The 281,795-nt window shown below is 51.2% G+C and overlaps 6 protein-coding genes and 2 non-coding genes across 19 annotated transcripts; 4 read left to right on the top strand and 4 right to left on the bottom strand.

Annotated features, from left to right (window-relative positions):
- The first annotated feature begins 3,060 nt into the window (after positions 1-3,060).
- Positions 3,061-3,132, top strand: TRNAC-GCA (transfer RNA cysteine (anticodon GCA)). Its single transcript has one exon. It is a non-coding gene; the product is annotated as a tRNA-Cys (tRNA).
- Positions 3,133-10,282: 7,150 nt separating this feature from the next.
- CWC25 (CWC25 spliceosome associated protein) lies at positions 10,283-26,606 on the top strand. 2 transcript variants are annotated; one of them, XM_075911395.2, is made up of 10 exons: positions 10,283-10,410; positions 12,595-12,767; positions 14,089-14,325; positions 16,046-16,115; positions 16,987-17,117; positions 18,605-18,668; positions 19,599-19,795; positions 21,359-21,454; positions 22,672-22,833; positions 25,052-26,606. In XM_075911395.2, exons 1-10 carry the CDS (start codon positions 10,393-10,395, stop codon positions 25,164-25,166), a joined length of 1,263 nt encoding a protein of 420 aa, XP_075767510.1. In that variant the 5' UTR covers positions 10,283-10,392; the 3' UTR covers positions 25,167-26,606. The 2 variants fall into 2 exon arrangements, with proteins under 2 accessions (XP_075767510.1, XP_089630149.1); XM_089774023.1 differs by lacking the exon at positions 10,283-10,410 and adding an exon at positions 11,958-12,301.
- Positions 26,607-27,674: 1,068 nt separating this feature from the next.
- PIP4K2B (phosphatidylinositol-5-phosphate 4-kinase type 2 beta) lies at positions 27,675-67,527 on the top strand. 2 transcript variants are annotated; one of them, XM_006126210.5, is made up of 10 exons: positions 27,675-27,838; positions 40,957-41,054; positions 43,953-44,049; positions 51,891-52,043; positions 53,198-53,344; positions 56,144-56,182; positions 57,692-57,805; positions 60,432-60,690; positions 61,067-61,170; positions 62,731-67,527. In XM_006126210.5, exons 1-10 carry the CDS (start codon positions 27,836-27,838, stop codon positions 62,809-62,811), a joined length of 1,095 nt encoding a protein of 364 aa, XP_006126272.1. In that variant the 5' UTR covers positions 27,675-27,835; the 3' UTR covers positions 62,812-67,527. The 2 variants fall into 2 exon arrangements, with proteins under 2 accessions (XP_006126272.1, XP_075767509.1); XM_075911394.2 differs by lacking the exon at positions 27,675-27,838 and adding an exon at positions 27,897-28,315.
- A 1,186-nt stretch (positions 67,528-68,713) lies between these two features.
- PSMB3 (proteasome 20S subunit beta 3) lies at positions 68,714-73,586 on the bottom strand. The gene is made up of 6 exons (XM_075911396.2): positions 73,430-73,586; positions 72,177-72,361; positions 71,194-71,301; positions 70,498-70,675; positions 69,913-70,007; positions 68,714-68,828 (listed from the first exon to the last, which is right to left on the bottom strand). The coding sequence occupies exons 1-6, from the start codon at positions 73,430-73,432 to the stop codon at positions 68,780-68,782; spliced, it is 618 nt and encodes a 205-aa protein (XP_075767511.2). The 5' UTR covers positions 73,433-73,586; the 3' UTR covers positions 68,714-68,779.
- Positions 73,587-85,120: 11,534 nt separating this feature from the next.
- TRNAN-GUU (transfer RNA asparagine (anticodon GUU)) lies at positions 85,121-85,194 on the bottom strand. Its single transcript has one exon. It is a non-coding gene; the product is annotated as a tRNA-Asn (tRNA).
- A 20,499-nt stretch (positions 85,195-105,693) lies between these two features.
- Positions 105,694-156,653, top strand: PCGF2 (polycomb group ring finger 2). Of its 4 annotated transcripts, none has more exons than XM_075911711.2 (10): positions 105,694-106,034; positions 122,204-122,343; positions 124,363-124,459; positions 132,457-132,512; positions 133,314-133,364; positions 134,837-134,945; positions 139,874-139,922; positions 144,884-144,982; positions 146,668-146,748; positions 151,850-156,653. In XM_075911711.2, exons 2-10 carry the CDS (start codon positions 122,232-122,234, stop codon positions 152,192-152,194), a joined length of 999 nt encoding a protein of 332 aa, XP_075767826.1. In that variant the 5' UTR covers positions 105,694-106,034; positions 122,204-122,231; the 3' UTR covers positions 152,195-156,653. The 4 variants fall into 4 exon arrangements, with proteins under 4 accessions (XP_075767826.1, XP_075767828.1, XP_075767825.1 ...); XM_075911713.2 differs by lacking the exon at positions 105,694-106,034 and adding an exon at positions 106,419-106,621 and having other exon boundaries at positions 144,887-144,982; XM_075911710.2 differs by lacking the exon at positions 105,694-106,034 and adding an exon at positions 106,421-106,621.
- Positions 156,654-166,910: 10,257 nt separating this feature from the next.
- Positions 166,911-173,533, bottom strand: CISD3 (CDGSH iron sulfur domain 3). 2 transcript variants are annotated; one of them, XM_089774004.1, is made up of 3 exons: positions 173,062-173,533; positions 171,242-171,370; positions 166,911-167,230 (listed from the first exon to the last, which is right to left on the bottom strand). In XM_089774004.1, the coding sequence occupies exons 1-3, from the start codon at positions 173,134-173,136 to the stop codon at positions 167,051-167,053; spliced, it is 384 nt and encodes a 127-aa protein (XP_089630130.1). In that variant the 5' UTR covers positions 173,137-173,533; the 3' UTR covers positions 166,911-167,050. The 2 variants fall into 2 exon arrangements, with proteins under 2 accessions (XP_089630130.1, XP_075767482.1); XM_075911367.2 differs by having other exon boundaries at positions 173,098-173,507.
- Positions 173,534-182,320: 8,787 nt separating this feature from the next.
- Positions 182,321-279,827, bottom strand: MLLT6 (MLLT6, PHD finger containing). Of its 6 annotated transcripts, none has more exons than XM_075911431.2 (20): positions 279,193-279,827; positions 273,644-273,723; positions 261,369-261,423; positions 255,483-255,592; positions 251,914-252,017; positions 251,092-251,185; positions 249,276-249,380; positions 225,221-225,319; positions 210,583-210,757; positions 206,735-207,313; positions 201,951-202,135; positions 200,326-200,443; positions 194,371-194,437; positions 193,262-193,404; positions 192,651-192,839; positions 192,316-192,404; positions 191,538-191,839; positions 190,695-190,803; positions 187,658-188,038; positions 182,321-185,844 (listed from the first exon to the last, which is right to left on the bottom strand). In XM_075911431.2, the coding sequence occupies exons 1-20, from the start codon at positions 279,299-279,301 to the stop codon at positions 185,800-185,802; spliced, it is 3,138 nt and encodes a 1,045-aa protein (XP_075767546.2). In that variant the 5' UTR covers positions 279,302-279,827; the 3' UTR covers positions 182,321-185,799. The 6 variants fall into 6 exon arrangements, with proteins under 6 accessions (XP_075767546.2, XP_075767545.2, XP_075767547.2 ...); XM_075911430.2 differs by having other exon boundaries at positions 249,276-249,383; positions 279,193-279,826; XM_075911432.2 differs by having other exon boundaries at positions 192,651-192,833; positions 249,276-249,383; positions 279,193-279,826.
- Positions 279,828-281,795: the final 1,968 nt, after the last annotated feature.

Below are 281,795 nucleotides of genomic sequence, written 5' to 3'. Positions count from 1 at the left end.
CCCAGCAAGCAGTGGAAGTGTGGGTCCTGTTGCCAGACAATACTGACCTCCTGTGGTTCGGCAAGTTCTCTGGTTCGGCACTGGTCAGATCCTGAGGTTGCCGGACTAGAGAGGTTCACTAGAGGGGATAACGCAGGCCCTGGCAATCAGGATGATGTAGCCTCACTTGAGGTTCCACTGTCTCCGAAGCTACCCTGAGACAGGGGCTGCTGTAATCTAGATTCCCCAGAGGTTCTGAATTGTGTGATGGGTGTTTCAAAGCTGGGCAAGGCCCGACGAGGCGATTCCCTGCATTATAGATGCCCTGGCTTTTTGTATAGCATGAACACAAGGCCAGGGGTTATTTGGGTCTTGTCTACGCCAGCATTTTTGGGGCAGGGAAATCTCCCACCCTTCCACTCTCACCACTGGTGTAGGCATTTTGGCCCTCTGAGACCTGAAGTTTGGTGGAAGTAAAACAGCCCTCGCTGCTAATCAGAGAGGGGAAGCTCTGTCTGGCAGCCAGGGTCAGAGCTAGTCACCTCTTTGGCCCTGCGTCTGCAGCTCCTGCAGATTGAGCAGAACAGTGCAGACAGAGGCATGTAAATTAGACATACCGACACAATCAATGAAGCAAAGCTTTAAATATCCCCCACTTCATTAGAATAAAAATGACCACCGTGTTGTGCCGGCTCAGCTGTTTGTCCGCACAAACCGGCAGTCAAGACGGGGATCGGTTGACAAGGAAAGCTTTTGTGGATCGATCCTGTATACCTCATTTCACGAGGCATAAGGGATCGGTTGGCAAAGGCTTTCCTTGTCGACTAATCCCCATCTTGACTGCCGGGTTGTGCTGACAAACAGCTGAGCCGGCACAACACGGTGGTCATTTTTATTCTAATGAAGCGGGGGATATTTAAATCCCTGCTTCATTGATTGTGTCGGTATGTCTAATTTACATGCCTCTGTTGGCAGAGTCATGTAGCCTAGACATACCCAGAGCTACAGGCTCAGGGGCTGGTATAATAAAGGGAGCTGCAAGAATTGAGCCTCCAATTGACTGGGTAAATTTCACCCAGTCAGCGCTTCATGGAGTGGCTGCTCTTACTTTTTCTTACATTGCTGTGAGGCCTCCGTGAAGGCCGGGCACCCCTACAAAACCATGGGCGTGCCATCTCCTGCCCTCAAGGAACTTGCAGTCTAATTATTATTTTGGAACAAGCTATTCTGGAATAGTTATTTCGAAATAGCACGTCTACACTGCAGGGAAGCCTCAAAATTAGTCCGAGGCAGGCTCCTCTAATGTAGACGTGCGAGCGTGATTTACAGCCACAGGAGGAATAACTTTGAATGGCTTTGGTGAGAGGCTATTTAGAGATAGCAGAAGTGGAGTGTCTACACGGGGCTTATTTCGTAATAGCTATAAGAAGAGGTGTTATTCTTCGTAGAATGAGGTTTTCAAAAGTCGGAATAAGCCGTCTGTTATTTTGAAATTATTTCAAAATAATGGAATTGCTGTGTAGACACTTGCATAGTTATTTCGGAAGAATGGCCGTTACTCCGAAATAACTTTGCTGTGTAGACACACTTTAAGAAAGCAACCGATGTGGGAAGGAGAAGGGTGTTCTAACTTGACGGCTACGTCTACACTGGCATGATTTTCCGAAAATGCTTTTAACGGAAAAGTTTTCCGTTAAAAGCATTTTTGGAAAAATTGCGTCTAGATTGGCAGGATGTTTCCGCAAAAGTACTTTTTGCGGAAAAGCGTCCGTGGCCAATCTAGACGCGGTTTTCCGCAAAAAAGCCCCGATCGCCATTTTCGCGATCGGGGCTTTTTTGCGGAAAACAGTACTATGCTGTCTACACTGGCCCTTTTGCGCAAAAGTCTTTCGGAAAAAGACTTTTGCCCGAACGGGAGCAGCATAATATTTCCGGAAAAGCACTGATGATTTTACATGAGATCGTCAGTGCTTTTCCGGAAATTCAAGCGGCCAGTGTAGACAGCTGGCAAGTTTTTGCGCAAAATCATCTGATTTTTGCGGAAAAACTTGCTAGTCTAGACACAGCTGACATGTTTTATGATCTATACCAGGGGTTCTCAAACTTTGTGATACCGCAACCCCCCTCTAAGTTGCTTGTGACCTCCCGGGGGGCCGGGACCCCCAGTTTGTGAAATGCGGATCTATACTATTATAAAAAGAGAGGTGTCCATCACAGAACATGTGAGAAGTTTGTACGGGGAGGCAAGTCGCTAGTCCCACTTTCAGCCCTGCCCCCTGCAGCGAGGCCGTGTCCCTACCATAGGGAGGGGTGGAGGAGCAGCAGCAGGCTCCTGTATGGGGAGGGGAAGAAAGTGCTTGCCCCATCATCCCCGGAGCAGTGGGGAGGGAAGAAATTGCACGGCCACCACCACCACATGCCCCGTGAGCAGCAGGGAGGGAAAAGGCCATACAAGAGAGTCATTGTATTTGCGGAAGAACACTGACAATCTGGGAGCAGTGGGGAGAGAGGAGGCCAGGTGTACATCTACCGTCACAATGGGGTGGGTAATGCTAGTATTCATAATTGTAGTGCTCATCTGCCTTTGCTTTACGCTGTTTGGCTCCTGACACTCTGCTCCACTAAACTCCTTTTTCATCCACCCCTCCATCTGCATTTCTCTGCCGTAAGGTTACTTGAGGGGCTTTGTGTGCATGTGCTGTATAACTGTCGGCATGTTCTGCCCCAGAAATAGCTGCATTTCCATCAGTCCAGTTGCTACAGAAGTAGGGACAGTGATGCAATTTTGGGTGAAGGATTGTTGGAGAGGGGTGTTTTACCAGCTTGTTATGTAGTTTGGGGTGTGCTGGCCAAGCACAAGCCATTGAAAAGAAGAGTTTTTTTGACGTTACTGGTTTAAAGAAACCGAATGAAAACTAATTATAGTTTGTGTGTGTATTATGAGAAATAATTACAGGTGCAGCAAGTATGAGAAATAGCCACAGGCATGATGAATATAATAATCCTATTTTGGGTAGTGATGAACAATGTGACACAACCGGAATCCATAGTTAGACTTACCTGTCACCTTTTTCCACAGGTGGGGGTATAGCTCAGGGGTAGAGCATTTGACTGCAGATCAAGAGGTCCCTGGTTCAAATCCAGGTGCCCCCTTGTATACATTTTAATCAGAAGAAATACAGATTAGTTAAGTATTTATTTTTTTAACAGTCATGGTGAACTGGTCTTTCGTGTTAGGATTCAGTCTGTGGCAAAGATATAGGCCACTAGCAGAAAGTGGAGCAACAATTTGGGGAATGCTTAATGGAAACATGGACAGTAATTAAAGCATATTTAATATTCCAGGCCTGAATTATACGGCTTTAGAGTATCAGCTAATTAATATGAAATAAACTCCACAAAATTAATACACAAGAAAGGGGGGGGGTATAGCTCAGGGGTAGAACATTTGACTGTAGTTTAAGTAGTCCCTAGTTCAAATCCAGGTGTCCCCTGCTATCTATTTAGCTGATTTAAAGAACGTGAGAGTGGTCACACTGAGTCAGACCAAGGGTCCTTCTAGCCTAGTGGTTCCCAAACTTTTTAGCATCAAGAGACACCATCCCTGTGCATCCTGGCTAATAGCCATTGATAGAGCTGTCTTCCATGAACTTACCTAATTTTTTTTTTTGAAGCCTGTCACACACAAAACATAACAGGTCAGTATCTAGCGCTGTTTTAGTAGGTTCAAATTTTGCTCAGAATTACAAAATTGAACCTCAAGATACTCAGCACCTGTTCATACCTATGGCCCATTATTTGTTAAAAGATCACTCAAACTAAACAACACAACTATGAATTTCTGGGCAGTATCAGTACATCAGGGCTTTGTCTAGACTGGCATGATTTTCCGCAAATGCTTTTAACGAAAAAGTTTTTCCGTTAAAAGCATTTGTGGAAAAGTGTCTAGATTGGCATGGACGCTTTTGCGCAAAAGCACTTTTTGCAGAAAAGCGTCCGTGCCAATCTAGACGCGATTTTGCACGAGAAAGCCCCGAGCGCCATTTTCGCCATCGGGGCTTTTTTGCACAAAACGGTTCTCAGCTGTCTACACTGGCCCTCTTGCGCAAAAGCATTTGCACAAGAGGGTTTTTTCCCGAACGGGAGAGTCATTGTATTTGCGGTAGAACGCTGTCAATCTTACATTAGATCATCAGGGTTCTTGCGCAAATTCAAAGCGGCCAGTATAGACCGCTGGCAAGTTTTTCCGCAAAAGCAGCTGCTTTTGCGGAAAAACTTGCCAGTCTAGACGCAGCCCTACTGAACGGCAAATTGCAGCGATTTGACACTAGAGCATTAAATAGCTACTTAAAAAGTTTCAAAAATGTTGCTGGTACAATGGGACCCTGATGGTCTTGGTCTTAAACATCTAGGTGCTATTGTAATCATAATTAATTGAATAATGAATACACACCTCCGGAACAGTAGATGATGGACGTGCACTGATGGCTGACAATGCTGTTTTACTCGCATTCCTCATCAGGAACTTCACTGGGAAATGTAGGCTGGGAGAAGGTGTGAGAGAGTTGCGGGGGTGGGGAGGGAGGATTACTATATATTTGAGAGCGTCTGTTTGTGCAAGAAGTCTTCCTAAACCAGGGGTGGGCAAAGGGCCCTGTGCAGGCCAGATCCGGCCCACCAAGCCAGTGGATCAGGCCCTCAGCCACCCTGCCGCTCTCCCACCGGGCCAATCAGGGCCTGCGGACAGGGGAGTGTGCAGTGGCTAAGGAACATGCTGGCTGGTGCGTCTCTCTAGGCACCGTGTGCTCTTGCGAGGGCCAGGGATTTTGTGCGCTCCCCTGCCCCAGGCCCTGATTAGGAAGACTGGATAAGGGGTTTGAGCCCCACAGAAGGGTTCTGCCCTTTCTGCATCCACCAGAGCCCAGCCCACCCTTCCCTGTGGCTGCTGCTGGCCTCTGCCTACATACCTACCCCTCACAATGTGGCAGTTGGCTCCTGCCCTAGGGTAGTGCCCCCAGCCTGGGATAGTGCAGCTCCAGCCTCCCCCAGCCCTGCAGGTGCGGTGAGCCAGCAGCTGGTGGAGCCCCAGCCTCTCCCAACTCCAGAATGCTGGGAGGCATGGTCCCGCCCCCTCCAGACTACCCCAGCCTTTGTAGCACTGCAACAGAAGGCTGGGGTAGGTGGTCTGGGGGACTCCAGCGGAGGATAGACGGGGCCAGGTGAGGCAGTTTGAGAAGGCATTGCCTTCCCTTGCCTATGATACCCAGTGGCCACGCTAAAACCCCGGATCTTCTTAAGTCACCTTTCACTAAACTGATCTAAAGCAGGTCATGTTTCGTGCAACCCCCGCTATATGGAAGACCATTCTGACTGAGCTTGGTTTTCAAGAGAGCATGCTCTAATTCAAACAGGAATTAATTCAAGAAAGGCCTATATGTCCTGTGTTACACCAGGAGCACAGATTCTTTTGGCTTTATAATCGGTGAAAGGTGGAAGATTTCAGCAGTTATTTTTACTGTCCCCTGCTGCAACACAGACACACACTGAATTCTTGTACAGATCTGTGAAAGAAGAATCCGATGTCAGACCTCAGCTGTAAGGTGAAGTGGGCAAAAGGAAGGGCTGTGTGAATCCACCTGCTAAGTCCAGAATGGAATGGTGTGGACTGCTATGCTGGAGTAGATAACCTTAGGAGAAAGCAAATCACCTATCAACATGACACTGCTGGGGGCCAGATCCCCGAGGAGGATCTGACAGGGTTCAGACATTTTTTTTCCTCCAGGATTTGCTCCCAGAGCGGAGCTCGATAACCAACTTGAAGCTTAACAATAACTGCACTATTATTTGCATAGCTGCAAATAAGCCTTTTTTTCTAGTTAATGGCAGCGTTTACAGCTCAGTAGCGAAGCATCTGAGTGCTGAGCAAGACAGAACACTGGCTGTTGAGACCTCAACAGGGTCAGGGAAAATAGTATTTTCATTAAGAGTGGGGGACTCAATTTGAAATAGGAACCTTTTGATCTGCAGTAAAGTTCAGTATTGTTAGGGAAAAAATGGTGACTCAGAGGCAGATGGAGTAAACAGGCTTCTTTATTGCGGATACTCATTCCGCCTCGAACCCCCAAAACCCTGGTCCAAGTGAGCAACAAATTAACCATGTGTACACCGTTTTATGACCTCTCACGCTCACAGGCCTTGGGGGAAAAGGCCAATTATCACCTACAGACAATCTCCTAATCTCAAACAAATTGGCTGTGTCTACACTGGGCCACTTATTCCGGAAAATCAGCCGCTTTTCCAGAATAAGCTGCGAGCTGTCTACACTGGCCCTTGAATTTCCGGAAAAGCAACGATGCTCTACTGTACAAAATCAGCCACTATTCCGGAAAAACTATTCTGCTCCCGCTCGGGCATAAGTCCTTATTCCGGAACACTGTTCTGGAAAAGGGCCAGTGTAGACAGCCCAGTAGTCTTTTCCGGAAAAAAGCTCCGATCGCGAAAATGGCGATCGGGGCTCTTTTCCAGAAAAGCGCGTCTACATTGGCCACAGACACTTTTCCGAAAAAAGGGCTTTTCCGGAAAAGCAGCCTGCCAATGTAGATGCTCCTTTTCCGGAAAAACTGAAAACGGAATAGTATTCCGTTTTAAGCAGTTCCGGAAATTCATGCCAGTGTAGACACAGCCACTATTTCCAGTAACCATGCAGCACACCTCCATCATATCATCCAGGAACCCACCCCTGCAATCAGCCGCAGTGCCAACTCTCTCCACACATCTACACAGGCGATTTCATCTCTAGACCCAACCACATCAGCGGCTCATTTAACTGCACATCCACTAATATGATCTAGGCCATCAAATGCCAGCAATGTCCCGTTGCCACGTATATTGGCCAAACTGCACAGTCTCTGTGGGAAAGAATTAATGGACACAAATCAGATCTCTGAAAAGGCAACACACACAAACCCTGTTGGAGAACACCTTAACCTGCCCCAGGGACTCATTAATGGATCTTAAGAACAATCTCAAAGTCACAGGGTATGTCTACACTACAAAGTTAGTTCGAACTAACGGACGTTAGTTCGAACTAACTTTAATAGGTGCTACACTAGCGCTCCGCTAGTTCGAATTTGAATCGAACTAGCGGAGCGCTTAGTTCGAACTAGGTAAACCTCATTTTACGAGGACTAACGCCTAGTTCGAACTAGCTAGTTCGAACTAAGGGCTGTGTAGCCCTTTAGTTCGAACTAGTGGGAGGCTAGCCCTCCCCAGGTTTCCCTGGTGGCCACTCTGGCCAACACCAGGGAAACTCTATGCCCCCCTCCCGGCCCCGGACCCCTTAAAGGGGCACGGGCTGGCTACGGTGCCCGTGCCAGGTGCAAGCCTGCCAGTACCCAGCTAGCAGACCCTGCACCTGGCACGGCACAGAGCCACCCACCCGATGCCCCCCAGCCCACCCCCTCTTGCCGGGACCAGGCTGGCGGCTCCCGGGAGCTTGCCCTGGACCGCAAGAGGCGGGCACCTTCCTGGGCTAGTGCGGACATCGTGGACCTCGTCCACGATCTCCGCACTAGGCACAGGAAAGTGGCCGTCTAGGGCAGGAGAGCTGCCAGCCTGGCCACCCAGGACCAGGTGTGCATGAAAATCAAGGGGGTCCACTGAGACCCCCGACACTGAGCCCTGAGCTTACAATGGCCGTACTGGGTCAGACCAAAGGTCCATCTAGCCCAGTAGCCTGTCTGCCAACAGCGGCCAACCCTAGGGACCCTGGAGGGGATGGACCGAAGACAATGACCAAGCCATTTGTCTCGTGCCATCCCTCTCCAGCCTTCCACAAACTTTGGGCAGGGACACCACTCCTACCCTCTGGCTAATAGGACTCCATGGACCCAACCTCCATCACTTTATCTCACTTCCCTTTAAACTCTGTTCTAGTTGTAGCCTTCACAGCCTCCTGCAGCAAGGAGTTCCACAGGTTAACTATTTGCTTTGTCAAGAACAACTTTCTCTTACTAGTTTGAAGCCTGCTACCCATTCCTTTCCTTTGGTGTCCTCTAGTCCTTCTTTATGGGAACTCAGGAAGAACTTTTCTGAATGCACCCTCTCCACCCAACCCCTGCTTTTAGAGACCTCTATCCTGTCCCCCCTCCGTCTCCTCTTTTCTAAGCTGAACAGTCCCAGTCTCTGTAGCCTTTCTTCATTTGGGACCTGTTCCCAACCCCTGATCATGTTAGTTGCCCTCCCCTCTCCCAGCCTTTCTCTTCCCCTCTCCCACCTCCTTTTCCCAATCTCCCCCAGTTTTTTTCAATAAAGACAGAGTCAATGTTGGAAGAAACGTTATCTTTATTTTGTACATCAATAAGAAGGGGGGCTAGGGAAGGGTAAGTGGAAGGAGGTGAGGGAGGAATGGGGTACGAGCCCCCGATGGGGAGGACTGGGCTGGCTCTGCGGGCTTCTGGGGGTGGAAGCTCTCCTGCAGCCCCCCAATTACTCCCTCTCCCCAGATGGCAGCCTGCGGCAAGTGCAGCCGGGCTGATGGCCGAGTGGTGTGATGTGCCCAGTGTGGGCACTCAGGGCACTCCAAGCCAGAACTTCTTTGCAAGCGGGGCACCCCTTAGAACTGTGTGTCCGGGGTGGGGGTCGGGACCCTTTAAGCGCAGCCCTCGGCTAGCCTGAGACAGTATCTCCATGCTCTAAGTCCTCCTTTTATGCCCTGCCGGCACTGCTTCCGGCCATCCTTAAGCCCTGTTCAGAGTCCACTCAATGTGGACTTACTAGTTCGAACTAGCAAAACGCTAGTTCGAACTAGTTTTTAGTTCTAGATGCGTTAGTTCGAACTAGCTTAGTTCGAATTAACTAATTCGAACTAAGTTAGTTCGAACTAGCGCTGTAGTGTAGACATACCCACAGTGTTGTGTCAGGCCAATTCCACAAGCCAAATACACAGGGAAGGGTTGATTTACAGCAGTGGTCCCCAACCTTTTGGGGCCGCACATGCTCTTGGCGTCTGGGGGGCGGGGCTGCCCACGTGCCCAGGGCCGGGGCTGCCCATGCGCTGCGCGCCCGGGGCCGCCCATGTGCCCTGGGGCGGGGCCAGCCCAGATCATTCAGCAGGTGCATATATATATATATAGAGAGAGAGACAGAGAGAGACAGAGAGAGCGCTTTCATGAGTAAAACCCATTTCATCAGATGAGCTGGAGAGGAAATATTTGTTATTTCGTTGTTTTTAAAACTACAGACTAACACGGCTACCCCTCCGAGACTTCACTACACTGGCAGCTCAAAATATAACTTGAGTGTAGCCTTAACTAGGCATGTGAATGGGTAACCGGTTAACCAGTTCCCCGGTAAGCATCACCCTTACCTGGTGATGCTTACTGGGTGTCAGTTAACTGGATTCTGTCTGTGACCTGCCACCGGCAGAGAGATGCTCCAGCCCTGTGTGGATGGCGGCTGGGGCTAGGAGCCAGCAGCTACTCCCAGCACTGGGGCTGTGAACCACCGGTGGCAGCCCCATTCCCCGCGCCAGGGCTGGGAGCCAGCAGAGCCAGCTCGAGCATGGGGGCTGGGAGCCAGTGGCAGCCACAACCCCAGTGTGGGAGCCGGTAACCATCGGCAACCGAAACCTGCCCCCCACTTCCCAGGCCCATAACCCCCCACTGTCCCCCACCCCACACCTGCCCCTCACTTCCCAGGCCCATAACCCCCCACTGCCCCCCCACCCCACACCTGCCCCTCACTTCCCAGGCCCATAACCCCACACTGCCCCCCCACCCCACACCTGCCCCTCACTTCCCAGGCCCATAACCCCCCACTGCCCCCCCCACCCCACACCTGCCCCTCACTTCCCAGGCCCATAACCCCCCACTGCCCCCCCCACCCCACACCTGCCCCTCACTTCCCAGGCCCATAACCCCCCACTGCCCCCCCACCCCACACCTGCCCCCCACTTCCCAGGCCCATAACCCCCCACTGCCCCCCCACCCCACAACTGCCCCCCACTTCCCAGGACCATAACCCCCCACTGCCCCCCCACCCCACAACTGCCCCCCACTTCCCAGGCCCATAACCCCCCACTACCCCCCCACCCCACACCTGCCCCTCACTTCCCAGGCCCATAACCCCCCACTGCCCCCCCACCCCACAACTGCCCCCCACTTCCCAGGACCATAACCCCCCACTGCCCCCCCACCCCACAACTGCCCCCCACTTCCCAGGACCATAACCCCCCACTGCCCCCCCACCCGCCCCCCACTTCCCAGGACCATAACCCCCCGCCCCCCCATAGCCCCGCCTCCCTCCCTCCAGCCCGGGCGGCGGAAGCGGCGCCATCAGCCGGGGCCTGGCGGGCGGGGCCGAGCGGCGCCGGGAGCTGACGCGGCCGGGCCGGGAACGCGAATCGCCGCCGCCATGGGGGGGGGAGACCTGGTGAGGGGCCGGGACCCGCGTCCGCCTGGGCGGGGCGGGGCGGGTCTGGGGACGGGGGGGGTGTTTTGACAGGCTTTGCCCCACGGTGCGGCCCCCCCCCAGCAGACCCCCCCCCGCCCCACGGTGCGGCCCCCCCCCAGCAATGACGGCCCCCCCCGCCCCACGGTGCGGCCCCCCCCAGCAATGACGGCCCCCCCCGCCCCACGGTGCGGCCCCCCCCCAGCAATGACGGCCCCCCTCCCGCCCCACGGTGCGGCCCCCCCCCAGCAATGACGGCCCCCCCCGCCCCACGGTGCGGCCCCCCCCCCCAGCAATGACGGCCCCCCCCGCCCCACGGTGCGGCCCCCCCCCCAGCAATGACGGCCCCCCTCCCGCCCCACGGTGCGGCCCCCCCCCAGCAATGACGGCCCCCCCCGCCCCACGGTGCGGCCCCCCCCAGCAATGACGGCCCCCCCCGCCCCACGGTGCGGCCCCCCCCCAGCAATGACGGCCCCCCCCGCCCCACGGTGCGGCCCCCCCCAGCAATGACGGCCCCCCCCGCCCCACGGTGCGGCCCCCCCCAGCAATGACGGCCCCCCCCGCCCCACGGTGCGGCCCCCCCCCAGCAATGACGGCCCCCCTCCCGCCCCACGGTGCGGCCCCCCCCCAGCAATGACGGCCCCCCTCCCGCCCCACGGTGCGGCCCCCCCCCAGCAATGACGGCCCCCCTCCCGCCCCACGGTGCGGCCCCCCCCCAGCAATGACGGCCCCCCTCCCGCCCCACGGTGCGGCCCCCCCAGCAATGACGGCCCCCCCTCCCGCCCCACGGTGCGGCCCCCCCAGCAATGACGGCCCCCCCTCCCGCCCCACGGTGCGGCCCCCCCCAGCAATGAAGATCCCCCCCCACTTGGGCGAGCCAGGGCCCCAGACAGGTGGGGGGGCGCTTTGCTACAGCCCCACGCCCCCCCAGTGCACCCGGGGTCGCCCAGGGGCCCGGCTGTCAGCAAGCGCCTTGCCCCCGGTCCCGGGCTTAAATTTATTGCCAGTCGCACCCAGAGGTGCTGCAGGATCAGGGCCCCAAGGTGGTCTTGTGAGATGGAGACCACCCTAGACAGGGGCAGCTCTGGCCCCCCCTTTAATCAGTTAACTCGTTAACCATCATGTGGTTAACAGGATTTTACATCCCTGTGGAGGACCGGCCACGCTGGGTCAGACCAACGGTCCATCCAGCCCCGTGTCCTGTCTGCCGACAGCGGCCACTACCAGGTGCACCCAAAGAGGATGAACAGAACAGGGGACCATCCAGTGATCCCTCCCCTTTCGCCCATTCCCAGCCTCTAACAAAGAGGCTGGGTCGTGGACAATGTTCCCTCTAATCTTTTTCACCCATGTGCAGATTTTTCCCATCTGTGTGCGGAATAGGTTTTTTTTAATATGCAGCCAGGCATGTGAGAATGTGCACCACCAGAGAAACAAAACCTGGCTGTGGGAGCTCTGCTGAGCATTTGAATCTCTCCTGAGTGTCCACACAGCTGACAGGGAACCCTTGTGGTGGGGCCTTGGGATAGTACCGTGGGGTCCCAGACCAAGTCCGATAACAAATACTGATTCCCTTTTCTCCCACCTAAAACTCAAACCAAATCTCACTTTGATAAATGGGGTTGTAAAGGAGTGCCAGCGCCTTGGAGAAAAGAGAACACTGTAGTTTTACGAACCCCCAAAGGTAGAATGTAATGTTAAGGCCACACTGTAATGTTCAAACCTTTGGGATTGTTTTCAGCTGATTTAAAATCTGTGCCTTGTTTGCTTCTTGGGCACTTCAAGCACTGGTTTAGGTGAGGGTAAAACTGATTTGTGTGTTTTTGTTGGCCAGTCTGATTGAAATTTTCCATCTTTCCCTCTGCACTCAAAGGTAAAGATCTAAACCTGCTTTCCTTGCTTGATTACACAGTTCTTGCTGAAGCCGAGGGGTGGGTGTGTGTGGGTGTGGGTGTGGGTGTGGGTGTGTTCTTTCTCACTAACCTGCCTGGCGTGTTGTTAATCTGAAGTATTCAGAGGCAGATGAAGATGTTACAACATGACTTTTGTCCTAATGGTGCCCCTTTAATTCGTCTTCCGGGCAGCCCTGTGAGAAGGCTTGGTCCCTGTTCCGTGGGTCTCGGACGTTAGCATTTTAAGCCCTGCTTGTACTGCTTCCTGTCCTAGAATCTGAAGAAGAGCTGGCACCCCCAGACTCTGCGCAATGTGGAGAAGGTGTGGAAGGCAGAGCAGAAACATGAAGCTGAGCGGAAGAAGATTGAGGAGCTGCAGCGGGAGCTGCGGGAGGAGCGAGCCCGGGAGGAGATGCAGCGCTATGCGGAGGATGTGGGAGCAGTCAAGTAAGTGTGAGGCAGAGTTTTATGCTAGACTCTGTGTGTGTGGTTTCCCTTGGAAATCCAGTGTGCATCATTTGTATTCTAAGGACTTTGTCACCAGGAGGAATTTCTGAACAGGGACATTCTAGTAACACTTTTTTTTTTTTTAAAGACTTGAGTCGCAGCTACCAAATAACTAACTTTCCTGGCTGTCACGGTATAAACGGTGGGTGCCGTGAAAAAGGAAAGATGCTTGTTATAATGGACCAAAAGTTACTCTTTCTGGTACTTATTTGGCTAGAGCTGTCCATGTTTCCTAGCGCTATGAAATGTAGTGTCATAACAGGAGAAATTTCCTAACGATGCTGTCAAGTACACTGTGGAATTGTCTCTAGGCATTGTCAGAGAAAGGGACACGGTCCTTTGCTCTAATTTCTAAGGCCCTGATCCCGTAAAAATGTATGTTGGCATTTAATTTTCCCTCCTGTTGAGCTTATTGACTGATTGGCTAAGCGGCAGTTCTCCAGAAAAGGACCTGGGGATTACATTAGTCAAGAAGCTGGATATGAATCAACAGTGTGCCCTTATAGCCAAGAAGGCTAACGGCACATTGGATTGCATTAGTAACGTTGCTGGCAGATCAAGGGAAGTGATTATTCCCCTGTATTTGCACTGCTGAAGCCTTCTCTGCAGTATTGCATCCAATTCTGGGCCTCCCATTACAGAAAGAATGTGGACAAATTGGAGAGAGTCCAGTGGAGGTCAATGAAAATAATTAGGGGGCTGAGGAACATGACTTACGAGAAGCTGAGGGAACTGGGCTTGTTTAGCGTGCAGAGGAGAAGAACGAGGGGGGATTTGATAGCAGCCTTCAACTACTTGATGGAGGGTTCCAAAGAAGATGAAGAGAGGCTGTTCTCAGTGGTGACAAACAGCAGAATAAGGAACAAAAATCTCAGATTGCAGAAGGGGAGGTCTAGGTTGGATAATAGGAAAAACTATTTCAGTAGGAGGGTGGTGAAGCACTAGAGATGCAGGGGAATCTCCATCCTAAGAAGTTTTTAAGGCCAGACTTGAAAAGCCCTAGCTGGGAGGATGGCTAGATGACCTCCTGAGGTCTCTTCCAGCCCTAATCTTCTATGATCAGTAGGATTACTTGCCACATGTAAAGTTCAACACCTGTGTAAGTTTTTTTTGGTTTTGCAGGAATAGTACCAAGGACAGACATTCAATAGTGACTTATGCTAAAGCATTTCTGCTCATCTTTACAGAGAAAAGTGAAACTCCAGAGCTGATTGGAGGGCAAACACAGTAACATGGATTTTTTTGCTGTTGCTTGAAACAGGAAAAAAGAAGAGAAGCTGGATTGGATGTACCAAGGTCCCGGGGGCATGGTGAACAGAGAGGAGTATCTGATGGGCCGCCCTGTGGACAAATATGTCTTTGAGAAGATGGAAGACAAAGAAGCAGGTTGTTCCACTGAGACAGGACTTCTTCCCGGCTCCATTTTTGCCCCCACAGGTGCCAATTCTGTCCTAGACATGGCAAGCAAAATCCGGGAGGATCCACTCTTCATGATAAGGTACAAAAGGGATGATTCACACTAGGCAGGGAGTGAGTTGTGATTGCTGCTGCCAATTAACCAAGCACTGCACAGAGTTCATCTGTATTAAGACTCGTATTTTGTTTGTCACCTCGTATGTCCTCTGTCCACCTGTTTCCTTTATCTACCTGTCATCTTTCAGACTGGAAGTTACTTGATGCAGACTCATACACTATATCTTTGAAGGACAGTAGAGACCTGGTTAAGACCTCTAGGCACTTCTGCAATATTAATGTTTGATCTAATTAGCCTGCAACTGTTCAGACTCTGTAGCCAGGTCTGCGCTAGACCCGGAGGTCTGCTTAAGGTATGCAACTCCAGCTACGTAAATAATGTAGCTGGATTTGGCATAGCTTAAGCCGAGCTTGGTGCCATCTTCACAGTAGGAGGTTGACGGGAGAAAATACTTCCGTTTGCTTCCCTAACACCTCGTGATTAAAGGGATGAAACAGAGGCGCCCTCAGCGTTCAATGTAGTGGGTCTTATCTAGACCTGCTAAATTGAATGCAAGATGGATCTCCGGCTCATCTATATACGTGGCCTCAGATGTTGCATGCCGTGATTTGGAGTAATTTTTTTTCTTGTATTTCATTAAGCAGGAGGATTTCAGCAAGATACAATCTGACTTAAGGTTTTCCCCAAACCTGAAAATTGCCTAGAGAGCTTTTTGTTTCCTGTTTCCTAAATGTTACACTGTTGATCTAGTTCTGATACACACACCTGAGATGGGCTGCATATATGTTCCATTTCCAAGTGTCTCTTAGAGTTAGTTTTGTTTATTTCAGACTTGTGAATACTAAGCCAATGTTTGTTTTCCAGGATACAAGGCAGATCCTGTAGACATTTAGACATCAAAGTTACTCACCTGCTTGTGAGACCACCTGCATCCTGACAGTTGCTTGTGGACTTAGGTGTTTGCAGGATCGGGGCTCAAAATGCATCTAGCTCCCCAGACTCTAACTTGATGTATGTGGGATTTTAAGCAGATGATGCCCTTCAATAAGAGGGTGTAAACATTAAATGCCTCAATAGGGGGGGAAAAAAGGCTGCATTTTCAACAAGGCTGTGATTTTACATCTAGCTTTGGTGTAAATGATTGTGTCAGAGTTGCATAGGTTTAAATCCTGCAGCTGGAGTTTAAAAGAGACTGGCTAATGCTATGACCAATAATCATAGCTATGCTTGCAAAGGAGTGCTGTATCTTACGCTGCAGGTTGTAAACTGACCACTCTGTGACTCTAGAAGGAATTTTTCTTCCCGGGGGCTGGGCTTTGCAACTGTGTGGTTGCATTACATCTCTGTCACTCTTGACTGAGGTATCAGACATTCACTTGTGACTCGGCCAGGATGGACAGCAACAGAACTCGATGGAACCATGGAGCCAATCTGCAAGTGGATATAAAACAGTTTCTTGATTAACCTTGCTAGCCAGCTTTTCAAGTTGAAAAACACAAAGCATCTGTATGATCACACTTACAAAGTCTGCTTTAAGCCCCAGTCTAGCCAATACAAACATGCTTAACGTTACTGCCTTGAATAGCCCCGTTAATTTCAATGAGAAAATCTCATGGTGCTAACGTTAAGTGTGGGCATAAGTGTGTGCAAAATCTGGTCTTGGTTTGCGCTTTGAATAGTTCTTGGATATTATTGGATATTATTAATGTTGTTTGAAATCTCCAATGTGGTTTATTTTCCGTAGGAAAAGAGAGGAAGAGAAAAAAAGAGAAGTTTTGAATAATCCCGTAAAAATGAAGAAAATCAAAGAACTGGTATGTATTCTTTCACAGAAATCTGAAGCAGAATTTGCATTGAATTGAGTGAGAAGAGAATGGGGGTCCAGAATAAACACAGTTTAGAGAAAGGAATTTATTTCTATTCCCTGCCTCCTTTTGGATAAGAACAAAATAAGCTTTTTCACATTAAAAAAACAACAACAACTCAGTGAGTTTATTTTTTTTTAAATAAAACACAAAAACGCCACAGGCCATGTTATCTTCTCCTTTCACACATTTATTTAACAAATTATTTTAATTCTCAGTTTTCCTGTCACAGAGCAGCTATGCCAAGTCACATAGGGTATGTCTACACTACAAGTACACTACACTACACTTCCGAAATAACATAGTCCATGTCTACACTACAAGTAACAGGACTATGCAGCACTTTAAAGACTAACAAGGTGGTTAATTAGGTGATGAGCTTTCGTGGCCCAGACCACTTCCTCTTCCACTTCGTGGGTCTGGCCCACGAAAGCTCATCACCTAATAAACCATCTTGTTAGTCTTTAAAGTGCTACATAGTCCTGTTTTTTGTTTCAGCTACACCAGACTAACACGGCTACATTTCTGTCACTATTCTACACTACAAGTAGTTATTTCAACATCATGTCAGAATAATGTCGAGCTGGAAGATTTCTTACTGTGACTCCTGTAACTTTCATTTGACAAGGAATAAGGGAAGTCAGAGGACAAGTGCTTTTTCTTGGACTTCCTGCTGTGTAGATAGTGCCAAAAGCTGAAATAAGCTATTTCGACTTCAGCTACGCAATTGACCTAGCTCAAGTTGCATAGCTTATTTCGGCTTCAGTCCTGATGGTGGTGGCCTAGTGAGCAGCAATGAATGGGGTTTTTTGCATGATAGTTGCAAAGCAGCTTGGAAAGAAAGGAAAAAAAGAAGAAGAAGAAGGAGAAGAAAAAGAAGCACAAGAAACGCAGACATCAAAGTTCTAGCAGCGAAAGCACCGGCAGTGACGAGGAGCAAAGCAGAGTGAGGTGCGTTTAGGTGTCATGAATGAGAGAGATCAATGTTTGCACAAGATGAAAGTTGCAATCCAAAATGTTACTGCCGAGAGCACCTTTCCTTCCCCCTCCGTTCTCATCCCATTGCCCCAGGCCTTTGAATTGCTCCTCTGCAACACCCCCATTTTCCTGCAATCCCATTCAAGCACCAGAACCTGGCCTTCGAACTCTGCAGTTCTGCTACTGCCTACAGCACTGCTCTCACTTGCTCTCCTTTTCCAGTCCTCTTGTTTTATTACTCCAGTCAGCCTCTCTTGCTCCCTGCTTCACCACTCTTATGCTGCCCCCGTGCTTAGAGTGATTTGCCTCTGTCAGTTGCTCCCTTTCATAGATGCGGGAACTAAGGTGCAGGGAGGGACCCTTACGCTTCTGGCTTAGTGCCAGGGGTCCAAGGTGCCAGCCACATGCACCAGGGCTCGGATGCTGGCCCCACATGCTGGGTTCCTGGCTGCTGACCCATGCTCTGGGGTTCTGCTGCTGGCTCCATGAGCCAGAGGTTCTGCTGCTGGTTCCACACTCTGCTGCCCTGTGTGCCGGGGGCTCTGCTGCTGGCCCCATGTCCAGAGTCCCTGCTGCTGGTCTCAGCTGGGGATGGGACTGGACAGGGGTAAAGGGTTTAGCACTTTTAAAAATGTTCCTGCCCCACTGATCTCTGTCCTCCACATTTTTTTTCCATGTTTCCATGTTCCATAAAATTCCATGTTTATGAAGTCAAGATTTTTATCATCAGTCTCTGCACAACTGAACCCTCCTATCCCTCGTCTGCCGTCTCATTTCTTGTGCTTTTTCATTTACCTTCTCTTTCCCTGTCCCAAAGAGCTTATCATTTACGATTGTCTTACTCTGCTGTTGTAAGCCACTTTCATCACGCTGTCATCGTTAATGATCACATGGTGATTTGGGGAGATGATGCCTGAACAGCGAGGATCACTGAGGGGAGTACGTTTTATTATTATTTCCTGTAGGGAAAAACAAATTGGGAAAACACAATCCGATATATACTTGGCACATTAGACCGTTGGATAAGTGCTGAATGATTTAATGCAGAGCTATTCAACTTTGGAAGGCCCAGGGGCCACAATGATACTGACAGCACATGCCGAGGGCCGCAACTTAAGTGTGGTTGCATATACATGCAAATATATATGCAAATAGCTCCTGGAACCTCCTCCCTGGGAGCTAGAAACACCGAATCCCTGTTCCTGTCTGTTTCAGCCAGCCCGTCTGCTTGCGTCTTTCAATGCTCACCTGCCTGGGAGACGCCTCGCTGTTGTGGAGTGTGTTCCCAGTGGAGGTCATGTTCAAAGGATCCCATCGGCGAACCTGAACCGCACCACAGGCCACAAATAAACTGGCAGTGGGCCGGGTGTTGAGTAGCTCTGGTTTAATTCATGCAGTGGATAGAAAGATTACATTCACTTTTTCCATTCCAAAGACGGGACTTTAATTTTTCCCTTTAGATCCAAGAAGATGGATAGTTCTTGGGAAGCTGTTCATCTCAAAGTCCCAGGATACGGCTTACAGGTAGGCACATGTGCTTCTTGCAACTTCCTGTCTGTAGTGCATTGATGCGCTAGTTAGGAAAGCCTGACTCTACAGATTGCGTTGCAGTTTCAGGCCGTGGAAGAGGATGGTGAGAGAGGAGCTGGTTTATTGGCTACACTCCCATTGGGACCAGAGGATCAAGTCTCATAAGGATTCTGCCCTTTCGACATAGGTGCTGGGGGTGCTGCCACATCCCCTGGCTTGAAATGGTTTCCATCATATACATGGTTTACAATTTGGTTTTAATGGCTTTCAGCATCCCCACTGTACAAGTTGTTCCAGCACCTCTGCCTTCTAAGGTGGCCAAGTCAAGTTCCATTACTTTACTGTATTTGTCTTGGTCATGTGTTTGTCTGACTCTCTTCCATGCTGTTTAGCACCTGGGGTGAAATAGAAGCTCTGTTGAGGACAAGTCTAAAATTCCCATTGACTTCATTGTTTCCAGATTTTCACCCTCTTTTTTTTTTTTTTTTTTTTTTTTTTTTTTTCCAGAAAAGGCCTTAAAAACCACATTCCTGTGTGCCCTTTGTGAATGCAAAACTCTAGTGGGGCTTTTTATAAGAGCAAGGATTTGCCCCCTATTTTTTCAGCCAAACTTTTGTCTACTTACTGTTGTGGTTAGCTGCTGCATGCCACACCAGAAGTGTCTGCATTCTTTGTGCTCTGTGTGTGTAGTAGTAAGTGCTTCGGGATGCAAGACACTATATAAAAATGTTTAAAATCTTGGCAGTGGACTGTATGGAGAGCATGGATGGAGTTTTAGATAATGCTGTTAGCCTATGTCCTGTACATACGCATGCACTTTGTCTAGCCTAGGTCTTCCTGCCTCACCAGCACCACACATGGGCTCCTGTGACTGTTGTATTTTTAATTGCACTCTCTTGAAGGAGTCTCTTTTTCTAATTCCAGAGTAGAGACCTTGACCACAATCACAGGCCTCGACACTCTCTAGCTGCAGGCCAGGAAAGAGCCACCCACAAACACAGAGACCGCTCTAGGTCACGGAGCCAGTCCTGGTCTCCTAAGAAAGACCCTGGCAAGAAGAGTACAGGCGAAGAAGAATCTGGGAATAGGAGGTCAAGATCTCCTCCTAGGCATGGTAAACAGTGAGTGTGAAATCTTAACTTTGAAGTAAAATAAAAGCCATGCCTGGCTTCTCTTTGGGGAGGAATTTCTAGAAATCAGAAGAGCCCTGCATGGACACAAGATTGGTATCTGCACCTGCAAAATTTATCTGCAGATGTAAAGCAGATAGTAAGCCCATAGACACAGATTTGCAAGGCTCTAGACATCAGTTGAAGGCTCGGCAACAAAATCCCTGTTATTACCCCATCAGCCTCCTCGTAACTCTTTCATACTGTTTCTGCAACTTTGATTTCTCACGTCACTTTTTCCCAATGACTTGAAGTGAAAGCTGATGGAATTATAGGTGCTTAGCTTTGCATCATGTGGCCAAGGGGCTGTTTGGTAGCTGCTGTAGAGGTCTCCAAAGCCACACACAGGACTTGGGAAAGATTTGATTTTAATTAAGTAAATAATTATAACCCTGGAATTATCTCTTTATCCCAGAAATGAACAAGGAAATACAGGGTATGATGAGAGCAACCCTATGAATTAAAATGTATAGAGAGAAGTTGTTTACATTTAATCATTCTTAAGGTGGAAAGGTTTTTTGTTGTTGTTGGTTTTTTTTTTAAAATATTCTCACTCCACGGATGCTTCCTTCTGCTTCTAAACCCTTATTGACCCTTCCCCCTGAAAGGAAGTTTAATAAAATTTTAATCAAAATCCCTACCCCAAGCAAAGTTGTAACTCAATAAAAGGAGAACTGCCAAAGACACCATGAAATCCCCTAAGGACTTTGCTCCTGCAAATTTTACATGGAAGGGGCTCAGGTACTAAGATGATCGGTGACTGTATAAAACCCTAAAATATACTGTTAAAGGGACATTGGCAATGTGGAATCTAATCAATTTGTACAAAATAGTTTCCACCCTCAGTCTCCTTGCCCATTTGTGTGTAGTTTTTATGCACATTTTTGTATTCATTAAAACTTGTTTCCCTCCTCTTACTGTGAATAAAATGATCCTTACAGACAAGAAAAAAAGGAGGGGGCAACTATTTGGGGAAAGAGTGAAAGCAAGTATACTCAAAGTTCAGTCAAATGCACAAAACAGACAACTGGAAGAATTTTTTTCTTTTTAATCTTTTTCAGTTCTAGCCTTTCTAGGGGCTCTTTGTTTTTAAAAATAAAATCAGAGTGCAATTTTTTTTGAAGTTGATACTGTTCGAGGGTTATTCTGGCATCACTGCCTTTAACAAAGTATTTGTTACCATGAGATCCTCTGACAAATATGTGAAGCAATTATTGTCATGAATCTTTACTTCCACTGTTATTACTTGGTTACTAATTATTCCCTCCTGGTGCAAAAACTTAGGCTGAATGAAAATCAAATGATTGAAAAACACCCCTAAGGATACAAAATCATTTAAAAAAAAATAACATCCATTCCGCTGAAGATGATGCACCTGGAAATATGGGAGAGCTCTTATTGCAAAATGCCTGTGAGAGTCGTTGCGGTCTGTTAGATATCTGATTAATACTGGAAGGGGCTATAGATCTGTAGATATTCTGTATATGTGATGTTAATGTTTTTCCTGGATTATAGGCACAGTACCAAAGTGGACAGGAAAGAAAAGGAAAGAGCTCGGAGCCCTTCTCCTAAAAAAGGATACCGACGACAGCATGCTTCAGGCTATACTAGGTAGGCAACATGTTTATAAGGAAGCTGTCCATGCTGACCCTAAACTAATAGTGAGTTGTGCAAACACATAATTCTATTAACTAAAATAGACCAAAGATCAGGTGAACAGTCCTGACTTGGATACGTCAGGGTTTGTTGTGTTTTAACATCTCATAATGGGAAGCGGCACGATGCGTGTTCTTCCTGGCTGTCAGTTGTTCAGCTGCCAGGTACCAGCCGGCGGAGGCGATCACAAAATTGTTTTCATCCCACAGACTGGAAGCTAGGAGATTAAATTTCAAAGTTGTCAGGATAATGCGATGCCCCATTGGTGTCCTCTTAACAATCAGTTTAAAAAATAAAAAGCCTTGGGTCTCATTGGGCGTTGGAGGAAAGGAGAACAGTGAAGATCAAAATACAAAAGACATTCCACTTAGGTGTGTGCTTAAACACTTTGCTGAAACAAGGCCTAAAAGACAACTTGTGTCAGAAATGCCAAGAGTTTTAGGGCCAAACAGCTGTTGTAGAAAATATCCTGGAGCGATGGTGGTGTTGCCCACTTCTGTCTTATAAGGAGTGAGATGCTTAGGTTGCCAGGTGTCCGGTATTGAACTGGACAGTCTGGTATTTTTGCCTCCTGTCCAGTACAAAAAAAATTCAGAAAATACTAGACACCTAAAATGTCCGGTATTTTCTGATTTTTTTTTTTCCTGGCCAGGAGGCGAAAATCCCGGGTGCTTACCGTGTTCCGCAGGGGAGCTGTCTAGCCCGGTGCAGTGGGGCAAGATGGCGGGCAGCCACCAGCAACCTGTTAGGGCCAAAAAGCCTCCAAAGCGTTTCTTAAAGGGTCCACTCTGGTTTTTAAAAAAAAAAATTTTTCTTAACTCTCGGAGTCCTTTTTTTTTTTCCCTCAACAACTTTGATCTCCCCCCTTTTTTTTCTCAATAGAATTTTTTCCCGTGTGTGTGTGTGTGTGTGTGTGTGTGTGTGTGTGTGTGTGTGTGTGTGTGTGTTTTGTGGGGTGGGGGAGGTGTTCAGTATTTTTGGCTAAACCATCTGGCAACCCTAGATGCCTTCTTGAGTGTATTCATACTTCAGGGCCACAACAAACAAGGAAGTTCTCCTATGGGATTGCTGTGAATCCAATGTGAATTCCACATTGGAGTTTGGGAATGGGAGGGGCGGGATGGGGTGGCAAACTGAGCGTAATTAACAGTGCTATTTCTGCCTCTGAACAGGAAGATCTCCGCAGAGGAGCTAGAGCGCAAGCGTCAGGAAATGTTGGATAACGCCAAGTGGCGGGAAGAGGAGCGAGCGAACAATGTCAGGAGACACCGGAAAGAGGAGGAGCGGGAACGAGAACTGGAGAAACTTAGGTCCCGAGATGGGAAATTCCTACAGTGAGTGTCTCGCTTGCTTGTGCCTTCTAGATGAGTTCTGTGCAGGGAATAATCTCTCGAGGGGTGGATGCCTCAGCGGATGAGACCACTGTAGAGAATAATCCTGCACAGGTTGTAGGACGGGACGAGGTGCAACCCGACGGAGCTGTCTGATTCCATATTGTACAGTTAGGCAAAAACACACATACACAAATTAACCCTCTGTTCTAACTCTCTGAAAAAGAGGGACGATGGCTGCCCGGGCACTCAGTGCACATTATTCGTAGAGCGCTGCAGAAACGTGCGGTGTTCCACAAGCAGACAAAGTCCCTCTTATCAGAACTAGGGATGTAAAATCTCATTTAATTGGCTAACCAGTTACATGTAATGACTAATCAATTAAAGGAGGGGCAGGCTCGCGTGCCTCCCGCCTGTGCCCCCCTCCCCACCATGGACAGGGGCTACTTTAGCTCTCTGGAGCAGCCCCTGCTCACGGTGGGCCCCCCCGGCGAACTGGAATCAGTAAGCATCACCCGTTAACCGTTCACGTCCCTACTCAGAACATGCCCTATCAAAGCCTGATCCCACAAATTGCCTGTGCACAGATCTCCTGTGGGATTGGGCTGTAAACTAGATCAAAGAATGACAAGAGACCATGGAGGTAAGGGGTCTTTGTGAACACAAGGGGTGAGATCTTAGAACATAAGACCGGCCATACTGGATTAGACCAAAGGTCCGTCTAGCCCAGTGTCCTGTCTGCCGACAGTGCCGATACCAGATGCCCCAGAGGGAGGGAACACAACAGGTAGTCCTCACACGATCCCTCCCCATCACCCATTTCCCCTTCTCTCCCCACTCCAGGCTCTTTATTTTGGATAAGAGTTGGAGCATTGTAAAGTGACTTGAAAGCCCCATGTCAGGGTGGGGAGGGATTATCCCAGTGCGGAATCTGAGCAAAACAGCTGTATGGGTGTTTGCTGAGAGCCCCCTCACAGACCTGGGCAGAGCGGGGATTGCAGGAGTAGGGCTGCAGCCCTGTGGCACCCCTATGCTGGAGGTCATTCTAGCTCATGGAGCAGCCCAGAATTGGGGAGGTGCAAAGTAGCTAATCACCAAGACAACCCTTCTGGGCCAGGTAGATTTCCTCCTCCCCCTCTTAGAACAGACAAATTGTGCATATTGTGTGTGGCCTGAGGGTGTGGGAGGAACACACAATGTTGTTTGATAACGTGGCTTGAGTCTTAAAGATAATACGTCAGTGACTGCAATTCTCCCTTCTGGTCTGTAGCTACTGTTGCAATTTACAGCATGCGCAGTAGCATTCGAGTTCCCAGAGGAGCACTGCCCTGGTTTTGGGGACAGATTGCTTTTCCCTCTTGGAGGCTTCCCAGAAAGTTGCCAGATCCCCAGTGACAGATACATTGGTAATTAACATTTCTGTTTGGAAGGTTGAGGAGAAATTGGGAACTGCTTAAAATCTATACAGAGAAACATGGACCCTGTTTATACGGTATTTAGTCTGATACAGGCTAACCTTTAGTCCTTCAGCTTTTCCAGTGCAGACTAGGGATGTTATAGTGTAGTCGATTAACCGATAAGCAAAAGCTTATAAATTAATGCTATAGACTACACGCATTCCCTCCCCTCCCCCGCCAGTAAATGTTTTTGTGCCTGGTTCAGGACCCCTATCCCTGCTGCAGCTCTGCATTTAAAGTGTATTAGGAGCCAGGTGGGCAGGCAGCCTGGCTCAGTTCCAGCTCACAGTGGGTCCAGGAACTTAGACCCTCTCTGGACCGGGGCTGCTGCCACTCCACACTGCTGCCTCTGTATCAGAGGCAGCAGCATGGAGTGAGAGGCAGCCGGTCCACAAAGGGAGCTGGTTTTTAAACTGGCTCCCCTTGTGGACCAGCTCCGGCCTGGCACCCCATGCTGCTGCCTCTGATACAGAGGCAGCAGCATGGATTGGCAGGGGACTCCTTGGGAGTGGGGCCGGAGCACACTGACTGCCAGCCTCACTCCCAGGGGGACTATAGAATAGTTGAGTAACCGATAAGAATTCATTAGGTTAATCGACTATTCAGTTAACTGGTATTTAACATCTCTAGTGCAGACTGCACTAGGAAGCAGCAACCTGTTTCCTTCTTTAGTTCATGCATGAGAGTCCAGGAACCATGAAACTTTACTGGGAAGAGTTAACAGTTGGAAGGCTGGTCTGACTTTTTCTCCAATTCTTCTGCAGCCATATAAAACTGGAGAGTGCATCCACTTCCTCTGTAGAGGATCGGGTCAAACGCAACATCCACTCCATCCAGAGAACACCAGCTGCCCTGGAAAAGAACTTTATGCAGAGATAAAACTTTCTCTCCTCTTGCTAATGTGGCTCAGGGCTTCTTCAGAACAGTTCACAGGACACTTCTTCTCAGAGGCGAGCTGCCCTGTGTGTAGAGGGATCCTCCAACAACCTACACAGACTCCTGCAATGATATTTACTCTGTGAAAAGGAGCTGGACTTCACTACAGTAGCACAGAGTTCCTTGGCCTTCTAGCATTGTGAATGCATTGATACCCAGAGTATTAAATTGCAACAAGCTGTTTGCTGGAGTCACCCCCCATTACTACCCTTATTTACTATTTTTTAAATTTTTGCCAGATCCTGCTTCTTGTTACCCACCTAAACCAACAGCCATTTTTAGACTGTTCTCAGACACAGATTTCTGGTAATTAGTTACCCGATTAATTGGGCAAGTTGACTTCTTTCTATGCCTGAGAGAGGATCGGTTTTATCTATTTGTAGCATCATCTTTGACCACATTCAACTCTCCTAACTTCTGTGAAGTTACACCAAAGGCAGACTTAGCATGATTAGTATTCACTGTTACTATTTTGGGACTAGGCAAGGAAGGGTGGATGGAGTTTGTTTCAGCTAGAACTGATCTGTGAAATATCTGTAGAAATATGCTGAATTGCTCAAGGGTTTGAATGATAATGTGCCAGCAAGGCGGAGGCTTGAGCAAGGGGAAAAATGAACTGAAATGATACTTAAACGAGATGCAGATGATAGAATACCATATTCCTGTGGGATTCTGTACATGTGCACAACGTAATGCACATAAGTACAGGTGTGTATATCTGACTAAATTTTTTTAAAGTACTCTTTTTAAATGTCTAACCCTCTTTTCTGGAAATGACTCCGATTCTAATTGCAAAGAGGACGATCACTTCATAATTCAGGGCCAACTAGGGATTTGTGCAGTAGCTTACAGCAGCCTTAGAACCCCCCTCTCCCTCCCGGCATTGAGATGAAAATGTGTATTTTACATACAAAAATAAACTTGTGCTGATCAGCAAGCAAAAAAAAAAAATCGCAATGCTGAGTTACAAAATTCTGTTTGCTCACTTTGGGGAAGGGGCATTATTTGGAGGTGGGGGTAGGAACAAGAGAGATTTAAATGGAGTTTTTCTCCATTTTATGAGAGGTTAGGCAAATATACTGTGTACTGAAGAGAGCAAATTTTTGTGACAGCGCTGCAAAGTTGATTTAAGTACTTTCTTTGAATTGACCACACCATATAAGATGTTTTCCTTTGGCAGATAATAGATCTATAGTAGCTTTCTGTTGGGTTATTCTAAAACCAATACAAATGGGAGTCAGAAATGAACCCATTTAATTTAAGCAACTTTTAAGTTTTACCTGAAAAAGATGGTATTTCTTACACCTGCCTTTGTACATTGTTAGTGTGAATTTTTCATCTTTACAGTAGTGGATTCTATTAAATGTGATGTGGCCTGCTTTACAGCTGTGTGGTCCGTCTCTTGGCTCATAACCACTTTGGTCACAAAAAAACAGCAGGAGGCAATAGCAGAAAAGGCTGTAATTCTAAAGAGAGATTAGAGATTAATTGAAAAGGGGCTGTATCAAGACATTTGAGGTTCCCTGAAGCATTAATCAGATTTACACTAAACAAGGAGTCAGCAACCTTAAATACCTACAGTCAGGTAAGGAAGTAAATCAACCAGTTGCCATCATTGAGGATATATATGGCTAGACTGTGGGGTTTTGGGAGGCTAGAGGAATCCCGAAAAAACTGCCGCATACAGAGGCTGTGTTTGCTCTTCCTCTTTTTTTTTGCTCTACGCGCTCTTTCGGAAGCCCCTGTAGTCCTCATTCCATGAGGAAGAAGGGGGCTTTAGAAAGAGGGTTTTGTTCTGACATGTGGCCCAGTCTAGACGGGCCAAATTTCAGAAAAGCCTCTTCCGTTAAAAGTATCGGAAAAAGACACGCAAAATGCACTCCGCATTTTGCGTATCTTTTTTCCCATAGATCCTCACACTCTAGCTGTACCCTCAGCTAGGTCAACTACAGCGGTGTCTTTCCTTGTAGTTCTAGAGGAAAGGTAGGCTCATCCTCTGCCTCTCACGGGACAAGTCAAGGGTATTTTGTCCTGTCCTTATGTTGGTGCCTTTGGGGAACAGGAGGGGAGGGAAAAGCTGCCCCCAGGGGCAATTGACGCCCCCCCAGAGTGTAGGCTGGAGGTGGGGGGACCAGAGGGGCAGGTCCCATCTTCCTCACAACGTAGGGCTCTAGGAGTGGGAGCTAGGGGGACCCCCGGCACTTCCCCCCTTGCAGCACGTGCCAGAGGGGGAGGGAGGAGGCTGCCAAGCGCCACCCCCCATGTGCAGCGGAGCCCCTGTCGCTCGCCCTTTACGAATGTGTGTGACACAGCTAGCAGGCCATTCATAATTCCAGGCGCCTCGCTGCTTATTGGCTACAGCCGGGCTGGGTGGGGCCTGGCGTGATACGTCACTCAAACTGGGCGAGACCATCCCTGGCGAGAGAGGGAGGATGGCGTTATTTTCCACGCCGCTTCTTTACCCCGCCCCTTCTGGCGGTTCCCCCCTCAGCCCAGAACGTCGGACGTATACGTGAGATTTCCGAAGGGATCGCGTTCGGGGCTAGGCCCGGACCAGGCCGTGGCTCCCCTTCTTTACGCCCGTGCTCTCCCTACCCGGTGCCAGTGTGAGAATGGTACGTCCCACCCCTCCTCCTCAGCGCTCCGCCATCTTGGCGCCTCCTCAGTGCGGGAGCCGGAGCGGGCTCGGCCGGCTTTGGCGGCTCCCCCTTGGGCGGCGGAGGGAACCACTGCAGGGACGGGGAAGGGGGCAGCTCGCGGGGCGGGCGGTACCATTGCACGGAGACGCTCGCGAGCCGGGCCGGCCGGAGGGTGTAGGGGAGCGGGCGGAACCACCACTGGGAGGGGGGGCGTGTATAACGGGCCGGGGCGGAACCATGCGGAGGCGCCGCTAGGGGGGGGGGCCGGGATCCGCGATGGCCTCGAACTGCGCGGGGGGCTCGTCGGCGGGGGGCGTCGGGGCGGCGCTGGGGGCCGCGCTCAGCGCCAGCAAGACCAAGACCAAGAAGAAGCACTTCGTGTGCCAGAAGGTGAAGCTGTTCCGCGCCTCCGAGCCGCTGCTCAGCGTCCTCATGTGGGGGGCCAACCACACGGTGAGGCGCCCCCCGCCCCCCCCCAGCCGGGCCCGGGGGGGAGCCCCCCCGACTCTGGACCCCCGCCCCTGGGGGGAGGATGAGGATCGGGGCCCCCTGGGAACCCCCCCAATCTGGAACCTCTGGGCCTTGGAGCCCCCCCACTCCTTCACACCCTGCCCCCCCTCAGCGCCCTCATGGTGGCAGCTATAAGATGAGGAGACCACTGGAGTGGACACCCCCCCCCCCACATGGAGCCCCTGGGCCTGGGCCTGGAGCCCCCCCCCCCCGTTCCTTCAGTCCTCCTCCCTCCCCGCAGCACCCCCATGGTGGCAGCTATATGGTGAGGAGACCCCATAGCCCCCCCCAACCTGGAATCCCTGGGCCTCGGAGTCCCCCTCCCTCCCCCGGTTCCTTCAGTCCTCCTCCCTCCCCGCAGCGCTCCCATGGTGGCAGCTATATGGTGAGGAGACCCCATAGACACTCTCCCCCCCCAACCTGGAACCCCTGGGCCTCAGAGCCCCCCCATATATAGTGAGGAGCTTCCCCCCACTCCTTCAGTCCTCCTCCCTCCCCGCAGCGCCCCCATGGTGGCAGCTATATGGTGAGGAGACCCCCATGGACTCCCCCCCCCTTGAAGATGCTCCTCTGCCCCAGGCCGCCCCCCCCTTTTCGGGGCGTTCAGTGTCCCTTGTGCAGTGAGGCAGCCCTGGGCACCTCCCTACCTTGGGGACATCCTCTGTGCCCTGGGATCAGGGCCCCCGCCCTGGTGTGTGTGTGTCTGTGTCTGAAAAAAATCCCAAGGAGGTCCCCCTCCTATATCGTCAACCACATGCTGAGACCCTGTGTCTCTGGTCTCCTCCATCCCAGACACCTTCTTGCCCCTCCACATCCTCATATGGGAAACTACTTTCATGAAGTTTGCCAGGAAGGACTCTTGACCCCTTCTCCCTCCCCTCATCCCCTCTGTCTCAGCAGTGGCAATTCCCCAAATGTTGGGAAACCACAGAGCCAGCCTTCTCAACATCCTCATTGGTAGTTTAAGATGCACAATGAGGAGATGCCAAGATCCTGTTCCCATTCACTCCTAAACCCTTGGAGCCCATGCTGAACATTGACAGTCTGGGGAGGCTGGGGGTTTCCCATGGGATGGCATGACACCTGCCTGAGGTGGAAGCTGGGGGGGGGGGGGGCGAGGGGAGGGTTGAAATGAATATCTGAGGAGTACTCTGAGCTCCTTACCTGTCAGTCTCCTTTCGATCCTGTCTCTTTCTGTGATGGCACACACAGTCTTGCACCGCTCATATACCTGGATGGACTGGACAGGATTGGAAATGAATGTCCGTGGCAGATAAAGATCTGAAATCCATCATCCTACTAGAATATTCTTCTGATCGTAGAATTCCCAAAACCTTTTCCTTCTCCCTTCAAACTGATTGTACTCCTTTTCAGGGCTGGAAAACCATCAGCCTAAGCCACCCATTCCTATATAATTTGCTGATCGTTATTATTTATGAAGCTTTCTAGCCCCTATGGTAGTGAAGAATACCTCCCAATTATGACCCAAGACGTCTTCCTGAGTCAAAAGATGCACAGGTGTTTCTTCTGCTGCTCAGAACTTTGCCCAACATCAGGCCAAAACTTCTGTCTGCTTCACTGCTGCCAATAGAAACTCTCCAGAAACTGTGAAATTAACAAGACTCTTGTCAGTTTCACTTGCTGTCTCTGAGTCTCACTGGTGCGGTTTTCACTTGGTAGCCATGGTTCCTTTTGTGTTGGCCTTGGCTGGTATGAATTTGGCAAATTTTTCAAACCTTGAATTGTTACGTTGCAATGGAATCTATTAACTCGCAGAACCCTTGGGTGTGAAATATTTACCCAGAGGAAGGCAGGCCAGCCAAAAGTTGGGTGCGAACCGCAGACTAGTAACATGATTATATCAAATATGTATTATAATGAAACTACTGCCGAAACTACAAGGCTGCATTCTGTAGAGCCAGAATAGGGTTTAGAAAATATGAGTTGTGACCTCTCCCAAAGATTTGTGATTTTTTTTTTTTAAATGAACTGTTGACAATTAGTGTAGTTTTTACTTTGTGTCACTGGCCTTGTTGCGAGAAGGCATTTGGGTGAGGCTAAAACTGGTGGAGCCCAACTTTGCACCGTGTAAAGCAAATCCTAGTCTAAATTGTTTTGTATGCTTACTGACGGGCAGTTGTTCATGCAAGCCTGTGTTTGAGGAGTCCTCTGACTATGGCATCACAGAGCCATTTGTACATGAGGTGGAATCACTTGTGCTGTGAACAAATGGATTAGGCCAATTCTTATCATGCAGGAACTGTGTGTAAACAAGGCCTGTTGCAAATGAAAAAGAACAGTTGAACCTGTGCACAAGTGGCCAGCCCTGAACAAATATTGACAGGAAAACACCTTTTTACTTCACAGTTAGCCAAAAAACCTGCCAAGGATGTCAAATAACAGAAGCTGGAGTAAGAGTGATGCTTTGAGTCATATCCGGCTGGTGGACTAATGCATAGCTGCCCAACTGGGACATGTGCTTTCTGGGAGCTCCTTAAGTCAAGGGCCTGAGACTAGATAGGCATATAGCTGTGAGTTTTATTGATCATATCCTCTGTCTGCGTATTTGTGCCATAGTACTATCTCAATGTCCAAAACCCTGTCCCAACCTAAACAGGCCAGAATATACTACGTAGGAAGGATTTTCTGCAACCCACTCACCCTTTTGGTTGTTCCAAAGACTTGGTTAGAAATCTGAAGGGATTTTCCTTGGGCAGTTACAGGTCACATAAGGAGCCTGGTCTTCCTACTGAAAGGTATTGAAACAGATTTAGTGTGTGAATATAGTAGGCTTGCATCCAAGCACCTCTATTGTCCAGGATGCTTTACTAGGCACCGGTTGTACAGGTTGGGGCACTATCTCAGATTCTGCTGAATTGATCCAGCGTGAACAGGAAGCCACAAGCAAAGCAGCTGTCCCAGAGCCGCCAATCTTAATTCCATTCTGGAAATGTACCCAAAGCTCCTGCTTATGGGCAAGGCCCCACAACATGGCAAGCAGAGTCTAACTCTGAGCCAAAGTCTCTGGGGAATTGGAGAGGAAATTCTGCAACAACTTTGGTTTAAGAGGTTTTTTCTGTAATATGAATAATATTGTTCCCGTAACGCTGTGGCATTTCTTGTGCAATTGTGGAATAAAAAAATTTGCTGGAGATTTGCTTCAGTGGTCAGCTGCGAGAGTGTTGGCTGTGTCATTGCCATCTGTAGGTTTCAGCATTAACGGCTCCTTGAAATGAATGAGGTGGGTCGCACCTCATGGTTCTTATTCAGGCTGTGTGCTCTCTAAAGAATGCAGAACTGTATGTCAGTTTCAGTGTATTTTTCAGGGTTATCTTTGCAACTATAAGGGCTGGAGACATTTTTTTTTGTTTGTTTTTTTTTAAGAAATGTGCATTCTAGAGCCCATTTTGCTGCAAAGGATGAATTCCATGGCTATGGAAAACACAAGGCCCTAGCTACTGGATAGGCCCATCTGGAGGGCCACCGTGTGTTTGTATAATCACAATTGGGAGGGTACACCAAAATGGTGATCTAAAATAATTATAGTTGGGCCAAACGATTCCATGGACAAATCAGACAAACAGCCATTTTATGTAATCCGTCTGCTTGTTTTGTGAAGATACACCCTGGGGTCTATTAACGTATTCTGGTAACAGCTAGGCCTCCCTTGTGATTAAACAGGCTTGCTAGTAGCTGATGCAAAAACAGCACACGGTGGGCAAAAATAGATGATGTCTGGAGATGTTCGTGCAGGCAGGCTGGGAGATTTTTTTATATCCGTTTAGGCGTATTGTCTTTAAACGCTGTTTTATCCATAGTGGCTAAACTAAATGTAAATGGAGTGGATCTGAACTGGTTTATGATTGTATTTTGATACTTTGTGGCCCTGTGTAGACCAGACCAGCAATAATGATAGTTGACATGTGAATCAAACCTGAAACCTTGTTTCACCTCTCTTCCCCCCACCCCTAAAAGTGTGAAAAGTTGTGCAAATAGAGAGCCAGGAAGATTCTGAGTTCGGTTTGTGAATGGCTCATGAGTTGCAGTGAAGAAGTAAACCATTTAAAATATGGTATCCTTTGAGGACTTGCTCAGGATGCTGCTGTCGTGGCTTTTGGGAGAGAACAGAAGATTTGGGATTCTTGTTGCTGGCTGTACCTCCTACACATCATTTCATAGACTGGTAAAAGTGTTTGTGTAAAGGGGAGTAGGGACACCCCAAGACAGAAGCGGAGGTGAAAACACTGACTTGTGATGACATTCTTGGAGGGGATTACTATACTTCATGAAGCAACAGTGTTCGGCACAAGCAGGGAGGCCGTAGTGCTCATTGTAAGGTGGTGTTTACAGCACACGTTGATAATCGAGCATTTGATGATGATGGTGAGTGTCTCCCACTTTCTACATGCTAAACAGCCATGTCTGTGTAGATCAACTAGGCTGTGTTCAGTGTGGCGGTAGCTGTAGATCAGTGGGGTTTGGTGGGAACAAAGTGCTGGCTTCTGATGTGGTCTCCATTGTAATCTGTGTGTTTGACACCGTCGCTGAGGATCTTGCTAATGGCTGTGTTTCTCTTCTTTCATCTGCTTTTATTGGCTGACGCACCTCCCCGGTCTCTCAGGCTCACTGGGATTTTGTGCTCAGGTAGTGCAGGACAGCTATTTGGTATTCAATCCAAACAGGTTAACTGGGATTTGCAGCATACACCCTGCCCCACAGTGCTTTTGGTGTGCCATATACGTTGTGCCCAGAAAGCCGCATCTGCTATGTACTGAGTTTTCAAGTCACTCAACGGATGCTCTCAACCTACCAGATGCCAATATTCATCACATCCCTAATGCTGATTGTTTCTTCCTTGGCTGTAACTGACCTTTGTGAGTCAGTTTGGTTTCCTGTTCCTCAGTTCCCCCTCTGTAAAAATGGGGATAGCAGCACTTCCCTATCTTCCCAGTTGGCTTGCGTGGTTAAATCCGTTAAAGATTGTGAGACAACTAGACCAGAAAAACTGGATGGGGGGGAATCTCATGGCCTAGAAGCCTAGCACACTGAGCTGCGATTCCATCAGCGCTCACAAAGATATTTGAGGTTGAAGCGGGTCAGAAGAAAAGAGGTGTGTTCTGTGTCACTAGGGGATGCTCTTCCCTTAATCAGTAATGAAACAACATCAGAGAGTGGTGCTAAGGCTGTGGGGTCCAACCAGTTCTGAAGCAGCAGTCACGTGGCCACTGCTATAGCGAACTAGCCACATTCAACTGGCCAAATAGCCACATGTGGCTATTATGTTGGACACCTTGGTGCTAAGGCCCGATTTCCTGTAGCAGGTTCCATCTCTGGGATGAGATGAACCAGAATTTACTGCTTATGGTTATGAAGGAATCCCAAGGCCTAACCTTTCTAGTTAATCACCCTTCAGCTCAGAAGAACTATATTTTTCTTAACCAAACCCATACCCAGGGTTCCAACTGTGTCTTTACTTTCTGTCCTAAACTATTGCGCTCTGCTGTGGAGAGGTTGCAGCTGTGTCTGGAGTGGTATACTCTCTGTGCTGGTGAAAGTGATCCCTGTCTATATCCTGTGCCTACCTCATTAGAGTGGCGTTAAGCTTGATGAATGCTTGTGAAGCCCTTTGCATTCCCTGGCTGAAAGGCACTAAAGGGGAACAAAGTATTTTTTAAAATTTTCTGAGCAAATTCCTGCTCTAACGTATCCTGGAGAGTAGACTTGAATACTCCGTCATTTGGGTCTTGTTAGTAAACAAATTGTGTTGTCCCATCAATTTACTAATGGTAATTGCCACTTCGAAGCTAGAGTCAGGTTTTGAAATGAAATTATGGTTTTCCTGTTTATCCTGAGAACAGCTGGCCCCGAACTGCACAGAATATTGATGTGCTTTATTGAATAAGAAATCACCCTTGGTAATAAGGATGAATTACCACTGCAGATACACCCAGAATCCTATTGATTATCGCTGCCCAAGAATTCAAGAAGGCAGTAAAGAATGCCACGGCTTGGGTATTTACAGAGCAATATGAGCCATTTTTATTGTATCTTGTACGAAGGAGGAAATTGCACGTCTTTGCTGGTAGGATTATGCTTGAATTCTTGTGAAACCACAAGTGTTTACTCCTTGTTGTAGTGGCTTTTCCGTCTGAGATGCCATCAAATAGCTGGATCTGAAGTAGGGATGTAAAATCCTGTTCAGTCAGTTAACCGGTTAAACGTTAAGTTTAACCACTTAAACGGCCCCCAGCCGGTTAACCATTCACATCCCTAATCTAAAGCGTGACCTGATGCTAAATTCACTCATCTGCCCTCCAGAGTGTCACCTATCTGGTGCTTTTTGTTTTAAATCGATCATGATGACTGGCATGTGTCCTCCCATTTAAATCTGAATTTACAGTAGGGTTCTGGGGCAGGGGATAGATGCCATATTGACTAATCTGTGGCAAAAATACAGCAGACCAGGTACCGAAAGGCAGCAGCAGAGTATACTCCTTTGACCAGCACTATTTTACTGACCAGGTCTAGGGAATAGTGTGTCCCACTTGAATATTTACTGGACTGTAGTCTTGCCTGGAATGGGAACAGAAAATTCTGTGGCTTCTTATATGGCCCCTTCTGCCTTTTTAAAGTGACAGCTATTTTTCAAGGCCATCCAAATCAGATTTGTTCTAAAAGGTCTTTTTGGTGGGAGGAGATTGATTGGAAACAAATAACTTGTAAAGGCCAGCTGTGCGTCAGGCATTTTACAGACCGGTATGGAGGCATCTCTGCCCTGGGTGCTCAGGGTCTAGGACTGTAAATAACGGGTAGGATTGGAGATAACAAATGCACGGCTTGAAAGGCGAATCTCAGGATCTCTCTTTAGCACACATGCTTACGGCCACTATGTTGAATCTGTCCTCTTTTCCCACCACTGACTTTCTACAGAATATTGAGTCAGGCCAAAATCTTGGTTCTCATCTCCATAGCTTGGGGCCTAAGATCTCTTTAAAAAAGTCCTAAAATTCATGAGACAGACTGTACCTGACAACTTCACTCCTCAGGCACAAAGAGAGTTCCTACATATCTCGCCTGTGTAAGAGACAGCTTTCTCGGGGGGCTAGGATGAACGTTCTTCGGAAGCAAGGGTCATCAGCCGTGAGTGTGTAATATACATACGTCCCTGGCGCACACTACACTCTGTGGGCAGCAGAGGAGAGAACAGACATGCGACAGTTGTTAGTCACCTTGTTTAATGCACTGTTGGAAGGCACTCGGATACTATGGTGATGAGAGCAGTATAAATACGTGTTTCACTTTTATGTAGTTAAGATTTAGCATCTAGTAAGTATCTCATGTCTGGCTGAGGACTGTGCTCTCTAGGCTCTTTGGAAGATCTATGATTGGCTGATTTTTAAGGAAGGACTTTTAGATTCCAGTGGCTGTTACCAAGATGGTCCGGGAGCAAACCCACACTCCAGGTGACCCTAAACCTCCGAGGGCCAGAAGTTGGGAGGGAAGATGGGGTGGATCGCTGTGCAGTTGCCCTGTTCTGTACCCTCTCCTGAAGTTTTGGTACATGCTCCTGCCAGAGACAGGATCCTGGGCAAGATAGACTTTAATCTGACCCACCGTGTCAGCTCTTACATTCTTATGACGTGGTGGGAAATGCTGGGGTGCACTGGAAACAGGAGCAGTGGTTCTGTAGTGAACTTTCAAAGGCAACATGAGGGCAGTTGGTTTTTTCCTGTCCTTCAGGTCCTAAAAAAGGATGTAAAACTTGGCAGCGCTCTGTTGTTGTAACAAAGTATGTGGGTTATGCTAGTCGAAGGCCTGAGAGTATCTATATTCAATCCTGGGCCAGTGCCAAGAATGAGGGACCAAGGGAGCTCTGACATAGTTTTAGAGACAAATCACTTGTGAACGGCGGGGACTAGAAACACCTGTTCTGCTCTTTAGTCTGTTGATCACTTTGTAAGGTAAAGTCGCTTGCTGCATTCAGTGTGGGATTGTAATACAGAACCCTCCGTTCCAGGGAGCTGTGAAGCGTAAGTCACTATTTTTAAAGAGCTTTGTGATCCCTAGAAGGAGCTATAAAATAATTAGTGGGCAGGGAGTTTTAGTGAGGTGGCGGGAGGGGTGGAGGTGTCTTTTAATGCAGACTGTGTAAATGGGGGCAGGTGTTTGGGGTTAAACATCCAATCCACCGAGTAATGCAACAATACAGCACCTAGCTTCTTAGTAGTGGATGTCTGGCTTTCACATCTCTGTCTAGCTGGCATGCTGGGTCAGACCAAGGTTCATCTATTCTAGCTAGTATCCAATGCCAAGTGCCCCAGTGATCTCACCCTTGTCACCCATTCCTGGCTTCTGACAGACACTACAAGCATCCTTCCTTCCCATCGTGGCTAATAGCCATCAATGGACCTATCCATGAATTTATCTAGCTTTTCTTTTGAAACCTGTTGTAGTCTTGGCCTTTATACCATCCTCTGGCAAGGAGTTCCACAGGTTGTGTGAAGAAATACTTCCTTTTTTGTTTTTAAACCTGCTACTTGTTAATTTCATTGGGTGATCCCTAGTTCTTGGGTTATGGGAAAGAATAATTAAAATCTTCTTTATTCACTTTCTCCACACCAGTCATGATTTTATCGTCTTCTATAATATCTCCCCTTAGCTGTTTCTCTTCTAAGCTGAAAAGTCCCAATTTTATTAATCTCGCCTCCTATGGCAGCTGTTCCATACCCCTAATAATTTTTGTTGCCCTTTTCTGAACTTTTTCCAGTGCCAAGATATCTTTGTTGAAATCAGGCGACCACATCTGCACACGGTATTCAGTATGTGGGTGTAGCCTGGATTTATATAGAGATAATAAGATATTCTCTATCCCTTAATGATTCCCAACATTGTTTGCTTTTTTTGGCTGCACAGAGAGTGGATGTTTTCAGAGAACGCTCCACAACTCCATGATTTTGCTCTAGAGTGATAACTGCTCATTTAGTTCCCATCCTTTTATATACAAATTGCTGGGATTATGTTTTCCAATGTACATCACTTTGCGTTTATCTACATTCAATTTCATCTGCCATTTTCTTGCTGAGTCACTTAGTTTTGTGAGCTCCTTTGGGAGCTCTTTAGCCTGCTTTGGACTTAATTACCTTGAGCAGTTTTGTATCCACTGCAAATTTTGCCACCTGGCTGTTTACCCCTTTCTCCAGATCATTTATGAATACGTTGAATAGGATCAGGATAAACAGCTGGGACCGACTCGTGCTCATAAACAGTTGAGCAGTGATGCAGTGCCATCCAGAATAAACCCACGCCCCCTTCCTGTCCAATGGCTGTTCTCTGCTGACCCTCGACCCAGTAGCCAAAAGCTGGTGGCAGAGTCCAGTCAGTGCAGCTGGCTTGGGGGAGAGGTCGCTAGAAAAGGGTTTCCCCTTGGACCTTGTCTGACGGTTGCAGCTGGGGCATTATTGTGTGGGATGGGTGTGCTTTGAAGGGTTGGAGTAGATCCCACTTGTCAGCTGCAAAGGTTGCATCGCTGCAGAAGCTAGAATAAACACAGGTTGGCTAAAATCTTTTTGCCTCCCACCTTGGAGAGCTGACTTAGTAGTTCCTTCCTGCTAGGAAGGATAATTTGGAAGCTGCGAACATGAGATCGGCCAGACTGGGTCAGAACAAAGGTTCATCTAGCTCAGTTCCTGTCTTCCAGCAGTGGCCAACACCAGATGCCCCAGAGGGAGTGAACAGAGGCTAAGGACACCATTCCTACCCATCCTGGCTCATAGCCATTGATGGACCTGTCCTTCATGAATGTATCTAGTTTTTTTTAAACCCTGTTAAAAATCCTGGTCTTCACAACATCATCTGGCAAGGAGTTCCACAGGTCGACTGTGCGCTGCGTGAAGAAAAACTTCCTCTTGTTTGTGTTAAACCTGCTGTCTAAGCAGCATCTCATAATGCATAATTGAAGGTCTGCTTGCCCCACACCTGAGTCATCTCCTATCACTTTGCACTTCTACGCCCAGCATGTGGTATCTGCCTTGTCCAAGATCAGGCTTTCAGCAGATGCAGAGGGTGTCGGTCTCCTCGCTCCATTGCAATTTACGAATGATAGGCAGCATGTACCATTATTTATTCATTCATTTGAATGGTGCTCTTCAGTCACAACAAAGCACTTTAGCTAAGTGGGTACTACCCTTGGCTGCTGCGATGGAGTAAATGCTGGGCAGTGCTTTAAAGAGCTGCTTTCAGATTCCACCGACGACCCTTTTGCTTTCCTCCCTCCTTGCTGATTCCCACAATTTTTCTCTTTACTGGTTCTTTTCCCCCCCTTTGTAACACCACCTGATTTTGCACTGACAGTGTTGGCTATGTGCGTTTCTTTCATGGACGACCGTGTGAGAAGAGATGTGAAAAATACCAGTCTGTTCAGTGATGGTTTGCTAAGGGGTTAGAATGGCTTAGATTGGGGGTGGAGGAACCTTTTGTGGGCCAAGTCAGTTGGGGGTGAGGTCTGGGAGGGAGAGAGGGACAGTGCAGGAGCCGGGTAGGGATGCAGGAGCAGGCTGGGGGCGTGGGATCTGGGCGAGAGGAGGCAGGGATGTGGATGCCTACCTGGTGCAGTTCCTGGGACTGGTAGGGGGGAGCACAGGTGGCTCTGTGCGCTGTAGGGAAGCACTCCATACAGCCACCGCCCCCCATGATGCTCCCACTGATTGCGATTCCCAGCCAATAAGCGTGGGGGGGGGGGGAGCCATATCTGCAGGGAGTGCTTCCTCCCTGCCAAATAGAACCTGCAGCCTGCAATTGGGCCCAGGAGGCTCAGTCCTCCCTCCAATGCATCCCCCCCATGTGGCTGGAGTGCCAACACCAGTTCGTGCGGCTCTGGGGAGGAGCACCGTGCAGGAGCAAAGCACGCTTGGGCTGGATCCGGGCCGTAGGTTCTCCCCTTGAGCGCATCTTTGGCTGTCCTCTGGTGTCTTCTATTGGCAGATCACCACCTTCTTAGCAAACAATGAATGACTTTGCAGTTTCTGACCTGTTGCCCCTACCTTACACACGGGGCAACCGAGGAGCCCCGAGATCCAAGGCCTTCACAAAAGCCAGGCTCTGCTGCCACATCTCCTGGCTCCCTGCCCACTGCTGCTTCTCTCCTCAGTCTTGCTGGATTGGAGCAGCCGCATTTTCAAATTGCAGTGGTAATTGAATTGCAGGGGAATGACTTCTGAAATCCACCGTGTTCATACCAGATGAGAGAGTGGGGACTGATGGGGCCACTGTGGGTTCCAAATGACTGATGATTGGACTGGTTTTAGTCTGAGCGAACGGCTGGGGTGAGGGGAAGCTGGGCGGGCGGGCGCTGCTTCGCGAGCCTTGCTTGCGAGGAAGGTTTCAGCCCGTCTCTGGGGACGGTCTTACTGAGTGGGTTCATTTAGCATGTGACAGCCGCATGCCGCCCTCAGGCCATCTTACTACAGATACAGAATTGGGATCTGCAGCTGTGAAAACGATCTGCAGATATCCACATCCACTGAGGATACCCGTGGACATGGCCATCCCTGGGGTGTGCCGGGCCTGGGGAACCCGCCCCCTGGTGCCCCGGCGTGGGCCCCAGGGCAAACGCCTGGTGCAGGTCCTGGCTCACTTCTGCTCCTCCCTTTTTCCCCAAGCTTTGCCCCCCACCCCTTCCTGCCTCTGCTCCATCCCCTTGCCTGAAATCCCCTCCCCTGAGCAGCTGGGGGGCCTGCCACGGGGCAGCAGCGGGACTTGGTCCCCCGGTGGCGGGAGCCAGAGTCACCTGGCAGCCTGTTCTGCTCCTTCCAGTCCCGCTGCGCTCTGTTTCCCTGTGGATCTGTGGGAAGCGGAGCGCCTTGGGCGCTAGTTCCTGCTGCCATGGTGAGTTTGCTCCAGCTCTTGCTGCCCTGGTGAGTTTGTGTGTGTGTGGGGAGGGGGGGGGGAGCCTGCTGCTGCCCTGCACTGGGGCAGCTGAATCCCCTGTTTCCATGTATTCCTGTGGCAGGGAACAGCAGAGACCAGTCGAGTGATTCATTCCGTCGGTGGGGGTGTGGGATAAGCACTACCCCAGACAGCCAAGGAAGCAGCCAGTCTCGCCAAGTCAGCTCTATTGGCTTGAGAGAAGCAGCCCAGAACCTCTGTCATGGTCCAACCCATTTGTAACAGCGAGAACTGGTTACGGAGTCTCTTTCCAGCGAGGCTCTGACCTGCAGCGCGCGGAGGATAAATATAGAACAGCTGCGTGAAGGCTTGCTGTATGTGGTTAGATCTTCGCTCGGCTCAGATCCTGGGTGATCAATAGGAGAGTAACAAATTCTAGCTGCCTTGAACAATACAGAGCACGTGCTGGCTGGAAATGTACTTGCCTCATCACTGGACAAGATGCCCTTTTAAACTCGAAACGACAGCACTTTGCCAGATCTGGTCAGCACAGAAATGTGCTTTAAAAGTTTAATGAATTGGATCACTTCCAAATCCTTTTCTAGCACGAATTCCACGATATCCAGAGCTTTCGGGGCAATAAATCCGTGGGGATCGTAATTCAAGTTCTGAGTCTTGTTTGTTTTCCTTTTCTCTTCCAGATCAATGAGCTAAGCAATGTTCCTGTCCCTGTCATGTTAATGCCAGATGACTTTAAAGCCTACAGTAAGATTAAGGTGGACAATCATCTTTTCAACAAGTAAGTAGGTGTAGTTTCACCTTCCCTAACCTTCGCTGTTCATTTTGTCTGTAAAGAAACCCTTCAGCTGTCCACGAGGCGTGACAGGCAGATCCCAGTTCCAAATATTTCCCTGTGCTGTTGCAAAGCAAGCATCTGCCATTGTTTGAAATCTGTTCACCCTACGTGACATGCCACACCTGCCAAGCAGGGAAGTGGGTATTCCGACTGTCAGTGCCATGAATGAATTCTGACTGTTGGCGCAGAGGAAAGGTGGCGACGCAGAGGTGATAAAAGCGAGCACTGTAATCACCGGGGTGTCCTTGCTGGATTGGGTATAGGATTGAATTTCTTTTAGTGCGAGTGGAGGGCTGTAGATCCAACACCCTATAGCTAAAGTTCTTCCCCCTCCTCCCACGCTGCTCTGCCTGTCTGCCTCAGACTGGCCCCAAAGAGACCATCCCTAGATGAACGTATGTGAGAGGGGATTCACTCTGCGTGTCCCCTTAGGATCTGTGCCCCTCTGCTGAAAAGGCAGCCAGTAGCTCTGGGGACACTATGTAGTGAGGGGAACTGAACAGAGCCCCCCAAAGCTCCTGCGTTTGGAAGTGCTTCAGACCAGTAGATGGAACTGATACCGGGAGTGGCAATCTGTTACTTGGTGTGTCACCCTCTAGGTCTTGTATCTTGCCCCTGTCTGTCGTCAATCCGCTTTTGAGAGTGGAAGGGTGACTCCGAAGCAGACTTACTCCTGGGCTGCAATATGCAGCTGTTGAGTTTTCTGTTCCTATGCACTGGTGTACGCCATGTGCCAGAGGTTCTGGTAAGACCATCGTCTCTGCTCCTCCCTCAGTGGGCAGAGACCACTGGGGCTGAGCAAGCTTGGCAGCCTCTGTTGAAGGAGAGGACTGTGCAAGAGACTCTTGCACTGTGAGTTAAGAGAAACAAGACTGGAGCTGATTTATCCACTCTGCTTTGTCTCCTGACTGTTAACCACCTGCCAGTGCCTGGCCTCTTCCTCACCTTTCGTTCTAAGTCCTGCCGATGAGTTCTGAAACGAGAGGGCTGCTTTCCACGGCTTTTCATTTAAACAGTCGCGTGTTACAAGGTCCATCTGAATTATTCAGCAGAACTAAAGCAACAAAGAAAGAGCAAAGGGAAGAATTACTCCTCCAAATCTAGGTTTGCAGACGGGGGAGAATCATAGATTCACAGAACACTAGAACTGGAAGGGACCTTGAGAAGTCATCAAGTCATGTCCTCTGCCCTCATGGCAGGACCAAGCACTGTCCCTAGACCATCCCTGATAGATATCTGTCTAACCTGCTCGTCGATATCTCTAGTGATGGAGATTCCACAACCCACCTAGGCAGTTTATTCCAGTGTTTAACCACCCTGACAGGTAGGAAGTTTTTCCTAACGTCCAACCTAAATCTCCCTTGCGGCAATGTAAGCCCCTTGCTTCTTGTCCTATCCTCAGAGGCCAAGGAGAACAATTTTTCTCCTTCTTCCTTGTTAACACCCTTTTAGATACTTGAAAACTGCTACCATGTCCCCTCTCTGTTTTCTCTTTTCTAAACAAGCCCAATTCTTTGTCTTCCCTCATAGCTCATGTTCTCTAGACCTTTCATCATTTTTGTTGCTCTTCTCTGGACTGTGTCCAATTTCTCCACATCTTTCCTGAAACGTGGTGCCCAGAACTGGACATGATACTCCGATTCTTCCATGTGGTCAAAAAAAGACAAAAATGACACTTGTCCTTCAGGGACAAACTGGTTTCTCGAGAGGTGTATGTTCCGTTGCTTGAAAACCTGGTTCTGGATTAAGGAAGCTGTGCTGAGCAATGGTTAGGGCATGGAAACAGAAGTTTGAGAGTGGGACCACTTGCGCTCCGCCCTTAAACAAATCATTCCACAGGCCTACGCTTCAGTTCCCTTATGTGCAAAATGGTGAAAATGATGCAGGCAGCATCTCAGGCAGTGAGAACAGAAGAACATTGTGCTATTGATTGAAAAATGCTGCAATGCATTTGGAAATGTGGGCGCTGCGTTTCCATATGTGACTTTCTTCAGCCCTTGAATAGAATCCTACTGAGTGTTTGGATTCAGCTCTCCTAATGATTGATTGACACATCACTGAATTGACACGGTACTTCATGACTGTATAAAAGATGTGCACGTGCTCTCAAAGAGCTTGCAGACTGAGGGCCAGATTCTGGAAACACTTAAATACTTTGGTAACTTACGGTGCCCCCAGCACAGCTCCCATTGGCTGGAAACTGGCCAATGGGAGCTGCCTGTTTGCAAGACAGGCAGCTTGCAAAGTACCCCTCCTTCCAGTATTGCAGGGTTCAGAGCAGCACATGGTCCCACAGCTGCTCTGAGTAGTGAGCAGGGAGTCGCCCAGTTAAGCGTTTCCTGGCCAAAGTCTGCTTCTGACACCAGAGCCCCCCTTCATCCCCCCAATTCTCTGCTGCCCTCTCCTGCCCCCTACCCCATATAACCCAAAACCTCTGCACTCCATCTGCCACACCCAGTACCCCACCCAGACCCAGTACCCCAACCTCAGGTCACAACCCAAACTCTGCACCTCCTCCCGACCCCCAGTTCCTTGTCCCAGGTAACAATCCACTTCTTCACTCAAACCCCCTCCCAGATCCCACACCCTCTCCTGTGCCCCAGTCCCTTACTCCAAGCTCCCTTCTGCACCCAATCTCCCTCCTAGACCTCGCACCGCCTCCATGAATATCATGGAAGAGTGTGGCCCTTTACCACTTCCCAAATTCTTTGAATGGTGTGTCCCCGCCCCCATCGAAAAGTACTTCTGGGGTTAGTGGGCGAGCTTAGAACAGGGAAATGGCCTTTCAAATTGTGCTACAGAGTTTGCTGTGCAGGACTAACATCTTGGTGTTTGTTTTAGGGAAAATTTGCCGAGCCGTTTTAAATTTAAGGAGTACTGCCCGATGGTGTTCCGAAACCTCCGAGAGAGATTTGGGATCGATGACCAAGATTATCAGGTATGAGGAAAAAAAATCCCCTGCAAGAGTCTAGAGGTTTGGTTTTGCAGCTTTCTAAAAGAGCAGCAGTGGGAAGGGGGCGTGTCCTGTTTGCAGAGTCCGGTGCCTATTCACCTAGGTGAGATGCACTGGGTTTGGGACGTGTCCTAACAGCTGTGACCGTTCAGACCTGTCTTAGATGTGGGCCCACGGTGTGGAATGGCTCAGAGTGGTTGCAACTCTGTGATGTATCTGCACCTCCCTTCTTATTTGTAGTTTTTAGTTGCAAAGAGATAGCGGATCTTTAGCCGGCAGGAAGATAAGCCTCTTAAATGAGATAAAACATTAAAAAAGAAGGCTTTGATAGCAGCATGACCTTTAGCAGCATGAGTGTCAGGTAATTAAGGCATCTTCTCTTTGCAACTCAGCAGTGGTGGATAACAAGTTGGCATTATGCCAGCGATCTACCGAAATAGTCTTTGAAATCTGCCAGTTCCTTAGAGCGGCGCGTGAGCATTGGAACGATGTATTGATTAATCCTGATGTTTGATCATGGTTCAGTGCATGTAATCCCCTTGTAAAAATCTCTCCCCCCTCTGGTGCTTTTCTGGTCCTATCCCCAAAAGCTCTGGTGGACAGCTGTGTGCCAGCAGTATTTTTCAGAAAGATCACCCCACTCTAATTATTTCTCAATTAACACTCCCCCTCTTTTGGCATGTTCCGAGGCTAGTGGAACGCAACTAGTTTTCTCAGCCCAGACAGCATTGGAAGCAACAGTGTAATTGCCGTCGTTATTCCTTTGGATGAAGGCACCCTGCTAATCTGGGCGGAGGAACCATGAACGGCCCTGTCCAGTTGACTACTTTAGGGGTCCGGAGGGGAGCATGTGGCAGTAAAACACACTTGCCCCCTCCCACGCTTAGAATCATAGAACTGGAAGGAACCTCGCGAGATCACTAAATCCAGTCTCCTGTACTCATGGCTGGACCAAGCGCCATCTAGTCTCGACCATCCCAGACAGGTGTGTGTCTACCCTGCTCTGAAATATCTCCAGTGATGGAGATTCCACAACCCCCCTGGGCAATTTATTCCGGTGCTTAACCACCCTGACAGGTAGGAAGTTTTTCCCTCCCTTGCTGTAATTTTAAACCATTTCTGCTTGTCCATCAAGGGCCATGGAAATGGAAAAGCCCGGTGATTAGGTCTGTCCAGATTGAAGTTGACACGTTGCCTGTACTGTAGGGGTGTGTCAGGGTTTACAGGATCTATCGAAAAAGCCTTCTATTTTTGAAAGAACCGCGTCTAGACTGTGGTTTCACTTTCGAAATAGCGCTTTTTCGAAAGAGCGCCATGATGCGAATATGCAAATGAAGCATGGGAAATTTAAATCCCGGCTTCATTTGCAATTTTGAAGTGCCTAATTTATTAGAAAGAGGGATGTAGTCTAGACGTACCCTAGCTGTCCTTAGTCCTTCAGTCTTCAGAGCATCTTTCCTTTGTCTCTCATTGGCTATTTTTGAGAGTTTTTTCCCAGTTATTTTTTTGTTGTAAGTCGGGTCTGAGTTTCTCCAGCTGAATATCTTCGTGTCCTGTAAGCCTTGTTGGGAGCATGTTGAGAGAGGAGACAGAGCAGTTACAGCATAAGACTAGGAGCTAGGGGAGGCATCTGCTGCTACTGCCGTGTTGTGTGACCTTAGGCTTGTCACTTAATCCCCTGCCTCAGTTGATGCAGCTGTAGAATGAGGTCTGTATAGCACTTTGAGAGCACTGGATGAAAAAGGCTGCAAAAATACAATTCCTTCCTCTTAGGAGCATGTCTGAACCGCTGATGAACTTTTATTTTGAATTTTTTTCTGTAATTATATTTCAGTAGAAGCTTCGTTCCTGATCCCCTTCCCCCACTTGTTAGACTCCCTTCTAGTCTGCTGCCTTATTGTACACCCAGTCAGAATGGGCCTTTGCGGGCTGTTTTCACAGAGCAGCGCATGCTTCCTGTAGCAGAAGCAACAGTTTGCTTTGCTTTGCTTCTGCAATCGGCTGCTCGTCACTGTGGGGAAAAAACAGTAGCCACAGTTCCACGGCCGCATGTCACAGCTCTAGCACTTGGGGCCGCCTGTCTGCCGGTTGGCGATGGAGCCGAGGTGACTGTTGTAAAGAGCGATTCTGTTGGGGGGGATGTAGCTGGGTGTGTACGCACAAAAGCATGCTGGCTACTTCGCAATTACAGTTGAATGATGAACTGCGCGTACACTCCCTGAAGGTGCCGGTGATGGAAAATTCCTTTTGTCTTATCTCCTGCGCACTGTGTTTCTCTGTAAGTGCGTTTTTGGTGCACACGTTTTCCCGGGTTTCTGAGGGGTAGCTGTGTTAGTCTGGAACTGCAGATAGTTTCCTGAGTGGGCCTTGGGGGAGAGAAGACTGTAACCTAGTAAGCAGGGATTAGGATTTTATCGCTGGCCTGCTGGGTATTGTTGGGCCAGTCGCATCCCTTCCCCGTGCCTCAGTTTACCCATCTTGACAATGAGGGTGGTGATCCGAACTCCTTTGCTCAAGCTCTTTCAGAACACGAGTGGCCGTGCCGTGTCAAATCGACGGTCCAGCTAGCCCAGTGCCTGGAGCTTTGAGATCCACTGATGAGAAGTGCTATACAGAAGATGCTTGTTCGCAGCAACAGCTTTTAAGGTACTGATACGTTGCTGCTAACGAGTCTGTTCTGTATAAGAGCTAGTTGGTGGTGTCATTGGTGACGCTAGGTCCCCTCCCAAATAAGGAATTCCTCTAACAAGGGTCTGTTGGGAATTTTTCACAGCTTTTTATTTACTCCCAGGAGATTGACCTGGCGTTGCTCGGGTCCTGAACTCAATTCATTTTTGTTCTTTGGAAAATAAAATAACAATGTGCAGGCTTCACTTCAGCGTTTCTTAAAGTGTGTTCTGCAGCACACCGGTGTGTTCTGTGGCCATCCTTAAAAGGACAAGCCTCTCCGTTGTTGGTTTGTTCTTTTAGTTAACAACTTTTCCCTGGAGAATGGCCTTAAAGGGGCAAGCCTCTTATTGAGCAAAAAAGAAAAAAACTTTTCCCTGGGGACTTTTTTTTCCTCAATTAAAAAAACAACACCTTAGCGTTCCCCATTTTAAAAAAAATGGTTTGATGTTCCTCGGTCTTAAAAAGTTGAAGGAACACTGCTTCACTTGAATCGTTGCTCTGGGGTGTGGATGGTGACGAGGGTTCAGGCTGCCCTGGGGAGAGAGGACAACCCCAGTCCCCTATTACTGCAGCAGTTTGGGGCCAGGTGAGAGGTGTGTGTCCCCCGGCTGGGGCAGGTCCATGTTTATCTGCCCCCTGCGCTCCCCAGCCAGAGTGAGGAATGCAACAAACTGTGCATTTTCCCTTGGCTCCATGAAGAAAGGGAACAGCGGGCATCACCCTAGTATAAATCAGGGGCTGGGGATTTCCAGGGCTGGGGGTCTGGAGGCCGGGAGCGGGGGGCACCCCCAACCAGTCCTTTTCACCTGTCTGGTGATTGTCTCTTTTCTGTTTGGTTTTCTGAGACGCAACCCCATTCCAGGCACATCCCATTTTCCTGGGACAACCAAACCCTGACCCTGCCTTACGTTAGAATAAGAGGAAGCTGCATACTGAATTTGGTGATCCTAGCTCTTAACATTTTCGGAGGAAACTCGTACAAGCAAACGGATGGACAGAGAGACTCCAATATATAATAGATAATACGCTCTAAAAAAGGTGCAATAGAAACCTTTTTCCACGTACTGGTATGAGCAGCAGTCCTGTCTAGTGATTAGCGAAGGAGCAGACATCAGATCTGCTGGGTTCTAATCTCAACTCTGCCACTGATTCACTGTGTGAACAGGAATTCCTACATACGTCTTACTTTCCCCATTGATAAATACGAGGACATTCTCAAACCATGCAACGGAGTGGGGAGGAATAATGTTGATAAGGAATTTTGAGCGCAGCCTGTGAAAGGCAGCATCTATTTAAAGTGTAAGCATCAGGAATCCTTGGCTACTGGTATTAAGAAACAGAGCGCAAAAAGTCGTGCTGAGATCATCGATGGTGCTTTTTTAAATGCGAACATGGAAACGCCTAATTATAGATGCGTGTGCTTGTAGTGGACGCAGCTGCATCTCGCAGACCCGCTGTCAGCTCAGCTGTTTGGGGGCGTGTCCTGAGAGCGGGGGAGCGGAGACTCGTCCCTGGCATTCCCCTTGCATGTCTGAGTGGCGGTGATGTACTGTCTAGAGATGGGTGTCAGGTCTAGGAAGCCGTGGATTTGTTACAGTATCGTTTTTGGAAACTCGGGGACAACCCACGCGGTCCAGTCATCAGCAATGACAAGCCCCGTCTGTCAGTGGTCGGGAAAGATCTGGCTGCTCCGTGCCAGCCTTTGTTGTTTTTTTCCTCTCCTGCTGACAGACACACTCTATCCGATTGCATTGTACTGGCAGAGAAGTGTCCGTTGGCACGATTTCATGCCAGGCTTTATCCAGATCTCGAGGCGGAATCCTGGACAAAGCTACCCTGACTCTTGCTGTTGTGTAGTGGGTTGGCCGCAAGAAACCAGCTGCGTGGGTGTTTTTCACACAAGTCCGCCTGTCTCTTGCATCTGCTGATGTGAACATTGTTTGCTGCTTTCTCTCTGGCGTTATTTTTGTCCTTCGGCTCATCAGCCCAAATGTGTTTTTATGTAGCCTAGATGCTCTTCTTTCTTAGGTTACTCTGTATTACTCAGAATCGCTTCCTCTCTGGGAACACCATTGCGACAATTTCCTTTCATGCCTGATCTGTCCTTTATAGTGCCTGTCGCTCTGAAAGGCTCATTTCTCCCACCTCTGGGGCGGAACAGTGTCAGTTGTTTAACAGCACTTGGTGTGAGGGAGGCTGTGTGGAACAGGAAACGTAGAATGCTGCATTCAGCTGAAATTCCAGCAGGCGTTCAAGCAGGTAGGATGTAATTTGAGTGGGAATTTGGCCAGGAAGCTATATTTTAACATCTCTATTTTATGAGGGAGAGGGCATCAGCATCAGCACAGGATCTCACATGGTCAAGATTTCTGCTTCTTGTCTCCTCCAAAAGAAGGGAAATCGGCTTGATGTTGGCAGCCGATCTGGTTTTTGAGAGGATATATGTTAGCCCACACGGCACCTTCTAAGCTGCAAATGTCACAAAAAGCAATTCCTCCCTGCCTTCTGACAGTTTCTAGGCCATTGGCAGGAAGTGAGTTTTTCCCCTTCTGCCTTAAAGTGAGGTGCCTTTAAATACTTCCTTCAAAAATGAAACCTCTCTCCTCTCATCTTATTTTTTAGTTTGGAACTGGAAACTCCTCTAGTTCCCAGCATGCCCCATGCACCGCTGCTGGTACGCTTTCAAAAAGCAGCGTGGGTGGAGAAGAGAGAGCAGTAGTAATTACTGGCATAAAAATATGTGGTGGTGTTGTCTGTAACTAGGGTCCAGAAAAATACTTGTGCGTTTGGTGAAAAAACATCCTTCATGTTGATGTAGATTTCAGAGCATCTGTACAGATGGGAGGGTGAGCTTGTATAGCTAGAGATAAGGAAATTGCAAATTAATAGGGAATGTTTCAGAGTTTGGTAAAATGATAGTTTCACTCATGTGCATAAAACAATGTCCAGGGGAAAAGAAAAGAGTTTCTCTTTGTGAGGAAGAATGGCCTTGTAGCTAAAAAATCAGAATTCAGTTCCCAGTTTTGCCACAGACTCTCTGTTGGGCCTTGGGCTGGTCACTTGATCTCTGTACCTGAACTGCCCAGCTTGTAAAATGAGGCGTAATCCCACCTCTCTAAGTAGCAAGGTCTCTGAGGGTGCGTCTAGACTACATGCCTCTGGCGACAGAGGCATGTAGATTAGGCTACCCGACATAGTAAAATGAAGCGGTGATTTAAATAATCGCCACTTCATTTAAATTTACATGGCTGCCGCGCTGAGCCGACAAACAGCTGATCAGCTGTTTGTCAGCTCAGCGCGATAGTCTGGACGCTCCCCTGCCGACATCAAAGGTATTTGTCGACCACCCAGGTAAACCTCCTGGGATGAGGTTTACCTGGGTGGTCAACAAATACCTTTGATGTTGACACCCGCGCGTCCAGACTATCGCGCTGAGCCGACAAACAGCTGATCAGCTGTTTGTCGGCTCAGCGCGGCAGCCATGTAAATTTAAATGAAGCGGCGATTATTTAAATCGCCGCTTCATTTTCCTATGTCGGGTAGCCTCATCTACATGCCTCTGTCAAGTTGGAGACCCCTGTATTACACAGTTACATTTTTAAACACATTTTTACATCCCTAACTTTGGCAGCCACCTGAACCCTGGCTGTCCCCTGAGCTGTCCCCGCCTCTGCTACCACCAGACAACTAAAATCTAGGGTCGCCAGGTGTACGGTATTGAACTGGAAAGCCTGGTATTTGGGCTTTCAATCTGGTAAAAAAATTCAGAAAATATTGGACATGAGAAATGTCCTGTATTTTGTGTTTTTCCTGACTCTGGCTGGGGTGGGGAGAGCATGGAGTGTCCCAGGCAGACTCAAAAGGGCAAACTTGGGTGGGTGTATGTGTGTGGTGTGTTTTTTGTCAACAACTTTTACCCTGGAGTACAAGGGTTTTTTTTTTTTTTTTTTTTTTTTTTTTTTTTTAAGACTGGTCCCGGGAATTAAAGGGGCTGCGACTGTTTTTCAGCCCTTGTCAGTTCCCTTTTTTTTTTCCTTTTTGTTCAACAGAATTTTTTTCCTGGGGTGTGGGTGTTTTTTTGGGGGGGGGGGGGGGGGCTCAGTACTTTTTGTTAAACCACCAGGCAACCCTACTAAAATCACACTGATGGGAATCGTTCGGGGGTGGAGAAAACAGTCTAGGAGAGATGTGACTTCTGTGGCTACTCCGTAAATCACAGTGGCCCCATTTCTCGTGCTCCAAGGTATTGTCTTTCATCGGGACCTGAGGCTGTTCGTGAAGCGGGGTGGTCGAAGAATGACACCCTCACATCGCATGTGTTCTCGGCCTTGATAACTCAGCAGCTGAGTTTAGAGTTTCCAGCGGTGCCATCAGGGTTGAGAGAAGCCGCTGTGGCTTGTTGCTAAGGCTGGGAACTGAAATATAAGGAGCGTTCCTCTTGCACGCTGGAAGAAGAGACTATGTCTGGTCTCTAGGCCCTTCAGTCAAACTCTTAGGAACAGAAATAGTCAAATGCAGTTGGTGTAAAGGTGATCTGCAGAGGATTGCTAAGCAGTTACATTTAAGCCAATCTTTGCTGCTTTGATGGAGAAAGAGACGATTATAAAGAAAAAAAAGAAGAAACTTTTGTTCCTATTTGTGTTTTATGCCCTGGAAATAACAGGAATATCCAATCTGGCTGTCCTTGGTTTTGATGGAGGAACTCAAAGGAGTCTCTGACCATATGTGGTGTGAGTTCTTGCACCATAACTGAAGGGAGGGGGAGAGATGACGAATTTTTAGCAAAGACTTCCTTGCTGCAAGATGCGAGTGGTGTCACTGGTGTTAAAAATGTGTTAAATTGGCAGGCAAACTTTTTAAAGGTGGAGGCTTAAAATCAGGGTCTTCAATTCCACAGCTAGGCACTTAAATAAATGTATTGGGCACCCAATAGCTCCCATTAGTTAGATTGCCATAGCTTCTAGAAGACCCAGTCCTGCACCAGATATTAAGTACGTAGTGTCACAGTGCTAGGTGCTGTACAAACACAGAATAAAAAGACCGTTCCTCCGAAGACGGCTAAATAGAGGACCTCCTGAGCATGATGCGTGCCGCTCTCCACCAGCTCCTCTGACCAAGGTCACGCCCCTTCTCTTCTCCCCATTCTTACCCTTCAGAACTCGGTGACGCGGAGCGCCCCAGTGAACAGCGACAGCCAAGGTCGCTGTGGGGCCCGTTTCCTGACCACTTACGACAGGCGGTTTGTCATTAAGGCCGTGTCTAGCGAAGATGTAGCGGAGATGCACAACATACTCAAGAAGTACCATCAGGTACGGTGAGTCTGGAACCCTGAGGAGAGGGTGGCAAACAATGTCTTAGGGGCACCTGATGAGCAGAGGTTGGCCTTTGGAGCCCCGTGGAATAGCCAGAGCGCCGCCTGCTTGACAGCTGTCCTGCGGGGGAAGTCGTGTGGTCCGAGAGGATGTTGCCGGTGGCTACTACATGTTGTCTTCTGTTCCTTTTGGATTTTTAACTTCACCTCTCCTCCAGAGAACTGGCGTTCCTCCTGCTAGGGACGTTAACCATCTTTTATTTGTGTAAACGTGTCACCCCTGGAAATTCTAATGGTTGCACGTTTACACGTGAGGGGAGCCAGCCATGAGCATCTGCTTCTCCTCCCCTCCCCTCCCCAATAGAGGCATTGGGGAGGGGAGCAGGCAGCTCTGGTAGGAGCCAATACGTGTGGGGAGCTAGTTTGAAAACCGGCTCCTGCCTGCCCCCCTCACCCGCTGCGCTGCTGCCTCTCATATCAGAGCCGCAGCAGCACAGGGAGGGGGGAGGAGATGGCTCCATAGAAGCCAGTGCTTGTGGGGAGCTGACTGCCTCCAGCACCAGCTCCTGGAGGGTGGGGGGTTATAGTGAGGTGGTGGGGTGGGTTGTCCTGTGACCTAGGGGATAGGGTATTCGTTGGGGGGGGCAGGGGGCAGGCACCTCCACGGAAGCTGGCATGCATGAGCACCTGCTCCCTCCCCCTCAGTGGCAGCAAGCGGGGGGAGTTGCATGTAGTTGATACAATTAACCGATAAGCCCAGGCTTTCTGGTTAATCGTTCAACTGACTACACTGTAACACCCCTAATCCCTGCTCTGCATCACTGAAACATGGGCTTGCCCATGCGTGAAAGCTACAAATCGAGACCTCGTCCCACATTGGATTAGTCCCAGGTGGATAAGCTGGGGAAAATGCTGCTTTGCACAGGAAAAAAAAGATGTCAGCCGGCGTTGGTGGAAATGGCCCCTCCCTCATGCCACTGCACTTCCATTGAATTGCAAATCCTTTCGCTTCCCATGAGCAGAGGTGTGGATGGCCGTTAAAAAGTCCCTCAGTTGGCGCTGGAAGGTTAGCTTCTCATGGGCAGTGTGCGCTGCCAAAGACGTGTAGTGTGACTTTTATTCTTTCTCCCCCTCTTCCCGTCCCCCTTTCAGTTTATAGTGGAATGCCATGGGAACACCCTCCTCCCCCAGTTCCTCGGCATGTACAGACTCACCGTGGACGGGGTGGAAACCTACATGGTGGTCACCAGGAACGTATTTAGCCACAGGCTGACGGTGCATCGAAAGTACGACCTGAAGGTAAGGGCCTGAAAGCGACCAGTCCGTAGATCAGGGCTGCTCAACTTTGGAAGCCCCGGGGGCCACAGTGATACTTGCAGCACATGCAGACTTAAGTATGGTTGCATATCCATGCAAATATATGCAAATAGATTTTTACATTGATGGGCATGAATACAAAGATTAAGGCAAGACTACACAACACTCAGGCCCCATTTAAGTCAGTTCTGCTGATATTAATAAAATGCAACATTTACCCAATTTCCACCCACGTGACAGCACTTTCAATGAGCAATGACAGTTGAGGGATTTCACTACTAAAACGCATCTCAACAGAAGACCATTATATTGACTGCTTTTTTGGTTTTGGCTTCCATCCGCAAGCCATGTGTTGAGCGCCACGTAAACCCAAACTGCACCGCGGACCGTGTGTTGAGTAGCCCTGCCGTGTAGATGGTTAGGGAAGGGAATGCTTGAAACGCATACCTCTCCTTGTATATGAGCCTGTTCCTGCATCTTCATGGCAGGATCTCGCATTACTTGCCATGCTAGATTGAGAAGACCCTAACTTTCCTGTTTGCTGAAGGACTTTGTCAAGCTTTGGTGGAACCATATAGGCTCATCTCTTGAGGCTGACACCAGAGTGGCATCTGTGTCAGCATTTAATTGAAGATGGACAAGGTGCTGAGTACGTCTCATGACTCAAATCCAGGACTTTCCTATTCTCCTAAAGCAGTGGTTCCGAAACTTTTCGGCATCATGCCCCCTTTTTGATTTTTGAGAACCAATCCCCCAATAGCAGCAACACTTGAGGCCCCCCCATCCCAAAAAAAAGGAACTGACCAGGGTCGAAAAACAAAAATAGCAGCGAAACTTAAGGGGGGAGATCTGGATCACCTCATGCCCCCCCCTTAGAATTTCTTCATGCCCCCCAGTTCGGGAACCCATGCTCTAAAGCTTGACAGTCCCTCCACTCCAAGAGTGCAGCTGAGACGTGGTACTTCTAATAGTGAGGTTCCCTTCCCATTAGGTCAGAGTGGTAAAGGGCACACACAAGCTAGTCTTGCTTTGCAGTTCACTTTCAAAGAAACTGATCGCTGATTTCTGTAGGTGCAGAATTCTGAGGCTAAGAAGTTGTAGGCACAGTGTGGAAAAAGTGAATAAGGAAAACTTCATTTGTGTGTTCCCGTAACAAGAGAACTAGGGGGTCACCAAATGAAATTAATAGGTAGCAGGTTTGAAACAATCAAGAGGAAGATTTTTTTCCACTCAGTGCACAGTGAACCTGTGGAACTCCTTGCCAGAAGATGTGGTGAAGACTAAGACTTTAACAGTTCAAAAAAGAGCTAGATAAATTCATGGAGGTTAGGTCCATCCATGGCTATTAGCCAGAATGGGTGGGAGGGGTGTCCCTAGCCTCTGTTTGTCTGGAAATGGATGACGGGAGGGATCACGTAAGGATTACCTGCTGTGTTCACTGCCTCTGGGGCATCTGGTATTGGCCACTGTCGGTAGACAGGATACTGGGCTGGATGGACTGTTGGTCTGACCCAGTATGGCCGTTCTTATGTTCTGTCTCCTACAGCAAGTGGCCAAGACAGTAACTGGCAGAATGACATTGGTTCCTTTAAGGCAGGGGTGGGGGCTAGATGCATCCCTCAGCTTGCCTGGATCTGGCCCACGAGGCTTAGGATTCCTCTCTGGCATTGGTGATCCTGTGGGGCTGGAGCACATACAATCTACTAGCCTGGGCCCCATTAGGCTCTGGTGTGCGAGGGGACTTTGGGGAGAGTCTTTCTGCTTCTCAGTCGGGGACCCCGTCAGTTTGTTTTTGTCTGTTTTTGCTTCTCACTTGTGTGCAGCTCCCGATTGATTTTTCTCCGGCTCAGCGGCCCCCGACCCAAAAGAGGTTCCCCGCCCCTGCCCTAAAGCCCAACCACTGAACCAAAAAACTCGCTTTCCCGTTGTTCGCATGTAACTTAGGTTCATTGTGAGCCTTCGTCCTGCCTTGTGTGCACTAGAAGGGCAGAGAGATGTGTGGCTAAGATAAAATCCACTTCAGAGAGTAGCATGTGAGCTGCATTTCAGAAAGCAAAGGTCAGAATCTTTGTGCGGCTCTGTAGTTCCTGGAGGCACGAATGCAGAGAGAAACCATATGCTCTGTTGTCATGGATGTGAGAAAGTTGAGCCTGCAAAGCGTGAAAGCCTAGGATTGGCTCCAGGGGGAAGAGAAGGGGTCGCCATTGATTTCAGTCCCTCGCTGTTCGACACGTGGGTTCTCGTGAGCTAGGGGTTCATGTCCTGAATCCGACCAGTGGCCTTCTCGCCCAGATTCCTGTCTCAGATGATTCAGAGGAAGGTGCAGGGGGGTGTGTCTCCTCTTGAGTACGTATGTATTTTAAAATTGGGGCAACACTGCATTGTTCAGATGACTGGATATAGTACCAGAGAGCAGCAAACAAGCCAAAAAGGAACACGTTTTTCTCCCAGCAGAGCCTTGCATGAGTACAAAATTTGTATCCATAGCTGCAAAAATGAGTCCCGAATATTCACATCTGCGGATGCAGATTACCCGCATATATAAAGTGGATCTCCGCAAATTTGCAGGGCTCTACGTTCCAGCCCGGACCACCCAGATTGTCTGCTGCTTTTATTCTGCATTTTAAAAATATTTTTCTGGGGTTACTGCTTCATCTCTTGGAGGGGAAAAAAGAAAGAGAATGAGCATTTCATAAGCCCCAAGGGTTGGTCAATTTAAACGACTGCTGTCTACTCCTGGTGAGTTGATGGAATATGTCCCACTTCTTTTGTTCTTTTCAGGGCTCAACGGTGGCCAGGGAAGCAAGTGACAAAGAAAAGGTAGGAAGGACGCTGTTCTATTTTGGGGACTGTCTTGTGGTTGCACAAAGTAAAGTAAGAACTAAAAAGCCAGGGGCTTGCCAGCCAGGCCCCTGGTTTGGCAGGCTATCGACGCTGCCAAAAGAGGCTGTAATGGTAACTTTATATAGGGGCCATTTTCAGAAGTGCCTAAGTCCCGAGAATCAGGCTCTTGTAGAAATAATGCTCTTTAATGCCCACAGTGAGCTAGGTATCTGGGCCCTAAAGCACCAGATTAGGGGTTAGGCACCTACCATTCGTACATCTTTAGGTGCCTAAATCCCTTTGTAAATCTGAGTCTGACTCTCTCAAAGAGCTTCCAACTTAAGGCTCCAGTCCTGCAAACCTCTTAACGTCGCTGCGGTGAATACAACTATTGATAACAATGGACGTACTCATGGTCACAAAGTGAAAACTGCTTGTTCTGGGGGCTGGGATATAACAAATTAGCAAAGCCACTTAGTGGGGCTGAGCACGTCGTTAGGGCCACAGGGATTTTTGTTGGAATTGTTTAGAGGGGCTTTTGTGACGGAGGGAGCAGCGCTTCACTCCAGCAGGTCTTTGAGAGAGGAAATGGGAGTGTTTCCTCTCCTCTCCACGCAGTAACCTCCCAAAAAGTTAGATCTCTTGCACAAGCCGTGGAGAATTCCCTTTTTATAGTTCCATTATGCCCAGGCATTGAAGGTTTAACCCCACCTTCCCATTGCCCCATTACGACTGGTTATGGGGTGTTACTCCCTGATTATGATTTCTTGATGTGGCTTTGTTTGACCCCACGTAACACCAAAGACGAAGGAAAAGCAATACATGCAAAGGGGCTGGAAAGCTGACAATAGCCAGGAGATGCACTTACCTTGCAGAAGCACTAGATCAGTGGTTCCCAAACTTCTCGGCATCTCGCCCCCCTTTCTGATTTTTGAGAAACCCTCATGCGCCCCTCCCAAAAAAAAAGCAGCAAACTTGGGGTGGGATTGACGGGGGTGTATGTGGCTGGTTGCCTCGCGCCCCCCCTCCCCTCCAGTTGGGAACCCATGCACTAGATCCACGTTAGAGTCCTCCAAATGCAGTGGATCGATTTCTTTGTTCATGTAATGATTGGGGGAGGGGAGCCCTCTTCTCAGGATGCTCTGATCTGAAAATAGCCAAGTGGATTTTTCTCCCGTTGGGGAGGTTGGCTTGTCCCTCCCCAGCTGAGACCACTGATTTCACACTCAAGTAATTATTCTTGGCAGCCTTGGAAATGGATCTGCCCTTGGTCTCTCTCTTGCCTCCCCCCTTTGCTGGTAAATCCAGGTGTTCCACTCCGTGCCATCTGCGGGCATATGGGAACGAGCCACTCTCTTGTCTTGAGACGACTGAGCCAACGCAACGTCCTTTGTCTTTTCATTGCCGTGTTCGTCCAGTTGGTAGTTTTTGCAGAAGAATGACACTGCCAATCGCTGTAGCCGTTGGCAGTGGGCTAGGGACATCTAACGGCGCCTTCTCTCTTAGGCCAAGGACTTGCCAACGTTCAAAGACAACGACTTCCTGAATGAAGGCCAGAAGCTCCACGTGGGAGAAGAGAGTAAAAAGAACTTCCTTGAAAAGCTAAAGCGGGACGTGGAGGTAGAACTGGGGCTCGGATTGTTGCCGCGAACAGGTTTCTGGTGGCTGAGTTGTGTGACTCCCACCGTGCCCCCTCCCCCTTCCCAGCTTTGACAGGAGCCTGTCCCGGAGGCAGGCGAGGTCTGGCCTGCCAAGCCTTTTAATCCGGCCTGGAGCCCCGCCCGCAGCTCAGAGCTAGCTGTTCCCACGCAGAGAGCCATAGGCGGAGGCCCTGCACATTGCCCCTGCCCCCAGCAAAATCTCTCCGCTCCCATTAGCCAGAGTGCAAAGCCTCCCCACCCAGTGCCGAGGCCACATGGAATAGCCATCCGGGGGCTGCTGGCAGGCCGGGGAGCTTGCCTGGGAGTGCCGCTGGCTGGGAGCGGCTTAGGTAAGAGTCTCCCCGTCAGAGCCTGTCTCTGGCACCCCACCCCCTCCTATTCCCTCCCAGACTCTGCACCCCTTTTCCTGTGTCCCTCCCCCAGGCTTCCATACCCCCTCCTGGAACATGCACCCCAATCCCCTCCCCCAGATCACCACCCAAGCCCCCTGTACCTGCTCCTGCATCCTCCCCCAGGCCAAAATCCTCTCCTGCACCCATTCTCCCTCCGAGATCCTGCCCCCCAATTTCCAGCCTCCGATCACAACACCCCCTCACCCAAACTCCCTCTTAGACCGCCACGCCCTCTCCTGCACCCGTCCTCTACCCCAAGCTCCCCTCTGCACCCAACCTCCCTCCCAGCCCCTGCAGCCCCTCCACAGAACCGTGTGGCCTCTTTCCAAAATCTTGAGTGCCCCCCTCCCTTCAAAAATGGCCTGCCCCTGCTCTATTGCAATTGCTGTGGAGGAGACTGGGAATGATGGGGAAGAACAGAGCAGCGAGACTCCTCCCAAGTGGAGTGCATCAAAAGCCAGCTTGGGGGGGTGTCTGGGATGCTCTGGGGACGCTCACCTGACCCAGCCGAGCAAGGTTCAGCTGTTTCGTTACCAGTCTCAAGTATCAGTCAGCCCCTTTGACTCTGTATCAAATGCTGGCCACCTACTGGATGCGAATGTTTCAGCTTCCTCTCTGGAGTTGCCTCTTAGGCCCGACTGGCTGATTCCACTTGAGTTCCCCGGCTTAGATCTAGCCTCCTGTGAACACCTTTTCTGTCCTGACCCTCTCCCCATCCTGATGTGTCTGCCTTCCGAAACTGGCAGCCTCCCTGGGTCCCTCTTTGTGCTGCTAACAAAGCACCCGTGTCGCCTGTTGCCAACAGTCGGGCTGATTTCCTGCCAGATGGAGGCAAGTGCAGCGTCCAGCCCTGGGCGTCTGGGAGACGAGGCTGATTGTACTTGATCTCTCTGCCAGAGCTAGAAAACTGCTCCCTGTGTAGCAGCCCTTTGATCAAACTCCCTTTGATGGGCGCTGGCTTTCTCGGCTCCAAATGCAGAGGGGAGTTTTCTCCTCCCAGCGGTGGGACCGTGTTTATAAAGACGCACTGCTCCAGCTGCAGTAGATTGATCTGGCTACTTCCAGTATTAAGAGTAAATGTTTTGCACTTGTATAACCCCCCTCCAAAGGTCAGGATTCCTGGGCAGTCTTCCCAGCATGCGTCCTAGGTGCAAGTCTCGCCTCCCCCAACACCAGATACAGAACCAAAGTGTCCAACTCGGCTCTAGCCACCGCTCTGTGTTCACAGCAGCACTTACTGAAGCAGGGGCAACGTGGGGAGGACACAAGGGGACACATTCCCCCAGACACCCAGGGCATGAAGGGGCTGGCCAACAGGGTCAGTGTCCCTGGGCATCTTGGGGAGGCTAGTGGGGGATCCAGCCCCCTTCCCCTCTCCCACACACATACTAACTGGCAGTGGCAAGGGAAGCAAAGCAACGTGGCCCCAGTTTGCTCTGCATTCCTGGCTGCGTCACGCGGGGGAGGAGCAGGACTGGCCCCACGCTCACCAGCGGGAAACGGAGTGACACGCGGCCGGGGGAGCAAAGCGAGCTGAGGCTTCCCCTCCGCCGCTGGTGAGTGCGGAAAGGAGGCAGGCAGGCAGACTCCCTTCTCCTGCTAGTCCCACAGCGGGAAAAGGTGGGGTGGGGGCAGAGTGGGTGTGTCCTGATTGTTCCTTGGGCTGGGGGAGGTGTGGCCAGTGGCCCACCAGTCGCCCCTGTGCTGAGGTTTGGTAGCATTGGCTCATAGGACCAGGGCCAGCCTGAGGCATTCTAGCGCTCTGGGCATGGGCGTGCGGCGCCGCCCCCAGGTGCATGGCGCATGTGCGGGCCCACCCGTGGGGAGAGGGCCTGCCCCCCTAGGGTGTGCAGGCCTGCCCCCAGGGTGCATAGCGCAAGTGCAGCCCAGTCCGGCCTGGCTGTTGCCACTGGCGCACGCCCCTGGCCGTGTACAGCGCTGCGGCCGTGTGGGGAATGGTGTTGCTGGCCAGCACCGCGGGGATGCGAGCAGGCCGGCGCTGTGGGAGCTGGGCACGCGGTGCCTGATGGCAGCTGTAAGGAACACCGCGTGCCCCTTACAGCCGCTGTCAAGCGCCCCCCATCAGTTGGCGCCCTGGGCTGCTGCCCGGCTCGCCCATGCCTCCGTCCGGCCCTGCATGGGACATGCCTTAGGGGTGTTTCAGTTGGCTGTGGTGTTGCTCCCTCCTCCCAGTTCTTGGCTCAGCTGAAGATCATGGACTACAGCCTGCTGGTGGGCATTCACGACGTTGACCGGGCAGAGCAGGAGGAGATGGAAGTGGAGGATCGGGCCGAGGACGAAGAGTGCGAGAACGATGGCATTGGCGGGAACCCTGTTGGCTCTTATGGAACCCCCCCTGACAGCCCTGGCAACCTCCTCAACTTCCCACGGTTCTTCGGGCCTGGGGAGTTTGACCCTTCGGTCGACGTCTATGCCATGAAAAGCCATGACAGTGAGTGAGGATGGATCTTGTCGCGTGGAGGGACAGGAGAGGGTGCCCTGTTTTGGGTGGGGTACATCCACAGAGAACTAACCCAAACCCCCTCCTGGGAGCCTGTTTAAATTCCCTTGTTTAAACTCCATGGAAACAACACTGTCCGTGTGGGATGTGAGGTAGATGTTTCCAGACGATACGTGGGCCTCTATTCTGTTCCCAATTCCTCTGTCCTACCTCATACAGTCTCCGTCGTTTACAAGCCGCTTCTCCCCTTGCCTGTTAATTATATTAAAGCAGATTTACATACGCTATTAATAGAGGCGCCTGCTGGTGGCTTTTCTGATCCTGTCACGTGAGGGGGGCTGTTAAAGAGACTCTGGTGTCTTCTCAGGTGCCCCTAAGAAGGAGGTGTATTTCATGGCCATTATAGACATTCTCACGCCATACGACGCGAAGAAGAAAGCTGCACATGCTGCCAAAACGGTGAAACATGGGGTAAGCGTGTCTCCTCCTGCCAAGATGGGGATTCTGGGTCGCACTGTCAGTGGTGCTGACTTTTGAATAATTGCTAAAACCAGTTTTCCAGGGGCCTGGAAATTTCCCCGCCATCCTTGATCCCCTTCCAGAACTGTTCCTTGACCTGCTAGTATCCCTTGTTAATCTGCTCACCAGGGCTCAGCCTCCTGCTCTGCTCTTGCTGACTCAGGGAGCAAGAGCTCAGGTCTCCCTCTTTAAACAAATCAAACAGCTGCTAAGATACTAGGTTCAGCCACTGAGGGAACCTGTCGTTAATCGGGTGGGAGGGGAGTGGCCCACTCCAAGATGTTAGTACTTTTCTGTGGAGATGTGGGGTCTAGGATGGAGGCTGGGTACAGAAAGGCGCCTGGGGTAAGGGACGGGTACAGGAGACGGTGTGAGGTCTGAGGGAGTTGGGGTGAAGGAGGGGTTGTGACCTGGGTCGGGGATTGGGGTGCAGGATCTGGGAGGGTGTGAGAGTGCAGGAGAGGATTCTGGCCTGGGGGAGCGATGGGTAGAAGGGGGTACGAACCTGGAGGGTTTTAGACCTGGGGCAGGGGAGTGCAGAGGGTTTGGATGGTGATGGAGGGGAGGGAGTTGGGGTGTGCGAGGAGCAGGGGTTCCAGAGGCAGGCTTTTTGGCTGGGAGGTGCTTACCTAAGCATCTCCTAGCCAGCACCCCTAAAGCAGGCTGGGCTCCCTGCCTGCTGCAGGCTATTCCCTCCATGTGGCGCTGCCCCCATCCCCAGGCCAATCTCTCAGGTCCTATTGGCCAGTTGTTTCCAGCCCATCGGAGCTGAAAGATTGGCTGGTTGTTTCTGGCCAATAGGGGCTGGGGGATGGGGAGATCACATGCTTCCCCCTTCTTCCAGAGCAGAGAGCTGCTGGACTGCCCTTTAAATCTGCAGCAGCTGTGTGCCTTTGGGTCCTGGCGGGGTGGCCCTTAGGCCATAGTTGGCCCAGCCCTGCTTTTACCAGATCTCCTGCTCTTTCCCCAAATGACTAGTGCTGGCCAAGATGCCAGCCCTGAGAGCCACCGGATGTTTGCAGCACAGCCACCGTGCCTCAGAGCTGACTGGATAGACCTGCCTCTGGGATGAGATGAGAGATCCAGCTGCTTGGCTTTTCTCTCGGCTCAAACTGGGGTGACCCTGACTCACTGGAAAGTGGACTGAAACCCAGCACTTTGCTTTGCCTAGGTCACCAAACAGCTAAGTTAGTGGGCTGTGGAGCCTTTGATTTTCCTTCCAGATCCTCCTCTAACACACACACTCAAGTGCCATGCATCCATCTCCTAAGTAGAGCCCCAGACTGAAATGCCTTGAGATCCAAAGTCCAAGTTTTAGGCAGCTTAGAACCCACGTAACTTGTGGATTCTGGTTTGTGTGATTCTTGCTGCCGACCTTGGGTGGTGGAATAGTCTCTTGCTGTTTCCTCACACCCCCTTGGCTTAGCACGCAGTTACGAATGGTCCCCTGTAGCTTCCCCAGCAACTCAAGATCAGAGCCCCGCACCTTAATCTATCTTTCGTGCATTGCAGGCTGGAGCAGAGATCTCCACGGTGAATCCGGAGCAGTACTCTAAACGCTTCAATGAATTTATGTCCAATATCCTGACATAGTCGTCTTCTACCTTGAGCCAGAAAGGAAGAGGGGCTACTTCCAAGCAGAGAACGTGGCCTGTGACACTAAAACAGACACTGTAGCAGCACGTGGGGTGTGAGTGAGTGTGAGCATGTGGCACTGTATGACTCACAGGAAACTAATTAGGTGCATTCTCAAAAATTCCACTTGACCCAGGTGGAAAAGTGGCTTTTTTTCTTTTGTTACAGAAATGCCCAAATAGAGATTTGAGGCTTTTTTTTTTTTTAAGAAAAAAAATTTAATTGTCAGCACTGCTGTTCATAATGACTTTTCTCCTCTCTGCTTGAGAGGTGAGTAAGGATACCATCTATGGCTGTTGAAAAGGGGTAGCTCTAACCTGCTGCTTGTGTTAAATAAGAGAAGCAATGCCTAAAACCACAAGTTGCTGTTCTTTTTTTAATGAACAGTTCATAACAGAAAGCTGTACAAACCCTTTTGTTTCCTTCTTGGTAAGAGTTTGGGGGGTGGGAGAAACAGTCTGCCACTTTCAAGGATGAAAATGTTACGGTGCTGCTGAACCTTAACTAGGTAAATTCAGGCTGGGTGTTAAAAATTTTTTACTTAAGAAATTAACTTTACAAGAAAAATAAGGGAAATGAACATCTACTAAAGGTGGTCACTTAAGGCATAACTCTTAGAAGCTAAAAAATAGTATGAAAAATACTGGGTAGTACAGAACCATCATGCTTGGGAAACGCTGCGTGTGAAGAGTCCATCAAAGGAGGAAATCATGTTAATTTATTTGGGGTAACATTTGGCTGTCTGGAAAAAACATTTGTTAAATCACCCTTCCTCTAAAATAGAGCTGACACATGACAGTCCTGCCAGTGTTAATCTAGCTAACGTTCCCAGTCTTCCTAACTCCTCCAATCCTGTTACAAGTACTGGGTTGGGTTTTTTTAAACTTCGCTCAGGCAACAGTTCAAGTCACCACGATGTGCATCTTGAGACGTGTAAATCGCTGTCAGGCTGGAGGGTTGATTGTTGTGACTGTAACACAGTTGGATGTACGACCATTTCCACAGCATCTGAGGGCTCCGCTCCGCTCTGCTCCAGGTCCATAACTCTAGCTGGTAGAGTGCCAATGGGCCTAAATGACTGAACTCTCACTCCAGGTATTCCCTCCCCCAAGAATTTGAACTGATCTGTGTGATTGAATTATGTCCTGTTTGTCTCCAGACCACTTGTAATATTTTTCACAGCCAAGCTTGTCAAACTTGCTGTAAGTTGAATTCGTTCTGCTGCAGAACAGTTTTGTCTGTTTTTCCTAAAGCAGGATTTAGCTGTTTTGAACAGATACCTTGCAGTTGACATAAGTTGCTTATCTGCCTTGAAACTGTTCACAAATGCCTTTGTTTCAGGAATAAGCTGTAAGAATGTTTGTGTCCTGTGCGGTAATGTGTGCTATAGTTTGCTCTGTCAATTTGGTCTCGTGAGAAGAGGTGGTATTCATTGTGTCCTGGTAACTCACTAGACTAATGCGAGCGGTAACTGGATTCTGAATGCAGGGTGACTCTCTTTGTATCCATGTTCCTGGCGCGATTTCACAGCAATCAACATGGGGAACGACAGGGGATTTTGTCAAGACTGAAAACTAGGCTTAGAAGAATACATTGTAAATATTGTTTAAAAAAAGTCTAAAACAAATTGTTGGTTTTAATGGGATATGAAACTTTTTGTTCATTCATGGGTCATTCCCTTTGATGGGGGACAATTTTTTTATGACATTGTAATCCATTGTCTGTTTTGTGTAAATTTGGGGAACTAACATGCTATTGTCTGACAGCCTAATAAGATTCTCACACCTCCTTAGGGTGTTTGGCTAACAGTACCACACATCAAATTCAGTAGGAGAAAATGTAGAGGGGTGGAGGAGAATACTGGTTGCTTTCCTCTAAACAAAGAAAAATGCACTTATGTTCGCTATGAAATAGGAATTAAATACCAATTGCATTTTAATCTTGACAGTTTAAAATATCCTGAACCTACAGTTTTGGCCTACTAAGTTTACCACTCTCCATTTGGGAAAATTAGCTGAAACTTTAGTATACTAGATTTTAAAATATTCATTTTTTTTTAAAATGAGATAAATGGGAAAGTAAACTGCAGTGGGATAGTTTTTAAGTGAACAGCCCAAGTACAGGCAAAGGAACACGGAGTACAAATCTGATTCACTAGAACTCAGTAAACAGCTGAAATCTGAATGAGATGTTCCTATAATCAATATTATAAAACACGACACAGGATTTAAGATCTTGTGACTTCCTTTCCCACTCTAGATAGAGTGCAAAGAATATTTTTAGACCCTGTTTAGTTGTTTCAATGCCTCAAGTGGTATAAAAGCCCAAAAAAATCTATTCACTTTAGCACTTACCCCATTTTGCCATTTTTGTTGCCATACTTTGTGTGTGTGTGTGTGTGTGTGTGTGTGTGTGTGTGTGTACATATATATATATAAAAGGTAACTAAATGCAATTTTATCATTTAAAAATGTATTACCCAGGTATAACTTTTGTTTAACATAAGCAGTTTGTATATTGTTTACATTTTGAGTTGTAGCATTGTTAAAATGCTAATTTTGTTTCTAGACAGTATTTTTGTTCTGTTACAATGAGGTGAAGCTGCAAATATTTGATCTGTTTTGAAAAGGGACTTTTTGCTTTTGTTTTTTTAATCTTGATCTAGGATATCATTCTTCTCTTGTTCAAGTTTATTTTTAAAAAAAACCCTTCCTGCCCCCGCTTTATTAATACTCCTGATTTTTACAACTGCTGGTAAAGCATTATCCAATATTGGTCTGTCTGTGCCCCCCAAAATCACTTTACAGTTGAGTGCATCTTCTGCCAGGTAAGCTGTGGTTTTCATTGCAATGCATTTTTTAGAGCTGTAGTACAAATGCTAATAACGGATCATATAAGAGACCCTAGCCAAACAGGAATGTCTCTTAGCTGCATGTTGCATCTCTTTCTAGAGAAGCTTGGCAAAAAAAAAAAGTTGGAGCCAGAAGGTAGTGGGGTGCAGGCTGGAAGGGAATAATTAATTTGAGCTGGAGTATGTCTCTCTCATTGCACTGGTCTTAATAAAGGGGGTGTGAAGCTTTCCTATAGCTGGGCGTAGCCCATGCCTTCTCCCCACTGAAACAACTAATGGGGGGAAACAAAGATGCCAAAAAGGGGGGGGGGGGGGACACTTGAGAGAGCCATAACACCTACTTCCTCTGTCAGTCACCCTACCTGGCCAGCCTCTGGCTACTTTCATATAGAGACTGATTCTGTCCTCCTCATACACATGTAAAAAGGGGCAAAGAGGGAGGTTATGGAATTCACTTCTCAAAGATAAGTGTATAGTTCTGTTTCCTCCCTATCAAATGTTTCTACTTGTCATTTGTACGGTGCCTCTAATGATGCCCTAGTTGGATTATAATGACTTTAATTTTGAAGCTCTGTCCCCGTCAAAAGTTTGAGAGTTGTGAAGGGATTGGGGGGAGGGAGGGGAAGGGAGAAAGGTACTTTGAGGTCAACTGTTTAGTTTAATCCCATAGAGGTCATATGGTCTCAGAACTTTCAGTTGAATATGGGATTAGGACCAAGGATGTTATGAATATTTTCATCATAATCTTGCCATGGTTTAAATAAGAGATGGCATGCAATATTCTTGATGTAAATCAATGCACTTTTGAGGTGGATACAGACTTTATAGCATGATGAAGGGCCTGCTCTTCCACTTCCAGGAAATGAAACTTCAGACTGAATTTTCACTGTCAGTAAAAATTCAAAGTGTGTGTTAATAAGAGGTGCTTGCTATTTGCCCAACGAGGCAAAGAATGACTGTTTTTCCTGCCCAAGGCTATCGGAACTGCCTTCAATTTCAAATCAGTGTTCTAATCCCAGGAGACACTAGAGGCATAAAATTATAGTGCAATTTAATTATGGAGAAAAGTCTTTCACTGAGTGAATTGTATTTTGGCCTAAACTTATGAAGGGCTCCTTGTCCTACAATTAGTGTTCACAGGTTCCCCACCTGGCACTATAGAAAGGGTGGAGCATTTTTAAATTTTAGGTAGTAGTCAAAACATTTCAAAGGTCAAGGTCTGTGTGCTGAAGCTTTGTTTGCAATATCCTGTAATTAATGATTCAAAATATTTTAACAATTTTTTTTAAACCAAATTGCAATTCCTCCCCTTCTGCTTTTAAAGCACCATTTCCAACTGGCCTGACAGTTTGTCCCCCTTGTAGAGTTTATTTTCCAGCATCTATGACTGGTTTTCCTTGATGTGTAACGAATTCTTTCCTGTGTGATAGTACCACTGAAAATAGAAGAAGCCAAGGTTTTGGTCATCTATGATTACGGTGGTTCATTTGCCACTTAGATCTTGTGCTGTTCTTTGTTTAGCTGTATGATACTAAATGCAATTGGATTGAGCTGTATGAAATGAGCCTGTTCTAGGTCAGTGGTGGGGGCTAATCAGTGCAACTGAAAAAATGTGAATAAATTAAGTTTAATCTAAAACTAAGGCAAATGGAGCATTCTAGATTTTCACTGCTGTTTCCGTTTTTTTAAAAAAGATAGGAATTAAGTCCTCTGTGCTTGTCTGTTTGCTAGGAGCAATTTGAGAAACTTACTGGTTTGAAACGCATGCATGTTACAAGATGAGTCTCAGCCAGAAAAAAATAAAAACTAAAAATTTGTGTAAATCAGTGTCTGAAGCTCTGGTTTTTACTGAAGCCCAGATGTGCGGAATCAGAGTCCTGTCCCCCTATTACTACTGCAAATCCAAGTACTGTTTTACAGACATAACTGGGGCTGTTTGCATGTAGTCATTAATGCAATTAACTGACAAGTCCAGGCTTATCAGTTAAACATGTTAACTACACACCAGTGTCGTCATCATTGTCAAGTCACTACAGTTCACGTCTCAAGTCCCTAAAGTCACTTTGAGTCGAGTCTCAAGTCTTAATTTAAAAAATGTCAAGTCACTTTTGTACAAGCCATTGGCATTTTCAGACAATTTTTTCACCAAGTTGATTTAACAAAATTAGCAAGTCTCAAGTCTCAAACAATGAACCCAAGACGAGTTTTAAGTCGAGTCTCTTAGGTGACTTAAGTCTGACTCGAGTCAACAACTCTGCTACACACACACATGCCCTCCCCCTGTATGGCAGCTGCTGTGGAGTTAACTGCCCCCCACCACTGCCACCCACAGAGGCAACAATGCAGGGGGCAGGCAGGAGCCAGTCCTTGATGGGAGCTGGTTTAAAAGCTGGCTCCCTTCAAGTGCTGACCTACTTCACCTCCCCATACTGCTGCCTCTGATAGAGGGGCAGGCGCAAGGGCAGGAACTGGCACACATGGGAAACTCCCTCCCAAAGAGTGGGGAAGGGGAGGACAAAGGCAGTTCCATTGGTGCCTTATGTGCAGAGAGCTGGGTTGAAAAGCAGCTTCCCATTTGTACCTGGTCCCCTGCATGTAAATGCTGAAAAATTCAGAAGTTACATGTTTACCCCAAACATGTTTGCTAACATCCCTAAACGGAAAAAATAAGCACTTTTATTCTGAACAGACCACTAGGTTGGTGGTAACCTCCTTTTGAATGCTGGGAGACTGCACTCCAGGAAACTTAGACATGAAACTAACACTGCTACCTACCCTGAAAAGCAATAGCTTCAGCAGTTTGCCAATACTCTTACCTATCATCCAAGATGAAGAGTACTAATTCTGCTTCAGATACACAGCTGAAAACCAAGTGTTTTCATTGAGATGAGGGGTGCTGCAGAGTAAATAACTACTCTTCAGGAGAATCTAGATTTATAAGGCTGCTTGTGACACTAGGCCTGACTTCTCTGGCTGTAAGTGTATTGACTGAAGAACACGCAAGCCCCATACAATAATGGAGAGAGTTTATTTTAAAAAATTCAAAGTCATCTGGCATGCGAAACACTTGTGAGGCTAATCCATACGGGCTTTCAGGGTCCTTGTGGTGATCTTGTCTTTTTCACTGCAAAGAGAGAAGACACAAACTCCCACTTCATCCTTTCAAGTGAGCTTGCAAAGAATGTAGTAACACCTGCTCATCCCCTCTGATCAATTCTAAATTTCAGGAAGCCCATTGATGGGGGGAAGGGGAATCCTTGCCAGCTAAGCAGCTCTGCAATTGTTTACTGAACAAACCACTGTAGATGGCACAGATTGCCTTTCAGCAGTCCAAGAGTTTAACTTGTTGACACACTGACTTATTGGAGGGGGGTGGGGAGGACGAGGACAAGAAAGGCCCACAGACGCAACATACACTTTGAGATCAAAAGACACTGGTGTTCTCTAATCTGACCTTTACGTTCCAGGCTAGAGAACCTCATCCCCCTCTCCCCTGGAGCAGGCACCTAAACGTGGGCCAAGTTGCAAAGTCTTAAAATCACTGAAAGACTTCAAAGCTGCAGAGAGTCTGCCATATACACTAGTTTAAACCTGAAAGTTAATTCCATCCCAACCCCACATATGGTTAGACACATGTGCAATGCCTACTTTTAGAGGTCTCCCTACTGAGGGGAGACAGACTGGATGCTAGATGTCCATGAACTCCCTGTCATGACAGCTAATTTTGTAATTCTAGCCCTGGCAGAGAGAGGTTTGAAATAGGTCGTTGACACGCCCTTCTGCAGTACCTATAAGGGTGAGTCTAAGGCCATGTCTCCCACCAGCTGGAGCTCTAAAGTCCCACCCATAATGCACTGCTGGGATGCTCTGTAGGGAGACATGATCGACCCTGCAACAAGGCAACTCTTAGTTCTGCATGGAAGTCTTGCACTCTATAATGGGGTGTCTTTTTCTCTGTCTGAAACAGCAGCATTTCCTGGGTGCAAATAACAGCTCTACTAGACTTGTAATTTACAGTCACTGGTGCTGCTCCAGCAAAGTTAGCAATCGTGGGATACGTGAAGATCTAGCATCACCAAGACCTTACTAAAGAACAGAACTATGAAGGGTGGAGTTCATGCCTGGTAGCCATTTCTTGGCTGACTTAAGGCTCTGTGTTTAACTCCACCACTTTCTTCCAGGGAAGAGAGACTAAGTGCAGTACTTACATGATATGCACTATCACACCCATGCCAGACACAGCATCTCTGTCCACTGCATTCAGCATAGCCTGCGAGATGGTTTCAAACAGGTGGTCTGGCTCCTGAAGGAAGAGAAAGTCTTTTAGTTGGCTTCTATAGCTGAGCTGGAACAAGCTGACCCTCTTCACACCCAAGGAGGAACTTGACTTGGGGATCTTGCGTATTTCTGCCAGAACTTACCCAAAAGCTACTGCAATCAGCCATTGGGAGGAGGCTGGTCTGGGGGTTAGAGCGTACATGGGAGAGCTACGTTCTGTTCCCCACTCCAACACAGACTGTTTGCCTAACTATGGATAAATCAGTGGGCTCCCTGTGTCTCAGTTCCCTGCATGTAAAGTAATGCTTTGCTACCTCACAGGGGTGCATAAATAGGTTAAAGATTATATAGGGATTGTAATCAGTCTCAAAGCACTTCACAAGGTAGAGGTATTATTATTCAACATGGGTAGGCTGAATTTTCTCTCTGCTCAATTTGAAACAAAAGATTCAAAAAAATCCAAGAATCACCTAGAAGTTAAACCACTAGATAGGCCTTACCACCTCTTCACTCACCATGTCAGGTTCCCAGAGGGACTCGCACATGCCATACATCTGCTCTGAGCAGGTGCCACTGACAACAAAGTCATCTGTTATCATGGGACAACCAATCAGGTCCAGAGAGCAGATGAAAGGTTCATAAGTGATGGGGTCCAGTCCTGCAATTACTGGCTCTGTGTAATATGGACCAAACCTGTGAACAGCAAGGCATTCATTAGAACAGCCTAAGGATGAGGTTTCACTAATCTGAAGTAACAACTGACTTCTTACTTGCTAGGTATTTAAGAAAAGTATTCCATCTCTCATGTTAGTAGGGGCCTTTCAAATTAGTTTGGAATTGCCCAATTCCTATTTTAGTACTTCCTAATTGAGAAAGGATATTTATTTCAGTGACATAAAGACATACTGGAATAATCTGAATCCCCATTGAAGTCAGTTTCAAAAGCCATTTATGATTTCCAGATAGTCTTTAGGCAAACCATTACTTGTAGGGAGCAAACATTTTTTTTATCTGTGTCTGGAAAAAGTAAATGGTCCTTCTATTTCGAAACAGGTGCCCTCTGCACCCATGAGCATATAACTACTAAGAAAATTAGTCTTTGTAGAAGAATTCTCTAGCCTCTTAACTCCTCAAGAGTTGTAATTTAACACCGTTACCACTGAACTCTGGGCATCCGTATCTCTGCAATGGCTTAGTTGTTTGATATTTACCGTCTCTCATAGAGTAGGTTGGCCACCATACTCATTAGAGTTTGGGGCTTGATCTGTCTGCCTTCCTTCAGTTCATAGAGATTCAGCCTGAACTTCAGTCGCTGGGCACTGCAGACAAGATCAGAATCCATATTAAAAAAAAAAAAAAAAAATCACACCAACCAGGATGTCCTCCACCCTTCCAATGGTTAATACTTGCTAGTAAAGATTAACATCTGATGAACACATGATGCAGGCACATATGCATTTCAAATATGGACATCTGATTCTCATTTGCCATGTGCTCTTAAGAAATCATACATAGCTTTAAGTTTGGAACACAGAAGATTTCTTTTTTTTAAAGCAGGGCACAATTAGCCAACAATAAATGTTGCTAGTCCTCTGCACTATGGAGAAAGCATGTTCTTCAAAGACCTTGCTGAAACAAAAGGCAGGACTATGCAGCACTTTAAAGACTAACAAGATGGTTTATTAGGTGATGAGCTTTCATGGGCCAGACCCACTTCCTCAGATCAAATTGTGGAAGAAAATTGGCATGACCATATATACCAAAGGGATACAATAAAAAAAAGTGAACACATATAAAATTGACAAATCAGATTTTAGAACAGAGGGATGATAATTGGGGAAACTATCTTTGTAATGGGTAAGGTAGTTAGCATCTCTGTTAAGGACCATTCATAAAGTGTCAAATTTAAGCATGAATGACAGTTCTGAGGTTTCCCTTTGTAGTCTGGTGTTAAAGTCTCTTTGAAGCAGGATACATGTAGTTAGGTCATTGAGACAATGCCCAGTCTAGATGAAATGACAAGAAACAAAGACCTTGGGACTATTCCTGAACCACTTCAAACAAGCCAGACTAGAGTGGGTTTCAGAGAAGGGAAGTCTTGGTATTCAGACAACCCACACCTTAAACACCTGTACATATATACAAGACCATGGGACAGAAATATCAAGGGTTCACAAGAGAAGATTCCACTTACACTGTCTGCACATCTGTGGCAAGCCCAGCCAGCCCAATAAAAAGTCTATCTCCCATAGGGAAAATCTTCTGAAAATCCGTGGTCACCATCTGAGCCTGAATTCCAAACCGTCTGTCCGACGCAATGGCCACACAGTTTTTCCCCTTCATGGCCATTACAGCCCCTCCATTATAGGACATAATCGACTATAAAAGAAAATATGCAATAGATCTAGGATTCCATGTACATTTATAGTACACAATTATATTACAAGGACCAGTATCAACTAGAACCATGCAGCTTAGTCACAACACCCAAGCTACCGGTAGCATGGCTGGAAGGGACCTCCTCAATTACACTATATTACACTTAATTTGCTTAGGTTTGTCTTGTATAGCCTGTGCTAAATCTTTATTATTTGGTCGTGTGCATTCTAGAAATACCTGCAGGTCCTCCCAGGGCAAAGGAAGCCATTATCTAGTTGGCCTCACTGCTACAGAAAAGTGTCAAATATTTCATTTCCTTCATCAAATGCCAGTCATCCTGGCGGTAAACAATTAATTCCTGATTAAGCCATTTCAGACCTGGTCACCTTAACCATGAAATTAGGTTCTCCAGTTTTTAATGCTATTTTCTTACTGCAGTACCAGCTTAATTACCTGATCACTTCATGCGTGAGCCATCCGCACTTTCCATGTATAAACACGATCTACCTGAGCCTGATTCCCTTGCTATGAAGGAAACTTCATGTCTAGGGCCACAGATAAGCTCTCCTCCCCATTCAAAATACCAAAGAAACTTGGGAGCCCCTCCCCACACCCCAACCTACCAGCCCCAGGTCCCCCAGGGCGCATGCCCACCCCCTCATCCCCGGGTCCCCCAGGACACTCCCCTCCACACCCCTCACCAGCCCCGGGCCCCCCCGGGGCTCCCCCCACTCCCAGATCACCCTGGGCACGTGGGGGTCCCCCAGGGCGTGCCCCCCCTCCCAGTGTGCCCCCCCAAATCCCCCAGGGCGCTCCCCACATCCCCCAGGGTGCCCCCCCACTCCCAGTGTGCCCCCCCAAATCCCCCAGGGCGCGGCCCCCCCACTCCCAGTGTGCCCCCCCAAATCCCCCAGGGTGCCCCCCCACTTCCAGGGCGCCCCCCCAAATCCCCCAGGGCGCGGCCCCCCCACTCCCAGTGTGCCCCCCCAAATCCCCCAGGGCGCGGCCCCCCCACTCCCAGGGTGCCCTAGGTCGCGCGCCCCCCAGCTCCCGGCCCCCCAGGCTCACCATGGCGCCGGCTGACGAGATCACCACCAGCCGTAACGAGTCCCACACCGGCTCCTTCCTGCAGTCTCTCCGCGCACCCGAACCCGCTGCCGCTCCCAGTCCCGCCCCCCGCCCTCCCCATTGGCGGGCAGTGCCGCCTCCCCGCCCTGCAGCTAGTTTCAATTGGCCATCGGGCGCCGTCAGTCATGGGGCGGGGCCTGGCCCGGGATGAAGGTTGGTTGAGAAGAAAAAGGGGGCGGAGGGGAAAGCCTCTTCCCGAGCGAGAAAAATGAAGAGTCACAGTGAGCGGCGCCCGCGCGCTGGGGCACGACGGGATCGTGGCGGACCTGGCTGAGCCTGCACAGGGGAGGTAGCACCGTGCAGCTATGCTGCCTGCACATCTGGCTGGCTGCCTGCATTGAAGGGTGCAAAGCTGAGTGCATGGATGTGCAGCTGCACATCTGGCTGGCTGCATGCACTGAAGGGTGCATAGCTGGGTGCATGTGGAGCTCCACATCTGGCTGCACTCGCAAGAGCTCCATTGATGGGTTTTTTGGGGGCAGTAGCCCCCCTACAAATTGGAACCCCTGCATTTCATAATTTAGGTCTGCTTAAAGCCCATTTCCTGACTCCAGAGGCAGCTCTTAAATGCAACAGAGTTTGAGCTGCGGCTTTGGGGCAGGGAGTTTGTTATAAAAAGAGGGAGGCAGGGTGATTAAGAATAGCAAAAGGCTGGACATTCTAGTAATTGAAGGATCTTTAGATCAGCATAAAAACATTGGTGGTACTCTACTTAAAATAAAAGTGGGGGAGAGAGTAGCAAGGAGTGTTGTGTTGCTGGGATTGGCGTTTGGACCAAAACTGTTAAATTAATAAATATTAGAATCATAGGGCTAGAAGAGACCTCAGAAGGTCATCGAGTTCAGCCCCCTGTACAATGCAGGACCAGCCCAAACTAAATCAATTTTCTTGAAAAAGGGATGAAGAGGGGCTAATCCAAAATTGACTGCAAAGAGTTACAAAGGGATTTCACAAAAATGAGTGATTGGGCAACACAAAGGCAGATGGAATTCAGTGTTGATAAATGCAAAGTAATGCATATGGAAAAATATAATCCTAATTATAGTTAACTTACCATTCAAGGAAGAGATCTTGGAATTATGGACAATTCCCTGTTCAATGTGCAATGGCGTCTAAAAACTAAAAAGCTGACAGAATATTGGGAATCGTTAGGAAAGGAATAGATAATCTTTCTGTAAAAAAATTTTCCTGCTGCGCAACAGAATGATGTCATTAGGCTCTCTGGCCACAACAGCAGCCAGAGAAAGGCAGGTTGGTGAGCAGGGTGCAGACCCCTGGTAAGACAAAATATCATATTGCCTCTACTTAAAATCATTGTATGCCCACACCTTGAATACTGTATGCAGATCTGGACATCCCATCTAAAAAAAGATATACAGTAGACTTCCGATAATCCGGAACCTATGAGACCTAGGTGGTGCCGGATTATCAAATATGCCAGGCTATCAGGAGGTACTATAAGATGGTTATATATATACTGTATACATTATATACTGTATATAAAGTGTTCTAACCCCTTTTTATTGTACATACTGTATACAGAATACTGTAATGTTTTAGTTTTTTTAAGCATTTTTTACCCTTTTTGCTCAGTTCAGCTGCTGCCACTGTTACCTTGTAACTCATTTTTTGCCGAAGCTCACTCACTAGGCTCCTGCCATTTTGATGCTGGACTATCAGGAGCGCCGGACTATTGGATGCTGGACTATTGGAGTTTTACTGTACTGTGTTTGGAAAAGGTACAGAAAGGGCAACAGAAATGATTGGGGTAAGAAACAGCTTCCATATGAGGAGAGATTAACAAGACTGGGACTTTTCAACTTAGAAAAGAAATCTAGAAATCTCGTCTAGAAAATCATGAATGTTGTGGAAAAATAGAATAAGGAAATGTTATTTCATCTTTCACTAACATGGCACAAGAAGCTGACCCAATTAAATTATTTTTTCACAATCAACTTGTGGAACTCTGTGCCAGGAGATGGTGGAAAAGCCCAAACCATAACAGGGTTCCAATAAAAACAAAATAAGTTAAAGGAGGATAGGTCCGTCAATGGGAGTCAGAATGGGCAGCGATGGAGTCCCTAGCTTCTTTATGCAAGAAGGTGCGAATGGGCGACAGGCATCATGATGATGCCGCTTCTGTTTATTCCTTCTGAAACACCTGGCATTGGCCCCTGTTGGACGACAGGATACTGGCCTAGAAGAACCTTTGGTCTGACCCATTATGGCCATTCCAATGTGCTTATATAGAGCTGAAATATATCTGCCCCCCTGCTGTACCCACTAGACCCCACTCCCCTTCCAGAGCTGAGATAGAGCCCAAGAGTCCAGATGAGGTCTCTCTCTCCCCACAGAGTTAGTAACAAAGTAAGAATAGACATTAACATTTTAAGGCTAAACCAGTGTCCCATAAGAGACTTGCCACAAGATGTCAGCCTATGATAGTGTTAGAGCTGAGTGGAACTAATATGTATTTAATTTTATTTGTTTTATATAGGAATTAGATACAGTGCTCTTGTCAGCTAACTGCTAAATTGTCTGCCAAAAACGTTGAATTTTCCAGTGCCTTAGTTGCTCCTGAATAGAGATGATGTGTGTGGGGGGGGGAGGCAAAAGGGGTTGGTCCCCCTCCCTCCACATCTGGTGCTTGGCTTGTACTGAGCATGCTCAGTAACACTGCTGAAGCCTCTGTCTTCAGTCAGCCTCCCCCCCCTCCCCCCGATCACTGAACAGTGCACAGCTGGGAGCATGCGTATGGAACTCCACATCTAGCTGGCTCCTTGCACATCAGACTGGGCAATGCAAAGGCAGGCCAACCGCTAGTGCTCAAAAATCATAAGGCAGTCCACTCCACCCCCCAAAAAAGATGGACTTAACAATCATGAAATATTTCACATTATAAATGCAGGGTCCCTTTACGTAGCCTCCAAGTTTCTTAGCTTTTGAGGTGCATTTGCGTCACATTTTCAGGCTTTTCTCTGCACCTGTAAAGCCAGAGATTTACTTTGTTTTCAGATAAAAAGCTCAGGTCCTCACATAACTCACTCTGCTCCAGGAGCTGGGGTTTGGAGAAAAAACACTACGGCTAAATCTACACTGGCATGATTTTCCGGAAATGCTTTTAACGGAAAAGTTTTCCGTTAAAAGCATTTTCGGAAAAGCGCGTCTAGATTGGCAGGATGCTTTTCTGGAAAACCAGGGCTGTTGCTACACTTAAAAGGCAAAAGCTCCTCAAGGAGCACGGGGCCAGCAGGGGACTCAAGCAGTCCCCTGCTGGTTTTGTGCTCCCTGCGGCGTTTCAAAGTGGCAGCTCCACGTGGAGCCCAGCGTCAGTCCCCAGCTGACCCCGGGATCCATGCAGTGCTGCCACTTTGAAACGCCGCATGCAGCTTGTGGCCCCAGCTGGGGGCTGCACATGGCATTTCAAAGCAACAGACCCCGGGGCTCTATGTGGCGCTGCCACTTTGGAGCACCCCCTCTGCTTCTCCCCTCTCCCCTCCCCCCGTTGCCTCTTTCTGATAGAGGCAGCAAGGGAGGGGGGAAGCGACTAGTCAATTTGTCATTTACATCCCTAGCATGATGCAGTGTAGCTGGCTTCACAGCTGGCTACCTGCACATTGTTTCAGAGGGCGTGGCTGTGTGATTTGTGCATTGTGTGTTGGGTGGCTGATTGCCTGGTGTATTGCGGTATGATTCTCAGGATGCAAGGTCAAGTCTTCTTGTGTCTGAGGGTTGTGTACTTGGAGGTTGCCCAAAGAATCCAGAAACATCTGAAAGAGATTTCACATAGTCTGCTGAGATGAAAGGCCAGAACCCAAAGAATTATATTGTGATAACTGAGAAGGGAGACAGCTAAGCAGCACCCAACCCTTTACAGCCAAGGATCAGCAGCTAGAGGGCTCCAGTAGGTTGTACAGAAACATTCAACTAGCTACTAAAATAAACATGCAGTATCAATGGAGAAAAGTATCTGGGTAAATACAGGTGCCTTGCTAGGGCCAGTTATTATTTCCATGACACAGAAACATATTTTTCTTCGTTTGGATTGGTTTCCTGGGGACCTTCCCCAGCCAATATTCCCCTGGAAGGCTGGGATATTCCGTCTTTCCACCACTAGGAGGCAGCAGCTTTCCCCGCACTGGATGGATTAGGGGTTGGCTGTTACTAAGGCGTTTTGCGTATTGGCTGGAGCAGGGGGATGGATGTTGGCAGCGAGGTTTTCCCTGCCCAGATGACATATGGTGGGGTCTGTCTGCTCCCCCCCCCCCCCCCCCCCCCCACCCCCGCCGCTGAAAGGAGAGATTTATGGATCAGCTCGCGGGCACGAAGCTGCAATAAAGTCAGATCCTGAACGGGGGTGGAGGGAAACTAAGGCATCGCCTCGGGCCGTCAGGGAGGAAGGAAGGCAACCATGCAACCCCCAACAGGCCACCCGGGGAGGGGGAAAGGGACCTTCACTTTCCGTTGCAGGATCCTCACCGGGTCAGGCTGGGGAAACAGCAGAGAAAAGAAAAAACCCACCGGTGCAATGGTTGATGAGCGGTGCAGGTATTGCACTATAAATAGCCCATGCTGTGAAATGATAGGGGCGGGGGACCGGCTCTGGATACACACATGCCCCCTTCCAGCAAAGCACAATTGAAGCTCCTCGAAGGCTGGATCGGAGCCAGAGCGCGGAGCTCTCCGGGTGGCTGAATTGGACCCCACGGAGAAGCGGATCTGTCCTTCCCGCTCGGCGTAAGGTCGCTCTCCGCGCGGAGTCAGTCCTCAACGCTTCCCCCCTGATGCCTGCCCCCATCCCTGGGTCTATTTCAGGCTGCTGCTTAATCCGATCGGGTGTGGGCATCTTCCGGGCACTGAAATGCACGAGTGTTTTTGCGCCATTTCCATCTCCAGCAGATGTACGCACCTTCTTGGGGAGGAAGTTTCCTACCCAGCTTCAATGAACAAGATGATGTCAAGGGAAGGAGGGGGAGAGAGGGAAGATAGAAAAAAATAGAAATAATTGTGAATTGGATTGCTCACGTCACAAGAGACTGAACAGCCTCCTGTAACTTGAATAATCCAATTCACAGTTGTTGTTTTTTGTTTGTTTGTTTTCTCCCCTCCTCCATTTCCTTATTTATTCTTGGATCTGGACTTCCAACACTCCCGTCATCTGAAGAAGTGGGTTGTACCCACGAAAGCTCACGATCCCATCTCCATGTTTTGTTCGTCTTTAAAGAGCTGCTAGACCATTCGTTGTTCTGTAAGTTTTTCCAGGTACGGACTAACTCGGCTACTCTTCTGAAGATGATGGCAATCAGACACACAACTACAGCCCCTCCCTCCAGCCCCAAGGTTTTTGTTTGTACGGGTGCAAAACTACCACCATTCGACAAACCTGGCTTCTCTTGAGACACCTCGGCTGCCAATAAATAAATAAATAAATAACAGCCGAGAGAAATGGGAGCGTTTTGCTGGGCGATTTTATAAAGGCTGTTTAATCTGTGTAGTTAACAGAGTCTCTTGTTTGACCAGATCTGACCTTTGGGGGCAATATTTTGGGGGGAGGCTCGAGCCAGGTGTATGAGGAGAAGCCAGTTTTGGTAAAACTCTTGGATAAAAGCGGCTGGGGCGTGCGCCCACTTCTTACTCCTTGACCTCCTGGGGTCCCCACTCCGACCCACATGGCTTGTGAAATGAATAAAACAAGATAGTCCTCGTTGAGAAATCTGTGCACATGGCTCAGAGCAGTCGGCGGTGAGGCAGCCTGATCTAGGGGACCCGATGGAGGAGAGTCCAGCAATGGTTTTAGGGGATGGATGCTCCAGATTCCCGGGGAGCAGAGTGCATCATGCTGGGGAGACCATTGATGTCACCCCCACTTCCTTTGCCTCCCTGCAGACACCGGGCGCAAAAACGGAGGGCTTCCATTTCTGTCGTTCCACTGGCGCTCAGGTTCAAGGTTTTAGTGGCATCTGTGCAGCGAACAACCTTCACGCAGGCGCGCAGGAGAAGAACCTGATTGGCTTCCGGGCTGTGTCTTTTATGAATGAAAGGAAGCCAGGCGTTCTCCTAGCTGGGGGGAGGGGAATTAACCCGAGCTTCAGCTTCTAATTCTCATCAGAGACTAAGATCAATTGCACCCAATGTCCACCGAGCTCCCTCTGCCTGGACGCAGAACTGAGGAGAGAGGGGACGGAAATACAAGGGCACAATATCTGATTGGATCTATTGAACGCAAGCATGCCCTTTCCTAGCGGGGAGGAGGGAAAGGAGAGGAAAGAGAAGTTAAATGAACCAACAATGGTGTTGGGTGGGTTTTTTTGAACAAAGCAGATGAGAAAAGGGTTTGAGTTTGTCTCAAAGCCTCCATGAAGTTCGGATGAAAGAGGATGGTAGAAAATACATTTACAGGAGGGAAACACACAAAAAGAGTGCCAAGCTAAAAATAGTCTGGATATGGTCAGTGTAGTGATATCATAAATGTACTGTCACAAAGGGGCATAGATAGATAGATAGATAGATAGATTAGATAGATAGATAGATAGGGCATATGGGGGTTGATAGATTGAGGGAGGGGTGTATGGGGACAGACAGAGGAGGTGTATGGGGATAGATAGAAGGGGTGTGGGTAGATAGATAAAGGGAGTATATGGGGGTGGATAGATAGATTGAGGGAGTGTAGGGGCTGGGGGATAGATTGAGGGAGGGGGTGTATGGGGATAGATAGATTGAGGGAGGGGTGTATGGGGATAGATAGATAGATAGATAGATAGATAGATAGATAGATAGATAGATAGATGGGGCATATGGGGTGGATAGATAGATTGAGGGAGTGTAGGGGGATAGATAGATTGATGGAGGGGTGTAGGGGGATAGACAGAGGGGGTGTATGGTGATAGTAGGTAGGAAGAAGCCCAGAAACCTAAGAGACTCTGAGGTATGAAGCCGTTAGGGATCCATCAGCAGAGAGATGAAAAGTGGCCACGCGAGCACAAACAGAGCCATGTGTCTATTGGAAAGCGAGGAGAGGGGAGAACCAATGAAAGCTGGAAAACAGAAACAGGTAACAGAGGGGCAGCCACATTAGTCGGTAATTGGAAAACCTTAAAAAACAACCAATAGTCTAGCCCAGTGGTCACCAGCCAGTTGATCGGGATCCACTGGTAGATCGTGGAGCCTCTGACAGGTGATCCTGACGGGTTTGGCCAAGAGGCTACCAAGTGCCAGCGCTTCAGCTGCTCCTCCCCACACTGCTGCTCATCTCCTGCCCTTTGCCTTGGAGCTGCCCCCGGCAGGAGCCTCCTCCTTGTTGTGCCGGGGAGGGGGCTGATGGCAAGGTGCCCCCCTCCCACTCTGTATCTTATCTCCACAGAGCAGCGAGGGGGACAACAGCGCTCGGGAGGGAGTTTGCTGGCTGCTTTCGGGAGTGGTGCAGGGCAGTGGACCATAGCCAGCAGCTGGGCCCAATCCTTCCCTCCCCGGCTGGGCCTCCCCATGGGAGTTTTGCCTGGGAAGGGAGTGGCAGGGTGAGTGCTGGAGATCAGGAAAAGGGGGGCAAGAGGCGAGACAGAAGACTGGACGAACAATGGGGACAAAGAGCGGGGAGGGAGGGATGACCAGGACCGGAGAAGACAAAGAGGAAATTCTGATAAGCTCTGTGCCGATAAAGTCCTGTGTACTAGCCAAACAGACCTCTATCTTCTAGGGTCTGCAGGGGGCTGGGGATTATTTCAAGGTCACCTCTGTGAGCTCCTAGGGATGTGTAGTTCCACCAGGACATTCATGCTTTTCCTTCTTTCCCTCCCCTTTTCTCTTCCTGCCTTCTTTTCCCTCTCACTCCCCTCTGTTGCTGGCCTTTCTCCCGCTTTGATTTCCCCTGCCTGCCCTTTTTTCTTCCAGTTTTCCCTTGTCCTCTTTATTTGTGTGTGTAAGTGGTCACTCCCAAAATGGTCTTAGGTTCTCACCCTGCAAACTCCCCTACATGTGCCTTCAAATGAACCACCACAAAGCTCCCAGATCTTGCGCGCGCGCGCACACACACACACACACAGAGAATAGGCAGCAAATTTAAAATAAAGAAAAGGAAGTTTTTTCTTCACTCAGTGCACAGTCAACCTGTGGAACTTCTCGCCAGAGGATGGTGTGAAGACCAGGACTTTAACAGGGTTCAAAAAAGAGCTAGATGGATTCATAGAAGTTAGGTCCATCAATGGCTTTTAGCCAGGATGGGTAGGAATGATGTCCTTGGCCTCTGTTTGTCTGGAAATGGATGACAGAAGAGGGATCACATGTGGATTACCTGTTGTGTCCCCTCCCTCTGGAGCATCTGGTATTGGCTACTGTTGGCAGACAGGATACTGGGCTAGATGGACCTTTGGTCTGACCCGGTATTGCCATTCTTATGTTCCCCATTAAGTTAAGCGAGGGATGATGTGTTGGCAGGAGTAGGAAGACCAAGGAGTGGGAAGATCCCCTTCAATGGGAGGGTCTGCAGGCGTCTTCTATGGGAAAATAGTTGTCTTTTTTTTTTAATCCTCTTTAGAAAATGAGTGCAGAAGAACATGCATTTCAAAACAACGAGCCACAGACCATGGAGGGAATAAATAAATTCTTATAAACGAAGTTGCCGGATTTCTTTTAAGGCACAAGTTCAAGAGAAATTTTCTTCTCTAAAGAGTATTGGGTTTCTCCCCCCACCCCACCTCCCTCCAGCTCTTCACTGTTCTGTAGCACACAGGATTAAATGTTTAATATAGAGGAGTGATGTGGTGCCAAACGGAAAAGGATCCATGTGTATAAAACTACCTCAAAATGCACAACAGATTAGGCAGCTTGGTTTAAATGAAAACTGCAGGCCTGTTTATGTTCACACTGAGGAAGGGGGAACAACTCTCTTAAAGGGGCAGGCCCACCCAGATCTTTTCTTTTCAAGGGGGGTATGTAAAGAGTTTCCCACTTTAAAGGAGTGATAGAAACGTAGCCGTGTTAGTCTGGTGTAGCTGAAACAAAATACAGGACTATGTAGCACTTTAAAGACTAACAAGATGGTTTAATAGGTGATGAGCTTTCGTGGGCCAGACCCACTTCCTCAGATCAAAAGGATGATCTGAGGAAGTGGGTCTGGCCCACGATAGCTCATCACTTATTAAACCATCTTGTTAGTCTATAAAGTGCTACAGAGTCCTGTTTTTTGTTTCCACTTTAAAGGTAATCTCAAGGCCACAGTGTATCTGGGAGGAAACCTCAGACTTTAATGCAGTTCACTGAGGGGAAGAAAAATATCCAACCCAGAAGCAGCTAGATGGAAATATTTTGCAAAGCCAGCCCATTGTTCCTGCCTTTTGCATATTGCTGGACCCCTCTCTAGGAAAATAGTCCATGCTGTAAACTGAAGAAATAAACAGAACTGGTGATTCTTTTGCTAGGGAATTGCTTTCCTCGTAAACAGTGTTTCATAGATCCTAAAGCAGGGATGATTCTGATAATGGAGTCTGACCTCTTGGATAACAGAATTTCACTTATTAATTCCTACACTAGAATTAATTATGTCTCCTTAGTAGCTTTATCTCTTCCTTATGCCAAAAACAACAGAATTTCCCCCTGCAAGGACATGTCTGTACGTCAGGCTCTGCATTAGTACATTAATCTTTCCCTAACAGTAAAAACAAATCAGTCTGAGCAGAGAGTGGTTTGTGTTCAATATGCTTAAGAGAGAGATGTTTTCCAAACAAGACACTGGAATTGGATATTGGAAGTCCCATACCTTCTGTTCCTTTTTCTTTTATTAAAAATAGTTAATGCTTTCAAGTCTCTGATCAATTTTTTAAATATCCTGCCACTCATCTTTTCTTCCATTTGCAGATGGGGATGCTTACTTTGGGGGAAACCACATGGCTGTGTCTAGACTGGCCAGTTTTTCTGGAAAATCAGCCGCTTTTCTGGAAAAACTTGCCAGCTGTCTACACTGGCCGCTTGAATTTCCGCAAAAGCACTGACTTCCTACTGTAAGAAATCAGTGCTTTTGTGGAAATACTATGCTGCTCCTGTTCGGGCAAAAGTCCTTTTGTGCAAAAGTTTTGCACAAAAGGGCCAGTGTAGACAGATCAGCTTTGTCTTCTGCAAAAAAGCCCCAATCATGAAAATGGCAATCAGGGCTTTTTTGCGGAAAAGCGCGTCTAGATTGGCACGGACGCTTTTCTGCAAAAAGTGCTTTTGGGGAAAAGCGTCAGTGCCAATCTAGACACTCTGTTCTGAAAATGCTTTTAACAGAAAACTTTTCCATTAAAAGCATTTCTGGAAAATCATGCCAGTCTAGAGGTAGCCCATGTGTGTATTACAGGCTAAGTGGTCTCTTCAGGCCAGACTTCCAAGCACTCAACACCTACAGCCAGAGTCGGCTTTCCAAAGAGCTCTGCTCCCAAGCCTGAAAACACTTTAGCATGTGTGTAGCATTACCCACGTGTATGATCCTAGTGATTGCTGAAGGCCTTCCCCAGCCCAATCCAGCACACCTGCTCAACTTGAATCACAGCTGTACTCCCAGTGACATTACAGAAAACCGCAGGTGGAAATGCTGACTGGATTGGCTATAAGTGGGATATGAGCACTTTGGAAAATGGGTCCTTGACTGCCTGAGCGCTGAAATTCAGACCTACCTCCAAAAAGGTATGTAGGCTCTTCACTCCCATTGGGGTCAAAGCCAAGTAGAGCTCTGAAAATTCATGGATATCAGCTTCATCGCTGTAGATGCATCTGCAGATGTGGATCTGTGACTCATTCCTTCTGATTTGGATACCAATTTTGTATCTAAACCCCTGCAAACTTGTGGATATTTGCTTTATATCTGTGGATATAGCTGTGGCTCTCCACAAATCATTTTTGCAGTGGTGGATGTGGATACCAATTTTGTATCCTGCAGGGCTCTAAAGTTAAGAGCTTAAATATCTGGGCCTTAACCCCTTTCTCCTATTTGGCCCTGCCCTTTCCTCACTGGTAGGCCTGAAAACAACTTCAGTCCGATTTTTTTTTTTTTTTGGTGAAGTACCCTGTCCCACATCCACACCGATAATTGTGTTATGTCCTAGGTGGGTTTGATCATACATTTCAGGGCTGTTGAATGCAGTGAACAGCCAGGCTAATCTCTGCCATGGATTTTTCTTCCCTTCTCTGGGAAAGAGGTGGCACTCACGTGGTGCATTGATATCCTTAGGCACTTGAAGTGGTATTAATACTGAACAGTCAGCTGGAACTCCCCAGCTCCCCTCCTTTCCTGGGGGGATGGTGGTAGCTAAAAGAAAACTATCTGTAATCCCCCAAAGACAGGGAAACACTCCCACAGAGCCCTTTCTCACCCCTCTCTGAGAACTGCACTTTCATTCTTCTTCCTCCTTATAGCTTTTGGGGCTCAGGTCCCTTACCTCCCATTGGTTTCAACAGGAGTTAGCTTGAAAATCCCTACCTGGATGGCTGTGACCGTCTGCCCCCTACAAGGGACTCTAATTCTAGGCCACCCCTGCACTTTCTGCTTGGCAGTGCTGCCTGGTTGCAAGGCGGATGCGGTGATGCAAACTGCCCCGACCTTTCAGTGCCAGGCAAATAAAATCATCCCCAAAGGGGCGAGACTAAAATAAGCAACTAGTCACCCGTCCCTGGGTGGGCTCGAACCACCAACCTTTCGGTTAACAGCCGAACGCGCTAACCGATTGCGCCACAGAGACCGGGACGCGAAAACGCTTTGCGGCCAGCGTAGTCAAGCGAGTGCAACGCTGCCGGTGGCCACTAGGGGCAGAGCGGAGCTGGACGAGGGTACCGCCCAGAGGTGCAATAGCCTTAAACAGCGGTGCAGAGAGAAGCCCTGGCGGAGGAGGGGGGAAGAAATTTCTGTTTCCCCCCCCCCCCCCCTCCATCCCAGCTTGCTGGTTCATGGTGACTTAGTCTAGGAATCTGAGAAGCCAATTTCCTTCCGTGCTTAGGAGCAGGAAGACTGGGATTGAGCAACGAAATGGGGGAAAGAGGCCCCCGACTCTTTCCAAAAGAGGGGGAGGAAGGAGGAAGGCCCCTGTGGCGGGAGGTGCCGTGGATTTCCCTTCGGCGTTCAGGGGTGCCAGTCTCCACTCGGAAACGTGGGAAAGGGGCGAGTCTTTGGAGAGGTATTCGACAGTTTCCATAAGTTTGCAAAGAAACTGGTAATTGACAGTATCGCCCCCCCCCCCCCCCCCGCATCCCGTCCTATGCTCATTGTCAGAGTCCCCCCCACCCATTCTCTCCCACTGCCAAGTTAGTTATCTCTTGTATGTCTGCATGGCTCAAGGGGACAGAGAGACCGAGGCTACGTCCAGACTGCAGCTCATCCTGGAAAAGCTATGGAAAAGGAATGCGTCGGCTTTCCTGGAACATTTTTTTTTGGAAAAGCAGATGTGCTCTTTCACCATCCCTGTAAACCTCCTTTTACAAGGAAGATGGACCATGTCGAAAGAGGAGGTTTTTCTGAAAATTGACCAGGTGTAGATGCGCCAAATTTTGTAAAAGCCTCTTTCAAAAGAAAGTCGGAAAAAGATATGCAAATCGCAAATTGTATCTTTTTCTGGCTTTTCTTTACAGAGTAGCCATAACGAGAGGCACAGCACATGGGAATAGGATTTCCCAGGCGGCTGGTTTCCCACCGAAAGGTAGGCGGCATTACGATAGGTGTGGTGCTGGCCTCTTAGAAAGATCCTTGCTAAACACCCTAGAAATTAGGCTAGAGGAACCTCTGTCATTGGGCTGGTGTTTCATTGACTCCCTCTTTATGTTCTGTCACTCATGAGCGGAGGGACATGGCTGGGTTCAGACAGACCCGTCCCTTGGGTGGAAGTCTGAGTGTTGTGATTTAAGTGCTGGAGGCTGGAATAAAGTCACAACCCCTCAGGATCATAGCGCTGCCTTGTACCACTGAGTCATGAGCAAAAACTCCCGCACTGAAATCAAGAACATAAGAACGGCCACACTGGGTCAGACCAAAGGTCCATCCAGTCCAGTGCCCGGTGTTCCAATGCCAAGGGCCCCAGAGGGAGTGAACAGAACAGGGAATCATCAACCGATCCCTCCCCTGTTGCCCTTTCCCAGCTTCTGACAAACAGAGGCTGAAGACACCACCCCTGCCCATCCTGTCTAGTAAGTATTGATGGACCTGTCCTCCATGAATGTATCTACTTCTTTTTTTAACCCTCTTAAACTCCTGGCCTCCACAGCATCCTCTGGCAAGGAGTTCCACAGGTTGTGCACTGTATGAAGAAATACTTCCTTTTGTTTGTTTTAAACCTGCTGCCTATTAATTTCATTTGGTGACCCCTAGTTCAATCTTACATTAAGGGAGGGAGCTCTGTTGAAAAAGAAGGAATCATGGAATACTAGAACTGGAAGGGACCTCAAGAGGTCATCAAGTCCAGTCCCCTGCATTCATGCCCGGATTAGCATGGTCTAGATCATCCCTGATAGATGTCTGTCTAGCCTGCTCTTAAATACCTCCAGTGATGGAGATTCTACAACTTCCCTAGGTAATTTATTCCAGTGTTTAACCACCCTGACAGGCAGGAAATTTTTCCTAATGTCCAACCTAAACCTCCCTGGCTGCAGTTTAAGCCCATTGCTTCTTGTCCTATCCTCAGAGGCCAGGGAGAACAATTTCCCCCTCCTCCTTGTGACATCTTTTTAGATACCGAAAACCGCTATCATGAGAAAGAGGCAACTGCATAAAAACTCGTGACATCAATTGGAGATCGTTAACTAGAGTGTTCAACCCGGGATGTGCTCCTTACATTAATCTGCCCAGCTTTGTCCAGTCCCATCCAAAATCTCAGGTACTTTCATAAAATAGAGTACAAGAGGACGGCCAAATTGAGGAAGCAGATAGGCAACCAAGAAAAATATCAGTCAATCAATCAGCATGTAATTAGGTTGCTTTAGGAACAGCCTAGCATTGCAGGAAGAAAGGGATGTGTAGTCAACCTTGTAGAAAAGCCCTGTTTACACTAAAGGCAGGCTGGTCTGGGATCTTGGATTGGCCATGCATACAGACAGCCCTCGCTGTCCAATATTAACCCCCATCTATGCTACTGGATAAGGTCAAATTAAGATACACAACTTCAGCTACGTCAATTGCGTAGCTGAAGTCGAAATAGCTTTGTCAGGGCTGTTTCCCACGCTAGCACTCCCAGCGCAGATCATGAGGACCCACAAGAGACCTTAAATACCCAGCCTCTATAGGCTTTGCTTACAAAAACTCCCCAGAGTCACAGATTCATGGATTTTAGGGCACAGGTAGCTACCACCACTAAGTGAAGCAAAAGAAAACCCCTTTCTTCTTGAACCCAGGAAGAAAGCCTTGGATTTCATCCAGTGGGGCACCCGCAAGCTCCTTTACCAAAAGAGAGCTGTTAAAAAAAAAAAAAAAGCTGATCTCTCTGGCTACGTCTAGACTGCAAGCCTCTTTTGAAAGAGGCTTTTTCGAAAGATACATTAGAAAAAGTTTCTTTCGAAAAAGAGCGTCTAGACTGCAAGCAGTACTTTCGAAAAAGCAAGCCGCTTTTTCGAAAGAGTACCCAGGCAGTCTGGATGCTCTCTTTCGAAAAAGCCCTGTTTGCATTCAAGAACGCCTTTTTTCGAAAGTGATAGAAATGTAGCCGTGTTAGTCTGGGGTGTGACTATATGGTTGTGACTATTTTCTTCCACTATTTGATCTGAGGAAGTGGGTCTGGCCCACGAAAGCTCATCATCTAATAAACCATCTTGTTAGTCTTTAAAGTGCTACATTGTCCTGCACTTTTTTTTCGAAAGAGCATTCTTCCTCGTGAAATGAGGTTTTCTGCCGTCAAAAGAAAAGCCGCGTTCTTTCGATTTAATTTCGAAAGAACGCGGCTGTAGTCTAGACGCAGGTGCAGTTTTTTCGAAAAAAGTAGCCTTTTTCTAGACACAGCCTCAGTCTCAGGCATGCATACACACACCCAGACCTCTTCTTTCCTTCAAGGGCACAAGAATCAAATCATCGCCTTCAAGAAAGGTGATTGTAAAACAAAAAGATAAAGAGTCTAGGATGGTGTTTTACAAGTGGCCTACAAAATCCACCATGTTAGTCCCTGGGGGAGGATAGCCCCATCCCATTACTGCTTCACTACTTGCAATGGCCCCTTAGCCATATGGCCAGACACAAGTTCAAAGGGAGAGAATCCCAGCCAGGGGTGGGGTACAGCTGTAGGCAAACAAGAAGGGCTGCAACACCAGGTCCCAACAGTTCGAGGGTTTGTTTACGAATTTGCATGTCAGGTCTCCCAAGGTTGCCTGGCATCTCTCCACCAGACCGTTTATCTGGTGGTGGGAAGGGGTGGCAACCAAGTGGTTCTCCCTGTGAGCTTCCCAAACAAGTTCCATGGTCCCTGCCCATAAGCTAGTCCCTGAACCCGTAAGGATCTTGGAGGGACACGTTCTTGCCCATCCCCTCCCAGTGGGATGTTTTTCCCAACTGGTCTTTGGTTCTGTTTACCCCAGCATGGCCATTAGGGTGATCCTGGGCTCAGCTGAAGAGCTTTTCCCACTTAGCTGGAACTAGCAACTGTCTTGGAGAACACCAGGCCGCCTTGTGCCCATCAGAAAGAGTCTCTCTGACTAAAAGTCTCTTTCTAACACAGACCTGGACCTGTTAGAAGAGCTGGGAGGTGGGAGCTCGCTCCAGGCTGCCATCCAAGTTCCTTTGAGGCGCTCATCAGCTTCCTGCTCTGCCTGGAACCGCTCCCTTGATGCTGGAGACAGCAGCTTCCCGCTGGGTCGTAGACTTGGGGTTGCCGGTTCTGGAAGCGATGCGGGAGAGGTGGGTGTCTCTGCTGGCTGTGAGCTTCTCTCAGCTGGTGCCCTGGGCTGTGTTGTAAGCTCCAGCGGTGCCTTTTGTGCAGTCACCGCTGTAGGCTCTGTGGTGTGATACTGGCACCAGCTGCTCCCCCAGTTTCGGCTCTTGGGCTTCCACCTGGTGTTCAGGAACTGGATCCACTGCTGCCATTGTGGTCGCTGATCTGGGGTCTGGCTCCACCATCTCCGTCTGGGTCTCCAGCACTGGGGTGTCTGGGGATACAGACCGGGTCCCGGTAGAAGGCTCAAGAATGGGGTCAGACATGGAGGCTTGGTTAGCCGGGCTGCAGGTGACCACTCCCACCTTCTTAGCCTGTTTCACATGGTTGGCTAAGCCCTCTCCCACCAGCACAGGAATGGGATAATCAGCATAGACCGCAAAAGTCCAACGTCCTGAACAGCCCTTGCATGTCACAAGCAACTTGGCAGCAGGCAGGTTGGAAGAGTTTGCTTTGAAGGGTTGAACCTTGACTTGGGCCTCTGGGTTGATGAGTTTGGAGTCCACTAGGGACCGATGGATTGCAGATACCTGGGCTACTGTGTCTCTCCATGCAACAACCTTCATCCCACCCACACTCACAGCTTTCCTTTACTTTGGGGGTAGCTGGGTGGCATCTGGGTCTGAGGATTCTTAGGGTGACCCTGGTGTAATGAATTGCAACCCCTTGGATTGCCTCCAGTGGTGAGATGCCATCTCCGGGCGCCCGTTCTGATACTTCCTTGACCATCTGTCAGTTTCATTTTCCTTCATCCCGTCCATCCACCTGGCTCCTATATCTCCTCCCTTTATTATGCCTTTAGGGTTCCTATCTCGGATGTATCTCTGGAGCTCTATGGGAAGGGCCTCTAGGAGCTGTTCCATCTGCATCAGGAAAGCGCGTTCTTCCCTAGTCTTCACATTTGCGCCTGATACTCAGGCACCCCAGATCCTTGTAATCTCTGGGGCAATTTGGGGTGCTGTCATACCCGGTTTCCACCATACGGCTCTGAAGTGGTGACAGGCGTGTTCGGCAGAGAGCCCCATCCTAAGTCTGACCCATTGTTTAAAAAGTTCAGTCATTCGTGTTTCCCCTGAGCATTTCAACTGCCACTTCTGAGCGGGGTCCACTGAGCTGCGAGCTCAGGTCCACCATGTGCTGGTCTTGGGGGATCCTGTATCCAAGACACAAGACAGGACTATGCGGCACTTTAAAGACTAACAAGCTGGTTTATTAGGTGATGAGCTTTCGTGGGCCAAACCCACTTCCTCAGATCAAATTGTGGAAGAAAATGGCAAGACCATATATACTAGTGATACAATCAAAAAAAGTGAACACATATAAAACTGACAAACCAGATTTTAGAACAGAGCGGGGTAAGAGGGGAGGTTAGTGTCTATGATATTAGGAGTGATAATTGAGGAAGCTGTCTTTGTAATGGGTAAGGTAGTTAGCATCTCTGTTAAGACCCATTTGTAAAGTGTCAAATTTAAGCATGAATGACAGGACAGGCTCTTTCAGAACTTTCTAAGAAGGCCTGTACATCATCTCTGACCAGGTACACTGGGTATCTCCTGGGCTGGGGAGCATTGGCAGGAGCAGGGTGGTTCGTCGGTGAAGTTGGAGTGCCCAGCTTCCTAGTTCTCTCCAGTTCACCTTGCAACGGCCTCATTTCCACTTCCTCTTGCTTCATCTGCAGGCAGAACTCCATCTCGTCCTTAGTGAGAGGTCCGACTCTCCCACCCTGAAGACAAGGGCCTGGCCTCCATCCTCTGCTCCTGCCCCCACCAGGTTACTTCCCCCTGGCCTCACAGAAACATTCTCCTGTCTCCCCTCCTCGGGGTACAAGTCTTCCCCGGAGGTGGACGTCTTGCCCTGATCTGAGGCTGTTTTCACCTCAGGGTGTCGCTTAGGGAGGCTTGATTGCTCTAGGGCTGCTCTTCTTGACCACAAAAGCATGCACTGGGTGTTTTCCTTGCCCTACTCTAGCCTAGCTATCCAGTTCCCCGAAAGCTAGAAAAAACAAAACAAAACAGCTGTTTGGTTTGGACTGTCTGGCTGTGCAGATTTAGCCTCCTGTGTACCCTTTCCCCCTTGCGCAGCAGAAGAGAAGGAAAAAAAACCTCCCAAAACTTCCAAACAGCCAAGCAGAAAAAAAGGAGCCTTTTAAAATCCTGAGGTTCAAAATGATCTCTCCTCTCAGCCACAATTTTGGGGCTGTTCCCCACTCTGGTATTCTTGCGTGAGGAAGATGGGGGCCGCAAGAGACCTTAATTACCTTGCCTCTACAGGCACTGCTTACAACAACTCCCCAGAGTCACAGGCTCATGGACTTTGGGGGGGTGGAAGTAGCTGCCACCACTAAGTGAAACAAAAGAAAACGGCTCTCCAGCTCTATGATGCTTTGTAAACTCCTTTCTTCTTGAACCCAGGAAGAAAGCACGTGGATTTCATCCAGCAGGGTACCCACAAGCTCCTCTACCAAAAGAGAGAAAACAAACTGCAGTCTCTGGTAGTTGGACTCTCAGTTTTAGGGTAGATCTAGACTGCACCGTACCTGAGGTATCCTGGTAAAACTCTGCTGCGTCCAAAAAATGTGCCTGCTCTTCCAAAAAAAATTTCGGAAGAGTAGATGCGTTTTTTTAGCATCCCTGTAAACCTCGTTTTATGAGGAAGAAGGCATGTTCCAAAAAAGAGTTTTTTCCCCACATTTGGCCCAGTGTAGACGGGCCAAATGTCGGAAAAGCCTCTTCTGAAAAAAGAAACTGTTTGTAATTTGTGTATTTTTTTTCTGGAAGGACTGTGTAGTCTAGACACAGTCTTAGGCAGGCATAAACACACACAGACCTCTTGTTTCCTTCCAGGGCACATGAATCAAATCATTGCCTTTAAAAAAGGTGATTTTATTAACAAACAAAAAAGATATTCTTGATTAAAGCATACTTGGTTGGTAGGTGTTAGAGAGAAACTGAGTAAAAGAAATTAAAACACAGAATGTTTCTGGGTACACCTTTTACATAAATTCAATGGCAAGTTATGATTTGTGGTTCTGGGTTGTGGGCTTCTACTAAGCCCTTATCATTGGAGCTTAGAATGGAAAAGGACCAATAAATAGCAACAATAACTTGAATAATTGGCCCATCGGTGCCTAGTAATTCTCAACACTAACAAAACAGAGTCCACCCAGAGATCTCAAAGCACCTTGTAAGAATTCATCGGGTAAGCTCACAGCGCTCCTTTGAAACAGGGAGATGGTGTAAACTCCTTTAGCCAGAGAGAGAAACTGAGGCATATCATTATTCCCTGATTCTGGCGAAGGTTACAGAGCTGTGGTAAACAATGCCACTCCTGGGTCACAATCAATGCTGTATTTTGGATTCAGGATACCCCAGGGAAATTCAATTTTAAGGCAAGAAAAATCAAGATTTGTTTTGATCTGAATTGAATCCCCTTGCACACAGTAGGTTAGATGTAAACAAGACCTGGGTCCATCTCCCCTCATTCCTTGACTGACCAATGGGGAGCCTTGTTCTTAGTGATGGATGGTGGGCCAGTTGGTGCAGTTTTTAATTCAGCTCTGTTCCTTTGCTGCAAGACAGAGGACTGGCCCAGGGTAAGTCTACACTGCATAGCTATTTTGGGATACCAGAGCTATCCTGAAATAGCTACCCTGCCTCTACACAAGCCGCCTGTTATTTTGAAATAACGGGTGCACTGTTTCACCATCCTTGTTGCATGATGGTTAAGGGATGGCTCGAAATAGCACGTTAATTTTAAATGTGGCATGGTGTAGACGTGCCAAATTTCAAAATACGCTATTTCGAAATAGATTCGAGATAAGATAGGCAATGTGTGTAGCGCAAATTGTGGCTCTTATTTCAAGGTTAGGGTGCTGTGTAGATGCACCCCTGGTGGTGAATTCTGTTGGAGTCCTCAGATTTGCCTAATTAAATGGGGATTACTCCCCAGTTACCCCCAGGGAGGTAAATGCCCTACATTGGGTATTTCATGCATGCTGGGTAGGTAGGACATTTCGACACACTGACTATAAACCAGGCTTTTGTTAAACTTTAAAAAACAACAAATGGTCTGGTAGCACTTTATAGACCAATAAAACATGTAGATGAGCTTTTCTGGGTTCAGCCCCCTTCTTCAGATGGCCGGAGTTTTATTATTATCTTTTGTTATTATGCATTAGCATAAGCACACTCATCTTACCCCTGGTTCTTTTTAACCCAGCAGCCATACCGCTGACTGCCCTTTGTAAGGCAAATAAAACTGCCCCCCCCCTCCCCCGCGCCGCGCTTTTTCTTATTGCCACTCTGCAAGCGTTATTTTTGCTTACCCTGGAGGCGATTTAAACACACGATCGGTGCTGAAAAACTGTCCCACCGGAGTGGAAGGAAAAGTCCTATTGCTTTCGGCACTGCCCCCACGTCCGAACACTACATGAAGAGCTGTCTTCCATTCCCATGACCAGCCAGCGAAAGGCTGCAGGTTTTAATGGCCTTCCCCATCCTCTCTCCCCAGTGTCGGTTTTTCCTTCTCCTTTTGCATAGATATGCTGAGAACGCCCCATTTTCGAAAAGAATCGTTTCATAGCAGGTAACTAACTGCAGAGAGATACATAATGACACCCAAGTTAAGAACCGGGGACAAGTTGCTAAAAGTTTGTTTATACAAATAGTTGGTAAATTTTCCAATTCAGGAATACAGAGATTGCTGTCGGTATATCCTAATCAATCATACACATTCTCTATCCATCCACATAAATACGTATGCATAGACACAGACAGCTAGACAGACAAAGAAAGAAAGAAAGAAAGAAAGAAAGAAAGAAAAGGTGTATGGAATAGATAGATAGATCTGATGTAGATTCCCATATAAACACACATATGTAGAAAAAGAAAAAATGCATAGTTCTATGCCACCAACTACATTATTCAACACTCATATGTAGGTGGTTGGCTGAAGACATGTTTGACATCTCCTTATAAATATAGAATAGTGATAGAGATGTAGCCGTGTTAGTCTGGTGTAGCTGAAACAAAATACAGGACTATGTAGCACTTTAAAGACTGACAAGATGGTTTATTAGATGATGAGCTTTCGTGGGCCAGACCCACTTCCTCAGATCAAAACCTTTTGATCTGAGGAAGTGGGTCTGGCCCACGAAAGCTCATCATCTAATAAACCATCTTGTCAGTCTTTAAAGTGCTACATAGTCCTGTATTTTCTTATAAATATAGTGACCTATAGCCATCTAATCAAGATTAATAACAACTCCTGTGTTCTCGAAATGCAAATCACCCGCGGGTGAGTGAACCAAGCTACACAAACTATATTTCTTTGGACCATCTGATGCGTATTAATTCCAGTGACAGTATTTTATTTGCCATTTAGGACTATTATCAGTTGTATACATCGATGAATAGATCTGAGATGGACGTTAGTCCGGACGTCTTGGTCAGTCTTTCTATCCAAGTGCACTTGCGAATATTTGCAATGGAATCGATTCCATTATAGGTATGTGCACGGATAGATGCATGCGCAGTTGGCTACGTATGCAGTGTGTGCGCGTACAAAGCAACTCTTTGATTAGTCCTTCTGCATCGCTCTGTATATTTTCCTAGCAGGCGGCTCCAGCAACGTATCCGTTTCCCATTCCACCAGAGCCCTGGAAAAGTGACTAGCCCTTGGCTCGAGACAGAATGGAACGCGTTTCCCATCAAATGCGCTCTTCGTGCATCCGCGTCCGCGCTTAGTTATTCCTCGGCCATTTTTTTTTTAATTTCACCTCGAAATTGGAAAAAAAAAGTAAGGGAAAAAAAATAAAACGCAACGTGTGCACCTTCACTGGGGATCCTCCTCGGCATTTGGTAGGGATGCTGATTGCAGAAGGCGATTGACACACGGGATTTAGGCTCCGATACCTGTTTGCACGCTTAAGCATATGCTTAACCTCAGTATTTTACCTACAGTAGTAAGCACGCGCGGAAAGGTTAGCAGCTCGGGGCGTTAGACAATACGTAGCAAGGCATTTATGTGCTCATAGCGCGGACACACACGTACACACACACACTAGCAAAATAACTCACTCTATCTGGGAAACAGAATGCAATAACACGCGATGACAGCTCCATTTCTTTTTCCTTGGGAACTTAATTTCCTGTGTATGTTGCTGCCTATTTAGAATAATTTTGACCTAGTTACTTTCTTATGTACAGATTTCTTCCTCTTTTTCAAGTTGCCTGCTCGTGTAACCTTACCTTACCTGATTCCGTACCGACTGGAACTTGTTATGGGCCCCATTCTGAAATCCTGATTCAGAGAAAATCTCCCACGGAATTTTGCCTGGATAAGGACTGAGAGACAGCCCCTAAACAAACAGAACTCAGAGCCCTTTTATTTACCAAGTAGATTCTGTTCTACCCAACAGAGCCCTCCAGCGAGTTTGGAGAGAGGAGGAACAGTCATAGAGAGATCAAAGAGGAGTTGAAAGTACATTCAAAATATTTTTTCAGTCACATAAACACACACACACGATGAAGGATGCACATTTTTCCCTCACAGAATAGAAGCAGGTGTGATATTCGAGCAAATAGCACAGGTTTATTTAGAACTTAGTTTTACACTAGAATAATTATTTATAGATACAAGAGGAAGATGGGAAAAGGGGAAGGAGCTGGTGTTCCTATGAATGATCCGGATATCTCTGTCATTGACACCCACCTTCCTAGGTTGAATGAAATCCTTGCACCAGTTAAGAAAGTGGGGGGGGGGGAGAGACTTCAGTGATCGGGATTTCAACCTTAGCTCTTGTTTCCGCGGGATCAGTGGCCTCTCTTGCTAAAAGCGAAGATTCCCGCAGATCTGACGAGGACCAAGTCCAAACCCTCTTTCCTCACGCCGGTGTCAATCCGGAGCGCTCTCAGGAAGCCGGAAGAACCTGTTTCGGAGACATTGATATATTCGCCTCCTGCTTGTGGTAAACAGGACATAAAAGAAATGGCTCCATGTTCTTGCTAGAGACGGTATGGCAAATATTTCCGAGTCAGAACTAATTCCTCGAGCAATTGAACGCACAAAAACACACTCACAAAACAATACACAGAACACAGCTCCTATATACAGCCGTAAACACACACACACAAACATACACAAAGCACAGCACAAGCAGAAAGACCGCCAGAAACACAAGTACACAAAACCACTCACACGCACAGAAATACACAAACAGAAAGACATGCACAAATCTCAGAAACGCACATATACAAAAACACCCTCCCGCAAACATACATAAAACAAAGCACCACACAAACAGAAAGACACCCACAAAAGTCAGAGACACACATGCCCCAAAACACTCTCTCATACACAGAAACATACGCAAAACACCACACAAACAGAAAGACACCCACCAAACTCAGAAACACGCGTGTACAATAAACCATTCTCATACACACAAACACACAAAACCCCTCACAAACAGAAAGCCACCCAGAAACGCACATGTACAAAAAGCCCACTCTCATACAGAAACACAAAACACCACGCAAACAGAAAGACACCCCAGAAACACACAGCTACATAAAAGCCACTGTCTCACACACAAACATGCACAAAACACCACACAGACGCCCACAAAACTCAGCACCACACACATACAAAGAAAACCACACGCTCACATTCACAGACACAAAAGCCTCCCTCAACACGTCTATACACAGAACACCATGCCTTCCCCTCCTCCCATCATGTATTATACAGTCTCCTCAGAGCTCAGGAATGAGACATCTTTTTCTTTTGCACCGGCTGGACACTTTAAGGCTGGGTGGACAGGTATTGGAAGGGGCTTTTGATAGGTGAAGCCTCGAAGCCATGAATTTTTCATCCACCGGCCTTTATTGTTTTCCTCCCAAATAAAGAGAGATCAAATAGACCCGCCCCTTACTAGCCACCTTGCTGGGTTGCTTTTAACATGGATTTTTCCCCTTTTCAGCAAGCGGGCAGCTGGCAGGAGGAACAAAGCAAACCGGACAGCGGCCACACGCTTGTCTTTAGGACCAGAACCGAGCCAAATTAGCCAGAGGTAGCACCGGGTCCAAGAGGTGCTTGCTCCTCGACACTGATTGGCTGGCTGGCTGCATCCGCTCGCTCCATCCAGCCAATGGCCTTTGGCGATTGGCTACGCATTTTGCCAGCGAACGGGGAAATCATAAGGCAGAGAGCTTGGGGAAGCCAACACAAAGCGGTCTGCGAATTGATGATGGTGGGGGCGGGGGGCGGGGGACACAGAGGCTGTAGTGGTCCACAACAGGAATTGTTTGGGGAGAGAGGCAAAAATGATACACGAAGATGTGTGCGAGCACAAGTTAAATATGTGTGTGACTGGTGTCATCTGAGCTAGCTTTCTAATGCTATAAGCTAATGCTATATACATTCTTATAAGTGATGCGTGCGTACATAGGTCCATACAGATGTGTCTATAGAGAAATAGAGTATCACAGAATCATAGGGCTGGAAAAGACCTCAGAAGGTCATCGAGTCTAGCTCCCATGGGAAGTATGTACAACCTGTTCTATACACGTGTGGACATAATATTGCACACCATACATTATATAACATAATAACGCCGGTGCGAGCAATGGGGAGTCTTGAGGATCGGTCTGCAAACATTTGTGTAGGCAAAGACATAGCGAGATGATTATAGACGGGTACATGTCATAAAATGGGTTTCCACCATTGACTAGTTGTAGGTATTTGTGGGTAGGTTGGATTGGAAAATAATTGGGCATATAGGTACCCCAAGGTGTATGTGTACATTTTAACTATATTTGTGTCTCATAATCTGAGCTAGCTTTTTCTGTAGACAGATACATAGCTCGATAATGTTACAGACGCAGCTTTATATAGGTGATGTGTGTATAGAAAAAATATCACCCTTTCTTGATATCATGTTTAGATAGATAGATAGATAGATATGAGTGCATAGACACACAGACACACACTCTTAATCTATCATCTATCTGTCTATACCAATGAAAGTAAGCGAGAAACATCGAAGCTCCATCCACAAACTTGTGTGTGTGCATAGGTAGAATGAGATAAATATATATAAACACACGTGTGTGAAACACGTGTATAAATTTGTCTGATTGGCCCTGTTTGTCCATCAAACTGATCGGATTAGCCTCTCTCTCTCTCTCTCTCTTTCTCTCACACACACACACACCCACACTTTGTGAAGCTGCGAGGGGAGTCCTAACAAGGAGGTGGTTTGGGTGGGTGACTTTTCTAGCAGGAGAGCTCTGTCAGCTGTCACTGATGGGCCCAGATCCATGAGGCGGTGAGGGTCTCACCCAGTCGCCAGCGAAGAATGGCGAAGTGGAATCCTCACAATTTCTCCTGGGGAGAAATGCCCTCGCCAGTGTGTGTGTGTGTGTGTGGTGTGCCCTTGCTAATGTGTGCCCTTGCCTCTGTGTGTATGTGCCCCTGCTAGTGTGTGTGGTGTGGTGTGACTTTGCTAGTGTGTGCCCTTGCCTCTGTGTGTGTGTGTGCCCCTGCTAGTGTGTGTGTGTGTATGCCCTTGCCCTTGCCTCTGTGTGTGCCCCTGCTAGTGTGTGTGCCCTTGCCTCTGTGTGTGTGTGCCCTTGCTAGTGCGTGCGCCCTTGACTCTGTGTGTGTGCCCCTGCTAGTGTGTGTGTGTGTGTGTGCCCTTGCTAGTGCGTGCACCCTTGACTCTGTGTGTGTGTGTGTGTGTGTGTGTGCCCCTGCTAGTGTGTGTGTGCGCCCTTGGCAGTGTGTATGTGTGTGACAATTTTAAAGATTACTGTCACTACATCAGGAAACCCCTTCGGTTCACGGTATCTCTGTGTTTTCCTACGACTCTTCAGAAGAGTCCGCAGCGTTGGGTTACCTCGCCCTTACCCAAGCAGGGGGAACCACCCTCCCTGGCGTTGGGAATGACCCACGGGGCACCCTGCCAGGCCTCCTTTGGCGCCACGAGCACCGAAGAATGGCGGCCTGGCTCGTGCACCCTTGGAGGCTTTGCCATCTGCTTCGACGGGAGCAGGATCCGGCCCGCCCCCTTGCCGGCTGGGCTGTTGCTGTCTTTGGATTTGCCTCCTCACGGGGCAGCTTACGCCCGGAAAGAACTTGCAACATTCGAAGCTTCTTTGGCAGCCAACTTTCTGCTGCGGCCGCTGGTTTTCTTACTGCCGAGTCCAGGTGATTTGGGGGCAGAGCTGTACCAGGGGCTTGCGCCAAAATCAGACGGGGGCGTGTGCGCGAAACGTCAGCTCCTCCCAGGAAATCCCTGTGCTAGGCCTCCAAAAAAAATCCCTCAGCAGGGATCACAGCGCTTTGGACCAATATTAATTCAGACCGTTCTTGCTCCCCTGCCCCATTCATCTGTTTCCTCACAGCCCTGCATGAAACCAGAATCTCCTTATACAACTCATACAGCTTTGGCAGGGGTTGACTGTCCCCAGGTAGCTCACAGTTTAGATTTCTAATCGTTAAACCGGTTTAACTAGGCCAGTAGAGAGAGAAAAAACTATCCACTGCCTAGAAACTGGGGCAGGTTATAGCCTCTTGAGCAAGAAGGAAGGAAAAGGGGGTGGTGGTGTGTGAATAGGATGTTTATGCGTATGTGGTAACGCCTAGATAGCCGCATATTAGGCACACAGGTCTGTACAGGGACAGGCTCAGCGCTGCTTTGGAAGGAGTCACCGAGGAAAACACCCTATCTTTGGCCTTCCCACCTCTCCTCTGAGTCCTCCCGCCCCGGCCTGCTCCCACCCTTGTTTCCTGAGTGACAGCAAAGGAGGAAAACAGCAGGACCTGACCGAGCTAAGATGTTCTGGCTTTTTCTTTGCTGGATCGCTCTTTGGAACCAGCCGATCAATCAATTTCACGCAAGTTCCCCGGCCCTCTGTTCTCAGCCAGGCAAGTCTCCCGCTGAGGCTGGAAAGACAAGGCTGTGGGAGGTTTGCCTCTCCGGGGGAGTTCAGGACCGGGGCGATTTGCCAGCACGCTGTCCCATAGCGCCTGCTTCTCCTAGCGGAGCATCAAACCCCTCCGGCAGATCTCTCGTCCGCCCCGCGAGTTCCGGACCTCTCCCGGGCAGAGAGACACTTGCCCATCAAGCTGGCGAGAAATTACGTAGGCAGCCGCAGGACCGACGCTAAAACCTCCGATCTGGCTTTTTTTTTGGTGCCGGTGGTCTCAGGGCACGCCGGGCTGGGAGGGAGGTGAGGGGGGAAGAAGGAGGGGAGAGGAGGGAGCTGGGGAGCTGAACCTCTCCAAAGCACGCAGGGGTTAAAGAAAACAGTAAATGTGAACTAGCCAGGCTGACATGCCCCAGGGTTCCCGGGAGCTCTGGGACTTTGCTGCCTCTGACTGGGTCTAGTGTGCTCTGAGCGCACCCCGCTTACAAATCCGCCTTTGTGAAGATAGTTTGTCACTGGCGGTTTACACTGTATGGATGGAGAGAGAGAGGGAGAGGGAGAGGGAGAGTGGGAGAGAGAGGGTATTTCCTACAACAGGGAAAATGAATACATTTAGAAAGAAAGAAAGAAAGAAAGAAAGAAAGAAAGAAAGAAAGAAAGAAAGGCAGGCATGTATGGGGATAGATAGATAGATCGATAGATAATTAGATGGGGTGCATGGGGATAGACAGATAGATAGATAGATAGAGTGTATGGGGATAGATAGATAGATAGATAGATAGATAGATAGATAGATAGATAGATAGAGGGGGTGTATGGGGATAGATAGAGTGTATGGGGATAGATAGATAGATAGATAGATAGATAGATGGGGTGTATGGAGATAGATAGATAGATAGATTAGATAGAGGGGTTGTATGCGGATAGACAGATAGATAGATAGATAGATAGATAGATGGGGTGTATGGAGATAGATAGATAGATAGATAGATAGATAGATAGATGGGGTGTATGGAGATAGATAGATAGATAGATAGATAGATAGATAGATAGATTAGATAGAGGGGTTGTATGCGGATAGACAGATAGATAGAGTGTATGGGGATAGATAGATCGATAGATAGATTAGATGGGGTGCATGGGGATAGACAGATAGACAGATAGATAGAGTGTATGGGGATAGATAGATAGATAGATAGATAGATCGATAGATAATTAGATGGGGTGCATGGGGATAGATAGAGTGTATGGGGATAGCTAGCTAGGTAGCTAGATAGATTCACCACAAACATGCAAAAGGCCCTTTGAAGACCTTTGCTTAGCTTCTAATCTGATTTTTTAAAAAGTGGCGCCCGTTTACACTAGCTGAGGACCTGCTGCCCAGTGCAGCCAAAGGGAGGGGAATACTTCCCTGTCTCCAGGGCGGTGTGGTCTGAAATCCGGCTGCAGCACGTCCTGGTGAGTGAGAGTGGGGTGGGGAGTTTGGGCGTGGGGAAGGGTCTGTCCCAGCCTTGGCGCCCCCCGCAGACCGGACGTCAGGGCGAGGCGATGGTTCGGTCTCTTTTCTTAGAACCGGTTTCCGTTCGGTTTCCTTCCTCGGCGGTGGGCACCCCCCTCTCCCGATCGCCCCTCCGCCAGCGAGGTCGGGGGTTGGAAGGAACCGAGCCCCCTCCAAGCCCCGGGCTACGTTCGGCGAATTGTGGCATGGTGGCTGGGCAAAATGTTTCCTGGAAGAGGAGCCCCCGGTTCCCAGCACCCTCGCAGGACTCCCCCCCACGCTGGGCACCCCACGCCAGCGAGTCCAGAGCTAACTTTGCTACGCTCTCCCCCCTGTGCCCAGCGACCGTGGATGGGAAGGGAGGTGACATCAGACAGGTCATGAGAGATCCCCAAACGTCATGTATCAAAAAACCAGCCACCACCTGAGCCCGGGCCGGCTGGGAACAGAAAATCACCGCTTGGCTTTTCGAGTGTCTCCCCCAGCTCTCCAGACGCCTCCCCAATATGCAGCCGGTGGGTGAGTGTAGGAGCCTGGTGCGCCCGTGGGGAGACAGGGTGTTGTGGTACGTGTGTGTTGTGTTGTGTTGTGTGTATGTGTGTGTAGTGTGGACTCAAAGGAGCCAGGAGCCAAACAACTCGGTGTGTTCCCTTAGCCCTTGTAGCTTCCCACTGCACCTGGACAACGCACGTGGCAAGCAAGCCGTGTGTGTGTGTGTGTGTGTGTGTGTGTGTGTGTGTGTGTGTGTGTGTGTGTGTGTGATGTGCACCTGGACAACGCACGTGGCAAGCAAGCCGTGTGTGTGTGTGTGTGTGTGTGTGTGTGTGTGTGTGTGTGATGTGCACCTGGACAACGCACGTGGCAAGCAAGCCGTGTGTGTGTGTGTGCGTGCGTGTGTGTGTGTGTGTGTGTGATGGGGTTGTGTTGCATGGTCCCTTGTGGCCAGGTAAGGAAACCCGCGAGAGTGAGGAAGACAAAACCCTGCCTAGACTGAAGGCGGATTCTATGTTTCATGGATCTGTGGATGGGATAAAGACACAGAAAGCCAGTTTGTCAAAGAAGCATCCATTAAATATACAGCCCCCTCTGTATGAAGAACCGCCCTCCCCCGCAAAAAACGAGACAATCCCGCCCACCCAGTAGTGCACCCCGTGAGTCTGCAGCCGAGAATGTTTACACGGTGAGTTCGGTTTCTTTCTCCGCACGCTTCTAGTCTGGCGACGCTTAGAGACAAACATGTTTTTTCCTCTCCCCCACGCACGACTGACACGAATAAAAGCTGCTGACAGCAGACGCCAGTTTGTTGCTTACCTGTTTTTCCAATCCCACAAGAGATTAATGCTAAAAATAAAGAAAAAAAAGTCCGAACGTGTCTCTTATGTGTGGGGGATTCGCGAACTTTCTGCAGATCTGTGACAATAAAAAAGTGTTCGCTTCACTAGTGGGAGGCAAAGATGTTTTGTAAGCGGCGCGGGAGAGAGAGATTGGCAATAAATAGCACCTTCCATTCACCCCTCAGATCTTATGCACGATAATACAGTTGAATCCAATGATCACACCCGCAAACCAAGGCTGATTAAAAAATGCAATCAAATCAACACAGAATTCTTGATCACAACAGATTTGCATTCAGCCTGCATATTAAAATGCCATCTTTTCGCGGTTACAAAATACCTCCGCCTCTCGTGATGTCACTAGGTAAATTCCCTACTAAAGTCTCCCCCCCCCCAAAAAAAATCCATACCACTAATAAAGTGCCGTGAGGGCTTTTTTTGGAGAAATTTATATTTCCCCCTTTTTTAAGATGAAGAAAGTAGGAGCTGGGGGCTAAAGCAGTTTAGAAAGATTCTGTTCTAAGTGTTGCCTCCGCCTATTCTTTCTCTCCATTATAAGTTAAAAAAAATATACCTCACCGGAGAGAATAAAATAAAATAGACGCGAGCCAAATACTTTTATATTATAAAGCTTATTTTAAAAGTTAGCCATGAATGTAGATCTATATGCAATATAACAAGAGGGAGGCTTGGCCAATTTTTTAAAAAACCTTTGCCATGGAAGTGAAGTTCATAAAAATGGATGATTATTATTCTGAAATACTTTCCAGCTTTGAGGATATTCGGGGGGCAGGGAGGGGGGATATACACCATTTAAAAATAAATGCAATAGATTGTCCTTTCTGGTTCTAGATTCTACAATCAGCTGGGACGGGTAGTCCAAACAAAAACGAGCTAGCTGATGGAATTGAGTGAGGTCGCTTTCTTGTTGAGGAGTTTGGAGTGGAGGGAGACTTTATCTGCTGGATCTTTGCTGGAGGGCCGGTGTCCAAAGACGTTCCACTAATTGCAATCACGTCTTGGCAGTGGCCTCTTGGAAATTCACTCCTGAACGAAGCAACTTTCCCTTCCTCTTCCTTTCTCTCTCTCTCCTGGCTGCGTTGCTTTTTGTTCAAGGCTTCTCCGGTGCAGGAGAAACGCGATCCAAAGTCCCAGCAAGAGCAGCTGCTGGAAATCAAACCCGCCTCTCCGAACGAAGAGCAGAAGAAGGGAAGCCAGAAAAGGGTTTGAGAGACAAGACGAAGCTACCACAAGGCCCAGAAATACGCAGCCAGCAGCTGGCGCCTGCACAGAGCAGGCTTCCGCTGATCACCGCTGCAAAATAGAAACCGGCGATGCCTTCTGGTAGCGGATCGAAAATCAGGCGCGCGGCGGAGGGCGGACCGTGGAAGCGCGGCGAATCACCGGGGCGAAGAACCAGATAAAGAGAGACCAGGGCGACTTTTGGAGGCCTTGGGAATCACAGAAACTTATCACAAGAAAAGAGGCGGAAAGAAATCTCGCGTCCTCCCAGGCACCTCGTGCCGGCGGGTTTCAGTAACTAGTGTCCAGCTGTGAATGTCCAATTGATCTTTTTTTTGGGGAGTGGGAGGGAGAGTGAGCGCGTGTCCTTCTAGAGTCTATCCCGCCCTACGCCCCACGCCAGGCACCGTCCCTTTGCACGGCTGGCGCTGGAGACGGTGGGAGGCGGAAGCCGGGTGGGAGTCACACGCGGGGGATGAAATTGACAAGGCATGTTGCTTCCCTCCCTCCCCTGAGAAAATACAAGAAAGGAAGGGAGAGAGAAAAGAGTGGAAGGCTTAAAACAAACACCAAGAAAAGGAAGTTTTTTTTTCTTCACTCAGCAGCTCAGTCAACCTGTGGAACTCCTTGCCAGAGTAGGTTGTGAAGACTAGGACTTTTAACAGGGTTGAAAAAGGAGCTAAGTAGATTCATGGAGGTTGGGATCATCAATGGCTATTAGCCAGGATGGATAGGAATGGTGTCTCTAGCCTCTGTCTGGAAATGGAAGACAGGAGAGGGATCGCTGACTATTCCCCGGGGTGTTCCCTCCCTTGGGGCATCTGGCGTTGGCCACTGTCGGCAGACAGGACCTAGACGGACCATTGATCTGCCCCAGTGTGGTTCTTACGTTCCTTAGGGAATCCGCCTCCGGAACTGAGAGAATGAACATTGGAAAGTCTATTCCAAGAGCTCAGGGATCATCGCATTTGAGGAACCTTACGAAAAGCGTGAGAAGGGCGGTGGGGGAAAAAACTCTGAAGCCACTGGGCGCCCAGGGACCGAGGCGTCTGCGGAGACAGGTTTGTTCGCCTCGGAAAACTGGACTTGCCCAAACTTCAGCAGAAACAGCGGCCGGCCGGTGGTGGGTTCGGTCTTGAACGCGTTGGGTTTGGATGACAAAGTTGTTGTGTGTTTTTTTTGGGGGGGGGGGGGACAAGAATAGCGCCCTGCTTTTCGCCAGAGCGCAAACAACCCCCCTCCGACGCATACACCCCTTGGCGGTATTTATTGGATCACATCAGATTTTGTTTGTTGGATGTGTTGGGAGTCAGCTCGCAAGACCCGTTTGGGAGAGTGTCGGGGAAGGGAGATTTCCCCCGGCGGTGTGTGTGGACGCATAACTGTACAGTGTGTTGTGTGCTGGTGTCTCTGCCTTTGTGTCAGCGCCGTTTAAATAGATTTCACTTACGCCGCGGACTCTACGCGAGGCTCGTCGGGTGTGTGAACGGATACAAAGCGGAGAGAGGCGGTATCGCTCTCTAGCGCCTGGTACACACACAGACACACACACACGAGACTGCAACGAAACCGAGCTTAACTTGCTACGGCAGCGTGGATCAGATGCTGGGGTTTTTCCCTCCCCCCCCCCCAGTGGCGATGGGGAGGGAGACTGGCAGGCAAAATCCGGGGAGCCAGGTAGGAATTCGGTTTCCCATGGACCTCGCCCCTTCCCACCGCCGCGTTCTTTCCACGTGTGATTTCTCTGTGATGCCGACGGATTGCCAGCCCCCCCTCTCTACCCCCTCTCCGGGAGAGGGAAGGGGGGGCGCTTTTGTTCTGCTTGGCACTTCACACTTGGCAGCCACTGGGCTCGGGGATGGTGTTTGCCTGGGCGCTGCGCTCCCGCTTGTGCATTGCCGGATGCTCCGTGGCTGGGGTGGGGGGGGGGGTGAGATGTCTAGGGAGGGGCGCAGAGCAAATCTCAGTTTTTGTCTCCCCCTCCTCCCTGGCTTGCACCTCAGCCCCTCTGCAAACACCCTAAAGGAATGAGATCACGTGAGGCAAAAGGGGGCGGGGCCAAGCGCTGGTCTGGAAGGGGAAAAAAAGCCATTTTGCGCCCCCCCCCTCCCAGCAGATCCCATCCGCAGCTGCACAGACGCGTTTCTGGCAGCTCCGCGGCTCGAGCGCCCCGCACGCGCACAAAAAAAGAGGCAGCAAGGGGGGGCCTGGGGGAGCTCGCTGTTTTCCAACCCTGCTCGCCCCCCCGGAAAGATCCGGATCAGGTAGGGACGCACCTCCCCTTAAAATCCCTTTTGCCCTGTGGGTGCTGGGGGGCGGAGAGGGAGGGCATAGACACCCCCCCAGGGAGAACGACTCCAGGCTGAGGTCCATGCTGCAGTCTCCCGGCCTCGGTTTCTGTGACATCCCTTTTCGGGGGGGTGTGTGGCTTTTTCTTCCTTCCTTTTCTATTTTTTTTCCGCTCTCTTTCTCTCTCTGCTTTCAAGATGGCCGATCGGTTTATTTGCTAGCCATCCCCTGCCTGGCTTCCCGATCTCTCTCTTTGTGCTGCTGCTGCTTTTCTGGCTGGGTTTGCAGGGGGGGGGGGGCAGAGAATTTGCATGAGATCCCCTCCCCCCCCAGACATGGCAGTTCATCTGCCCCCCCCCCCCACCTCCTCTCCTCTTTCTGCTCCCCCGTGCCCCGCTTGCTTGGCTTCTTCCTCCGCCGCTGATTCTTGGCAGCCGCCGCTGTCGGGTTCCCGACCTCTCCCTCTCCAGTTGGCCTAACTTTTTGGATCCCTTCTTCCCCCCCTTTTCCTTTGGTCCCGACGCCAGGATGCTGGGGTAGCTGAGCGGGGGCTGCCCTCCTGGTATGTCGGGCAAGGCAGAAGGGGGTGAGGGGAGAGGGAACGCGCTTTGACAGCAGCCTGCCAAGTCTAGCTCCCCCAAAGCCCCAGAACTACCCTCCCCCGGGATCGCCAACATGATAGGCGCGCAAAGAGCAGTGGGTGCGCAAGTCATGCCCAAGGGTGGCACCGAAGGGGCGTGCGTCGGAGGAGCTGAAATCTTGGAGCAATATGGCGCGGTGCCTCCGCGTTTGGCCAGACCATGGATGTGGGGAAGGACCCCAAGAAGGGCTGTATTGTTCCGATGCGCCCCCCTCGGGATTCCAGAGCCGAGAACGGGAGCCCCGAGGGGACGGACAGGGAGCAGAGGGGCTGTGTGTGCGGAGAGGGAAGGGGCTGGGGGGAGTGTTCTTGTTTTTCTGTCATTCCCGAAGTCATCTGGGTCCCATCAGCTTGTGCTGCAATCAATCCATAAAAAACAAAATCGTTTGCCGTCCCCACACCGCTCCACACTCCCGGAGGGGGCTTGCGACGCCAGGAAATCCCGGGGGGAGGAGGGGAGGGAATGGGGGTGAAGTCGCTGCCAGAGTCCAGGGGAACTCCTGGGAGTGGGGATCTTTCATTTGGTTTTAATTGTCGCGATGTTTGGCGAATCAATAGGGAAGTCAAACGAAACCACCCGAAGGGGGGCGGGAGGGCCGGGGTCTTTAGATCAGAGAGATCTGAAACGTGCGCGCGGTGAATTAAAATCCACTTTGCACCTCATCTCCCCCCCCCCCCACGCCTCACTCCCCAGCCAACACAAAAAATCCCCCATTTCCATTCAGATCCCTCTGGGTCCTTTTCTGCCTTTCTCCCTGCCTAATACGTGGACACCTCAAGCAGCTAATTAGCACGGATCGCCCCTCCACTGCCTGATGAATAATAGATTGCAATAGAATATCCAAATGAGCCCACAAGCTTGGCGGGGAGGGGGGGGGCATGAGCAGAAAAGTGGTTTTCTCTCCCTTCCTCGTTTCCAGGTCGCCTTCTTTTCATTAAAGGCCCCTCCGTTCTTCTTACACAGACAGAATAGAGACTTCTCAGTCCCTCCAAGATTCAATGAGAAAGAGCCCTGTTTCTATAGATTTTCCTCCAGCGTTCTTGGGAAGGGGGGGGGGGTTATAGACAGAATACACCCCCTCTTCCCATTGAAGAGTTACTTTATCTTTGTCTGTGCAGCCCTCTCTGCAGGGCACATATTTTGGGGCGAAATGTCTGGTATACAGGGAAGGTTTTATAATTATGTAGCTTCCTTCCCCCCACTCCAGTTTAGCTATCGCCTCATCCCTAGAGTAATGGGATGGAAGTATGTCCCCCCTCTCACCCCAGATTGTATTATCATCATGATGGGGAGTCTGCGCACAAAGACTGCTTTGTCTGGAGAGAGAGAGAGAGAGAGAGAGAGAGAGAAAGGGACACGTAAAATAACCCTGGTGTGACCCCCCCCCCAAATCTGCAAAAGAGATTGATTCTGATGAGTTGTTGGGGCGCAGATAAAGGAGGAAGAGGAGAAATCTGGTGGCAAGGGGCTTTTGTGGTAACGAGCCAGTTCTTGAGGGGGAATGGACTGGTTTTGTCCTTTGGCATCGGAGCCCCGAGTTCAAGATTCAGCCTTCTTCGCAGCCTGGACTATAGTCCTGCTCGCGAGTGGGGGGGGGGGGGGCGGGGTGAGGGGATCTTAAGTTGTGAATGGAGCCCGTTCGATTGTGGAATGCTGGCACTGATTGGAGTGGCCGGAGAGGTGTCAGTGTGTTCTTCCCCGGCCCAGGTGACTACCCACGTGGCTTAGACCACACCCCCTCCACCTCCTTGCGCGCCTTGGCGTCTTGCGCGTCTGCAGGGGCAGCTGCTTTGTGCGCGGCAGGGTTGCGCCTAGTGGGGTTGTGTGCAGGGCGGAGGGTGAGTAGTTAGCGCTGATTCGCAGCTTGAAGGGCTGTGGGGCTGGGGCTAGGGGGAAGGGAGAGGACGTCTCGTGTCTGCTTTGCTGGAAGGGGTCCCCCCTTACTTGGCAAGTTTCAGAATGACATGACAACGGATCGATGGGGGTTGTTTCTGAGCCGGGGCAGGCAGGAAGGCGGGATGACAGCTGACGGGAGAATCGACTTTTAGCGTGAGCAGAGATGGCGCAAGGAAATACGGTGGGGTTCGGTGTGATGAAAGATTTAGGGCTAGAAGTCATGGGTGACTTTGACATGACCTCCCCTTGCCCCCCAAATCCGGTCGCCTTCCTTTGCAGCCGCTGTCCTGGCCGGCCTGGCAGGGGGGAAAGAACTCCTGTCCGGGTGAAATTCAATCCCTTAGGTTGAAGCTCCGAGCTGAGTTCACAGACCAGCCGCCCCAGGTTTCGGGTGGTGCGAATTGTCACCTGGGGAAACACAGAAATCTTCCCCGGTTCTGTTCCTTTCCGACGAACCATGGCCCATTCCCTCGGGGTGTCTTGGGCACAATTTAAACGTCCAGTGCCAGGCCTAGCCGGAAAGATTCACTGTCCCGCGTGGAAAGACAAAACAAAACAAAACAAACATCATTTCCTCAGCAAGCAAAGATCAAACCTTGACACTCCAAAGTCGTTTTCCCTCTCCCCCTCCCCCGCGGGGGGGCATTCATTTTAAAACCTGCATCAACCACCAAAATAAATAAATACATAAAATAAAATAAATTTCTCCCGTATTTGGACCCTCCCCGGGAGACAGGCGCAGAAAGCTAGCCGGCGCCAAAAGGGCTTGGTTGATTTAGTTGGGATTGGTCCTGCTTTGGGCAAGAGGCTGGAGTTGATTCTGTGAACTGGGAGCGAAGCAGAGGAGAGTTAGTTTTCCACTGGAGCATCATTCCTCCCCCGCCCCATGTCTTCCAAAATAAAAAGTGAGGGTATGCCAGATACCTGTATTTACCCACACTGCACCACTAGTCCAGACGGAGCACCCTGCGCCAGATTTTCAAAAGAACTTAGCTCTTACGCAGGCACCAAAATAAGCGGCCAGATTTTCATGCTGGTTGATGGACTCCGCATATGTTTTTAAAAAACAATTTTGGTTGAAAATCGTGTTCAGATATAGAACCTAAAGATGAGCTGGGCTCCTTGGAAAATCTGGTTCTGTGCACTCGAAAATCAGGAGCCCTTTTGAATATTTGGCAGCGCTTCTCTAGATGCCAGTGATTTACACAGGCAGATGGACTGTGGGAATTTGCTCTCACGTCATTGATTGTGGTGTCTGACACAACTCAGCCTCCAAACGGTCCCAGTCGTCTTCAGCCAATATGCTTGTCACCAACATGTGTAGTTCCAAGGTTCCCCTTACCCCTGGAAATATACTTAATTACAAACAAATACATGTCCGGGACTCTCACAACCGCTAGATTCTGTAGGAATCCCTCTTCGGGGGATGGAGAAACTTCAGCAGTCAGATGAGTTTTTTTTTTATTGATTCTGTTTCGTTCTGCTCTGTTGAGTAATTAAAACACAGAAAGAAAGAAAGAAAGAAAGAAAGAAAGAAAGAAAGAAAGAAAGAAAGAAAGAAAGAAAGAAAGAAAGAAAGAAAGGCTCTCTCCCTGACATTATAAAATGTAAAGCTGGAAAAAGAGCTCTTGGATTTTTTTAATCCAAAATTCCTTGGGAGAACTTTAGAGAGAAAACGTGAATAGAACAACCCCCAAACAGCATTTAAAAAGTGTGGGGCCCCGATCCTATTTGGTTAAACTGCAGAAGTCAATATAAGTTTTGTCGGAGCACATGATGGACAAAGAGGGCTTGCTGGTACCTGTTTGCCTTAGCATTGACTGCAGGGATTTTCTGGCAACATTTCCAAGAGCGGATTTTGTCTACACTAGGAAATCATTTCGAAATAACTTATTTTCGAGAGTTATTATTTCGGAATATGTCACTTCGTACTCATAACTCCGGAAATAAATTATTCCGGACTATGGGAGTTTTTAGTTCGAAGTAATTTATTTTGGGGGCTAGTAGGCAGAGGTAACTTATTTCTAAAGAATAACTCCCGAAAGTACCTCAAAGCAGAATGTGGCCGTGGAGAGTTTGGTTGGGACAGAGGTGCAGGCGAAGGTAGGAAACGGAACTCTCCAAATAAAACGCTGATCTTATATGGAAAAACAAAATTAAGAAATGATGTTTCAGAAGTTTCTGAACTGCCGTCTGTTCCCTGAAATATAGAAAAGCCCAGTTTGATTCCTCTAAATCTATAGCAACTTCATTGACTGATTCTAGGGTTAAACCGGTGTAAAATGGTGCAGAATCAGGCCCTTTGTATATAACTGCTGAGTAATGCTACCCTACATTTCCCCTGCAGGCAAGTGATGGTTAACTTAGCACGCAGTGTTCCATTCAGCTGCGTAGGGGTGCTTGGTAGCTGGTTTATTTTTTATTTATAGCTCCGAGAAAGCAAGGAGGACTAGCCGGCGAATGCTGCTCTGACTGGCTTTTCCACTCAATTACTCACTGTTTCCTCTCTTCCCCCACCGCCTCAAATCCAGTTTGGGGGCCGGGTCTGCGGAAAGGCTTCTCTTTGCTTGTATAAAGCAGCATTCATGGTCAGATGCTGCCTTTCCTGTCTCCATCGCGGATCAGAATCGTCCAGAGTTGCACTCAGTTGGGGGAGGGAGGGTGTGTGTGTGTGTGTGTGTGATTGTCCACAGCTGCACTGCGTTGGGGGAGGGTGTGTGTGTGTGTGTGTGTGTGTGTGTGTGTGTGATTGTCCACAGCTGCACTGAGTTGGGGGAGGGTGTGTATGTGTGTGTGAAGATCAGCCACAAACAGCTGTTTTGGTTACATCTGTACAAATATTTTCCTGGTTGTGAGGAAAGGGACGTGTGTGTGTGTGTGTGTGTGTGTGTGTGTGTGTGTCCTCACTGCTTAATTCTCCATCGCTGCTGAAATGACCCCATCGCGGGGGGAGGGAGGAGAGGAAGAGGGTGGAAAATACCTTAAAGCTGCCCTTAACATTGAGGAGTTGGTTCACGGGTCACTGGCAGGTTCAGAAGCAGAAATCTATCTCATTTCAGCTCTCCTGTGTATGTGCGTTTGGCTTGTCCTAAGGGGTCCAGGCGCCCCTCTCTCGTGTGAAAACCACCTCGCGTTGGAGTCTTCTGGTTTATGAATGTTGTTGTGGTTATTTATCTGAGGGGGGAAGCCCCAGAGAATCATTTCCGATTTGATAGCTGGGGAGTGGAGGATCAGGAAATAGAGGTTCCTTGAGCGGAGAGGTAGGGGGGTGGGTTAGACATTGCTTCTTAGGGATGCTGCAGAAACCAGACAATTTGGTCCCTGGCTTTTGGCCAGGAAGTTGTGTGGGAGTGGGAGGGGGGTTAGAAAAGAAAAAAAAGAACCGAGGATGTTCACTCGGAGACTTTGACTCTGCAGACTTTAGCTGCGATTTGCAAGTGGTTTTGGGTGTCCGACTGGAGAAAGGTTCAGCGGGTGTAGTCTTCAGAAAGTCGGGACCTCTCTTCTCTCGTTATGGCTGGAGGAGATCACCCCCATAATTAAAGCACCCCAACTCTCCAGCCGGGTTTTAGTTTCTTAGCTGTTATTTTTCTTGGGAGAATTTTGCCTTCCCCTCTACATTTTCAATGGTCCGATTCTTATTCTAAGACCCAATCAAATTTCAGGGTAAAAATGAGAGTCGTTCTTTCCCTCCCCCTTTTGCCAAATCTGTTTTAAAAGTTGTAAAACCTTTGCAAACGTCTTCTGGTCATAAAGAAGGTGGAAACTTTAAAAAAAGCAAAACAAAACAAAAACAGGCACCAGCAGCTACGGGTGCAAAGCAGGATGCAGAACCCTCAGCGTTTTGCAGGAAATCAACATGCCACAGAATGTATTTCCATGGGAGGAATAATCTACGTCTCGCAATGATTGTCTGCTTTCACGACGGTTTTTTCTAACCCAAGAGGATGGCACTGACTGTCTTTCTTGCGAGGCAAAGGCAGCGCAGCAAAATGGTTTGGCAATTGCAAGAGAAAGCGAGAGAGAGAGAGAGGGATTGCTCTGATTCTGGAGCCTGATCGAGATTTTAAATCCAGATCCACATCTGAGGTCACGTGCCCCCGTGCATCGTGTAAACCCGGGTGGGGAACCTTTTTTTGGGTTGGGGGCCGCTGACCCTTAGAAAAATCAGTCGGGCGGGGGACAGCGGGGGCTGGAGCGCCAGCGCGGGCTTCCCAATGCTCGGGGGTGGGGGGAGGAGCCCTGAACCCCGGGTTCTGGCCCCGGGGCCCTAAATTCCCACCCCTGATGTAAACCCCCGTGTCGCGCGTACTTCGTAAATCGGAAAGGGGACTTGTCGGGCTTCGATGCCCACTGCCAGCAGAGGCGCAGTCAGCCTCTGCGCCGGTGTCTCTTTGTGTGATGCAGGCGTGCCTATGTTGCAACAAAATAAATAAATAAAAGTATATGCCATTATATTTTCCAATGAGCGTTTGGTTAGCCAGCTGTCCTCGTCTTGTCTGGTGGCAGATGGTGCCTGTCTGCAATTGCCAATCGATATATTGGTTTCCTGCCCACCCCGAGGAGCCAGGAGTTAGAAAGATTTGGATGTTTCTGCTCAAAAAACTTGACCCAGAGGGAGAGAAACTAGCGGAGCTGTGCAGGGAACGTAGCCCGAAGAGATGTGGCGGGATCTGGGGGTTTGGATTTGGGGGGGATGTGCCCGGGGTGCTGTGGGAGGGATGCCTCCGACAGTTCCATCAAAGCAGCTTCCTGTTAGGAATATGAAATGACTCCTCTTTGGCAGCACCCCTGCCAGGCGGGGAAAGCATCATGACTCCCAGGTGCGGGGGTGCGTGTGTGGGGAAACTGAGGCAGCAGGGAAGTAAATAAAGTAGGGGTGTGTGTGTGTGGGGGGGGGGGAAGCAAATCGCTCCTCTCCCAGTTCCATCACCGACCCTTCTCTTTCAGGTCCCTGCGGAGTTAATATTTGAAAGGGAAAGGCGGCAGGTTAAATGTGACCTGCCCCTGGTGAGGGCGTAGAAAGGGGAACATGCGTCAGAGATGCTAACAGTATTTTGAAAAGGGGGGTACACAGGAAGGGTAGGGGGTGGGGGACGGATGCTGGGCGTGGGGGAGGAGGAAGTGTATTTATTTTCGCGGGGGGTGGGGTGGGGTGGGTGGGGAAAAGGTCAGGGCGGCTAAGGGAGCTGTGGGGGGTGCATGATCTTTTTAAAGGAGACTTCACAAGCGTCAGCCACATCTGAGTCACGAAATCCTGAGGACCCTCCGTGTTATTAAAACCGGTTTGTGCTGGCGGCTCCCTCCCCTCCACCTTCCCTCGCTCCCCGGGAGACCCGGGGCGCCATTTGCTGGGCTGGGCGGAGGAAATCAAACTCCAGCAGGCTCGCAAGGCAGGGGGACCTGGAGAACTCATCGCCCGGCGCGGGCCCGCGCCGCTGGAGGGGGATTGGGTTTCAGGTGCACCAAGCCGGTCAACACCCGCCCCCCCTCCCCAAGCCTTGGCTGGGCTGTTGGTGTTGGCATCTTGCCAGCTGTTACCCTGCTCGTAACTATAGAAACCAGAGCAGGCGGAGCCTATCAGCAGCCTCAACGTCACCTACGACTTGGGAAGGGTCCGGGAGGTACTTGCTCCGGAGAGCTACCTTGATGATGCTGAGGCTGGAAGGGAGGGGGGAGGAGGGAGACTGGCTGCTATTAAATGCAATGGGGGGGGGGGGAATGGAAGCCAAGAGGACCGCGAAGGGGGGAGCCCCAGGTGCCTTTCGCTGCAGGAACCCACAAAGGGGCTGGGGGAAAGTGGGGTGCGCGGGGAAATCAGAACAGGCCTTCCCAAAAATCCACCGGCCTGTAGATTCTGTTGCTTACACCCCACGCACTCATCATGCTCCTAGGGCTACTCCTAGCCAGCAGGCCCTCAAACAAGCTTGCTCCCCGACTCTCCTACACTGAAGAGAGAAAGGGGGGAGTGTTTTTAGCCATAGCTAGAGCCCAATTTCTCCTCGGCTCCTTCCCCCTTAAACACAGCCACCTCTGTGCTGCGGATTTGTCTCGGTTTCTCTCCTTTCTTGCTTGTCTGCTGAGACCAGGGGCGGGAGACATTTTTCTCCTCACCTTTGCCTGGAAGTTTGATCATTCGCCCTATGGAAATCTTTTATGCATGTTAAATAGTCCCTCCACACTGGCAGTGCTATTTCGAAATATAATGGGCTCCTTATTCCAACCTCCCTGTAAACCTCATTCCAGAGGAGTAAGGGCCAGGCTACACAGTTTCAAAATAACTAGCGTTATTTCGAAATAACGTAGTCGGCATCTACACAGCCAAAATGTCGAAATACTGTCACACTGGAGGACTTCTTACTCGGAGTCCTGTAACGCTCATTGTACCAGGAATAAGGGAAATCAGAGGAAGAGTGCCCTGTTTTGAAATAAGTGCCGTGTAGGCGCTGCTAATTTCTAAATAAGGTAAGCAATTGATGTAGCTCAATTTGCTTAGCTCATTTTGGGCTACTGTGCAGTGTAGGCACACCTGTGTTTGCCCCTCTTCTTTACAAAGGTTATGTCCACACTACACCGTTCTTCTGAAAAAAGCTACACAACTACAATTTGTGTATCTTTTTCTGCTGGTTTTTTTGGAAGAGGCTTTTCCGACATTTGGCCCATCTACACCCAGCCAAATGTCAGAAAACCCCCCTTTTTTCAGAACATCCCTTCTTTCTTATAAACCAGGTTTACAGGGATGCCAAAAAAGTGATACCTCGGGTATCTGGGAAAAACTCTGCAGTGCAGACCTACCCAAAGGTTCTCCTTGCCAGTGGTAACCCCCTTTCCCTGTTGCTTCCCTTGACTCACTGTACTCTGCCTGGTAGAGAGGCAGGCGATGTCTGAATTAAAATCTGCAGAGAAGATTCAGGGTTTTTTGTTCTTTCAATCCCAACCCCCACACTCCCGGAGTGTGGGGGGAGACTTGTTAAGACAGAAATATTGCATTTGGAAGAGCCACATAGGTAGGTAGGTAGGGTGTGTGTGTGTGTGTGTGTGTGTGTGTGTGTGTGTGTGTGTTCCTAACAGTCTGGCCTCCGATTGACGTCACTTACAAACTCATTTGCCCTGACACAGATTTTATTTCAGCCCCTCGCTCCGCCTCGGATGGTTGTAATAATATTCTGGCTTCTCGCCACGTCTAGGAGTTACCATAGAAACAATAAAACGGCAGCGATTGGGGGCCCCAGCGAGAACGTCTCCTATCGTAAATAGGAAAGTAAAGGGGAGCGGGCCGGGGGTGCGAGGGGGAGCGGGGGAATAAAATCTAGACCAGCAATTACATTGACATCTGCGACTTCCCGCATCCCTCTGCCCTTGGTTGCATCGCGAGGCGGTGAGTTTCCCAGAGGGAGTGCAGAGTAACCCCCCCCCCCCCGGTTATTTAGCAGGGGGTAAAACTCGGCATGCAAAATGGGCTTTGCTTTTCCTTTCCAGGTCGCCTTCTTGGGGGGGGGGGTGCACGTGGGGGCCGGGGAGCCCTGCAGACAAGTTCTGTGTTCCCACGATTTACAGTTCTGCCCGGTGTTTATTGCTGTGCCTAGCACCCGGGTTTTGTTTTTCTTTTCCTCCTTCAGTTGCCTTCTGCTTTTCCACGTAAATATCACACCCGCTCTCTCCCGGGAGGGGGGGCTGCATCGGTGGACACACTTTTAAAAATATATCTGAACTGCCCCCCCACACACACCCCGGACGCAAAGCAAACGCCTCCCTGCGAGCCAGTTGCAAACTGTTCATTCCCCCCCATCTGTATTTGGGTGCCTGGCTGTGACAAGCCAAAACCAGCCCCACGCGCGTTCCCGACCTCCACCCACACCCTTCACGCGCGGGCGCCGCTCCAGGTAACAATTGTTAAATTCATCTCTGGGCTTAATTAGGTGTGTGCTGTGTCACTGGCAAGCGGCCAAACGCCGGCTCCGGAGTCTCTATAGAAACCACGAGGCCCTGGCTGAAAATGCCTGTAAAAATAAAATGCGCTCGGATTAAAACGCATAAATAAACGCGCGGGGGGGGGGGGGGGGGAGATGCAGACAAGGGAGCCGCACCGGTTGAAGCTGGGGGGGAGGGGGGGTCTTTGAGCTGTTTAGGAGACACCCCCTCAAGGGCAGATTTCTTTTCGCGTAGGAAATACGGGGGGGGGGGGGTTAACTCCACCCTGAAGTCCAGGCAAGCCCCCCCCCCCCCGCATTCCCTTTCTCTTGCTTTTGGCAGATATTGGGGGAGGGGGGGTCTCCGGAGGCGAGTGGCTCCGGATTTATTTGTGGCTGGGAACACTCGCTCCCTTTTCCCTGCGTGGATTTCCTCGGAGGAGGCGTCTGTCCCTTTAAATGCGGGTCGCGCCGTCGTCCAGTCCTCCCCTTCCCCCTCCCCCCCCGCATCCAGCTGTATCCAGCTATTTAAATACCCTCCCCCGCTCGCGGGGCCCGCTGGCTTTGCTCGGGGGAGCCGGTTTGCCCGCCCGTAGCGGAAAGGGGCTGCGCTCGGGAGCGGGGAGCCCGATCTTGGGGTGGGGGGAAGAGAAGGAGCCAGCCAGGGCTTGTCCCGCTCCCTCCCCCCGCCTTGAGCCGTGGCTGTCAGGCGGATGATCCGGATCGATGCCCCGTTCCCGCGGCGATCCGCGCGGTGCAGGAGGAGAGGGGAGGGGAGGGGGCCGCAAAGGTATTTCCAGCCGTGCCAACGGGCATTGTCTGCGGTATGTCCCCGCCGCGCCATTGGCCACGGAGAAGGGGGGGGGGCTTTTGGCGCTCCCCGGTTCGGCTGCAATGAAAGCCCCCCTCATATATATGCCTAGCCTGTGTGCTCCTTGCGTGGGTTGGGTGGGACAGTAGACGCGTTCTGGAGACTGTCTGGAGTGGGTGTGGCGTGACCAACAGCGCGCACGAAGGGAGGCTTTTCGGCACGAAATGTGTTTGGAGATGGGCGTGTGTGGGGTGCCCAGGACACGTGTGTGCCTCTGGGCCAGCTGGCCTCTGCATGGTCCCGTGCAAACGTGATGTAGATGGCGCGCTCGCAGTCTGCAAAGCCGACGCACAGACTGGCTGCCCTGCGAAAGTCCTGCGCTGCCCAGACCCGCAGTTTTTCTGTGCATGGCCAGCGGATCTGCGCCCTGGAGGTTGTGCTGGGTTTGTGCGCCTCGCTAGGGAGCCTTGAGGAGGGAAACTGCTCCACGTGTGTATATGATTAATACGCACACACAGAGACACGCAGGGTGTATGGGTAGAGCCCAGGGCTGCATTATGACTTTCGTGGGCCCTAGGCACTTTTGCCTTCGTGGGTCCCTCCCACCATAATAATACTAATATTCAAAATTATTTTTGATATAACTTTAAATACTTCAACATTTTATTTTTTTTCTGTTTTAGGCAAAACTTAATGGATTTTCGTGGGCCCTAAGAGTTTCATTTTTTTCTGATGTGGGGAAAAAAATGAAAACATTTTCTTCGACCTTATAAGTTCATTTTTTCCCTTCTGATTTTAAAAGAAATTAAAACATTTTCATGGGCCCCTAAAAGTATCGTGGGCCCTAGGCACTGTGCCTACTGTGCCTAATGGATAAGTCAGCCCTGGTGGGGCCTATTCCATGCTCATTCGCTCTGGGCGTACCTTGTGTACTGAGAAAGGCAGGTATGAGGCGTGATATGACACGCGTGTCCTTTCGGGCTGGCTGTTAGGTACACACAGTCATCTGAGGGCTGCCTTTCTCCAGCCTTGTGCGTTTAATGAAGGGCAGGTTAATGCTCAATTAGACCATTTATCAGCTTTGTTCCGGACCATTGCTTTTCTGGGGTCGGAGGGGTAGGGGTGGCTGGGAGTGGGTGTGGGGTGTGGAGAAGTATGAGGAGGGGAAGGGGAGACCACGAAAGAAAGTGAAATCTCCCCTCTGCTTTGGTATCCAGCGTGAGCAGCAGGGAGGGGAAGAATTAAAGAGGAGGACACGTGGGTAGCCAGAAGCCAGGTGAAAACTGATGCAGGGACCCTCTGCTTCTAGGCTTTGCTGCCTTTTTTTTGAGCATTCTCCTCCTCCCTCAGGGTCGCCCAAGTGGAACACCCAAAAAGAGGGTTAGAGGATCGCCTCAAGCCAACAGCTGAGAGAAGGCTGCAGGGAGGTTCTGTGTGTTGAGCATATGGTGGGAGAACTCCAGTTGGAGGAAGAGAAGTTTATTGTTAGCGCCCGACGAGCCATCAGGATCTTTGTTTTTGTTATGATTAATGCTTATTAATTCAATATAATTGAGCAGGGTTTGGGGCATTCCCCATTGAGTGACTCCATTTAATCACACTGTTCCTATAATCTAATATAGAAAGGAGAATGGTTGTAAGTTTCTGTGCTAATAACTTGGACGCTATAAGAGCTACCGCAACCAAACTTTGCATGGGATAACCTTTCATCCAGGAGAAGGTTTTAAGGTACATTTGGACCCCATCCGGCCTGAGCTCAATCTGTAAAAATTAAAAAGTAACCCACCACGCTGCGCTGCAGGGGCCACCCCACCCACCCTAGGTCCCGTGCCCACCACCGGCAGCCCCCAGCACTATCTGGGACTCGCCCCCTCCTGCCCATGAGATTACATAAGCGACCCTCTTTCTCCCCTCTCCCCCCCCCCGTGCCAGCACACAGTGCCCTGACCCCCACACACACAACAGCTTGGGCACCTGCCCTGCCTCTCACAGCACCTGGGTTGAGCTGGAGCGCCCCTGCTGTGTGTAACCTCCCCTCCACCTGGGGATGATGTGGACCTATATTTTAATCCCTATAGAAATCAGTGCAATTTTTCTACCATTCAAAAAAAGATAATGGGGTACTGTTTTTCTACATTTTGTTCCTCTGGTTTCCCAAGCAATGCCAGGTAACTCCAGCTAGTAATCTCTATTTTTGGGTGTGTCTAGACAACACCCTTCTGTCAGAATAAACTACGCAATTCGTGCTGCGCACAGTACAAATTGAAATTTGGCGCTGTCTACACAGTGCCAAATTTCAAAATAAGGCACTATACTGGCAAATCCCTTAACCCTCATGGAATGAGTGTTACAGGAATGCCGGAATAGTGCACCTGCTATTTCGGAAAATAGCGGGCACTTTTAAAGATGCGGCATTGCTCTTTCGGGATACTTCTGGTATCCCAAAAGAGTAACTCAGTCTAGACGTGCCCTTTGTGTCCACATAGGATATGTCTAAACTGTGGTGCTATTTCGGGATAGCTATTCCGCGTCTTTTGTACCAGCCCTATTTTTGAACCAACCAATCTATTTCGAAATAACAGGCTCGCTTTTCTGACATCCCTGTAACCCTCATTCCACAAGGATTAAGGGATGTTTCGGAATAGTGGTTTATTTCAAAATTATATTGAAATAAGATACACAATTTGTGTAGCTCAAATTGCATATCGTATTTTGACCTATGGGTGCAGTGATGATGCACCCAGAATGTGCATTATCCTGAGTGGGAAAACTGTGTATTAGGTTTTGACTTATTCTTTCTGCCTACTTTAGAAACACACTAAGGCTACGTCTACACTGGCATGATTTTCCGGAAATGCTTAAAACGGAACAGTTTTCCATTATAAGTATTTCTGGAAAAAGCGCGTCTACATTGGCAGGATGCTTTTCCGGAAAAGCACTTTTTCCGGAAAAGCGTCCGTGCCAATGTAGACGTGCTTTTCCGCAAAAAAGCCCCGATCGTCATTTTCGCGATCGGGGCTTTTTTGCAGAAAAGAAATCTCTGCTGTCTACACTGGCCCTTTTCCGGAACAGTTTTCCAGAAAAGGACTTTTGCCCGACCCGGAGCAGCATAGTTTTTCCGGAAAAGCACTGATGATTTCACATTAGATCGTCAGTGCTTTTCCGGAAATTCAAGGGGCCAGTGTAGACAGCTGGCAAGTTATTCCGGAAAAGCGGCTGATTTTCCGGAATAAGTGACCAGTGTAGACACAGCCTAAGGGTATGTGTACACAGCAGGGCAAAAGTTGAATTAAGCTACGCAATTTCGGCTATGTCAATTGTGTAGCTGAAGTCAAAATAGCTTAATTTCTACACGGCAGGAAACTGAAGGAAGAACACTCTTCCTTCGACTTCCCTTACTCCTCGTGAAATGAGGGTTACACGAGTTGTAGTAAGAAATCCTCCAGCTCACCATTATTTTGAAATAATGGTAGGCTGTGTAGAGGCTCTTTTTGTTAGTTCGGAATAACACTGCTGTGTAGACATGCTCTAAGGAAGCAGCCAGAAACCTGCACGGTGCATCTGTTGCTTACCTCTATCGCTACCCAAATCTAAACATGTGGTAGGTGCATCACTTCTTTATACCCAGCTATGGCACCAGGTTATTCCTCTGAATTGATTTATCTCCATTTGCAGACACATGACGAAATAAATTCTTTATCTTGTATGTGTTGTGGTCAGGATTTGAGGGTAAAAAAAGAAAAGATTCACTGTATGAAGTGTAGGATCTCTATGGGCCATTGAATCAATCTCTCTCTCTCTCTCTCTCTCTCTTTGGTAATTTTCTTCGGTGAGTGTTAGTATTACAGTTATAATGTGGTGGGAACCAAACTACACAATCTCTTCTGGGCCCCCGAGAGGTAGGCACTGTGAAAACACACAGATCTGTCTCATCCACAAGATTACATTTGGACTGGGGGTGCTACCCCTGGTAAAGTTGTCCCAGTGTGACTCTATGGGGAGCAAAAAAGAGGTGTTTTGTTTTGTTAAAATACACATGTTCAGTTTTCCTTCTCCGGGCATTGTTGCAATTCTATGGGTTTTGCAAGGCCTGACTACAGAACCCAGATCACAAGGGGTATGTATGGGGGAAGGAGGGGAAATAAATCCTAAAACCAGAGGCTCCTGTGGTTTGTAAGCTTCTGAGCCATTTGCTTCTGGAATGCTGTCATTATTAGCTTCAGTGGATGATTTGTCCTGGTTGATTTGTCCTGTAGAGATTCTACTAACTTGATCCTCCGGGGATGTGTTTGTTTCCAGAGAGGATTTGCTGAGGTCCTGATCCAAAATGCACAGAACCACCAGGATCAAGATCACGGAGCTGAATCCCCACTTGATGTGTGCGTTGTGTGGCGGCTACTTCATAGATGCAACCACCATTGTGGAATGTTTACACTCTTGTAAGTTTCCTCTGTGCCTAGACTGGGACAGGCTGGGGAAGTCAGCTGTTTCCGATGACATGAGATTTTCTTTCACTCCACCTGGCAGATCTGCTTTTGGGGGGCTAAACTCCGAAGCCACCTGGCGGTGATGAGAGATTCACCAGCTGCTCACCTGAATATAACTGCACGGGCCAAGATTTTTTCCAAAGCGGCTAGTGATTTTTTAGGTGCTTAACCTGAGAGATACCTTAAAGAAGCTTACTAGTAGTTTTTCCAGGAAAAGCAGAGCTTTCCTCTTGTGGAAACTGGGTCATCTTGCAACATTAGATATCCCTAACATTGAAGCACCCCAAACCCCTAGTCATTTTGGCCTCAGATTACTTGCTCAGTAATATTGAGGTGAATTGGAGTGAAGCTAGAATCCTACCATATTTCCAAGGAAAACTGCTGGAAACCCAAAGGTGTGGATTTCCTCAAGGGGACATTCAGTGTACTTAAAAGGTGGAAACATGAAAATGGACGCATGGTACTTCCTTTTTTCACACAACATGGGATTAAACTGTAGAACTCACAAATTCACCAATGCCAAAACCATAGCAAGAGTCAAGACATTTTGATGATTGTCAAGAATAACCAGTTACAATGAGTAATGACAAACATTTAGAAAGAGGGGACATTAAGCTATGCAGGGGACATTAAGCTATTCTCTTTATTAGAGATGGGAATGAGATCTATCAGGCTATGTCTACACTGCATGCGTATTTCGGAATAAGTTATTCCACAAGAAATACTTTGAAATAGCTTATTTCGAAATAGCGCGTCTACACTACAGGGAACCCTGGAAATTAGTCCGAGGCAGGCTCCCCTAATGTGAATGCGCTACCTCAATTTAGAGCTCCAGGAAGCACCGGGGAGTAATTACTTTGAAGGGCCCCGGGGAGGAGCTATTTCAAAAAAGCAGCGAGTATCCACACTACGGCTATTCGGAAATAGCTATTTTGGAAGGGCGTTATTCTTCGTGGAATGAAGTTTACCAACGTGGAAATAAGATGCCTGTTATTTCAAAATGATTTCAGAATGACGGGCTAGCTGTGTAGACGCTCTCATAGTTATTCTGAAATAACGCTGCTGTGTAGATGGACCCTGAGGCTACGTCTACACTACGAATGTTTGCGGCAGAAAATATGCTAATGAGGGACTCATTAGCATAAGTCACCATCTCATTTGCGTATTTCCTGCCGATCTGTTTTTTTGGTAGAGGTTTTTGCGCAGAAACAAGCGGTGTGAACGTTTCCTTTTTGCTCAAAACCCCTTTTTGCGCAAGATCAGTATACCTCCTTTTTTGAGGCATAAGGAACTTGTGCAAAAAGTTTTTTTTGCACAAAAAGGAAACATTCACACTGCTTGTTTTTGCGCGAAAACCCCTAGTGAAAAAACGGATTGGCAGGAAATATGCAAATGAGAGTGTGAGTTATGCTAATGAGTCCCTCATTAGCATATTTTCTGCCGCAAAAACTCAGTGTAGATGTAGCCTGAGTGTGTAGGATGGACTGTCCCATATGTGCCTACTTTTGGGGTTTTCTTCCTTCCCTTGAAGCATCTAGTTCCAGCCACCGATCCAGGGTCTGCTCCAATCTAGGAATTCCTCTAACGTACCTGCAGAAAGAAGCAAGGTGTAAGGGCAGCTGTGCCCAGATAAGAGACCACCGGTGTGAGGGGAATGTGGAATAAACAGCTGGATTCAATGGAAGCAGTCACAGATTACTTTCCAGGCAGTGAGGGTAAAGCATTATCTTGTGCAGAAATTCACTGTCGGTGAAAGCCAGCCCTGGATGGAGGGCTAGGGCAAATTATACACCAGTTATATCCTGCTCAGGCACCTTTTAAGTAGGATGTATATGGTGCCGAAATGTGACTTAATACCTAGTGCTTAAGTGGTACTCAGGCCATGTGCTGATGCTTTGTCCATGGGTGATAGTCACTCTGTGTGTCTATATGTTGATTTCACCCCATTTATTTTTGTCTTTCTTTCTCTAGTCTGTAAAACCTGCATCGTCCGCTACCTGGAGACCAACAAATACTGTCCTATGTGTGATGTCCAGGTGCATAAAACAAGGCCCCTCCTCAGCATCCGGTGAGGGATTTCACTTTCTGTCTCTTGCCCCTCAGCCCCAAATATGTGATAATACAGGAGATGGAAAGCAAGCCAGTGGTCACTGGAAATTCTCTTCCCTGCTTTGCTGCCATTGAGGGAGGGCTATTTTGGCCTAACTTTTCCCAGAGCCACTAGTAGTAATTTTGGATAGATCAATTTTTTTAGATGTTTTAAGGGGCCTGATTTCCAGCGGGTGGGTGCACAGAATTAAAACAAAAACACACAAACAAAACTCCAAAGAGCAAACAAATGAGCAAACAAACAAGCAAACAAACAACCCCCCCCCCCCAAAAAAAAACCCCAGGCTTCTTTTTAAAGCGCCCCAAGCTGACCATGATGCTACTAGTCACTTTGGAAAATGGAGTATGGACTTCTGATGTTTGTTCAGCAAGGTGCATAAGTTTGCTCCTAACCAGAAGCATGCGAGTAGCCCGTTGTCATCAAGGGGACTAATTTACTTTCTTAACAGGTCTCAGAGGGGCTGCCGTGTTAGTCTGTAACTTTAAAAATAACTCGTGGTCCTGTGGTACCTTAGAGACTTACATTAAAATATAGCATCATGGGCAAAATCCACTTCCTCAGATGAGCACCAATGCCGAAATGGGTTTTACCCTCAAAAGCTCATGATTGTCTCTATTTTTGTGCGTCTCTCCGGTGTCCCAAGACGACTTGTTGTTTTATACTTTCTTAATATTAGGCTCGTGTGTGGGACTCGGGAGAAGTGGGTTACATTTCTAGCTCTGCCCCACACTTCATGGAGTGAAGCACCGTTGAGGATCCAGGTCTTATTTTCTAACTCATGTTCCTAGGGCGACCCCCCCCCTACTTCTCCACATTCCTCTCCCAGCACTGTGCAGAGAGCCAGCCCCAGTCTACTCACTGAGCTCACCTAGGGCATGGCTGGCAGGTTCCATCCTTCCCTCGCTGCCCATGGCTGGGCTGGTGCCCTGGAAAAGCCCAAGACCCTCTGTTTCAGGGTGCTGTCCAGGTGCCACCGTGCTGGCACGAGGCAGCCTCTTTTCCCCTCCGCTAAGCTCTGGAGTAGTGGGTGTAGGGTGTGATTTCCAGTCTGTTCACACCCCGAACCTGCAGGCTCCACAGCAGCTCCTGGGAGGGGGTTTGGCACCCTCTTCCCCACCCCCTCTCATTTCCCCCAGCCCTGGGTCCTGATCCCAGGGAACGCAGGGCTGCTCCATTCCTTAGGGATTTCCCCCTGCTGAGCCACCTCTCCAGCGCCTGCAGTGAGATCCCTGGGCCACAAGGCATCCTGAGGGGTTAACCCCTTGGAGCCTGCACTGTAGCCCGGGGACAGGAGGTAGCTGGGTGATGCTGGTGGGCGGTAGCCAGCAGCAGCCTGGAGGGGTGAGCTGCCTTTTGACCCTGCCTCAGTCGGAAGGGACAAGCAGCGCCCGGGAGCGGTAGCCGTGGGGAAAGAGACGAGATCTGTCGGATCATCCCAGCCCTGCGGCTGGAGGCAGCTCCCACCCAGTGCCAGAGGCTGCTGCTGGCCACCTTCCCGTGGGAACACTGGCAGAAATCTGGGCAGGGCATGTGGCCTTGCATTGCCCCCCAGAAAGATGCCAGCCAGGTGCGGAGGGCAGAGAGAACCAAGGTGGAGGGGTGGGGTCCATTGGTCACCCCTCCATGTGTGGGAGTGTGTGTGTGTGACCCCCTCCATTGCAACCTGAAAGATAAGGCCAATAACAAGAATTCAGCTCTGCAGCATTTTTGCAAAAGGGGCTCAGGCAACTTGACGTTCCTATGAACATTTGTCATGGGTTGCCGTGGAACGCGGCTGAATATGAGCCATGGGGTCAGGTGCCCCGATTCAGCATAGGGAAATTGCTCCCCTTATGTTTTCCCAGCTGTCTAGTGGCGACAATGGCACTTGCCATATAGCTGGCTTAGCCGGCTGACCTGGGGCCTGGGCAGCAAAGAATTGCAGAGGTTTGTACCGGGAAAGACCTCTTGCCATTTTCTTCCTTCAGCTACGGCCGTGGATACTGTGGCACAGGGGTCTTCAAACTTCTTTTTTTCATGACCCGGTTGAAGAAAATGGTTGATGCCGTGAGCCGACAGAATGTGACTGGTGTGGGGGCTCCGGGGTGGGGCTGAGGATGGGCACTTTGGGCTGTAGGAGGGGGCTCCGGCTTTGGGAGGTCAGGGTTGGGGCAAGAGGGGCTGACCTTGAGTGATTCCCGGGCAGCGATGCAGCAGGGGGGCTAAGGCAGCTTCCTGCCTCTCCTGGCCCCACAGACCATGTTCCCAGCCAATGGGAGTGCAGAGCTAGTGCTCAGGGTAGGGACAGTGCATGGAGCTCTGTGTGCTCCCCCCCACCCCCCATAGGAGCTGGGCCTGCTGCCGATCGCTTCTGGGGTGCAGCACAGTCTGCGGTGCCAGGCCAGGCAGGGAGCTGCCTGAGCCCCCCCACTGCTCACCTGATCCCCCTGCAGCAATGAGCCCCAGGGCCTAGTGCTGGGGTGCAATGCCTCATTTGAAAACCAAGATCAAGAGCATTAATTTCTACTGAAAAGAATAAGCATCTTCTGTTGAAGCCAAGTGAAATCTTCCACCTCCTAAGAACAGGTACGGCCGCCTGCAGCTCCCATTGGCCGCATTTTGCTCTTTCCAGCCAATGGGAGCTGCGGGAAGCAGTGGCTAGCCAATCCCTGAGGGCTGAGCTGCTTCCTGCAGCTCCCATTGGCTGGGAACAGCAAATCACAGCCCATGGGAGCGGCAGGTGGCTGTATCTGTGGTTGCAAAGTGAACAATCTGTCTGGTTTAAAAAAAAGAAAAAGAAAGAGTAGTTCTGTCGAACCTTAGAAACTAACAAATATATATGTCTAGTATCATGAGCTTTTGTGGGCAAAACCCACTTCCTCAGATGAGCGGAGTGGGAAGTGGGTTTTGGCCACAAAAGCTCTACTGTGCTACAGGACCAGTTGTAGTTTTTTTAATTAAAGACTAACACAGCAACCCCGTAAGGCTTTTAAACCCATCTGGCAGGTCGTCAGGGCTCACCCTGACGAGCTGTGAGTGGCTTGCCGGCCATGGGTTGCCCAGCACAGCTATACAGAGTCGTCATTTTGCGTTTGACGTCCTGGTGGGCGTTCCCGAGGGGTTTGACGTCATCAGCAAAGCCCTGGCAGGGATGTTCCGCTCACTGCAGATGCAGCGCCTGGCGTATTGGGTCCCACTCTACGTGGTGTATAATAGACAGGAGATCCGAGCCAGACGGGAGGGTTAGACAGGATCTGGAGCCTCTCCAGATGTTCCAGCCCCTTTCAATGATGTACTAAAGAGATGAGGATGATTAAATAGCGGGGAAAGGCGCGATGCGTGTTGCAACCTCCGGCGGTTTGGACTGAGCACCCGAGGTCAGCGTTAGCGTATGCCCCAGCCACAGGCTTTGAAGCCACGACCAGAGCAATTTAACCTGAGCCTGCTTGTGGTTTATAATGCATTGATCCGTTTGTCTTGCGACTATGCATCTGCCTCCCAGTCAAGGGAGGGTGAGTGAGTGTGTGTGATGTGTGGGTGTGTTTCTCAGCCCCCTGTTCCATGCACAGACTCACTAGGATAAAACTAATGTCCTGTGCTCGGTGCATGATTAATCCCAGCTTTGCTCCTTCTCCATTCATCTGGGCCTGGGGAAGCCAGACATGTCTTGTCAGTTGCAGAATGAGCCGTGCAGGTGGTTGGCATAGAAACCATTAAGGCTGCAATACATCACTCGCGGCTTTTTTTTTTTTAGCGCTTCCATGTAAATCTGTTTCTGTAGTAACACTTTTTTTTTGGGGGGGGGGCTCCCTGTGAAATATTTACACTCTAACTCCCACGGACTTTTCTGTGACGTATCTCTGAATGTGTGCACAGCCCCTGATGGAGGTGCACCCTGCCAGGAGACAGACACAAAGCAGCAGACTAGACTTGCATTGGTGTGCTGAGCACTGAGAAATCACCCTCCTTACTTTATAATTGGCACTGAGTCAGAGATCTGTGGTGTTCAAACGAGGGGGCGATCCCCAGGGCTGGGTGGTGGGAGGTTGGGCCCGGGGGATCATGGCTGCAGGGGGATCAGGTGAGCAGTCGGGGGGCTGTCCTGGTACCGCAGACTGCGCTGCTCCCCAGAAGCACACAGGGTTCCATGCACTGCCCCTGCCCTGAGCACGAACTCCGCACTCCCATTGGCAGGTCCAGGGCCAGCTGGAGCCATTCCTGCACCCCGAGTAGCGGGCGCATGACACATGTGTGGCTCCGCCCCCAGACACACAGCGCGTGCACGGCCCCAGCTTTGGGTGCGCGGCGCCTGATTGCAGCTGTAAGGGGCGCCGGGCATGTGGCACCCCTTATAGCTGCCATCAGGTGCCCCCCATAGGTTGGTGCCCCGGGCAGCTGCCCGGGTAGCCCCCCCTTATTCTGGCCCCGGGCAGGGGACCTGCTGCTGGGGACCTGCTGCTGGAGGGGCAGGAAGCTGCCTTACTGCACTGCTGCCCGGGAGCTGCTCAAGGCCAGCCCCTCCTGCCCCAGCCCTGCCCACCCCAAAGCCAGAGCCCCCTGCTACACCCCAAAACTCCCATCCTCAGCCCCACCCCGGAGCGCACACTTAATCAAGTTATGTCGAGTCGCAGCATCAGCAATTTTCTTCAAGTCGGTCATGAGAAAAAAAGTTTGAAAACCCCTGTCATAGGCAACCCCTCCCACCTGCTCCCCAGTCATTAAGCACGGCACCTGTATACCTCTGTGTCCTTGTTTGATCAGCCCCCAGGGCATTAGTGCCTCTTTCCACCATGTTAGCCACATCAAGAGGCCTGGGCTGTAAATGAGAATCCGACCCCCAATTTTATAATCTCTCCTTTGGCTGCCCCATCTGTAAAATGACCCTCAGTTTGCCTCACAATACCGGTGTTGATTCGCAAAGGTTAGAAAAAGCACAAAGGGCAAAGTTATTCATTGTAGTCTAGAAATAAGTTTGATCTGTGATCCGTGACCCTGACGTTCCCATTTTTCCATTTGGCAGTAGGGCTAGAGCCTTGCTTTTGGGGCCAGATCCAAAGTCCTCATGAGTTCAGAAAAGGGCAACAAAAATTATGAGGGGTTTGGAACAGCTGCCATATGAAGAGAGATTAAAAAGACAGGGACTTTTCAGCTTAGAAAAGTGGAGACTTAGGGGGGATACAGCAAAGTCTATAAAATCATGGCTAGTGTAGAGAAAGCGAATAAGGAAAAGTTATTTACTTGTTCCGGTAACACAAGAACTTGGGGCTGCCAAATAAAATTAATAGATGGCAGGTTTAAAACAAAAGGAAGTTTTTCTTCATACAGCGCACTGTTGACTTGTGGAACTCCTTGCTGGAGGATGGTGTGAGGATCAGGATTTTAAGAGGGTTCAATAAAGATCTAGATAAATTCATGGCGGTTAGGTCCTTCAAAGCTTATTTACCAGGTTTGGTAGGAATGATGTCCCTAGCCTCTGTTTGTCAGAGGCTGGGAATGAGGGACAGGGGAGGGATCATTTGATGATCTCTTGTTCTGTTCATTCCCTCTGGGGCACCTGGCATTGGCCACTGTCTCCCATTGAAATTTGTGGGAGTTTAGCACCTGTCCTGCTTAGGCATGTCTGTCAAGCTTATTAGGTGCCTATTTGCATCTTTAGGCCTCTAATTGCCTTTGGAACTCTGGCCTTAAGTCACTTTTGCAAATGGTAGCTAGGGGCGGGATTCACGACAATGCCCCCTTCTAATTTTTTCTATCCACGTGTGGAATAATTTTTGGTATGCGCACCAAGGCATGCGCAGATGTGCACCACCAATAGAAACATGCACTGCTGGTTGTGTGTGCTCTGCTAATCAGCTGGGTGGCATTTGAATCTCTCCTGGGTGTTGGCACAAGCGCACATCTTACAGGGATTACTGATTCAGGAAGGTACCTGCTTGCCTAACTCTCATTGAAATCGATGGGAATTAATCACTTAGGTATCTTTGTGAATCCCACACTTATATCACTTAGTTGCTTTTGAAAATGTTACCTCTGGGCAACCAAAATGCAGAACCGGTCACTTTCTGCTTTGGTTTATTTTAAGTTTCGCTGCTGAGGTTTTTTGGTCTTAAAAAGCTGCAACATTTAGGCAGCAAATACTGCAGTGGCTTACCAAAGCCCAAATTTAAAATGAAACAAAATACAGGACTATGTAGCACTTTAAAGACTAACAAGATGGTTTATTAGGTGATGAGCTTTCGTGGGCCATCATCTAATAAACCATCTCGTTAGTCTTTAAAGTGCCACATAGTCCTGTATTTTGTTTCAGCTACACCAGACTAACACGGCTACATTTCTATCACTATTCAAATTTAAAATGGTATCTCTGTATTTTTTTTAAAAAACCACGGAAACATTTCTATTGATTTTTTGAGATTTGTGAATGCTGGTGGGGGATATTTGTGTCTTTAGTTTTGCCAGGGTTACGGGTTAAGAATCACAAGTCAGACTCCCCAGCTGCAATTAAGGCTGGAGTAGGTTATGGAGGTCACAGATTCTGTGATTTTTATGTGACCTCCACAACTTCAGGCTTTAGTTTTTGTGACTTATTGCCCGTGTCTTGTCTGTGACTTTTACCAAAAATTCCCATGACAAAATCTTAACTTCACTCCTGATTAGTTTAACGACCGTGACCGTCTACATAGAAGTCAAGTTCTCTGTACTAGCTTTTCCATGTAAGCTTTTGGTGTACACCTGGGAGGCAATGTTGACTAATAAAAAGAGCACTGGACTGGACTTAGGAGACCTGGTTCTAGAATCTAAGTTTCTTGGGACACGAATCATGGTTTTGTTCTGTGTTTGCCCAGCACCAAGCACAGAGGGATCCCAACCTTGTATCCTGTAAGCTGGCCAACCAGGAGAGATTCAAATGCCACCCAGCCAATTAGCAGAGCACCCATAGCTGGCCACATATGTTTTTTGCTGGTGGTGCACATCTTCACATAACTCTGTGCATATAACCAAATTCATTCTGCACATTGATGGAAAAAAAATGAGGGAACTGGTCCATGACTTGGGTACTATGGCAATGCCAATAAAATAAAAGTCCTTACCTCTGCCCAGGGCTGGGTGGGTGACCTCAGGCATGCCCCCACATGCCTCAGTTTCCCCATCTGTGAAACAGGGATAACCATACTGACCTCCTCTGTTTGAGATTTACAAATGAAAAGTTCTATCTTAGATTTAGGTGGTGTTCATTATTTCCCGGCTTTTCTCTATAGTTCCAAAGGCTAGCAATAATTAAAAAACCGAAATGACGTTTTGTTGTAATCGTAGAATTCCAGGCCTTCGGGCTTTACATAAAACACCAAGAGTTGGCAAACAAAGGATTTCCTTTGTTTAAAGAACGCCACCTGCAACCTGTGTCCACTTTCATTAAAGTCAATAGGAATTTTATCAGCCGTATTTAAATCAGAGCAGATCCTTTACAGCAGGGGTGGGCAATAATTTTTGAAGGGGGGGGCAACTTCACAAATTTTGAAGGTGGTCACTGGCGCCTTGAGTGGAAGGGGTGGGGCCTGAAGTGGAAGGGGTGGGGCCTCGAGAGGAAGGGGTGGGACCTGAAGCGGAAGGGGTGGGCCTCAAGCGGAATGGGTGGGGCAAGGAGTCTTCCCATGCTCCCCCCTGTCCACAGACCCTGATTGGCTGGCGGGGCGGGGGAGCATCAGGGTGGCTGCGGGCTGAAGTCAATGGCTTGACCAGCCAAATCCAGCTCACGGACGCATCTTGCCCACCCTTGCTTTACAGCGTGGGCTTGACTTCACCTCTGTTCCTCTGCAAAGAGCCAAGGTGATATCTCCCACCACTTATGTCCCGAGTGAGCCCTGTTTTGGAGCGGTAATGGTGCCCAAGCCGCATGCTGGTCTTTTGCCTGGGTGTGGAATGGGGTCTCTTGGTTTGGCAACCCACCCTGACTCATTCTTACTTGTGTCTTTCAGGTCGGACAAAACCCTACAAGACATAGTGTACAAACTGGTGCCGGGGCTTTTCAAAGGTACGGAGGCAGACTGCAATGCGCACACAAGGGTGATGGTCTGGGGGCGGGCTTCAGAAACTCTCGGTGTGGCCTCACTCTGTTCCTATTGAAGTCGATCCCATCGCGCCCTTGGGAACAGGGTTTGGGTGCCTGTGGAATGGCCACCCTTACACCCAACACAAAAAAGATGTATCCCTTCCACTCAGCCCAGGCTGGTGATAGTGGCACAGCCTGCTTAATGTGAATACGGATATATCGGTATAAAAGTGCTTATACCGGTATAGCTATTGCTATAGGGGGAATAATCTATACTATATAATCTATAGGACTCTTTTATAACTGCATCCATGGGGGCAGGGGACTGGACTCGATGACTCTCGAGGTCCCTTCCAGTCCTAGTATTCTAGGATTCTATGAAAGGCGCACAGTGGGGCTGACAGCCTTGCTGGACCTCTGGGCAAGGCAGGGGGAGGGCCCTGCTTTATGCCTTGGAAGGGGCAATGCATTGGGTGGAAGGGGCGGGGCCTTGGGCAGAAGAGGCGGGGCTGGGCAGCCCTCAGTGCTGCCTGGTGCGTGCTGCACAGCACTCCAGCGGCGATTTAAAGGGCCGGGACTCTGAGTAGCAGTGGCGGCAGCCAGAAGGCCTGGGCCCTTTTGTATCGCTGCTCCCCTTCCCCACCCCCGTCGGCAGGCCTGCTAAAACATCACCCTCCCAACGGGGTGTCAAAATGGTGCAGACCAGGCCGTTAGCCTCTATTCTCCCTCCTCTTATTCTTTCTCACTCGGCCCTTCCCGGCTGCGATTCCTCTTCTCTTGCAGATGAAATGAAGAGGCGGCGGGAATTCTATGCAGCCTATCCCATGGCAGATGGTAAGTGTCTGCAAAGCAGATGTCGCCTCCGTCTCTCTTCCCTTCTGTTCTCTTTAGGGAAGTTCAATATCGGTTAATCGAACAGTCGATTAACCTCGGGAATTTTTATCGGTTAGTCGACGATTCTATCGTCCCCGGGGGCGGGGCCGGCAGTTAGTGCTTCCCACTCCCAAGGAACTCCCTGCCACTCCGCGCTGCTGCCTCTGTATCAGCCCCGGCTGCCAGGTGGGAGCTGGTCCGTGAGGAGAACCAGTTTAAAAACCAACTCCTCTCGCAGACTGGCTGCCTGTCACCTCGCACTGCTGCACAGTGTGGGGTGGCAGCAGCCCCTGTGTGACGGCGCGTTGGGGGTCCCCCGTCTCCTGCACCCCGAAATGGCACAAACAGACTCCACCAGCCAGTGGAATTGAGGGTGGTTTATTGCTTCTCCACGATACAGCACAGCACAGATGTAATCTGGTTACAGGAACTGGGGCTAAGAGGCCTCAGTGCTCCCCTTGAGATAGGGGAGTCCCAGCCCCCTCCCCAGCTCCTTCTCCCCTGCTTTCCAGACAGCAACTAACCAACTCTCTTCCAGCCCTGCCCCCCAGCCAGGGCAGCATCCACCTTCCTTTGTTCCTCTCCATGGGGGGTGTCTGGCCACTGGTTTGCATAGTGACTCATCCTGTTTTGCTGGGTCGTGGTACCCACAGCAGCCGGTGGGGGTTACCCCAGAGCCAGCAGCATAGAAACCAGCCAGGTACCCCCACTACGTCACACCCTGTCCAGGCGGGAGGGGCAGGGCTGAGCTCCCAGACCCCAAGCGAGCCGGAACTGAGCTGGGCTGCCTCCCACCTGGCTCCTAATACACTTTAAATGCAGAGCGGCAGCAGAGTAAGTTCTGGACCCAGCGTGAGCCAGGACTGAGCTGGGTTGCTGGCAAAATGTACTGGCAAAGGGAGGCGGGGGAATCCTTGAATCATAGAACACTAGAACTGGAAGGGACCTCGGGAGCCCATCAAGTCCAGTCCCTTGCCCTCATGGCAGGACCCAGCACTGTCTAGACCATCCCTGACAGGTGTCTGTCCAACCTGCTCTTAAATATCTCCAGAGATGGAGATTCCACAACCTCCCTAGGCAATTTATTCCAGTGTTTAACCACCCTGAGAGGCAGGAAGATTTTCCTAATGTCCAACCTAAACCTCCCTGGCTGCAGTTTAAGCCCATTGCTTCTTGTCCTGTCCTCAGAGGCCAAGGAGAACGATTTTTCTCCCTCCTCCCTGTGACACCCTTTTAGATACCTGAAAACCACTATCCTGTCCCCTCTCAGTCTTCTCCTTTCCAAACTAAATGCATGTCGGCTATAGCATTAACCTATACGCTTTTGCTTATCGGTTAATCGACTCCACTGTTACATCCCTAGTTCTCTTCCCCTCTCTGCCTCGACCCTAAACAAGCTTGGGATGGGGTTTAACATCTCTCTCCCTGTGTAGTTCCCAATGGCTCCAATGAGGACCGCGGGGAAGTGTCTGAGCAGGAGAAAGGGAACCTGACAGACGATGAAATTGTCAGCTTATCCATCGAGTTTTACGAAGGGATGAGGTAAGATGTTGTAGTTGTTGTTGTTACTAAACTCCTGTTCTGAGTCCAAATCCTGCCCTTGTTTAGCCACCCCTAAGATCTTACCTCCGGGAATAGACCTGTTTTTGGCGTTCTGGGTCTTTACTCAGGTAACGCTATCGTTCAAGTCAGTGGGAGTTTTGTCTGCAGACAAAGGTGGGAGAGAGTTTTCTGCTTAGGGCTGGTGTCAGCCTTAAGTACCTTAGTGTATGTCTAGACTGCATCCCTCTGTCGGCAGAGGGATGCAGATTAGGCAGGTCGACATTGCAAATGAGGCAGGGATTTAAATATCCCGTGCCTAATTCGCATAAAAATGGCTGCCACATTTTGCCAACTCAGCACCTTGAAGGAGGCATAAGGGATCTATCAAAAAAGACTTTCTTCCTTGACAGATCCCCCTCTAGACTGCCGCTTTTTGCCGAGTCGGCAAAACGTGGTGGTCATGTTTATGCAAATTAGGCGCGGGATATTTAAATTCCTGCCTCATTTGCAATGTCGACCTGCCTAATCTGCATCCATCTGCCAACAGAGGGATGCAGTCTAGACATACCCTTAGCTGCTGTAAGAGCCCCTATGACCATATAATCTGAGCACATCACAAACGGGTGTATTTGGTGAGGCAAAGCAGTGCTGGGACAGATGGGGAAACTGAGGCACAGAGCAGCTAAGTGGCTTGCCCAAGGTTACAAAGGAAATCTGTGTTTGAGCAGAGAACAGAGGCATTCTAGGCTAGCACCATGGCCCATCCTTCTGCTCCAGCTTGGGTATCCCTTCAGTTTCACTTTTGCTTGTGCTGTAGTGTGCAAAGTACAACCCAGGAATAACTCAGACGTGTGGCAAGCTGTGATCACTCCTATTGACGGACTCTCTGTCTCGGTCTGTTTCCACCGTGTGTCTCTTGTCTTATCCTTGAGACATAATCCTTTCGGGGAATGGGTCCATGACTAAGGCGCTGAGGCACCATGGCATTGCATCCTGTTATATTTATATTTCCTCTGCTCTCCCACTGCAGCACGGTCCAGTTGTTTGTCTTGTCCATCTGTTCCCTCTTGTCAACTGTGAACTCTGTGGCAGGGACTGTCGTATGTTTCCTCCTGCACCGCGCACAACCTAGCCGGGACAGCGATGTACCTGTTAGGCAGTTACAAATCATCTTTATGAAAATACGATCAACCACCACAAGAGCAGAGCGGGGCAAACGATTCAAACCCATGTCTGGGGAGAGAAGGGTTTTTTTTGTAGTACTTCAATTCGGTGCAGCTCGCGGCTCTTCTTTGTACAGTCCAGTTGGACTGGCCCAAATTCTCCTGCCATCTTGCAGGCTTGAGCACTGCATTCACTATCCTGATGCCTTCTATGCTAGTACCCTCTTCAGATCTTCTCACCATCCTGTCTGAGTGATTCACAGACATGTAGGAATTTCTCCTCACAATGCCCCCGAAAAGTAGGGACCTGTTAATGGATACAATTTCCCAAAGTGCCTACGACCCCAGATCCTCAATGGCTTTTGGGCACCTCATTCTCATTGAAATTTGAGGATTGGGGCTGAAATCGCTTCAGAAACTGTGACTCCTTTCTCCTTTGCTTTCCAGATGGGGAAACTGAGGCGGGGGAGAGATCAAGGGTCAGTGTTTCGCCCAACTCCCATTTAGCCACCCACACGGAGTGCCAAAAAGCGCGCACCATCTAGGAGCTTCCATCGAAAACATCCGAGTGGCACGTCAGTATGCCGCTAGCTCCTCTGCCTACACAGGGGGCATTTCAGCCTGTCGGTTTGCGTCTCCACTCCTTTGCATCAGTTCCACACTCATCCACCTCCACCGTCCTCCCTACGCTTACTTTGGACTTACCCTGGTGTTAAAGAGAATCAGATCTAGTATATTTAGTTCTGCGGGGTGGGAGTGGGGGTGGCTGGTTTCAAATAGGACCAGATTAAAACTTCGCTAGCTAATCATCAAGGAAAATTAAGAGAAGCTAGCGAGAATGATGGAGGTGCTAAATGAGGAAGGGAAGCAGTATGGACTGATTATAAATATTGATAAAACGAAGACAATGGTATTTGGAGAGAAGGAAATAGGAAGGAAGATCAGTGTAGATGGGACTGAACTAGAGAACGTAGAGAAGTTCACATATTTGGAGAGCAATATGACGTATGATCTAGACTGTAAGAAGGAAATAGCATCTAGAATAGCGAAAGCAAGAGTGAGTTTGAGGGCGATGGATAAGATCTGGAAAAGTAAAGCGATTAGCTTAGGAATGAAGCTAAGCATCTTGAAAATGTGTGGATTTAGCAGCATGTTGTACGGATGTGAGATTCGAAAGATTCGAAGAGAAGGATATTGGCGTTGGAGAGAAGTTGTGCTAGAAAGATCCTGAGAATAGGATGGATGCAGAAGGTCACCAAGGTGGAATTATATAGGAAGATACAGCCGAAAGAGAACCTACTGAAGAAGGTTATACAATGGAAGTTACAGCTATTCGGGCATATCTGCAGAATGAACAATGACCGAAAGGTTAAGACCCTGGTATTCAGCATAATGGATGATCCGAACAGGAGAGGCAGACCCCACAGAGAATGGGTAGATGATGTAGTAGATTGGTGTGGAGCTAGTCTACAGAAACTAAGCCACTCCACACTGGCCAGGGAAAGATGGAAAGAAATAGCGAGGGAGGCATCAGATGCCAACAGGCGTTGAGACCATGGTTGTTGATGATGATAATAAGGTATTTAGTAGGGTTGCTAAGAAGCGTGTAATTCGTTAATCGTGTAGTCGACCACATTTTTGTTGACTACACGATTAATCGATAAGGATTGGCGCTGCAAGCACTCGGTTCCAGCTCGTGCCGGGTCCGAGGAGCTACCTCCGCTGTGACTCTGCAAGGAAAGTATTTTAGGAGCTGGCTTGTGCTCTGTCCCGGCTTGTGCAGAGCCACCACGAGGATTGCTCCCAGGACCCGGCGTGAGCCGGGACTGAGCCAGGCTGCCGACCAGTCCAATAAACAAATGTACTGGCAGTGCTGTGGGACGGCGGAGGGGGAGGGGGAGCATGTAGTTGGTGATATTAAACGGTAAGCATCCACTTATCGGTTAATTGTTTAACTGGCTGCACTATGACATCCCTGGCAGTGCTTTTTTTGTAAGAAAAAAGGTGCCGGTACTCCAGGATCAAACTTGTTGAGCAAAAAAAAGAGCAGAAATGCAATCGCGGCCCCTTTAAGAGCCAAAACACTGTGCTGGGAAAAAAAGTCTTGCATTCCGAGCGGGCTTCCGTCAGGAGACGAGCTGCACCAGGAAAACAGGTGCTGTTACGTACAGGGGGAAATCCCATTCATTTACTGTGTGCAGGGAAAATAGGTGACGGTCACAAAAAATGCACCAATTCCTGGTATTTAGGCAGGCGTTCTTGTAGCGAGCCTTGTATTTCAGCATTATGGCTTGGTCCAAAGTTTATTGTACACAAAGGAAGGACTTGCCCTGGCTTTGGAGTTGGAATGCTCTAGCCCAGTGGTCCCCAATGCGGTGCCTGCGGGCACCATGGCGCCCGCCGGGCCATTGCTGTGCGCCCGCCGAGTGATCGGGGCCAGCCCCGCCCCCGTGTACGTGGTGTATGGGCGGTGCCAGCCCCCGGGTACGTGGCACAGGCGTGGCGCTGGCTCCGGGTATGCGGCACAAGCGTGGCGCTGGCCCTGGGTACGCAGCGCGTGGGTGATGCCGGCTCCTGGGCGTGCGGCAAAGGAGAGGCACTGGCCCCGGGAGTGTAGCGCATGGGTGGCACCGGCACTGGGCATGCAGCGTATGGGTGGCTCCGCCCCCAGGCACATGTGCAGCCCCGCCCCCGGGTGCCCGGCGCATGAGTGGCCCCGCCCCCGGGTGCCTGGCGTGTGAGTGGCCCCGCCCCTGGTTGGGGACCACTGCTCTAACCGATATACACTGAAGATGCCCCATCCAGGGGTTAACTACACACTTATGGATCTCCTTTGACTGGGAGGTAGGTACCTACGCCCCTTTGTGAATCCTAGCCCAAGTGCTTCATTAACTTTCAGGGCTGAAAATAAACCAGCGCACGGTTTGGGAGAGGATCTTGAATACTCTTGTTTTCTTCCGGTGCGGAGATCTTGAGTAAGCTTCCGGATCTGTTCGGCCTCTCCAATGACTTCTCCAGGGCCAGGATTTCACCGTCAGTGCTTGACGACTCTGCAAGGGTTTCCTGGCAGGGGCTAAAACCAGCTTGCGTTGATGGGGAAGGGAAGCGTGCAGGCTGTTCTTTCACGAGGGCCCAGACCCTAGTGCGGTGGGGGGGGGGGACCCTTTTGGAGCTGGAGGCCACTGACCCACAGAAGCGAGAAGCAAACATGAAATGAAAAACCACGACCCACAGCTCCCTGGGGTGCAGGACTGGAGCACCAGCACCGGCTCCCCAATGCTGGGTGGGGGGGAAATCTCGGGGGCCGGATCTAGGCAAGCCAGGGCCCGGATCCGGCCTCTGGGCCATAGGCTCCCCACCCCCGTCTTAGTGCTGACTCTGGCTACACTCCAGTTGACTTAGCAGTGGCTTTGTACGGAAAAGAGAACCTCAGATGTGCTGGGGCTTTGCCGAGGCTACTGAAGCTCACGAGCGGGGTGCTCGTCCCGTGGCCTGTGGTCCTCCATGTGGCGCTTTGTCACTGCAATACACAAGCTAAAGCAAAGCGCGGAGCATCCGGCACCTCGAACGGTTGCTCCCAGTGCGGCTGCGGAGCCGTTCACATGTGGACACGCCACCATCCCCACTTCATCTCCTGAGAGATGTCCATCCTTGGGTCTCTTCTGTCTTGGCCAGGAAAATATCCCCTCTCCGTGGGCAAGGGGGAGACTGGATCTTCTGAGGTTTTCTGTTTGGCCGTTTGACAAATTGCTCCTTCTTCCCTAGAGATGAAAAGAAAGGCACGGTGGAAAACGGGGACGCGGAGAAGGAAAAGGTGAGTGCTAGCGACATTGATGGCTTCGAGAGGCCTGCAGGTCAGCAAAAGGGGGGGGGGGGCAGCCAGTGTGTGATACCCCTGGGAAGAAGGCTTGTGATGATCGGTTCTTTCCCATGGCTTGTCAGCTGCTGCTCGCTCTACCCCCGAGGTTCGGAACCTCAGGCCCGGGAGCCGGATGCGGCCCTCGGCTTGCCTGGATTTGGCCCCTGAGGCTCAGCCTGCCCCCCTACAGCACTGGGGAGCCCACGCTGCTGCCCCAGCCCCCCGCCGCCCCATCACGCACAACATCTATTAGGCTGGGTCCCCCCAGGCTCTGGTGTGGGGGATCTGAGGGATGGAAGTCAAGGCCAGCTCTTTCAAAGGAGCCCAGCGACTTTGGTGTTTCAAAGTTGGGATGCTCGGGTCTCAAGGACTTTTTGCCAAGATCTCCAAAAGGTACTTGGATGCCTAACTCCCAGGGACGTCAGTTTGAGGGTCTGGACCTCACTTTCAGACTGTAGGGTTGCCAGGCGTCCGGTTTTGAACCAGACAGTCCGGTATTTGAGGGTTCTGTCCAGGAAACAAATTGAGAAAATACCAGACTGTCTGGTCTTTCCTAATTAATTGTGTACTGCCTGGCTGGTAGACACACTCACGCAGTGTGACTCATGCAGCGTGAGCATGTCCACCATCCAGGCAATACGCAACTACACAGTCGAGTGGAGGAGGGGGGGCGGGATGGAATCGCTGGGGCTGGACCCGCTGGGACCATGTGCAGGACGGGCAGCACCCCGGGATCTGCGTGCACCTGGACCAGCCCTGCTTCCTGCCGGCTGGTTCCTCCCCACCCCCTCCGGCCCCCTCCCGGCCAGTCCCGCTCCCTGCCAGCTGGTTCCCCCACAGCCAGCCCCGCTTCCCCCTCCGGCCAGCCCTGCTTCCCATCGGCCAGTTCCCCCCCCCCGCCTCGCCAGCCCCACTCCCTTCCAACTCCCTCCCGGCCAGGCCTGTTTCCCACCAGCTGGCTCCTCCCCAACTCCTCCGGCCCCCTCCCAGCCAGTCCTGCTCCCTGCCAGCCAGTTCCCCCACAGCCAGCCCCGCTTCCCCCCCCGGCCAGCCCTGCTTCCCGCCGGCCAGTTCCGCCCCCTCTCCCCTGTCCTCCTCCCAGCCAGCCCGGCTCCCCTCCAACCCCCTCCCGGCCAGCCCTGTTTCTCACTGGCCAGTTCCCCCCATCCCCGGCCAGCCTCGCTCCCCTCCTGGCCAGTCCTCAACCCCATCTGAGATCAAGTATGTCCGGTATTTTATTGAAATCATCTGGTAACCCTCTTTCAGAGGGAATCAGGACCTGTAGCCAGTGGGGCTGACAGCCACCGGGGGCCCCAGGGAAGGTGGGAGGAGGGACGGGGGCTGAGTGCAGAAGGGGCAGGGCCTATGGCAGTCAGCACTTGGCACCGGCTCAGAACCGCGTGGGGTGGAGGCGCCGCGCTCCCGCCGCAGTTCAAAGGGGCCTAGGGCACCACCCCAGAAGCAGGCCAGGAGCTCTGAGCCCCTTTGAAATGCTGGGCCTCTGGGCAATTGCCCCCTTCCCTGTCGGCAGGCCTGCCTTTAGCTCTGCTGATTTCATCTACGAGCCATCGGCTGTATCTCTGCTATTTACAGAACCATCTGGGAACCATCCAGGCGCCTAAATTCCCTGGCCAGTGTTCTGCGGGGGGTCTGACTGGTGCCATTTGACCTTAAAAATCTCTTACTCTAAATAATGGTGTGTGGTAGACACACAACGTGCCAGGAATAGCTAGACAGGCGCTGGCTGGGTCCTACCAGCTACTAAAATGGAACACCACGTGTGTCACTAAAGGACTCACGAACAACAGGTTAAACTTCTCTAGTCCAGCACCTTCCGGTCCGGCAACATCCGTGCTCCGGCATGATTTGAGTTAGCCGCATGTTCGCTGATCATGGGTGTGGCCAAGTTTCCCGCGGTCCTGTACAAGTTTGTTTACAAGCTCCAGTCCTGGCTCTCAGGCTACGTCTACACTGGCAGCGTCTTGCGGAAGAACAGCCGTTCTTGCGCAAAAGCTTGCTGGCTGTCTACACTGCACGAGCATTCTTGCGCAAGTAATTGTACAGTACAGCGTTGTAAAACAGGGCTTCTTCCAGAAGAGTTATTCCTCTCCCCACTAAGCCCTCTTGCGCAAGAGCTCTTCCACAAAAGGGCAGTGTAGACAGGCAACATGAATTTCTTGCGCAAGAAACCCCTATGGCTAAAATGGCCATCAGAGCTTTTTTGCACAAGAGAGTGTCTACACTGCCATGGATGCTCTTGCGCAAAAGCACATGGCAGTGTAGACACTCTCTTGTGGAAGAGTTTTTGCACACGAACTCTTCCACAAAAGAGTTCTTGCACAAGAAGCCGCCAGTGTAGACGTAGCCTTAGTGCTCTGTGCTGTTATTTAGCTCTAATCTACCCCTAAATGGCTTCTAAAAGCCCAGTAAGCAGTGGAAGTGTTGGTTATGCTGCTAGTGTTTCGCAACCTTTTTTAAAAAAAAATAAAGTACAGGCAGTCCCCGGGTTACGTACAAGATAGGGACTGTAGGTTTGTTCTTAAGTTGAATTTGTATGTAAGTCGGAACTGGTACATATTGTAGGGGAAACTCTAGCCAAACATTTCTCCAGAGCTCAGTTTTATTCTCCCACACCTCACTTCCCTCAGTCCTTTATTCTCAAGATGAGGTGTCTGCTGAGAAAAGCCGCTCCACGTCTCCCTGGTCTGCTGAGGGGGGTGCTAGCTTCGCGTCTCCCTGGTCTGCTGAGGGGGGCGATAGCTTCGTGTCTCCCTGGTCTGCTGGGGGGAAGCAGCTAGTGAGGGATTGCCTCACCCCATTTGTAAGTAGGGATCCGATGTAAGTCGGATCCATGTAACCCGGGGACTGCCTGTACCCCTTTAAAACAAAAAATTATAAGTACCCTCAGTACCTACAGTTTTCAGACACACAAACTTTGTTCTACTGTTGCAACACATTTGTTTAAACAACTTGGCTACGTCTACACTGGCATGATTTTCCGAAAATGCTTTTAATGGAAAACTTTTCCGTTAAAAGCATTTTCGGAAAAGCACGTCTAGATTGGCAGGATGCTTTTCCGCAAAAGCACTTTTTCCGCAAAAGCACTTTTTGCGGAAAAGCGTCCGTGGCCAATCTGGACGTGGTTTTCCGCAAAAAAGCTCCAATCGCCATTTTCGCCATCGGGGCTTTTTTGCGGAAAACACTACTGTGCTGTCTACACTGGCTCTTTTGCGCAAAAGTCTTTCGGAAAAAGACTTTTGCCCGAACGGGAGCAGCATAGTTTTTCCGGAAAAGCACTAACAATCTTACATGAGATCGTCAGTGCTTTTGCGGAAATTCAAGCGGCCAGTGTAGACAGCTGGCAAGTTTTTCCGCAAAAGCAGACGATTTTGCGGAAAAACTTGCCAGTCTAGACACAGCCCTTAATTGTAGCCGGGTGGGCAATGAAATTTTTGGGTGTAAAAAGTACAAAAATAATAAAACGCTGTAAAACTTAAAACAAAAATTCAGTTTTCTCCAAATTTTAGTTGTTGACGTTCCCCCCAGACTTCTCTCTCCAGTATCCCTCAGGGTACTCGTACCACTGGTTGAGAAACGCTGTGCTAGACAATATTGACTCCCATGGTCTGGCAAATTCTCTGGTTTGGCTCTGGACAGTTCCTGAGAGTGCCTGACTAGAGAGATTCAACCTGTATTTAAGGGGATACCATCCTGTTCCTACGCACCCTCTGAAAGGCAGGCCTATGAAGTCTCAAAAGGGGCATCCAAAAATCAGTGGCCGCTTTTGGAAATTGAGGTTCCAACCCCCCAGTCCCACAAAACCCAACCTGTAACTTTAAGGACACTTAGTCCTGGTTCTTTGGGAGGCCTGAGTGAACCGTGCCCAAGAGGCCATAAGCCGTGTGTTGGAAGAGGTTAGAATTCAAGATTTACTGGCTCCCAGCTCGGTGCTTAGAGCAAATGATCGGAGATCATTTTTTCCCCCTAGAGTTTTGCAATATTAATCATGGTTTTAATTTGAGTTCCTCTGTCTTCTGAAATGTTAGTACAGGTGGCACCTCTATAAACCAGAACTCTCTGGTCCGGCAACCTCCATGGTCCAGCAAGACCACAGATGTTCCAGGACCAGATAGTCCCAGAACTCTCTGGTCTGGCAACCTCCGTGGTCCGGCAAGACCACAGATGTTCCAGGACCAGACAGTCCCTATGTGCTGTAGGTGGGGGGCTGAGAGCCTGGCACGCTGGGGGAAGGGGCCCAACTAGGCTGCTGGGGGGGGGGGGAAGGCAGGGAGAGGAACGACAGGAGCCAGGAAGCCCAGCGCACGGCCCAGCTATTGGTGGGGCAATAGGGCGAGGAGGGACCAGAAATGACCTCCCCTGGTCCAGCAAAATCTCTCATCCAGGACCATCCAGTCCTGAGGGTGCCGGACCAGGGAGTGCCAACCAGTAAGGAGGAAGTCAAGACGCCCACGCGTGTGATGTGTTTGTGTCTCTGTAAATATATAGAGGCCGTGTTAGTTATCTGGTTATCGAACAAGGGCGTTTCTGCTTAGACCCCGGAGAGAATGAATGCTCTGATTTTAGTCGCACCAGTGAGCAAGGCGTTATTGGTGTGCATGTGGTTTATGTCATGGAGGCCTCCAAGTTAAAAATCAGCCAAAGGCTTTTTTCGGTTGCTGCTGGGTTTTATTTTTTGGGGGGAGGGACTCCCCAGCCCTTGCATTGCAAAACCAGAACAGCCTTGCTGGCAGCAGAGCCCTGGGAATCTTTCATGCCCTCCGTGCTGTGTTTGTGTACGACAGCTTGACAGCTGCTCCTGTACGTACATCTTCCCCGCCCCAGCTCCAGCCGCTAAGCTCTCGGTAACAATCTTCTCTTCCCCTCCTCCCCCTGCCTTTCCTCCGCTCCGGCCCCAGAAGAACAGCGTTCGGTTCCTCCAGTGTCCCGCTGCCATGACCATCATGCACCTGGCTAAATTTCTCCGCAACAAGATGGATGTTCCCAGCAAGTACAAAGTGAGTAGCGCGCCACCAGCAACGGCTCCTAGGTCACTGCTTGATCTGCTGACCTGGGTCAGGGCTCCAGCTGTGCACCCCTTCAGCTGGTTGTCTTTGTTGCATCCGTGGATAAGCATTCACACGTTCTCCCTTTTGGCCGGCTGGCTTGGGGCAGTGGCCTTCTTACACCCATCACTGGACACACACCCCGGGGGCGCTTTTTGCTGTGTTCCAAAAAACGTGTGTTCCCAGTCTCTTGTTAAGGGAAGACGTAGTGGCAGGCAAGCTGGGGAGGAACAGGGTGGGGCTTGGTTCTGCACTCCTGGATGGGGCGGGGCCTCCGGGAAAGGGGCGGGGCCTCAGGGAAAGGGGCGGGGCTGGAGCAACTGGCCCTTGACACCACCCGGATGTGCTCCTCACAGCATACCTCCTGGGGCTCGGAGTGCGCCGTATGGGGCTCCACCAGTAATTTAAAGGGTTCAGGGCTCCTGCCGTCAAAGCTGCTGCAGTAGCGGGGTGTTGGAAACCCCAGGCCTCTTTGAATTGCCAGGCTCCAGGGAAGTTACCCCCTTTGTCCTCCTCCCCATCAGTAAGCCTGCCTAGCCTAGTTCGATATTAAACGCTCTGGGCCAGATATCCTTTTGTTCTATTTGTACAGCACTGAGCATAACAGGATCCTGATTGAGGCGCTACTGTAATACAAAGGTAGTATTGATCTGGGGTCTTCCAGTAGCGTCTCAAGACTCCCAGCAAGATTGCAGCCCACTGTGCCTTGCACAACAAGGCCGGGTGTCAAATTGCATCCCCCCGTTTCAAGTCAACGGCCTTGATTTACACCAGCTGAGGAGTTGCCCCCATCTGTTTCCGAAGAAGAGCATATCTCCCAGAACCTCTCCCCTCCCCCAAAATAAATCCAAATGCAGTCGTGATGCTAAGACCTCTCCGGCACTGGAAATGCCAATTTCAGTGCCCTCCCGAGAGAGGCGTTTTCCCCCCGAAGTTTACTATGTGTTTCTTCTTGAAAACATGCGCTTGTTTAAAGGCATGGCAGTCGTCACAGTACTACTATTTCGCCCCCATTTTCTCTGCTGTACAAACATTTGCTAATTAAGTCTTGCAGCCCTCTTTTACAGAGCTGTCCTTACCCATATGCAGAATACGCAGCTGCGTAGTGCACCCAAAAATTTGGGGCACCGCTGGGTCTTAATGTCACCATCTTCACAGAGGGAGGCTGATGGAAGCAAATGCTCCCTTATTCCTCACGACTGCTGAGGGGTTCCGGCACCAACTGGGGCTGCCCTCAGCATTCGATTTAGCAGGTCTTAACTAGACCCACTAAATCAAATGCTAGTCGATCGATCTCGGGCGTGGCAAGTGGAGATGTGGCTTCAGTGACTGTGCAAAGCTCAGGTCCCAACTACATGATGTTCCAAAGAAGTTTAGAATCCACCTAAGCACCAAAGTCTGGGACCAGATTTTCAAAAGACGTCTGCTCAGCGCTCGTAGTAAAATCTAGTCTGACACGGGAACTGGGCACAGGGAAAAGCAGACCCTCATTATGTGCTTAAATGGGAGCTGAGCTCTCTGGCACAGGAAATCTGACCCTTTTTGTCCAGCCATGGGCTGGGAAGCCCCGATTTTATTTTGTCCTTGGGACCCCTGGACTCAGAGGGGGAAGATTCACTTTGGTCTGTATTTGTTAGGTGGAAGTTCTCTACGAAGATGAACCTTTAAAGGAATATTACACGCTCATGGACATCGCTTATATCTATCCTTGGAGAAGGGTGAGTAAGAAACTTCCTCTTCTCTGCTGGAATTAATTATCATTTTTGCTTGTTGAGAACCAGTGTGGTCCAGGGGGTAGGAGGGGCACCTGAGGTCTAGGAGAAACAGGTGGGGTCATATCCCTTCCTGGCTCAGTTTCCTCTCCCACCACCTGTCCACTTAGTGTCCCATCTCCAAAGCTCAGTCTCAAGCAGGAACCTTCTGCGATGCTCCCGAGAAAGTCCACTTTTGTCGACAAAACTCTGTAGTCTAGACACACCCTAAGATTTGAGCACTTCATTAACGCGGCCAGGGGTTATGGGCCTGTTGTCGGAGTGGGCGGGGGAGGGGCTGTGGCCTCTGGTGTGCGGGAGGTCAGGCAAGATGCTCATGATGGTCCCTTCTTGCCTTAAATTCTGAGTCTTCAGCACTTGGTCTCCCTCTCGCTATACAGCGCAGAGCAGAGTGGAAACCTGATCTCTGCTGGCAGGGCTTGTGGGTATCATAGGCAGGGGGAGGCGTTGCCTTTCCAAACTGATAGCTTGGCTGCAGAATGCCTACTGCAGGCGTACTGGGGTGGAGTGTTGCTGCCCCCGATTGTCCCCCCCCATGATCCAGGGCAGCTGGGGTCACCCGTCCTCCTCGCTCCCTGTGCTCTGGGACTGGGGAGGCTTAGGTGGGAAAGGCTGGAGCCACTCACTGCTCCACCGCAGTGGGGGAGGCGGCTTGGCTTCTGTGGGGGCGGGGCCTGTGCAAAAGAGGCGGGGCTGGGGAAGTCCCTCCCTGCTACTGCAAGACTCCTAATTATTAATACCAATTAATCAGCACTAATTTTCAGGCAATAGCTCTGCCCTTTTTGCAAATTAAATCTTTTTGCAAGGCGGGGGCTTTTCAGTAGCGGAAAATGACAGTCCTTAAGGGGAAAGGTTATTCTTCCAAAAATGTCTTAAACCCCACGTTTCTAGACATGCTGGGCACCTACCACTCCAGCTAATAGGAGCTGCTGTGTGCTAAGAATCTTGCCAATCCTCTTGATTTTAAAAAGCGATGGGGGTCTAAGCTAGCCGTTGCCTCTCCAGAGAGAGACCTTGGACACATTGTTGAAAGTTCTCTGAAATCATCCCCTCAATTGTCTTGGTGGTCAAAAAAGTGAACCATCTTAGGAATCATTAAGAACGGGATGGAAAAAGATCCTATTGCCTCTGTATAAATCCATGGGACGCCCACATCTTGAGTTCTGCGTGCAGAAGTGGTCACCTCATCTCAAAAAGATATATTGGAACTGGAAAAAGTTCAGACGAGGACAGCAAAAAGCGCTAGAGGCATGGAACAGCCTCCATGTGAAGAGTAATTAACAAAACGTTGGGATTTTTCAGATTGGAAGTGAAACTATATGGAGGGATATGACAGAGATCTACAAAATCATGACTGGAATGGAGAAAATAAATCAGGATGTGTTATTTACTCCTTCCCATAACACAAGAGCTAAGGGTAACCAAATGAAACTAATAGACAGCAGGTTTAAAACAAAAAAAGGAAGTACTATTTGATACAATGCACAACTAACCTGTGGAACTCCTTGCCAGAGGATGTTGTGAAGGCCAGGACTATAATAGGGATTCAGTATGAACTAGATAAGTTCATGGAGGACAGATCCATCAATGCTATTAGCAAGGATGGTGTCCCTAGTCTCTGTTTGACAGGTGCTAGGAATGGGAGACAGAGGAGGGATCACTTGATGATCAAAGGGCATGAACAGATCAGGTGAAGCACCTGGCACTGGCCACTGTCAGAAGACAGGCTACTGAGCTAGACGGACCGTTGGTCTGACCCAGCATGGCCCTTCTTCTGGAGAGGGACCCATTGTGAATCTGACCTGCTGTTGACCGTGGACCATAGATATTTCCCCAGATAATTTCTAGAGCATGGCTGAGGATACCAATCTCAAAAATGTGAACACGAAAGGCTCAGAAAAACAGATTAAAAAAAAATCCAGTTTCTAAAAAAAACTTCATGGTTTTGGGGGCTTGATGCGGGTGATTTTTTGTGGCCTCCCAGTTTTGGCTGTAGTAGGCGGCGCAACGGTGAAGACGCCACATCCTGCTGCCTTCCCCACACATGGAAAGGGTTTGTGGCTGACACTTCTGAAAGGGCATCAGAAGGAGGGAAAGTGCAGGGTTTGCAAACAGAGATTAATCAAAAAGCATGTTTCCCTTGACGCTTTCGCTGCTAGCGCATTTAATTAGAACCAGGTGCTCCAAGGGCCAGCGGCGGGGGAGGAAAGGGTGAACTTTCAACCACCGCCCTCTTGCTATCTAGGAGGAGACAGGCTTTGCTGCCCTGCAAAAATAAACTTTGTTTGCTTTTTGTTTTGAAATGGCGCAAGGGTTTAATGTTACCATTCTTACATGGCCAACCCGGACAGTCTCTGTGACAAAGGATAAAAGGACATAAATCAGACATCAGGAGTGATATCACACCTAAATCTGTAGAAGAACATTTTAACCGGCCTGGACACTCAATCATGGATTTAAAAGTAGCCATTCTTCTACAAAGGAAGAGAGAGAGTTGGCAGAGCTGGAATTCATCTACAAATCTGACATGGTTACCCTGGGCTTGAACTAAGATTTTAACTGGTTGGCGCATTACAAAGTCAATTTCTCCTGCCTTTAACATCTGCATGTTCACATCAAAAGCTATGTATGGGACACATCCAGCCCATTTAATTAGCCTAATTAACACGGGTCCTACAATTGATAGGAAACTGTTTTTTTCTGTTATACATATATCTTGGATTTTGTTATTTCCACTCCAGCTCATCTGATGAAGTGTTTTTTACCCATGACAGCCCGTGTTCCTATATGTTTTTGTTAGTCTCTGAGGTGCCACAAGACCACGGGTTGTTTTTAAAGTTTCAAGTATGCTCCAGCAATTCCAGTTTTCCCCTTTGGGGGCTCGATTCTTTAAAGGACTTAATCTCCAGTTCAGGAAAGTGCAGACCAGTGGAAAATACTAATGAGGATCTGGGCTGGAAGTACTGTTGAAATTAATTGGACTTCATCACGTGGTTAAGTTTCTCTGGATCTAAGGTACTTGTCTGGCTTGTATCACTGTCATATCTGGCCTCAAGCTGTATTATATTGCCTCCAACAAGTTCATGGCTGTGTCTAGACTGGCAAGATTTTGGGCAAATACTTTTAACGGAAAAGTTTTTCCGTTAAAACTATTTGCGCAAGAGAGCATCTATACTGGCATGTGCCTTTGCGCAAAAGCATCCGTGCCAGTGTAGACACTCTCTTGTGCAAGAAAGCTCCGATGGCCATTTTAGCCATCGGGCTTTCTTGCACAAGAAATTAACTTGGCTGTCTACACTAGCCCTCTTGCGCAAGAGGTCTTATCCCTGAGCGGGAGCGTCGGAGTATTTGTGCAGGAACCACTGATTTTGTACATTACAAAGTCAGTGTTCTTGGGCAAATACTTGTGGCCAGTGTAGACAGGTTGCAAGATTTTGTGCAAAAGCAGTTGCTTTTGCGCAAAATCTTGCCAGTCTAGACGGAGCCCATGTCTTTATTCAAGCCCAGGGTAACAATGTCAGACTTGTAGATGAAGCAAAACTTCATCTACAGACTTGTAGATAAATTCCAGTTCTGCAGTCTCTCTCTGTAACAATACAACTACCCCTCTGAGGGTATGTCTCCGCAGCAGGGCTAAAGTTGGAATAAGCTACGCAATTTCATCTACGTTAATTGCGTAGCTTAAATCGAAATAGCTTATTTTGGCTTTTGGTGTTGTCTACACAGCAGGAAATCAAAGGGAGAACACTCTTCCTCTGACTTCCTTTACTCCTCTTAAAATGAGGGTTACCATGAGTTGGAGTAAGAAGTCCTCCAGCTCGACATTATTTCGAAATAAAGGCTTGTAGTGTAGATGCGCGCTTTGTTATTTCGGAATGTCAGTTATTCTGAAATAGCGCTGCTGTGTAGACGTACCCTGAGACTTTTCAGTAGCATAGTTGCCAGTAGGATATTTTCACATTGTCACTTGCAGATGGATGGGTTTTAAGATGCGTCTCATTTGAATTCCTCAATCCTTCCTCACTTTTTTCTGGAAGGCAGCCTGAAAAGCTTTTCCAGAGCCTAGCTTTTGATCTTTCTTGAACATCTATATTCCCGGGCCAGCTGGCTCAGTTCCTGGAAAGAACTCTCAGAAGCTGAAATGTTACAGGTGTGCCTGGAAAAAGCCATTGGAAATTGGTGTGAAAATAAAACAAGATAATAAATCTTCTCTCAACGGACTGGGTGCTTGCACAATGGGGCCTGATTCACCATTGCCCAGCTCCTCGTGTCGTCATGCTGGCATGTGTTAATCACAATGATTCTGGTGTCAAAGGCTAAACGAAGTAAAGGGCAAGGAAGAACTATGGCTGTAAGATTCAACCCGCTTCCCATTGAGAAACCAAATAGCAGATCTTCCATTGCAGCTAAGGAAAGCATATTGGTACCCAGAAATTAATATGTCACTCACTCTGCTCTCCATTATAATATCCAAATATTGAGATTTGTTTTATTCGAGACAATTCTTCCGACTCTTCCACTGCCGTGCGTTCTTTATAGCTTCCTTCTTAGATTGTTGTTTTGTATGTCCAGCCAACCTGTGGGACCCAAGGGATTGTGTATTATGGAGAACATAATGTCCTATAAGAAACCATCGAAATGTTTAGTTAATGAGACAACACCACAGTTAAACCCTCAGCCATTGCATGCGCTGGCGTCCATTCCATTTATTTACAGTGAGGATTTTAGAGGCGATGGGCCCAGGCACAAATGGAAATCTGATGTGTCATTCCTATTGACAGCTAGTAGACATTTGTGCCTGGGAATCTCTCCTCTTTTTGCTTTCAGTTCTGCGTGAAAAGGTTCGCTCAGACCTGAAGAAGAGCTTGTGTGACTTGAAAGCTTGTCTCTGACCAACAAGATATTACACCCTGTTTCTTTAATATCCTGGGATCGACACAGCTATGACAAACCTGCCTTTGTCCAAACTGATTGGTGTAACTATGAATGTGATTTCCTCCAAAACCACGGATGTGAACACCTTTTGTTTCCCTTCTCCTCTCCATAGAACGGGCCTCTCCCTTTGAAATACCGAGTCCAGCCAGCTTGCAAGAGACTAAAACTCTCCCAGCCTGCAAACTCGGAGTGTACCAACACCAGCGGAGCGTCCGAGTGTGAATCCGTCAGCGATAAAGCCAACAGCCCCGCCACCTTGCCTGCCACCTCCTCGTCCCTGCCAAGCCCTGCCACACCTTCCCACGGGTCACCCAGCTCCAACACCACCACGATAAGCCTCCCGACCAACGCTAGCACCCTACTCAACGGCACCTCGAACTGCCACCAAATGCCACCCTCCTCCAGCAGGGGGCGCAAAATGACTGTCAACGGCAGCACAGCCTCCGCCTTGACCTAAGAGGGACTCCATGGGCAAGACTTTTCCATTTTATATATAAATATATATTGTGTATATAGGAAAAATAATATTATACATACTTATTTTCTATTGATTGACCAGATTAATTTAAAATGCAAATAACAGACACACAAATGTGGGTGAGTATTTTTTAAATGATTTTTTTAATTTGTTTTGGTCTTCAACTTTAACTTATGGAACTTTTGCATGCCTGTGAGTCCAGGTTTAAGTAAAAGCTGCTGCCTCTTCATGTTCCACACGGCCGGTCCCTCCAGGCGCTAGAGACACTCAGTAGAAGTGGATGCACAGGTAACGGGCAAAGCACATGAACCAAAAAGCCTCAGTCCTTTGTGTAAATGCGTTGGTGGTTCGGTCACTTCCTTCCAAAAGAAACGCCTGGACAAGACTCATCCTTAAGAGTCACGTCGGCCTCCCCCTACCTCTGGTTTAGGGATGAAGAACCTAAAAGCAGGTGTTGACTGTTTTGTGTAGGCAAGGGGAGGGTCTTACAGCGTGGTAATTCCTGCAGTTCTTTCAGTCTCCAAACTTTCATGGAATTTGAGTCAGAGTCTTGCCTGGAGTCAGGGCCCTTGGCTAACATTTTTAAAAGTGCCTAAATGATTTAGAAGCCGCAGTGCCGCTGAAAGTTGATGCAACTTTTGTGATTTAGGAGTCTAAATCACTGTGGTGCTTTTGAAAACGTTACCCAGAGGCTGTTATTTCCAGCACAGCCTAAGGGATTTAGGCATGTTTTCTATTGAGTTAAAGGGAAGAGCTTGGTCTGATTTCCCCCTCCTACTCAGAGTGCATACAACCCTAATTGAAGCCTGCACGAGCTGCAGATGTCGGGCACCTCTGAAAATCAGTTCCCACGAGTCCGATTTTTTGGAAAGAACTCAGGGCCAGTTTCTGAGAACATGCTGAAGAGGAGTAGTTGTGGGTGTGGGGTTTTTTGTTGTCCTTTTTTTGGTTGGTTGGTTGGTTGTTTTTTGCAAATTCTGCCGCAATGTGTCCCCTGGACTGCTTTCCATTTCTCAACTAGAGGGATCCTTTCCCTTTCCCCATATGGCAGAAAGGCAGCTTTGCCCACAGCCTGGTTGCCAGGTCTGAGCCAATCACTGGGAACACGCTAAGGGAAGTTTCCATCCCTTCTCCTGGCGTAAGCTCTGTGCCACGGGGCAGGAAGGGGGAGAGATCGCAGCTCTAAGGGCTACCTAAGCACATTCCATGTAGAGATGAACGTGGCGGAGGGGTCTGAAGAACCCTGAAGCCGGTTTTGCAAAAAAGTGTGGCTCCATCTCTCCCAATATATTTGCTTTGTTCTTCTTGGCAGAGCAGATTTCTAAGGACAATGGGGAGGCTTCGATGCGGCAGAGCGTTAAGCCCCAGGCTTAACTTTTCATTCCCTTCGCTACAGGGTGGAACTTTCTACAACACGTAGACAATTTAAGAGCACAAGTCACTGATCTCCTCCCCACAGATCCTAGAGGAGGTTTAAGTTCTAACCCCTCAAGTCAACCAGAACTGGTAGCCTTTCCTTAGTCATTTCGAGCTCCTTTGAAAATCCCACCCCTGGATTTGCAGGGTGGGGGCATCGTGTACCAACCCCCCTCCACCTAGGGAGCAAAACTTCATGCCACAGCCGCCTTCCACTTAGCTTCAGATGCCATGCACTTGAAATAACGTGACAGGGTGGGAAAGGAAGGAGGGTATGGCCCCTCCCACCCAGGAAACCAGCATTTCTGTCTTTCCACTGTGGGGATGGTCACCAAGGAGGCTGATTTAAAAGGGCAGGCAGAGCTAAGGCTATGTCTAGACTGCAGGCCTCTTTCGGAAGAAGCTTTCCCAGAAGAGATCTTCCAAAAAAACATCTTCCGAAAGAGAGCGTCCACACTGCAAAAGTGCATCGAAAAAGCAATCTGCTTTTTCGACAGATAGCATCCACACTGAATGGATGCTCTCTCGCATTTAAGCTGTGATTGCTATGGATAGAATAGCCACTACGACACCTGTGCTTTTTCCTGTTTCCTCTTCTCTCGAAAGAACTCCCTCTTCCCCGTCCACACACGCCTTTTTCCGAAAAAGCTCTTTTGGAAAAAGGCTTCTTCCTCACAGAAAGAGGAAAACCCCCTCTGTTCTTTCCATTCCCCCACCCCCCGAAAGCACACGACTGCAGTGTGGACGTAAGTAAATGTTGAAAAAACCCCTCTGTTCTTTCCATTCCCCCCCCCCCCCCCCCGAAAGCACACGATTGCAGTGTGGACGTAAGTAAAGTTTTTTTGGAAAAACGGCTGTTTTTCAAAAAAAACAACAACAACCCTGCAGTGTAGACATACCCTAAGAACCAAGGTGCTTCTCCCTCAAAATCTCCACTCGCCATCCTTGCCTCATCCACAGCCATTTCATTGCTTGCTAAAATGATTCAACTCAGCCCTTCAAAGCTTCATTAATTCTACCCTGTCCCACCGTCTCCCCTTTAAATCCCATGCTGGATTTAAAAATATACAGTGCCTTTAGAAAGGTGGTTTATTTGCAAAGGGGACAGGGTTAAAAAAAAAGAGAGGGGTGTTACTATGATTTTTTTTAAAAGGCATGTAGCTTTATTGTGTGTGATGCTGCATTTTTGCTTATATCTTGCGTTTTGAAACTGCGCGGGTGGAGGGAGGGAAAACGCACAGGTCCCATTGCAGAGAATTCTCTCCTAAATTAATGAGCATCCCTTCCAATCCAAAGTGATCCTTTTCCTTTCAGGTAGGACTGTGAGTATGAGAGTTCTTGTGGGAAGATGGGGGAGGAAGGAAGCAAAGGACTGGGTGTCTGATTTCTCAGAAGCACATGTTCTCTTGGGCCTTAAAATCCAGGAGACATTTTTTCTCTTGTCCCTTCATGGGGGAATGAATGAATAAGTACGTACCGGCAGACTCCCGGCGTATTCTTTTAGGGGCCAGAAAAGAGTCCAACTGCTGTAAAGGACTTAAGAGTTTTCTCTGCAGGTGGCTGCGTGTAGCGGAGATGAGTGAATCCGCATTGGGAAATCGGAGACCAACAGGAGAGTGTAAACGTAGCCTGATTCCAAAAGCTCAGCAAACATGAATTTACAAACAAAACACTAAAGTATGGCCCCAAAGAATTACAGGCTGAACGTCCCTAGTCTGGCACGCTCTTGCTGCAGTGACATCTGTGACCTGGCATGATTTTGGTTCGCTGGATGTCCACTTATCATGGGTGTGGCCAAGTTTCCTGCCGTCCCATAAAGTTTGTTTACAGCCACCAGTCCTGGCTCTGCATTCTATGCTGGTGTTTAGCTCTAAGCTACCCCTATAAATGCCTTCTCAAAGCCCAGCAAGCAGTGGAAGTGTTGGTCATGCTGCTCGACAATATCAACTCCCGTGGTCCAGCAAATACTCTGGTTTGGCTCTGGACAGTTGCTGAAGGTGCGGGACTAGAGGTTCAACCTGTAAGAGGCCTCATTGCTGGGAATCCCTGCTGTAGCAGAGAGCCCTATAATAATAATATATGGAGCTATACCTATTTTGTAGAGCTGGAAGGGACCATGAGAAGTCATCAAGTCTAGTCCCCTACCTGCATGGCAGGACCAGGTACCATCTCAGACAGATTTTGCTCCAGCTCCCTAAATAGCTCTCTCAAGGATTGAACTCACAACCCTGGGTTTAGCAGGCTCTAGAAAGAGGGGTAAATTATGCTTCCAGAACAGTTTTCCTTCAAATGCTGCCTAGTAAGGAGGGATTATTGTGTGCTAAGGAGTCCAGCATCTGCCAGTCTTCAAAGACACTACTCAGTGAACTGGTGAACCGTGAATGAGGCTGGGATTAGGACTAACCTTTGAGAACATTAACCCCCCCAAGAATGACTGATTGGAAGGGTAAAGAAAACACCCTCTTTTTGGCAGTGGGGCAGGCAATCAATTTCCCATGGAAGCAGCCAATCAGGGCAGAAGGCGTCTTCATTTGGATCCCGGGCGGGGGGAGAGGGGAGATTAAGAAGGTGCAATTAGCATGCATTGGAGACGGCTCAGGGCGGCCATGCGTGGTCTCCGGGGAGGAGAAGACACACAGGTCCAGCACAGGGTAGAGAGCCTCCATAAAGCTGCCATTGTTCTATTTGTCTTTCCCTTTCTGTTTCTTCTCCTCCTATTGGCTGGGGCTGGCCTGCAAGCTCACTAGTGTTTCACGGGGCGTCACGGGTTGCAAATATTCCCCGGGCGTTGCTGTCCCTTCTCTTTGTACATAGGCCAAAATGGACTCCACAAGGCGGGTGGAAGTGCCCTCAGTTTGGGGGTTTGCCCCCCCCAATGGTACAAACCAAATGGCTCTGTATGTTTGCATCCTGTATGATGTTTTAATGTCCTGTAATATATTTGGATATTCATATCTCGTTATTGGTTACACATTTGTATAACGATACAGCTTTGTAAATGTAATAAATGCTGCAGATTGTCCTTCAGCTTGTCCGTGTGTGCCACTCCAACCCTCCACTGCCGATGGCTTCATCCTGCCTACGTGTGTCCATCGTCGACGTCGCTCCATCCGCCCCCCCCTTCCTCTCCTTCCTCCCAGTGGGTTCCAAACTTTGTTTCTCGTGACCCAGTTGAAGAAAATGGTCGATGCTGAGAACCAACATAATGTCACTGGCATGTGGGCTGGAAACAAGCTTTAGGATATAGGTGGGGGCTCTGGATTTGGGGGAGGTCAGGGCTGGGGCAGCAGGGGCTGACCTCGAGCGGCTCCCGGTCAGTGGTGCAGCAGGGGAGCTAAAGCAGCTTCCTTTCCTGGCCCTGCAGACAGGCTGCTCCCCAGAAGCAGCCGCAGCAGGTTCCCAGCCGCAGCAGGTTCCCAGCCGCAGCAGGTTCCGGAGCTCGTGCTCAGGGCAGGGGCAGTGCACGGAGCCCTGTGTGTTCCCCTCACCCCCACACCTAGGAGCCGGGCCTGCTGCCGGCTGCTTCAGGGGTGCAGTGCCGTCTAGGTTCCCTTCCATGCCTTGTCTCCTGGTGATCTTGGGCCAGCCACATCATCGCCCCGTGCCTCAGTTTCCCCACCTGTCTAATGGGGGCAATGGTGGCTGATGCTGCTAATGAGAACACTGTGACCCGTTGTGAAATGCTTTGAGCTCTACAGATGAAAAGTGCTGCACACCAGTGAGGTGCTGTTATATGCCAGCCTTGGCCACCTTAAACTTGGACTCAACTCAGTCACGTGTCCCAGTCAAGACAAAGCCTAAGTAGATTTAAGAGTATTTGTTTGTTAAAGCCAGAAAGATCCAGGTTAGTCTCTTTATCCGAGGCTGGCGTGACCCTAGTGTGTAAGGCCCAGATCCACAAAGGAATTTTGCTGCTTGAGTTTCATGGGAATCATGCCAGTGACTCTCCTAAGCAGCCTACGGCAAAGCAGAAAATTTAACCCATATCGTCCGCCTGTGCTCTTCCTCTAGTGCTCTCGTTACAAGACCCTTCTTTTTGCCTAACTTTTGGGAGGGGAGGAGGATAAACCACAGGGGGGACCCGCCCCCGCCCCGTCTTTTCCCATCGCAAGATTATTTTAAAAGGTCAATTTTGGTCTCTCCGCTGCCTCCTCCCGCCATGTTCCAGCCCGTGGCAAACGGCAGTGTCCTCTCCAAAACAAGGCACCATTAATCACGGCGGGGAAGGGGAGAATCGCGTCCAGTTTTTAAAGCTAGAGGGCACCGTTCCAGACACGGACACAGCTGGGACCAACATACTCCAGGAAAACCGCAGCCTTCTCCGAGCGCACGCTTCCAGGGCTAGACCGTCCTCCTACTATAAGCCTGACCGGCAATCATTGGGACGGGGTGGAGGGCAGCAAACGCGTGGGCGGTTCCACAGCTGGCAGAGGTGGGAGGCGGGGGACAGATGAGCAGAGAAGCTGAGCAAGGAGCTACCGTAACAAGTGCATCCCTGTCCACCTCCACTAAAGCACTAACCATTTTTGGTCCCTCTCCCGCATACCCCTGCAGGCGGGTAGGGCTGCCCAGGCCAATTGTGCCCCATGCACCTGCTGGGTGTGGTGCACTGGTCCAGCGAGCACCAACGAGACACTTGGGGAGGCAGGTCTCAAACTTTTTTCTCGTGACCCGGTTGATGAAAACGGTCGATGCCAAGACGCGACATAATGTGACTGGAGTGGGGGGGCTCCGGAGTGGGGCAGAGGATGGGAGCTTTGGGATATAGGAGGGGGCTCTGGCTTCGGTGGAGGGCAGGAGGGTCTGACCTTGAGCGGCTCCCAGTCAGCGGTACAGCGAGGAGTGTGTGTGTGTGGGGGGGGGGGGGGGGCGGGGGGGTTAAGGCAGCTTCCTGGCTCTGCAGCCAAGGCTGCACCCAGAATCAGCCGCAGCAGGTGCCCAGCCAATTGGAAAGCAGAGCTAGTGCTCGAGGCAGGGCAGTGCATGGAGCCCTGTGTGTGCCTCCCACCCCCACCTAGGCGCCAAGCCGGCTGCTTCTGGGTGGGGCAGCGCAGTCTTAGCCCTCCCCCCCCCCCGCACTGCTCACCTGATTCCCCCCCCCCCCCCCCCACAGCCACGAGCCCCAGGGCCTGACCTTCCACCACCCAGTGCTGGGGCATGAGCCATCGTTTGATCCGTCGCCTTAGAGAGTAATGAGCATGTGCTGCAGCCTTAGCGAATAGCTGGTTTTAGCTCATGTGGTAGCGCAGGGATTTGCAAACGTCTGGGGGCCATGGCCCACCCTGCTCAGCCCAAACTGTTCTCTGAGCCGCCAGCCAACCACCCCGCTGACAAAATGGGTGCAGGAGCAGGCTGAAGGTGGGGGGGTTCTGGGAGGGAGGGTGCCGGAATGGGCAGGAGGTGCGGGGGTCTCGATGGGAGGGATTTACCTGGCACCGTGCCTCCCAGGCACCACCCCCTGCTGCTCCCATTGGCTGTGATTTCGGCCAATGGGAGTGGCGGGGGAAGCCTCCAGTTTCTTGCACTGTCATCTCCCCAGCTGGCGATCGGGAGGGGGTGGGGGCCGTGCACAGAGCCGCTTCCTTCCCCTGCACGCCAGATCCGGCCCATGAAGCTCAATCCACCTCCCCTGCAGTGGGAATCCGGTGCTGGCACCCCAACCTCATGGGGAGGTGGAAGGGGACCATGAGGCTGCCGAGGCGGTGGGGGGCAAACCCTGAGCTCATGGCTCACCTGTAGGGTTGCCAGGTACTTTCACAAAAAATACCAAATTTACGTGTCCGGTATTTTCTGGGTTTTTTTTTTTAACCAGACAGAGGCCGCAAATACCGGACACCTGGCAACCCTACCACCTGCAAGACAGGAGTTTGTGGACCACACTTGGAGAACCACCATGGTAGAGGCTCACGCATTAAGCGCCTGAGGCTCCAGGTTTGAGGCAGACCACAGATGTCTGGGGGTCTGTGGGCATTGCACAACTAATCAGTTGGGGTACGTCTACACTACATGGCTCCGTCGACGGAGCCATGTAGATTTGTTTATTGGGCAAAGGGAAATGAAGCAGCGATTTAAATGATCAGCTGTTTGTCCGCTCAGCGCGCTAGTCTGGACGCTCCCCTGCCGACATCAAAGCTCTTTGTCGGCAGCCCCAGTAAACCTCATCCCACGAGGACTAACGGGGCTGCCGACAAAGGGCTTTGATGTCGGCAGGGGAGTGTCCAGACTAGCGCGCTGAGCCGACAAACAGCTGATCAGCTGTTTGTCGGCTCAGTGCGGCAGCCATGTAAATTTAAATGAAGCTGCGATTATTTAAATCGCTGCTTCATTTCCCTTTGCCTACAGCCCTCATCTACATGGCTCCGTCGATGGAGCCATGTAGTCTAGACACAGCCTTACTGCGTGCTTCTTTCAGAGCTGCATCCCCTGTAGCTGTTGATCGTAGGAGGGGGAAAGGCCCCTGCTGTGCCAATACCTCATTATCAGATGTGTGTCCTTGGAGGGCTTGACACAGAATTCACACAGGACTGCAGGCCCTGAAAGCCACCCACCCACCCACCCAAACTCTGAGTCCATGATGGAAGCCGTGCATTTAATTGTTACGTCCAACTGGAGGTGTGATTGCGCTCAGGCATGGGGGCCTGGAAGCAGCGGGGGGATATTTTAAGACGCTTCAGCGCCTTTAAAGCCACCTCAGGATGGGCCAGATTTTCAGGGCGTTCTGCAGCATGAGCCATGGCCTTAATCCTACAGCAACATTCCGGCTAAACTGGCAGCAGGGGAGTGATCACAGGATGCAGGACTCAATCCAGGGAAGGCCGACCAGCAAACAGCCCCCTGCCTTTAAAATCTAGGAATAACGCTATTGGCTGCAATGCGGTTACTCTTCTGATTAAACACACACATAATGCATGGGGTCGGGGACTTAGGGATACGTCTACACTGGCAGCATCTCTTGCAAGGATGGTTTTGCAGAAGAGCTCTTGTGCAAAAAGTCTTCCACAAGAGCACGTCTACACTCGCATATGCTTTTGCGCAAGCGCGTCTATGGCAGTGTGGACGCTCTCTTGCCCAAGAAAGCTCTGATGGCCATTTTAGCCATAGGGGTTTCTTGCGCAAGACATTCATATTGCCTGGCTACACTGCCCTTTTGCACAAGAGCTCTTACGCAAGAGGGCTTATTCCTCGTGGGGAGAGGACTAAGTCCTCCGGAAGAAGCCCTGTTTTCCGATGCTGTACTGTATATTTTCTTGTGCAAGAATGCTCGTGCAGTGTAGACACGTGGCAAGTTTTTGCGCAAGAACAGCTGGTCTCTTGCCTTCCTTACAACACTCCCTTTCCGGAACGATGATGGCTTTTTTACAACAGTGTCACACTGTTGACTCATATTCAGCGTGTGGTCCACTCTGACCCCTAAATCCCTTTCTGCAGGGCTCCTTCCTAGACAGTCGCTTCCCATTCTGTATGTGTGAAACTGAATGTTGCTCCCTAAGGGTGTGTCTGGACTACAGGGTTTTGTCGATCAAAGTGGACTTTTGTCGACAAAACTATACCTGCGTCTACACTGCCGCTGAGTTCAGTCGACATAACGTCGACAGAACTCAGCAGTTTTGTCGACGGCTGTAAACCTCATTCTAAGAGGAATAACGCCTTTTGTCAACAGAGTTCTGTCGACAGAAGACATTATTGCATCTACACTGTCCTTTGCGTCTTCACTGTCATGTCAACAAAGCGGTTTGCTTTGTCGACAGAACTGGATGTACTATAGACGCTCTTTGTCGACAGAAGCTTTGTTGACAGTATCTGTCAACAAAACTTCTGTCGACAAAAAGCCTGTAGAGTAGAGGTACCTAAGTGGAGCACTTTGCATTTGTCCTTGCTGAAATTCATCCTGTTTAACCTCAGACCATTTCTCCAGTTTGTCCAGATCAGTTTGAATCATGACCCTATCCTCCCAAGCATTTGCAACCCTCCCAGCTTGGGATCATCTGCAAAATGTATAAGCGTTCTCTCTATGTCATTATCGAACACGTTGATGAAGATTTCAGACAGAACCAGTCCCAAAACCAACCCCTGCAGAACCCCACTTGTTCTGCCCTTCCAGCAGGATTGTAAACCATTAATAACTACTCTCTGAGAGCAGTTATCTAGTCAGTTATGCACCTAGAGAGAACTAAGTCCATCCCCCTCACTCAGGGGAAGAAGACCTGAGGCAGTTTTTACCCTGAGTGGGGCTTGAACCCACCAGCCTTGGCTTAGGAAACAAATGCCTTGTCCATTAGACCAACCTTTTGCAATGGCTGTAGGCATGCAATTAAGTAGAGATTAAACAAGGCGCAGGGGCTGAGACAGCTGGGTAAACCAAGAGCAGCCAGCCCCACACAAGCGAGTGGGGATCCCACTGGATTGTCACTGGGGTGCATAGAAGCAGAATTCCAGCTCTGGGATCCACACAAGTGACCTGCCAAAATAACTCGTGGTTAATTCCTTGTGGATTTTAGAGCCTTCTCCTGTGCACGTCACAGCAAACTTCCTACCCGTGTGTTTTACTTCCAGCATAATGCACTGGGCACTGGGTAGGTACATGATTTTTACAAATCTATTTAGTCTCGTCTACATGCCCCTTTTCGGTTATGTCTGGGGTTTCCATGCACATTACAGTGGCTCCATTTATGCTTTGGTTGCAGTCCATTTTAAATATAAAAGGCCGGAGCTCCAAAGAGTCACGTTTAATCTGCCCCACAAAAAAAATCGGCAAATTGTAAACCACGCAGGCACCCTACTTCTTGTGAAATGTAAACACGTTGCAGGAAATACAGACATAAGGGGTTTCAAAATTCTCCATAGGATTAAACAGAGATGCATTTTTTTTATTTTCGATCTGGCGCGATTCCTTCCTGGTGAATTCAAAAGCTGCAAAGAAGCAATTAGCTGGAAGTGGGCTGCCATTATGAGCTTTCTCTTCAGCTCACGAGGTTATTTTCATGTGCTACTTCAAAAGAAGCAGCCCATCAATTTAACTGGGCCGCTATTTAGCTCTTTGGTGCTGCTCCATTTGATTTCAGTGGGAATACACAGCTGAGGTCATTCGCCCTCTTCGTGCTTTTAAAAATCCAATCACCTTCCCGTGTACAATCCCTGGAATTTCAAGCCTGCGATTCCTACACAGACACGCTTGTGATACAGGGAGAAATGCGCTTTGTTTTACATAAAGGACACATGGATGCGTCTGAGGCTGTTCCGGGGGGAGGAGGAGCGGGATAGAAATCTAGCTGCTGAATGCACACAAGGCAAGTTTAACATCCCTTTAACATTTTACTATACTCAAATCAGAACAGGATGTTTCCTCTCCAAATTCTAGGCATCTTCGAACAATCCCAAGCGGTTTTGCAAGATTTCGCCTCTTCCCATTTTCCAAAACGCTCTGGTTTTTAAATCGGTCTCACGAAGGAAAAATCCAAAATGCATCGATTTTTTTTAAACGAGTCGATTATTTGGCAAGCTAATGCCAAATAGAAAAAAATGCCACCGTAGCTTAACAACCAAATAAAAGAAGCAGTGAGAGATAAAAAAGCCGTCCTTTAAGAAGTGGATGACAATTCATAGTGAGGAAAACAGAAAGGAGCAGAAACTTTGTCAAATTAAGTGTAAAAATATAGAAAATAAGAAAAATAAAAATAAGAAAAGCCCAAAAAGAGTTTGAAGAACAGCTAGCCAAAAACTCAAAGGCGATGTCTACATTGCAGGCTTTTTGCACAAGAACACCTGTTCTTGCACAAAAACTTGCGGGGTGTCTACACTGCATGGCTACGTCTAGACTGGCATGATTTTCCGGAAATGCTTTTAATGAAAAAGTTTTCCGTTAAAAGCATTTTCGGAAAAGAGCATCTAGATTGGCACAGTGCCAATCTAGACGCGCTTTTCTGCAAAAAAGCCCCGATCGCCATTTTCTCGATCGGGGCTTTTTTGCGGAAAACAAATCTGAGCTGTCTACACTGGCCCTTTTGCGCAAAAGGACTTTTGCCTGAATGGGAGCAGCATAGTATTTCCGCAAGAAGCACTGATTTCAGACAGTCGGAAGTCAATGTTCTTGCGTAAATTCAAGCAGCCAGTGTAGACAGCTGGGAAGTTTTTCCAGAAAAGCGGCTGATTTTCCGGAAAAACTGGCCAGTCTAGACACAGCCCATGCGTGTTCTTGCACAAGTAAAATTACAGTACAGCGTCGGAAAACTGGGCTTCTTCCAGAAGAGTTATTTCTTTCCCCACGAGGAATAAGCCCTTTTGCGCAAGAGCTCTCCCACAAGAAGGCAGTGTAGATAGACAACATGATTTTCTTGCGCAAGAAACCCCTATGGCTAAAATGGCCATCAGAGCTTTCTTGCGCAAGAGAGGGTCCACACTGCCATGGACGCTCTTGCACAAAAGCACATGGCAGTGTGGTCGCGCTCTTGTGGAAGCCCTTTTGCACAAGAACTCTTGAGCAAACCAGTTCTTGCGCAAAAAGCCGCCAGTGTAGACGTAGCCAAAAAGTTATAGTAAAATGTTTTTTAAGCGCATCAGAAGCTGGCTAAAAAACCAGTGGGGCTCTTGGATGATCAGGATGCTAAAGGAGCACTCAAAAGATGATAAAGTCACTGCGGAGAAGCTACATGAATTCTTTGCTTCAGTCTTCACAGCTGAGGATGTTGGGGAGATTTCCAAACCTGAGCCATTCTTTTTAGGTAAGGAATCGTCCCAGATTGAGATGCCATTAGAAGAGCTTTTGGAACAAATTGATGAACTTAACACTAACAAGTCACCTGGGACCAAATGGCATTCACCCCAAGAGTTATGATATTTTTTGGGGGTCTTTTGGGCCTGGCACTTATTGAAACACAAAACTTGAGGAGTGGGTGGAAGGTCAGTTTTTCTATTCACTTCTGCCACTTCGGTGTGAGCCAGCTGTTTTCTGGCCCATATATCTGTGGAGGTAGTGAACAGGGAAGCCAAAAAACTTATTTTTTTCCTCATTTAAAGAAAGAAGAAAAAAAAAGGTGCCCCAGATTAGAATGCACCCAGGGGAGAAACAAAAAAAGCAAGTTACTGGGCACCCTGTTGTCTTCAATTACGATGGGATTATTCCCACAGATGGGAGGACTTGTGTATTTTTAACACCAAGGTTTTTTAATACCAAGGTTGTTTTTCTCCAAAGCCTCAGTTTTCTCCTGGTTGGTGCAATGTCTTACAATCGGATTCTATCTGGACGCACAACAGAGTCCTCCAGGGACTCTCGGCTCCGTCTGGCAGCTGGCAAGACCCTCTCCTTGTCTGGTGGGTAGGCTGAATTTCAGGTAAAATCCGGAGGCTGGGTCTTTTCAGAAATCAGGCTGCTGCTGCAAAAAACGCTGCACCCCAGCAGTCGTTCTTCGGTGTCCCTTTTGGGAAGCCTGATTTATCGCTAATAATTCACATGCTGAAAAGGGAGCCAAGCTGAGATCTGGTTGGTCAAAGGAAAAGCTCTGCCAGTCCTAAAATCCGCCTTCAAAACGTCACCTGGCTCCTGTCAGCCCTGTGATGCTAATTAAGTCTTTTTCGTTCAAATATGCATTTCATTGGCCCCAGACCAAACCCATCTTGCAGGTTCATTTGTCTAGAGCACCCCTTTAAAAAAATCATAAGTACTCCCAGTACCTACAGTTTTCAGACACACAATTTTTTTTCTACCATTGCAACACATTTGTTTAAACAACTTCATCGTAACCAGGTGGGTGATGACATTTTGGGGTGTAAAAAGTATAAACATAATAAAACGCTGTAAAACATAAAACAAAAATTCAGTTTTCTCCAATTTCAGTTGTGTTGAGGTACCCCCCGACTTCTCTCGAGTGCCCCTAAGGGGACTCGTACCACTAGTTGAGAAACACGGATCTAGAGCATTCACGTTCCTCACAGCTCTTCGAGGTCTTAGTTTTCTTCAAAGCTGGTTCCTTCCACTCCACAATTTTGCAACTTACTTTTGGAGAGAAAATCTGGTTTTATACAGTCTCAGAGGAGTCACCATGGTAAATCTGTAAATTAAAAAACAATGCGTAGTCCTGCGGCACCTTACAGACTAACCAAAATATCCAGGGGTCATGAACAAAACCCACTTCATCAGATGAGCTGGAGTGGAAATAACAGAAACCAAGGGTACGTCTAGATTACCGCGTTTTGTCGACGGAAGTTTTGTCGACAGATACTGTCGACAAAACTTCCGTCGACAAAGAGCGTCCAGACACACTGAGTTCTGTCGACAAAGCAAGCTGCTTTGTCGACAGAACTCCGTAGTCTGGACGCAGTGTTACAGGCAATAACACCTTCTGTCGACAGAGTTCTGTCGACAGAAGGTGTTATGCCTCGTAAAATGAGGTATACCAGCGTCGACAAAACTGCTGAGTTCTGTCGACATTATGTCGACAGAACTCAGCGGTAGTGTAGACGCTGGTATAGTTTTGTCGACAAAAGTCCACTTTTGTCGACAAAACTAGGTAGTCTAGACACACCCCAAGAGATAACAGCAGGAAAAGTACTCAATTGTTGGCTCTGTTAATGAGGCTAATTAAGTGGGCCAGTCATAGCTTTTGATGTGGAAATGCAGATGTTAAAGGCAGGAGAAATTGGCTTTGTAATGTGCCGAGCAGTTAATGTCTTTGTTTAAGCCCAGGGTAACGGTGTCGACTCTGAGTGTAGATTAACCTGACTTTACAGATGAACACAGCCACCCCTCTCAGACTAGGAGGAAGAAAAATCAATCAACTATTTTGAGCTGAAGGTAAGGCCACCAGGGAGTGATCACAGAAGAAGGGACCAGATTCTGATCTGTTCCTACCCATATCAACTCAAGTGAAGTCACTCTGGACTAAGGCAGGAAGCCTCTTTCGATGAAAGGCTCCATCTACTTTAACCCAGTGTGGATCTAGGTTTCCTTCTACCGGCTGGACCAGATATGTGAGGCCATGAATCTGATACTGCCTGGATGTGATTCTTTCGCTCAAAGCATAGCAGTTCAAGATTTAAGATCCATCCGCCAACAGGTGGAGGGGTTATCAGGAGGCAGCAAGCTTGGGAAACAGATCCACAGACAAGCACCAGGGGTCCTGCCTCTGGTGTAATCCACAGCCCTGGGGGACGAGAACTTTTCCAACCCTCCTTTGCATTGCTAACTTTAAAAGCCGCCTTCCCCCAACCCAGAGGAGTGGGGCTGGGAGGAGGAACACCCAGGAGCTGGGACCTTGGGAATTTCTGAAAGCCCCAGAGCCGTCTAGATGGTTGTTAATATTTTATTGACCGTTTCACAAACAAAAGAACCATTTCAGAGAAACTGGGGTTCCGGGCAGGTGCCGGAAATTCTGAGCATGGGAGTTGCCAGGTGCTCCAACTTGTGTCAGGGACAGGAAGCCTCCATCAAGCTGGTCCAGGGAGCTTTGCTTTCTGAATGAACTCCTCCTTGTGGGTGCCGTCGCAGTACGGAGGGGATTTGGTGTGTTTGCACCCGCACAGCCAGACGCTCTTCGCCTCGGCCAGCTGGAACCGCAGGGGAGAGATCTCGGGGGCGGCTGTTTTATGGGATCCGTCGCAGAAAGGCTGGAGGGCAAAAGGAACAAAGATGTGGTTATCCTGCGGGCCACCGGGCGAAGAGGAACGGCGGGGCTGGTGGGAAGGAGAGAGACTGCTTCCCGGAGCTCAGGTTCTGATCCAGCCCCCACCACCTGAGGGCCGCATAATTGTTTAGGTATTTACCAGAAGACCTACACAGGGCAGGGGTCTGGCGGTGGGGAGGGTGCAGGCGTCAGGGCAGGCGTCTGGCGGTGGGGAGGGTGCAGGCGTCAGAGCAGGGGGCTGGCGGTGGGGAGGGTGCAGGCGTCAGGGCAGGGGGCTGGCGGTGGGGAGGGTGCAGGCGTCAGAGCAGGGGGCTGGCGGTGGGGAGGGTGCAGGCGTCAGGGCAGGGGTCTGGCGGTGGGGAGAGTGCAGGCGTCAGGGCAGGCGTCTGGTGGTGGGGAGGGTGCAGGCGTCAGGGCAGGGGGTCTGGCGGTGGGGAGGGTGCAGGCATCAGAGCAGGGGTCTGGCGGTGGGGAAGGTGCAGGCGTCAGGGCAGGGGTCTGGCAGTGGGGAGGGTGCAGGCGTCAGGGCAGGGGTCTGGCGGTGGGGAGGGTGCAGGCGTCAGAGCAGGGGGCTGGCGGTGGGGAGGGTGCAGGCGTCAGAGCAGGGGTCTGGCGGTGGGGAGGGTGCAGGCGTCAGAGCAGGGGGCTGGCAGGGGCAGGCAGAGCAGGGGGCTGGCGGTGGGGAGGGTGCAGGCGTCAGAGCAGGGGTCTGGCGGTGGGGAGGGTGCAGGCGTCAGGGCAGGGGTCTGGCGGTGGGGAGGGTGCAGGCGTCAGAGCAGGGGGCTGGCGGTGGGGAGGGTGCAGGCGTCAGAGCAGGGGTCTGGCGGTGGGGAGGGTGCAGGCGTCAGGGCAGGGGTCTGGCGGTGGGGAGGGTGCAGGCGTCAGGGCAGGGGGCTGGCGGTAGGGAGGGTGCAGGCGTCAGGGCAGGGGGCTGGCGGTGGGGAGGGTGCAGGCGTCAGGGCAGGGGGCTGGCGGTGGGGAGGGTGCAGGCGTCAGGGCAGGGGGCTGGCGGTGGGGAGGGTGCAGGCGTCAGAGCAGGGGGCTGGCGGTGGGGAGGGTGCAGGCGTCAGGGCAGGGGGCTGGCGGTGGGGAGGGTGCAGGCGTCAGGGCAGGGGGCTGGCGTTGGGGAGGGTGCAGGCGTCAGAGCAGGGGTCTGGCGGTGGGGAGGGTGCAGGCGTCAGGGCAGGGGGCTGGCGGTGGGGAGGGTGCAGGCGTCAGAGCAGGGGTCTGGCGGTGGGGAGGGTGCAGGCGTCAGGGCAGGGGGCTGGCGGTGGGGAGGGTGCAGGCGTCAGAGCAGGGGTCTGGCGGTGGGGAGGGTGCAGGCGTCAGGGCAGGGGGCTGGCGGTGGGGAGGGTGCAGGCGTCAGAGCAGGGGGCTGGCGGTGGGGAGGGTGCAGGCGTCAGAGCAGGGGGCTGGCGGTGGGGAGGGTGCAGGCGTCAGGGCAGGGGGCTGGCGGTGGGGAGGGTGCAGGCGTCAGGGCAGGGGGCTGGCGGTGGGGAGGGTGCAGGCGTCAGGGCAGGCGTCTGGTGGTGGGGAGGGTGCAGGCGTCAGAGCAGGGGTCTGGCGGTGGGGAGGGTGCAGGCGTCAGGGCAGGGGTCTGGCGGTGGGGAGGGTGCAGGCGTCAGGGCAGGGGGCTGGCGGTGGGGAGGGTGCAGGCGTCAGGGCAGGGGGCTGGCGGTGGGGAGGGTGCAGGCGTCAGGGCAGGGGGCTGGCGGTGGGGAGGGTGCAGGCGTCAGAGCAGGGGGCTGGCGGTGGGGAGGGTGCAGGCGTCAGGGCAGGGGGCTGGCGGTGGGGAGGGTGCAGGCGTCAGGGCAGGGGGCTGGCGTTGGGGAGGGTGCAGGCGTCAGGGCAGGGCCTTGAGGATGGGAGGGGGAAGAGGGCAAAGCAGGAGTTTGGTGGCTTGTGAGGGTTGGGGGGGTGAGGAGGGACTCAGGGTGTGGGTCCCATCTGGCGAGGCCTTCTGTTCTCCCCCCCCCCCACACACCCCTGCTGCCAAGGGCCTTCCCCCCCACAGGGCTGCGGCCAAGGGCCAGAGAGGGGGAAGAGTTTGGGGCAAGGCAGCCACTTACACAGTCTGGTGGTTGGCATGATGGCAGGGCCCCAGCCCTTCCGGCCAGCCACTCTGTTGGTGGTGGGGCTGCCCCCCCCACCCCGCTCTCTCCGTACCCCATGGTATCTCTGCATATAGCTCTCCCCTGTGCTCGCTGCCCCCAGTGGCCACTCCCAGTATTGCCCCCCTCCTCTCTGTGTCCCTCCCTTTCGTGTCCCTCTTCTTTCTGTCCCGCCCCTTTTCAAGTTCTGGAAAACAGTCCCATTCCCAGCACTTCCTGTTTTCTTGGCCCAGCCAAACCCTGACCTTGCTGCAAGTTAGGGTAAGAGGAAGCTGCCTGCCGAATTTGGTGGCCCTAACTCTTACCATTTAGGAGGAGTTCTTGAACAGACAGACTCACAGACAGATGCACATTTTAAAATATCTAGATAGAGCTTCTGGCTCCTGGAGGGCAGGGCACAGCTGGGGAAACTGAGGCACAGAGGGGGGAAGCGGAAGCACAGCGAGATTAAGTGACTTGCCCAAGGCCACACATGCAGCCTGGGGCAGGACAAAGAACAGAAGCCAGGTCTTTGAACCCCAAGTAAGTGCCCAAACCGCTGGTCCACCCTTCCTCTTAGGAGGAGCCGCAGAGCCAGTCTGCTCCATCTCAGACAAAGAGCCATTCCCATTTCCAAGCAAGCAGTGTCTTGTGGGCCACCCATAGAATACTGGCCTCCCGATTTTCTCCTGCGCCTTCTGCCCCTCACACCAGCAGAGACCACCAAAGGGCAGCCAAGGAAGTGTCCGTTTATTAGCGCCCCCCCCATTTGTGTACAGAGTAAGGATGTTAAATTGCGGTTAATTGACTAGTCGAGTAGTCGATGGAATTTCTCGACTAGTCGATAGGCACTTCCGCATTCCTCCTTTGAAATGTACAAGAGCCACTGCTGGGGCTCTTGTACATTGCAAAGGAGGAATGCGGAACTCCACACACAGCCCGGGGCCACCGCAGCCAACAGACCTTGGTTTCCTACAGACCCCTGGCTTTAAAAAGGCAGAGAAAGGAGAGTTTCTGGCCAGCTGGCTCAGTGCCTCGGTATTTCCTAGCCCCCAGAACTCATGCTAAAATGAAGCGCATGGCAGAGGCCTGGGCCCGATCCTGAGAACACTCTGTCTTTAGCCACCACTAGCTTCAACTGAGGGAGAGCTACTGAAAGATAATTTCAAGCCAAATACACAGGGAAGGACAATTCATTCACGAGTTTGATACTCATGCTAATGGTCTGAATGGAGATACCAGATGGCTGGGACATTATCAACCTACCAAACAATGAAGGTACCAATGATTCTTTGTCTGTATAGTATCTGGTGTTAATACTCTTCTTCTCTATTGCCTGCTAATGGTTCTTATCGACCTCTTTTGACTAGCCAGTCGTTAGGTGTTTATAGACTATTTGTTTTTCCTGTTACATTCCAGCTTAGCTTTCCCCTTGGTATTTTTTTATATCCACTGCCTTTTCTTGTCGTCTCCCCCATTTCTTTCCTTCTCTCCCCTCCCCCTCCCCTGCCTTCTCCCCTATTTATTTTAGTTCTGGACATCCAAAGAAGTGGGCTGTGCCCACGAAAGCTCATGATACCATCTACATGTTTTGTTAGTCTTTAAAGTGCTACCAGACCATTTGTTGTTTTTTAAGTTTAACAGAGAGGAGCTAGGGAAACAATTAAGTTATCCCAACCACGGCCACCGGGGGGAGGTGTTTCTCGCTCCGCCCCTGAAGCAGCAGGCATTGGAAGCAAGAGTTGGGAGGAAACGTGTATGGAATTCCCATCGTTTTGCAAGAACTCAGAGGAAGTCACTGGCCAATGGAAAAAAAGCTTCCAAGCTGGACGGGTTGTTAAGAAACCTGTGGGGAGGGGGAAGATGGACAGGAAGGAGAAACCCAGAACGATTTTGGAAGTTACCTGTTTTTTGCTGTGGCCACAGGCGCACCAAGCGTAACGCTTTTCTGCCTTCAAGTCCACTTGGTAGGGGTGTTTGGCTGCAATTGCTGGCTGGGGAGGGGACGAAGAGGCCCCCGAAGAACTCCTGGCCTGTGGAAAAGGAGCTACGGTCAGATAGCCATGGAGAAGCTGTCCTTTGAGGTGAAACTCAGCGGCAGGTTGTTTTTACGAGATCTCCTTGTGCATCAGGCCTGGGGAGTGGGCGAAACTAAAAATCTAAGCAAGGATCCTACCAACAGTGTCGTTAACCAGTTACCCATTTCACATCCCTAGTTCTGATTCTTGTATATGACATGGGATCCCTATGTGACTAGTCGACTATCGGATAAGCAAAAGCTTATCGGATAGTCGAGGGACTAGTCGACTAATTGGTCCCCCCCCTTCTGCCTTATCAGAGGCAGCAAAAGGGGTGGGAGAGCAGGAGCCGGTGCTGGGGGGAGCCGGCTTAAAAGCCTCTGAGCACCATCTTCCCCCAGCACCATCTTCGTGGGGGACAGGGGAGGCAGGGGGGTAGCGGGGACCGGGCGCAAGCCGGGCATCAGTTGATTCCCGGCTGATGCCTAGTCCCAGTCAGCTAACCTCGCGGCAGCTCCCCGCTTATCGACTACTTTGTCTAGCTTTTTCATTAAGATACGACTGTGCTCTATGGTGGACGCAGAAGCTCTCAGCAAGAGGGGAGGTCCTTGGCTAACTCTGATGAAGCATGTGCCTTACAAACAGTGCAGCTGTAATGGTGCAAGAGTCGGGAGAGGCCACCCCAAATAAGTACAGGTCTGACATGCTGGATAACCCCTCCTGCAGCTCACGCTCCATATTTAGCCCACTCGCTGCTTCCTGGCCAGCAAGGTGGGTCTCTAGTCCGGCATCCTCTGGACCTGACCGGTGCTGAACCAGAGAATTTGCCAAACCACGGGAGGTCAATATTGTCTGGCACCATGACCCTTCCACTGTTTGCTGGGCTCTTAGAAGACGTTTAGGGGTAAACCAGAGCTAAACAACAGCACAGAACACGGAGAGCCAGGCCTGGTGGCTGTAAACAAACTGTATGGGACCGCGGGAAACTTGGCCACAGCCATGATCAGTGGACATCCGGTGAACTAACATCACGCCGGACCATGGATGCTGCCGGACCAGAGAGGTTCAACCTGTATTTACTATCCTCCCTTGGGTGGATGGAAGAACCTAGCGGTGACTTTAACAGGGCTCGGGTCCCCTTAACTACGCCGCTGACTGCCGTGGGGTGGGATGGCTCGTGCGGCACGCTAGGTTTACCCAGGTCATGCAGCGTTTACACCAGCTCTGCAGCCCCCTCCGCACATCCCCGCTCAACCCCGCCAGGCGGGGGAGGTGGTTTTGCTGTGTCCCCGCAACAGGGCTCTCGTCACACTGGCGGGAAACACATCCCAGCACAGACGTGTCCCCGCGGGCCAAGGCCGGGCGACTTTGGCTGCAGGGGTGTGAACTGTTCACACCCCTGTGGGAGCCCCCCCAGGAGGTTTGGTGCAAGCCGGGCCGAGGAGGCCAAGTCTCTGTGTTTGCACAGTCCAGGGGGGTCTCAGTGGGTGCTAGCTCAGTCAAGCTCATTAATCAATAATCCCTAACGAAGGGCAAAGGGGGGGGTTGCCAGGCCATGCCCCCCCATTCCCAGCCTAGCTCGAGTCCAACCCCCTGGCACATGCTGAACCCCGAGAAATAGTGCTGGGGACCCGGGAGGGGGTTCACGGGGGGGCTGTTTCCCCGCCCCCTAAGGCCGCACTAGCGGCCCTACCCAGCGCGCCTACCCGGCAGCCCGCCGCCCTGGCGCAGGCTGCGCTCACCAGTGTCATGAGAGCGGCCGGTCTCTGCAGCGCCCGCATGGCTGGCGCCGCCGCGGCTCGGGGCCACCTTCCCGGCCGGAAGGCGCAGGCGATGCCGGGCCGCTTTGCAGCCGCGGAGCCGGGCCAGCCGCAGAAGGGTTCCCCCCCTCGGCACGGCGGGGCTTGGCAGCCCGGGCCGGGCTTGCACCGGCGGCCTGGTGCAAGGAGCCCCCCTTCCCCTTGCAAGCGGAGCCCCCTGCCTCCGGGCTGCGGGAGGAGCGAGCCGCGCTGGCGCCAGGGCAGGAGGCTGCCTCGACACAGCCAGCAGCGGCCAAGCCCGCACGGAAGGCGCCCGCCTCGCCTCGGCTTTGCACAGCCCCCGGGGCAGCTCTCGGGCCTGCCAGCCGCTGGCCTGATTGCTGGGGGCACCGAAACCCGTCGGGGCAGCTTGCCAAGGCGGGGGCCTAAACGAAAGGCTCCTACATTTCCCCGCACAAACGCTCCCCCGCCCCTGCCACACGTACGCACTTCCCCCTTGTAAAACAAGAAGGGTCTGGGAGCACTTTATAGACCAGCGTTGCTCAACCTTTTTTTTTAAAATAAAGTACCCTTTAAAAAAAATTGTGAGTTACCCCCCTCCTCCCGCCTCCCCCGGTTCCTACAGTTTTCAGACGCACCAAATTTTTTTCTACCATTGCAACACATTTTTATAAACAATCAAAGCCGGGCGGGTGGTGAAATTGTTGGGTGTAAAAAGTACAAACATAATAAAACGCTGTACAATTTAAAACAAAAAATGCAGTTTGCTCCAGTTTTCAGTGGTGTTGAGGTACCCCCAGACTTCTATCGAGTACCCCTAAGGGTACCACTGGTTGAGAAACATTGTTCTAGACCAGGGGTCTCCAAACTTTTCAGCCCGAGGGCCGCATTAACTATCAAACAGCAGTTCGGGGGCCGACTACACACTTGAGGTCCAAATAAAAAACATGGATGTTGTTTTTAATTATTTATTTAATATTATTTTATTCAGTTATTATTTAATAACACATTGATACACTACACATGAACACCTGTATTAGTGTGAATGGTGAAATTGTTTCCTGGATGCCAAAATAGCAGACATTTCTGGCTTTAGATTTGTTGTCCCTAACATCAACAGTGACCTGAGATTATCATCGGACCAAAGATTGAAAGGTACCTTGATGCAAAAGTTTTGACATTAGGAAAGTCTTCCTTGGGCAAAAACTGGTAAAAACCCACCAGTCCTATTTTGAACGTAAATTTCCGTAATTTTTTTTCCGTAGACAAAAAGGTCTCCACGGGCCGGATGAGAGGGCCTCGCGGGCTGCAGTTTGGAGACCCCTGTTCTAGACTAACAGAACATGTAGATAGTATCATGAGCTTTCATGAGCACAGTGCGCTCATTCAGATAACCAGAGTCACGAAAGCTCATGATCCCATCTACGGCTACGTCTAGACTGGCATGATTTTCCGCAAATGCTTGTAACAGGAAAGTTTTCCATTAAAAGCATTTGCGGAACAGAGCGTCTAGATTGGCAGGACGCTTTTCCGCAAAAGCATCCGTGGCCAATCTAGACGCGCTTTTGCGCAAAAAAGCCCCAGTCGGGCTATTTTTGCAATTGGGGCTTTTTTGTTCAAAACAAATCTGAGCTGTCTACACTGGCCCTTTTGAGCAACAGTACTTTTGTCCGAACGGGAGCAGCATAGTATTTCTGCAAGAAGCACTGATTTCAGACAGTAGGAAGTCAATGTTCTTGTGGAAATTCAAGCGGCCAGTGTAGACAGCTGGCAAGTTTTTCCACAAAAGCAACTGCTTTTGTGGAAAAACTTGCCAGTCTAGACACAGCCTACGTGTTTTGTTAGTCTATAATAGTCTACCAGACCATTTGTTGTTTTTTAAGTTTATCCCGTACAGACTAACTTGCCTACCACCTGAAGTTTCCCCTTGTGGGTAGGTGCTTAAGTAGGAAATCAAGAACCTGATGTGGGGGCCATCCAGCTCTGGAAGATTTTTAACTTCAGGATCTGCCTACCTTGTCTGAGCACAAAGTTTGGGTGCCCAGTTTAAGGCAGCAAAGGGAGACGCACCCACTTCCCTGTAGTTTGTTCCAATGTTTCACCATCTTCCCTGGGTTTTTTTTTTAAGTGCCTTATTTCTCATTTGAATTGACCAGCTTTCGCTTCTGACTGGATTGGTTTGGTCAAAGCACAAGAGTACTCACCCTTCTGGTTCCTTCGGGTGCCTCTTTTCTTAAAAAACCTCAGAGGGCATCGCCGTGTTAGTCTGGAACTTTAAAAACAGTGAGCCGTCCGGTGGCACCTTAGAGACTAACCAAAATAGATAGGACCACGAGCTTTCGTGAGTAAGACCCACTCTATCCGACTCATCTGATAAAGTGGGTTTTACTGACGAAAGCTCATGGTGTGATCCCTCTCTTGTCACCCATTTCCAGCCTCTGACAAACAGAGGCTAGGGACACCACACCTACCCGTCTCGGTAGGTGGGTATTAATGGGTCTATCCTCCATGCATTTATCTAACTCTTTTTGGAACCCTGTTCAAGTCCTGGTCTTCACGACATCTTCTGGCAAGGAGTTCCACAGGTTGACTGTGCACTGCGTGAAGAAATACTTCCTTTTGTTTGTTTTAAACCTGCTGCCTATTCATTTCATTGGCTGGCCCCTAGTTCTTACGATATGGGAACAATAAATAGTAGAATACTAGGACTGGAAGGGACTTCACGTCCAGTCCCCAAAATAGCAACTTGTCACCCATCCTTAGGTGGGCTCAAACCACTAACCTTTCAGTTAACAGCCAAACATGCTAACCGAATGCACTGCACTAACTTTTCCTTATTCACTTTCTCCCCACCTGTCATGCTTTTCTATCATATCCCCCCTTAGTCTCCTCTTTTCTCAGCTGAAAGTCCAAGTCTTTTTACTCTCCCTTCATATGGCACCCATTCCAAATCCCTGATCATTTTTGTTGCCCTTTTTTGAACCTTTTCCAATGCCAAGAGGTTTTTTTTTTTGAGATGAGGCGACCACATCTAGACACAGTGTTCGAGATGTGAGCGTACCCTGGATTTATAGAGGCGATAAGATGTTCTCTGTCTTATTCTCCATCCCTTTTTTATTGATTCCTTTGTTCTGTTTGCTGTTTTGACGGCTGCTGGACGTTTTCAGAGAACTCTCCACAATGACTCCAAGATCTCTCTCCAGTGGTAACAGCTAAATTAGTCCCCATCATTTTGTACGTATCGTTGGGATTCTTTTTTCCATTGTGCATCACTCTTCTCTTTTCTAAAAGTTAGCAGGTAAACACTTTGGGCAGGGGGACTTTGTGTTCGGGGTTTGCGCCTGGCACGGGAAGGCCTGCTCCAGGACAAGTGGTCCCAGGAGCTATGGAAATACAGATAATAATTAATAGGATCGGGAGTCAGTAATCCTAGGCAGGGCCGGTCGGAGCCATATTGGCGCCCCGGGCTCCAGGTGCGCAGGCCCGCCCCTGGGATGCACGGCCCCGCCTCCGGGCACATGACGCATGCGTGGGCCCGCCCCCGGGGCGCGTGGGTGGATGCACGGTGCATGCGCTGCCCAGTCGGCCTGGGGCCACCTGAGGCGGGCTGCGCCTGGACAACCCTGCGGACGCGGGGGAAGGGAGCTGCTGGGTGGTGCTGCGGGGCTTAACATGGCCCCCGCCCCGGGCAGCCGCTGCAGCCCACTGGGAGCCGGGTGCCCCCCCTGTGAGTTAGCACCCTGGGCAGCTGCCTGGCTAGCCCACCCCATAGTCCGGCCCTGATCCTAGGTTGTTTTCCTCCTCTGCTGTGGACACTGCCGTGTTGACTCCCACGGGATGACTCAAGAGCTGAAAGTTAAGGACGTTGCTGGATCAGATTGGAATGTTCATTTTTCAATGGAGCCCGTAACGAATCCATTGATAGGTGCTTACAGGAGAGCCAGGACCTGAAATGCTTGGGTTTGTGGGCTTTGGCTGTCATTTTTTTGTAATGCTAGAGCCGCTCAATGCAATAGCCAAATGAACTCCACGGCTATAGTTACATGAAGGGATTCTGCTGACCTAATGAACCCTGAGAAAAATCTCATTTTAACATCCTCCCACGGTGCTTTCCGTGAGCTCTGCCAATTTCCCGAAGCGGAACACAAAAGCTGAAGAGTGAGTTTGCTACCCTAGCCTCATCCACTTCCCTTTACAGGAATGTTCTAAGCATCAAAGGGAATGCAGTTTTGGTTTTGTAATATTTACCATGGGGAAAATGTAACTTTTTGACAGCTGCAATGATTTAACCAGCACAGATGGCTAAGAACAAAGGGGACGGGGAGATTGCTGGATGAATCCCTGCCATTTTCCAGAGGAATCAGATGACAAAACATGGCAGGGCATTGCTCCTCTGTTCATGCTTTTCTCTCATGAGTGCTTGCCTGGAAAATAGGGGTCAAAGCAATGGTCCCGCTCTAATTCTTTTACATGCATGTGCAGAACACATTTTGTTATGCGCACTAAGGCATGTGCAAATGTGCACTACTAATAGAAACACATGCAGATTTCAGTGGCACTTGAGCACTTACTTCAGAGTTGTCACCCTGATGGGGGAGGTTTTCTTGAATTGTGGGTGAGGTCAGAGAACTAGCTACAACAGGCACTCTGGGGCACTCTGTTAATCAGCTGGGTGACACTTGGATTTCTCCTGGGTGGCCGCCCAAGCACCCAGCTTATAGGGAACAAGGTATCATAGAATCATAGAATACTAGAACTGGCAGGGATCTTAAGAGGTCATCAAGTCCAGTCCCCTGCCCTCACAGCAGGACCAAACAACATCTAGATCATCTCTGACAGATGTGCATCTAACCTGCTCTTAATATCTCCAGAGATGGAGATTTCAAGTGTTTAACCACCCTGATAGTTAGGAAGTTTTTCCTAATGTCCAACCTAAACCTCTCTTGCTGCAATTTAAGCCTATTACTTCTTGTCTGATCACCAGAGGTTAAGGAGAACAATTTTTCCTCCTCCTCCTCCTTGTAACACCCTTTTAGGTACATGAAAGCTGCTATCATGTCCCCTCTCGGTCTTTTCTTTTCTGAAGTAAACACGACCAATTCTTTCAGTCTTCCCTCACAACTCATGTTTTCTAGACCTTTCATCATTATTGCTGCCCTTCTCTGAATCCTCTCCAATTTCTCCACATATTTCCTGAAATGTGGTGCCCAGAACTGGACACAAGACTCCAACTGAGGCCTAACCAGCGCAGAGTAGAGCGGGAGAATGACTTCTTGTGTCTTGCTCACAACACTCCTGTTAATACAGCCCAAAATGACGTTTGCTTTTTTTTCCAACAGTGTCGCACTGTTGACTCCTATTTACCTTGTGGTCCACTTTGACCCCTAGATCCCTTTTCTGCAGGACTCCTTCCTAGCCAGTCGCTTCCCATTCTGTATGTGTGAAACTGATGGTTCATTCCTATCACCCAACACCGGAGAAAAAGAAGCAAATGGGCTTTGGCCGTTAGTAGCTAGTTCTCTGACCTCACCCATGATTGTAGAAAACCTCCCCCAGCAGGGTGACAACCCCGAAGTAAGTGCCACTGAAATCAGTGAGAATGAAGTGTGTGCTTTCCCAAATTAAGGCCGATGTCAGGAGTGATCCTGTGGCCCAGAATGGTTTTAGGAAGCACAATGCAGCTTGAGCTGCCTCTTGTGTTTATGACAGACCCCAAAGGCATTTTCCATTAGAGACACAGGACTTGCTGTACCAGATCAGATGGATCATGCACCTAACCCTGTTTCCAACCGGCCAGCTGTATCACCGCAAGGTGCACGATACCCTGCTGTTGGCAGCTGTAGAATAACCTAGCCAGAGAGCAATTATTCCAGTTAGAAGAAGAAAAATAGAAGTGTTAACCCTGACATACTGGGTAAAGTCCAATGCGGTTCTGCCTCTCTAAAATTCTCCCTTCGTTTCAATGGATACGTCGCAGACCGTTTGTGTAGTGTAGCTGTGGGATGTTAACCAGCTGCTGTGCTCCACCCTAGAGCTGGCTGCATGAGTTCATAGATTCACAGAATCATAAGGTTGGAAGAGACCTCAGAAAGTCATCAAGTCCAACCGTCCACTAAAAGCAGGGCCAACCCCAACTAAATCAACCCAGCCAGGGCTTTGTCAAGCTGGGACTGAAAAACCTCTAGGGATGGAGATTCCATCCCCTTCCTAGGGGACCCATCCCAGGGCTTCATCACCCTTCTCGTGAAATAGTTTTTCCTAATCTCCAGCCTAGACCTCTCCCACTGCAACTTGAGCCCATTGCTCCTCGTTCTGCCATCTGCCACCACTGAGAACAGCCTCTCTCCATCCTCTTGGAACTTCCCTTCAGGGAGTTGAAGGCTGCTCTCCAATCTCCCTTCACTCTTCCCTTGTGGAGACTAAATAAACCCGAATCCCTCAGCCTCTCCTCATAAGTCCTGAGCTCCAGCCCCCTAATCATTTTGGTTGCCCTCCGCTGGACTCTCTCCAATGCCTCTACTTCCGTTCTGTAACGGGGGGCCCAGAATTGGATGCAATACTCCAGATGTGGCCTCACCAGTGCCGAATAGAGGGGAATAATCACTTCCCTCAATCTGCTGGTAATGCTCCCACTAAAGCACCCCAATATGGCACACTGTTTTAGGGACTTTCTCCAGGAATGCTTTATAGGCAGTGGTACCAACCTGGAAACCCTGAATAGACTGGAACTCACTTCAAGCCAGGGGGTGCTGCGGCCCCCCTTCACAGCCTTCGTTCCAGCACCTGTCAGATCCTCGGAGATATTAGGCACTTCGCTCCCATTTAAATGAACGGGGATTAAATGCCAAAACTTCTGGGAGCCTCCGTGCCTGTTTTCCCATCTGTACCAGGTGGATAATAGCCGTGCCTATCTCACGGGGGTGCTGGGAGGAAAATACATGTCAGATTGCAAGGTGCTTGGATCCTAGGATAAAGGGGCTAATTTATTACCACTGAAAGATGAATGCTATGGGAACTAGTGGTGTTAATGGGTAACCAGTTAACTGGCGGCCCAGCTGGGCTGCAGTAGCCCTCTGCCTGTGGGAACTCGGTTAACCGGAATGTTTAACATTCCATTTAACCGGTTAACATTTTAACTGGGATTTTACATCCCTAGTGGGGACCACAAGTGTTTGGATCCAAACTGTCCTCCAACATTCAAGCTGTGAGATTTGTCCTGTTCTGACTAGGGATGTAAGCGACTAGTCAACTAGTCAACTACCTGAGAAGCATAGGCTTATCGGGTAGTCGAGTGGTGACTTGACTAGTCGCTCCCTCCCCCCCACTGCCTCTATCAGAGGCAGCAGCGGGGAAGTACAAGCTGGTGCTGGGGGGAGCCAGCTGGTCCCCCCAGCATGCTGGGAAGGGCAGGGGAGGCAGAGGCATAGCTGGGACCAGGCGGGAGCTGGGACAGCTGATTCCCAGCTCACACGTGGTGTCTTCCCCCCGCCCCTCTGCTGCACGTCTGCCTGGCGTCTCTTAATACATTTAAAAGGCAGACCCGCAGTGGGGTGAGCTCCCGGGGTTTCCCCCCTTATCGACTAATCGATGGAAACTCCAACTCCTTGATTAGCTAATTACACACCATTTAACATCCCTGGTTCTGACATGGGGCTGATTATGCTTGGGCTCCGCCCCACCCTCAGCGCCAGATTTCCTAAGACCAATCCTCTCGCAGGCATCTCAATTAGCAGCCAGATCTCAAGTGAGCTGAGCCCCTGACGTGCAGGGCTCTTTGGAACGCCTGGTCTGTTTGTTTCACTGCCTAAGTGGAAGTAGGACCCTTTGGGAAATCAGGCGGAAGGGCCAGTTTTGTATGGCAGCCAAGGTTTTGTTTGATGTCTATCCCTACTGGTTTCACAAAGCCATCTCAAGCGCAGGTAGCTACTGCTGTTGGGGAAGGGCAGGAGGCGATGCCTCCCCCTTTTTAACAAAAGAAATATATGCGCAGAATTCATGTCCCCCCCAGATTTTTCCCCCCTGCAGAATAAGGTGCAATTACACCTTTCGCCCACCAGGAGCTGCTGTCGCACCAGGAGAGGGTGGCTGGCTCCCTGCCAGTGAAACCAGCTGTGGAGAGGGAGGGCCCTCCACAAAGGTTCCGGCACCTGGGACCAGGTCAGAGCTCAGGCTGTCTCCCGCCCCAGCCAGGGGTCCGGGTCAGCCTGCAATCTCAAGACCACATGACTAAACTGCGCTCCCAGTTCCTAGGGGACAAGACTTGGACACTCTTTCCCTCACCTCTTGTCAGTTAATTAGCTCAAGCCTTTCCAAGAAGGGGGTGTGATTTTTGGGTGCTTCCATTTGGGGGATCCCAATTTTAAGATCCCTCAGAGCTGATTCTCTCGAGGATGCCATGAACTCACAGCTCCCCATCGCCTCCCCTGGAGCTGCACGCGGCAGAGCGTCCATGGAAACCAGGTCCAAGGCACCCGGCTAGCCCTGCTGAAAGCCTCACTCCCAGACAGCGTCCCATCTGCAGGACAGCACGTACACAGGTGCATTTAAGTCCCCTTGACTCCATCAGCTCTGTGAGACGTTAAAGACATGTCCAGATGCCGCCCTGCATTTGCCTCGGTGTTTTCTTTAATCGGGGGCTTTCTGTAAATCCACGCAAAAGCCGCCCCCTGATTTCAATAGGATCACATCCCGCAAAAGCCACCCCCGATTTCAACAGGATCGCATCCCCAAAGATCCCATTCGGCACTTGAAAAGTTCATCCTTCAATTTTTTTTTAATTAACAATGAGCAGACATAACATTTTGGTCCTATTTTATAATAAGGTTTCATTTAGCAATGGTTGGTACGACTCAAGAAACAATTAAGTGGTGTGTGTAATAAACATGGATAGTATGTCTTAGAGAGGGTTATAAACACATCAGGAGAAGGTGCTATAGAAATATCTGAAGTAGCCTATTAACTCACTAGACTTTAAAACACCTCATTACAATTGATTAACCCATTTATTAAAACATCTATAGAAATGGAACCTTAAAATGAATGATGGGCAACATTTTTTTCCTTTTCATGAGGATCATTCCGACCCTGTCGGTAGCTTTCATGGCAACCAAGACATGTTTGTATTCCCCCCCCTCCCCGCCCAACACACAATCCCCTTCCTCAGTTAAGTTCTGAAACTCTAAATGTATCAAACAGATCCTCAATATTAATATTAATATTATTTATTATAATAAAGAACAGTCAAGCAGCGTGAAAAAAATAGATCTTAGCTACATTACCTTAAATTGCCAAAAATATACACATTTTTCTCTTTTATTTAATAATAAAAAAGGACACATGCAACATACTAAATGTGACATTAGCATTAAAATGGGTAAAGAACCGTGTACCCCAGTGCAACCAAAAACACAGATAATCTTTAGCTTTATATCTTTTCTCTCCTCTTTCTTTTTTTCACGCAGACCCAAAGTTTAATGTCAACCTTCTAAAAGTGGCCTTTTGACTCATCCTAATCTCCTGACAGGACTAATCAAGGAGCTTATTTGAAAGGGACCAGGTGCTCTTGGAAGAGAACAGAAATCTTTTCTTTAAGTGCTATCTGTCTCTTCCTTTCTCCTATTATACTCAACCTTTTCCACGTCTGATCTACAAAGCTACGAGGCTTGGTACGCCAACACAAAAACAGATGTGTCAAAGACACACGGGGTAGGTAGGAATTCACCAAACCAGACCCTGAATGGAACCAACACTAAAGGAGATGCTGGCTGGGAAAAAGACTCCATGGATTCACTTTCATTTGTCCTGGAGAATGAATTCATTGCATCGTGACTAGAACCGAGGGTATGTCTACACTACAGAGTTTTGTCAGAAAAACGGCCATTTTTCCGACAAAACTTGAGGAATGTTCACACTGCAATTGCGTTCTTCCTCAAGAAAATCAAAAGAACAGAAGGGTTTTTCTGGCATTGGTTATCCTCATTCTATGAGGAAGAAGCCTTTTTGCAAAAGAGCTATTTCGCAAAAAGGCGTGTATGGACGGGGAAGAGGGAGTTCTTTCGGAAGAAGAGGGAAAAGCACAGGTGCCCTGGTGGCTACGCCATCCATAGCAATCACAGCTTATATGCGAGATAGCGTCCATTCAGTCTGGATGCTCTCTTTCGAAAAAGCAGATTGCTTTTTTGATGCACTTCTGCAGTGTGGACGCTCTCTTTCAGAAGAAGTGTTTTCGGAAGATCTCTTCTGAAAAAAGCTTCTTCCGAAAGAAGCCTGTAGTCTAGACATGGGGGCTGTGTCTACATTGGCACTCTTTTCCGGAAAAGGGTGCCAATGTAGACACAGCCAGCCTGATTGGAATGAAATAGGGGGGAGGGAGATAAATGCTCCCCCCCACACTGTGTTAATGGTGGTTGTTACCTAACAGGGGTAGGTGCCAACCCAGTTGTGGAATTCTACAGTAAAGGACTGGACAAACCCAGGACAGCAGCTAGGAGGGTACTTCGGGGCTGGTTTTCAGCACAGCCTCTGAGATTGTAATTCTGCATGTGCAGTTTTTCACGGGCAGGATCCTGCCGCAAGCCCCCTTGAACTGTGTCCGCACACGCCAGATCAGCGCAGACCAGCTGATGTGCAGGCGGAAAAGGATCGCCGAGGGGATGGCTTGCAGGATGCAGCCCCCCTGGTGGCAGGGGAAAGGGGGAAAAATTACACACGAAAAAGTGCAGGCACAGAATCGTGCAACGCAGGGGACGGGTCAAACAAAGAATACTCAAACTCAGGGGAGTCTACAATGGAATTCCAGTGTTCCAATTTGGAAAGTGTAGCAGGCCGATGGACGTTTTCCAGTCTCTCCTACCTGCGTCCATGCTGCAGAGACCGTAGGGAAGGGAGCAAATCTGCTTTTTATTTTCCGTTTTCACTTTTCTAGCTGCCGTCTCCATCTTCCCAGGAGCTTCTTGAGGTTGTTAAACAACAGCTTTCAAACCAGGAGTTTTTGGAAACAGAGAGCATTGTTCTGCCCAATTCCCCGGACAGAAACCAAGGGGAGGGGGGCGCGTTCTTTGCTTTTAGTTCTGCTCAACCACTGGGGCATCAATGTCTAAAATGAAACCAAAGAACAAACGGGAAACGGGTTTCGTGGACGGGGTCGGACGGGGAGGAGTTTTTCCCTGGCATCAGCACAGCCCCACCGCTGACAAATTTGAATAGTGCAAACCAGACGAGGCGGTGGGACTGTGCTGAAAACAACTTGTCTCCGGGAAGGTCTGCGAACATTTCGAAGACCCTCCGCGTTTTCCGTCGTGGGAGTCTTGCCAGACCCACACACGCCCTACCTCCACGAGATGTCGATTTGAGCGGGACGGGGGGATTCAAACGTTTGACGCCGATTCCCCCTCCTGCAACTCCCCCGCCTGACCTTCCAAAAACCCTGCCTTGTCCAGCCTTGGAGGAACTAAGTTTCTTTGTCACAGACCCGGCTCTCAAGGTGGAGTTAAAACTAGACAGCACGAAGCAGCGAGGTGGCAGATGTCCTGGGCTGGGAAGACTGGTTCCTGCGCCACCTCATGCCAGCGACACGGGAAAACGTTCTCTGCCGTTTGCATCCGGGGCATGGGGAAGGAAACAGAAGTACCAGATTTTTGGGCCCCGGTGCACCTGCCTCCTCTGAGCCCTGAGAGAAGACAGCCTGGTTTGAACACCCCGCCCTGCAGTGGGGCAGGCAGGAAGCAAGCCAGCGGCGAGCCCTTTCCAAGTGGGAATGCCGGGCCTGTAGATCTTGGGAGGAGAGAACAAGAGACAGGCCGAGAGGAAGGAGTTTGCGTCTCACGTGCAAGAGACAACACCCCGCGGACCAACTGGCGTCTTCCCTGCAGCTGGCACGGAGGTCCCCGTAGTGTCTTTAAGGGCAGAGTTACCCCCCAGCAGCTGGGGTAAGAAGGTGGCAATCACCCGTAATGCCAGTCCCCTTCCATTGCTCTGCCACTCACGTCTTCCCGCGGTGGGTGTAGGTCCGGTGGGGCGGCCATGTGTGGTGGTTACTGAGGGAAGAACCTCTCCGTGAGGTCTCCTACGGTGACAGGCTGCAGGGAAGTCCCAGTGGTAGGTCGGAGGGAGGGTTTTCACAGCTCACATCCTCTTCATCTCCCCATCGGAGGGAACAGACCCCCCCGCCCCGACTGCGCCCTGCCCGTGCCCCACTGTCTTAGCGGAGTCAGATCTGGCAGCCCCAGGAGGGCACGACAAGCTCTCCGAGGGCCGTGCCGAAAATGAGAGACGACCCGTCCACCTCGGCCCTGGCCGAGGATGCTTTAGGGTCTTGGTTTAGGGCCCCGTCCAAGAGGCCGCACACACGCACACTCACATGCACACACCGGCGTGGGCAGAGCACCGAGGACGTCTCTCCCTCCGCTGAGCAGGGAGACGGTTCACTTCACGTCGTGCAAATGCGCCAAGGAGCCAACCAGCGGGAATCTCCCCCTGCCCCACCGCTCCTCGTAGAAGGGCAGCCGATGCCAGGCCTTGGCCAGAGAGACGTTGTCTTCTAAAGCACCCCCCCGACACTTCCCGCGGCCGGGAAGCCCTTCTCAGAAGCCTTGTGCTCATTGCGCTAAAGTTTCCAGTCCCGCGCGCGTGGGAAGCCACGTTCCTGTAGCAGCGAGGAGCTGGCCGCTGCCCTGCTGGGGAAGCTTAGCCCTTGTCCTGGTTGAGAGCAGCCCCCTTTTCACTCATGCTCTTTAAAAAAAAAGAGACAGAGGAGAGAGTCGTCAGCACGGAGCAGCCAGGCAGCCCCGCCCAGGAGCAGCCCCGAGGAAGCCTGGCCATGCAGGGGGACGCAGCCGGCTTCTCCCAACGGGGACACAGCAGAGACCCTTGCGCTAACGACCTCCCTGGGCCTGGCTCAGCAGGCTCCTTGATGCTGGCATGGGCTCTGCCAGGCTGCGCCTTCTCGGCCTGTCTCCAGGACAACAGGACGGGGCCTTGTCCTAGCAGATCCCATCCCTGGACTCTCAGGTCTGGGGGCCTGACTCTGGCAACAGGCAATGCCAGGCTGCTTTCTGTGTGCCCCCGACTGTGTGTGTGTGTGTGTGTGTGTGTGTGTGTGTGTGTGTGTGTGTGTGTGTGTGTGTGTGTGTGTGTAACAGGCAATGCCAGACTGCTTTCTGTGTGCCCCCGGTTGTGTGTGTGTGTGTGTGTGTGTAACAGGCAATGCCAGGCTGCTTTCTGTGTGCCCCCGACTGTGTGTGTGTGTGTGTGTGTGTGTAACAGGCAATGCTGGGCTGCTTTCTGTGTGCCCCCGACTGTGTGTGTGTGTGTGTGTAACAGGCAATGCCAGGCTGCTTTCTGTGTGCCCCCGACTGTGTGTGTGTGTGTGTGTGTGTGTAACAGGCAATGCCAGACTGCTTTCTGTGTGCCCCCGACTGTGTGTGTGTGTGTGTAACAGGCAATGCCAGGCTGCTTTCTGTGTGCCCCCGACTGTGTGTGTGTGTGTGTGTGTGTGTGTGTAACAGGCAATGCCAGACTGCTTTCTGTGTGCCCCCGGTTGTGTGTGTGTGTGTGTGATAACAGGCAATGCCAGACTGCTTTCTGTGTGCCCCCGACTCTGTGTGTGTGTGTGTGTGTGTGTGTGTGTGTGTGTGTGTGTGTAACAGGCAATGCCAGACTGCTTTCTGTGTGCCCCCGGTTGTGTGTGTGTGTGTGTGTGATAACAGGCAATGCTGAGCTGCATTCTCTGTGCCCCTGACTCTGTGTGTGTGTGACAACAGGCAATGCTGGGCTGCTTTCTCTGTGCCCCGACTCTGTGTGTGTGTGACAACAGGCAATGCTGGGCTGCTTTCTCTGTGCCCCGACTGTGTGTGTGTGTGTGTGTGTGTGTGGGTGTGTGTGTGGGTGTGACAACAGGCAATGCCAGGCTGTTTTCTCTGTGTCCCGACTCTGTGTGTGTGTGACAACAGGCAATGCTGGGCTGCTTCCTCTGTGCCCCGACTCTGTGTGTGTGTGTGTGTGTGTGTGTGTGTGTCTCTGACAACAGATAATGCTGGGCTGCTTTCTCTGTGCCCGACTCTTGTGTGTGTGTGTGTGTGACAACAGGCAATGCCTTGGATTGTACCATGGGAAGCCACCAAGGTCAGCACCTGAGAACAATGGTGGATTAGGTATTGGGCCAACAGGGCCTGGCTAATGGGGGGAATCTGGAAAAACGGGTGCCCCCGTGCCCTGACCTGCTGTACACACCCAGGGATCCTGCAGCTCTGGTAGGAGCACCGTGTAGGTGGACAGAGCTGGGCAAGCCCCTGAATCTATTTCCCTGGCAGGAGCACGGGTGGGAAGGGAGGGCAGGCGGAAGAGATGAGGAAGCCCCCCCCCACATTCTCTGGTCCAGGGCCTCAAAAATCATCATCTGCCTCTGCCTGAGAAGGGGTGTTGCCCCAACGAGGTGTCATGAGCGATGGACAAGATCCTGCCTCAGTTTCCCCTATTGAGACTGCAAACTTGCTGGGACAGAGCCCGCCTCTTAGTGTGCGCCACGCTCTAACGATTTACACACCGTTCCTTTCTGGGCACTGCCGTCTGCCTGGAGGGTGAGGAAGGGGTTGGCTTGTGCAGAAAGGACCGGCGGGACCCCTGCCCCCGCAGCCATCAGGTTGTTCCCGGGAGCACTCAGGGGCGAGGCTGTCGGGGTCCCCATCAGGCTGTTGCTGGGGTTGAGCTGCTGGGGGGAGATAGATGCCAGGAGGGAGCTGCCGCTGGGCGGGGGTGGGGCGGCGGAGGTCATCAGGGCGGTGGCGCTCGAGTGGAGGAGGGGCGCGGAGGTGGCCGTCAGGAGATTGGTCATGGGCAGCTGGGAGGTGCCCGTCATCTGAAGCCGCTGCAGCTCCCTCTTCTGCTGGATTTGCTGCATCATCTGGAACACCAAGGCCTGCTGTTCCTGGAGCGGGGGACAGAGAGAGAGGCTGGGTCAGGAGAAAGCTTGTGCGCATGATCACCTTTTCGAAAATGATCCATTTTCCTAGTGTAGACGTGGAGCTGCGGCGAGGTCAGGCTGGGCAGCCTTCCTGACCCTTTTAGTCATCACCAGACACCCGGGAGCATGAGAGTGGACCACTCCTACTTTAGAATCCCTGCAAACACACTGGCCTACCAATGTATCCTGCCCCTTTTCAACCTCTCTGCACTATTTAATGCCCGGATGTCCATCAGCTTGTGGAATTCATTGTTACAAATTCTTACTGACTCAGTTCCCTTCCCTTCCTCCAAACTTCCCTTCCGACATTTGGCCTGTCTACATGCCAAATGTTGGAAAAACCTCCTCTTTCAGAAGAGCCCTTATTCCTCATAAAATGAGGAACACACGGCTTCTGGAAGAGCAGGTGTGCTCTTCCGAAAAAATTTTCGGACACGTTCCCTGGACGTAGCGGAGTTTTTCCGGGATAGCCCCGGTAGTGTAGACATAGGCTCAGTGCGCCAAATCCTGGGAGGATGGAAGGGACCCTACTCACCTGGAGCTGGTAGAGATGGGCTCCAATCAAATTAGACCACTTTCGCTTCCATGGAAACCACTGACCAATAGAATACCCCAGTGTGGCTAACTCCTAGCAATGGAACTATGTTGACTTACATCAATTGGGAATCTGGCCCATGATATTTTACATCCCTCCCCCGCCCCGCCCGGAGCCTGATTGTTCCACCGTCTTAACCTGGGATTAACTCCACTGAAGTTTCATGAGCGTAAACAAAGTAGGGAAAAGATCCATGATTTCCAGCACACAAGGTGTGTTTGCTGTTTATACACGTGCCCCTGACAAGGGGACACACACCAGCTGAGAACAAAGCACCAGTAGGGAAGCCGTGCAGTTCACGTTCCTCGGGGTGCCAAATCGATGCAAAGCAAGTGAGACAAGACAGCAGGATAAGCAGTCTCTCCCCTCTCCTAAACAAGCCCAGGTCTCATTTAACCTGGGTAGGTCAGGGCTATTCCCTAGTGAAGTCAGAGGAATTCAACTGTTTAATTGGGAGGTGAATTAAAAAAGGGATAGAGAATAAGACAGAGAATATCTTACTGCCTCTATATAAAACCATGGTACGCCCACATCTCGAATACTGCACACAGATGTGGTTGCCTCATCTCAAAAAAGATCTCTTGGCACTGGAGAAGGTTCAGAGAAGGGCAACTAAAATGATGAGGGGTTTGGAACGGGTCCCAGATGAGGAGAGATTAAAAAGACTTAGACTTTTCATCTTAGGAAAGAGGAGACTAAGGGGGGATAGGCTAGACGTCTATAAAATCATGACTGGTGTGGAAAAAGTGAATAAGGAAAAGTTATTTACTTGTTCCCACAATATAAGAACAAGGGGTCACCCAATGAAATGAATAGGCAGCAGGTTTAAAACAAACCAAAGGAAGTTTTTCTTCACTCAGTGCACAACCTGTGGAACTCCTCGCCAGAGGATGTGGTGAAGGCCAGGACTTTAACAGGGTTCAAAAAAGAGCTAGATAGATTCATGGAGGTTAGGTCCATCAATGGCTGTTAGCCAGGATGGGTAGGAATGGTGTCCCTAGCCTCTGTTTCCTTGGAGGTGGGTGACAGGGGAGGGATCACGTGAGGATTCCCTGTTGTGTTCCCTCCCTCTGGGACACCTGGCGTTGGCCACTGTCGGCCGACAGGACACTGGGCTACATGGACCTTTGGTCTGACCCAGTCTGGACATTTTCTTATGTGCTTATGAATCTGGCCCTTGTTAGTCTTTTCCTGCTTCATAGGCTTTCCCAGCTGGGCGTGGAAATCGCCCTGGTTCTGCCCCGCGACCAAATGCCACGTCTGCGTGGGCTGCCTTGCTTTCTCATTCAGTCTCCTAGTCCCGCTAACTGCTCGGCAGAGGGCTCCCTGGGACCAGGGCAGCACACAGAGGGCCCTTCTCCACTGCGATCCGAGCCGGGGCCGCCACAGCACCAGACACCCCCAAGATAGCTGGACCCAAGTGTCGGTCTCTGCCAGCTGGCATGGACCAGCCAGAGAAGTACCTATCCTGGTTCCGGTGAGCTTCCCCAGCACACGGAGACCCACACGGCCCCGTTTACACTGCTGTTCTCGACCGTGCGTGGGTGGGTGTGCGCCTGCCCGAGCGGCAATCGGACTCTGAACGCAGGGCCAGCATTGGCTAACCGGCTGCAGTTACTGAACTTGGCGGGACTTTGGGTGTGGCTGGGAATCAGATTAACCCAGGTGCCTTGGCAGCTAATCGCTTGGGTGGCCACCCAGGAGAGATTGCCGTGCCGCCCAGCTGACTAGCAGAGCACCCACAGCGCCCACTGCCGGCAGTATGTTGCTACTGGTGGTGCACATCCGCGCATGCTGCAGGGCGTTTATTCTGCACATAGATGGAAAAATATTAGAGGGTCTATGCCGCTTTGATCCCAGGTTAAGGATGCACAGTCATAAGCCCAATGGGGAATTGTGGCAACTTGTGCTCGCAGACCAGGCCTGAGCAAACATGGCGAGAGGCCTTGGTCTAAATCTTCCCCATTCAAACGTCAGGCCATGCCCTTACCGGAGGGGGCAGGACCCCGGGACATGGACGCTTACCTGGTTTAGCGGCTGGGACGTCAGGAGCTGCTGCAGCTGCTGCAGCTGATGTTCATGTTGCTGCAAGACATGCCGCTGCTGCTCCGTCAGGGGGCTCAGGCCTGGCACGCTGCAGGGAAGATGGCATGTGAGTGTTGCCTGCTGCCTGCCACTCCTGGTGGGGCATGTCTGCACCCCGTTCCCAGCCCCGAGCAGAGCTACGAGCCAGGCTCCTGAACGAGCGCACACTGATGAAATTCCCTTACGGGTCACTCTAAGCTGCCTGCCTGAGGTTCAGTGGGCAGGACACTGCCTTGGGAGGCACCGGTGCCAGCTCTGTCACCGACCCCTTGTGTGGCCTTGGGCAAGTCACTTTGCTGCTCGGTGCCTCAGTTTCCCCTCCCGCCCTCTGTCTGTTTCTATGGCAAGTTCTTCAGGGCAGGAACGGACGTGCACGAGGCACGCGCACGAGGGGGCCTGATGCAAGCCGAAACCGTCCCACGTGTGTTCGTTTGCACTGCCACACGGGGCTGGAGGCACATTCTATCCCGGGAGGCTGTCTGGGTTCCGAGAATCTTGCAGCCCACAGAGAGGGAGAAGGGGTCCTCCCGAGGCCCACTCACTAGCCTCACTTGCCCATCGCTGCTTTGGAGAGCTAATGATCCCACGGGGTGCGTGTGTGTGGTCCGGGATGGCCACGTTCCCTTTGCCACGGACACGCCTCGTGCTGGGATCTGTTTGTGGGCAGACGGAACTCGCCTGGCTGCGGCGCAGGAGGGAGGAGGAGGCGACGGTGCGGGAGAGGACGGCGCTGCGGGTAGGCCTGGGCCGCTCCCCTGCCCGATACCTGGGGCCCCGTCTCACCTGCTCAGGCCGGTGAGCTGGAGGGTGGGCGGCCCGCCGGCCTGCGTCAGGGCGTTCTGCGGCGGGGCGCTGTTCACGTTCCCCAGCAGGTTCCCCAGCAGCCCCTCCATGGCAGGCCCGGTGGACAGGCTGTGACTGGCTGCCACGCTGCCCCCCGCCGCCCGGGCCAGCCCGTTGACCTGCTGCTGACCTACGGGAAGGGGCAGCGAGGTGGGGCTCTGCTGCAGCAGGGGCAGGGGCGGAGGGGTGCTGTGGAAGGAGAGGGAGGAGCTGCTCCGGCTGGGACAGCCCGAGTGCGGATCCTGGGGGGAGAAGCAGAGACATGGGGGAGAATTGAACCTGGGGGGGCTCAGCTCCCTCTACTGCGTCTGGGGGGGGAGGTGCCCAGGAGAGGGCAGGTCACTGCACGTGGGGGGAGGCAGCGGGGCTCCCACATGCTTGGCTGGAAGCTCACCCCCAAATCCCCGAGCTCGAGGGACCCGCCTGAGCAAACCGCCAGCCTCCGCACTTCCCTGTGTACAGTGCCTTGCGCACGGCCATCCCCACGGCCGCCATGCCCCGGCTGGGGGTGGGTGAGCCACGGCGACGAGCCGGCAAAGCTCAAGGAGCCCAAGGCCTTGTTTTCCCTGGCCCCACGAGCAGAAAGCCAGCCCCTGAGATCACAGAACGCCCGGGTGCCGGGTAGGGGCTGGTTTCACCCTGCCAGACGCTCTCATTCGATAGGGAGCAGCGAGACTGTGGGGGGGGTCCCTGCAGCTAGTCTGGGCGGCCGCCGTACCTCGGAGGAGGTGGAGAGGGAGTTCTCGATCCCGAAGCTGTTCTTGCAGGGCGAGCTCTTGCTGATGCTCAGGGAGTCGCTGTTGCACACTGCAGGGGTAAAACGGGAATCGATCGTCAGGGGCGGAGCCCCGCGTCGCCAGGGCGGGGCAAAGGGACAGCCCGTAGAGCCAATGGTCGGCTCCGGCGTGGCGTCATGCGCCACGAGAATCTCAGAACCCGGCTTTCTCACGCCTCCTCCCCCGGCCCAGAGAGCGGCTCCGTGGCAGGCTCCCGGGGCGGCGGGGGTGTTACAGAGGGATGCGGGGTACCCCCGATCCCGGGGCTGCCCCTCACCACTGGCAGGCAGGAGGTACTGGGCCTGGCCGGCAGGGCCGTTGCTGGTGGTCACCACCGGGAAGGGGACGGAGAGCTGGACGTTGAGTAGCTGCAGCCGTTCCTTCTTGGCCGTCAGGGTCATGATCTGCTCCTGCAGCCGCTGGTTCTCCTTCTGCAGGGAGTGCAGGGCCTTGAGCATTTCTACAACTGCGGGAAACGAAAGGGGGGAGGGGGGCGGGGGGCGGGCAGAGAGGGGAGGGGAGGGAGGGGGTGGGAAGGAGAAGAGGGGATATACGGGGGGTGACACAGTTAGAGCATCTACTGTGCAGGGGCGTCCCCGCCCCCCGCTGCCCTCCCCTTCTCGGCCCCGCTCAGCACGGAGCTCCCCTCCCCGCGCCGGCAGGGAGGGGCTGCCCCTCCCAGCCCCTGCCCCACACCAGGAGGGGCTGTCTCAGCTCCGCTCGCCCCCATTGCCCCGCCCTGGGCAGGACTGTGTGCCCCGATCGCCCCAGACAACGCCTCCCCGCTCCTGCCCCCAAACCCAGGGGGAGAAGCCCGCCCCCTGGCCGGGCCCGGCTGCCTTTGGAGCCCCACTAGGGTCCCCCGGCCCGCCCCCCTCCCCAGCTCACTGTTGACACCGGCCTCCCCGTTGCCTTGCTTCTCCAGGAGCTGCTCGATGTTGGGGGTGGCCGGGGGGACGTTTTCCAGCGGCCCGCTGCTGCCACAGGACACGGTCTGGTCGAAGAGGGTGGGGAGGCTGCTGATGGGGGACCTGGGGAGCGGCCGTGGGACAGAGGCTGTCAAAGGACGAGGCTCCTTCCCTCCTTTCTAGACACCTTGGAAGGGGCTGTCTCTGCACCCCCCTCCTCCTCCCCTCACCGGAGCCCCTCTGCCCCACAGCGGGAAAGCCTGTATCTGCCCCCACCTCCCCCCTCACCGGAGCCCCTCTGCCCCACAGCGGGAAAGCCTGTATCTGCCCCCACCTCCCCCCTCACCGGAGCCCCTCTGCCCCACAGCGGGAAAGCCTGTATCTGCTCCCCCCTCACCGGAGCCCCTCTGCCCCACAGCGGGAAAGCCTGTATCTGCCCCCACCTCCCCCCTCACCTGAGCCCCTCTGCCCTACAGCGGGAAAGCCTGTATCTGCCCCCACCTCCCCCCTCACCGGAGCCCCTCTGCCCCACAGCGGGAAAACCTGTATCTGCTCCCACCTCCCCCCTCACCTGAGCCCCTCTGCCCCACAGTGGGAAAGCCTGTATCTGCATCCCTCACCCCATACCTGAACCCCTCTGCCTCATAGTGGGAAAGCCTGTATCTGCCTCCACCTCCCCCCTCACCTGAGCCCCTCTGCCCCACAGCGGGAAAGCCTGTATCTGCACCCTTCCCCCCTCACCTGAGCCCCTCTGCCCCACAGCGGGAAAGCCTGTATCTGCACCCTTCCCCCCTCACCTAAGCCCCTCTGCCCCACAGCGGGAAAGCCTGTATCTGCACCCCCTTCCCCGAGCCCCTCACCTCTGCCCAGCACTGGAAGCTGCTGTCTTTGCCTGCCTCAGACCAGCCCCACACGGTCTCTGCCCCACACCTGGAAAGGCTCTGCTCTACCCCTTCCTAGCCTGCCCTCTCCCCACGCCACACCGAGACAGGGCTGCCTCCCTCCCCGTTCCGCACATTGCGTTCCTCAGTTTCTCCTCCACCTGGGAGCCCCCCCCGTGTCGAGGGAGGACGGCTGAAAGGCACTCACATGGAGGACAGACTTTCCTGCGGGGAGGTCCCTCGGCAGCCAAAACTGCAGTCTTCCAGGTCGGGCTCTGGGAGGGGAAACAGAGGCAGGGAAAGGGTTACAGGCGGGTCTCTGCCTCTGGCAACTAGTAGCCTGAGCCAAGGGGCTGCTAGTGCCACAGCCTCCGCCGGGTGGCAGCACGGAGCAATTCTCTCCGCTCCCCACCCCTTACATAACAGCCCCCCCTCCCCTGCGCAGGCGCCTGTCTCCAGGGTCTGTAGGCTGGCTGGGCACCCAGGAATCAGCGCCCCTTCGCTCCTCTGGATGGGGTAAGGGAGGCAGGGCAGGGCAGGGAGCTGAGAGCAAGGGCATCCCTGTGGTTCAAAGATTTCAGAGAGCTGTGTTCAGGTCCCTGCTGGACCCCCAGTTTGTGACGTGGCCCAAGTCGCCGTGCCTCAGTTTCCCCTCTGTACCACGGGGATAAAAGCCCTGCCCCCGCCCCCGAGGGGCTGGGAGGGTAAATAAATCCGGAGGCTGTGATTCGCCCCGGGGCATTTTCTAAGCTGCAGCCGCCCCTTTCTGAGCAGGACCAAGTCACGGAGCGGAAAGACCCCCCTCCCCAGGACCAGCTGTGGGCAGAGCCAGATGGCCCGGCCTGGATGCAGACGACTTGGCAGAGACCTTTTCGGCAGAGTGACTGACGCAACTCAAAGATGTCAAGTGACACAGAACCCGCCATTTAAATCGGCAAGGGACCTGAGCCCCATGCTGCAGAGGGAGGGGAAGACCCCCAGGATCTCTGCCCCTCTGGCCCAGGGAGGGAATTCCTTCCTGACCCCAGATGGGGCGGCCAGTGACTCCCAGAGCATGTGGGACAGACCCAGCAGCCGGTCACCTGAGACAGACTTCTCTGTCGTACCTCAGAGGCCTCCTCATCTCGTGTCCCTTCGCCTCCTGCCTCTTTAGACAGCCCCGTCTGGGAGGGGCGCATGGCCCTGGAACTGACAGCGCTGGGTTCCAGTCCCAGCTCTGGACACTTAGGAAAAAATGTGGCCACTTTTGGAGGGGCACTTTCTGTGCCCTCCGCCACCCCCTGCCTCGGTCAGAGGAGCTGGTTCCCCCTCTCCGTCTGTGGCCCCGGGGCCCGAGAGACTGTCATCTCCCGCCCCGGTCCAGGGCTGCAGGAGTTGTGGGGGGAGGGATATGACGGGGGCGTGCCCCTGTCTGCCCCCTTCACCCGCCCCTTTGGAACAGCCTTTATCTGTAAAATTGGATGGTTGTTTTTGCTGCAGGGCCTGTGGGAAGGACTGGTGTGCAAACGCCGTGACAGACAGGCAGAGCCGTGACAGACAGACAGAGCCGTGACAGACAGACTGACAGGCAGAGCCGTGACAGACAGAGCCATGACAGACAGACAGAGCCGTGACAGACCGACAGAGGTGTGACAGACAGACAGACAGAGCTGTGACAGACAGACAGAGGTGTGACAGACCAACAGACAGAGCTGTCATAGACAGAGACGTGATAGACAGAGGCGTGACAGACAGAGCTGTGACAGACAGACAGCTGTGACAGAGCCGTGACAGACTGACAGACAGCTGTGACAGAGCTGTGACAGACAGACAGACAGAGCTGTGACAGACCATCAGACAGAGCCGTGACAGACAAAGGCGTGACAGACCGACAGAGCTGAGGCAGACAGAGCTGTGACAGACAGACAGACAGCTGTGACAGAGCCGTGACAGACAGACAGAGGCGTGACAGACCGACAGACAGAGCTGTGACACAGACAGACAGAGCTGTGACACAGACAGAGCTGTGACAGACAGACAGACAGCTGTGACAGAGCCGTGACAGACAGACAGAGGCGTGACAGACCAACAGACAGAGCTGTGACACAGACAGAGCTGTGACAGACAGACAGAGGCGTGACAGACAGAGCACGGACAGGTGCGAATGAAGCTGCCCTTTTCCCCACGCTATGCTGAGTTTCCCAAAGGGGCCAGGGCCAGTTTTCCATGGGCCCAGCTCCCTCTTAGACCCACATAACTGGGCAGATTTTCACAGCCGCCCAGCCAGGCTTCTCAGGCAACCTGGACCCAGCGATGGGTGCTCAGCATGCTCGACAATTCATGGCTGTGTATGTGGGGGGGTGCTCTCTTCCCCCGCAATACTCCCAGATAGCAGAGCAGCATCCAATCATCAGCCAGGCGCTTTCTCTTCCCCGCCCCCACGTCTGCCGCTCAGCCAGCATATGTCCCCCATCACTCGGGGACGTGTCAGACGCTGCGAGCGCCAGACGCTGCCAGCTGGCCGCCTCTCCTCTCCTCTCCTCCCGGTCCCAGACGCATTTATGACACACAGGAATCCAGGAGTTTTCCTGTGGGAACCAGGCAGGGATGGCAGGATTCAGGGGGCCATGGCCCCCCAATGTGGGTGATAGGTGAACCTCAGGCTGGGGGAGGCCTCGCCCCAGCTGCTTGAGGTTTGTCTGTGGGAGCCAAGCCCCCCCACTGTAAGGGCAGGCCCCCAACCCGCCCACCCTCTGAGCGGGTGGCACACGACCCCAGCCTGCCCGGCCCCGGAAGCACAGGGAGGACAGGCAGCCTAGGAGATGGGGGGAGTCTGGGGGCAGAGTGCAGGGGGGGGGGGCACCATGCCTGGCCATTTGGGAAGCCATTGCCTTTCCCTGATCCCCACCCCCTCATGCCCCCCCAAGCTGGTTATTGACAGGCAGCAGCTCTGCGGAGTCCCCTTGGAGAGGCCCCTCCTGGAATGGCAGATGGACTGGAAGTCCCGCCTTCCCCTCCAGATAGGTGTGCCTGACTGTCAGTCAAATTCAACTGGCTCCTCCCCTCCGGGGGAGAAGTAGCCACCTTCTCAAAGTCACTCTAGACCAGTGGTTCCCAAACTTTTTGGCATCACGCCCCCCTTTTTGATTTCTGAAAAGCCCTCGCCCCCTCCCCCCAAAAAATTAGCAGCAAAACTTGAGCAAAAAAAAAAAAACTTGATGGGAGGGAGGTTGGGTCACCTCACTTCCCCCCCCGAATTTCTTCATGCCCCCCAGTTTGGGAACCCATGCTCTAGAGGACATGAAGACGGAGGAGGAGGAGGGTTGGGAGCATCTTCACAGAAACCCATCTCCAGAACGCAGGATCAGGAGGAAGGGCAGCTCAGTGGTTAGGGTTCCACTCCCCCCTGCTCAAAGCAGCCCGTGTGACATCCCGTGAGTGACTTAGTGCTCCCCGCCACGGTGCCCCAGAAGCAAGAGGGGGGTAAGAGCCCTGCCCTACCTCCCAGGACACACAGAGCAACAATTCCAGTACGCAAACCAATCCCTACGACAGATCAGGGACTGGGGGCAAAGTAGGGATGTAAAATCCCGATTCACTGGCTCACTGGTTAAACATTATTTAACTGGTTAACTGATTAAAGGGGGCAGCGGCCCCCTCACCTGCCACTGGGCTGGAATTCCTCTCCTCACCTTCCTCAGGTGTACCACTGTCCCACCCAGGCTGGAGCAGCCCCTGCCCACGGCAGGAGAGGAGTTACCCCAGCCCCCACAAATTAACTTTCAGTAGTAAAGTTGCCTGCATTAAGGGTGAGGTTTTCCGGTTAACCGGTTAAACCTTCACATCCCTAGGACAAAGAGATCACAAAAGATGACAAGAAAGAGGGGATGCAGGGTCGGAGGCGACATCTAGACTGCAGAGTTTTTGCGCAAAAGCTCACGGAGCGTCCACACTGAAAGCGTGTTTTTGCGCAAGAAAATGTACAGTACATTGGAAGAACAAAGGGGTTTTTGCGGTACAGATATTCCTCTTTCTACAAGGAATACATCTTTTTGCACAAGAGCTCGTGCGGAAAAAGGTGTGTGTGGACAGGAAACGGGGTTTTTGCTCAAAAACAGCCTATCGAAAGAAGCACAGGTGCCCTGGTGGCCGTTCTGTTAATGGCAATCAGAGCTTTCTTGTGAGAGAGTGTCCATGCAGCGCTTTTCCGATGCGCTTTTGCAGTGTGGACACGCTCTTGCGCAAGAAGCCTGCAGTTTAGACGTAACCTATGATATTAATGGAGGAGGGGCGGGGTCTGGCATGGAGTTTGGATGCAGAAGGGAGCTCGGGGGTGGGAATTGGGGCCCAGGAGGGGCTGTGGGGTCTGAGTGAAGGAGGGGGGTTGTGATCTAGGGCAGGGGATCGGGGTTCAGGAGGCAGGGAAAGGTCTGGGAGAGGGCATGGGTACAGGAGAGGATTCTGACTTGTAGGAGGGGTGCAGAGGGGATGCAGGGTCTGAAAGGGGTGTGTGACCAGGGGCATGGTTGCAGGAAGGAGTTCTGAGGTTTTGGGTTATGACCTGGGGCACGGAATTGGGCTAAGGGAGGGGGTGGGGTTCCAGGTGTGGGCTCTGACCGGGAGGCGCCTATCCTGGCCAGTATCCCAACGGGGCCTTCAGGCATGGTCCAGACTGCTGCGCTCAAAGCGGCATGTGGGGCAGCGGCCAGTGGGGAGCCTGCCTAGGGTCCCACAGGGCCACAGGACACTGGCAACCCGAAGTATCGTGGCAGGCCGGATCTGAAGGTTTGCAGGCCGCCTCCGTATTTTGCCGGCCCCTGCCCTGTTGTGGCACGTACTGGTAGATTTTCCCAAGAGTTCAGCATCCAACTTTCTCTGACCTCCTGAAAATTCTGGCTCAGAGGAGCGCGAGATAGTTACACCCAAAGGCAAAATGGCTGGAAATCGGGGCAGGGGGCTTTTCTTTTTGCATTTCGTTGCAAACTACAAAATGAGCTCGCTTGGTACGAAAATTTCACTGTAATGCAGGAAGTTTCCCTCTCATGAGTTCGGCCCTTTTCCAAGGCAAATGAGCCTGTTTTGGAAAGGAAAATACCAAACCATTCCAAGGGCTCATTTGGTGCCAGAATGGTTTCAATGTGCAAATTGCCGCCTTTGTTGCGGTGCATGGAGAAGGCAGAGTCGAAGGGGGATGAAATCATCCCGAAACAAAACAAAGGCCCAACGCTGTTACTGCAAAAGTTGGTGCCAACTTTTCCAACATATTTTCACCACGTGTGTGCAGATTGGGGATGTTAAATATCAGTTAATCGAAGAGTCGAGTAACCTCATAAACTCTTTATCGGATAGTCGAGTATTCTATAGTCCCTAGGGGCGGGGCCGACAGCCAGTGCACTCTGGCCTCACTCCCAAGAAGACCCCTGTCTCTCTGCACTGCTGCCTCTGTATCAGAGGCAGCAGCGCAGGGTGCCAGGTGGGAGCTGGTCTGTGGGGGACGCCAGTTTAAAAACTAGCTCCCCTTGTGGACCGGCTGCCTGCCACCCCGTGCTGCTGCCTCTGATAGAGAGGCAGCAGTGCAGGGTGGCAGCAGCCCCTGTCTGCGGGGGGGGAGAGGGAGGGAGTCTGAGCTCCTGGAGCCAGCACGAGCCAGAACTGAGCCAGGCTGCCTACCTGCCTGGCTCCTAATATGCTTTAAATGCTGAGCCACAGCGGCGGTAGGTCCAGGACCCATCGCAAGACAGGGCTGAGCTGGCCAGCCTGCTAAAAAAATGTACTGGGTGGGAAGCATGTAGTCTCTAGCATGAACCTATTTGCTTTTGCTTATCGGTTTATCGGCTACACTTGTACATCCCTAGTCAGATCGAGTGTGTTCAAATGATGAAATCTCAAACAGGTTATATTTTGGCACCGTTCTAGTCCACGCCCATAGGCGCAGTCTGCAACCTGTGAGCTCACATCCCAGGATGACCCCTGGGCTTGCTGACATCCCAGTCAAGGAAGACATAGCCGGAGCTGACAAAGCCTCTGATCTCAACAGTTCCTACTTCCTAGCACAGGGCCTCAGCCCTCCAGCCCTTGGGATGGGGAGACAGCAGGAGGAGGGGGGCTCACTGCAGATGTGTCATCTCAATTCACCCAGGGAGGGTTTCTGAGTTCCAACTCACCTACCTGGCGACTCACATACCTGCCCGGCTGCTTTCAGACTGGTTCAAGAGAGGGTTCATAGACAGGCCAGAAGTCAGGGGGCTTCCGAAAATGTGGGAGGAGGGGAGGCTAAAGGTGGATCCTGCCAAGGAGAATACCTGCAGGGGGGGAAATTAACAAGAGAGACAGAAAACTTTTGACCAGCCTGGGAAACCGGATGCTGCATTCCCACGCCTCCTCTGAACTCCCCCAGGCAGCAGGGAAAATATTCCAAAATGAAAGGGAGGAAGTAGCGGGAGAGTCACAAGAGAGCTTGCTCTGGATTGATCTTTCCAATCCCAGTGGTTCCGATGAACCACGAGTATCGGGGTGGGGTCTGACCTGAGAGAAGAAATCATACAGCACTCCTGGCTAAGACTTTCTCTTAGGCTGTGTCTATGCTAGCCCCGGCGTGCTCACCACGGCATCTTGTGTGTGGGAAGGACGGCGGGAGAGGCTCTCCCATTGACACCGGCCACTCTTCTCATCTGGCTGGTGGATTGATCGCCACAGCACCCATTCCCAGTGCAGTGGAGAAAAGCCCTTAGGGTATGTCTACACTGCCACCCTAGTTCGAACTAGGGTGGCTAATGTAGGCATTCGAACTTGCAAATGAAGTCCGGGATTTAACTATCCCGGGCTTTATTTGCATGTTCCCAGGCGCCTGCAATGAGGAGTAATGGTAGTTCGAATTAGGAGCTTTAATTGGAACTACCTAGTCCGTGCCACGTGTAGCCATGGGCAGGGAGTTTGAACTACGGGGCATTTAAAAATGGCGGCGCCCCAGAACATGCAAATAAAGCTCGGGATATTTAAATCCCGGGCTTCATTTGCAAGTTCGAATGCCTACATTAGCCACCCTCGTTCGAACTAGGACGGCAGTGTAGACATACCCTTAGGTACTTCATTGTTCCCTATGACCATAGCATCTGTAGTACCATGAACTTACATTTTTATCCTTAGGCAGGGCTATTAGCCACATTTTACGGGTGGGGAAACTGAGGCCCAGAGACGCTAAGGGAGTTAACTGAAGTCACATGGGGACCCTGGCAGAGCACAGAGGCTCCTAGGTACTGCGCTAGCATCCTAACCATGGCACATGGGCATTGGGTGAAAGGCCAGCGGGGGATGGCAAGCTCCAGCCCCGCCCCTTTCTGCCCAAGGCCCCGCCCCTTCCACCTGAGGCCACACCCACTCCCAGCCAATCTTTCCAGGGCACATGGAGAGCTGTGGCTGCCATGCTGCGGCCCCAGCCTGGCTCTGCTTGGCAGCCAGGGAAAGCCGGGCTGTCTTCCCCAGTGGCCAGAGCCAGGTTGCTGCACCGCAGCCCCAGTCTTAGGCAGTGGGTCTTGTAGGCAATTTTGGGACGGCTCTGCCTTCCCCTGACTACATTCCCGACCACCCATGCCATGGGATCGTCCTTCTGATCCTGGGGGAGGGTCAGCGATGGAGGAGAAAGCCTTCCTCAGCGCTCCACAGGCAGCAGGGGCAGGGCAGACGGCGCCCCGGGAGGTGTGGCACGGGCAGCGTGGTCTCCCACGCGCTCAGGAAACATACATGGCAGCCTCCGGCCCACCTAGCTGTGCCCCCACCCCCGGTCATGTGCTCCCGCCCCAGCCCCCTTACCTGGGTGGTGGACACGGCAGAAGAGGAGGAGGCAGGGATGGTGCTGGCGAAGGGGGACCGGTTGAGCTGAGGGAGCGAGGAGGTGCCCTGGTGCGCGAGGAGGCTGGAGGAGAGCGGGGTGCTGCACACGGCCCGGAGCACCCCCGCGCCATGGGAAATGGGATCCTTGTTACTGGTGTAGATGCCTGTATGGAAAACACAGCATGGGGGGTGAGAGCTCAGCATCCAGAGCGGATGGGGATTAAAGCCAGGAGAGGCCACGGGAATATCTAGCTCCCGGCCCGGTGCCCTAGCCGGTGCCAAGGTGTCAAGATCCTTTTCAGACCTGGTCATGTCTCCTTCCAGAGGGCCACTGTAATCAGATCACCCTCTGATCTTCCTTTGCAGGGACCGAATTCTCCCCAGACAGTGATGTAGGTGTCTGCCCCGCCTCATAGGCTCGAATTAGAATCCTCCCTGCCTCCGAAACTTTTTGTGCGCCCACCAGTTCGGGTGCCTCCCTTTTGGGGACCCCACCCGGGTGTAATTTTGCAGAGGGGGAGCCGAGCACCCTCACTGCTTGTGGATTCGTCTGGAACTCTGGGGGTGCAGCGCCGCCTGAAAACCAGCCCCCAGGTGCCTCCCGCTGGGCTCCCCAAAACTTGAGCAGACACTTGAAAGTCAAGGCCCCAGAGCGCTTCCTGCTGCCCGAGAGACCAGACACATGGAGCATCTCGTTGACTGCCTTGGATTCTAGAATGGAGGGAGGGGCATGAGCCTTGGGGGCCGGATCCAGGCAAGCCGGGGCCGCATCTGGCCCTCCGGCCTGATGTTTCCCTGTTTTAGCTCATGGTCCTATATGGCCAGCTTTGTTACCTCCAGCCCCAGACTGCCAGGAGCAGAGGTGCCCCTTGCACCCTGGGACATGGAGTGAGTGGCCATGGAGCTCAGCCCTTCCACCTGATGATGTCAAAGTCTTCCGCAGCCTCACGATGCGCCCATTCTACAGACACAGAAACCGAGGCACCAAGCCCAAGCTGCAAAGAGAACCCAGGAGCCCAGACGGCCCTTCTCCTGCTCTAGACGCGCTCCCTCCGATGGCTGGCGATGCTCAGACAGCACGCTGCAGGTAGGCTGGATAAATGCGGGGAGAGGGTGAAGAAAGGACCGTCAAGGGAGGGGTTCTGCCTGACTTTCCCGGCTGCAGCAGCCTGCGGCCCCCGGGGCTGGGATCCTGCAGGACTTCTGCCAACATCCTCTTCCAGGAGGCGGAGAGGAGGTGGGAGAACGAGCCAGTGGCAGCAGCCTTGCCTGACACGTCTTTTTGTGGTTCCCCGGGTGGGGGAGGAGGCCGACTATCACCCCAGGTTATGACTATGGAGGCTGCCTCAATTCCTCCGGGCTCCTCCCTGGACTACGGCCCCCACTTCTCCGCCCGCCCAGACTAGGCTGCTGCTCCCAGGCACATGCCACATAATTACAACCCCCCTCCCCGACCAATTTGACCTAAATCGGAGCATCTGCAAGCGGCCCCACAATAGCCGGCTCTGTTGCCAAAAGTGTCAAGGCCCAGGAGCAGGCTCAAGCGCCAGACTCCGCCCCCTGCTCCTTTGCCTTAACCCCTTCCTGCCACCGCTCAGCGCCCCGGCCTCCCTTCTGGCCAGGGCAAGAGGACTCGGGGTTTGTCTACACGTAAAAGTTGCCCCTTTTAAACGATCCTGCTCTACACCCCTGGTGTGGGCTCGGTGGCGCAGGGGCGGGGAATCTCCAGCTGGCCCTCGGCAAGTCTCGGTGCTGCGGGGTGGAAGCCCTGAGCCTTGCCCCCCGCCCCTGGGCTGGAGCTGTGAGCGCTGGCTCTTGGGGATCAGGGAGGCACTGCACACTGTCCTCGCCTGCAGGCGCGGCCCCCTCAGCTCCCGTTGGCCAGGGCGGAGCAGGGCGAGTGAGAGCCGTGGGGGTGCTGCTTGCGGGGGAGGGCAGCACACGGAGCCACATGCCCCCCGGCCCTTCAGGGATGTGCCGGCCACTTGCCGGAGAGGCATGGGGCCAGGGCTGCCTCAGCCCTGCTGTGCTACCCCCTGGGAGCTGCCTGAGGTAAATGCCCCCGGCCACCGCTCGCTCCAGCACCCAACTCCTGCCCAACCCTACGCTCCCACCCACACCCCAACACCCAGCCTGCAGCCCCCTCCTACGCCTCATGCACTTTATCCCCAGCCCCACCCCAAAGGCCTCACCCCCCCCACCCACACCCCAACACCCAGCCTGCAGCCCCCTCCTACATCCCATGCACTTTATCCCCAGCCCCACCCCAAAGGCCTCACCCCCCCCCCACACCCCCCCAACACCCCCAAGCCTGCAGCCCCCTCCTACGCCCCATGCACTTTATCCCCAGCCCCACCCCAAAGGCCTCACCCCCCTCCCACACCCCAACCTGGAGCTCCTGCCCACATGTAAAACCCCTTCTTTTTGGCCCCACGCCGGAGCTTAGGGGAAGTCCAGAACTTCCATACCCCCCTCCATGGGGCTGTGTGTGGCCTGCGACTGATTTTTTTCTGGGGATTAGCGGCCCATGATAGGAAGAAGGTTCCCCACCCCTGGGTTAGTAAGACTGGTTAACCAGGTAATACTAGGTAGGCGTATTTATGCCAGTACTCCCATAAAGGAAGGTGACTACGCCATATCTTTATAACAGTGACAGGAGGGGTTCTACCTTCACTATTGCCCTGAGAGACGATAGCTAGGTCCATGGAAGAAGTCTCCCATCAACGTAGTGCTATCGACATAGGACTACGCCTCTCACGGGGTCGGGGGTTTTGCACATGCTTGAGCAACCTGGCTGGGTCAATCTAGTGTAGATCAGTCCTAGGTCAAATAAAAACAAAATCACCCCCTAGCTGAATTAACAACACTAGTTCAGAAGCTGTGTTACACCAGGCCTCGGTGTCCAGCGCTCACTTGCTTCCGGCGTAAGCAGAACAGGCATTTGCTAGATGGCTTTGCTCTAGAAAGGGGGACGTTAGATCTATGAGCGTGTCTAGACTACAGAGTTTTGTCGACAAAAGTGGACTTTTGTCAACAAAACTAAACCTGCGTCTACACTACCGCCGCGTTCAGTCGACAGTAAGTCGACCGAACGCGGCAGTTCTGTCGACGGCGGTAAACCTGATTCTACGAGGAATAAGGCCTTGGGCGCTATTGAACCACACTGTGCTTTTTCAAAAAAGAGCATCTACACTCTCTGTCGAAAAAGCGGCTTGCTTTTTTGACAGAACTGGTTGTAGTCTAGATGCTTTTTCGACACAGGCTTTGTTGACGGTATGGTTGACAAAGCCTCAGTCGACAAAAGCCTGTAGTCTAGACATACCCTGTGTGTCCATCCCTGGTTTGGGACCCAGATCTCAGCTACATCTGGTTTTGATGGGGACCATCCTACCCCTTGTTCCTCCAGACTCTCCTTTATTGGATTGCACCTGTACAAAGGTGAGTGTGAAAGGCCCATTGGGTTGGAGTTGCAGAAGGAAACCCTGGCCTGAATCCTCCCGTCAGCTGGAATGGATACCAGGTCACAGGCTTGGACAGAACATGGGAGGGGAGAAAAACCTGAACTGGATTTCTATGGCCTTCAGGAATGGATGCAGGACAATGCACCTGATGAGATGAACCTGACATTGGAATCCTGTGCTCACCTGGGACGGATTCTGGACCCAGTCTTAGGGAGTGTCTACACTGGCGACAAAACAGCGAGAGCGTTTACACTGCAATGAGACTTTGGTCAGGAAAAACACCCAGTTTTGGTGACATAAAACTTCCAGCCCTGCGAAAGACTTTTGTCTTTTCCCTTCTCTTTATTGTCAACAAATAGCCAGTGTGGACTCTGCTGTTTGTTTTGTTGAGAGAACTGGCTTCTGTCAGTATCCTACAATGCCTGCCGTGATGGCTGTGCTCAGTGTTTCGGGATCTCTGCTGCCCTGCAGGCTGCACCCCTTCCCCTTTCGAAGCTCCAGGAAGTGTCTGACAGCGAAGTGAGCTGCTCCATTTGGGGAACAAACAAGGAACAAATCATTGGGATGCTCCTGTTCTGCCCTGCTAGGAACCCAGTGGCGGGCAGGCGGCTGCTGCAGGGGGAGGGCTGGAGAAGCTGCCATGCTGCTTTGACATTCCTCAGCACGGAGAGCTCCCAGAGCTAGGCGGGAATCCCAAGCAGTGCAGGGATCAGCTCTGCCTTCCCACCACACTGCATTGTGGGATGCTCCCACAATGCTTTGCTCTGTCTGTCAAGAGGGGTGCCAGCCATGTGACCATGAAATGTCGACAACGGGAGGCAGAAAAACTGGTTTGACCAGTTTTTCTGCCTCCCGTTGTCGACATTTCATGGTCACTTTTTGGCGACTTTTGCCTGGCGACAGCACGTTTGTGGCCAACCCTTCCCGGTGACATAGCCTTAGGAAGGAAGTCAAAACACGAACTGGATTCCTATGGTCGTAAGGACTGGATGGAGGCACAGGCCAGGGTGGAGCAGGAAGGCTGGAAAGACGGAGAACCTGAACTAGATTTTTATGGCCATCCGGAATGGATTCACTCCAGAGCCAAGAAGAAAAAAACCCGGAGTTGGACTCCTGTGTTCATGGGGAAGGGATTAGGACAGCAGCCAACACCCCGATCCTCCAAAGCTATTTAGGGGTCTAACGCTCACTGATTTCAATGGGGGCCAGGGACTGAAATGCTGTGGGAGGAGGGCCTCGTAGAGCGGAAAAGTTGGATGAAGAGAGCCTTGCGCCATGGGAGGGGTGCTGAGGGGAACGTACCTGAGCCCAGCAGCGGGGACTCCAGGCTCAGGCTGGGCAGGGTCGCGGTGTGGCTGAAGGACCGCGAGGAGTTGCCGATGCTGGAGCTGACGAGGGAGCCCCCGGAGAAGGGCGAGGAGGAGGTAACCGTGGAGCCAGCCAGCTGGGTTCCCGGCACCTCCTTGTTCTTGCCCCCCTTCGGCCTGCCTGGCCCGTGCTTGCTTTTCTTGCTGCCCTTGTGCTTCTTCTCCTTCAGCACCTCCCCGTCCTCGATGCTGAGGGACGGCATGCGCTTGTGGCTGCCGCCGCCGCCTCCCCCGGAGGGGCCGCTCACCGGGTTCGAGGCCTTGTAGTCCACAGGGGAGGCTACGTGGCCCCGCTGCTGGCTCACCGCCGAGGTGGAGAAGCGCATGATGGACCCGAAGCCGGAGAAGATGACCTTCTGCTCAAAGACGTCCCCTTTCTGCCCTTCATACAGCGGGGAGCAGTGGGAGGAGGAGGAGGTGGAGGAGACGGGCTTCCGGTACTTCTCTTCCTCCTGCTCGAGCTTGGGGAATGTCACAAACTCCTGGGAGCACTGCAGCGAGCTGCACGAGGTGCCTAGGGGGTGCAGAGAGGAGAGAAGAGGGAAGCAGCAATTCAGAACTCGGCTCCTCCTGCTGCACGAGCCCCAGATGCCTGAGCTAACGGAGCATCACCATCGGCAGTATAGGGTCTAGGACACACTGCGCAGCAGTCCTCCCCAGCAGAGAGCAGAAGAGGTGAGCTAGCAGGCCCATGGCGACACTAAAGATCCCACTACACCCTTCAGTGAGAGAGAGGCATTTTGTCCCCAATCCCCCACCATCACGCAGAGAACCGTCTGTGGGGAAGTGACTGCCCCTCCAGCCTAGTTCAGAGTCCCACGGGATGGAAGGAGCTAGAGGAGGTTCTAGCGAGGTCAGAACCAAGGCTCAGGGGTGCTTGGATGCAGGGTTTTGGTTTGGGCCCATCTCAAAGTGAAGGAGGGGAGACCACTGACTCAAGGGAAAGGCAGGTGCTGCACAGGCTGTCTCCGAGGATTTTCCTTTCCCTCCTCCCTTTATTCTGACAGATGGAACCTTCCTCTCCTTGCAGGGCAGACAGGCCCATTCAGGAGGGTCACTCCAGTCCACAGCTAACCCATAAGCAAAAGCTTATAGGTTAATGCTAGAGACGAGGCACATTTCCCCCTGCCTCTGCCTGTACATTTTTTAGCAGGCTGGCTAGCAGCCTGGCTCAGTTCCACCTCGCACCAGGTCTGGGAGCTCAGACTCCACTCACCCCCCCCCCCCCGACAGGGGCTGCTGCCACCCCGTGCTGCTGCCTCTGTATCAGAGGCAGCAGCAGAGGGTGCCAGGCAGCCGGTCCACGAGGGGAGTTGGTTTTTAAATTGGCTCGCCTTGCAGACCAGCTCCCGCCTGGCACCCCATGCTGCTGCCTCTGATACAGAGGCAGCAGCACAGGGTGGCGGGGGGCTCCCGGGAGTGGGGCCAGAGGACATTGGCTGCCAGCCCCACTCCTGGGGACTACTGAATAGTTGAGTAACCGATAAAAATTCATGAGGTTAATCAATTATTCAATTAACTGATATTTAACATCCCTAATCTGCAGCTGATTATTCCCTCCCCGGGAGGAGTTAATAACAATAAGACTCTGGTGGAACCTCAAGGGCTTTTACAATCAGTCATTCATGAAATTTTCTAAATCCCCCAGAAGGTGGGTCAGTATAATTTTAGATGGGGAAACTGAGGGAAGGGCAGGGGGACTTGCTCAAGGTCATCTGGGGCAAAGCCAAGAATAGAGCCCAGCTGTCCTTACTCCTTGTCAGTGCCTGGCTAGCTCACACTCCCTGAGTTTTCTAGCTGAGGTGGTGTGACGTTCCTGGATTGGGAGATGACCGTTCAAACCATCGGTGCAATCACTGGTATATGTTTGCACCAGATGGGCCAAGGGAGGTGTCTATACTAAGCTGCTGATTCTGTTTATGCTATTCAGATGCATGGATCCATTTTGTGTCGGGACCTGACCGGTGCTGAACCACAGAATTTGCCAAACCAAGGGAGGTCAATATTGTCTGGCAGCATGGCCAACGCTTCCACTGCTTCCTGGGCTCTTAGAAGCCATTTCGGGGTAAATTAGAGCTAAAAAACAGCACAGAACCCAGAGAGCCAGGACTGGTGGTTGTAAACAAACTTTATGGGACCATGGGAAACTTGGCAACACCCATGATAAGTTGCCATCCAGCGAACTAACATCATGCCGGACCACAGAGGTTACCGCACCAGAAAATGCCGGACTAGAGAGGTTCAACCCACAGCTTTCCCACAGAGAACAATGGGAGTCCTGCCACGTGCCCTAGGATATAAAAAGGACTCTGAAAGTTTCTCCATTTTGCCTTCAATCCGGCTTCTCACCTCTGCAGGATCTTTCCTATGAACTGAAGCTTGAAAAAAGGACGGATGACCCATCCTAACTAGTTGTGTTCCAGAGACTTGATTTAAGACAACAGATTGTTCCACCTTGGCTACAAGAGTGCCCCAATAACTTTGTATGTAATAGGGTGTATGTCATTTGATTTCTTTAGCAATTTAAAATTTCTTTTCCTTCCTTCCTTCGTTTAGATTCTAAAGTCTTGGCTAAGAGCTTTAAGAGCTTGCTTTTTTGGACAACGTCTGAGTTATAAATTGACCTGGGAATGTGGCTGGTCCTTTCAGATCAGTAAAAAGCTTTTTTGATTTGAGGAGATTGGTTTTCATAACCTCTCATCTGCATAAGGAGTGGTACTGGCGGAGGCGCGGAGAGCTGGAGAGTCTAAGGAAGTGGCTTGTATAACTTCTTGCTAGCCAGAAGTGCTCTTTGTGACTGGCTTCGGGTGCCCAGTGGAGGACCTCCTGTCTTAGGCTATGTCTAGACTACGGGGTTTTTCCAGGAGGTATCCTGGAAAAACTCGCTGTGTCATAGAATCATAGAACCATAGAGCTGGAAAAGACCTCAGAAGGCCATCAAGTCCAGCCCCCTGCTCTAGACAGGACCAATCCCAACTAAATCAACCCGGCCAGGGCTTTGTCAAGCCGAGACTTAAACACCGCTAGGGATGGAGACTTCACGGAAGAGCAGACACGCTCTTTCGGGGAGCCGTGTATTCCTCAGGCCACGAGGAAGAAGGGCTCTTCCGAAAGAGGTTTTTTTCTGAAATTTGGCTCAGTGTAGATGGGCCAAATTTTGGAAAAGCCTCTTCTGAAAAAACAATTGGCCTTTTGCCGATAATGCCCCGTAGCGTAGAAATAACCTGGGTGTGTAAGTCGCCCTGTCTCTAAGCAATTCGCCCTGGATTGACCCTCTCAGCAGGGCTCTCGGAACCCCCCCCTTATTACAAGGGATATCTTAACAAGTGTTGGGGAGCCTAACACTACCTGGCTTGGGGCTCTCACTTTGTATTTAGACAGCAACAGAAATAAAGGTTTGTGACTTGAATAGTGAGGTCTGGATTCCCTCCCCACCCCCACCGCACTGCTCCACCTGGCTGTTCAGCTGCTAAGAAGCCAGCCCTTGTTAATTTCATTTAGCCCAATAAAAGAAACTCCAGGGAGTCGCACAAGGGATAAGTTTGACTCTCTGTTGCTTTTAGCTCTTTCTAAATTCCTCCTTCAACGTAGCCAGATACTCCCTGCCAACGGGAGGCCCAAGAACCCTGAGTTAGCCGCACTGCACCGTGTATGGGCTGGATTTATACTTTGCTTTGCGGGAGAACTTTGCTCCTACTGTTAGCATCGTGCAAGATCGTCTCTCTCTCTCCACCCGGCCTTTGTTCTCCTCCCTCCCTCCACCATTACACACCTCCCCCTTACCTGCAGGTTGGAAAGTGCTGCCGGAGGGGGCTGAGGGGAAGCTGGCCGAGTTTTTCCCGCTTCCCGTCTTTTTCCCCTTGTGGCTGGTGCCATGGCTGGAGGACTTCTTGCCTTTTACCTCTGACCTGCTAACCTCTGAGGTCTCTTTGATACCCTCATGGTGGGCAGTGGAAGCCTGGAAAGGAGACAGACACAGGGGCCAAAAGTCAGTCCAGATGTGCATGCAGCTGGCTCTCTCTTGATTGGTTTTTTGAGTCCAGTCCCCTGCCCTCCCGGCAGGACCAAGCACCAGCTAGACCATCCCTGACAGGTGTCTGTCCAACATGTTCTTTAATATCTACAGTGATGGAGATTCCACAACCCCCCCCCCCAAGGCAATTTTTTCCAGTATTTAACCACCCTGACAAGCAGGAAGTTTTTCCTAATGTCCAACCTAAACCTCCCTTGCTGCAGTTTAAGCCCATTGCTTCTTGTCCTATCCTCAGAGGCCAAGAGAACAATTTTTCTCCCTCCTCCCTGTGACACCCTTTTAGATATTTGAAAACAGCTCTTATGTCTCCTCTCAGTCTTCTTTTCTAAACTAAACAAGCCCAATTCTTTCACTCTTCCCTCATAGGTCCTGTGTTCTAGACCTTTCAACATTTCTGCTGCTGTTCTCTGGACCTTCTCCAATTTCTCCACATCTTTCCTGAAATGTGGTGCCCAGAACTGGACACAACACTCCAACAGAGGCCTAAACAGCACAGAGTAGAAGGGAAGAATGACTTCTCGTGTCTGGCTCACAACACTCCTGTTCATGCCGCCCAGAGTCATGTTTGCTTTTTTTGCAACAGTGTCACACAGTTGACTCCTATTTAACTTGTCATCCACTCTGACCTTCAGCTCCCTTTCTGCCATGCTCCTTCCTAGACAGTCGCTTCCCATTCTGTGTGCGTGAAACGGATTGTTCCTCCCTAAGTGGAGCACTTTGCATTTGTCCTTATTAAACTTCATCCTATTGACCTCAGGCCATTTCTCCAGCTTGTCCAGATCAGTTTGAATTATAACCCTGTCCTCCAAAGCGCTTGCAACCCCTCTCCGCTTGGTATCATCCGCAAACCTCATAATCATACTCTCTATGCCATCATCTAAATCATTGACAGTTCCCAGGCTCCTCTCTGAGCTCCCTTAGAGGTAGCAGCATCCTTCTTGCTCAGGGGGCCCAGAACTGGACGCACTGGTCCACGTGACGCCAGGCCTACCCAGGGAGGGACGGTAGCTTCTCTGTTCCGTGACGGGCTCCTTCTGCAGCTCAAGTCCCATGCTGCCCACCCACCAAGCATCCATTAACGCATCTCCCTCCAAGCCCCCCTCGCATTGTGTTGCTACCCGTGTCTGGTCTGCCCAGGCGGCTCAGGGTCTCTAACCTGGAAGGGCACCTGCAGCCTTCTCCTGATCGACTATGGAGAATGCTTTTGCAAAGCTAAACTGGCAGGGCAGCCGCGCTGCAGGAACAGATGCTGCAGAAAACCCTCAGAGAAGCTATGTGTGTGAAAGCGAGCGCGAGAGACCCAGACCCAGATGCTAGGGGATCTGGGAGCGCGGAGGGATGACCAGGAGGAAAGTCGGGTAGGTTGGGAACTGGCTCTCTCAGGGCATCCGCACTGGGCTATGGAGCTTTTAGCCTTTCCCCAGGTCAAAGGTGGCCCAGTAACGATGGGGCCTGCATGATGCTACGTCAGATAAACACAGTTAGAAGGAGCCGTGCTGGCTCAAGCCACTTTTCTAGCCACTGCCGCAATAGGAGAGTCGCAGCCTCAAATAAAACACCTGTGAGCTACGGCAAGCTCCTTGCGTTACCCCCAGAGCCGACTGAGGGGCAGATTTGAGCAAGACCTTGACTCTGCTCTCCCTGACTCCAGGGAGAGAGTAAGAAATACATGTGCAACAGACACATCAATGCCTGGATAAAAATCTATCCCCATTTCCGCACAATGCACTGGCTGGCAGCCTAATGCCTGCCAGATGTGCTGGGGATATAAAAGACAGGAGGAAGGGAGTGGTGGAAATTGGTAAGTGGGGGGAGAATCTGTGTTTTCTCATCGCTAACTTCTGGATGTTGAAGGTTAAGCTCTCTTGATTTATGATCACAGAGGGAGCAGGAAAATCCTTCTGTCCTTCCACATCTGCGAGCGGGGGGCAGGAGGGGAGGAAGAGGAGGGAGAGCGGAGCCTGGGCGCGCTGGGCTGCAGTGGGGCTGTTCAAAAGCCACAGGGAAAACAGGCCTCCTGTCCCAAGCCGCTGTCCCAGGATGCCGATTAGGGATGTAATAGTGGAGTTGATTCACCAATTAAGCGGTTAGCAAAAGCTTATCGGTTAATGCTAGAGACTACATGCATTTCCATCCACCCCCCAGTTGCCAGGACATCTTTTAGGAGGCTGGCCAGCAGCCCGGCTCAGTCCTGGCTTGCAGTGGGTCCGGGACCTATTCCTGCTGCAGCTCTGCGTTGAAAGTGTATTAGGAGCTGCGCCGGCAGGCAGCCAGGCTCAGTTCTAGTTTGCGCTGGGTCCGGGCACTCAGATTCCCCTGAGACGGGCTGCTACCGCTCTGCACTGCTTCCTCTTTATCAGAGGCAGCAGCACGGGGCGACAGGCAGACGGTCGGCGAGAAGGGCTGGTTTTTAAACCGGCTCCACTCACAGACCAGCTCCCGCCTGGCACCCCACGAAGGCATCAGTGTGGAGAGGCAGGGGGCTCCTCCAGAGTGGGGCTGGGATGCACTGGCTGCCAGCCCCGCCCCCCCGGGGATGATAGACTAGCCGACTAACCAATAAGAATTCATGAGGATACTCGACTATTCAATTAACCGATATTTAAATCCCTAATGCTGACACGTGTCCCTTGAGGCAGGAGTCAGAATGGGGACAAAGCCGGTGAGACTCCCCCCACAAATCCATCCCTTCTCTTCCTCCAACCCGGTGTGCAAGGCTACGGACAAGCAGAGAGGGGGAGACGAGCCGTGTGACAGAGACTTCTCTTGTCTGGAAGGCAGTGCAGGGGACAAGGGTGAAATCAGAGTTGTAAAGAGAGGGGAAAGGAAGTGGGCGCGCCATGGTGCGCAGCTCCGGCAAGAGCTGGCTGAGCTGCGGCAAAAGCCAGCAGGGAGCTATTGAAAGAGCTGGCAGGGACCTGGGTTGCCATAGGACCGGACCTGTAAGAAATGTCCAGTTGCTCTCACTCAGCCCCGGTTGTAAAACAAATCTTGGTTTGCAAAATTAAAAATAAACAACTAGGTTCAATCAACAGAGGGGCGATGCCGGCTCCGGGGACTGGCCACGGGTGACAGAGCCATTCACCTGCAGCCATGAAAGCCTGGCCCCCCACAGAAGTCAATGGCAAAACTTCACAGGGGCTAGAGTTTCCCACCAGGGTGCAGGCCGGTTACTGGCAGTACAGGCGGTGTGATGTGCAAGCAGCTGGCGGTTGCAGCCCAGATCAGCTGTCCATATCAGCAAAATAAACCCTCCGACTTCTGCCCCACCCCACACTCAGGCTACGTCTAAACAGCTTCCCTCTTCCACAAAAGCCTATGCAAATGAAGCGTGGATTGCCCTGCTCCATTTGCATAATTAATTAGGAGCTGGTTTTGCACACGAGGTTTTTGCGCAAGAGACGTTCTTCCTAATTTTTTCAGGAAGAATGGCTCTTGTGCAAAAACGGCTCCAAATTAATTATGCAAATGAAGCGTGGCAATATGCTAATCATTTGCATAGGCTTTTGCAGAAGAGGGAAGCTGTGTAGACATAGCCTCTGAAGGCAGAAAGCCTGGTTTCTGTTTCCAAGCCAGCGGGGTGTAGGACAATTGCTTCCCCCGCTTCATGCCACCGGCTCCCCTCCCCGCCTTGTGTCCATTTAGGCTGCGAGCTTGTAAACGTACAGCACCTAGCACAACGGAGGCCTCGCTCTCCGCTGGCGCTACCGTAAGACAGAGCCTAGAAAAGACTAGACCACATCAAGAGGTGACCCCTCCAGCTCAGCATGGAGGCAGTTTGAGGATGGAAAAATTTCCTTGTCGCTGTCCACTCTGTACCTGTCCTGTTGCTACACCGAGGCTGCGCTTTCTCCCCATACTAAATTCACCAGAAGGGAGGCAAATCCCATTGGCTATATTGTGTGTGTGTGTGCATATGGGTGTTTTGGGTGGTGGGGGGAGCATGTTGTGGAGTGAACCTTCCCCCCATCCCCCACCGTACTGAGAACATGACAGGTCCCTCATGAAAACTCAGTGCTATTTACATTTTAAAGGCCTGTTTAAAAAAAACAACAACAGAGATGGGTCCCCAGCCTGGACGAGTCCTCGTTTCTTACGAGGAATCCTATTCTGCAATCCGGGAGCCAGGGGATGGAAAGACCAGCTCTGACCCCCCCCACACACAGCCCCAGAGCCACACGCTACCCTCCTCGCAGCGGTACCTGGTTCCCGGCCGACACTGCAGAACCGAGCTGTTCATTCATTCATTCATTTATTTATCAGAAATCAGAAGAGCATCTCCTTGCGCTCTGATTGGTGGGATGAGCTGCTAGAGGGAACCACTGACAAGGAAGCAGGGGGTGGGGGGGGACACTTGTACAGAACCGCCTGCCTTGGATTAAACTAATACTGACGGGGAAGGGGGGGGGGGATGTGGGGAGGATGGGAGAGTGAATGATCCAGAAACAGCAGCAGTTTCTCCCCACCCAGGCCAGACAGACGGATGCAGGGAAGCAGCCAACCAAAGGGGCCAGCAAGAACCAGCTGCCTATTAGAGAGCGAGCTTTGGCCCTGGGTCAGACCTGTAGCGAGAGCCTTTTGCTCAAGGTCCCTGAACGGCCCCATCGCCACGCAGCCTGGGGCCTCGCAGTCTTTAGTGAGCGGGGGCTGTGCTGTTCTCCCCATTTTACAGATGGGGAGCGGCGGCACGGAGAGACCAAAGGCCCAGATTTTAAAAGGTATTCGGGCTCTGCGAGGCCTACCTGATTTAGGAGCCTCAGCTGCATTTCCCAAGAGATTTAGGCACTCCGGAGCCAGAATCCCATTGATGGGTGATAGGATTTAGGCTCCTACGTGCCTTTTGAAAGTGAGACTTAGGCGCCTAAACCAGTTAGGCAGGGCCATGCTGAGCACGGTGGTGCCTAAATACCTTTAAAAATCTGGGATTAAGTAACTGACCCAAGGTCGCACGGAGCAGAATGGGAAATCAGCTCCCCGCCATTTTCCAAATTCTAAACTAATCCTCAATCAAACCACCGCAGCCCCCTCGTCGGAAGAGCTCTAATGCAGCTACTTCGTAGCAACAACGCAGTGCTCTCTGTAAACTGCAGGCTTGGGCTGCCGCCCAGGAGAGATCCAAATGCTCCTGGTGGTGCACATTCGCACATGCCAAATTTATTCTGCACATGGGTGGAAAAGATTAGAGGCAACGTTGCCTGGGGGCGTCCCCCAGCGTTGAAGGGAGTTAGGGGCTCTACTCCCCACTTCCAGGGGGACCCGATAACAACACGTTGCATCTCTGTAGCACCTTCCCTTTGAGACCCGCAAAGCTCTTCGCAGTGCCAGTGACGGACGCCAGCTGAGGAGGGCGCAGGGAAGCGTTACCTCTGTCCTCAGGAGGGAGAACCCGAGCAACTGAGATTCAGGGCCTGCTTGGCTCCTGGGGATGCTAACGGCAAAACACCCACGCGCGATTTCTGCCCTGCCTGGGTTCTCACATCACACTTATCGCTGTACAATCCGGGTGTGAACGTGTTGCGGGACCGGACGGCGCTCAGACACTGCGGGGCAGCGCGGTACCTGCTGGACTAGGCTTCAAGATCAGGCCTGCCGGGATGTGTACGAGGACCCCACATTTCTCTCGACGGGCTGGGCATCATGTTTGCCTGGATCTTCCCTTTCTCCGCCCTCCCCATTCCATTTTATTTACACAGATGTTACAGATGTTTCGGGGAGGAGGGGGCGGCTAAGCTCAGTTTCCCAGGACAGTTGTCCTGTCTTTCTCGCCCTCTTGCCAGCCCTGCCCAAGGCTGCAGAGAACCCCCTGACTGCTCCATGGGCCTGTACTATGCTTCAGACTAAGGAGGAGTGTGGGGAGGGAGAGCGTCCCAAGTGCTTAGCTGAGGCTTGCACTGGTTTCCAAAAGCAAGGGGGCCCTGGAGCTCTCCTCCTGCCCCCGCTGCCCCCCATGCAGCTGCGGGGCTGGCAAATCAAGAGGAAACAGGCCTGTTGGGGTAAAATGTCCCCAGGCTCTTCCAGGATGGAGCTCCTGCCTGCCAGTGGCAGCCGGGCTCAGAGAACACTGGGAAACCCAGAAAGCTGCCTGGCCTCCAGGATGGAAATGTTCAATCACATGCATCTCCCCCCCACCCCACCCCTTCCCAGCACCTGACCTGTTGGGGGGGGGGGGAAGGGGAGGCCCAGGCAGGGATGGCTTGCTTGGTCTGCAGAACAAGCCGGCCTTGCCTGCCAGATGTGGCAGCCCGAAGCAGCATGTGCGGGTGCGTGTCAACAAGCGATCGGGATGCCTGCAGCTGGCGGGAGAAAGCAGCTGGGGCAGCCAGGAAACGCTGCAGATTTACTGCAAGTGCAGCAGGCGGGGCCAGGATGGCTCCCCAGGGGCTCCCGCCAGCACCACTGCTGTGCACCGTACTCGGCTACCTGAGACCGCAGTGGCCTGGGCATCGGCTGCAATACGAGTTTCTGGGTGCACAAGCTCCCGTGCCGGGATCCTCCCCACCTCAGCACTCCTTCCCCATCTCCTGGCTCCCTGCACGCCATCTCAGGGATCCGCTGCCCATGGGACCGGCACAGCCCTCATTAGGGAGCAGCTCACGCTCTTTAGCCGCTATTCCCTCGGCTTTTCCACGTGAGGGGACTAAGTACAGAGCGACTCACAGCGGGGAGGGTCCCAGAGTCCGGGCTGCAACATTTACACCGTAACCAAACAGCCCTGCAGCTGGAACCTCGTGAGCCTGCACCAGCTGACACGGGCCAGCGGCAGGGAGGAGTTTACTGGCAGTGTCGACACACCCTCAGGCTGTGTCTAGACCACACCTCTCTGTGGACAGAGAGATGCAGATTAGGCACGTTGAAATTGCTAATGAAGCAGGGATTTAAATATCCCGCGCTTCATCAGCATAAACATGGCCACCGCTTTTTTACGACACGGAGCTCTTTCCAGAAAAAACAGCAGTCTAGACACGGATCTGTCGAAAATAAACCCTTTTTCGAAAGATCCTGTATTCCTCAAAAAAGGAGGTTGACAAGATCTTTCGAAAACGGGTTTATTTTCGACAGATCTGCGTCTAGACTGCCTTTTCTTTTTCTTTCGAAAAAGCTCCGTGTCGTAAAAAAGCGGCGGCTATATTTATGCTAATGAAGCGCAGGATATTTAAATCCTGGCTTCATTAGCAATTCTGACGTGCCTAATCTACATCTCTGTGTCGACAGAGAGGTTTAGTCCAGACGTACCCCAGGGTCAGCATTTCAAAGGCATTTAGGGCTCCGCTTCTTAAAAGGTTAGGCTCCTAACTTCCACGGGAACCAAGGGCGTCAGGAGCCGGGTGCCTTTGAGCCGCTGGGCCGAGGTGCAGCTAGACGCTGGCGTTTCAGGCTGACTTGGAGTCAGGAGCCCCGCTCCGAATGATTTTCACAGGAATCTAGCTCTGCCTGCAGGAACTGAACGCGGGTCTCCGGAGCTGAGACGCTCCGTGCTGGGCTTCTGTCCCTCCCCAGGGCTGCCTGCCCCCACACCTCTACTCCCAGCGGCCTGAGGCTCTAGAGAAGAGGGTGGCAGCAAAGGAGAGGGTCAAACCGGCTTTTGGTCTCCACTCCCCCCGACTATGGAGCCGGGCCAATGCTCAGAAGCCTCTGTCATGCTCTGCTTGCCCTGTGCCCTGAGACCCCCTCAGCCCTCTGGCTTCCCACTCCCCACAGCCTGCCTGCCAGTGGGCTGAGGGCTTTTCTTCACCCGTGGCCTCCCTGCCGGCTTCTCTCTGCCTCCTGGCTGGACCCCAGAGCCCCTCCGGCTCTGGGAAGTCTCTGCTGCTCCCCATCTGTCTCCCTGGCCAGTGGGGCAGTGGGGGGGCTCGGCTAGGCCATCCAGCAAGTGGGTCCTGAGGGAGCGTGGCGGGGGCAGGCCCTGGCCTGACTGATCATGCCACTCCTGAGGGGCCAGGGCGACTCCCCACCTGCCCCGCTGCCCTGGGGGCTCATCCCGGCAGACACAGTTACCTCCCCGAGGGCTGGTGGGTGTGGCTGGGAGGCAGGGCGTGGGGAAGTGGGTCTCTGGAGGGCCTGAGTGGGGGGGTGCTGGGCTGGGAGGGGGCAGGGAAGAGCTCTGTGTGTCGGAGCACTAGGGACTGGGGGTTCGGTGTGGGGTGCTGGGTAGGGGTGACGGCGTGCAGGGCGCTGTGCAACTGTGGCAGGGTCTGGGGGGTGCTGGGTATAGCAGGTGGGGGGGGCTCAGTCCATAGAGAATTGGGGGCAGGGGGTTCTCTCAGCAGGGCCGTCCCTACCGATAGGCAAAACACGCAGCCGCGGAGGGCACCATTACTTTCGGGGCACCAAATTGCCCCAAATTTCACAGCGCCCTGGGCCGCTTCAAGATGCCTAAGGGCTCCAGCTGCCCCCACCCCGTCCCCTCGCCGCTCCCCACAGCTTAGTGCTGGTCCGGCCACCCCCATCCCCATCCCTCAACTGCTCCCCGTCCACCTCAGCGCCGGGCCAGCCATCCCGCCCCCCACTCCCTCCCCAGGGCTCAGTGCCCAGCCCCCCCTCACGGAGGGGTGGCTGTGGGCCGGAGGGCTCCCAGAGCAGAAGGCAACCGGCTAGAGAAGTGCCGCTTCTCTCTGGCCGGCTGCACCGTCGCCTGCAGCTCCGCTGGCCTGCGCCCCCCCCCCCCCCCCCCAACCCTGCTCCTGGGGCCAGCTGTGCTAAAAGGCGTCCGGTCCGTCCGGCAGGGTCGGCCACCTCTTTCCCCACAGCTTCACCCCCCCCAACGATGCGAAGTGGCCGCTCCCGGGGGTGCCAGTGCTGGGCTGCGTAGGGACGGCTCTATGTGGTTTGGGGGGGGGGGATGCGTGGTGCAGCATGGGGCGTGTCGACAGCTCGGGGCCCTCCCACACCCTGCCCCACTGCCCCCCGAGAGGTTCGCCTGCCCCAGGCCCCCGTCCCACCAGCAGCTCCTCCAGGCCCTGGAGCAGGCTGGCGAGCTCTGGGACAGGCAGACGGAGGCTTTAGGCCTTAGCAAGTGTTTGCTCCTTGCGGCTGGCACCGAACAACTCCCCGTCCCCTCCCCCAGCCCAGGCCCTCATTAACGCGCTGCCGAGCCGTGCGCCGGCCTCTCTGCGTGCTGGGACAGACGCACAAATCCCTCCGGAGAGGGGGCTGCCGTGGCAACCAGAAGACCAAGTCTCCCGGCCACATGGAGAGAGATTCGCTGCCAGGCTCCCCCGGTCTGGGGCGGGTGCCAAGGCTGCCCGTGCTCCGTCCCCGCCCCGGGCGCCAGGAGAGGGGGAGAATGCAGCCCCCGCGGCCCTAGGATGGGACTGGGGGCTTGGACGCAGGCGTCCTGCCCGCTTGCATTCAGGTCTGCTGGCAGGGCCGCTCTGCCTGCGTGTTTGGTGACTCTCCCCGGACCCCGCGGAAGGCGGCTCCCCAGAAAGCCTGGTGCTTGCAGACCTTGCCGGCTTCCCCGGGGGCCCAAGAAACAATGTGCCTGGGAGACACGGCTGTGGGCATAGCTCTCCCCCATTTCCCCTGGCACCCTGGGCTCCCTGTACCCCCATCCTACACCCCTTTACTATTAACCGCTGCACCTTCTGCCCCACCCTCTGCACTTGCCCCCCACCTGTGTCCCCAACCCCAGCTCTCTGCTTCCAGCCGGCCCTGCCTCACTGCCCTCCTGCCCAGAAACCTGCCCCCCCTGTGCCCAGCAATGCCCGTTCCCAGGGGTCCCTCATCCTCTGGCTACGGAGCCCTGGCCACGGGCCCTAAGGCAGGTCCGGGCAACCCTGGTGCCCAGTGTCCCCTTTAATCTTTTCCATCCATGTGCGGAATAATTGTGACGCGCACCCAGGCATGTGTGAATAGGCACCACCAACAGAAATATAAAATCTAGCTGTGGGCACTTTGCTAATCAGTTGAGTGGCATTTGAATTTCTCCTCAATGGCCGCACACGTGCTCAGCTTACTGGGAACACCGGTTTGCCTCTGGAGCCACTGGGATGTGGTGGGCGAGGCCAACTGCAGGGATAAGCTAGTGGAGTCCAGGAGGACGGGGGGGCGGGAGGGGGGGCGGGGGCGGCTGCAGGAGACTTTAACAAGGTTTGGTTTGTCTGCCAGGTGGCAGCTGGAGGAGTGTGTTGAACTGCAGGGAGGGGAGAAGGGAGTGCTTGGCTGGGGTTTGAAGATAAGAATGCGGCTGTCTCTATCTCTAGTTCTGCACCATAGTATTGGAGCCTCTCTGGGGGGTGGGGGGGAACCATTATTGGTATCACAGTAGCGCTTACCTGAGATCAAGCCCCCATTGTGCTAGACACGGAACAGATACATTATCAGGGAAAGCTAAAGGACTTACAACCTAAACAGGCAAGAGTGAGGGAGGTGGGGTGCGAGGGGAAACTGAGGCACAGAGAGGGGGGAAATGACTTGCCCACGGTCATCCAGCAAGTCAGTATCAAGAATGGAATCCAGCTCTCCTGATGCCGAGTCTCATGCTCTACCCACTGGCCTGCCCTGCCTCACTCGCTGTAAAACTATACGCGATGGCAAAGCACTAGCAACTCCTCCAGCCGTACATACTTTTGAGTTTGCCACCCACCTTCACGCTCTGAGCACTTGACTGTCCCAGACTAGCTCCAGGAGGGGTAATTCTACCAGCCCCCACCAGTCACACTGTCACGGCCCCTATGTCCCAGAGATCTCTGGCTGGGTTGTTTCTATTATCCCACAATGCACTGCAAAACATTTCTCAACCCGCACGGTGCATCCCGGTGGCTGCAGGGGCACTGGGACTCCTCCCCGGGCCGTTCTGCACTGTGCATCGACGCAATCACCGCCGGAGGGTACGGGCCGGGCTGATGCAAGCAGCCAGATACGCCCGCGCAGCAGCAATATGCTTGGTGGCTGGACGGGGATGGGACGTGCACCGATCAAACACACGCCTGCTGGCTGCCTGTGTAGGTGCCCAGCGCGGGTGCCGGGGGAGCAGGCCCCTTTTTGTTAAGAGATTTCTGCTGTGTAACTGCACTGGTGTAGTCTTCACACAGCGTGTGAGGCTGGGAAGGCTGGGACTATAACGGAGTTCAAAGAGAAGCTAGGTAATTTCATGGAGGTTAGGTCCATAAAAGGCTATTAGCCAGGGGGTAGAAATGGTGTCCCTGGCCTCTGTTTGTCAGAGGCTGGAGAGGGATGGCAGGAGACAAATGGCTTGATCATTGTCTTCGGTCCACCCCCTCTGGGGCACCTGGTGCTGGCCACTGTCGGCAGACAGGATACTGGGCTAGATGGACCCTTGGTCTGACCCAGTACGGCCGTTCTTATGTTCTTATGTACCGGCGCCAGGATCTATACAGGGGTGGGGAACCTACAGCCCGGGGGCTGGATCGGGGCCCTGGCTTGCCTGGATCCAGCCCTCAAGGCTTGGGGCTTCTCCCCCCTGTATTGGGGGCTTCTCCCCCCTGCAGCCCCTCCCACCCAGACCTCAGCTCCTACTCTGCTCCTGCATCCCACCCAGCCCTCCCACCACCAACCCACTCCTGCACCCTCCCTTCCGTCCAGATCCCAGCAGCCCCCACACACTCACTGAACTCCTCATTTTTGGCTGCACCCCAGAGCGCTGGGGTCCCACACAATCGACTAGCCTGGGCCCCCCTAGCTCTGGTGTGCGAGGGGGACGTGGGGAGCGTCTTTCTCCTTCCCAGGCAGGGTTGTTTGGTTGGGTTTTTTCGTTTTGTTTTGCTTCTCATTTTTGTGCGGGGTCCCCGACTGATTTGTCTGTGGTCAGCAGCCCCAGACTCCCAAAAAAGTTCCCCACCCCTTGCCTCACGTACCCCTCTGCAGCTGCACACAGATGTTCCCCTTCCAGTCCTGAACGATGCTGTGAAGCAGCGGCTGCGCTCCACCCCAGAAGGGGGTGCATCTCGGCAGCAGCCGGTTTGTGCCACACCCTAAGCTCTGTGCACAGCAGGCCCAAGGGGAATGCCACTCATTGTTATGAAGATGAATAACACTCACACTCACACACACACCCGTGGAAAGACTATGGCCCTTGCCACTTAGTAATGGCCAGTATATTCAGGATCACCTGAATGTCAGCTTACAAAGTGCTGCATAAACTGGCTCAGCCCTTCCCCCCTTCGTACAAAGGTCTGGCAGACAGCGGGCCATTGTCTAAGAGGCACTCTAGCTTGTCGGGAGCCAGGTTTTGAATTTCAACATGAGCTTGGAAATAATCTTCTTAGCACATCAGCCCCCAGCCACTCGGTTAATGCCACGCGGGAGTCTAAGCGCACTACCTCTGGGCTGGAAGAGTGCAAATACGCCACGGGCAGGACTCCATGCTCGCTCAACCGGTGCAATGCCCAGCAACGCCCGCCTGCTCTCCCAGTCTGAAGTCTGATCCTGCCTTGCTCTGCTCTTGCACCTCAGTTCCGACCTGCTGTTTGGATGATTCCCTTCCAACCTGATGAGGCACATTTCTGGGCCTCTGACCTGCTGCCACCCCATTCCTGGGCCCCCCTGAAAGAGCGTCACCCCTGTGTAGATGCCAACAGCGCATGGTGCTTTTGTTTCACTTGGAGCAGTTGTTCTACCTTTTAAACAAAAGACAGGACTATGTAGCACTTTAGGGTGTGTCTGGACTACAGGGTTTTGTCAACAAAAGTGGACTTTTGTTGACAAAACTATACCTGCGTCTACACTACCACCGAGTTTTGTCAACATAACGTCGACAGAACTCGGCAGTTTTGTCGACGGCGGTAAACTTCATTCTATGAGGAATAACGCCTTTTGTTGACAGAGTTCGGTCGACAGAAGGCTTTATTGCATCTACACTGTCCTTTGCGTCTACACTCTCATGTCGACAAAGCAGCATGCTTTGTCGACAGAACTGGATGTAGTCTAGACGCTCTTTGTCCACAGAAGTTTTGTAGACAGTATCTCTGTTGACAAAAGCCTGTAGTCTAGACGTACCCTTAAAGACTAACAAGATGGTTTGTTAGGCGATGAGCTTTCGTGGACCAGGCCCACTTCCTCAGATCACATTATGGAAGAAAATTGGGATGACCATATATATCAAAGGGATATAATAAAAAAAAATGAACACATAAAATTGACAAATCAGATTTTAGAACAGAATGAGAGTGGGGGGGGGAGGTTAGTGTCTATGAGATAATGATATTAGGGGTGATAATTGGGGAAGCTATCTTTGTAATGGGTAAGATAATTAGCATCTTTGTTAAGGCCCATTCGTAAAATGTCAAATTTAAGCATGAATGACAATTCTGAGGCTTCCCTTTGTAGTCTGGTGTTAAAGTCTCTTTGAAACAGGATGTATGTAGTTAGGTCATTGAAACAATGCCCAGTCTGGTTGAAATGACAAGAAACTGTTTTTTCTTTGTGAAACTGTCTGATGTCTGTTTTTTGATTGTATCCCTTTGGTATACATGGTAATGCCAATTTTCTTCCACAATTTGATCTGAGGAAGTGGGTCTGGCCCATGAAAGCTCATCACCTAATAAACCATCTTGTTAGTCTTTAAAGTGCTACATAGTCCTGTTTTTTGTTTCAGCAAGACCAGAGGAACACGGCTACATCTCTATTACCTTTTAAACAGTCTTTCTAAGAGGCTGCTGGGCTGTTTTCTATGGGTTCTAGCCGGAGCCTGGCTCTGCTCCTCCTGCCGTAGGAGTCAGGATGTCTGGGTTCTAGTCCTTGCCCTTCCATGGCTTCCCATGTGACCCTGGGGCAAGACACCTCACCTCCGTGTGTGGCGTGGCCCCAGCACGAAAGAGAGCGGCTGTTCTAATTTACACTCCACTGCAATAGCCCCCGTGGGGCACTGCATGCCCCCAACCCTGGAAGTGGGACGCTCTGATATCTTCCACGAAGGGCAGCAGGGAATCAGCCCTGCCGTGCCTCAGTTTCCCCAGATCTGAAGGAAATACAGTTCAACTATTTGTCTGCCTCGGAGGCTTCACTGGCATTTGCAAAGGGCATTCAGAGCTGAGAGCAGAACAAAGCGTCAGGACCTTGGTCTCCAGTCGTCTCTTCCTACCCTTACATAGTGGTCCCACCTGTCTGAGCTGTTTACAGCACAGCTGCAGAAAGGACACCACCTGGACGTACTGTATCCTTGATTGCTGTAAACCTGAACAGGAGAGGACCAGCCACTCAGCCACTGGGGAGTTCAGCCGTCTGCCCACTGACAGAAAGCGAGAGACCCGCACAATGTGAAATTCCCAGGGTGGAGGGGGAGGGGAAGAGAGAATACAGGCAGGAGAGGGAAGAACATGAGAAATCAGGAATCAAAATAAAGGGAGAAAGCCTCTTTTGCCTGTCGCTTCCCAAGTAAAGGCGGCAGAACCCCCACCCCTGCCCACAAGCACCTCACGGATCTGGTACCTTCTCAGCAGGGACGGGCACAGAGGAGGGGGTGAGGCTGGTGGGAGACTCCGGACGTTTTTTGTGCTTCTGTTTAGGTCTTTCCTTGTCCTTCCGATTCTGCAAAGGAAAGAAAAGGGTTGAAAGGAGGAATTTTGTGCAGGTGGGAACAGAGATTGCAAAGGGAGAAAAAAGTGGAGGAGAGGTACGCAGGGGTGTACACGTGTATCTTCCTCTTCCTTACGCCTCTCGTTCACGCCAGCCCCGCCTCCCCACACATCCTCGGGCTGGGAGCGACCTGCTGTCTCTCCCCCAGCTGCAGCGCACATCTGGCGTGCAGAATATCAGCAGGATCCCCCGAATCAGTTTCTGGTAAGATGATATAGGGAAGGGTTTAACGAGCCCTGGCTGAGTTCAAACCACTCAAGCCCTTCTCCTCTTCTCCCACAGGCCTTCCCCTCTGTCCTCGCTCCTCCTGAGCCGTCTCACAGCACTACAGGCCGTGGGACAGTCGGTGCATGGTTGACAGGACCAGCGAGCAGAGGGTGACTCAGGCAGCAAAGCCCAGGATCGAAAGAGCTGACAAAGCAGGGAGAGGACGGATGTCTGTAAAATCATGAGATCTGAGAGGGGTGGGGGGTAAAGAAAGTGACTAAGGAAGTGCCATTCACATAACGCTTGAGGCAGGGGTCACCCCATGAAATGAAGAGGCAGCAGGTCATGGGCAGCGGGAAAGCAAGCCCCGGCTCCACCCCTTCTGCACAAGGCTCCGCCCCTTCTGCAAAGGTCATGGGCAGCGGGAAAGCAAGCCCCGGCCCCGCCCCTTCTGCACGAGGATCCGCCCCTTCTGCAAAGGTCATGGGCAGCGGGAAAGCAAGCCCCGGCTGTGACGGCGTGTGGGGGTCCCCCGTCTCCTGCACCCCGAAATGGCACAGACTGCACCAGCCGGTGGAATAGAGGAAGTTTATTGCCTCTCCAGGATACAGCGCAGCACAGATGTAATCTGGTCACAGAGCTGGGCTAGGATGCCTCAGGCCCCCTTGAGATGGGGGAGACCGGGCCCCTAAACTCCAGCCCCTTTCCCTAGGCTGTCTCCTCCATGCTCCCAGACAGCCAGCAACTAACTAACACTCTTCCAGCCCTGCCCCCCAGCCAGGGCAGCATTCCACCTTCCTTTGTTCCTCTCCATGGGGGGTGTCTGGCCATACTGGTTTGCATAGTGACTCATCCTGTTTTGCTGGGTCGTGGTACCCACAGCAGCCAGTGGGGGTAACCCCAGAGCCAGCAGCATAGAAACCAGCCAGGTACCCCCACTACGTCACACCGGCCCCGCCCCTTCTGCACGAGGATCCGCCCCTTCTGCAAAGGTCACGGGCAGCGGGAAAGCAAGCCCCGGCCCCACCCCTTCTGCACAAGGCTCCGCCCCTTCTGCAAAGGTCATGGGCAGCGGGAAAGCAAGCCCCGGCCCCGCCCCTTCTGCACAAGGCTCCGCCCCTTCTACAAAGGTCATGGGCAGTGGGAAAGCAAGCCCCGGCCCCGCCTCTTCTGCACGAGGATCCGCCCCTTCTGCAAAGGTCATGGGCAGTGGGAAAGCAAGCCCCGGCTGTGACGGCGTGTTGGGGGTCCCCCGTCTCCTGCACCCCGAAATGGCACAAACAGACTGCACCAGCCGGTGGAATAGAGGAAGTTTATTGCCTCTCCAGGATACAGCACAGCACAGATGTAATCTGGTCACAGAGCTGGGCTAGGATGCCTCAGGCCCCCTTGAGATGGGGGAGACCGGGCCCCTAAACTCCAGCCCCTTTCCCTAGGCTGTCTCCTCCATGCTCCCAGACAGCCAGCAACTAACTAACACTCTTCCAGCCCTGCCCCCCAGCCAGGGCAGCATTCCCCCTTCCTTTGTTCCTCTCCATGGGAGGTGTCTGGCCATACTGGTTTGCATAGTGACTCATCCTGTTTTGCTGGGTCGTGGTACCCACAGCAGCCAGTGGGGGTAACCCCAGAGCCAGCAGCATAGAAACCAGCCAGGTACCCCCACTACGTCACACTGGCCCCGCCCCTTCTGCACGAGGATCCGCCCCTTCTGCAAAGGTCATGGGCAGCGGGAAAGCAAGCCCCGGCCCCACCCCTTCTGCACGGGGCTCTGCCCCTTCTGCAAACTTCCCCTCCTCCCCATGGAGCCAAGCCCCACCTGACCCCAGCTGGATTCTTCCTGGCCACCTGGAGGGAGCATGCTCAGAGATCCATTTATTGTGTCTAAGCAGACACGATAAGTTGATTCCCGGTGGTCTGATTGCTGCAGCATCGATCCACCTGGTAATGTAGACAGTCACAGGCAGCCGTTTACACCTGTGTTGCACAGGTAAAAAGGATCCTGCGGTAGAAAGAACTTCCAGGGAAGATTAGGCAAGGCCAGTGTCTAAGGCAGGGGTGGGGAACCTACAGCCCCCAGCTTAATTTGATCTGGCGTGAGCTGGAAACCCCAAGCTTTGGTACCCACCGGTAGACATGGAATGCACCATGTGCTGAGTTAAGTGTGGGTGTGTGTGGGGGGGGGGTTTGCTTCTCACTTGGGAGCAGGTGAGTAATGAGGTGGGGGGGGTAGGTTTTTTTGCTTGCATGTGGCCGCGACTGATGTTTCTGTGGGTCAGCTACTGGGTTCCCCACCCCGTCTAAGGGCCTAACTATACACTGGGGCAATGCACTGTATGGGGGAGGGATTTCAAAATGGTGTTAAAGTGTTGTGCATTAATAGATCCGTGTCATAGAATCAGCAGGCTGGAAGAGCCTTCAAGAGGTTGTCGAGTCAACACTGCTGGTATGCAGGGCCGACTTACCCATTAGGCACAGTGCCTAGGGCCCGCGCTACTTTTAAGGGCCCATGAAAATGTTTTAATTTCTTTTAAACTCAGAAGAACAAAAATGAACTTTTAGGGTCGAAGAAAATGTTTTCATTTTTTTCTCACATCCGAAAAAAATGAAACTTTTAGGGCCCACAAAAATCTATTAGATTTTGCCTAAAACAGAAAAAAAAAGTTGAAGTATTTAAAGTTATATCAAAAATAATTTTTGATTTTTTTTTAATGGAGGAAGGGGCCCACGCAGGAAAAAGTGCCTAGGGCCCACGAAAGTCATAATGTGGCCCTGCTGGCGTGCACTAAAGCGTCCGTCCTGTGCTTTACTGCAGTACTGTTGCAAATAGCACGAGATTCAAGTGCACCAGGAGACTACGACAATGTTCCAAACAACACACCCACAGCACATTAGTGTGGTCCAGGAATAACCCGCCCCTATAGAGTGCTTTCCCACACCGGGCTGCTAAGCCCTGACTCTTTCTAGGAAACATTACAAAACCTTCCTTGCTGAAAAAGCCTTTCCACTATAGCATGAATCACACAACCTCAAGCACCTCACTCCCCACAAAAACCCACAGTAAAACAAACGAGACTCTCCAAAAACCCTTACCTCAGGCAGTTGCTACCTCCAAAAAGGAGATACGACAGACACTTCATAGTGCCTGTTACAGACTTCCCTGTTGCTACTGATTTTACAGGGCAGGCTCGCATATACCACACTGATATGTGGCTCTATGTACAAAACCCTAAAAGAGACAGATACAAGGCAGGAGACGCTTAGACCCTGTGATTCCAGGAGCCCAGGTGTACCGGTAGTTCGGATTAGAGAGCCTAATTCGAACTACCTACTCCATGCCGCGTGTAGCCGCGGGCACGGAGTCTGCACTAACGGGGATTTAAAAATGGCGGCGCCCGGCAAAATGCAAATGAAGCCCGGGATATTTAAATCCCGGGCTTCATTTGCAACTTCGAATGCCTACATTAGCCACCCTAGTTCGAACTAGGGTGGCAGTGTAGACATACCCAACCTGAGCAGGTTGGAAAAATGCAAAGGGAACTATGGTTGTGGATTATGCCATTCAATCAAAATGGAAATGCTTTGCAACATCAGATCAGCTTTGCTAGAGTTTTATTTTGCAGATACAGTGGCGGGGGAAAGGTCTGATCATACTAAAACATCTTGCTTTGATATCATCCAAAAGAAGTATGTCATGTATTTGTTTTGAAATGGCTTTTTGTTTTGAATTTTTTAAAAATGTTTAGGGCTTTTGATTTCTGGCCTTCACCAATAAACAATGATCAAACCCCGTGATTAAAACAATAAAAAAGAATTTGGTGGTTATCCAAGAAACATTGCAAAACCACCACAAGTGGTGACTTGTCTGGAAGGGAGCATTAATGAAGACTGCGGGCGGGGTGTTGTTTCCAAAGCGCACTAATGTGTTGCAGATGAGTGGCCCATGTGTAGACCCTGCCAGTGTGCCCTGTAAGTTACCCATTAATTGCTCCATCTCGATTCTGCTGGTGTGTACTAAAGCAAGGGTGGGCAAATACTGGCCTCCGGGTTGGATCCAGTTCAGCATGTTTAACCCCTGGTGGGCCCCCACTACTATATTAACTGCACAGCCGCAGGTACCAGCAATCACAGCTCCCATTGGCCATGGATCGCCGTTCCCAGCCAATGGGAGCTGCAGGAAGTGATGTCCCAGTTCACACTGCTTTCCACCACTCCCATTGGCTGGGAACAGCGATCTGCGGCCAATAGGAGCTGTAATCACTGGAACCACGTAGGTAAATATAGCTGCTGCCGTCTTATTGCCCACCCCTGCCCTAAGGGGTCCCTAGATCATGTTAACAGTGACTACGTCTATACTGCACCCTTCTTCCGCAAAAGCTTATGCAAATGAAGCGCAGATTAACATATTGCTACGCTTCATTTGCGTCATTAATTAGGGGACGTTTTTGTGCAAGAGGCTTTTGTGCAAAAAGGAGCTGAGTAGATGGCTCCTTTTTGCACAAAAACCCCTTCGTGTGCAAGAGCTGTTTTTCCTCGTTTTTTCAGGAAGAACGGCTCTTGCGCAAGAGGGGGGTTTTGTGCAAAAAGGAGCTGTCTACTCAGCTCCTTTTTGCGCAAAAGCCTCTTGCGCAAAAATGGCCCCTAATAATTATGCAAATGAAGCACGGCACTATGCTAATCCATGCTTCATTTGCATAAGCTTTTGAGGAAGAAGGGTGCAGTATAGACGTAACCAGTGTTTGAAACAGTACTAAAGTGCAACAGGGGATGTTACAAAGAGATTACTCTGCACTGTGTGTTCTGCTGTAATAAGCAACGCATATAATACTTCAGTATATACAAAGTAAAAAGCACCAGAAAACCTCCATTTTTGGACATCTACATAAAACTCAAAAATTGCTAAAAATACCCTCCAAAATTAAATGAATAACCCCCCAAATAACATCTGCCTCAAGAACTACAGACCTTAAAAAAAAACAGAAATAAAACATTTTCATTGACCTGAAACCAACAAACAAAATCAAAATTTTCCTTTGCAAAGAATTTCAACAGTATTCCTTTTCGCTCCAATGTGGAGAAAAGCCAATTTTTGAAAGCTCAAAATATTTTGTGAAACACAGCTTCCATCCTCCGCATAGCTCTCTTTATTGTAATTTATTTCTGACTGCCAAAGATAAATCTGGCAGCTGAAAAGGGTGCTATCTGCAAGTGTAACACCTCCATACGCTGCTATCCTTCTCCCTTGGTAAATTGCTGTTACTTGTGGAACTCATTGCTATAGGAAATTGAGACCAAGTACTAAACAAGATACAAAGAGAGACTGAACATGTATAGAGGTAGCAAGTACAGCCAGAGTAATAATCATTAAGGCTAACATACAATTTGTAAGGGATATTAAACATCATGGTTAAGCAAATCTCTACCTACTAGAGTTGAAGATAAGTTCCAATATAGGTAGCAGATTATTCCATATCTGTTACTACAGGATTCTTACACCTTCCCCGAAGCATCCAGCGCAGGGCATTGTCAGAGACAGGCTACTGAGCTAGCTGCACCATGGGTCTGATCCAGTCTGGCAACTGCCAACATTTAGTCCTGAAATGATCATGCAGACCCCTGTGCTGTGCAGAATCCAATGCAAGATCAGAGTCTAGGGCTTAAAGCTGAACCTGGCTCATAAAGGCCCTTGGATGGAAGGTGCTTCTGTGTGTGTACAATGCAGAGTGCGGTCATGCACTTTGACTGGATTTCCTCTGTGCTACGATCATAATAATGGAGAATTACTTATGATGATGATTATTTAAAAGGAGGGTTTCAATGAAAATAAAGGTGGCCTATAATTAACCCTGGGGACCTCACTGCTGCAGGATATTGAGGCAAATAACTCAGCAAAAGAAATGACTGCTTCGAAAGTGCCACGAAGTTGAAAAGGGCTGTCTTGTGGAAGTGCCAAGCTCTAGGAATAACACGATTTAAAGGTTCAGAGGGGGAGCCGAGTTAGAAAACTTAAAAAACAACTAATAGTCTTGTAGCACCTTAGAGACTGACAAAACATGTCGCTGGTACCATGAGCTTGCATGGGCACCAACCCACTTCTTCAGATGAAATTATTTATTTAATCATTTAAGGGTGAGATTGCTGGAAGGGTGGCTTCCTCCGTGTTTCCATTCCAAACCTCCTGCACCAGGAGCAAAGCTACTCTGAAAAGTCTGGTCCTGTAGGGCAGGGCTACTCAACATGTGGCCCGTGGGCCACATGTGGCCAGCAGCCCATTTGTTTTCGGCCTGCGGTGCAGTCTGGGTTTACGTGGGGCTCAACATGTGGCCCACGGGTGGGAGCCAAAACAAAAAAGTTGTCAATAGAACGGTCTTCTGTTGAGATACGTTTTAATAGATCAATTCCTGGACTGCCATTGCTCATTAAAAGTGCTGTGGTATGGGTAGAAATGGGGTAAATGTTGCATTTTATTAATATCAGCAGAACTAACTTAAATGGGGCCTGCGTATTGTGTAATCTTGCCTTAATCTTTGTATTCATGCCCATCAGTGTGAAAGATGCTATTTGCATATATTTGCATGTATATGCAACCCCACTTAAGTTGCAGCCCTTGGCATGTGCTGGGCGTGTCATTGTGGCCCCTGGGGCTTCCAAAGTTAAGTAGCTCTGTTGTAGGGTGCTGAGAACTTTCGAGGAGGGGCCATGCACCTCAGCTGCCAAGGAAGTGAGCGAGCCTCAGAGATATTCAGTACCTTGCAGGGCCAGGCCCGCAAGAGAACTGTCTCCAGCACTCAAGCTCCTGGCTCTCTGCTCTTTCCGTGGTGTATTGATCTTGGCAGAGGGCGATAATTATTTCCTGTGTGTGGAAAATGCCCTGAGGTCAGAGTCATCCGTGGTGCAGCTCCATCGATGAAGCAGTTTGCAGAAGGAGAGCATGAAACGGTACCTGCCATCAAAGCTCATAAGCAGAATACTGACTCCAGAACCAAGAGATTTTTATTCCGGCATATTGTCCATAGGGCGAAGGACTCCAGAGCAGCGATGCAGGTCGGTTTCCCCTGCTCTCTAACCTGAGCCCCTTCGGAGCCCTCATGTGGGACACTTGCAAGCTTGTCATCAAAAAAACCAGAGTGACCCAAAGAACATGAGGCTGTAAAAATGAAGGGTTGCGTGACTTCCCCAAGGCTAAATAAAGAGTCAGCGGCAGAGCCAGGGGTATTTGTAGGGCTCTACCAAACTCATGGCCATGGAAACTATATCATGGACCATGAAATCTGGTCTGGGTAGGGATGTAAATAGTATGAGTGTATTGGTTACCAACATGGTTACACACCAACTCCGGGCCCCGCTCCTGCGGAGTCGGCTGCCACCCTGCGCTGCTGGCTTTGTATCAGTGCCTGCAGTGCGGGCAGCAGCCATCTTCCCAGGAGTGGGACCAGAAGCCAGCTTAAACGCAGAGGTGCATGGCACCTCCTTGAAAGCAGACTCCCAGTGCGCACCTGCTCCCAGGGAACCGGCTGCCACCCCACGCTGCTGCCTCTGTATCAGAGGCAGCAGCGTGGGGTGGCAGGCAGGTGGAAGCCTGTGTGGGAAGCTTGCAAGCATGACCTTAAAGTCTCAAAAAACGGAAGGCAATTAAAAGATATATATTATTCACATGATTTGTAACCAATCTCATGATTTTTCTGAGCTCAATTCATGTTTTTTGAATGCTCTGGGCTGGTAATATAGCAAACATTAATTAACCAAGCCTCACAACTATCCCTGTAGGATACACAGATGTCACCCTCAGTTTACAGATGGGGAAACTGAGGCATGGAGAAGTTAAGTGACTTGCCCAAGGCCATGGTGTGTATCAGTGGCAGAATGAGGACTGGCCTCAATGGGTTCTGATTCCTAGTCCATTTCTCTAAAAAGAAAAATAAGCACTCTTTTAGTGGTGTTGCAGAAAAAAGTTTTGACAAGAGTGGTTCAGTATTTAATATCCCCATTTTACAAATGGGAACACCGAGGCACAGAGCAGTGTTATGACTTTGCCATGGGTCTCACAGAGTGTCCATGGAAGTTAGGGACAGAACCCAGGAAACCCGACTTCCGCTTGTGTAGCACATGGCACTGAGTACACCTGCACTCACGTATATACATGACACCACATCCACACTACAGACTTCTGCTGGCCTAATATATTGATTAGGGGAAGAAACAGGTTTGACCTCTGCCCAATATAGTTGTGCAGCCAGAAGCCCTGCGTGTCAACCCGGATGTGGCAGCTAAGCCATGCTTTTACAAGCCATGCTTTGTTTCACTCATGGGTGTGGTTTTACTGGTATAGCCCAGCTGGGCCAGTACCAACTGTGTCCACGGTAAGAAATGCTTGGCCAGTATATTATGCGGGTATTTCTGCCCTGGGAAAGCACTCCCAGAGTAGACACAGCCTAAATCTATGGCCCACTGTGGAGATCCTCGTGGTTGCCCCTACAATACATATGACAGCCATCCATAGTAGCGCTGTAGCACAGCGGTTCTCGAAGCAGGGCCCAGTTAGAACAGCTGTGGGCCAGCTCAGCTGTGAGCTAAAGGTTACTTCCTGTGCTGGGATCTGCCAGGCTCTTCACTGCCTGGCATGGAGGGTTCTGGGCAGACCCATCACCCAAAATGGTTGGGTCCCCGCCTGCTCCTTTGTGACGGCAGGCCAGGGTGGGGGCTACCAGCCACCCCTGTAAAGTCAGGGTTCCAGGGTCTAGGTAGCTGCTGAGCCCCACAAGTTCAGAGGTCAGCGACAGCTGCACTGTGGGGGTCTGGAAGTAGGCCAGTTGGCCCAGCCCATGTTGCGGGGGCCCATGAGCTCCAGGGCAGCCGTGCAGCTAGGGTCCAGAGCAGGCAGCCGTCTGGCTCCACATGGTGGGTCTGGGTTCTGGGGTGGGCAGCTAGCTAGATCAACATGGCACTTTGGGGTTAGGGTCTGGGCTGCCCCTGCCCTGCCCCCCAGGTTACACCTATGCAGCCCAATATGTGTAATAAGTTCAGAACCACTCCTGTAGCAGTGGTGACAGATCTCAGAACTTCCTGCTCCAAACCACAGGCCTCTCCTATTGGAAGTCCTGGAGAATCTCCTTTCATTGTCAGCTCTATAGAGGCTATGGCAAATAAGTGAGCAGTGCATCTGGTTGTAGCTAGGAATGCGTGTATATCTACACACACATAGCAAGCACTCAGCGCCCACAATTGGAAGCAGGTTTTCCAAAGAGGAATTCTCCAAGGCAGGCACCTACAATAAGCTGCTGTTTTTCAAGAGCTCGGCACACAGCGTGCTCGGCTCTTCTGAACAGGTGGCCCCATGCGCAGGGGCTGGGCAGTTTGGAAGCTCTCTCTGATATCTGGAAAAAACTGCCCTGCAGAGGCCAGACTTTGCACCCTGCTTAAACTGGCTTGGCAGCCACTTCCTGCATGAAAACCGGAGCCTTGCAAGGAACCAGAAGTGGAGTCGCAGCTCTGCTCCAAGCCAGCACAAAGAGCTGCAGGCCATGGGCCCAGCCAGCCCCTTCTCCTCCCCTTAGGAAACTTCTCTGGCTTCTCAAAATCATCCCCTCACTCGCTCCCCCCATGGGCCATCAGAGGGCCGAAATGTGCTGGTGGGACCTCAGTTTCGCTGTGCTGGGATTCAAACCCATGACCTTCTACTTTGCAAGTATCAGGCTGCTGTGGCCCTCTGTGATAGGCCAGGTTACCTAGCAGCTCCGGAGGGGTGTGGGGGGGACGGACCTGGTGTCCAGATTACCTAGCTGCCTGGGGACACCCAGCGGGGTTGGGTTACCTGGCCACCCAGGGACCCTGACACCCAGTAAGGTCAGGTTACCCAATCACACAGGCCCTGGCACTTGGAGAGGTCAGGTTACCCAGCCACCAAGGGACACCAGCACCCAGAAGGGTTATGTTACCTGGATATGCAGGGGCCTTGTCACCCAGAGGGGACGGATTATCCGGCCGCTCAGGGATCCTGGCACCTAGAGGGGTCCAGTTACCTGGTTACACAGGTGCCTTGAAACCCAGAGAGGTTGGATTACCCTGGCACCCAGGGGTCCTGGCACCCATAAAGGTGTGTTACCCAGTTACCCAGGGGCCCTGGCACCCAGAGAAGTGGGGTACGCTGACACAAGGGGCTATGGCACCCAGAGAGGTGGGGTACCCTGGCACCCAGGGGCCCTGTCACCCAGAGAGGTGGGGTACCCTGTCACCCAGGGGCTGTTACACCCAGAGAGGTGGGGTACCCTGGCACCCAGGAGCTGTTACACCCAGAGAGGTGGGATACCCTGTCACCCAGGGCTGTTACACCCAGAGAGGTGGGGTACCCTGTTACCCAGAGAGGTGGGGTACCCTGTCACCCAGGGGCCCTGTCACCCAGAGAGGCGGGCTACCCTGGCACCCAGACGCCTGACCCTGGGCTGTTAACCACAGGCTGGCGCCGAGCCAGCGGGCAGCAGCCGGAGCCCGCGGTCCTGCCCGTCCGTACCTGGCTCCCTTGCGCCGCCCACGCCCGCCGGGCAGGCAGCCGCCCGTCCGTGCCGCCCCCCGGCGCTCGGCCCCGGCATTTAAACGTGTCACTTCCCTCTGGGGAAGGGAGGGGACGAGGTGGCTGCTCGCAACGTCCCGCGAGGGCCGCCCCCGGGGGCTGGGGGGGACGGGCTGCGGGGGAGGAAGGGCACTGCCAGCCTGCCCCCCCCGCGCCCCCTTCCCCCTGCAAATCCGCTTTCCAGGAATCTGCCGGCTCGCTGCCAACGGCGCCTGGAAAAGCGGCCGGGGGGGCTGGCAGGAAGCAGCCCCGATTCATTGCAGGAGGCGCGAGGGACATGTACCCCCCTCCGGACCCCCCCATTGCCTCGAAAAGCGAAGCTCCCCCCCTACCTTCCAGGCGCTGCGCCCTCCCTGCGGCGGCAGCCGGGGCGCGCCTGGCTCCGGAGCGAACCCAGCTCCCCCAAGCAAGCAGCTGAAGGCACGCCGGCTTCTCCCCGGGCAGGACTTAGCAGCTGGGGCTCGGCATCTCGGCACGGAGCGGCTCCGAGCCCTCCCGGGGGGGCGGGCCTGAGACACACAATCCAACGTGTAGCTCTCCAGCGGCAGGCGGAGTGAAACCAGATCCCTGGGCTGCCCAAAAGGAGCTTGTCTGGGGCGTTCCTTCCCCCTCCTCCGTCCACGCTCCGCTCCCTTCCCCGAGCCCCACTCCTCGTCTGCGGCTGGCACCAGCCCCCGGAGCATGGAGAGCAGCTCGAGGGGGGGGGGGGGCAGTCGAGGCTCCTAGGGGGGTTGGGACCTTAGTCTGCAAGAGGCGAGGGGGCTCCGCTTCTTAGTCTCGCCCCCAGAAAGGGCGGAGGCCAGGGCAGGGCGCAGCGGCAGGAAGGAGAGAAAAGAAGAAGTGAGAAGCCTTTGCCCCAGGCCGGATTCTGCTCTCTCTTGCCCCGTGTGGAGCCGAGGGCTCCCCCTGCCCTGATGCCTGTGTGCAAGAGAGGAGCCGCTCTCGCCCAGGGAGGGCTTGGGGTGTGAGTTAAAGCAGGGGTGTTCAAACTACCTGTGCCCCCCTGCACTGGGCGGTGGGGGCTCCTGGCTGCAGGGGGATCAGTGGGGACAGGGGGGCTAAAGCAGCTCTCTGCCAGGCCTGGCACCACAGACTGTGCTGCACCCCAGAAGTGGCCAGCAGCAGGCCCGGCTTGTAGGTGTGTGTGGGGGTGGGTGGGAGGGGCACAGGGCTCCATGCACGGCCCTCCCATTGGCTAGAACCTGCCGCTGGGGCGCAATGTGGTTTGGGGTGCCAGGAGAGGCAGGAAGCTGCCCGAGCGCCCCCCCACACACTGCACCACACCCCCACATTGCACTCGAGGTTAGCCCCTCTTGCCCTGACTCCCCCCCCCCACACACACACACACAATGCCAGAGTCCCCTCCTACACCCTGAAGCTCTCACCCTCAGCTCCACCCCGGAACCCACACTCTAGTCACGTTATGTCGGGTCACGGCATCGACCATTTTCTTCAACTGGGTCACGAGAGAAAAAAAAAAGGAAAGCCGCTGTGTTGAGGGCTCAGGTTAGCTGCCCACTCCCACCCTCAGTTCTTAAACTGGCGCTGCTCCATTTACTTAATCCAAAGAATTTGCTGTGGGTGGTGGGGTGGGCCAGACTCCCTTCCTCGAACGAGAGAACCACTTTCCAAGTGGGGTTCAGATCGGTGCTGGGGGTGAGGCTGAATCGAGCTTGGATTCGACCCGGACAAAAATATCCCGGAGGTTGATCTCACAAGTGTTTGGCTCCCCACTTTGGATCCAATGCGCACGGGCAGATTTGGGTCTGGTACAGACCAGAACCGTAGCACACCCACAAAACATAACGGGGGTTGGATGGTTGAGCTCATTGTCTCACCCTTTTCTCACCCGGGGACCAGATTCTCAATGGCTACGTCTAGACTGGCATGATTTTCCGCAAATGCTTTTAACGGAAAAGTTTTTCCGTTAAAAGCATTTGCGGAAAAGAGTGTCTAGATTGGCACGGACGCTTTTCCGCAATCTAGACGCGGTTTTGTGCAAGAAAGCCCCAATCGCCATTTTCGCCATCGGGGCTTTTTTGCGCAAAACAATCCCGTGTAAAGCATTTGCACAAGAGGGCTTTTGCCCGAACGGGAGCAGCATAGCATTTCCGCAAGAACACTGACAATCTTACATGAGATCGTCAGTGTTCTTGCGGAAATTCAAGCGGCCAGTGTAGACAGCTGGCAAGGTTTTCTAGACACAGCCAGTGGGTATAAACCCTCGTAAATAGGCAGTGAGGTCCAGTGGCTAGACAATCGTGTTACGATTCAGAAGGGGGCTCCAAACTGCCATGTAGCTTCAAACAAGTCGTTTTCTTCCTATATTTAGCTTGTAAATTCTTTGGGGCACGGACTGTATCTATACAAGAAGGTTTACACCCAGCATTGCTTGGGTCCTTAACTCAAGCTTTGTTTTTCTTCATTGCTGTGGGCTGGGGCTGGGGCGGAGGGGTTCAGTTTGCAGGCTGCCCTATGGAGAGAGGACAACCCAGCCGTCTCTCGCTGCAGCATTTTGGGGCCAGGTGAGAAGCACCTCTCTTCTCCCTTCCTCCACTCCTGCCCCCTGTTGGCCCAATAGGGTTATAGCTGTCCTGGTCCCCGTCTCTGGGCCCTTTCTGCCTCCCCTCCCCACCCATGGCCATTCTACAAATAACCGTCCCTTCTACCATACCTCTCCCTTTCCATTATATGAGAAACAATCCCATTCCAGGCACATCCCATTCTCCTGGCACAACCAAACCCCAACTTTGCTTTATTTATTTTTATTTATTTAAATATATTTACCCCGCCTTTCTATTTAAAATATTCAAGGTGGTTATTTACGTTAGGATAAGAGGAAGCTGCCTACCAAATGTGGTGATCCTAGCTCGTACCGTTTAGGAAGCGTTCTTGAACAAACAGACTCATGACAGACAGACAGATAGGGGCACATTTATAGTAAGACAGATCATCTAGCACAATGGAACGCTGACATGGGATATGGCCACTAAGTGTAACTGTAAAATTTTAAAAAAATAACGATAATGATAATAATAATAATATATAATTAATACTAAAAATAGTATGACAATGGCAGTGGTTGAGATTCATATGTTTTTGCAATGTCCATCACTTCACAGAGGAAGAAGTCAGTCTGTTTGCATCCATTCCTGGGAACTTCAGGTGTATCGCAAACTGTGGCCTACAGAGCATAGGTGGGTTTTGAAAGTTTCACGGCAGACGTACGGGTGACGGGGTGTCCGCACCTCATTCAGCATCTGGAGGTCGTCCAGTATTTTCTCGTTACATAGCATTGTTTTTAAAAAAACCCGCATGGTTGAGCGATGAGAGCATGCTTTGGAAATGCCAACGCAAAGAAACACAGGGTAGTGGCCCTAGTGTGGTTGGAGAAAAACCTCAAACTGCCTTAAAAGAAGAGCGGCTCATTTTTGGAACCGCACGAGAGAAAGGAAATATTTGGGTTGCTGAAGCCACAAGGGCTGGGAGGTTCCTGAGAGTGACAGACGTACAGACTAGCAGGGCCACTCCATCTGTGTCTATTGTCCCAAAGCAGGGATGGGCAATAAAACAGTGGTGGTTCATAGAGTTAGCTCCTGGTGGGCTGCTGCCGCTATATTTCTCTGCACTGGGGATGTTAAATTTAGATTCATTGGCTAATCGAATAGTCGATGCAATTTGTATCGACTATTCGATTAGTCAGTAAGGGCGCCTATGTCTTTGAAATGTAGCAACAATTCCAAGGCAAAAGCACTGCAGGGACCATGGGGCCAGCAGGGAACTCAAGTAGCGCCCCACTGGCGCTGTGGTCCCCGCGGCCTTTCAAAGCAGCAGCGCCGCATGGAGCCCAGGGTCAGCAGTAAGTCCCGGGCTCCACGCGGCACTGCCGCTTTGAAGCACCCGCTCCTCTGCCCCCCTGCTGCCTCTTTCTGATAGAAGCAGCAAGGTGGGCGGACTCGACTAGTGTGTCGACTATCCAATAAGCATTTATTTATCGGATAGTCGACTAGTCCTTCACATCCCGACTCTGCACCTCCGCAGGTACGTCAATCGCAGCTCCTATTGGCTGGGAACAGCGATCCGCGGCCAATGGGAGCTGTGATCCCCTGTACCGGCAGAGGGGCAGGTAAATACGGCAGTGTGGGGGCCCCGCCAGGCGCTAATCCTGGGAGACCGGATCTGGCCTGCGGGCCGGTATTTGCCCACCCCGGTCCTAAAGGGTACATCTGCATAGCAAAGGAAAAACCGGCAGCAATGAGTCTCAGAGCCTGGCTCAATTGACTCAGGCCCAGTTGCGGGGCTAAAACCAGCAGCATAGATGCTCCTACTTGGACCAGACCTGGGATCCAAGACCCTCTCCCATCACCCCATGTCACAGCCACAGCTGCCACGCAGGCAAGAACGTCTCTTATTTTTAGCCCTGAGTCCTGAGCCCCGTGCGCTCAAGTCAATTGAATCAAGCTTGAGACTCAGGTGCTGTGGGGGTTTTTCTTTCCACGCCCCTTACCAACGGAAAGCCCTTATTCAGCAAAGCTTAGGGATCCAGACCTGAAGCCAATCCCTCCCAGACAGAGCTAACGAATTCAGCCGGCAACCCTCTGAGATCTTTAGTCTTTCTTTCCTCTGTTTTCACCCCCCTCTTCGCTTCCGCCCGAGTTTTGCTTCTACAAGGACCAAGCAAAAAGCCATACCCCTAGGCTGTGTCTAGACTGGCAAGTTTTTCCACAAAATCATCTGATTTTCCGGGAAAACTTGCCAGCTGTCTACACTGGCCGCTTGAATTTCCGGAAAAGCAATGACAATCTAATGTAAAATCATCAGTGCTTTTCTGGAAAAACTATGCTGCTCCCGTTCGGGCAAAAGTCTTTTTCCGAAAGACTCTTGCCCGAAAGGGTCAGTGTAGACAGCACGGTAGTGTTTTCCGCAAAAAAGCCCCAATGGCGAAAATGACAATCGGGGCTTTTTTGTGGAAAACCGCGTCTAGATAGGCCACGGACACTTTTCTGCAAAAAGTGCTTTTGTGGAAAAGCATCCTGCCAATCTAGACGCGCTTTTCCGAAAATGCTTTTAACGGAAAACTTTTCCGTTAAAAGCATTTTTGGAAATTCATGCCAGTGTAGACGTAGCCCTAATGTTACCAACGATTGCTGCAGGACACAGAGGGAAGAGTCCCCTACAAATCAACGGGGTTACGCCCCATGCACAACAAGAATCACCCGGGGCTTTCAGACGGGATCTGAAATGCAGCCGTTTCTGGAACGGAAGGCGCCCAGGAGGCTGCCCAGCAGACAAAGTGGAGAAAAAGGAAGGAATATTTTGCCCGGGGTTAACACAGCAAATCCCATTTTCTGTTAAATGTGCCTTGTGATCTATAATGACTGTGCACAGCAGACAGGATCTCGCCTTCTAAGATCTTGTCTGTGAGAGCCACCCACGCTACTCTGTGGTCAAAGTCCACCTCTTGTGGATTCTGTTGAAAACCACTGATGCCAGGGAATTGGGGAATGACACCGGACGGAGCCGAGTGATTCGAGAGTCAAAGGCAGGGTGCTGGGGTCGCTAATTCCACCCCCCAGCTTTGGCCACAAAGCGATCCCCTCCCTCGGCCCCGCGCTCGTGAAAGACAAATGGGTCAGGGTCAATTGGCACAAGTGCATCAAGCCCTCACACTTCTCTGGGGCGCCCCGAAGCAGCATGACAACAGAAGGCCCTGCCGTTGTGCTGAGATGTCACGGCTCGCCGGGGTGGGGGGCGTAAGAGGCGGGGGAAGGCCAACGGCCAGGCACGGCCCCGTCCACACTTGGCCCCCAGAACACCGGTGGCCGTGCTGAAGCACGTAGGCGTTCTTGGCGGTGGAGTGTTATAGCTCCCTGCGCTTCAGCCATGCTGAGCCTGGGATAGTGCAGCTCCTCGTGCTCCACGGTGGGGCTTCGCACTGCCTGCTTCCCTGTGGTGCTCCAGGGCCAAGGAAGCTGGGGCTGTGCTGCCTGTCCTCCCCATGGGAGGCTCTGGGGTTGGGGAGGCTCCCATGGGAGTCTGTGGGGGTGGGGTGAGCTTAGCTACTGTGAGGGCGGAGCCTCAGGCAGAAGGGGCGGGGCTGGGGGCGGGGCTCCCCCAGTGCCACATTCACCCACTGCCTATGTGTGTTTTGACGGGATCAGGGCTGGTGCCAGCTGGGGATGTCACACGTTCCCCCCTCCCCCTCTCCCTGCCAGTACGTTTTTTAGCAGCCTGGCTCAGTTCTGGCTCACACTGGGTCGGGGTCCTACCCCCGTTTCAGCTCTGCATTTCAAGCGTATTAAGCGCCGGGTGGGCAGGCAGCCCGGCTCACTTCTGTCTCGTGCTGGGAGCTCGGACCCCCCTCCCCCCCCGACAGGGACTGTTGCCATCCACACTGCTGCCTCTTGCTCAGAGGCAGCAGCACAGGGCGACAGGCAGCTGGGCCACGAGGGGAGTTGGTTTTTAAACCGGCTCCCCTCGCAGACCAGTTCCCGCCTCGCACCCTGTGCTGCTGCCTCTGATACTCTGGCTGCCGGCCCCACCCCCGAGGACTACAGAACAGTCGACTAACTGATAAAACGTCATGAGGTTACTCGACTATTCAATTAACCGATATTTAACGTCCCTAGTGCCAACACGGGAAACTCTTCTCCTAAATCTGATGGGGGCTTTTCCTTTGCATCCTTCCTGCCCAGGGCCCCGCCGCTAAGCCAAAAAGGTGGGCAATGGCGTTCAGGCTCCATAGCATTCGCTGCCAGGGGTACCAACTCTCCAGCAATACGATGTCTACTAGGGGCTTCCATATCGCTATCAGACACCCCTACGAGGGGCAGCAGGATAGAATCCAGATAATTAGCAACAAAGGCAGGACCCAAAGTCTCCAAAGGCCCCTCCTGAAGGCCAGAGGGGAGGGCAGGACAGCTGCGGGTCTTTACCGGTATCCCTGATAACACCCACGTCTAGGTCATCAAAGCTCTCCGAGAGCTCTCCCAGCATGCATCACTTCCCAGCACTCCCTGGGACGAGATCAGGCTTGCGACTCCCGATTTACAAGGAGGGAGACAAAGTGACCTCGCCCAAGGTCACCTGCAGAAGCAGGCACAGAATCCAGCAGCCCCCTGCTCTCCCCACTCCGCAACGGTTTGGGCAGTTGCCGAGGTTAACGCCCACGCAGCGTTAGGCGCGCTAACAACAAAGGCCGGGTGCAGTTTGTGTTGAGCAGCAAGTGTTTCCATTCCTGCCCCATAACAACTCACAGGGGCCAAACCCCTATGGCACGTCTCACCTATCGACTTCAATGAGAGCTGAGGGGGAGAGTCGGGGGCTTCATATCCGCCCCTCGCCGAGAGATCTGCACTTAGCCCGCTCTGTGATTAGGATTATTGATTTGCACTGCGGCAGTGCGCAAGGGGCTGTACAAACACAGCGCTGATCCACTCAAGGCAGGGGGCACTGTGGGCGGAGTCCACCCAGGTCCGTGCAGCACCTGGAGGACCGGAGCAAGCACCCCGAAAGTCCAGCACACAGACAAACATTCCTCCTGCTCCGGCTTGCCCTCCCGTGCCAACCAGCTTTTGCAACCTCAGCCTGGCCACCCACATCTCCCCAGCCCCTACCTGGGGAGGGGCACAGGACAGTGATCCTGCCCCTCCCACGCCCACTGCCAAAGTCCGTGTAAACACAGAAACCATCTGCCAATCCCTGACCTCGGCAGCGCCAGGCAGCTATCTCTCCAGCTGAGCGCTCCAAAGCTCCCGTCAATCACCGAGATCCCGTCCCCCTCCCCCAACCCCTCTAGCTGGTGCCGGCTAAAAATAGCGCGTTCCATTACAGCTGTTTACCTTGTGCCAAGCGCCAGCTCTCTCTATGCAGGACACAGGCGCTTTCTCTTTCCCTCCCCGCCAGCAGCTGCACGCACAAGAGGAGTAAACACAGCCTGGTGCATCTGAGCCTTGCCTACAGCAGGAAACGTACCCATTCCGGGTCAGCAATGGGGCGCCTGTGAATTTGTACAAGCCTCCCTGGAAAGTGACGTCTCCCCTGTGTGACTACAAATCGGTGCTCGCACATGCTGGCGGGTGTGTCTTAACCCAGATCTGGAGACCCCCCTCGATAGGGAGGAGCGGGGACATAAATCTCCACAACCCACTCAGGGTACGTCGACACGGCCCGCTTATTTCAAAATAAGCTATTCCAGGAGAAATACTCCGAACAGCTCATTTCGAAACAGCGCGTCTACCCTGCAGGGAAGCCTCAACATTAATCCGAGCCAGGCTCCCCTAATCATAGAACCATAGAATTGGAAGAGACCTCAGGGGTCATCAAGTCCAGCCCCCTGCTCTAGGCAGGACCAATCCCAACTAGATCAACCCGGCCAGGGCTTTATCAAGCCGAGACTTAAACACCTCTAGGGATGGAGACTCCACTACTTCCCTAGGGAACCCATCCCAGTGCTTCACCACCCTCCTAGGGAAATAGTTTTTCCTAATATCCAACCTGGACCTCTCCCACCACAACTTGAGCCCATTGCTCCTTGTTCTGCCATCTGTCACTACTGAGAACAGCCTCTCTCCATCCTCTTTGGAACCTCCCTTCAGGAAGTTGCAGGCTGCTCTCAAATCCCCCCTCACTCTTCCCTTCTGCAGACTAAACAGACCCAACTCCCTCAGCCTCTCCTCATATGCTCCAGCCCCCTAATCATTTTGGTCGCCTTCCGCTGGACCTTCTCCAATGCGTCCACATCCTTTTTGTAGTGGGGGGCCCAGAACTGGACACAATACTCTAGATGTGGCCTCACCAAAGCGAATAAAGGGGAATAATGACATCTCTGGATCTGCTGGCAATGCTCCTCTTAATGCACCCTAATATGCCATTAGCCTTCTTGGCTACAAGGGCACACTGTTGACTCATATCCAGCTTCTCATCCACTGTAACCCCCAGGTCCCTTTCTGCAGAACTACTACATAACTGGTTGGTCCCCAGCTTGTAACTAGGCTTGGGATTCTTCCATCCCGAGTGCAGGACTCTGTGGACACGCTGCCTCGATTTACTCTCACGAGGCACTGGGGAGTAATTACTTGGAATGGCCCTAGGGAGCAGCTATATTGAAATAGCAGCAGAGGAGTGTCCACACTACAGCCATTCCAAAATAGCTATTTCGGAAGAGGCGTTATTCCTCGTGGAATGAGGTTTACAGAAGTGGGAATAAGCCGGAATAAGTCGGAATGGCTGCCTAGATGCTCGCATTGTTAGTTTGGAATAACGGTTGTTATTCTGAAATAAGGCTGCCGTGTAGACGCACCCTCAGTGCTTAGCCTCTCAGCTGGGGCTTGAAAGAAGGAAGCCATGCGGCGTTCACTGCAGGCATGTTGCTTTTCTAAGCAGGGTGCCTGCCCACTGGGAATGGGGCTAAGACCCACCAAACCCATTCAATAGACATCACCCAACAGGCAACAGGAAGTTCTGGAGTTTGGTTCTTACCAGCCTGTGAATTGGTTTACTTATTTATGGGAGGCTGCAGGATTAAGACAGGACAAAATAACGATCAAGCCAGACGCCCACAGCAAGACCTTAGGAACTTCCTCTCCAGAGGCAAGGCACCATCAGCTGTATTGTGCCATGAGCTAAATTCCACTCTGGGTTCCACTGGTGGAAATCTAAATGACTTCAGGAAAACTGAGAGCAGCATTTGATCCATGCAGGGTGCGTCTACACAGCAGAGCTTAACTCGAAATAAGTTACACAACTTCAGCTACGTCAATTGCGTCGCTTATTTCAAAATAGCTTATTTCATAAGAACGGCCATATTGGGTCAGACCAAGGGTGTGTCTAGACTACATGCCTCCTTCGACGGAGGCATGTAGATTAGCCAGATCGGAAGAGGGAAATGAAGCCGCGATTAAAATAATCGCGGCTTCATTTAAATTTAAATGGCTGCCCCGATCTGCCGATCAGCTGTTTGTCGGCAGATCGGGGGAGTCTGGACGCGATGCCCCGACAAAGAAGCCTTTCTTCATCGACACAGGTAAACCTGGTTTCACGAGGCTTACCTGTGTCGATGAAGAAAGGCTTCTTTGTCGGGGCATCGCGTCCAGACTCCCCCGATCTGCCGACAAACAGCTGATCGGCAGATCGGGGCAGCCATTTAAATTTAAATGAAGCCGCGATTATTTTAATCGCGGCTTCATTTCCCTCTTCCGATCTGGCTAATCTACATGCCTCCGTCGAAGGAGGCATGTAGTCTAGACACACCCCAAAGGTCCATCTAGCCCAGTACCATGTCTGCTGACAGTGGCCTATGCCAGATGCCCCAGAGGGAGGGATCACAACACGTAATCCTCACGTGATCCCTCCCCTGTCACCCACCTCCAGAGAAACAAAGGCTAGAGACACCATTCCTACCCAACTTGGCTAATAGCCATTGATGGACCTAATCTCCATGAATCTATCTAGCTCTTTTTTGAACCCTGTTAAAGTTCTAGCCTTCACCACATCCTCTGGCAAGGAGTTCCACAGGTTGACTGCTGATAAAAACTTATAGAGCCCTCTTCCTCCGACTGCCCTTATTCCTCGTACAATGAGGGTTACAGGCGGAGTAAGCAGTCCTCCAGCTTGACAGTATTTCGACATTCTTTCAAAATAACTGCCGGCTATGTAGACATGGACTAAGTTATTTTTAAATAATGCAAATTACTTAAAAATAATGTTGCTGTATAGATGTACCCACAGTCTTAAAAGAGCTCAGTGTAGTCAACAAGAGAGCACCGCGTCTCTGTCATTAACATGGCATGTCATCCTACCATGATTTCGGTGAACGCATCTTACTTGTTGAAATCGGCCCAGACAGATCACGGAGTGTGATGTTCTTCTCGATGATCGTTTCACCAAAATGAGATTATTTCCTGGGTTAGTTTTGCACTGCTGGGCAGAAGCCACAGGACTGTGCTTCATTTGGCTAAATAAGCCTTTCCTTCTTATATGAATTATATTGTTTATAGTTAACCTCTTGGCCAAAATAATATTACGAATAGCCTCTTGGGCCTTGAAAACAAAGTCTCCCAAGTCTGTGAGCATAATAACCTCAAGCATAAGTCATCCACTACCTTTAAACCCACTGCTTCCAGCACTACAGCACAGCCTCATCCCATTTGAGCAAAGGAGGGAACTCCACTAGCTAGTAGCAATAGTAGACTCATATCCTCCATCTGGGCCAACCACTGGGAAGGGAGGGGCGTGCAACGCATACTTTACAAGCATGTGACGTGAGCACCTCTCCTGACATGCATTTCCGTTGTACGTGCAGAGTTTCACAGGCGCCGACAGCTATGCTTCCAAATTTAGCAGGAATTTCTAGAGTGCGATTCGAAAATGCAGCCCAATGGACAACTATCCCACTGCAAACCCCTTTGGATTGCCACGACACATCAGGCAGGATACGTGTGTCCTCCACGCTCTCTCCCACCCCCTAGGATCAAGTCCTTACTCCCTCATTACACAATTAAGTTATCAATACCACCCTATACCGAAAACCTACCGACCGCTATACTTACCTGCATGCCTCCAGTTTCCATCCCGGACACACCACACGATCCATTGTTTACAGCCAAGCACTGAGGTACAACCGCATATGCTCCAACCCCTCAGACAGAGACCTACACCTACAAGATCTTCAACAAGCATTCTGTAAACTACGATACCCACACGAGGAAGTGAGGAGACAGATCGACAGAGCCAGACGTGTACCCAGAAGCCTCCTGCTACGGGACAAGCCCAAGAAAGAAACCAACAGAACACCACTGGCCATCACCTACAGTCCCCAGCTAAAACCTCTCCAACGCATCATTAGTGATCTACAACCCATCCTGGACAATGATCCCTCGCTTTCACAGGCCTTGGGAGGTAGGCCGGTCCTTGCCCACAGACAACCCGCCAACCTGAAGCATATTCTCACCAGCAACTACACACCGCACCATAATAACTCGAACTCAGGAACCAATCCTTGCAATAAACCTCGGTGCCAACTCTGCCCACATATCTACACCATCACAGGACCTAACCAGATCAGCCATACTGTCACTGGTACATTCTCCTGCACATCTACCAACGTAATATATGCCATCATGTGCCAACAATGCCCCACTGCTATATACATCGGCCAAACTGGACAGTCCCTACGTAAAAGAATCAATGGACACAAATCTGATATTAGGAATGGCAACATACAAAAACCTGTAGGGGAACACTTCAATCTTCCTGGACACACAATTGCAGATCTAAAAGTAGCCATCCTGCAGCAAAAAAACTTCAGGACCAGACTTCAAAGAGAAACTGCTGAGCTACAGTTCATCTTCAAGTTTGACACAATCAACTCTGGATTAAACAAAGACCGTGAATGGCTAGCTAACTACAAAAGTAGCTTCTGCTCTCTTGGAATTCACACCTCCAGATCAGCTGCTAGAAGTGGGCCTCACCCTCCTTGATTGGATCCACCTCGTCATCTCCAGCCTGATCCTGGCCTGCATATTTATACCTGCCTCTGGAAATTTCCACTACATGCATCTGAAGAAGTGGGTCTTTGCCCACGAAAGCTTATGCTCCTACACTTCAGTTAGTCTATAAGGCTGTGTCTACACTACATGCCTCTGTCGGCAGAGGCATGTAGATTAGGGTTGTAGGCAAAGGTAAATGAAGCCGCAATTTAAATGATCGCGGCTTCATTTACATTTACATGGCTGCTGCGCTGAGCCGACAAACAGCTGATCAGCTGTTTGTCGGCTCGCCGCTAGTCTGGACGTTCCCCCTGTCGACATCAAAGCCCTTTGTCGGCAGCCCCGTTATTCCTCGTGGAATGAGGTTTACCGGGGCTGCCGACAAAGGGCTTTGATGTCGACAGGGGGAACGTCCAGACTAGCGGCGAGCCGACAAACAGCTGATCAGCTGTTTGTCGGCTCAGCGCGGCAGCCATGTAAATGTAAATGAAGCCGCGATCATTTAAATCGCGGCTTCATTTACCTTTGCTGAATAAACAAATCTACATGCCTCTGCCGACAGAGGCATGTAGTGTAGACGTACCCTAAGTTGCCACAGGACTCCTCGTCGCCCCCTCATTACACAGACACCTCCCCAGGGGGAAATTACCTTCTTTGGCCTCTCATGGTGCAAGACAGGCTTCTCCTGCGTGGGTGACACAGACCGGCTTCTTCTCCCAGTGATGAAAGAGCTGCCCCCAGGGTGACGAGCTGTCTTCTGAGATAAGTGCGGGCACGAGAAGAGAATAGACAATAATCAAAGAGCAATAGGTGAGCGCTGGGCCAAAGTTTCACCCCTACAGGAAAGCCAAGGCTAAGGCCTGAGCTATTCTTAACATTTAGATCGACCTAGCTCCCTCGCTCAGGGGTGTGAAAAATTCACACCCCAGATTGCTGTCATTAAGCTGAGGTAACCCTGGGTGTAGACATGCCTAGGGCACCCAGGACTTCTTCCGCTGGCCTCCTTACCGCTGCTCAGAACCCCCCCCCCCTTCCGTCGACGTACAAGCATCTGACGCTACAACGGCGTAGCCGCGGCCGTGAGGCTGGAAGACCCGGGCTGGAGATGCAGCCCCTTTGCCGGGTCTGCGCAAGCTGGACTGCTCTTGGGATGGGAGGATGGAGGAGGTCGCCCCTTCACTAGAAAGGAGATTACGAACAGCCTGCCAGCCTCCTCCCCAGCTCGTCAACAGGGGGTTAATGAGACATTTGCTTTCCCCTCTCCTATCCCCGGGACTCTCCTTCTGCCCTGTCTCCACTGCAAATCCCTCCTCCCGGCCTCTTGTCCTTTACACCATGACAAGGGGGGGCGGTGTACGAGGCAGGGGAAAGCAATGCCTTCCCAAACTGCCTGGCTCGCCCCGCCCACGCTCCACCCCTAGATCCCCCCATGCAGCTCCGCGCTCTGTCTCCCAGGGCTGCCTCAGCTTCAGCCCTGCGCTTCCAGCCCTCCCTGTGCACTGGGGCCAGGCAGGCTGGGGTTGGGGGGGCAGGGGCGCCGGCCCGCCCTCCAGGAGGCCCGGAGCCATGCACCGCGTGCCCTCCCTGTGCTTGAAGGGGGGAGGGGAGGACAGGGCCTCAGGCTGCCCATGCTCCAGAGGGGCAGGGCCAGGGCTGCTTGTGCTCTGGGGTGGGGGTAAGGCTGGGGCCACCCATGCTCCGGAGGAGTGGGGGCTGCCCGTCTGAAGGGCTTGGCTCCTTCGGCGGCCTGGGTGGCAGCGGTGGCAGGGGCGGGGTTGGGGGCTTGCCTCCCCCAGCCCTAGGTTCACCCACTATCCAGGGCATGGAGAAAGCGCATGGGGAGCCAAACGAGCATGCTCAGTACGTGCGACCAGCAGGCCAGTTGCACGCGCACTCTGCTGCGCTGATTGGTTCTGAGCGCCCGGCCACCGGTGGGTTCGCAGCCTGCTTCAAGGGATACTCCCCAGGCCTGGCACGCCACACGGCCAGTGCACAAAGACACACCGGAGGCGGAGGCTCAACCACTCACGGCCCCAGAGAATGAATTTGCTCTACAGCCTTACTGGGAGCCAGCGGGCTTTATAGCTCCAGCGTCAGAGGCTCTGGCACTGAGGTCCCAGGTTTGGTCCTGCCTCTCAGCTTCACGTAAACAAGCAGGGGAAGAGCGTCTGTAGGACGAGGAGGTGAATTGCGCCTATTGTGGTGCTGTGACCTGATTTGCACCACCCCAAACGAGGGATGTTAAATATCAAGTTACCGACTCATCGAATAGAACGGACTCATTTTGCATCGATAAGGCGCCTCTGCCTTTGAAGTGTGGCAACAGTTCATGGCACAGGTTGGCGATCTCCTACACAGTCTCAGGTTCCCTCTTGCTATATTAGGACGATCCAGGGTCAGCCCCCAAGATGCTGTGTCCCCTTTCCAGTCGGAATAAACCCTCCCAGCAAACCAAAGGGACTCACCATTTTGTTGAAGTGGTACTTGCAGTAGCCACAATATTTGACATTGTCGACTTCCAGGACTTCCTCTTCACACAAGAGGCCGGCCATCTGGGCACTAAAACGCACAAGGTGGGGAAGACAGAGCTTAAACCTCAAAAGGCCACATGTGGAGTGCTTGGCTTCCCATCCTGGCCTGTTCATGGTTTGTGATCGCAAGAGAGGGAGTGGCTGAAAAACGCTCGGAGAACATTCACCCAAACCGGACCTTTGGGAACCATTCCAGCCTCTCTCTAAGCGGGTGGGGAAAATGTTCACAAAACGTTTGACTAGAAACGTTTCTGCCACCTCAACTTGGGAGTTTTGCCCGGTCTGAGCCACCTGTGGCTATTCCAAGGTACGATTTCTCACGAGCAAGGATGCCTGGCTGTCCCCGCGCAAAGCAGGGCATCCTGGCCCTTCCAAGCTTTGTTTGCTGGCTCTCGGGGCACAAGAACAGGGACCTTAAACACAACATCATTCTGATGAAGCTCTTCCACGCCCTGTGGAAATGCATCCCCGGGCGGTGAGTCAGCCTCTCCATCGCTGGATTTCACCCAATCCTGGGGAATCCCCAGTCGCTTACCACACCACCCGCGTCCTTCTTGTGAAATTTCACACAGCCCCTGGGAATCTCCCTCCACCTCCCCTGGTTTTGGTGGGATTCCCCCTCCTCCCGATATCCGGCCAGTGCGATGAGCTCGGTTCCCCTTGGCGTGGAGCCCTGTCCGCTGCTTAGCACGGCCACACGGCAGAGAAAACAGCTGGCACAAGGGCGGCAGGGAGGGCATCACCGCGGCGACTCACCAGGTGACATGGAAGGCTTGTCGGCAGCCATGTCGATTGCACGTCATGCAGGCCCCTGAGGCGGCTTTGCTCTCCCTGCCCTGCTCTTCGCAGATATAGCAAGTCTGGGGAAAGGAAACAGAGGGGCGTGAGGTGTCTCCTCCACGGCAGGAGTCAAAGAGAGATCCAGCCCCCGAATTCCCCATCACCTGTGGGTCCAAGGGAGACCCAGCCCTGTTCTCCCTGCAATGCATGAGGCAGATGAAACTCCATTCCTGCCATCCCATAATTCAGGGGACAGACACAGGTAACATAGGCATGGGAAGGCATCGCCCTCCCACAAGGACCGGGGTGGGGGAGGTGCCTATACACCCTGGCCAGACAGGAAGACTGGGCCACGCAGGTGCTTGGACAGCTGGGAGGGCCAGGCTGAGGGCTGCAGTGTGGGGAGCAGAGCAGGGGGGGGAAGGGATGCTGGGGCTGCCCAGTTGTCCAGCCTTGCGGCAGGGAGATATGCTAGCCTTGGGCATGGGGGTCCTGCAGCCATATTGGAAGGGACTGGGGGCGCAGGGCAGGGGCCAGTGACCAGAAGGGGGCTGGGCTCTGGTGGGCATGGAAGAGGCGGGGCTTTGGGCAGAAGGGGCGGGGCCTTTTGCAGAAGGGGCGGGGCTAGGGCTTGCCTCGCCAAGCCAGGCTTTCAACCTCCCACTCGTGCTAATCCCAGTCAGACTTTTCCTCCCCCACAAATCACAAGCGGCTCACACTAGAGTATCAGGTGTTGCACACCCACCGAGACGGGTTGCCTGGGCTAGGGCCGGGGGACGGTAACGGGGTTGCAAAAGCACAGCCGGAGGCTAAGCGGTGACAACAATGGAAGGGATCAGGGTAACGTGCAAGAACAGCCACAGTGGGCAGGGCAAGAGGCAGTGGGTTCAAACGGCCGCATGGCAGATTCAGACCAAACTCCCTAATGGTAAGAGCAGCAGGATACGGGAACGGCTGAGGAGGGAGGCCGGGGCAGGCTCCGTCCCTGGAGGCTTTCCAAAGGAGGCTGGGGAGCCGGCTGCCGTGGATGAGCGGTTTAGCCACAACATATCCTGCCTTGGCTGGGGGTTAAACTGGCTGCCCCTTGCGGTCCCGTCTCACCCTGAGACGTCACTTTATCGGCAGGGCTTTCAAAGGGAATAAAATACGTGGGACTGAGCCCGAAGCGGATAGGAAACGCAGAGAATAAGACACGGCCCAGCAAGGCCGCACGGAGGTGGGGGCATCTGGAGAAAAAGGGAGAAAGGGCTGAGAGACACCTCCTGCCTCATAATGCCCGCTCCAAGGACCAGGCCTACACTGGCGGAGGAAATCAAGGCAAGAGACGCAACTCCAGCTCCAGCTCCGTGCGCTAAGTGGCTGGAGTCGACGTACCTTGCATCGATTTTCTGGGGCAGTCCCACAGCAGGAGGTCGACAGAAAAAAGGTTCCTCATTTCTCACAACGGCGAGGAGTACTGTGGTCGATGGGAGGGGGTGCCCTCAGCATTCGATTTAGCGGGTCTTTACTAGACCTCCTAAATCGAACCCCGGAAAGTTGATCACCGGAGCATCAGTCCTCGGGTAAGGGGTCACATACGTCACAGGGTGGCTGGTCCCTACCAAAGGAGTCAAGGCCCAGACTATCTAGGAAGGGGCTTCTTTAAGGAGAGAGAGCCCAGCACAGCCCTCCCCTTCCCCATCAGTAACTAATTGGCTAGGCAGCTGGTTGGCAGCTAACGAACGAACAAGCCCCTAGCACCTGAGAAAAGGCTGCCGACTCAGCGGCCAGAGGGTGCTCCTAGAGCAGGGGTGGGCAATAATTTTTGGGCAGGGGCCACTTCAAAAATTGGGCTGGGCCGGAAGGGGCGAGCCTAATCTGGAAGGGGCGGGGCCAGTATGCTTCTGGGCTTCCCCGCCCCCAGACCATAATTGATCTGGGGGGTGGAGCCCCTTTGCCCCCGCTTCCCACTTAAGGTTACCAGGTAGACCCCCCCCAAAATACCGGACACACTTGATTGTGGGCGGGCGGGGGAGGGACCAGCTGGGAGGGGGCCGGGCTGGCTGGGAGGAAGGGGGGCGGGAGGCAGGACTGGCAGGGGGATGGGTTCGGGGGCCTCGGGGCTGGCCGGGAAGAAGGGGGGGTGGGAAGCAGAGCGGGGGAGGGATATGGGGCTGGGGGAGCTGGACAGGAGGTGGGGGGGCTGGAGGCAGGGGGGCAGGAAGCAGAGCTGGCGGGGGGGATGCAGCCACTGGCCGCAGACGGAGTCCAACAGGCCGCGCCCCCGGCAGGCACTCCTTCTAGTTGCTAGTAGAAGCCAGGCAGGGGCGGGGGGAGTGGCTGGGAGCTGCTCCCCCCGCCCGGCTTCTGCACACAACCAGAATCTCCCAGCTGGGAAGTGGGGCTGCGATTGGCGCTGGGAGCCTCTGGTCGTGTGCAGAAGCCGGCGGGGGGAGCGGCTGGGAATCCCGGCCACTGCCCCCGCCCCGCCCGGCTTTTGCACACGACCACCGGGCTCCCAGCGCCAATCGCAGCCCTGCCTCCCAGTCGCTCCCCCGCCCCCGCCAGGCTTCCGTCTGGCGCCCGGCCGGAAATTCAGAAAATACCGACACTGCACATTGCACACGTCTGGTATTTTCTGAATTTTTCTACCGGACAGAGAGTGCAAATACCGGACTGTCTGGTAGAAAACCGGACACCTGGCAACGCTATTCCCACTAGGCACCCATGTCCCTGGCAGGGTGGGAAGAGGCTTCACACACTGCCCCGCCCCCAGGCCCTGATTGGCCAGGGGGCAGGGGAAGCACACGAAGCCTCCTCTCCCCCACCCCCGCCCTGCAAGGAGCACGCAGCACTTCAAAGCGCCAGGGTGGGAGGAAGCTTTTTTTTCCCAGGGTGGGAGGAAGCTTTGTGCACTCCCCCACCCCTGAGCCGTCATTGGCCTGGGGACGGGGGAGCAGCAGATCAACCCGCTTGGTGAGCCGGATTCGGCCTGTGGAGGCCTAGAGAAAAGAGGTTCCCCCGCAGAGAAGCAGCTGGAGATAGGAGGAGGTAGAGGTCTCCCTGGCTGGGCGCACACAAGCGCAGGCAGAGCCTGGAGGACTCCTGAATTCAGGAGGAGACCAGTGCGAATTAGCTCCCAGAAGAAGGGCGGGGCTGAGGGGCTCAGCAGTTTGCACTCTGCGCAAGAGTTAACAGATCATCCTCGGAGGGCAGGCGAAGGTGGGGAGGGGGGGGGCAGTGGGCGGGAATCTTGGTCAAAGTCCCCACGTCTACAAGCAAATCCCTGCATGAGGCCGAGCGGGAGAGAGAGCCGAAGGCCGGCCGGGCCACACAGTGCTTCATTTGTAACAGAAAAGGGGCTGGGAGCCTGGCACAAATTAAGCACCGGGGTCATGCCAGGCCACAAAGAGCTATGCTCCAAGCGTGGGAGGTGGGGGGGCTGCTGTCACATGACCCTGTCCATAAACGCCTCGCGTTCCATTTCAGAACAAATTCGGTTGTTTAATCTCCCCGCTGCCCCCTGAATTTCCCTCCTCACGTCCGGCCCGCAGCTCTCCCCTCACCTTGCTGAAACGGTCGTGTGGGACGTACTGCAGGACTATCGGCTCCATGGTCAGCACGTTGGCGAACTGCACCTCGGGGATGTACAGCGCACAGACGACGTGGGCCCAGCCTGCGGGGGGCAAAGGGGAGAGAGAACGTCACACGGGGCGCCCAGGCGAGGCCAGAGGCCTGGGGAGGGAGCTCAGATCCTGCCATGGTGATCAGAGCCGCCCTGGCCATACGACAGTTCGGGGCGGCCACCCCAAATCCTGCGCTTTGGGGGGCCCTGCGGCGGCCACCTCAACCGTCCTATGGGCAGGTTCCGGGGGGGGCCTGGAGGATTACCTGGGCGGGGAAGGGGGTTCGGGCCACCCCAGGCACTCTGCTTCCTGCCGCCATGGAGAAGCGAGGTGCAGACAGCTGGAAGTAGGTGCAGAGCTAGAGCGGAGCAGGCGCTGCCGCTGTGCGTGGGGAGGGGCGACCCCTGCTGCCGCCCCTCACCAGCCCACCCCCATAATTCCCCTGCTTGTATTGCTCGGGGGAGAGGGCTTCAGCCGGGGGCGGGCAATCTTGGTGGAAGGGGTATGGTGGGGGCAAAGCAGGAGTCTGGCTTGGTGGGAAGGGATTGGGCAGGGGCAGGGTGGGAGCAGGGCCTGCGAAGAGGGGGCCCTGTACCCAGGGCACTTGGAGGTGTTGACTCAGGCCCTGAGCCCCCCTAGGGATGACCCTGGTCATGATTAGTAGGAGGGAGAAAGAAAGAAAGAAAGAAAGAAAGAAAGAAAGAAAGAAAGAAAGAAAGAAAGAAAGAAAGAAAGAAAGAAAGAAAGAAAGAAAGAGGGAGGGAGGGAGGGAGGGAGGGAAGGAAGTGCAAGAATTGGAAGGTCCCTCAAGAGGCTCTCTTGTCTGTCCCCACACGCTGACGTAGACCTCGACCATCTCTAGCAAGGGGCAGCCCAGCCTGTCCTTAAACACCTCCGGGGTGGGATTCCTCTGCCGCACTCGGGGGCCAAGTGCTTCACTCTCCCTAGACGGTTTGCCCGCATATCGGCCCAAATGAAGCGGATTCCTTCTTGTCCCGCCCGCAGTGAACATGAAGAGCGACGGATCGCCGCCCTCTGCAGACAGCCAGATGGCGAGAGCGCGCCTTCGCGGTTCATGTAAGGGGCAGCGATTCCTCGAAGACAGCGGGTTTACAACGTCCACTCCTCCTCGCAGACGACCCACCGAGAGCTAAAGCCCAGAATGTTACAGAGGAGCCAGAACTGGAAGGGCTGCTTGCTATAAGATGGTGTGGGGCTAAGCTCGGAGGGAGGGATAGCTCAGTGGATTGAGCATTGGCCTCCTAAAGCCAGTTTTATGAGCTCAGGCCTTGAGAGGGCCACCTAGGGCAAATCTGTCAGGGAGGGTGCTTGGTCTTGCTGTGAGGGCAGGGGACTGGACTCAATGACCTCTCAAGGTCCCTTCCAGCTCTAGGAGACTGTATATCTCCATATTATTAAGTCCCTCTCCATTTCAGCAGCCTTCCCACCCCCTGGCTTCATTGTTAAGTTCTGATTCCCTGTGGAATCAGAGGCAGAAGCAAAATCTCCATCGGAGGCCTAATCGATGCAGAGCAGAGCGGAAGAATCGCTTCTCGTGTCTTGCTCACAACCCTCCTGTTCGTGCAGCCCAGAATCACGTTTGTTTTTTCTGCAGCAGCATCAATTTCTGCATTTAGCGTGTGGTCCACAAGGACCCCTAGATCCCTTTCTGCAGTGCTCCTTCCTAGCAGAGTTGTTGACTTAAGTTGCCTAGTTGACTCAACTTGAGACTTGACTTGGGTTCATTGTTTGTGACTTGAGACTCGACTTGAGACTTGCTAATTTTATTAAATCGACTTGGTGAAAAAATGGTCCAAAAATGCCGATATTGATGGCTTATACAAAAGTGACTTGACAGTTTTAAAATTAAGACTTGAGAATCGACTTGGAACTTGACTCGAAAGTGACTTTAGGGACTCGAGACTCGACTTGAGATGTGAACTGTAGTGACTTGAGACTCGACTTGGACTTGACAATGACAACTTGAAGACAACACTGCTTCCTAGACAGTCGCTTCCTAGACAGTCGGATTGCTCCTCCCTAAGTTGTCCTTGTTGAATTTCCTTCTGTTTACCTCAGGCCATTTCTCCGCTTTGTCCCGATCAGTTTGAATTATGACCCTGCCCTCCAAAGCACTTGCAGCCCCTCCCAGCTCGGTATCATCCGCAGACTTAATAAGCATTTTCTCTATGCTATTATCTAAATCGTTGTGGAAGTTATTGAACAGAATCGGTCCCCAAACGGACCCCGTGTTATGCCCTTCCAGCATGACTGTGAACCATTGATAACTCCTCTCTGGGAATGGTTATCCAGCCAGTTACCATGCTGGGAGGAATTTTGGTAGCACATCGCTCGGTCTAGCCCATGTAGAAGGGACCAGACTCCGTAGTTACAGAAGCATCTTCTAGCCCTGTTAGCAGGGGACTGTCGTGCTCTCCAGTGACAGGGTGGTACACTCCTAGTGCTGTCTGCACAGGCCAAACCACATCGTAACACTGCTGGATGATGACTGTCATGTTATTACACTACAATCGCCCAGCGTGATGCTTTGCCATTTGCAGCCGGGGCGTAGCCACAGGTGGTCCCAAGTGAGCCATGGCCCAGCCACATTACAGCCAGGCCTGCCCCTGCCAGGATGTGTCTTGCTGTGACCCACACTCTGGGGCAAGGAGCGGGAGGTTGGGGCTTGCCCCACTTTGACCCACGCTCCGAGCCAGGGAGCAGGGCTTGGGGCTTGCCCTGCTGTACCCTGGCACTCTAGGATGGAGAGCGGAGGCTGGGGAGCAGGGTGAGGGGGCCCCCAACCCTCCTGTCCCACTCCCCCCCCATTCTTGCCCACCCAGCCAAAGTCAGGGCCCACGCAAGTGGGCCCATCCCTGTCTTGCAGTTGTTCCCTTAGCCATGTGGCGAGGCAGCTGTCGTGTAACTGGCTCTAGCTGGTGGTCCCAGCGCCTTTAAGGTCCCTTCTCCGCAGCTCCAGAGAATGCAGGAGTTCCTGCCCTGAAGGGGGAAGACATCAAAGAAAAGCTCTCCCGGCTTGCTCTGACTCTTCCAGGCCTTGGTGCGACCCAGGAGCAGGCACCCCAGCACTGCCGGAAAATAATCAGCTTTGCTGACACCACCGTCACTCGGCAGAGCCGATGACATGGGCGGCTGCAAGCGGCGGGCCTGGAGACCACGCTCCACCGTGCTTCAAGGCAGCAGAGGTTGGGGTGTAGGGCAGCTCCCGTTGCTTCCTTTCCTGTCCCATTCTGAGGCCTGTGAAGAACTGGCTGACCTGTAGGGTGTCCCATCCTATCCGGCCTGCTCTGCATCCAGGGACGCAGACATCGCTCACCCAGCCTGCTCTGGACCAGCTGCCTCAAGGCTATTATCACCCTCCTCATGTTTTGGACAAGCCAGCTCTGGGACAGACACTGACCACTCGGCCAGGTGCCTGCATGGGAAGACTAGGCAGCTTTTTCCCTCTCTTCCCACCATCAGCCCTGCCCACTCCCTTGTCTGTCTCAGCCCTGCATATCTCATGGCCACTGCAACCCAGAAAACGGAGCAATTAATTTCTTTGGGGGCCTCTGCTAGCACCAGTTCAGAGGCCAGCCAGCAGGGGGTGCCATGTTCCAGAGGAACACTCATGTCCCCTCTGCCTACTCCTTCCAGACTGGAGAACTTTCCTGTCTCTCTTGCGGATTAGCACCACGCTTTGCTTTCCAGCCAGCAGGGGCCGCTCATCCAAAATGAGAACATTTCACCTTAAAAACGACTCACGTCTTTCTGGTCTACCTGCCCGGCTCAGATATCGTCTAGGTCATTAGTAGGCTTTGGCAAACATGGCTTTTTATATTTTATAACTTCAGTGACTAATATCTATTTTTATTTTTGAGCAGTTATTTTCTATTGTTGTCCACTTAAATTTTCATAGGCGTGGGACATGGGGGGGGATCAGACAATAATCATTTAACGACAGTAAGCATTGAGATTCACAAACTGAAAGCTTAATTATTAACACAAAAATCGTCAACATCTCATCAAAATATACCAAGCAAATATCCCCAAATGAAAGTCTAAGAAGTTCTCAAGGAGCACTGTTCTCATTTTGCCGTTTCAATTACCAATGGAAATATTTTTCATGGTGTACGGTGAAATTGAGATTTACCGATAAAAATCTAAACCTTCCACATCTGTTCATTAGTAACTGCTGCCATCTGAGGTCTCTTCAGTTGTCTCCGTGCAATGAGTCGCAGGATCTCAGTCCAGTTCCCAGTGAACAAGAGCAAATGGATCTAGGGGCCATAACGGACCACAAGCTAAACAGGAGTCAACAGTATGACACTGTTGCAAAAAAACCAAACATCATTCTGGGCTGTATTTGTAGGAGTGCTGTGAGCAAGACAAGAGAAGTGATACTTCCGCTTTACCCTGCACTGGTTAGGCCTCAATCGGAGTATTGTGTCCAGTTCTGGATAACAAATTTCAGGAAAGATGTGTACAAATTGGAGAAGGTCCAGAGAAGAGCAACAAAAATCATTCAAGTTCTAGAAAACATGAACTATGAGGGAAAATTGAAAGAATTGGGTTTATTTATTCTGGAAAGGAGAAGACTCAGGGTATGTCTACACTACCCTCCTAGTTCGAACTAGGAGGGTAATGTAGGCATACCGCACTTGCAAATGAAGCCTGGGATTTGAATTTCCTGGGCTTCATTTGCATAAGCGGGGAGCCGCCATTTTTAAAACCCCGCTGGTTTGAACCCCGTGCAGCGCGGCTACACGGGCCTCGAACTAGGTAGTTCGGAATAGGCCTCGAGGTGTACCAGTAGTTCGGAATAGGAATCCTAGTCCGAACTACCTAGTTCGAGCCCCGTGTAGCCGCGCTGCACGGGGTTCGAACCAGCGGGGTTTTAAAAATGGCGGCTCCCCGCTTATGCAAATGAAGCCCGGGAAATTGAAATCCCGGGCTTCATTTGCAAGTGCGGTATGCATACATTACCCCGCTAGTTCGAACTAGCGGGGTAGTGTAGACATACCCCTAGAGAGGTTGTAGATGATTTTTAAGAGCAGGTTAGAGAAACACATGCCAGGGATATCTAGAATGGTGCTTGGTCCTGCCATGAGTGTAGGTGACTGGTCCCTTCCAGTTTTATAATTCTATGCTGAACCATCATCACAACTGCCACTAGCGATGACAATAGTAACAACTAGCTCGTTTTCCCAAAGCAGAAGCATTTCTCCTATTTTATAGAAGGGGAAAAACTAAGTTACCAGAAGGTGACGTGATTTATCCAAGGTCACCCAGCAACCCAGTGACAAAACTAGGAACAGAACCTCTTCCTTATCCACTAGGCCATGCTGCCTTCCTGCTAACAGGCTCCTTTGCTGGAAGTCTTACCAGAGAGAACAAGGATTGAATAGCTCTCTCAGAAAATCAACTCCCTTGCACAATTAAACTTTGTAACTCGCTGCGACAGCATAAGATTGAAGCAAATAGTTTAGTAAGTTATGTATTTATAGGAACAATAGCAGCATCTGCAGTGACATTAGTTCAGGTGAAAATTACAATGGCCATCCCCATTCTTCAGGGTATAAATTAGAATACCAGCTGTGGGTCAGGAAGGAATTTTGCCAGAGAATAATGTTGCATTTTTCGGTACATATGTGTATGGCAGGGGAGACGTTACTTCTTCCTCTGGCGCATTCGGCATTGTCCACTGGAAGACAACCTAAACTGCATCCAGCACCTGTTAATTTGCATCTGGAACAGCTGCTGTCATGACCCCAGCAGACAATGCCATGAGAAAGCAAGCTGGCTGCTCTATGCAGGGGCATTTACCTCCATTGTCGGTCCGTTTCAGGGCTCCGTCTTTGTGGGGACACAACTCGCATCTCTTGAAATCAAGCAGAAACAATGAGGTTAGTATGATTGGAAGGAGTCTGCTTCTTTCCCTCTAAGCTCTTCTGCTTCCTTCCCCCAATCTGAAGAAGAGCTCCATGTAGCTCAGATGTTTGTACCTTCCACCACCAGAAGAGGGTGCAATAAAATTTTACTTCACCTACCTTATCACTCTAATACCAGAGTGTTGCATTTACACCAGAGGGAACTAATGAGTGATTAAAAATCCAGCTCCTCAACTGGTGCAAATTAGTGTAGTGGCTCTCAACCATTCTAGATGATTGTACCCCTTTCAGGAGTCCAATTTGTCTTGTGTACCCCCACATTTCACCTCACTTAAAAACTACTTGCTTACAAAATCAGACATAAAAATACCAAAAGTGTCTCAGCCCATACCAAAAGTGTCTCAGCCCACTAGTGCTGACAATGGCCGCCTTTCTCAATTGTACCATATAATTGCCAGATGGTTGAAATAAAAATACGGAACACCCGCCTGCCCCCCTCCCAAAAAAAAAACACCGGGAAAAATTCTGTTGAAGGAAAAAAAAGGTGGGGAGACCAAAGTTGTTGAGCAAAAAAAAAAAAAGGACTCCAAGACTTATTAACCAATAAAATAAAATAAAACAAAACAGTATTAAAACAGCATGTCCCCTTTAAGAGTGAGTCCAGGGATAGGAACAGGAGAGGGGTTGAGCACTAAGACCCAGGGGAGTCATTGCTTCCCCTTGGTCTTTTTGCTGGCAGCCATTTTGCGCCAGCAACCTTGCGGAAACAGGTAAGCATGGAGGCTGGGGTGGGGAGGCTGGGGGGGCTGGGAACCAGGGGGAGGGGAGGGCAGGCGCTGATTCACACCAGGGTCACTTTGGCTCATTGTGGTAATTCAGGGTATGTCTACACTGCAGAGGTTTTTTTCGGAAAAAAGGTCATTTTTTCCAAAAAAACATCACTTATGTCCACACTGCAATTGTGTTCTTTCTAAAAAAAATTGAAAGATCAGAGGTTTTTTTCTGACACTGGTAACCCTCATTCTACCAGGAAGAAGCCTTTTTCCGAAAGAGCTCTTTCAGAAAAAGGCATGTGTGGACGGGGAAGAGGGAGTTCTTTCGAAAAAAGGGGAAAGAGGAAAAAGCACAGGTGCCCTGGTGGCCACTCTGCCCATAGTAATCACAGCTTAAATGCAAGATAGCGTCCATTCGGTGTGGACGCTATCTTTCGAAAAAGCAGATCGCTTTTTCCATGCGCTTTTGTTGTGTAGACGCTCTCTTTCAGAAGAAGTCGTTTTGGAAGATCTTTTCTGGAAAAATTTCTTCCAAAAGAAGCCTGCAGTCTAGACATAGCCCCAGTTATACAATCATAAAATACTAGGACTGGAAGGGACCTTGAGAGGTCATTGAGTCCAGTCCCCTCCTTCATGGCAGGACCAAATACTGTCTAGACCATCCCTGATAGACATTTATCTAATCTACTCATAAATATCTGCAGAGATGGGGATTCCACAACCTCCCTGGGCGATTTATTCCAGTGTTTGACTACCCTGACAGTTTGGGACTTTTTCAGTTGGTAGATGGAAGCTACCTTAGGCGATAGTGTCTTTCATTTCTAGGTCGCTGGTTCAGCCTTGGTCAGCAGTGACCAAGGAGCAGATTTTTAAAGGTATTTAGGGCATTGCTGTGGTGGAATTCTAGCTTCTATGTGCCTCAATCTCTTTTGAAAAAGAAATTTAGTCTCTTAAAACAGTTAGGCCTCACAATGTGGAATGCATCCGTGCCTGAAAGCTTTTAAAGATCTGGGCTCAAGAGTTATGAAAGTCCATGTGAAATGAGTTTGGAGGGTTTCAGCTCAAAGATGAGCAAAGTACCTGCACGAAACAATGAATTAAAAAAAAAATCCTGCACCTTTTTCTCTCCATGGATTATGAGGGACGAGGCAACAATGTTGATACCTGTAATGGTTTCATGGGAAGATATTTCACATAATATGGTGGTCATCGGCAGCTACTGCTTTGAGTATCAGATCCATCTCTGGCTAGAAGGCCAATATGCTTCTCTGCAGCTTTTCTGGGATACCAGAGGAATCCCGGAAAAACTCTGCCGTGTCCAAGGAATGTGTCTGCTTTTCCGAAAAAAAATTCGGAAAAGCAGACGCATTTTTCAGCATCCCTGTAAACCTCGTTCTATGAGGAAGAAGGGATGTTCTGAAAAAGGGTTTTTTTCCCCAACATTTGGCCCCGTGTAGATGGGTCAAATGTCAGAAAAGCCTCTTCCGAAAGAGAAGTGAAAAAAGATATGCAAATCGCGGTTTGCAATTTGCGTACCTTTTTCTGACTTTACATTGTAGTGTAGACATAGCCTTTCTTTCTTTCGTTCTTTCGTTCGAAATTTCAGGCCTTTGTGGTTGTGGAGAAAAAACAGACACCAGGATTCCCGAAGCAGCAGGCAACCAAAAAGAAGCCAAACACATTTGAACATCCTCTCCAGATTTTTCAGCCAACCGTGTGATTCCGGGGAGGCCTGGCTTGTTGTTTCTGGATGCTTGGGGCTGGCCGTGGCGTGCAGGCCCAGGCCTGTGGCTTCGTCCTGGCTGCAGGACGGGGACTCGCTGGGATGCAGAGGCCGGAAAGCTGAAGAGAGACCTGCCTCAGCTCTGCTTCTGAACAAGGGCTGGAGCGCCTCGCTCTCCTTTTGCCACCTTCCCTCAGACAGCCACTGGGGAGGCCTCACTGGGGGCAGGCAGCCCCGGAGGATGGGAGAGGGGCAGGAGGGGGCAGGGGCAGGCAGCCCCGGAGGATGGGAGAGGGGCAGGAGGGGGCAGGGGCAGGCAGCCCCGGAGGATGGGAGATCCACTGAGGAAGTGGCCCCAGAAGTGAGCAGTGCGGGGGAGGAGGGAAAGGGGAGGGAAAAGGCCATGGTGGAGGGGGAGGGGATCAGCTGCAGCCCCGGACTTGCTCCACAGCACCACCCTGCCTCCCACCGGACAGTGGGTCTTTCCCCAGCCGCTTTCCTTCTCCACCTGTCACTGGCTGCAAGAGGGGAAGCCCCACTCACAGGGAGGCTGCTGGAGCCAAAAAAGGCCTGAAGGTGAGGGGGGGCGAGTGCTGCCCAAATCCAGCGGTGGTGGGGGGGGAGGGCGAGTGCTGCCTAAATCCAGCAACGCAGGCAGCCAGGCGGGAACAGCCCGAGACTGGCTCAGTAACGCACCTGGCTGGGCTAATGGATGTGAAGACTCGTTGCATGACAGAACACGCTCCGCCCTGGACATAGGTGGTGAGTTCCCAGTATTAATTCTTTCCTCACTGAAAGGATGTATCACTGGCCATCTGTATGTGACTCTTCGAACCTCCAATCGGTCTTTTGCCTGCTCCCTGCTTGGACAACTCACAGGGCCAGCCTGACTATATAGGTGGTCTCTTAGGGCGCCAGGCTATAGAGTTGCCAGATGGTTTCAAAAAAAAATACTGGGCAAAAATGTGATAAAAATTTGTTGAGCAAAAACAAAAAACACTGGGGGAAATTTGTCGAGAAAAAAAAAACCAAAAAAAAACAAGTGCCAGGGAGTAACCAGGGAGTCCTTGCGGGAGGAAGGCGAAGGGTCCGAGGTTGGGCCGAAATGCGGTCGTGGCCCCTTTAATTGCTGTATGTCCCAAGCAAGCTTCTGTCAGATATTTTCTCAATTGGTTTACTGGACACTAAGTCAAAATACTGAACTGTCCAGTTCAATACCGGACACCTGGCAACCCTAGCTACTAGGGGCGCCAAATGAAACGGAAGTGAATGTTTTTCTCTGTTTAAAAATATATGAGTATGTTTTCCCTCATAAACGAACATATCAAATATGGTACTTGTATGTCGTTGCCATGTCAGAAGCTGAGCTCTATTATTTATTCCCCATTGTGAAACATGGCTGGGCACGCCCATACGTTAAAATGTGTCGCATTTCACGAGGCATACTGGAGCAGTCGAAAAAGGCTTCCCGTGTCGACCGCGGTGTGTCCAGACTGCACCGCTGTGCTGCCAAACAGCTGATGGGCACAGCGCGGCGGCCATTTTGATGTAAATGAAGTGGCAATTATTTAAATTGCTACTTCATTTTCCTAGGTCTAGTGACGGAGCCATGTAGTCTAGACCAGTGGTCCCCAACCTTTTCAGGTTGTCAGGCGCCAGGGGGCGTGGCCGTTCGCCCGCCGGGCGCCAGGGGGCGGGGACACGTGCGCGCCCGGGGGCGGGGCCCCCACCCTCAAGCGCCGCGCGCGCGGGGCCGGCCCCCCCCCCCCCTGCCGAGCGCCGCGTGCCCGGGGCCGGCGCTCCCCCCCGCCAAGCACGCCCCCCCCGCAAGCGCCCATGCGCCATGTGCTTAGGGCCAGGCCAGCCCCGAGCACCTGGCGGGCGCATTCAAATGCCGTGTTGGGGACCGTGTTGGGGACCACGGGTCTAGACATACCCTCAGTGTGGCTTGCAGCTTAGTGAAGCCAAGTCAGCAAGATGCCACAGCAGTTCTGTTGCGTTACGAGCTGTGATCCTGAAGCCGCTGTGCCCATGAAAAATCTGTACCATGTTAGACTTGAAACCTCTGGTCAGAGGCGTTAACAAGACTGTGAATGGAGCATCACATGCACTTGCAAGAGTAAGATTGTGTTGTCACTGTCGTCTCTTACAGTTAAAGTAACAACAAAGCCCTGATTTCCAAACACCTAACTGCTCATGTGAACAAATGCCACTTCACATTCTAGACTTCTCAGTTTTCTCTATATTGAATGTGGGGAGGGAGGCGCCAAAGTCATAGTTTGCCCAGGGCGCCAAAAACCCTTGGGCCAGTGCTGAAGACTCACAATGAGCTTTCATGATGGCTGTGTCCATACAATACTGGTGTGGATTCTAAGGCAAACCGTGGTGGATTTACTACTGGGCCAGTTGTTCCCTGACACCCAGTCCAAACTTAGAAGGGCATAATGGGGAGCCCAAGGTATCCGGGGAGCTGTAGTTCCTTGGCCAACTCCCTGGCTAGAGAACTTTCCCTGGAGTAGGGAAAGGACTACATTTCCCAGTGTTCCCTTGGCTGCTCCCAACAGGAAAGGGCGGGGGAGAGAGGGAGAAAGCTGTGAGCCATGCACAACAGCAGCTTGCTGTGAATGGAGGGCAGGCTGCTAGAAGGAGCTGCTGCTATGAATGGGGAATGTGTGCACACAGGGAGTAGGTGGCTTTGGCCCAGATCTCGCCTTCCCCAGACTGGACTAGGGGTGCTAGTGACGTTGGTTTGCTGCCCCCAAGAAAGGAATTGAATGGACTGAGTGAGCAATGCACCTCTGTCTGAAGTCTAGCAAGGGAAGTGGGTGGACCCCTACCAGGAGATGGAAGGCAGTACTAGAGGGCCTGAGCAGCTTTAGGTACTAATACCAGGCATGCAGGAGAATTTCACTCTGTTTCCACAGCCACGGAAGCAGAAATGGGATTTTCCTTTCCAGATTTATCTAAGCTCAGACAGGGGCCCTAGCACCTGTTTCCAGATTGGAACAGGAGTGCTCCAGGTTAATTTGGGCTGCTGTTGTACCTATTTCTCCAGAATCAAATACTGATCCACACTAATCTGTTGTAGAAAAAGTAGGATAAAATTGAGCTGGCATCGTCACAGTGCTAACTGGGACTGGAGTTTCGATTTTCAACCGCCATTACCAGGCTTTGTGGGGTTTTTAGAGGGGGTTTTTTCTTTTAAAAAGAAGACAGTAACAATGCACTGGTGATTTCCGCACAGAGTGGAACAAAAAACTAACAAAAGCACCTCAACTTTGCCTCATTATGTGGGACAGTCATACACTATGGATCCTCCAATCACACAAACTGAAAATTGTTCCACTTTCCTGGGGTAGGGATTTGTCCAAAAGGATAAGATAGTTGCGTACTGTGGAACTTTATTGAGCTGAGACCTGGACCACATACAGTGACTGATGAAATAGGGTGGCCTGGGAGACATGGGTATAGCATGTCTGGGTATGGAAGGAGATAAATGTGATCACTATGAAATTTCTGCTCACTGCAGACACTGGTAAACCCAGGTGAGTGTACATGTCAATGAGAAAAACCTCGGGGCTGAGGAAACTGTGTATAGCAGTTCATACAACCTTGCAGAAGTGTGTGATCAAAATGAAAAATGCTTCTGAGACTCACTATAACACCGCCATACCAGGCCGACACTCGGTAGTGGCTGAGAATAGATTTGGCACCAGGCCCACAAAATGTTAATCGGGCCATGATGGCAAACAGGAATTCCCAGGAGTGTGTCTGATGCTAGCAAACCTGCCTTCCAACTTCACTCTGATGTTTTCAAAAAGAAATTGCAGGAGACAAATGACTTGTTTTTCCTCCCACAAACAAATGAAATGCAAACAAATTGCATTTTCTATTGTTGATGTTTTATTTAAAAATTTTGGGGTTTGGGATGAAAAGCCCAACTCTCCAAATTTTTCAAGAAAAACCTGACCTTTCTTGTTGTTGTTGCAAAAATGTCCATTTTGTCATCTTCTGTCAAAAAAAGGTTTCAGTGGAAAATTTCCGACCAGCTGTAAAAACAATGAGGAGTCCTGTGGCACCTCAAAGGCTAACAAATGTATTTAGGCACAAGCTCTCGTGGGCGGGAGCATGTGTAACCCACACACCTGCTGGGTGTGGTGTATGTTCGACATAGTGGCACTTAGCCCACATACAGAGAGAAAGAAAGAGTGCACGCTGCTTTAACTGAAAGCTCTTAGCTCAAGCAGTAGCGGCTCATGCACTTAGCTCCAGAGGTCCCAGGTGTGGTTCCACCTGTCTGCATTACACATCCATCTGACAAAGTGAGCTCCAGCCCACAAAAGCTTATGCTCAAACACATTTGTTAGGCCAGGCCTATGCTAGGCTCAGCTTAAGGTACACAAATCCAGCTATGTAGAATACACAGCTGGAGTCGGCTTGGTGGTATCCCTACAGCAGGAGGCTGATGGGAATAAACACTCCCGTTAGCTTCCCTTACTCCCTGGAAAAGCAGGGGTGCTCTTGGAGTTTGATTTAGCGAGTCTTAAGTAGACTCGCTAAATCAAACTCCAGAAGGTTGATCACAGCAATGGCATTTTGTTCAGTATAGACAAGGCCTTAGACTTTAAGGTGCCCCATGGCTTCTTGTTTTTGCTGAAACAGCTACACTTCTGAAACTTGCCCAGCTATGGATTGCAGGGTCATCCATGCGAATTGGGGCGGGGGGTAGTGGAATGGACACTAATGGATGCAGGACCCATGTTTGGGTTTGCTGTGTGTCACAATCTCTAGCGAGTCCACTCCCCAGTGGGATGGTGTCCCACCTCAGACAAATCACCATCCCATGAAGCAACAATTGCTCCCTTACCGGCCTTCTCAGCCCAACCCACTGTAGTCCAAAGGGCCGTGGAGAGCTACTCCTCTCTGCCCCTAGGCTCGAGTTCTCTTCCACGCGGGGGTGTTAGCCGCCGTGCGGATGTGCTGGTGGGACATGCACAGTGTGCTGCGCGGAGGATGAGTCTGGAAATCACGCTGCACCCATGCGAGCTGGGCGTCCGACCCTCCCACTCTGATGTGATAAGGTTCCACCCCCCCCCCCCACCCGGCCTGGGGGGAAATGACTGCAGAAGATGCACAGGATTGGAGAGCCACACTCTCACACTGTAATATGGGCGATGGGTAGAAGAGGCAGGGGAAGGCATTGCCTTCCCAAATGCCAACCTGGCCCTGCCCACAGTCCACCGCCAGCCCCTGTCCCCCTTCATTGTGTCACTCTAGTCTCCATGCCACCAGCCCTCCTGGGGTTGGGAAGGCTGGGGCCAGGTGCCACCTGTGCACCGAGGCTGGGGGGGGGGCACCCGCCACGTGCCCTCCAGGGGTGCACCCTCCCCTTGCTCCGAGGAAGGCAGGGATCACACATCACCTGCGCTCCCTCTCCCCACTGCTGGGGCTGGGACGGTGTGCTGCCTGACATCCCCCATGTTCCTGCTGGGGCTGCCCACCACCTGTTAGGGTGGGGTGGCCTGTCCCTACAGGGGGGGGCCGTGCTTGGCTCCCACAGAGTCGTGGGTGGCAGAGGCACTGCCCTGTAACCATCTTGTACCTATCTCAGGCTGTGCCTAGACTACAAAGTTCTTCTGCAAAAAGATACGCAAATTGTGAACCTCAATTTGCGTATCTTTATCTGCTCCTTTTTTCGGAAGAGGCTTTTCCGACATTTAGCCTGTCTACACTGGGCCAAATGTTGGGAAAAAAACCTTTTTCGGAACATCCCTTCTTCCTCGTAAAAAAAAAAATGTTCAGAAGAGCAGACATGTTCCTTGGACACAGCAGAGTTTTTCCGGGATACCTCTGGTATTCCGGAAAAACTCTGCAGTCTAGATGTACGCTCAGAGGGGTAGCTGTGTGAGTCTGTAATTTTAAAAACAACTTAAAAAACGGTGCTGCAGGGGTATTGGTTGTTTTTTAAAGTTTTTTTCAGTTACAGACTCACACCGCTACCCCTCTGACACTTTTAAAAACAAGTAGTCCTGTAGCACCTTAGCCCTGGTCTGCACTAGAGAGTTATTTTGAAAAAAACCTCCCCTTATTTCGAAATAACAAGCGGAGCGTCCACACTACCAAACCTGTTATTTCAACATAAGGGGTTGGTTATTAAGAAATAATAACTCCTGCTTTCCCCAAGGAATATCGCTAATTTTGAAATAGTTATTTTGAAATAGCGGTGGTGTGGACGCTCCGCTGCTGCTATTTCGAAATAACTACTCCCCAGAGTCATTCAAAGTAGTTATCCCCCAGTGCTTCCTCGGGTTCTAAGTCGAGGTAGCGCGTTCAAATTAAGGGAGCCTGCCTCAGACTAATTTCGAGGCTTCCCTGTAGTGTGGACATGGTATTTTGAAACCGCTGTTGCAGGAGTTATTATTTCAAAATAAGTTATTTCGAAATAATTTCCTAGTGTAGACATGCTCTCAGGGACCAATATATATATATAGTATCATGAACTTTTGTGTGCAAAACTCACATGTTGTATCTGTGTTTGCATAGCTACGATTACAGAACTCTGGTCTCTGATCTCTCCTGCCACTCACATATTAATAAACACAGTGTACCTAGCTTGAGAAATTGTTTGGGTGCTTCGGATCTCCTGGCCTAAGCTGTATCTGCCCTCTAGATAACCGGGAGACTCGAGTCTCATGGATTGTCAGACTGGCCCCTTCCACCAGTGCTACACAGTATTAAAAATAATAAGAAACACGGGGGGGGAAATGGCAGAGCCCATCAGGAACTTACGCCCTCTTGGCCCGAAGAATGAAAGACAGTGACTATTCGTTTGGTATATGAATAGTCATGGCCGCACACATACGGCTGCTGACTGAGCTAGGATCCCATGATCCACATGGAAACCCCAGCAAACCCAGAGAGAACAGAGTTAACTGCAGCCCTATAGTAAGAAATTTGCATTTGAAAAGGCCTCTACACTCTCCCCTCCAACCTTCAGATCAAAGTGCCTCTCCCACCCTGCGATTAGCAAAGCTCTGATCATAACAAGAGAGGTTAACAGAACCCCACAAGACTTTTATTAGCCCTGCTTCTTAAGGATAGCTAAAGCTGCCCTCCGGGCGATTGCAGCTTACTGGGTTTCCCAGACAATTTGATTACAAAGTGGAATCGGCTTTCAGTTGCTTACTGTAAGCACACTAATGTTCACAGCATCCTTTAGGGACCTGTGAATTTGAGGAAGGGTTCTGAGCAAGGATTAAGGGTCCTTAGGTCCTTACGTACAACCAACATGATCTAATCTCGTCTCCTGGGCTCTCCTTCCAGCTCTGTGAAAGGACCAGAGCCTAAATACTAGAGCAGGGGGACCTAGAGGTTCAGACTCCCAGATTTTCATTTTAGTTTAGAGAGGGGAGTGTAACCTAATGGTTAGAGATTCTCATATGGTGAGAGCTATGTAAGTGCAAAACCTTCTTAGAGACTGGCTGTTATTTCTCAGTGGCATTTGCTCAGAGCCAGTCACTGCAGGATGTGCCCGACGGATCCTACTGCTGGGATACCAAGGACACCTTGAACTTCTACAGCACCATTTTGCAACCACTACCCAGTGGCAGATAATGTTCCTCTTCAGGAGGAGGAAACTAGGGCAGAGCAAAGCTGTCAGACAATGGCAGAGCCAGGAACCAAATCTATGTCTTCTACTATGCAATCCACTGTGTGATGGCGTACAAGCAGCACTCTCTGTAAGCTGTGCACTTGTGCGGCCACTAAGGGGAGATTCAAATGCCACCCAGATGATTAGCAGAGTGCCTACAGCTAGATTTTTTTTCCTACTGGTAGTGCACTCCACACATACCATGGTGCACATAAAAATTTATTCTGCACATGGATGGAAAAAAAAGACAGGGAACATTATATACAAAGCCACATAGTAAACAGGTGTCAGAGCTTGGCCTACATCTCACAACCGAGAGCTGCGCCCCTGACCATCAGATGCCTGACTTCCTACATCAAAGGACTGGACTCTTGCTAGTTATTTACCCATCTGTGTATCTGTTGCTAGGACTGTGGTGTCTCCCGTGGAAGGTAAGAGATTTAGCTAGGCAGTCACGCCCAGCTCTTCTTAGGAAGTAAGATTATCGCTATCCAGAACTGCATGTCACACACATGAATGGCATGACGGAAGCCCACCGTGCACTGTCCAACAGATTTCACTGATGGGGAGTTAAAAGAGGAACCACCTGCAGGGTCCTTGTTCTTCTGCTACCTTGAAGACAGACTAAGGGGCGTATTCTCCCGCTGAAACATTGCAGCCCTCGCAAGGCACACAGGTGAGGGGCCCCCCCCCGAGGAGGACTTGCATGTGCATGCATATTCTCTCAGCTTAGACACTGTTTTCATTCTAACAAACACAGCACAATGCCTTTCCCTCTGCACCAGTGAGGGGGAGGAGGGGCGTGAAATCCAGATTACCATTCCTGTCCTGACCCTCTGTTAAGAAACTGTTTGCATGAGATAAAGCCACCTTCAGGCATATTCCATACCCTTTACCATAGCGTAGATAAAAGCAGCATTTCTCAAAGGGTTAGAGAAGGGGTGTTTCTGCGGGCGAGGGGGTCTACGCAGCACCGTCAACTTGAAATAAGATATGCAATTTGCGCTATGCAAATTGTGTATCTTATTTCGATTTTATTTTGACATAGGTTATTTTGAAATTCAGCACATCTAAGGGTGCCAAATTTCGAAATAACACGCTATTTCGAGACATCCCTTAACCCTCGTGGAATGAGGGTTACAGGGATGCCGAAAAAGCATGCTTGTTATTTCAAAAAATATTTCAAAATAATGGACGGCTTGTTAAGACACGGGATAGCTATTTCGGAATACCTCTGGTATCCTGAAATAGCTGCACAGTGTAGACATACTGGGAGTCAGGTCTGGTTTGCAGCCCTAGCTCTAACAGAGCTGGATCTACTGATAGTATTGACTCCAGGAAACCTGGGTTCTATTCCTGACTCTTCCACATACTTAAATTAATGGAGATTGCCTATCTCCTAGAACTGGAAGGGACCTTGAAAGGTCATTGAGTCCAGTCCCCTGCCTTCACAGCAGAACCAAGTACTATCCCTGACAAATTGTTGCCCCAAATTGCTAAATGGCCTCTGCAAGGATTGAACTCATAATCCTGGGTTTAGCAGGCCAATGCTCAAACTACTGAGCTATCCCTCCCCCAAAATATTTGCCAGCTCACTTTGCTTCTGTGTGCCCATCTGTAAAACAGCTATAATTGTGTTGTCAGGACCCCTACAATTCCTGGATGATACTGGAGTCCCTACAGTGCCAGGTACCGTACTGATACTGAGCCACGGTTTGTCCACATTAGTTTAACTAAAGCTGTTGCATAGAATAATGCCAGTAAACCAGTGCACGAGGCTGGGTAGGCACTCCTAAATTGATTTAAACCTGGCTTATCTTGATTCAGGCCTTGTCTACACAGGTGGGATTGATTTAAATCAGACAAGAAACTGCAAAGGGAGTTAGGCACTCAAATCCTATTCAGCTTGAGTAGGAGGAAGAGCATTTGAATGACTTGGCTAAGGTTATCTGCAGAGCTGGGATGAGAACCCACATTTCTTGAGTTCCAGTCCCTACTCCAGTGGAGTACAGGGGAACCAGCATAATCTACTCCGCGTAAGGACAGGTGTGACTCGTACTCACCACCCTGGCGGCTCGCTCTTGGGATTCACATTTTCGGCAGAACCAGGGTCCGGTGGGCACCTGGACAATTCCATAGCAAGCTGGGAGGGGGAAACAGAAGATTAATTCGACTTTTTCATGGTTCGTTTAAATCATTCGGATTGATACAAAAACAAAAAAGAGGGGAGCCTCTCCAGTGCTGTAGGCAGCCAGACTTAAATCACAAGAGCAAAAATTAAAATGAAACAGCAGCTTATCCACCCGACTCTTCCAGCAGACAACACAATACACCCACCTCTCTTCCCCACCCCCGCAAATCTGTGATAGAACATCCTCTGGGCCTGGTCAGACCGGCAGACCCTAGCGCATTGGGAAAAGAGGGCCGGACTGAAGGCCCAAACGGACCATTAGATCATCTAGTTGTAGTCTGGCCTGCAGCATAACAGGCAACAGTGTTTCACTCAGAAACACAAGCACAAGGCAGCAAACACAAATAGAAGCCAGGATCGTCTGGCTCTCAGTCCTAAGGCCTTGCCACAGGCCCATACCAGCTGTCTCGTACACACTTATCTCTAGCTTGCAGGGCAGCACTATAAAGGCAGGGAATGTTGTCCTTAGATCCATCACTGGGGCCGGATCTGCAGCCAAGCTCAGCACTTCAATAAGTGACGGCCAACTTTTCCACTGTGCTCAGCACCCAGCAGCTCCCGCTGGGACTAGACTTTCAGAAGAGGTCAGCAGCAGCCAAACCCTTCCAAAAGAAATCAGGCCTCAAGGAGAGCTGAGCTCCTTGGAAAATCTGGCCTAAAAGGAGTGCACAATCCCCAGCCAATTTCAAATCCACCAGGTGCCACTTGATTTAGACTTTAAATAATTAAAAAGACTCCTATCCGTGGCTCTAGGTGCCCTTACCATTATTGACAGTACAGTAAAATTGCCGCAGCCTTAAAGCAAACATTTTGCCAGGAACTTTGCCACATGGCTACAGCCTCTCCTTTTCACCTCTGCATCACTGTAAGACACATTCCCTTAGCCCATGCCGAAAACCCTGTCAAACCGATGACCTTGTCAGCATGCCAGGAAGGTCACCAAATCTGGGCTATTTTGGACCCATGTGGAGAAAAAAGTGCCACTTGAAAGTAACAGCCTCCAGCTCTCATTCAGAAAAATCTTCCACACAGTTCACATTTGACCCTACTCTTACTGAAGTCTTCCCCAGTCTTCGCTCTCCCAGCATCTTTGATCGTCTCCAGCTTGGGGATGTAATGGTTAACCAGCTAACCGGTAAGGATAATCCTTATAGGTGATGTTTATGGGAAACTGGTTAACTAGCGGCTCAGCCGGGGTGGATCTGCCCCCCACCGGTGGCATCCCAGTTAAGCAGTTAAACACTTTTAACTGGTTAACTGATTAAACAGGATTTTACTCCAGTTTCCTCTGTATCAAGGGAAGCTCTTTCCTTTATAACCAACCTGTTTCTCTTCTGCCATAGGACAACGCAACATCCTGGCCCTTACAATCCTTTCAGAGGACTGGCGGTCTCTTGAGGTCACCTTACCTCCTTCAGCAGCAAACTCTCTCTCTGATCAAGGGTTGTCCTGGCTGGATTTTAAGAGAGTGTTGCTGACTCTGGAAGGAGGCAGGTAGTTTTAAAGCAACGGAAGCAAAGCAAAGACAGGGAGAGGGGTCATTCATGCGTCAGCTAAGGTTGAGGGACCCGTCAGCAAAGAACAAATTTCAGCCTTCTTACACAATCTTCAAAGCTGAGCTGACAGTTGGAATGGAGTCCCCATCATGTGAGACATTGAAACTAGGTTGGACAAAGCGTCTGAAAATATAACGCTGGAAGCCCTCTTGTGAGACGTTCCCTGGAGACAGACACAGGATAGGACCATCGTAAGTTTTCTCTGCTACTCTAATGCCTGAGATTTTATGTGAGCCGGGGGAAAAAAGCGGGCAGTGCAGTTAAACTTAAGGCTGGCTCACTCCCGGCTGAGCCAAGACAGACACATAAGAAAATGGAAACTATATAAAAGCAGTGACAAAGAAGTGTCTTGGGTCCATCTTTAGCAATAGGCATACGCCCAGAGGCACATGTGCTCAGCTGAAAACATTATTAGTTTCCCTGCCTGTTGCTTGGAGGAAAAGGGAAGAAGAAAGAAAACATACACCAACCATGAACCAGCATTGAAAATCCTCTTAATTTGCATTTTTATGAGACTTTTGTTGAAAAAAAATGCAATTTTGAATAACAGAAAAAAGGAATTTTTTAATGAAAATGTTCACAAAAAATGCATTCCATTTTTTCACCAGCTCTTATGTGAAGCTTTAGAGTAAGCTCATTTTTGGCTCTATTTTTATTCAGGCAGTCCAAAGCTAAACATGCTTTGCCTTTGCAGGTGAAGAAAAAGCACAGAGTTGAATCAACAAAGCAACTTTTATTCTGAAGAGAAATGTAAAGTCTGCCAAAATCATATCCCAATGCTGTGAACACAGGTAGTATAAGAAGGAAGGGTGGCAACATTTCTGGATATCAAAGAGGATGTCCCACAAAATTATTATAACCTGAAGAAGGCAAATCTTCCAAATCTAAATATCTAGACTATATGATACGTTATACACCACTTTATGACTCAGACTTTGATCAACTAAAAAGTGTTTTAGTAGCCCTCTCTAAACAACATTCTATGCCTGCTCTGCTATCCCTGCAGCAAGTAGTAAACATGTACTATCCCAATATAATTGCCCTGGATTGTAAACAAAGACACCTCAGAATCATAAAGCACTCGTAAAAGGGGAAACTGATTCCTAGTTACCTAAATAAAAGCATATGCATTAATTTTCAGGTTTGGGGAGCACAAACACCAATGCTCCTTTCCCCTCCCATTCTGAATACAAAATATCTTCAAGTTTCCGGTATTACAAAAATGGGACGTAGAAGAGTCACACCAAGGACATTAAAGCAACACACCAGTGTCAGTACAGAGGGACCAGCTACATGCCAACAGACCATTAGACGCATCCTGGAATAAACTGTTTTATGACAGGAGGCTCAGCATCTGTTTGTGAGCAGAGTTCCCCTGCAAACTCCGCTTCCTCTGTGCAACTCCTCTTTGCTTGCCTGATTACAAGGGACCTCTTATGATAGGTGTCGTCATGACATATAAGCCACAGAAGAATGCCCAACCTCCCAACCACTGCAACCCATATAAGAAAGTCTAGAGAGAAAGAAATATTGGGCAAGAAGAGAGATATTGGCTGATGTATGATAATGGTGTATTAGATTATGGATATTGGCTGATGTATGATAAACACAGAGAAACAGAGAAACCAAGTGAGTGAAGCAGTATCTTTTATCGGACCAACTCCTAGAGCCCTATGTGGATATGAAATTGGTGCCTGCATCTGCAAAAATGATTCATGGAGATCCACATCTACATCCGCGGATGCAGATACCCGCGGATATAAAGTGGATATTCTCAATGTGCAGGTTTCAAGATGAAAAATTTATACCCATAGCTGTAAAAATAAGCTGTGGCTATCCACATCCGTGGTGTGGATACCTGCGGATATAAAGCAGATATCTGCGGATTTGCAAGATTCTACCAACTTCTGTTGGTGAGAGAGACAAGAATTAGGGCTTACATGGTGCTTTTCAGTGCTGGGAAAGGTACCCACAGTGTCACAGCTAAATATAAGGTGGAAGAGATAAAGCATTAACATGTGACGGAGGAGAGCAGTCAAGGTGAAGTGAGCAGTCGTCACCTCTGATGCTTTGGCTCAAAGAAGGGCTATTGTTGTTATGAATCATAAAGTCACATCTTTCCTCCGTCCATTATTTTTAGGGTCCACCAGAGTTATGAATTTAAGTTTCCAGGCTTGGCTGTTGAGAAAGTGCTAGGCAGATTTCCTTGGAAGATAAGAACTAAATGTTCAGGTACAGAGTGATCGGTTTGGGAGAACTGGTTGCCCATGGGTGACAGGCTGTTTCTGTCTTTTTTTCATCTTACTGTGTGAGTTCATGGCAGAGTGCCGTGATTGTCTGCTTTCACCCAGCTAGTTGTTATGGGGGCTGTACAGGGTTAGAGAGAGAGAGAGAGAGAGAGAGAAAGAGTATGGGGATGGATGGATAGACAGACGGATGGGATGTATGGGGATGGACAGACAGACAGAGGGGGGTGTATGGAGATAGATAGATAGATAGATAGATAGATAGATAGATAGATAGATAGATAGATAGATAGATAGATAGATAGATAGATAGATAGATAGGAGTGTATGGGGACAGACAGATAGAGGGGGTGTATGGAGGTAGACAGACAGACAGAGGGGGTGTATAGGGACAGACAGACAGACAGATAGATACAGGGGGGTGTATGGGGACGGACAGACAGACAGATGGATAGATAGATAGGAGTGTATGGGAACAGACAGACAGACAGACAGAGGGGGTGTATAGGGATAGGCAGACAGACAGATGTATGGGGATAGATAGATAGATAGATAGATAGATAGATAGATAGATAGATAGATACAGGGGGGTGTATGGGGACGGACAGACAGACAGATGGATAGATAGATAGATAGGAGTGTATGGGAACAGACAGACAGACAGACAGAGGGGGTGTATAGGGATAGGCAGACAGATGTATGGGGATAGATAGATAGATAGATAGATAGATAGACAGACAGACAGACAGACAGACAGAGGGGGGTGTATGGGGGCAGACAGACAGATCCTTCTGGGGTTGGGAGGAGGGGTTGTAAGTAGGGCTGCCTCCCGCGCAGGACCCGGCCTGTGAGCAAGTCCGGTGCTGCCCCTGGAAGGGTTAATTCCACCCGGAGGTGCATTAATAAGCCACCATGTGCAGCAGAGCAAACACTTGCCCGGCGAGGTGTTTTCACTCCCTCGCAATCCTCCCCCACGTTAATAATTCGCTAGCGCCGCCCCGGTCCCTTCCCCGCCTGTCACCTGCAAGCCCCCCCCGCCACCCCCCACCGGGGGTCTGCACAGCCCATCACACCCCCCCCCCTCCGCGCACTTTCCCTAAGCGCCCCGGCCGCTAATAATAAACACACCGCCCTCCGGAAGGAAGCCGGGAACCGCTGCCCGCCCCAGAGGTCACTGCTCGCCGATAAGGACTCCCGGAGTTTCCCCTAGTCCCGGTCCCCATGACTAAAAACCCCCGGGCCGCCCCCCCGCTGTGCGCGGCTGCCCACCCCCGCTTGCAACCCGCGGGGCGAGCCCCCCCCAACTGAGCGACACCCCCCCCAAAAAACATCATTGCACCCCTTCCGCCGCACCCCACTAGGCACAGCCCGCGGGCCCCACGGGGCTGTGCGCGCCACCTGGGCACGGTGCCCTGCCTTGGAGCGGGGCCATCCACCGTACCGTTATTGGAACAATAGGGGTAAACAAAGCGCCCCCCCCATGCACCCTTTTTTTCCCCTCTCCCCACCATTCCCCCCCGCCCCGGGCTTCCCAGGGCCGGTGTGAGCCGGGAGGGGGACTTGCAATCTGGGTTTCCCCTTCTCCCCCGCCTGCGCCCCGGGGGTCCGCCCTGCCTTACCTTGGTGCACCGCCACGCTGCAGCCGTGCCCATCGCAGTACACCAGCGGGTTCTCTGCCCAGCCTCTCTCGTCAGAGCAAACACAGCACCCTCCCACCATCTCCTTCATCCTTCCATGAGGACTCGCCTCCCCCCGCCCCGCCGCCGGCGCGCTCCTGCTCCTGCTCCTCCTCCGCTCCGCGCAGCTCCGGCTGCCTCTCGGGCCACGCCGCCTTCACACCGCCTCCCCCGGCGGCGGCAGGGGGCCGCGAACCCCCGTGCGAAGCCACATTGTCCGGCCAGGGGGCTGTCCGCGCAGCAGGCGCTGCCTAAGGGCTCAGGGGGCCCATTCCCATCCACACACTCATGCACACGCACGCACACACACACACAAGCGCTCCGGTCTACACAGCAATCATGGCTACGTAGCTTAGCAAGCGCTGTAAAGTCTTAGGTTCAGGGACGGCAGCATGGCTGGGTAGGGAGCTTTTTGCCTTTTTTCTTTTCTTTTCTTGCCTCCCCCTTCGCCCCCCTGCCTCCCGGTCGCTTCTTTCCCCTTGCAAACGGAGCAGGAATCTCCGGGCGCCGCGCCGTGTGCGCGCAAAGCCCACCCCAGCCCGGTTTGGATCTCTGCGGAGCGATCAACTAGAACCATTCCCCCAATCCTATGAGCGGTGCCATTCCGCCTTGACAAATAAGGGCACCGCCAGCGCCACCGTCTGGTGCGACCTGGCTCTTCAAAACAGCGAGGGGTATTCATTTAACCCCTGGAGCACCTGTTAATCAGAAAACCATAGAATACTAGGACTGGAAGGGACCTCGAGAGGTCATCGAGTCCAGTCCCCTGCCCTCATGGCAGGACCCAATACTGTCTAGATCATCCCTGATAGACATTTATCTAACCTACTCTTAAATATCTCCAGAGATGGGGATTCCACAACCTCCCTGGGCAATTTATTCCAGTGTTTGACCACCCTGACAGTTAGGAACTTTTTCCTAATGTCCAACCTAAACCTCCCTTGCTGCGGTTTAAGCCCATTGCTTCTTGTTCTATCCTTAGAGGCCAAGACGAACAAGTTTTCGCCCTCCTCCTTATGACACTTTTAGATACCTGAAAACTGCTATCATGTCCCCCCTCAGTCTTCTCTTTTCTACACTAAACAAACCCAATTATTTCAGCCTTCCCTAGTAGCTCATGTTCTCTAGACCATTAATCATTCTCCTTGCTCTTCTCTGGACCCTCTCCAATTTCTCCACATCTTTCTTGAACTGCGGTGCCCAGAACTGGACACAATACTCCAACTGAGGCCTAACCAGCGCAGAATAGAGCGGAAGAATGACTTCTCCTGTCTTGCTCACAACACACCTGTTAATACATCCCAGAATCATCTTTGCTTTCTTTGCAACAGCATCACACTGCTGACTCATATTTGACTTGTGGTCCACTATAACCCCTAGATCCCTTTCTGCTGTACTCCTTCCCAGACCGTCGCTTCCCATTCTGTATGTGTGCTTCCCATTCTGTATGTGTGAAACTAATTGTTCCTTCCTAAGTGGAGTACTTTGTTAATAAAGGCATCTTTCCGGGGGGGCCGGGAGGAAAAGGGACCCTTTGAGTTTCAAAGACACAGAGCAGGTGGCACACTAAAATTGTAGCCGGAAAAGCATCCTCTAAGGCAGGGGTGGGGAACCTTTTTGGGTTGGGGGGCCGCTGACCCTCAGTAAAATCAGTGGGGGCCACACACAGGTGAGAAGCAAAGTGAGAAGCCCCTGAATGAGAAGGAAAAAGACCCCTCCTCACATTCCCCTTGCACACCAGAGCCTGGGGGTGGGAGCAGGTGAGTAGATTTTTGTGTGCTCCAGCCCTGTGGGTGGGTAGCAGGGGGGTTGGAGGCCAGCGTGGGCTCCCCAATGCAGGGGGGATCCCTGAGACATAGGGAGCTGGATTCAGGCAAGTCGGGGTTGCATCCAACTCCCGGGCCTAAGGTTCCCCACCCCTGGTCTAAGGGGAGAAGCTTTCTGGGTTAGATTGTTATTCCCGTAGAACCTCAGGCGTTACCAACATCAGAGGTGTTGGAAAGAGCCACCCTATCATTTTGTTCAGAGTTACGAACGTTTCGGAGTTGTAAACAGCCTCCCTTCCCAAAGTGTTCATCCTACCGAGGTGCTACTGAATGTTACAAGAACACCTGCAGTAGTGGTGTGAAGGCTGAACCAGTTAACTGGTTAACCAGTGGGGCTGGAGCAGCTCCTAGCCTGCTAGGGGCAGAGGGTTGCTCCAGCCCCATGGAAGGGAGGGGCACTGCAGACAGGGGCTTTTCAAGCGCAGACCCTGCCTGCCGCACGTCCCACAGGCGGGTGCTGCTCCAGCTGTGACATGGGCGCAGCCCCTGCCTTGGGGTTGCCTGGGACCTCCAGCCCAGCAGCAGGCAAGGGGGGGCTGCTCCAGCTGACTGGAGCCCCCTCCCCCCCCGTTTAATCATTTAACTGGTTAAACAATATGTTTAACTGATAGCCAATTTAAAGGGGATTTTACATCCCTAACCTAGATGTGCCAAATGAAGAATAGGGCCCTATTATGTGCAAACCTACAGTGAGAGACACCGACTGCCTTGAAGATACTA

This window comes from Pelodiscus sinensis, chromosome 29, assembly GCF_052426305.1.
Source record: "Pelodiscus sinensis isolate ZL-2025 chromosome 29, ASM5242630v1, whole genome shotgun sequence".
In the NCBI taxonomy this organism is placed as follows: Eukaryota; Metazoa; Chordata; order Testudines; family Trionychidae; genus Pelodiscus; species Pelodiscus sinensis.
The sequence above is the reverse complement of the archived record's forward strand: the minus strand, read 5'-3'. Positions and strand labels throughout refer to the sequence as shown.

What these genes read in the sequence shown, in the direction of transcription:
- CISD3 (XM_089774004.1), bottom strand. Translation starts at nt 173,136, where the DNA reads ATGCGGGCGCTGCAGAGACCGGCCGCTCTCATGACACTGGTGAGCGCA. An exon ending in CCAGGGCGGCGGGCTGCCGG is followed by an intron (nt 171,371 to 173,061) that starts GTAGGCGCGCTG and finishes CCTTTTCCACAG; the next exon opens with GCCAGGAGTTCTTCGGGGGC. An exon ending in GTGGCCACAGCAAAAAACAG is followed by an intron (nt 167,231 to 171,241) that starts GTAACTTCCAAA and finishes TTTGCCCTCCAG; the next exon opens with CCTTTCTGCGACGGATCCCA.
- PIP4K2B (XM_075911394.2), top strand. Translation starts at nt 28,139, where the DNA reads ATGGCCTCGAACTGCGCGGGGGGCTCGTCGGCGGGGGGCGTCGGGGCG. An exon ending in TCGATGACCAAGATTATCAG is followed by an intron (nt 44,050 to 51,890) that starts GTATGAGGAAAA and finishes CTTACCCTTCAG; the next exon opens with AACTCGGTGACGCGGAGCGC. An exon ending in ATCGAAAGTACGACCTGAAG is followed by an intron (nt 53,345 to 56,143) that starts GTAAGGGCCTGA and finishes TGTTCTTTTCAG; the next exon opens with GGCTCAACGGTGGCCAGGGA.
- MLLT6 (XM_075911430.2), bottom strand. Translation starts at nt 279,301, where the DNA reads ATGAAGGAGATGGTGGGAGGGTGCTGTGTTTGCTCTGACGAGAGAGGC. An exon ending in CACACGACCGTTTCAGCAAG is followed by an intron (nt 252,018 to 255,482) that starts GTGAGGGGAGAG and finishes TCCTTTCCCCAG; the next exon opens with ACTTGCTATATCTGCGAAGA. An exon ending in CGTCCCAGCCGCTAAACCAG is followed by an intron (nt 188,039 to 190,694) that starts GTAAGCGTCCAT and finishes CCCCCGCTCCAG; the next exon opens with GAACAGCAGGCCTTGGTGTT.
- CWC25 (XM_075911395.2), top strand. An exon ending in GAGGATGTGGGAGCAGTCAA is followed by an intron (nt 12,768 to 14,088) that starts GTAAGTGTGAGG and finishes TGCTTGAAACAG; the next exon opens with GAAAAAAGAAGAGAAGCTGG. An exon ending in CATGCTTCAGGCTATACTAG is followed by an intron (nt 21,455 to 22,671) that starts GTAGGCAACATG and finishes GCCTCTGAACAG; the next exon opens with GAAGATCTCCGCAGAGGAGC.
- PCGF2 (XM_075911711.2), top strand. Translation starts at nt 122,232, where the DNA reads ATGCACAGAACCACCAGGATCAAGATCACGGAGCTGAATCCCCACTTG. An exon ending in AGCCTATCCCATGGCAGATG is followed by an intron (nt 133,365 to 134,836) that starts GTAAGTGTCTGC and finishes CTCCCTGTGTAG; the next exon opens with TTCCCAATGGCTCCAATGAG. An exon ending in GGGACGCGGAGAAGGAAAAG is followed by an intron (nt 139,923 to 144,883) that starts GTGAGTGCTAGC and finishes CTCCGGCCCCAG; the next exon opens with AAGAACAGCGTTCGGTTCCT.
- PSMB3 (XM_075911396.2), bottom strand. An exon ending in AACCTACTCTATGAGAGACG is followed by an intron (nt 70,676 to 71,193) that starts GTAAATATCAAA and finishes TGCTGTTCACAG; the next exon opens with GTTTGGTCCATATTACACAG. An exon ending in CCCTCTGGGAACCTGACATG is followed by an intron (nt 70,008 to 70,497) that starts GTGAGTGAAGAG and finishes CTCTTCCTTCAG; the next exon opens with GAGCCAGACCACCTGTTTGA.